The sequence below is a fragment of the Scyliorhinus canicula genome, chromosome 6 (genome assembly GCF_902713615.1).
Source record: "Scyliorhinus canicula chromosome 6, sScyCan1.1, whole genome shotgun sequence".
Classification (NCBI taxonomy): Eukaryota; Metazoa; Chordata; class Chondrichthyes; order Carcharhiniformes; family Scyliorhinidae; genus Scyliorhinus; species Scyliorhinus canicula.
Window position 1 is genome coordinate 132,351,439 of NC_052151.1, and position 288,358 is coordinate 132,639,796.

General features: G+C 48.0%; 2 protein-coding genes across 4 annotated transcripts; both read right to left on the bottom strand.

Moving 5' to 3' along the window:
* Positions 1-10,094: 10,094 nt before the first annotated feature.
* Positions 10,095-41,210, bottom strand: laptm4a (lysosomal protein transmembrane 4 alpha). Its single transcript, XM_038800157.1, has 7 exons — positions 41,000-41,210; positions 27,543-27,663; positions 25,978-26,054; positions 25,746-25,868; positions 17,553-17,648; positions 14,943-15,041; positions 10,095-11,311 (listed from the first exon to the last, which is right to left on the bottom strand). Exons 1-7 carry the CDS (start codon positions 41,096-41,098, stop codon positions 11,237-11,239), a joined length of 690 nt encoding a protein of 229 aa, XP_038656085.1. The 5' UTR covers positions 41,099-41,210; the 3' UTR covers positions 10,095-11,236.
* Positions 41,211-47,598: 6,388 nt separating this feature from the next.
* On the bottom strand, positions 47,599-239,353 carry LOC119967506 (protein LYRIC-like). Of its 3 annotated transcripts, XM_038800158.1 has the most exons (13): positions 238,677-239,350; positions 180,196-180,294; positions 174,549-174,633; positions 166,402-166,575; positions 113,735-113,980; positions 108,357-108,431; positions 97,238-97,336; positions 79,923-80,038; positions 71,976-72,188; positions 70,688-70,804; positions 66,612-66,725; positions 64,055-64,199; positions 47,599-50,865 (listed from the first exon to the last, which is right to left on the bottom strand). In XM_038800158.1, the coding sequence occupies exons 1-13, from the start codon at positions 238,986-238,988 to the stop codon at positions 50,798-50,800; spliced, it is 1,863 nt and encodes a 620-aa protein (XP_038656086.1). In that variant the 5' UTR covers positions 238,989-239,350; the 3' UTR covers positions 47,599-50,797. The 3 variants fall into 3 exon arrangements, with proteins under 3 accessions (XP_038656086.1, XP_038656087.1, XP_038656089.1); XM_038800159.1 differs by lacking the exon at positions 66,612-66,725 and having other exon boundaries at positions 238,677-239,353; XM_038800161.1 differs by lacking the exon at positions 71,976-72,188 and having other exon boundaries at positions 238,677-239,339.
* Positions 239,354-288,358: the final 49,005 nt, after the last annotated feature.

Here is a 288,358-nt window from a genome sequence, read left to right on the forward strand (position 1 = left end):
AAAAATTAAGTTCGCCTTGAGGGGATCTGTACAGGGGTTCGCCCGAAGGTGGCAACCATTTATTGACTTCTTTGCGAGAGAGAGCGAGCGACAGCAGGGGGTGGGGGTAGAGTAGAGTAGAGTAGGAGGGATAAACTGGCGGGTAGTACCGGTGGAAGAGGAGCGGGCTTGTGCAGTATGTTACGATTGAAGTATTGAATGTACGTGGATGTTTGCACATTTTTGTCTTTTTTGCTTTCTTTCTGTTGATGTCTGTAACTGTTTACAAAGCCAAAATCTACCTCAATAAAATTGTTTATTAAAAAAAAAAGACCAAAACTGTTCAGATGTGGCCTCTCCAGCACCCTACAGAACTACAACATAACCTCTCTGTTTTTAAACTCCATCCCTCTAGCAATGAAGGACAAAATTCAATTTTCCTTCTTAATTACCTGCTACACCTGTAAACCAGCATGCACAAGGACACCCAGGTCCCTCTGCACAGCAGCATGCTGCAATTTTTAACTCTTTCAATAATAGTCCATTTTGCTGTTGCTCCTACCAAATTGGATGACGTCACATTTATCAACATTGTACTTCATCTGCCAGACCCTTGCCCACTCAAACTACCTATGCCTCTATGTAGACTGTGTGTCCTCAGGCAGCATGGTAGCACACGTCTAGCACTGTGTCTTCACAGTGCCAGGGTCCCAGGTTTGATTCCCTGCTGAGTCACTGTCTGTGCCGAGTCTGCACGTTCTCCCAGTGTCTGCGTGGGTTTCCTCCGGGTGCTCCGGTTTCCTCCCAGAGTCCAAAGACGTGCAGGATAGGTGGATTGGCCGTTGTTTTTTTTTGATTTAAAATAATTTTTATTCAAATTTTCAATAACAAGATACAAAAAGAAAAGAGGAAACAACCCCCCCCCCCCCCCCCATATATACAAAACAAAAGAAATAAATTAACACCCATCATCAACACTGAACAAATATACACACCCCTTCAGAGACGCATCTTTCCACTGAAGAAGAATCCTCCGCCGGGCTACCAGGGACGCAAAGGCCAGAATACCGGCCTCTTTCGCCTCCTGCACTCCCGGCTCCTCTGCAACCCCAAATATTGCGAGTCCCCAGCCCTGTTTGACCCTGGATCCTACCACCCTCGACACCGTCCTTGCTACCCCCTTCCAAACTTCCTCCAGCGCTGGGCATGTCCAGAACATATGGGCATGGTTTGCTGGGCTCCCTGAGCACCTAACACACCTGTCCTCACTCCCAAAAAACCAGCTCATCCTTGTCCCGGTCATGTGAGCCCTATGCAGCACCTTAAATTGTATGAGGCTGAGCCTCGCGCAAGAAGAGGAGTTCGCCCTCCCCAGGGCGTCCGCCCACGTCCCCTCCTCGATCTCCTCCCCCAGCTCCTCCTCCCATTTACCCATCAACTCATCAACCGTGGCCTCGTCCATCTCCTGCATCACTTGGTACGCCGCCGAGATCCTCCCCTCTCCAATCCACACCCCCGAGAGCACCCTGTCCTGGACCCTGCGCGGCGGCAACAGTGGGAACTCCGCCACTTGCCGCCTGACAAACGCCCTTACCTGCATATATCTGAAGGCGTTCCCTGGGGGGAGCCCGAACTTCTCCTCCAACTCACCCAGGCTCGCGAACTTCCCGTCCACAAACAGGTCCCCCATCTTCCTAATACCTGCCCTGTCCCAACTCAGGAACCTGCCGTCAATTCTCCCCAGGACAAACCGGTGGTTCCCCCGTATCAGGGACCTCACCGAAGCCCCCACCTCCCCACTGTGCCGCCTCCATTGCTCCCAAATCTTGAGGGTAGCCACCACCACCGGGTTCATGGTATACCTAGTCGGAGGGAGCGGCAGCGGCGCCATCACCAGCGCCTCCAGGCTCGTGCCCACACAGGACGCCACTTCCATCCTCTTCCATGCTGCCCCTTCCCCCTCCATCACCCACTTGCGCACCATCGCTGCATTGGCAGCCCAATAATACCCACAGAGGTTGGGCAGCGCCAGCCCCCCCCCTATCCCTGCCCCGCTCCAGGAACACTCTTCTCACCCTCGGGGTCCCCTGCGCCCAGACAAACCCTGTAATGCTCCTATTAACCCACCTGAAGAAGGCCTTCGGGATAAGGATGGGGAGGCGCTGGAACAGGAACAGAAATCTTGGGAGCACCGTCATCTTGATTGACTGCACCCTACCTGCCAAAGACAGCGGCAGCATGTCCCACCTCTTAAACTCCTCCTCCATTTGCTCCACCAGCCTCGTGAGGTTAAGCTTGTGCAAGGCCCCCCAGCTCCTGGCCACCTGGACCCCTAAGTACCTAAAGCTCCTCTCCGCCCTTTTTAATGGGAGCTTACCAATCCCCCCCCCCTCCTGGTTCCCTGGGCGAACAACGAACAGCTCGCTCTTCCCCATGTTGAGCTTGTACCCTGAGAATCCTCATTACCTCTGGCATCCCCCGCACCGGGTCTGCCACATACAGCAACAGGTCATCCGCATAGAGCAACACTCGGTGTTCCTCCCCACCTCGCACCAGGCCCCTCCAGTTCCTCAACTCCCTCAACGCCATGGCCAGGGGTTCAATTGCTAGCGCAAAAAGCAGGGGGGACAGGGGACACCCCTGCCTCGTCCTTCGGTATAGCCGAAAATACTCCGACCTCCTCCTATTTGTGGCCACACTCGCCACCGGGGCCTCATATAGCAGCTTCACCCACCTGACAAACCCCATCCCCGAACCTTTTCAGCACTTCCCACAAGTACTCCCACTCTACCCTATCAAAGGCGTTCTCCGCGTCCATCGCCACCACTATCTCCGCCTCCCCTTCCACCGCCGGCATCATTACAACATTCAATAGCCTCCGTATGTTAGTATTCAACTGCCTCCCTTTCATGAACCCAGTTTGATTCTTGTGAATAACCTGCGGCACACAGTCCTCTAACCTCGTGGCTAAAATCTTCGCCAACAACTTGCCGTCTACATTTAAGAGTGAGATCGGCCTGTATGACCCACACTGCAGGGGATCCTTGTCCCGCTTAAGGATCAAGGAAATCAGCGCCCGAGACATCGTTGGAGGCAAAGCCCCTCCTTCCCTTGCCTCGTTGAATGTCCTAACCAACAGTGGGCCCAGCAGGTCTGTATACGACTTATAGAATTCGGCCGGGAACCCATCCAGCCCCGGCGCCTTCCCCGACTGCATGCTCCCTATCCCTTTGACCAACTCCACCAGCCCAACCGGCACCCCCAGTCCCTCCACCTGTCCCTCCCCCACCCTCGGGAATCTCAGCCGGTCCAGAAAACGCCCCAACCCCCCCTCCTCCAGTGGGGGTTCGGACCAATACAGTTCCTCATAGAAGTCCCTGAAGACCCCATTGATGCCTACCCCACTTCGCACCACATTTCCTCCCCGATCCTTAACTCCACCGATCTTCCTAGCCGCATCTCGCTTCCGAAGCTGGTGCGCCAGCATGCAGCTCGCCTTTTCCCCATATTCATACACCGCCCCCTGTGCCTTCCTCCACTGAACTTCCGCCTTCCTGGTGGTCAATAGGTCGAATTCGGCCTGGAGAATACACCGCTCCCCAAGCAACCCCTCCTCCGGAGCCTCCGCGTACCTCCTGTCCAGCCTCACCATCTCCCCCACCAACCTCTCCCTCTCTCTCTGCTCTCCGCTCTCCCTGTGGGCACAGATGGAGATCAACTCTCCCCTAACCACTGCCTTCAGCGCCTCCCAGACCGTCCCCACTCAGACCTCCCCATTGTCATTGGCCTCCAGGTACCTCTCAATACAATCTGGGACCCGCCCGCCCACATCCTCATCCGCCAGCAGCCCCACCTCTAATCGCCAAAGTCGGTGCTGGTCTCTCTCCTCCCCCAGCTCAAGGTCCACCCAGTGCGGGGCATGATCAGAAATGGCTATCGCCGAGTACTCAGTATCCTCCACTCTCGCAATCAGCGCCCTACTCATAACAAAAAAAAAATCAATCCGGGAATAGGCCTTATGCACATGGGAGAAGAATGAAAATTCCCTGGCCCTCGGTCTCGCAAACCTCCATGGGTCAAACCCCCCCCCCCCCCATCTGGCCCATAAACCCCCTCAGCGCCTTAGCTGTCGCTGGCCTCCTACCTGTCCTGGATCTGGATCGATCCAGTGCCGTGTCCAGCACCGTGTTGAAATCCCCCCCCCCATTATCAGGAATCCGGAATCTGGAATCCGGCCCAACATGCGCCGCATGAAACCCGCATCGTCCCAATTTGGGGCGTATACATTAACCAGCACCACCTGCTCCCCCTGCAGCTTGCCACTTACCATCACATACCTCCCGCCACTGTCTGCCACAAAGTTCGATGCCTCAAACAACACCCTCTTTCCCACCAGGATCGCCACCCCCTGATTTTTTGCATCCAGCCCCGAATGAAACACCTGGCCTACCCATCCTTTCCGCAATCTAACCTGATCCGCCACCTTCAGGTGCGTCTCCTGAAGCATGACCACATCCGCCTTCAGCCCCTTCAGGTGCGCAAACACGTGGGCCGGTTGACCGGCCCATTCAGTCACCTTACATTCCAGGTTATCAGCCGGCTCAGGGGGCTACCTACCCCCCTCCCCCGCCATTACCCTTCCTCAGCCCGCCACGTGCCCGCGCCCCTCGCTCTGCCCGTTCCCCACGGCGGCAGACCCCCATCCCGACCTCCTCTACCTGCTCCAGCTCCCTCTTGGCCATTACAGCAGCAACCCGGTAACCCCCCCCCCCCCCACAGCTAGGACCCCCCCTAGCTGCATTGCTCCCTCCATTGCACTCCCGTAAGTCTGCTGACTCCTGCTGACCCCGGGCACTCCCTCGACCGCTCCCAGCGTGGGGCTTCTCCTCCTCCCCATTGCCCACCACTCCTTCGACCGCTCCCAGCATGGGGCTTCTCCTCCTCCCCATTGCCCACCACTCCTTCGACCGCTCCCAGCGTGGGGCTTCCCCTCCTCCCCATTGCCCACCAGCAGGTTCTCCTCCTCCCCCTACCGCTCTCAGCGCAGGAAAAAGACTGCGCTTCTCAGCTCCGGCCCTGCCCCCTTCAGCCCTCAGCGCAGGAAGAAGCACGCGCTTCCCACCTACCCGGCCCCGCCTCCTCTGACGCCACTCCTTTTACCGGCCCGGTCCAATTGCGGGGACCCATCCCCCCTTCCCGCCATCGAAACCCAAGCAAAAACAGTGCCCCACCCATCCGAAAAGCAACAAAGAATCAACAATAAACAGGGAACCCCCCCTCCCTTCAGAATGTAACACAGCTACACGCAAACCCCCGTACCCAACCCTCAGTTTGAGTCCAATTTTTAGGCCCACGCCTCCTCCGGGGACTCAAAGTAAAAGTGTCGGTCCTTGTAGGTGACCCACAGACGCGCCGGCTGCAGCATGCTGAATCTCACTCCCTTCCTGTGTAGCACCGCCTTCGTCCGGTTGTACCCGGCCCTCTTCTTTGCCACCGCTGCACTCCATTCCTGGTAGATCTGTACCTCCGCGTTCTCCCACCTGCTGCTCCGCTCCTTCTTGGCCCACCTGAGCACACACTCCAGGTCAGCAAACCGGTGGAACCACACCAGCTCATTAGGCTTGGGCCTTCTCGCCAGTACTCTGTGAGGCCCCTCCAGCTCCAGGGGCCCCTGCTCCCACCAGCGAATTTAGCATAGTGACCACATAGGCCCCCACATCCGACCCCTCCAGCCCCTCAGGGAGGCCCAGGATCCACAGATTTTTCCGACTCGAACGGTTCTCCATCTCCTCGAACCGCTCCTGCCATTTTTTAAAATGGAGCTCCTCGTGCACCTCCACCTTCGCCGCGAGGCCCAAGATCTTGTCCTCATTTTCGGCAACCTTATGTCGGACCGCTCGGATCGCCACCCCCTGGGCCGTCTGAGTTTCCAGCAGCTTACCAATTGAAGCCTTCATCGACTCCAGCAGCTCAGTTTTAAACTTCCTGAAGCAGCGCTGAAGAGCCTCCTGCTGCTCCTGCACCCACTGCATCCATGCCGCCTGGTCTCCGCCCGCCGCCAGCTTGTGCTTTGTCCCTCGCTTCTGCTTTGGCTTTGCTACCACTTTTTTTACTCGCCCCACTCCTGGTCCAGGCCATACACCGCTGGGGAAATGTTGCTAACTCCTTCCCACACTAGGAGACGTCGAAAAAGTTCCATTGGGGGCCCTAAAAAAAGTCTAAAAGTCCGTTCCTAGCGGGAGCTGCCGAACGTGCGACTTAGCTCCGCATAGCCGCAACCGGAAGTCTCTGATTGGCCATTGTTATGGGAGCGCCGTTTTCAGAACCCCAAAATGTATCATGGAGTTCAACCAACCTCTCCCTTTAATGTATTGTTGCTTTTGAAGCACACGGCTTGGTCTCCAGGTGTGGTATTACAATTATGGACACGTGGGTTTTTAAACACAACACACTGTTTATTCCATGAATTCAACTTAACCTTTTAAAATAAACATCAGATCCCTCAACGCCCCTTCAAAAGATAACCCCGAAAATAATATAACACTAAATAATCCCTCAAAATGTTTCTTCAAACCTCCAAAAGACTTAACACCTTTAAACAGAAACACATCAGGTTAAAGACATTACTATTATGTGTTTGAATCCCCCAAATGATTCAAAGATAATCTTTTCTGGCAGAGATCACCGCAGATCCAGCTTACTGCAAAAACACAGACACACCTTAGCTCTTTCTCTCCATGCAGCTTTAGGCAAAACCAGCCAGGCACTTTTCAGCTGCTCTCTCAAACTGAAACTGAAAGCAGAAGTGAGCTCAACTCAGCTACCCCCACCCTCTGGCATCACTTCAGTAATATGAGCTGCTCCATTTCTTAAAGGTACATTGCTTAAACATTCATTGCTTAAAAGGTACTCTCATATGGCACCATTCTAAATTGCCCTTAGTGTCCAAAAAAAGGTTAGGAGTTTGAGTTATGGGGACAGGGTGGAAGTGAGGACTTAAGTGGGTCGGTGCAGACACAATGGGCGAAATGGCCTCCTTCTGCACTGTATGTTCTATGTTCTGCACATTTTACCACTCATCTTAGTGGCTTCTGCAAACTTTGACGCATTACACTTGGTCCCTAACTCCAAATCGTCCACCAACCATGCTACCTCTATCGCTATCTTTATCTCACTGATCCCTACAAAAAGACAAAGACCCAACAAGAGTGTTGGTCATACAGACCCATCTCATTCCTAAACACTGATGCCAAAGTCCTGGCAAGGCAACTGGAGAGTTGTGTGCCAGAGGTAGGCGTGGGAGATCAGAAAGGCTTTGTCAAGGGCAGACAACTAACAGCAATCAGGCCCCTGCTGAACATGATCATGACCCCACCTGGGGAACAGACACCAGAGGTGATCATCTGCCTCGATGCAGAGAAGGCCTTCGACAGAGTCGAATAAGGTTTGTAAGAGGTACAGGAATAGTTTGGGTTCGGGCCAGGGTTCACCTCTTGGATGGAACTACTGCAGTACTCCCACCACGAGCAAATGGACAAACACCATCAGCTTTAGATACTTCCGCAGAGGCATGAGGTAGGGGTGCATATGGCGCACCTTACCAGAACAAGAATGAGCGGTTCTTCCCGCAATTGGAGGACAAATGTGAATGCCAGGGAGGCTCAGTCAACTACACCCACATGTTCTGGTCTTGCCCCAGGATCGTCAGGCACTGAATGATCTTTTTTGAAACTATGTCTAATGTGTGGGTGAGGATGGAGCTGTATTAATCGGAGTCTTCAGGGTATTGGAACAGCCAGAGTTCATGAGGAGAGGGGCAGACACCCTAGACCAGGGGTGGGCAAACTACGGCCCGCGGGCCGCATGCGGCCCACCAAGTCATTAAAAATAAAAAATAAAATTTTTTTTTTTTTTAAAAGTTTTTTTTTAATAAATTTTTTTTTTAAGGTTAATAGGGGGGGCTGTTGGGTTACTTACTGATATAGGGTGGATACGTTGACTTGAGTAGGGTGATCATTGCTCAACACAACATCGAGGGCCGAAGGGCCTGTTCTGTGCTGTACTGTTCTATATGAGGCGCCCAGAATCATAACCGGGTGAAGTAATTATTTTACTTAATATACTATGCGGCCCTTTAAAATTGTGAATTTCTGAATGTGGCCCTTGCACGGAAAAGTTTGCCCACCCCTGCCCTAGACTTTCCCTAAATTAAATTCTCCTTAATAAAAATATTTTTAAAAAGATCCAGTGTGCCGAGGACAATGTGGAAATTTCCCATACCTCAGGAGCCTCCTCTCGGCACGAGTAGACATTGACGATGAAATCCAGCATCGACTCCAATGCAATTTTTGGATGCCTGCAGAACAAGTGTTCGAAAACAGAGACACGTGGGAATTGCTTGCTTTAGAGTGCACAAGCTGGAGGTATCCGTAAAGGCGCCAATCACCTCAAACGTCGCAGGGTGGTGGCCAAACATAAGAGCTGGCGAGCGCAGAATCCAGAACTTCCCACCCACTGCTCAAACACTACCCGCCAAACCTGTGGCAGAGTCTGCAGATCTAGGATTGGATTATTCAACCATCGCAGAACCCACCTCCCCGGAGTGGAAACAAATCACCCGTGACCTGGAGACTGCCCAAGCCGATTAGCCCTTTCTTCATTCCACCAATATTTCCTAGACTTCCCCATTCTCTGCCTTTGTATTCATCGAATCCCAACAATGGAGAAGGCGGCCATTCTGCCTATTGAGTCTGCAATGACTCCCTGAAAGAGCATCCCAATCCAGGCTCACTCCCCCACCATATCGGCATAACTCCACTTAACCTTTGGACTCCAAAGGGAAATTTATTTTGACGAATCCACATAACCTGCACATCTTTGTACTGTGGGAGGAACCCCATGCAAACATCAGTCACCCAAGGACAGAACTGAACCCGGATCTCTGGCACTGTTTAAATCATACCTTTCAATTCTAAAAAATAAACTCAAAACACTTTTTGCTCTCTACAGATGTAGCTGGATTTACCATGTGTTTCCAGATTTTTCTGCAGTGTTCTGCCTTTGAGCTCCAGTTATATCTGGATTTTTTTTTTCTTTGAGCTCTCCTCTTGCCCTATCATTTCATAACATCTTCTATAACTGTATGATGGATTATTTCCCAGCTAGCCAAACAAATGTTCATTTCCACTCTTGCTGCCCTCCTGGCTTTGAGCAAACTGCAGCAATTTTGCATTGAAGTTTCATCCAATGATTCAAATCTGGGTTGGAAACAGATCTCATTTAAACCAGATACATCTGCAGTTTTCAGAGCAAGGAGACTTTCATCCAAAGGAGACTTTGCTGGGCAAAGGAGGAAGAAAAAAAGAGCTTTAAGCTTGAATGATGAAATGTGAAACATTAAGACTCACAGATACTGAATCTTTTCTAGGGTGGGTACTAAAACAGCTACAATTTTTGTCAGTAGCAATAAAAAGTAAGGATGCAGTTAGGACAACCGTCCTCCAAAAACTTAGCTCATCCAAAGTTCCGCTGCCTGTGTCCGAATTTACACCAAGTCCTATTCACCAAACATACTTGTGCTCACTTACCTACACTGGCTACCTCTCCATCAGCACCTCAAATATCTTTTCAAATGCTCCCATGGCTTCATACCGACCATGTGTTACATCCTCCAGGCTTACAGGTCTCGCAATCTCTGCTCTTCCAATTCTCAATCTGTATTTCCCACTTCTGTTGCCCCACGATTGGTTACTGTCCCTTCAGCTGTCCATATCCCAAGCTCTGGAATTCCCTTCATAAATCTTTTCGTCTGCACTTCTTTTTCGCCCCTTTAAAACACTGCTTAAAATCTTCCTCTTTGACCAAGTGTTTGGCCATTTGTACCAAGGATCATCAATTTCTGCCATGATCTCATTGAATGGCGGAGCAGGCTCGAGGGGCCAGATGGCCTACTCCTGCTCCTAGTTCTGGATGGTCATGAAGCATCTTGAGACGTTTCACTACCTCAAAGGCACTTTGCAAGTTGCAGATCAACTGCACACCATGAAACAAACAAAAATAAAACAAAGGATATTTCTTCCACAAGGATGGTAAATTATTCCATTTATAGATGGATGTTTTGGGCTGCAAACCATTTAATAAAATATTAGTTTTCAGAAAAGCTAGAGAGATAAACATTTGTAAATATACCTACTTGCGGACACAAAGGTTTTCTACTGGGGAAAGACCAGTTTAAAGCTACAGCTTATTCTAAATACAATTTTTAAAGTATAGTCAAGTTTATTATACAGGGGATTATGGCAAGGCAACGACAGCTCTTTTAATCTAACAGATTATCGCTTTAAAGAGAAATGTAAATGCATTATAAATTGGAACATTTAATTTTTTTTTTAGATTAAAGTGACAAATAAAGGAATCATCCAATCCTTAAAATGATTGTTTACACTTGTATCAGTTATACACTGCAGAAAACAGCAACACTTTTTTAAGCATTACAACTTCCTCTCCTTCACCTAAAAATACTATATTATACCGAAAGGGATCTGAAAACAAATTGACAGCACAAGGAAAAGTGCACAAATACATTTCATCCACACATACAACAGTATATTCCCATATTGTTAATGGACACAATTCACCAGTCGGAATTGAAAACTCCAACAGTTTGAAGTCTGTCTTGCAGTAAAAAAAATAGTGCAAAGTTGGATGGACCAGTGCAAAACTACTGCGTTGTACATTTCAGCCTCAGGAGGTTGCATTAGCATTTAATGTTAGATCACCTGGAACCTCTAGTGGTAGAAACTATGTATTGTTTATTTCAATTTCCAAGTTCTGCACTGCATTCCAACAAGTGCTATTAACTGCTCATCTACTTCAAATGGTCAAATTTTGAATTAACGACCAGCTCCGTCCAGTACTTATTCCAAGAACCACTCGGCTCTCCATTTGATGTTATGAGGAAAATATAAAAATACAAACATACCCAGATAATTTTAAATGAAAGGGAATTGAAATACAAAAAAATCTCAACCTGGTGCAGAAGGATTAAAGATATTCACCCAGTTAAGTAGAGAAAATAGAAAAATGCATATTCAAGGCTTTCAATCTCAATCAAGTTTACATACAAAATATAATTTTCTAGATACTTTAGAAGTTTACACAAATACAGAATATCTCTTACAAAGTCTCAAAGTTTAAATGCAAGGTAGTCGGACTTAAATTTGAGAAAAATGCTCATGTTATTGATTTACATTTGAGTTCAAGCAGGCATGTAAGGTGGTGGTGGTTCCTTCTCTGGCATCTTTACAGCCATTTCATAAGTTGGCAGCACATACTAAAAAAAAAAAAATTCAAGCATAATTAATTAGAGCTGTGAAATCCCAAAAATCTACTACAAATGCAAATTAATAATTTCATCATGGAAGCCAGTACAGGTTGCTCAATGCATGTTCACAATTGCTTACTGTAGTTACTTAGCCTGATGACTGACTTTGGACAAAACAAGTTGTGCACCAAGAAAAAGTATGATATTCTAATTGGCATCGTGAAGATGAAGTACTGCAGTAAACATCCAAAGTGCCATTTTATTTGTTTTTGAGAACAGTTTAATAAAAAAGCTACCATTCTTCATTTTACTGTCTTGGAAAACAGCAATTAACACTAACTGAGACAGGAAGCAGATAGAAAATATAGCCCGTTAAGTTGCAAAGAACTTTACTCGAACAAGTGAGATAACTTCTGGAGTTGCCGATCAATATTGTGATTCAGCCGAGTGTGACATTTCACTTGCAAGACTTGGGATTTTCAATTGGCTGGAAAACAACCTTTTAAATCCGTCTTTGATCATTTTTGGAACTTGTTTTATTCACGTTTGAGTTGGGTACAATGAAGAAAGCAGGCGATTAAAGCAAATTCTGCTTAAACCAGACAATTTAAATTAAGTGAGAAGTCCAAATATGCAGTATGTTTCTTTCCCCAGACATTGATTTAACTCAAATAGTACCTTCTGTTGCAGAATCTTGTGCTTTATTTTTTTTTTTTAAAAAAGTGTTCCCCGAGGCAGTCACATGCGGCTTATTAATATACACACGTGCCAGAGAGCAAATTAAGTGTTGCAAGCGGCACATGCTATAGCAATAGCATTCAAAAGGGCACAATTCACTACCCTTTTGTCTGCCACTAAAGGCATACAGTTATTGGAATCATTGACTGTCGTGGGAGGGGATGTGTGGAAAGAAATGAGAAGGAAGAGGGAGTCAATCCACAGTCTAAACTGGAATGGTTTAACTGTGGAACAGCAGGCTGAAGACTTGCAATAGAACTCATCAGTGCAGTGCACTACAACTGAAGCAGCAGGTAAACAAATATATGACTTAAGACAACCAACTTGAACCAGGTCTAGAATAACCACTAAACTATCAAAGACAAACTTCACTTTTGTTAAAAAAAACCTCCACAGAGAGAGAGAGAGAGAGAGAGGAGAGCGAGAGAGCTACCATTTTACAAAAAATATGACAAGCAATTGGACAAGTTTCCTCTATTTGGGGACAAGGCTAGTTAAGGTTGAAAACAAAACTTAGGTCAAAAGCATGCCTAAAATTGGGCTATAGTGTCCAACACATCACAAAACTCATGTGGTACACAATCGTTTATGCAGATGATGCACTATCACTATTGAGAAGGATTTGCCATTATGCCAGCTAGTTGCTTTCATTTTAAGAATTGCAACACCCCAGTTAAACTTCATTGAATTCATAATCACTTTTGATCAGTGTTGGATCAAATGCCTGAAAACAAAGTCTGCAAGGAGGAATATCATACAAATCATGCTAGACTCATTCAAAAACCATACTCTCCACCCAAGTGAAGACATTTTGCCAACAAGTTTGGAACCAGCTGCCAAACCTATCCCATGCACCTGGAGCCTGGACTAAGGATGTGACTACTTCCTAGGCAGAGCTATCTTTTTAAATAGTTTGCTGTTCCAACTGTCATGATAGGGAGATGTTCAGAACTTGGGTCCAAAAATGAGGTAATTTGGACATTCTGAATTCTCCCTCCGTGTACCCGAACAAGTGCCAGAATGTAGTGACTAGGGGCTTTGCATAGTAATTTCACTGCAGTGTTAATGCAAGCCTACTTGTGACAATAAAGATTATTTTTTAAAAAAACGGAGTTTAAGATGTAGCAGGCAATTTAGGGGTTAAACAGACCGAGGGAAAAGACTGCTAACAGCAGAGTCAGAGGTATACACCCACTGCCCGAGCTACTTTCTCCCATTCAGACTTAACCTTGTTGGTTGGAATACACAGGATGCCCCAGTTCAACCAGGATTATCCACTGTCATTCGGGACAACCTTGTTTGACTAGCCCTTATCCCATCAGAGTCCGAGTACCGATTAGTCCGTCAATGAAAGGTTAGTTAGATATGAATGGCATAGCTCTGTTTTTTGTAGAAACGGGAGTGGAAAATCAGGTAGTCACGATAACGATAATGTAAGTTTGGCAACCTCAGGGGTGAACCTTTGTTTGAGCGGATGGGCAGAGCTTAGAGAGAAAGAAAGAATGTTGTTCTGAACAGTTACAGGGATGCCACCGAGGCAGGCTTCGGAAAATGATTGTGACCAAAATGAAAAATAGTTGAAAAATTGCTTTGTAAATGTGAGTATTGCCTTTGTCTGTCGTGTAAGTGGAATGAGAGCTGCATGTTCATGCACAGTGTTGTTTAATGGGAACTAGAGTGTTAAGTGTTAGAGCTGAAGTAAAAGTTAAACATGGTTTTATTCTCTTTTTTTAATAACAATAAATTTAGAGTACCCATTCTTTTTATCCCCCCCCCCCCAATTAAGGGGCAATTTAGCGTGACCAATCCATCTACGCTGCACATCTTTGGGTTGTGGGGGTGAGACCTACGCAGACACGGGGAGAATGTGCAAACTCCACACGGACAGTGACCAGTGATTGAATTCTCTTTTGTTTTAATAAAGTTTGTTCATAAAATAACCAAACCCTACACAGGACCCGGGTTTAATACTGGCCTTGGGTGACTGTCTATGTGGAGTTTGCACTTTCTCCCAGTGTCTGAGTGGGTTTCCTCCAGGTTCTCCGGTTTTCTCCCATAGTCCCAAAGTTGTGCAGATTAGGTGGATTGGCCGTGATTAATTGCCCCTTTGTGTCCAAGGCTGTACAGGTTAGGTGGGGTTAGAGATAGGGTGTGAGAATGGGCTAAAGTAGAGTGCTCTTTGAGGGTTGGTGCAGACTCAATGGGCTGAATGTTATCCTTCTGCACTGTCAAAATTCTGTGATATTTCTTAAATTACTTCTGGAACAAATCAATCTTTCTGTCCGCATTAAAACTTTAAAAATTTATGGTATTTGGTCCAGTCTCTTAGCCACTGTTGAGAGCTGACCAGACGTCGGTAACACAACCCTGCTGAAGAGTACAACCACAGCATTGTCTCAGTAGTGGCACTGCAATATCAAGTATTACTTCTTGAATACTACACATTTAATAAGGAGCAAGTCAGGCACCATAATACAGTATTAAAAAGGGGAAAAGTGAAGTTACTCTCTCAGCCTCATCATCTATATTGGGTGGCACAGTGGTTAGCACTGCTTCCTCACAGCACCAGGGACCTGGGTTCAATTCCACCCTTGGGTGGCTGTGTGGATTTTGCACTTCCTCCCCGTGACTGTGGGTTTCCTCCGGGTGCTCCTGTTTCCTCCCACAGTCCAAAGATGTGCAGGCTAGGTGGATTGGCCATGCTAAATTGCCCCTTAAGTGTCCAAAATACATGTGTAGGTTAGGTTAAGTGGTTATTGGGATTGGGCAGGGGGCAGAGCTTGAATGTAGTGTTCTTTCAGAGGATCGGTGCAGACTTGATGGGCCGAACGACATCCTTTGGCACTATAGGGATTCTATTCTTCTACGTTGGTTGTCTACAATTTACAGTATTTTTGCATACCTGTATAGGTGTTTCAAATGCCGGGTACACAGCTATCTCAGGTGTGTTCCTATTATTGATGTACTTGTAGCAGTTCCAAACACAGTTGATGAAGTAAGCCTGTGAAATAAAGCAGCAAAATATGTATGTACTTGATTAGCTGTTTTAATTAATACAAAAAGAAAGATTCACTAAAATATTTATGAACTTATCAAAATACTAACAGAGACAATAATGGAGTTTAATGGACTTTTGTTTGCTTTACAAAAATCATATCAGGCTGTTTTAACTTGAGTTTTCTGCTAAAGGCACATTCCGATTATGGGTCAATAACAGATTGCACCACAGTAGATTAGATCTCAACCCAGAGCTTGTTGCAGGTTCCACCCTTAACAAATTATGTTTATGCTACTTAATAGGTCATCGAGTTTAGTGACCGTCAGGTTTCATAGGTAACAGCATCGACACTTCCTGGTCAACCTTTTGTAGGTAGCAACCGCAAGTGCTGGTATTTGGCGTCATTCTTTGTGCAAGGGGTGTTGATGTCTGGCAGACGATCGTGTTCTGATCTGTTAAGACTTTTGAAGTGTACTTTCTCTCTGCTGCTGAGTGTGTAGTCAGTGCCGCAATCTGCACTGTAATAAGTGCAGGTGCTGAGAACAGTGGGCAGATAGCATAATCTCATGATGACCAAGTTTGGTTGATGAAATGTCCAGACCTTGGGTGATACCACAATACCTTGTCGAGATGTCTACCCTAAAAGGTGTTGGTGACCAAGTTCATTTAGGGCACAAGGCTCAAGAAGGCATAGTCCATTATAATCGGTTTTGCTTACTCGCCAGTGACAGAGGTCACAAATCAGTCTGCCTCAATGCATACACTGAAGCCACCCAGCTTAGGTTCTCCACATTTGGAATGTCCCTCAGAGTTGTGAAATGCTCTTTGTCTGAGATGTTGACATAGAGATAGTATTGCACCTCCAGAAGATAGTTGCAAGGACATGAGGTGCTCTGAGGTTGTCACTGGCAACTCAATAGTCAGTAACTTGCTCACTGCAAAACATACAACATGGTGATAGTGATCTTCAGCGTGCTTTCCATGCCAGTAGAAGTATAATTAGTCACAAAACTGCATGTGTCGAGTAATCTGGTTTCTTGCAGAGCAGCAATGTCAATACCAAGCTTCTGTAGCTCACGGTCAATCAGTGCAGTCTTGCATACACCTCCTGTGGAACGTGGGTAATGCTAATGCAAGGCCACATATCCCACACATTCCAACTTCCAAGATGAAAGGTTACCTTTGTTTGCTGCATGAGGCAGTGCAGGTTTGTCCAGAATCTGTATCGTACACCCATCTTGACTTCAAAAGGATGATATCCCCATAGGGAAAGGCTAAAGTCTGCAGATTTGGGGTCTAATCGGTTGCAGGAGTTGCCAGGTGATGTGAACATGAAAGAAATCCCAAACTTCCAATCCCTTTATGGGACTTCACTCCAGATTGTGTGTCCCGTCTAACTCTCTTAGCCATTAACTCAAGTTGAGGGGAGGTGTGTGGAAAATAGTCAGCTAACCAAACATGATTGGGAGAAAGAGAATTGGACAGAAAAGCTATGTAACATGAACAAAAAGTTAAACATTTCAACTGAGAAAAAAAGTGTTAACCACAATGAGGAAGAAAACTGATCATAACTCAGTCATATTTAAATATGTCTGCATTAACTGTTAACAAGATATGCAATTTAAAATGCTTATATTGAAAAAGACATGCCATACTTAAGGGTGTAATATTGTACCATTAGTCACTGTGAGGAGTCAGAGGTTTACAGCATGAAAACAGGCCTTTCAGTCCAACTTGTCAATGCCGACCAGTTTTTAAAACCACTAAGCTAGTCCCAATTGCCCGCATTTGGCCCATATCCCTCCATACGCGTAACTATCTAAATGCTTTTTAAAAGACAAAACGATACAGCTCATTCCAGACAGACTCGTGTGAAAATATTGCCCTCCCTCTTCACCTTAAACCCTCTAGTTTTAGACTCCCCTAACTTTCAGGAAAAGATGTTGACTATCTCCCTCATCTATGCCCCTCGTTATTTTATAGCCCTCTATAAGAGTTATTTTCTTCAGTGAATATTACAGATTAATAATAATAATCTTTTTATTGTCACAAGTAGGCTCACATTAATACTGCAATGAAGTTACAGTGAAAAGTCTCTAGTTGCCACATTCCAGCACCTGTTTGGGTACACAGAGGGAGAATTCAAAATTCTCAGCTGGTACGGGAATTGAACCCGCGCTGCTGGCCTTGTTCTGCATCACAAAGCAGCTGTCTAGCCCACTGAGCTAAACCAGCCCCTCAGAACAGTACATTTATACAATGAGACACTTGACCTATGCAGTCTATAAATTGATTGTTTGGTGATTTACACAGGTCATTCTTTTTAAAATGTGTTTTAATAGAAGTGTTTCTGCAGATATCTTTCTATATTTATGTTTGTGATTCTAGCTTTTTATTTGTTCTACAATTAAATATAGCAATTATGATGAATTTTAAACACAACCATCTTTTACTCAAATTGTCATACATGTTCAAACTGCAAATCTTGCTATGGTTTTGCTTCTACTGCCTTACCTTAACAGTTATAATAATGGTGAAAGAAAGTAGAACTATCAGTAGAAGGCAGCTGGAGTCCAAAGCAAGAAGGTCATCCTTGTAAGGGAAGTCAGGCTGTAAAAAGAATACAACATTTATGTTGTGCATTTGAAATATTAACCAGTTTATATTTGTTGCACATCACAAAAACAAAAAAATGATCTCAAAATATGCATATAATAAATAATATAGCTTGAATATCTATCCGTTTATGTTAATCAGCAAATAATTGGCACATTAAGTTCAACATATAAATATCTGAAGTAGTAGTTTTTGTTGAAGTCACTTATTACTTGGAAGAAGCAGTCTAGATGGGGTACAGGAACAAAAACGGATCTTGACATGCAAATACATCGTTCATTAAAAGTTGCACCGTGGGTTAGAAGGACCATATAAAAAGCCACCCAGGCGCGATATTGATAGAGAGATAAAATTGAAAAGCATGGAAGTTATTGTAAACTCATACTGTACCACCATTAGACTGTCGGCAGCTTTGGTCACCATATTCTGAAATGAGGCACTGGACAGATGCAGAGATGGTTGACAAGGATGATGCCAAAAATATGCGGGTGTGTATCAGGAAATAATTGATGGGGTGAGTCACTCTTGTAAAAAAAAAAAGGCCACGCACCGAACAGAGGTATTTAAAATAATGAAAAGTTTTCAGAGACAATGTTTCCTCTTGTGGGGAAGAGCATAAGGGCAGCACGGTAGCATTGTGGATAGCACAATTGCTTCACAGCTCCAGGGTCCCAAGTTCGATTTCGACTTGGGTCACTGTCTGTGTGGAGTCTGCACATCCTCCCCGTGTGCGCGTGGGTTTCCTCCGGGTACTCCGGTTTCCTCCCACAATCCAAAGATGTGCAGGTTGGGTGGATTGGCCATGAAAAATTGCCCTTAGTGTCCAAAATTCTATGATTAAACTAGGACAAAAGTTCGGCACAACATTGTGGGCCGAAGGGCCTGTTCTGTGCTGTATTTCTCTATCTATAACTATAGACCATCAATAAGATAGTCACCAAAAAATCCAATGGGAACTTAGAAAGAAACTTTACCCAAAGAATGGTAACAATATGGAACTTGCTACCAGGGCAGCACAGTGGTTAGCACTGCTGCCTCACAGCTCCAGGGTCCTGGGTTCAATTGCAGCCTCGGGTGACTGTCTGTGTGGAGTTCTTCTAGTGCCTGCATGGGTCCCGTCCCACCCCCCGTTCTCCAGTTTGCTCCCACCGTCTAAAGACGTGCAGGTTAGGTGGATTGGCCATACTAAATTGTCCCTGGTGTCCAAAATGTATGGTCGGGTTACGGGGATAGGGCGGAGGGCTGGACTTAAGTGAGGTGCTCTTTCCAAGGGCGGTGAAGACTCTATAGGCTGAATGGCCTCCTTCTGCACTGTAAATTCTATGAAATCGCTGCAGGAGCTTTTCAGGATAGCGTCCCAGAACCAACTATAAGACCATAAGAAATAGGAACAGGAGAAGGCCATTCAGCCCCTCAAGCCTGCTCTGCCATTCAATAGGATAATGGCTGCTCTGACATGCCTCACCTCACGCTCGCTTTCCTGTCCTTTCCTCGTAACCCTTCATTCTCTTCCTTACTGATCAAGAATCTATCTCAGCCTTAAATATACACAGCGACTCTGTTCCCACAGCTGTCTGTGGCAAGGAGTTCCAGAGACTCAATCGCAGAAGAAATTCCTCCTCATCTCAGTCTTAAATTGGTACAACCATTCTGAGACAGTGCCCTCTGGTCCTAGACACTCACATGAGGGGAAACATCCTCTCAGCATTTGTCCTGTCAAGTCCCGTAAGAATCCAAAATGTTTCAATGAGATCACCTCTCAATCTTTTAAATTTCAATGAGTAGAGTCCCAAGATGCTTAACCTTTGCTCATAAGCCACCCCTCCAAACCGGGGATCATCCTAGGGAACCTTCTTTTAATCACCTCCAATGAAATAATATCTTTCCTTAAATAAGTGGACCAAAACTGTTCACAGTACTCCAGATGTGGTTTCACCAGTACCTTGGACAATTGCAGCAAGACTTCCCTACTCCAGTCCCCTTGAAATCGGCGCCAACATTCCATTAGCCTTCCTGATTCCCTGCTATACCCATGTGCTGGCTGTGTGTTTCGTACACGAGTAAATCCAAGTCTCTTGTGTTGGCAGCTTAATGCAGTTTTTCTCCATTTAAATGTTCTTTTGTTCTCCATTCCAAAATTAACTTCACATTAAACTCCATTTGCCAACATTTGCCCAATTGCTTAACCTATCAATATCCCTCTCGTAACTTGCCTTTCTACCACTGACTTTCATGTCGTCTACAGATTTGGGGGTGGGGGCTGCTGACAAGGTTGGTGTGGTGCAGTTGGAAGGAGATCGGTGACGGGCCTGGAGGGTCGCGTGACCCTGTCTGGCTCAAAATGGGGTATGACTGATCAACATGGAAAAGGGGCAGTGAACCCCTGATCAGGCTGTTCACTTGGAACGCGAGGGGTTGAACGGGCCAGTCAAACGGCTGCATGTCTTTGCGCACCCGAGGAGTCTGAAGGCACACGTGACCTTTTTTGCATGAATTGCACCTGAAGATAGGGGTCCGACAAGGTTGAGGAATGGATGGGTGGGCTGGATGTGAAGATGAGGTGGGGTGGTGGCGCTGGTTAATAACCAGGTAGTGTTCGAGGTGTGGAGTATTGTAGCCGATCCGGGGGGGGGGGGGGGGGGGGGGGGGGGGGGGGGGGGGGGGGGGGGGGAGGAGGAGGAAGAAGAAAAGAGAGATAGAGATATGTGATGATGAGTGGAAAGTTGGAGGGAATGCCAGTGGTTCCGGTAAATGTCTATGGTGCGAATTGGGGCGATGCAGATTTTATGGAGGATGCCTCAGTGTAGGCACCAATCTGCGACAACCATAGGCAAGGCTGGATGCAAGGTTTCATGGGTGGCAGCAGGCAGGGATTGAGCGATTTAATGTTCGGTTTTTAGGGGGAAAATTTCCGAAGTTGGAGGACCTGGAGGAACAGTACGAGTTGCCCAGGTGCGAGGCTTTGCAAGGAGAGAGATGCCGTCCTTTCCTGGGTTTGCAAGACGAGGTGCTGTCGAGGGACGAAATAGAGAGGGGAATGTGCCCGATATCTACAAAGAGGGTGAATGAGTCCTCGTCCTGTGTGAGGCTAAACCTCATCCAGTTCAAAGTGATACATAGGGCGCTTTATACGGTGGCAAGGATGAGTAGAGGACAGGTGTGGGGGGAGGCCCACAAATCATGTCCACATGTTCTGGGCATGTCCACGTTTAAGGGGATTCGCAAATGTGATGTCCGAGGTGCTGTGTGTGGAAGTGGTCCCGAATCCAGAGATGGCAATATTGTGGGTGTCGGATGACTCGGGAGTCCAGAGGGTGAGAGAGGCCGATGTTTTGGCCTTTGCCTCCTGCTAGCCCGGAGACGGATTTTGCTCAGGTGGCAGGACTCAGTCGCCAAAAGCAGGGGTGTGGGTGAGCGACCTGGCGGAATTCCTGAGGCGGGAGAAGGTTAAGTTTGTCTTGTCGGGGGCGGTGGATGGGTTCACCCAAAGGTGGAAGCCATTTATTGATTTGAGGTTTGAAGGGTCAGCGGGACTGAGAAATGGGTGGGGAAGAAAGAGTGGTGCTGGTTGTTTTTCCGAGATGTTTGGTTGTTCTGCTGCTTCTGTTTGTTTATATGAAAATGCCTTGAATAAAAATGTTTTTTAAATTGCCCCATAATGTCCTAAAGGTTACAGGGATTGGGTGAGGGGCTGGCATCAGGTAGGGTGCTCTTTCAGATGGTCGCTGCACTCAATGTACCAAATGGCCTCCTTATGCCATGAGCTAGTACGAGTAGGAATGTCAGGATAGATAGGATGAATGCGTGGCTCGAGAGATGGGAGGGATTCAAATTCCTGGGGCATTGGGACCGGTTCTGGGGGAGGTGGGACCAGTACAAACCGGACGGTCTGCATTTGGGCAGGACTGGAACCGATGTCCTGGGGGGGGGGGTGTTTTCTAGAGCTGTTGGGGAGGGTTTAAACTAATGTGGCAGGGGGATGGGAACCAATGCTGGAAGTTGGAAGGTAGTAAAACAGGGACAGAAACAAAAGGAAGTAAGGGGAAAAGTGCAAGGCAGAGAAGACATAGTCAGAAATCCATAAGGGCGACAGTACAAGGTACAGTGACTGAGGGGAGCACAGTGAATAGGCCCAGTAATAACAAAAGGAATAAAACTGGAGATGTTAAGATTCAAAACAGAGGTAAAAAAACCAACATAAGTGTACTTTACCTGAATGCTCGTAGTATTCGGAATAAAGTAAATGAGTTGGTGGCACAAATCATCGTAAATGACTATGATTTAGTGGCCATTACTGAAACATGGTTAAAGGATGGTCACGACTGGGAGTTAAATATCCGAGGGTATCAAACTATTCGGAAGGACAGAGTGGATGGTAAGGGAGGTGGTGTTGCTCTGTTATTTAAGGATGACATCCGGGCAATAGTAAGGGATGACATCGGTGCTATGGAGGATAAGGTTGAATCCATTTGGGTGGAAATCAGGAATAGTAAGGCGAAAAAGTCACTGATAGGAGTAGTCTATCGGCCACCAAATAGTAACGAGATGGTGGGGCAGGCAATAAACAAAGAAATAACTGATGCATGTAGAAATGGTACAGCAGTTATCATGGGGGATTTTAATCTACATGTCGATTGGTTTAACCAGGTCGGTCAAGGCAACCGTGAGGAGGAGTTTATAGAATGTATCCGCGATAGTTTCCTAGAACAGTATGTAATGGAACCTACGAGGGAACAAGCGGTCCTAGATCTTGTCCTGTGTAATGAGACAGGATTGATTCATGATCTCATAGTTAGGGATCCTCTCGGAAGGAGCGATCACAATATGGTGGAATTTAAAATACAGATGGAGGGTGAGAAAGTAAAATCAAATAGTAGTGTTTTGTGTTTAAACAAAGGAGATTACAAGGGGATGAGAGAAGAACTAGCTAAGGTAGACTGGGAGCTAAGACTTTATGGTGGAACAGTTGAGGAACAGTGGAGAACCTTCCAAGCGATTTTTCACAGTGCTCAGCAAATGTTTATACCAACAAAAAGGAAGGACGGAAGAAAGAGGGAAAATCGACCGTGGATATCTAAGGAAATAAGGGAGAGTATCAAATTGAAGGAAAAATCATATAAAGTGGCAAAGATTGCTGGGAGATTAGAGGACTGGGAAATCTTTAGGGGGCAACAGAAAGCTACTAAAAAAGCTATAAAGAAGAGTAAGATAGAGTATTAGAGTAAACTTGCTCAGAATATAAAAACAGACAGTAAAAGTTTTTACAAATATATAAGACAAAAAAGAGTGGCTAAGGTAAATATTGGTCCTTTAGAGGATGAGAAGGGAGTTTTAATAATGGGAAATGAGGAAATGGCTGAGGAACTGAACAGGTTTTTTGGGTCGGTCTTCACAGTGGAAGACACAAATAACATGCCAGCGACTGATAGAAATGAGGCTATGACAGGTGAGGACCTTGAGAGGATTGTTATCACTAAGGAGGGAGTGATGGGCAAGCTAATGGAGCTAAAGGTAGACAAGTCTCCTGGCCCTGATGGAATGCATCCCAGAGTGCTAAAAGAGATGGCTAGGGAAATTGCAGATGCACTAGTGATAATTTACCGAAATTCACTAGACTCTGGGGTGGTCCCGGTGGATTGGAAATTACCAAACGTGACGCCACTGTTTAAAAAAGGAGGTAGGCAGAAAGCAGGAAATTATAGGCCATTGAGTTTAACTTCGGTAATAGGGAAGATGCTGGAATCTATCATCAAGGAAGAAATTGCGAGGCATCTGGATAGAAATTGTCCCATTGGGCAGACGCAGCATGGGTTCGTAAAAGGCAGGTCGTGCCTAACTAATTTAGTGGAATTTTTTGAGGACATTACCAGTGCAGTAGATAACGGGGAGCCGATGGATGTGGTATATCTGGATTTCCAGAAAGCCTTTGACAAGGTGCCACACAAAAGGTTGCTGCATAAGATAAAGATGCATGGCATTAAGGGTAAAGTAGTAGCATGGATAGAGGATTGGTTAATTAATAGAAAGCAAAGAGTTGGGATAAATGGGTGTTTCTCTGGTTGGCAATCAGTAGCTAGTGGTGTCCCTCAGGGATCCGTGTTGGGCCCACAATTGTTCACAATTTACATTGATGATTTGGAGTTGGGGACCAAGGGCAATGTGTCCAAGTTTGCAGATGACACTAAGATGAGTGGTAAAGCGAAAAGTGCAGAGGATACTGGAAGTCTGCAGAGGGATTTGGATAGGTTAAGTGAATGGGCTCGGGTCTGGCAGATGGAATACAATGTTGACAAATGTGAGGTTATCCATTTTGGTAGGAATAACAGCAAACGGGATTATTATTTAAACGATAAAATATTAAAGCATGCCGCTGTTCAGAGAGACTTGGGTTGTGCTAGTGCATGAGTCACAGAAGATTGGTTTACAAGTGCAACAGGTGATTAAGAAGGCAAATGGAATTTTGTCCTTCATTGCTAGAGGGATGGAGTTTAAGACTAGGGAGGTTATGTTGCAATTGTATAAGGTGTTAGTGCGGCCACACCTGGAGTATTGTGTTCAGTTTTGGTCTCCTTACTTGAGAAAGGACGTACTGGCGCTGGAGGGTGTGCAGAGGAGATTCACTAGGTTAATCCCAGAGCTGAAGAGGTTGGATTATGAGGAGAGGTTGAGTAGACTGGGACTGTACTCGCTGGAATTTAGAAGAATGAGGGGGGATCTTATAGAAACATTTAAAATTATGAAGGGAATAGATAGGATAGATGCGGGCAGGTTGTTTCCACTGGCGGGTGACAGCAGAACTAGGGGACATAGCCTCAAAATAAGGGGAAGTAGATTTAGAACTGAGTTTAGGAGGAACTTCTTCACCCAAAGGGTTGTGAATCTATGGAATTCCTTGCCCAGTGAAGCAGTTGAGGCTCCTTCATTACATGTTTTTAAGGTAAAGATAGATAGTTTTTTGAAGAATAAAGGGATTAAGGGTTATGGTGTTCGGGCCGGAAAGTGGAGCTGAGTCCACAAAAGATCAGCCATGATCTAATTGAATGGCGGAGCAGGCTCGAGGGGCCAGATGGCCTACTCCTGCTCCTAGTTCTTATGTTCTTATACACGATGAGGAGAAATCAAGTCAGTTGGGGTGGGGGGTGCGAGCGCAATCTCAAAAGGAACTTATAAATTTCTAATAGAACTTGCAGGAGGGTGTTTCCAATGATTGGGGTGTCCAGAACCAGGGGGTCACAGTCTGAGGATACGAGGTAAGCCATTTAGGACTGAGACGAGAAGAAATGGCCTGTGGAATTTGCGACCACAAAAAGCAATTGAGGCCAAAAAACTGTATATATGTTTTCAAGAAGGAGTTGGATATAGCACTTTGGGCGAAGGGGATCAAAGGATATGGGGGGGAAAGGCAGGATCAGGCTATCGAGTTGGATGATCGGCCAATGATCGCAATGAATGGTGGAGCAGGCTCCAAGGGCTGAATGGCCGCCTCCTGCTCCTATTTTCTATGTTTACATTTAGAGATACAGTTCCACCATGATAAACTTATAAACCAAAGATCATACACTTCACTTAACACCTGTTTTTATGCTGTATGTCAAGTTGAATACAAACAATTCAATTGTTGAAATAATTTACATTTGTATTCTGTCTACATCCAGGTGACGTTTTGAAGTGTAAGCAAACATGAAAACGATGTCCATTGCAAGATCCAGCAAAAACTGGGATAATAAACTACTCTATTTTGGGGGTTGCTGACTAGGTCACCAAGGAGAACACTACAGTTCTGTAGATCACATCATTGGACCATTTATTTCAATCTGAAATTGTTTGACATTTTATGCAAAAGACAGCACCACCAACAATGGAGCATTTCCACAGAATGCAATGAAGTACCATCCTAAGATAAGTGCACAAGGCTGAGGAAATGGTACTTGTAATTCAGTTGCTCCACATATTTGTCCTTATAAATTCAAAACTGAAGACAACAGGTAAACACAGGATTATTTGAAAAATGTCAGGGGTTAGGATTATTAGCACTAAGATCTACCCCCAAGATCCAATTGTTACAAAATATGACTTTTAACTAAAACTTACCAGCTGGTCCAGATAGTCCTTGATTCTGGGGACATAGGTGAGAGAGCTGATAGCAACAAGGCAAGAAAGGGCAAAATTAAACAACAGGTAGCAGAAGAATGGAATCAGCCATCCTCCACGATGCTGGATAAAAGGAAAAAAACAAATAATAACAATTAGAAAAAGTTGCATACTTAGCAATTATAAGCAAAGAACAAATAAACCTTTCAGGCAAAGTAATGAAAGTACTTACAGTAACAGCACCATACACCAACATGGCACTGATAGTAAACATCAAAAGTGAGATGGTAAAGCCAACACAAGCATTCTCTATACAGAGGGAAAGGGGAGGGGAAAAAAAGAAATTTATAAAATAATATTAATGACAGGGAGTTTAGTCAATGGGTTAAGTATATCTGGTCAGCAGCAGAGATTTTGAAAAATCTATAGGTTTATCATTCAAACCTCAAATATTGAGTCTTCATTAGAACGCTAGAGTCCTAATCTAAAAACCACAGATACAGCTGCTAAGTGGCTTTAACAATTTAAAACATATTAAGGCTAGGTTGTGGATTTCTTCCAGAAAATGATCAAAAGCACTTCATAATTAAGGAAAATATATAATTCAGGTTTCCTCCTAAGAAAAATAAACTATTTATGCACATTTATCTTAAGCTTTGGATAACATTTCCATATGAACAGCACACGGGTGTATTAGTTACCTACATTTACAAGTTGCTTCTCCAGAACTAAGTATTGTATTGTGCAAAATTTTAGTTTTCTGCTTAATAAGTTACATCTCAACAAAAGAAGGAATAAGCAAAGGAGAACGCAGAGCGCACAAGTACTTCTTTGTATACAGGACAGAAGTTAATTCAAGGCATTCCCAATACTAACAACACAGAGGAATATCTACATCCATTATCAATGCTGTCAAGAGTACCCAATTCTTTTTTTTCCCCCAATTAAGGGCAATTTAGCATGGCCAATCCACCAGCCTGCACATCGTTTGGGTTATGGGACTGGGACCCACGCAAACATAGGGAGAATGTTCACACTCCACATGGACAGTGACCCGGGTCCAAGATCAAACCCGGGTCCTCAGTGCCGTGAGGCTGCAGTGCTAACCATTGCGCCACAGTGCTACCCCTAATGTTGTCAATTGTTCAATATCTCCATAGTGCTCCAATGTGCACCTTCCAAAATTAACAGTTATACAATCGGATTAGGGATTATACCTCCAGCTGGTTTGGATTTTGTTCCAATCCAAGTTACGCAAGAAAGTTGAGCTAGCTTCACTGTATGGCCAAGATCAGGTAAAGTGTGCCACATTATCATTAAATATTTACAGGAATAAACCATAAATATAGAAAATGCTGGACAAACTCAGCAGTTCTGGCAGCATCAGTGGAGAAACAGAGTTAATGTTTCTAGTTCATATGATTCCACACAGGAATGAACCAACTGATTCTGCTGCTGTCCCATCAGGTGGATAAATTTCACAACATTTGTGCACTATTCAGGGAAGTGCTGTCTGGTGATCCAGGGCAATCCTTTTACCATCATCACCAAAAAAGATCATCAGGTCATCATTACATTGCTATTGTGGGACCTTGTGTATCTCATGGTACTGGACTAACATTTGATTCACCATTAATGTTATACATCTTCAGAAGAAACAATCGCAGCTTTTCAGCATATAAATTTATAACACAAGGAACTATTTCTGAAAAAGGTGCCATTGCAATGTGCACTATGAGAGATAAGAAGCTGCTCACGAACGGAATAAAAGCCATGCATATAAAATACTTTGCTTACCTGTTACTCTGTCTGAGGAATAGTAGTTTCCAATAACTTCGTATTGTATGTCCAGTGGAGGTACTGTTTCAGGGTGAGTTATTGCCACAGTCAATAAAATGCCCATCAGTAAATTCACCACCTGCTCAACAAAGATTTATACACAATAACTAAAATACTGGACTTCAGAACATCAATTTGATACCTTTATCATACACACATTATAAAGTAGAAAAGAACTAACACAAAGCAAGTTCTGTCAATATATTTGGCATTGCCTACATCTCTTGTAAAGCCATTCTATGACATTAACAAGATAATAAGCAGTTAAAATTTAAAATTGATGTACTTTTCTTAATTAAAGTTAGTAAGGAATATGGGGCAACAGCTGGTATATGAAGTTGTATTATGGCTGATCCACAATCTAATGAATGGTGGAAACAGCTCAAGGGCTTAGTGAGTCTGCAAAGCAACACTGTATTAATTAGGATGAATCACAAGGTGCAGTCTGCAGAATTCCCAAATTCTAGTATGTCTTTAGGCTTTTTAAAAAGCCTAAATTGATGAGTGTCATCAATATGACACTCGCTTTTGTAAAGCAAGCCAAGTTTGCCTATAGGTCTTGGTACTGAAGAGACCACCTATATTTCACAGAAACAAGAAAGTCTATAGATGCTTCTAGTTGCACGGAAAATGTTTTGTAGATTATGGAGCCCATCATGACTTATTTGTACTCCATAGCAGCATTTTGATTGCCTTCCTCCGACTAATGGGTAGAGATGTTCCCATACATTCCTGGACCACTGCATTAAGAATAGCTTTCTAAATATGGTTTTCAATCTACTGCCAAGGCCCTAGTAGATGCCCATCAAAAGTTATGACGTAATACATTTCCAAATGCATTAGTGATGATGTAGGTATGAGGAAATGCAGCGTGTAGAGCTCCAGCTAGTGGTATAAGTCTAAAGTTACAGGCAATGGTGATGCCCAAATATGGAGTGCATAACATACAAAGCAAAATGGCAGGTATGTATACATTTATGCCAGTGGCCTACTATCCAGATTTAAATCGAATATTTTGTCTACGCCAGCAAAATTGTTAAGTAATAAACTAAGGTTTTGATGGTTAATTCAAATCAAAGTTGATACAAAGGGATGCGCTCAATATTCAAAAGACCTTTTGTGCAACACTTTCAATTTAATGCAAAATAAGGCCGTAATAATTGAGGGATTTGTTTTGGGTCCATTGTTACAAATTTGAGACCGCAGGTATGGAATTAAATCTGAAGCTTCTATAAGGATCAAGAGCTGCAGAAACTATAAATGGTGTCTGTTTTTAAAATCATCAATCCTGATAATGCGAGTGCATGATTGATTCTTTTGCCCAATTATAACACACCTAACTTTCTGCTTTTCTGAATGGATCTGCATAACACTAATAATAGCCCCTCTCTGTGCTGTCTTTTGGAGGTGATGATAGAACATAGGCTATCTACACATCTTTCAGTATTTAGGAGTAATACCAAGAGAAGTCAAGGGTGTAGGTTTTGGTTATACAAGGCCCTCCGTTACTGGAAGCCAGACAAGCATACATAGGGAAACAAAGGTACTAGCAAACAAAGTTCAATTAAAGACTTGGATTTATATAGTGATTTTCACAACCACAATGTCTCAAACTACTTTACAGCCAATGATAGACTTCTAAATTGCATTCACTGTTGTAATGCAGAAAACATAGCCAGCTCCCAAAATGATCAGATGTTGGTGCAAGGTATGTTTCGGTGACATTTCTGAATGTAGGAATTTCAAGTATATTGTATTTCGTGTAGCAATGGTTAAAAAGGTTTATTATGTGCATGACTGCTGCAGTAGAGTTTTTCTAAATCCTAGCTTGAAAGGCAACTATGTTTTTGGGTGTCAGAGGTGCAATTAAAGCATCGTAAACGCTTGGGCTAATGGTTTTTATTTGTATTAAAGGGGGTTCCATGTGGAGCATTTAATTAGAGGCCTTTGTGTTAATTTAGTAAGATGATGTAACTAATGGGAGGTGCTAGAGCATCGGGCATTTTAGAAAAGCAGAGAGAGTTAGTTGGCCGGAAAGTCAAACCTTACAGTTTCTGAAGACTTCAGCTAGAGATCACGCATTGTTCAGGTCTAGCTCTTAAAAGTCTCTAAGAACACCTCTGAAGCAGGTATGCTTGGATCTGCTAACTGTATTTAAAAAGTGTATGCGCCAAGATTGCGTTGTAGTATTTTGAGTGGGAATAAAAGATAGCTGTTAAGTTTATTGTGTCATTTTCTTGCGTGATATTAAAGATATTTTAATACTGCATTAAGAATAAAGTTTGATTTAATATACCATATCCTTATTTTGCACAAAATCACTCCTGGAGTGAAGTATCCTTTTCTCAGTCTTACAAAATTCAAATAAAATATTGGGGTTTCTGACTAGTATCCTAGTCACTGTTGGGGTCTGGTTTGGAATTGTACATTCTTTCGTTGATTATTCAGTTCACTGATTTGTAAACCACCCCACCTCCAATTACCACAACAAAACATATACAATACAAGATGTTCAGGACTACATAACTTGGGTAAACTCTTCATCAAACATCTACTTCAGGGTTAACCATATTAATCATGATTCAAAACGTCCAATTACTTCCAAGACTTTCATGGAGGGCAACAAAGCATAGGCTCTTTTCTTCTTTCTCATCCTGCCCAGTCAAACCATTTTCTGAGGTACACTATCACCCCATGCCCCTCAGGCACCAAAGTATAGAACTAGTCAATTTAGTCCTCAGGTTAACTAACTAATCAGCAGATTTCTCCAAAGCAGTTGTGATGATGCCATAACACATCTACCACCCACTTCTTGTTTTCCTGCTCTGCAGTCCTTGTGCTAATGGGTGTGCAGCAGGGAACTGAAGGATTTCAACACAACTGCAATAAAGGAACAGCAATACATGTCCAAGGTGAGGTCCATCACAATAAGTAGTCGAGACAAATAACATTGCTGTATTTAATTGTAAGTTGGGTGATTATGAGGGCAATGTGCCCTCTGAGCTGCTCAGCAACTCAAAAGTTCCCACACATGCCTTTGAGCAAAAAAAAATGGTATGTTGCACAATGAAAGAGGAATAACAGGCTATGTCAATTGAATTAGGCGAATTAAATGAAATGAAATGAAAATGAAAATTGCTTATTGTCACGAGTAGGCTTCAATGAAGTTACTGTGAAAAGCCCCTAGTCGCCACATTCCGGCGCCTGTCCGGGGAGGCTGGTACGGGAATCGAACCGTGCTGCTGGCCTGCTTGGTCTGCTTTAAAAGCCAGCAATTAGCCCTGTGAGCTAAACCAGCCCCTGAGGGTGGGAGGAGACCCCTGTGAAGTATACACATTAAATATAAACCTGCTAGGACGAATGGCCCAATTCTGTGCTGTAAATACTTTTACTACGTGAATTGTGAGCAGAGCTTAAGTGATGGTGTTGCCTTGATCTTGCTGCTTTTTTGTCCTTGGCGGTAGTGTCCAAAATTACAATCAAAGTAAGCTTGCTGTAGTACGTACTGTAGATAATACATTCTGAATGCACAGCAGAGTGGCAAAGGGGGTGGGATAGTGAGTCCAGTGGCACCACTCAAATAGGATGGACATGCAGAAATGTTGAAAAGTAGTATATTCCAAATAGCCTCTCAACATTATTCTTCATAAAGAAAAATGACTCCAAAAAGGTTACAATTTTATGCATTTAGCGCCAAGCAGGGTTTGGTTATATAATTGTAACATCTAGGAAGCCTGGGGAATGTTAATTTCAGGCCCACAAGTTTCGAGTTTGGTCTAGGAAAATGAAGCCAAATTGAACAGATGTCAGGGGCGCGTTTTTACAACTACGTCTAGAAAGACAATGATTGTTTGGGACAATGATCGTTTTCAGGAGTAGCCAACATAATCCTGAAGTTTAATACTACTTTAGGTCACAAATCAACTCAAAATTGCTTAAAAAAACCCTTGTGTATTGATTTCCAGTTTAACATATTGAAAATAAAAACTTCATAAATTAGAATCAGGAAAGCAAAAGCCACAGGAGTAAGCTAAGTCATTGTAAGTAGGAAAAGAAACGCTAAAAGGGGAGGTCAAGTATCAGGCAAGTCAATCATGTAACTAGTGGCGTGACATATTAAATTAAAAACCTAAACGTGATAATGACTCCCCTCCGGGGAGAGAACACAAGAGGTGATTGTCTCCCTGGACGCAGAAAAGGCCTTTGACAGAGTCGAATGGAAATACCTCAGAGGTACTGGAGTGTTTCGGGCTTGGAACAGGGTTCACCTCCTGGGTAAAGCTCCTATACAACACTCCCATGGCGAGCGTACGGACCAACAATACCAACTCCCAACTGCACAGGGGCACCAGACAAGGATGCCCACTGTCCCCGCTGCTGTTCGCCCTAGCGATCGAACCGCTAGCAATTGCGCTCAGGGCAGCAAAAAGCTGGAGGGGGATCCGAAGGGGAGGCAGAGAGCACAGAGTATCACTCTATGCAGATGACCTGCTCCTCTACATTTCGGACCCAGAGCAGCATGGGCGGAATCATTGCGCTCCTGAGGGGGGGGGGGGGGGGGCAGCACTAAAGGAGCTGCCATTTAAACAAGCCCAACACAAATTCCGCTACCTGGGGATCCAAATAACCCATGACTGGAAAGGGATCCACAAATGGAACCTCACCAGTCTGGCGGAGGAAGTAAAAAAGGACCGGCAAAGATGAAACACTCTCCCACTCTCTCTCACGGGGGGCGGGGGGTCCAGACGATCAAAATGAACGTACTGCCCAGGTTCCTCTTCTTGTTTAGATCCATCCCGATCTACATCCCCAAGGCCTTTTTCAAAGCGCTGGACAAACTAATCATGGCGTTCGTATGGGGGGTAAAAATGCTAGGATCCCAAAGAAGGTCCGACAAAAAACAAAAAAGCTCTCCCAAACCAACAATTCTACCACTGGGCAGCAACAGCCGAGCGAATAAAGGGATGGATCAAGGAGCCAGAGGCCGAACGGGTGCACGCGGAGGAGGCCTCCTGCGTGGGGAACTCCCTCCAGGCACTCGCCACGGCAGCACTCCCATCCCTACCCAAAAAACACTCCAGCAAGGGCAGCACGGTGGCCGAATGGTTAGCACAACCGCCTCACGGCGCTGAGGTCCCAGGTTTGATCCCGGCTCTGGGCACTGTCCGTGTGGAGTTTGCACATTCTCCCCGTGTCTGCGTGGGTTTTGCCCTCACACCCAAAAAAAAAATGTGCAGAGTAGGTGAATTGGCCATGCTAAATTGCCCCTTAATTGGAAAAAATAATTGGGTAATATAAATTTAAAAACAAAAAAACACTCCAGCAGCCCGGTGGTGATAGCCACCCTCCAATCCTGGAACCAACTGCGGCAGCAATTTGGCCTGACCAAAATGTCGGACAAAGCTCCCATCTACAACAACCATAGGTTCACACCAGCACTGACTGACGCCACCTTCAAAAGGTGAGGCAGGACGGAGGGACACTGTCAGTCAGGGACCTATACACGGACGGCAGGGTCGCAACACTGGACGAACTGACAGAGAAATTTCAGCTAGCCAGGGGGAGTGAGCCAAGGTATCTGCAGCTTAAAAACTTCCTAGGAAAGGAGACAAGGACGTACCCACAACCGCCACGGCAGACACTACTGGAAGAACTACTGGACGCAAGCATACTAGACAAGGGAAACTGTAGTGACATGTACGACCTGTGGTGATCACAAGTTAACTAGATGCAATACAACTGAGCAAACACTAGAGGGGGCACGGGAGAGACATATAAATAGACGGGGACAGGAAGTGAGGACACACTTCACAGAGGGCAGAACTTGGAGCAGGACACATACACCCACACCAGCTAGGAGTACTGAAGGTAACCTTAGGAAACAGCTCTGAAGAGAGAACGAACTCACAATAAAGCATCTTCTCCACATTTGAGACTACGAGCTTTATTAAGACACGAGTAACAACACACGACCGACTGACAGAAAGGGCCGACACCGTACTGGACGCAACAAGAAAGAAATGGGAGGAGGACCTGGGGATTGAGATAGGGTGGGGACTCTGGAGCGAAGCACTGCATAGGGTCAACTCCACCGCCACGTGCGCAAGGCTCAGCCTGACACAGCTAAAAGTGGTACATAGAGCCCACTTAACAAGAACCCATATGAGTAGGTTCTTCCCGGAGGTGGAGGATAGATGTGAACGATGCCAAGGAGGCCCGGCCAACCACGCCCAGATGTTCTGGTCTTGCCCCAGACTTGTGGAGTACTGGACAGCCTTCTTTGAGGCAATGTCCAAAGTGGTGGGGGTGAGGGTGGAGCCATGTCCGAAAGTGGCAGTCTTCGGGGTCTCGGACCAGCCAGATCTATTCCTGGGGAGGAGGGCGGACGCCCTTGCCTTTGCCTCCCTGATCGCCCGCCGGAGAATCCTGTTTGGCTGGAGGTCAGCAGCACCACCCAGAGCTGCAGACTGGCTGTCCGACCTCTCGGAATCTCTCCAAACGGAGAAAACCAAATTCGCCATCCGAGGGTCAGACGACAGCTTCCACAGAACGTGGGAGCCATTCACGCGAATGTTCCGTGACCTGTTTGTGGTCAACGAACAAGAGGAAGACTAGCCAGGTAGCCAAGAATCAGGGGAAAGTAGTCAAGAATCAGGTGATGGTAGCCAAGGCATGAAAGGGAGAGAAAGAGAACAGCTAAACCTGAGGAAAGAAAGGTGAACCACGGGGGGGGGGGGGGGGGAAGACAGCTAAACCTGAGGAAAGAAAGGCGAACCGTGGAGGGGGGGGAGAAAACAAGAGAGAGGAGAACCAGCGGGGTGGGGCAGGGAAACAGGAGCCGGAAGGAAGGCACGGGATGCCAAAATGTGCATGACATCTCTCCAGGAGTGGGGAACGAGGAAAATAAAGGTGGAAGACTGGAGGAGCAGCAGAAGCGGAGGCAAGCGCGGGACGGCAGCGAGACCCGTCTGGGAGAAGCAGGCGACAACACAAAACACAGCCAAGTATCGCACACTGTAATTATCTCCCCGGCACCCAAATGTATATTTGCCTCCCCAATCCCCGCCCCCCGCAAACAGTCGCCTACTTACGTGGTGTAAATAATTCTGTGTACACAACGGTAATTATACCTTGTTCAAAAACCCAATTAAAAAACATTTATAAAAAAAAAATAAAAACCTAAAGTTCTTAGTAGTCCATACAGCCTCTCCACAACCCCTGCAATCTTTAGGCTTTTATGACCACTTATACAGTGCGCCATCACAAACCAGCCAGTACAGTTATTGTGCAAGGTGGTGAAAAGGAGGAGAAAAACAAACTGTGGTTAATTTAAGCAATTGCTTTGGGACATACTTCCGTGACTCCGTAAAGGCCAGGCTTTCACGCTCACCTTAATGGATGTTCCTTCCCAAAATGTAGTCAGTGTGGTGACGGAGTTGCATTAATGTCACACAGGACAAGTTACTTACTTGGATGTCACAACCAAACAGCATTCATGGTCACTCTTCAGGTGCCAATCCCACAAATAACAAGGCTGACAATTTAATTTTACAAAACACCACAATAGGGTTTCAACTCAAACTGGATTGTTGCTCACTACCAATCACTGGACATGTATTATCCACTCGAGTCAAAACATAACGCAACAAGAATGAGTACGGGGAGTTGATCAAAGACAGTTAAAAGCAGTTTTTGAGGCGGTTTAAGATGATCTGTAGCAAAGTAACAGGTATAAACACAAAATTCCAGCTAGCAGGGATGCTATTGACATTGCTTAAAGAAAACAGTAGGCCAGTGTCTGAACGGTGTAGGTGGTTGCAGACATAAGATCAAAGAGCAGGGAGGAATCTGCAACTATGAAGCTGTTTGCAATAGGAACAGGAGCTGGCCATTCAATCCTTTGAGACTGCCCAGCCATTCAATAAGATCATAGCCCATTGGGATGTGGTCTGTGTTATGCATTTTATGTCTTGTCTGGATCTCAAAATTCACGTTTTCTTATAGTTCGACTGCTGAAGCAATAAATGTACAGTTGCAATGGGTGCGATTCTCCACAACGGCCGATGCGAAACCCGGAGTGTTTCACGACGGCATCGGAGGCCGCTCCTCGCCACCGGCGTCAAGGCAGTGAGCCGATAATGACATGGCTGGCGGCGCCTACATGACGTCAGCCGCGCATGCGCGGTTGCCGTCTTCCCCTCCGCTGCCCTGCAAGACGTGGCGGCTTGATCTTGCGGGGCGGCGGAGGGGAAAGAGTGGCGTCTCTTGGAGACGCCGGCCCGATGATCGGTGGGCACGCCATTTTGGGGGGGGGGGGGGGGGGGGGGGTGAGAGAATCGCAATGCTAACCACTGTGCCACGTGCTGCCCCACAGTTGCAATGTTAATCTCCTCCAGCATCTACTTGTGTATTGATTGACGTTGAAAGTTGCCATGACGAAAAGCACAACAAACTGGTGATGAGGCGACGGGTCCTTACAGTAAGGCCATCCGAAAATTAAAGTGAAGAAACTTTATTTTTCAACTGCAAACCACACGTTGGCTTTGAACTGCACAGCAGAAAAAAGGCTGACAGGAAGTTGCTGAGTTAGAGCAAAAGAAAGTTATGATTCTTCGTGTTTTTTTTGAAGCAGTCCACTACCTTTTCCTAGCTCAGAAAATATTTTTCAAACTGACATTTCCAATAAGGGGGAGGAATGCGCTATTCATTATATGTCTCGCCTGGCTTGCTGTACTTTGCAACCCAGTGCATTATGAGATTGTAGGACCCATATTTTCTTGTTCGACTTGTTTAAAAATAAAAGATTAATGCAGCTGATTGAAAGATTTAAAAGAAAAAACCAGCAATCAAAAATCTGTAGCTTTAAGCTACAGATCTCCCAACCACTCCCAATAAAATCTACTTCATTACAATTAGAGTGAAATGCTGAAACCTTTGTTTTAAAAGCACTCTAAAGCGAAAGGAAATGTCTTTAAACACTCCTTCTAAATGAGAGCATATTTATGCTTCAAGCTCACTGCAGTACTAAAGCTGGAATACTGTGTAATTGATACCTTTGTTGAAAAATAAAAACTTTATACCCTGCAAGTAAGCACCACCTGCATGGTCACACATTGGAACTGGAGATAGTTATAATTCTTCGTGTTTTTTTTTTGAAGCAGTCCACTACCTTTCCCTAGCTCAGAAAATGTTTTTCAAACTGACATTTCCAATAAGGAGGAGGAATGCGTTATTCATTATATGTCTCGTCTGGCTTGCTGTACTTTGCAAACCAGTGCATTATGGGATTGTAGGCCCCATATTTTCTTGTTCGACTACTGAAGCAATAAAGGACAGTTGAAATGTTAATTACTCCAATGTCTATATGTGTACCGATTGGTCTCGAATGGTAACAGAACAAAATGAACTACACTTTCCTGTCTGCTCCTATTATAACCCTGGACTCCTTTATCTATCAAAAATCTAATCAACTCTGTCTTGAATAAATTCAATGACCTAGTCTCCACTGCTTTATGGGAACAGAATTCCACGCACTAATGACCAGAGAAATAAGTTCTCCCATCTCTGTCTTAAAATAGAGACCTCTTATTCCTTTTTTTAAATTTAGAGTACCCACATTTTTTCCAATTAAGGGGCAATTTAGTCTGACCAATCCACCCACTCAGCACATCTTTGGGTTGTGGGGCAAAACCCACGCAAACATGGGGAGAACGTGCAAACTCCATACAGACAGTGACCCAGGGCCAGGATCGAACCTGGGACCTCAGCGCTATGAGGCAGCAGTGTAAATCACTACTCCATGGTGCTGCCAAGAGACCTCTTATTCTTAAACCTGTGTTCCCTAGTTCAAGTCTCCCCTACAAGTAGAAACATCCTCTCAGTATCTACCCTGACAGGTAACCTCAGGATTTCATATGTTTCGTTAAGATCACCTCTCATTCTTCTAAACTCCAATGGATATCGACCCAATCGATTCAACCTTCCTTTATAAAAGATAAGCCCCTCATGCCAGGAATGACTCGAGTGAACCTTCTCTGAATTGCTTCTAATGCAATTATATATATTTTCAAATAAAGAGACCAGAACTGGACACAGTACTCCAGATTGTGTCTGATCAAGGCGTTGTAAAGATGCAATAAAACTTATCTACTTTTGTATTCCATTCCCCTTTCATGGTAGCAGAGTGGTTAGCACTGTTGCTTCACAGTGCCAGGGTCCCAGGTTCGATTCGCGGCTTGGGTCACTGTCTGTATGGAGTCTGCACATGCTCCCTGTATCTGTGTGGGTTTCCTCCGGGTACTCCGGTTTCCTTCCACAAGTCCCGAAACGTTAGGTGAATTGGTTTTCTGAATTCTCCCTCAGTGTACCCGGACAGGCCCCAGAGTGTGACGACTAGGGAATTTTCACAGTACCTTCATTGCAGTGTTAATGTAAGCCTACTGGTGACACCAAAAGATTATATGCCAACATTCCATTTGCCTTCCTAACTAGTTGCTACACCTGCACATTAATATTTTATAATTAATGTATTGGGACTCCCAGATCCCTCTGAACCACCAAGTTTTGATAATTGGTTAGAGATGAGCAGTATTTAACATGGGATAGCACATGGCAAGAGTTTTTGTACAATTACAAAAAAAAAGTATTTATATCCTCAATTAAGTATTTTTGAAGTGTAGTCATTGTGTTGCAGAGCACTTCTTGGGTACTAACAAGATCAAATAGGTGAAAAACAAAAAGTTGGAAATGTACAGCATATCAGTCAGCATTTGTGGAGAAGGCAATCAGTTAACATCTCAGGTTAGCACCCAATTAGAAAAGTCAAACATGAAGATGACAAGACGTGAGAAAATTGTACTGGCAAAGGATGAACTGAATTGCATTATAACCAGGGGATCTAAGGTAGCAATAAGCAATGTGGATTTTCTGGAATACCACCAAGTATGCACCGAATGGCCTCCTTCTGCATTGTAAGGATTCTACATACACAAGAAATTCTAACTCGACAGCAATCGTGATTAATAATGGGATCAGCGGTTATGGGGAGAAGGCAGGTGAGCAAAATATCATTAAATATTATTAATTTGACAGTCAACCTTTTGAAAAAATATATCTCAAGACATTTCAATCAATGTAAATTTTGTAATCGGACTTTAGATTAGTCAAATCAATATATTCAGACCTATGGGTGTCTAGGTATAGAGATATTTTGATTTGGTAAATGCTTGTTTTTATTTAAAAGTCTCGCCACGAGCTAAAACTATCACTTGGACACTAGGGGCCGGGTAAACCTGTTGACTTTTGAACAGACTTCATTTCCCAGAAATGACATCAAAAAACGTCACATAACCCGGTCATATGGGGGGGGGGGGAGAAGGGTCAGGAACCGGGCCCAGGGTTTTTTTTGGGGGGGGGGGGGGGGGGGGGGTCGGGAGCCCGGAAGGGGGGGGGGGGTCGGGAGCCGGAAGGGGGGGGGGTCGGGAGCCCGGAAGGGGGGGGGGGGTCGGGAGCCGGGAGCCCGGAAAAGGGGGGGGGGGGGGGTCGGGAGCCGGAAAGGGGGGGGGGGGGGGGGGTCGGGAGCCCGGAAAGGGGGGGGGGGGGGGGTCGGAGCCCGGAAAGGGGGGGGGGGGGGGAGGGTCGGGAGCCGGAAAGGGGGGGGGGGGGGTCGGGAGCCCGGAAAGGGGGGGGGGGTCGGGAGCCCGGAAAGGGGGGGGGGGGGGGGTCGGGAGCCCGGAAAGGGGGGGGGGGGGGGTCGGGAGCCCGGAAAGGGGGGGGGGGGGGTCGGGAGCCCGGAAAGGGGGGGGGGGGGGGGTCGGGAGCCCGGAAAGGGGGGGGGGGGGGGGGGGGTCGGGAGCCCGGAAAGGGGGGGGGGGGTCGGGAGCCCGGAAAGGGGGGGGGGGGGTCGGGAGCCCGGAAAGGGGGGGTGGGGTCGGGAGCCCGGAAAGGGGGGGGGGGGGGGGGGTCGGGAGCCCGGAAAGGGGGGGGGGGGGGTCGGGAGCCCGGAAAGGGGGGGGGGGGTCGGGAGCCCGGAAAGGGGGGGGGGGGGTCGGGAGCCCGGAAAGGGGGGGTGGGGTCGGGAGCCCGGAAAGGGGGGGGGGGGGGGGGTCGGGAGCCCGGAAAGGGGGGGGGGGGGGTCGGGAGCCGGAAAGGGGGGGGGGGGGGTCGGGAGCCCGGAAAGGGGGGGGGGGGGGGGTCGGGAGCCCGGAAAGGGGGGGGGGGGGGGTCGGGAGCCCGGAAAGGGGGGGGGGGGGGTCGGGAGCCCGGAAAGGGGGGGGGGGGGGGGTCGGGAGCCCGGAAAGGGGGGGGGGGGGGGGGTCGGGAGCCCGGAAAGGGGGGGGGGGGGTCGGGAGCCCGGAAAGGGGGGGGGGGGGGGTCGGGAGCCGGAAAGGGGGGGGGGGGGGTCGGGAGCCCGGAAAGGGGGGGGGGGGGGTCGGGAGCCCGGAAAGGGGGGGGGGGGGGGTTCGGGAGCCCGGAAAGGGGGGGGGGGGGGTCGGGAGCCCGGAAAGGGGGGGGGGGGGGTTCGGGAGCCCGGAAAGGGGGGGGGGGGTCGGGAGCCCGGAAAGGGGGGGGGGGGTCGGGAGCCCGGAAAGGGGGGGGGGGTCGGGAGCCCGGAAAGGGGGGGGGGGGTCGGGAGCCCGGAAAGGGGGGGGGGTCGGGAGCCGGAAAGGGGGGGGGGGGGGTCGGGAACCCGGAAAGGGGGGGGGGGTCGGGAGCCCGGAAAGGGGGGGGGGGGTCGGGAGCCGGAAAGGGGGGGGGGGGGGGGGTCGGGAGCCCGGAAAGGGGGGGGGGGGGTCGGGAGCCCGGAAAGGGGGGGGGGGGGTCGGGAGCCCGGAAAAGGGGGGGGGGGGGGTCGGGAGCCCGGAAAGGGGGGGGGGGGTCGGGAGCCCGGAAAGGGGGGGGGGGGGGGTCGGGAGCCCGGAAAGGGGGGGGGGGGGGTCGGGAGCCCGGAAAGGGGGGGGGGTCGGGAGCCCGGAAAGGGGGGGGGTCGGGAGCCCGGAAAGGGGGGGGGGGGGGGGTCGGGAGCCCGGAAAGGGGGGGGGGGGGGGGTCGGGAGCCCGGAAAGGGGGGGGGGGGGTCGGGAGCCCGGAAAGGGGGGGGGGGGGTCGGGAGCCCGGAAAGGGGGGGGGGGGGTCGGGAGCCCGGAAAGGGGGGGGGGGGGGGGTCGGGAGCCCGGAAAGGGGGGGGGGGGGGGGTCGGGAACCCGGCTCGGGGTTTGGGGATCAGGAAACGGGTCCGGGGGGCCAGGAGCCCGGAAGGTGGTCAGGGGCCAGGCCGGGGAAAGGGGTCAGAGGCCGGCGGACTCTCACTATCCCTCAGACGCCTCGCTGTCCCCCCTGGGCTCAGCCCCGGGTGGGCGGCCGTTTGTTTATCGCTCCGCCCGCCTCCGGCTGCGCGCATTTCAATTCCGGACTCACCATGTACCAGGTTCCGAGGATAATGGTGCCGGTGCGGACATGGCAGAAAACGCAGCACCAGGTACTGTACAGGCGGCTGCCGACAGATTTGAAAGTCATTGTTTTCTGGGGATGGGGGTCGAGGGACGGCAATAATGTCCGCTCAGCGGCCTGGGCTTTCACCTCGCAGCGCCTCAACCCAATCTGACAAACCACACCCACCAACTGATTGACAGCGGGCCCCATCCAATCACAGCGCCGAGAGAGGCAGCCGCACAAACAGGCCAATGGGAAGGTGGCAGCGGCTGCGTCACAGAGTTCCACTTTCATTTCGTCATCGAGTGGGCAGACTGGCAACGCCTAGTGCCTACAAATCCACATCGTCTCTTTGTGGCACGGGGCTGGTCTACTGAGTTCCCCATATCTGCAGTTTCATACCTGGCAATAGCTGAGAAGGAAGTCATTGTACCCATCGTTTCTCTGCTGCACCAGATGCCACTACCCTGCCTTTTCTCGTCGCTGCAAGTTTCCCCCCCCCCCCCCCTGTTCAGCTAATGACAAAATTCCTATGGAAAGCATTAATTGAACCTGCCATCACCACACACTCAGCCAATACATTCCAGATCCAAACCACTTGCTGTGAGAAAACGATTGCCATTGATTCTTTTGTCAATTACCTTCAATCTGCCAGTGGGTAGTAGGGTACCATAGTGGTTAGCAAAGTTGCTTCAAAGCTTCAGGGTCCCAGGTTCGATTCCCAGCTAGGTCACTGTCTGTGCAGAGTCTGCACGTTCTCCCCGCATCTGCGTGGGTTTCCTCCGGGTGCTCCGGTTTCCTCCCACAGTCCAAAGATGTGTGGGTTGGGTGGATTGGCCATGCTAAATTGCCCTTGGTGTCCAAACAAATGTTAAGTGGGGGTTACTGGGATAGGGTAGATATGTGGGCTTCAGTAGGGTGCTCTTTGTAAGGGCCAGTGCAGACTCAATGGGCCTCCTTCTGCATTGTAAATTCTATGATCTGCACCCTGGGCGCGATTCTCCGCAAATGCGGAGAGTCGTGAAGGCTGCCATGAAAACGGCCGTGTTTCACGGCAGCCTCCGCGCCCCCGCCCGGGACCCGATTCAGCTCCCCGGTCAGGGCTAGCATCGCGGCCCCGTGAACTACGGCATCGCAGGCTTAGCGAATTTCGCTAAGCCCGCGCGCCAATGTTAGTGACGGCTGATGCATATGATGACGTCAGCCACGCATTGGACGACTCCAACCCGTGCATGCGCGGATGACGTCATCCGCGCATATGCGTCAGACCCGCGGTCCGTAATGCCCCTCAGCCGCCCACGGACTGATCCAGCGGGGCGGCGGAGTAACAAAGAGTGCGCGGGGTAAGTACCTGCTGCCCGCGATCGGTGCCCACTGATCGCAGGCCCATGCCATCCTTGGCACGGCCGTGCCAATCGGTGGCATGGTTGTGCAGAACGGCACTTTGGTACCGTTTTCACGAACTTATATAGCAGGTGTATTCAAATTCGTGAAAACGGCCGTAAAGGCCTTGGAAATCGGCCCATCGGCCAGGGGAGAATCGCTGCTCGCTGTAAAAAAACGGCGAGCAGCGATTCGTGTCGGGGGGCGGGCGTGGGGGTGGGGGGGAGAATAGCGGGAGGGCGTCAGACCAGCGTCGCCGTAAAAATTTGCGCCGCCCTCTATTCTCGGCCCCATCGTGAGTGCGGAGAATCGCGCCCCCTGTTTTTCAGCTTCCAATGGGAGCGGTTTTTCCCCTGTTTGCTCTGCCCAGACTCCTCATGACTTTGAATATCTCTACCAAATATCCTCTCACCCACTGCTTTTCCAAGAATGTTTTTAATATAGGAATAAAGGAGCAGGAGTGTGCTGTTCAGCCCCTTTCAGCCTTCTCCGCCATTCAACTGAATCATGGGTGATGTGTCTACTAAAACGCCATTTTCCCATTCTCAAAATTTTTCCATGCATTTGAAGCTCCTCCTCCCTGGAACCATTCTTGGAATATTTTTTGTACTGTTCCTGAACATATGTTCCAAAGTATGCTGCCCCAAAATGGACACAACACACCAGTTGAGGCTAAATCACTATTTTATACAAGTTCAATATAATTTCCTTGTTTTTGTACCCCTATTGATGAAGATACCATAATGCCTTTGATAACTTCTGCCACCTTCAATGATTTATGCATATATGCACCTACATCTCTCTGCTCCTGCACTCTCTTTAGACTATATCCTTTATTTTATATTGCCGGTCTGCACTCTTCCTACCAAAATCAATCACTTCATACTTTTCTCCATTGAATTTCATCTGCTTGTCTACCCATTGTACCAACCGATGTCATTTTAAAACAAAAATTGGTTGAATGACTGATGAAATGAAAACCGCTTATTGTCACAAGTAGGCTTCAAATGAAGTTACTGTGAAAAGCCCCTAGTCGCCACATTCCAGCGCCTGTTCGGGGAGGCTGATACGGGAATCGAACTGTGCTGCTGGCTTGCCTTTCAAACTTTCAAAGCCAGAGATTTAGCCCAGTGAGCTAAATAGCCCCATGACTACTAATTAATAAGCAAAATACCACACATGCTGTAACCCTGAAACAAAAACAGAAAATCATGGAAATACTCAGCCTGTGAGGCAGTTTCTGTGAAGAGAGAAACCCTTAACATTTCAGATTGATGCAATATTAAAACCTGTTGCATTTCTAACTTCTGAATCCAATGGGAGGTCGGTACAAAATGAAACATCATCATTACTGGGCGACACGGCAGGACAGTGGTTAGCACTGTTGCTTCACAGCGTCAGGGATCTGGGTTCAATTCCTGACTTGGGTCGTTGTTTGTCTGGAATCTGCACGTTCTCCCCATTTCTGCGTGGGTTTCCTCCAGGTGCTCCAGTTTCCTCCCACCAGTCACAACAGATGTACTGTTAGGTGAATTGGACATTCTGAATTCTCCCTCAGTGTACCTGAGCACATTCCCTAGTGTGGCAACTAGGGGATTTTCACAGTAACTTCATGCAGTGATAATGTAAGCCTACTTGTGACACTAATAAAGGTTATTATTATTACTGTCAGCAAAATAGGCACAGGCCTGTGTTATTCCCAGCCTATAGTTGCAGGTGAGTTCAATGCAGGTTTAGCTCTACATAAGTGCGTGTATGTACAGTAAAGCCAATTTTTCCACACCCCAAAGCTCTTTCCTGTTGCCAACTTCCATTGGGAGGTGATGAACTCTTGTCACTTTGCACTTAGGTACCTGTCAATGGAACTATGCACAACAAACTGAGTTATAAGGGTCGAATTCCCTGATGAATTCCTGGTGTTGCTGAAGATATACATTATAATGACCCCTGCACCACAGAAAAGTTACAGGGTGGAGGCCATTTGGTCCTTCTTGTCATGTCAGCCTGAGAACACCTAGTGCCCTTTCTAATCCCACCTTCCTGCACCCGACCCATAACCCTGCAGTTTACAGCACTTTTTACCATTTAAAAGCATTTAGCTCTGCCTCTGCTGCCAACTGAGGAAGCGAATTCCAGGCACCCACTACCTTCTGCGTAAAAATGTTCTTCCTCATGTCTCCTCTACACCTTCTGACACGTATCTTGAATCTATGTCCCCGGTTCTAAAATTCTTCGCCAAGGGAAACAATTTTATCCTGTCCACTCCATCTCTTCCCCTCATACCCACCATCCCCTCCTTCGTTCTTTTCCACAACCTCTCCAGTTCTGTGGGACTGCTTTCCTCTTCATTTGGCAACCTTATAAACCTGTTTTCCACCACGGCACTGAAGCCAATTCTGTAAAGATTAATTCCTATAAATCATAGAATTTACAGTGCAGAGAGGCCATTCAGCCCATTGAATCTGCACCGGCCCTTGGAAACAGCACACACCTCCACCCTATGCCCATAACCCAGTAACCCCACCTAACCTTTTTGGACACTAAGGGTAATTTAGCATGGCCAATCCACCCAACCTGCACATCTTTGGACTGTGGGAGGAAACTCCAGAGCACCCGGAGGAAACGCACACAGAGACGGGGAGAAGGTGCAGACTCCGCCAAGCCGGGAAACGAACCTGGGACTCTGGAGCTGCGAAGCGATAGTGCTAACCACTGTGCTACCGTGATGCCAAATTAGGCTAGCATTATTTCAAGATTCCATTAGGGAGGCCTATGAAGTATCTGAACCAATATGGCATGAATCTACTCATGGTGCCTTTTGAGCACAGGAGGTTATGTGCCTTTTGAGCACAGTGAGTTATTTTTGCCAGCGTTTTATGCCCAATTTCGGCAAAATGACATCCAATTCCCCACCCCGCACCAGAGACGGAACTAAAATATGAGTCAGACTTTCGATGATGGTTGCATCCAATTGCTAAATAGATCTTGAAAAAGAAAATCAGTTCATGCCATGCACCAATGTGTGTCTTGTCAACAACAGCTTCTATTTAATACAGCATCTTTTGCATAATAAAACATCCCAAGACACTTTACAAGAGAACTGTAAAGCAAAATTAGACATCAAAACACATAAGACGATGTTTGGACAGCTGGCCAAAAGATTGGTCAGAAATAAATCTTAAGGAGTGTCTGAAAGGAGGAAAGGGCTAGGGAGGAAATTTCAGAGCTCAAGGTCTATGCAGCTGAACAGCTACCAATGATGGTGAAATTAAAATTTGGAGGTGCTCAAGAAGCCAGAATTAAATGAGCACAGATATCTTGGGAGGGTTATAGGGCTGGAGAAAATTAGAGAGATACTAAGGATATGAGGCCATGGACGGACTTGAAAACAATCAAGAATTTCAAAATCGGGACCTTGCTTGACTGGATGCCATTGAGGTCAGATAACACAGGGATGCTTGTGATCAAATATGATGTCACGGTTGTGAATCGTCTGGTTCAGCATCAGATAGTTGCCAGGGAGAGAATTGAAGTCAGTATCTAGGAAACAGAGTTCATAGCAGGCACTAAAGACAATGGCTTCAGTCTTTCCAATGTTTCGCTGGTGTAAATTTCTGATCACCTAGTACAGGATGTCAGATATGCAACCTATCTAACAAAGAACAAAACACTTAATTTTCTTTTTGACAACATGTTTTGCAATTTACTCAAAATAGGGTAGATGCAGATTATTGGCCAGAGGTACTATAATGAATGGCATGATAGCCGCCTATATGTAGAAATGCATATTAATAGGGCACGTCCTCAGTTATAATTAATACGCTGGAGAGTCAAACCAATGCTGCATAATCCAACATGTTTCTACATATTTCCCTTCAGTTAAAAGAAAGCTAAAAATAACAAGATCTCCCAAGTTTGCCTTTTGGCTTCAAAATATTTAAACTGAAGTTTTAAAGAAAATGGGCTGGATTTTCCGATCCTCCGCGCCGAAATCGCGATTGGCGCAGGGGCGGAGAATGGGCATTTACGCCAAAATCCTGTCCGACACCTCTCCCGTGATTCTCCAGTCCCCGGGGAATCACCGCAAATCGCGCCCATGCGGTCTACGCAGCACGGGTAGGAGGCGATTGACAAGAGGCCCCCCCAGCGATTCTCTGAGGAAAACTGGCCGAGTTCCCGACAGTGTGGTTCTAACCACGTTTTGCCTCTCGGGAATGGCCGGTGGCGGCTGCAGACTCAGTCCGCGGCCGCCCTGGTCGGGGAGGGGGTGATCCTTCCATGGGGGGCTCATGGACGGCCAGGCAAGCGAACAGGCGGCACCGATCCGTGGGCGCCCACAATATCGTGGGGACCTACTTCTTGCATCAGGGTCCGCGGTGCGAGTCCGCCATGGCCGAAGTGTAATGCTCGTATTCGCAGCCAGACCGCAAGAAGCACTCCGGGGCCCTGCAGGTTGGAGAATCACTCTGGACTTTCTTAAGGAAAGTCCAGAGTGAAACGCCCGCGTTTTGATGCTGGCGTGGGGACATTGCCCCATTATTGGTGAATCCCACTCCATGTGTACTGTTTGAGGAGGCAAAGGTACTTTTATAATACAGCACGGCTTCTGTTAACCTACATCACATTATTTCCTAAATCTGTACATTCTAATGATGTATGTGGTAGTGATGAAAAAATATTAGGAGCACTGTTAAAACAGTTGACAACATGTTGGGGTAGTTCATTAATAAAAATATGCAAGAGTAAATAAATTCTTGCCTGCCAATTCTCTTTCCCCTTCTCCCAAAGGCACAGGCTCACTTGGAACAACAGTTTCAGGAGCATAAGCAGCCCACCACACTTTACATCAGTGTCTATTTTTCAAAAGTCAGCTTAGACTATGAATGTAGGTTGGGTATTTGAGTACAGGGGCAATCACAGTTGAGCCTGATCCTTTCATCACTGGACTTTCATGAGCTATATCACCCCCCTCCTTGCATTAACAAGATTAACTATAGTGCTTCTACCATAATCTTGGTTGCGATCTGTTAATTAGTACAGTTCAAAGATTGTATCTGGAATGGTCAACGATGATAAATATTTTTAAAGGCACGCATCATAGCTTAGACGGTTATTAAACATAGCCTGAGTAGGCAATTGATGTTTAATGAAACATTTTTCAAATGTAGTTCTGAAAAGCAGTTTATGCAGGTCTCATAAAATGAATACCAAAATAGATGAGACTTTTAATATCAGCTGTCAAGTAAAATATCACTCTCCTTACACATTAAAAAAATGATCAAACATTTACCAGCATATGCTGAGAACACCTTCACCATAGTCACTGTATTGCAAATCACAGTGCTACTGTACAAGTTCCACTTTCACAGCTTTATATTTGTAAAGTTTGAGAAATACCTTCCAAAAGGATTGTAAAAGATTTGTTAAAACAATTATCCTACTTAAATTAACATAACACAATGATTACACCACACACGTGGTTTACTATCAGGAAGATATTTTTTATTATCCTTTTTAAGACCTTCATGAAATGAAATCTTATGAAAAGGATAAACTGCGTGTTCCATCATTTCCCAATGCGTAGCATATTTACCTCATGATAAATACTTGTTTTTTTAAACCAATTGTTGAAACATAGAACATTCATTATATAACAGAAACGAAAAAAAAAATCGCACAAACTCTATAATATAAAGTGCAAACATATTATACAGTAATGCAGACTTATACTGAAAAAATTGTCCACATTATCAAAAGACCCAACTTGTTTCTAGACTACCTTTAACCAAATGACTGTTCAATATTTTACAAGTAGGAAATCAGTAAACTTCAGAAGCCCAGAATTCAAATTTGAAAATCCAAAGTAATTTAAATATTGAAAAAATGTTATTCCCTTGTTAAATACTTTTGTCCAGCGTAAACCGACCATACAATCTGATGAGTTGCAAATTCCTGCACATTTTAAAGTTTCCCGCGCAGTAAGGGAATGACTTATAAAGTGGTTCACTTTGCATCAGTTCTGTTAACTAAATCAGTCACTAGAACAGAGAAATGATGCATAAAATGGACTTTACAGTTATATATAGGTTTGAGTAAAACATTTCTTGACAGTCTTAAACAATTATCATTATTTGCTACAAAAGCATTTCAAATTTAATTTATTAATTGATGCCGTAAATTATCATTGCATCAAGATGTTTATGAAGTAAAAGTCAAATATTCAGCGAGAGCAAAACAGGCATAACCTTCACAGCAGATTTGAAGTCAGGTCATATTTTGAAAGAAATGTGTCGCAGAAGTACATTGTAATTCTATATAAATCGTTGCTGTTGGGGGAGGAAATAATGCACTCCAAGAGTTATAAAAAAAGGACCGAAATACTTTCTTATAAGAACACTCGTGAGAACTGTTAAATCTTCTCCTATAAAACTGTTAAGTCATCATTAAGGCTAATCTGGCCATATGACCAGTTAAAAAGTTGTATAGCTGGAGAAAAAACATCTTTCCTGCAGTTATTCAGAGACTGGCATGTGTTCATCATGTTTATCACTGATTGTGAAAGAAAATGTAATGGGTGAGTGACAGTAGCAAACACCCTCAGAAATCTGGATAGTTTAGCTCTTTGCAAATAGTAAATGCTATATTTAAGGATACTGGTTCAGGAGGTATCGGTTGTTGCTAACTAGTAGGCTATTTACATAAAATACGATGTTGCTTTGATTTTAAATCACTCTTTAACTGAATTCTCTTCCAAAGAAAATTGAAAATTCACTGCTACATTACACAGGATTGTATCTAATATTGAATACTCAAACAAATAATACACAAGGTGTATACCTAGGGAAGTCATAGGTGCTGATTTACTTTCTGTAAGATAATTTAGTGCATGTGTTCTAGCCTTCATTCAGACATTTTTATCCTTTGTTTGCGCCAACTCAGGTTTTGATGCTGTCAAGAATCCAACACAGCAATTAAACACTATCCCTTTAGTTCAAACAATTATCATTACATCTTTAGTTGTCACATTTCACACTGTTTGTCATATTACTGCTCAATGATTCATTTAGTGTAAGCACATTGAATGAAACTATAAAATAAAATAAATTATCAATTTGAAAAGTTAATGGAAAAAGACTTTAGATTTCAGAAGGCAATGGACAGATCATCATATCATAAGTTTGAGTGCCTGTGACTGATGCTTAGTTTGTATAAACTATCTTATTGCATCTTGAAATGGTAACATTGCAGAACAACTAGGTTGAGCAAAAAAAGTGGATCTTTCTAGAAGGCCCCCACTTCTACATTTGTACAGCAACCCTGATTGGGTTTACAGCAAAATGTTTCAAAATGAGCACATTTCTTGGAAATATTGGTCTTCAATGTCGTTTAGATCAATAACTGTAATGCCAATCCATGGATTTCCGTCTGATTGGAATAAGATATTCTCATTAGTAAGCGCTCATTGAATCCTTCTATCAACTGATCAGATAATCTCAGCCTTTAGTATCTATTTTAACATTGGAGATTATGTCCCCTTTTGTTTGATAGAAGGTTTAGAAATAAATCAGCCTGACTGATATAGAGCACTTTTAAACTCGAAACTAAGGATTTGTCAATAAACGAAGTGAAAGCATTGGCACCACTGACAAAAGATACATAACATGTTTTATAGGCTGCACTTCTAAGGCTCCCTTGCAGTTTGCAAAAAAAAAAATCAGCCATGTTCACCCTAAAAGATGCAAAATTATAGTATTCAAATAATAACCTTGCTTGTCCAGATTTTGTAAGTAATACCTGAAGTGCTATAATATTGCTATGAGCTATCAGTGGACAAATGACAGATGACTCCACATGTACACCTCAACATTGTCGAGTATGATCCTACCTGCAAGTAACCAGTATGACTTAAGACACAGACATGCAGACATAGTTTTAAGTACAGCTTCACAATAAGACACAACACATCTGTTCCTGTGTACATGAGATGAACATGGACAGTTTTACATGGATTGCAATTAAAAATGAAACTTTAAAAAAAAAATGTAATCTAGCCTGTTTCTATACTGCCATAAGTCGAGGCTGCTTGGGACTGGCAAAGCGGGTTTGCATCCCATGTTGTGCTAAAATAGAAAAATCTACAAGGAACGTAGGAAATGCATCCCTTTTGTAGCTGAATTTCACCCTTCAGTAGCAATAAGCACTTGGCTTCAACTACTCCGTTTCCTTTGCTCTGTGGTTTCCATGACTAGGCCAGAGCTTCCTACTATTTTGTCCCTTTGTTCATTTTATGGACTTAGTGCAATGCTTCCTGCAGCAGAACGCTTGAAGCTAATTTAGCAGTAACTGGTGACGATATCAGAATGAAAAACTTGAACCATTTACATGAATAAAAAGGCAGCGTCAAGTTTCTCTTCTTGCTTTCATTTTCCTCTTCTCTGTTTTGGCACAATCTAAAGTGAAGCCATTATCTGTAATAAATACAAAAAAAAAGCACTCGGGATTAAATATTGTTCACTGAACAATATGTCATCTGCCTACAGCAAGCTTATTGTTATATATCAGAGAATAAATCCCTGTCGGTGACGTTTCACGTGATTTGCAGTGACGTCAGCAGTGAATGTTCGCATGGGCTTCGGTTCTCCATCTTAGATTGTATGAGCAACATCCTGAATAAAACCTCTCATTGTGTTTGTAAGAATCGAGAGTGTGGGCACCTCAATACCTTTTCTTTTTGCAGCAAACTCAAAGATTACGATTTCCAGATTTTGGGACATCTAATAAGACCTAACAAAATTCCCCTTCTATTGAGTTTTTGAAATTCATCTTTGCTCATCAGTCCTGGAGAAGACAATTGGTGGAAGTGATATTATGGATGAATTCTTACCATAAAAGTTAATTGCGGTTAGAAAGATTTGTAGCATAAGAACTGATTCACTGGAATAAAATTTACACACTCAATCAAGCACAAAACCCAGGACCAGAAATTCCCGCCCAGTCAACACACCTTTGGCTTTGTCTGATATATTTAACATCCTGCCCGCAACAATTCGCAGGGCGGGCGGGACCAGAACATTTAGGTCCCAGTTTCCCGGCTCCATTAAGCCCAGTGACCCTCTCAGACTCCATGACCTTGATATGAACAGGGAGATTGGAGGGGGGAGTGGGAAATAATTGTCAAAGCCAGGAACGTGGATGCCGTGCTAATCTTAATGGTTGTGGCTCATTTAAATAAAATAATGGTGATTCCCACAGACAGCTCGGTCAGTGGAGCAGAATCGGAGGCCAAAATTGGGGACCTGTGGGAAGCTCCGGCCAGTTGTGAGACAGCCAAGGTAGGGCCCCAAGGTTCCAATTCCTTAATGCCTGTGAAAGGGGAAATTATTGGATTTTATAGAGGGGGAATAGATCTAACACCCCTGCATTAGAGTAAAAGCAAATGCTGGTCAAGCACCTGAGATCAGCAGAACTCGCCAACAAGGTAGTTTACTTTTTCGAAAAACAGACAATTCTCTAGCTCGACTACTAACAAGCTTTTGGGTGAAGGTTTAATAATAAACCTACATAGGTACGATCGGAATTTTAAAACAACGTTCTGTGTACTGAATAACTGTATATCAGTCTGTACCTGTGACATGGGAGAGAAAATGGTTTTAGAATGCTCTCCCTGTGATTGCTGTGTTAGAGAAATGTGTTAGAGGAGGGTGCTCCCCCAGAGGTTTCTCCGGGGTAGTTCCTTCCATGTTTGAATCATGAATAAACTATTGTAACCGGTTCCTGGGCCTCCTGTGGTTAGTTGGAGGAAGTCCACCACAACGCTGTCTTACTCAGATGTGAGGTCGATCTGTGAGGGTTTTGGCTTTTACCCAAAAGTTTGGTGATTTTGTTAACAATGCAAAATGAAAGCACTGATTAAGCACATAATTTGCTGCAAACGAAAATGGTCGAAACAGCCACCAAAAGAGAAATAATATATAAACCAGGAAACCCAAACTACACATGTTTAAGGGGTTCTGCTGACAAAATACGAAAGCAGAAATTTAAAGTCTCTCCAGACAGTAGTGTAACCTGTGCATTTGAACAAAAATGCTGCTAAATATTTTCATAACCTCTTCCACAATGTTAAGAAAAACATTTAAAAAATTAATTTCATTTCAATATTTCATAGATTTACTTCATAGCATTAAGATCAAAAGGTTATGGTCCAGGAATTTCATTGCCCAGAGACGGTCCTGACTGACTCTGGTACAACTGTTGTGAAGGCTGCCAAACACAATGCAGCAACAGTAAAATTCTGCACAGCATTAAGAGTGAGTTAAGTTTTCAGAGTCAGAAAAAAAAACTCCCAGACTTTAACCAGCAGCCTAAAATAACAAACCAACTAACCTATCTAATGAGCATTTTAATAACACTAAAGGGCCCTTCATGTCCGAAGTCCCATGAGTTGCTGAGTGAATTTGTCACCGTGATGGCTCAGGTGCTGCAATCGACCATTATTGAGAAAAGGGTCCTATAATGAATGTAGGGGCTTAATTTGAATATTTAATTCCTTATTTTAAATAGGTTGGCATGGATCCTGGATGCCTCCAAGAGCAATCAGATACAATAGAACTGGTGGTGCACTTCCAGCAGCTAATGAGCATACTCAGCCTCTCAATTTGGGTGGCGGTATTTTTCATGACTGTAAAACAGGCATAATACTACTGAGTTTCCAGGCCCCTAGCCCTGAATTTTAGCTCCTGGTGAGACTTAGGCAGGCAGTAGTAGTAGCGGACAGCAAACTCTCTGGGTCCCTGCAGTGCGAAATCTGGGGGATTTTATCATAGAATTTAATCTGGGACTAATTCTAACTAACCCTGACCAGATTCAGTATCAGTATCTAGAAATCAGGATATTGTTGGAAATTGGTCCTTAGCTTTTAACTGAATAGGCTGTGAGCACTGGTTGTGTCTACACAACCAGTTCGTCCAATATGGAAACTACTTTCAATTGTCTTCCTTGCTGACAGCAGCCCTCAAATACGTCTTGATGAGGGTTGGGAGTGGGCTAAGTATTACTCTATTTATAAATGATTGTCTCTGTGATATAACAAGACACAGGGTTAGATTAAAAGATTAAATTTTCTTGGACATTGTACAAAAGGGAGTTCATGTCCCAAGGGTGCTTAAAATTTCTTGAACCAAATGCATTCAAACAACACTGATATTAACAGATGGAATTCTGTTTTTTTCCTTCAAACAAAAGGGATTTGACAATAACTGGCACACAAACTGGTTCAGGCAAAGGCAAGAATAAGTGTCAGAGGATCAAATTCCATTTCTCAGTTTGCTGTGATGTAAGTTAGGTTAATACAATTTCTATTTTTCAAGGTATATTAAATTGAACTGACTAGTGCCCTCCTAACATGTTTGAATCTATGAAAAAGGATGTGATAACTGGACACTTGGAAAATAATAGCAGGATTAGCCACAGTCAACACAGATTTATGAAGAGGAAATCACATTTGACAAACCTGTTGGGAGTTCTGAAAGGATGTAGCAGAATAGATGAGGGTGGCGTGGCGTGGGGGGGGGGGGGGGATCAGTGACTGCGGTGTGTTTGGATTTCCAGAAGGTTTCCAATGAGGTCCCAAAAAAAGGTGAGTAAACAGAATTACAGCACGTGAAAATTGGGGTAATATACTGGCATGGATTGAGCATTGGTTAATGAACAGAAAACAAACAGGAGGAATAAATGGGTCATTGTCAGATTGGCAAGCTGTGACTAGTGGAGTATCGCAAGGTTCAGTGCGTGGGCTCTAGCTATTCACAATCTACATAAATGATTTGGATGTGGGGTCTCAAAAGTAATATTTCTAAGTTTGCTGATGGCACACAAGTAATGGGAGTTGTGAGAAGAATCAGGAGGGGATCAGGGTTATGGGGAGAAAGCAGGAGAATGAAAATGAGAAACATATCAGCCATGTTGAATGGCAGTGCAGACTCGATGGGCCGGATGGCCTAATTCTGTTCCTATGTCTAATGTTCTTATAACTCAGAGAGGCTTCAAAAGGATGAAGATAGACCAAGAGAGCATGCAAGAACATGATAGGTGGAATATAGTATGTAAAAATAAAGTTATCCACTTTGGCAAGAAAAACAGAAATGCGGAGTATTTCTTAAATGGTGAGAGATTGGGAAGTGCTGATGTCCAAAGGGACACTAGAACATAGAATGCAGAAGGAGGCCATTCGGCCCATCGGGTCTGCACTGACCCACTTAAGCCCTCACTTCCACCCTATCCCCGTAACCCAATCTAACCCTTTTGGTCACTAAGGGCAATGTTACCATGGCCAATCCACCTAACCTGCACGACTTTGGGTTGTGGGAGGAAACTGGAGCAGCCGGAGGAAACCCATGCAGACAGGGGGAGAACGTGCAGACTCCGCACAGACAGTGATCCAGCGAGAATCGAACCTGGGACCCTGGCGCTGTGAAGCCACTGTGCTATCCACTTGTGCTAACGTGCTGCCCCGAGGGACAGGATTCTCCGTTTGGGAGACTAAGCTCTTCCACCAGATTTGAATTGCAAGTAATTCGTGCTCCCACTAGGAGGGCCAGTCAGGTGAAATTCAGATGATGCAAATGGGCCAGCACGCTGCCCAAGTGCAGCCCGAGAGATTCCTGGCTTAATTGGAATCTGATTCGCTGATATTGGAATTTACGTGAAAAGACTGACAAGGTGGAGCAGCTCATAAGCGTTCCACTCACCACAGACTGTTATTCCAGTCAAGAGGATGGCTGCACGCAGACCAGCTCCCAGATTCCGGGAGTCAGCGATTGACTGAATGCTGGATGGCACTGAGGAGAGGAGGGCTACCCTCTTTCCCAGGGTGGGACTGGCAGCCTCACCAAGAGGACCAGCACGCAATGCAGAAAGAAGATGAATGACCCACTTAGGGCAGCTCGGGTGAGTCACCACCTCTGTGATCCTGACATCACTCCCATTCCTCACTCCTTACATCATCCCCCAATACGCTAGAGGCCAACAATACTGCCTGCATCTCCTTTACAACCCATCCTCCACCAAACCTCAACACATGTATTGCCTTTTTTGGCAACGTGCCTTGCACTCACATGCCACTGGTTACAGACCCCCCCCCCCCCCCCCCCCCCCCCCCCCCCCCCCCCCCCGTAGAACTAACTTCTGTGTCCCCAAGGATAACGCGGCCCATAATCGCCATTGCACCAGAAGACAGGAGGGGGCATCACAGACATTCGGGTCTACACCCCTCTCAGAGAAGGGGGCCCTGCAACTCACGGGGGAGGCAGAGCAGAGTGCAGTGGCATGCGAAAAATAAGTGAGAACCCAATGCAATGCAGATGTCCCCATAGTAAGCGAGTCACCCCTCTCCCACAGAACAGTCCTTCCCAAGATCTCACTCCATGGGCGCGTTCTTCCCAAAAGGGAACAAAGTTCCAGAGCGAGCGCGTTTAGCCGCATGTTTCCCAGCACTCGCAGTGCCAGGAAACCACCCTGCCCAAAGGGCATGAAGCTGGAGGCCTCCAAACCCCTTGGAGACCACCATGAGTGCCATTCTGTCTGGTCTCCATTTGTGGGGACCAGTACCAAAAGGCACTTGCCTGAGGTCCCCGAGGCGTTGGGATTGAATCCCAAATCCTCAGGTACCTTGGGAATCTGCACATTTGAGTAATGCTTCCTGCCTCACTCTAATGCGCAGATTTGCCAAAAACAGATCCTAGGCGTTGTGGGCGGGATTCCTCTTGTAATGTCTCACGCGATTGTGTTGAATCTTGCAAGGCCTTGGCGAGCTGCTTTTCCGGCGAGCTTCTTTCTGGCACAGCGTGCCGGAAGATGGTGTCCCATGTCTTTTGTCTTGCAGGATCATCCCGATCCTGAGAGGGTCACTCTGAGTCCAGGCACTTGACATAAGGTCATAAATACTTGTACCAATTCACATGACACCTGCCTGAGAGGGCTGGAACGTTGCAGAGGGGTGAAGCATCTGTTTTCCATCCCGTTAACCACATGTAAATCCATGTAAAGTGCAGTTTTGCTTGGTGCCACAGGAGCGGGGCGTGTACCTGGCCGTTAAAGCCAGGACCAGAACATGACAACGAGTAAAGATGTCTTGCTGCATTTGTATAGAGCCTTGTTGCGTACGTACTGGCTCCCTTATCCAAGGAAGAACATATTTGTCATGGAGGGAGTGAAACAAAAGTTCACCAGACTGTTTCCTAGGATGGCAGGATTGTCGCATGAGGTGAAATTGAGGAGACTGGACGAAGTTAGAAGAATCAGAGGTGATCTCATTGATCTAGCCTCCCACCATCAAATTGATAATCTTCAATTGTGCAATAATTGCAAACAATTGCGAAGCAAGCATATATTGCACAACAAAATATATTTATACAAAGCCTGTAATGTAGTTAAACGTCCCCATCCACTTTACTGTTAAACACAATTTGACATTGGATCACATAAGGAGATATTGGAGCAAATAGCCAAAAGCTTAATCAAAGTGGTTGGTTTTAATGAGTGTCTTAAAGGAAGAAAGTGACAGGGAGGTGGACAAGTTTGAAGAGGGAATTCCAGAACTGAGGCCATGGGCAGCAGAGTTTTGAACGATTCAAGTTTATGGATGGTAGAACATGGGAGCCATCCAGGAGTGAATTGGAATAGGCAAATCCGGAGGTAGAAAAGGCGTGGGTCCCCTGGCGATGACTGGAGAGATTCGAATGCATCCAGGGGAGGGGTGATGCAAGGGTGGGAATAGCTGTTTTCCCGTGAGCTCTGGTGCTACTCAGGTTACAATCCTTTCATTTATCATGTTCACACAGTTGGTGTGTAACTGATCCAGGAGTGAGAATTCCATATTATGTAATATTTATGGCCAAACATTGGAGACAAAATGCCTAGAAATATTAAGAAAACCATCGGCATAGAAGCGGAGTCAGAAGTGACTGGGGTGGAGCAGACCCCTCAACATGGCAAATTAGTGAGCGAACAGCTTCTCAATCAGGCACTCTCAAAGACATTACAACCGATGGCTTCTAATACTATTAAGGTGATTGTCGAGAAACTTGGTCTGTTAGCACAAAATACCAGCGTTCATACTATAGAACTGCGAAATGATGGTAAAAGGTTTGATGAAGTGGAGGAAAGAATTAGTACTGGTGAAAGTGCAACTGCCTTGGTAGAGGCCTGCTTACAATCCTTGGAAATTCCTTGATGACCTGGAAAGCTATGGCCGGAAGATGTCTGGATTGTCAGTTTGCCAGAAGGAGTTGATGGTAAGCTCCAAGATAAATTCTTTGAGGGATGGCTACCACATTTTCGTAATTTAGCAACTAACAGTGGGCCAATTGAATTATAAAGGGCATTTTATGTCCTGTCTCTGAGACCTAGGGACAACCAACGGCACTGGCCCGTAATGATCTGTTTTCATAACTTCAAGGGTCGCCAACGAGTATTGGCGGCAGCTAGACGTACTGGGGCGTTGCTCTATGAGGGAAAAGATATTTGATACAACCTAATGGATTGCATCCAATGGAATTTCCAACCTGTATACTCCGATCCAAATCAGATGCATTCCAAAAAGTATGGAAAAAATGCCCCTATCCAAATACTCAGGCTCCATAGCTTCTGACTTACTCCTACAAGGTTTTCCATATGTTATATAGTACTGCCTCTAATGTACTTGATGTGAGAGTGTGCACCACTTTGCCATGTGTAGCCACCTAAAATGGATGCTGAGCTACAAAATTAGACCAAGCGCTAAGACTGCTGGGAAACAGACAGTTTAGCCAGAACAGCAGTCTGCAAAGAGCATTTTGCATTCTGCAGCAGCAGAAACCAGTTTGGGCTCAGGTGAGAAGACCTTAGCTAGGTGCAAATGGCAAAACGCTTTGCATGCTAATGAGGCCATCAGACTTGAACACCCACACAATAGATACATTTGGTTCTGAATGGACACATTCTAATCAAGGCCCAGACATCGAGGCACCAGAAACCTCCAAACAAAAGGGCATAAGAAACGCCCCCTCCATCACGGAGACCCCCTCGCATTGGGGAATTAATCCAGTATCGATAAGAAATTGATCCAATAGGTAGAGCCCGCCCGAGAAGAGGGAAGGACAATGGAACCCCTATAAAAGATAGGGACCTCGTGTTGTCCGGTCTGTTTTTCCGTGCTCCGGCTCTGACCACGACTTAGAAGATCTACTGACTCCAGCCGTTGAGCACCAGCCGCCGAACCGTAAGTGCCAGTACGACGCTCGCTACGCGAACTAAGCCCGCTAGAACCCCCAGTGACCAGAACGCTTGCTGAAGGTTGCAGCCCAAGACCAGGACGAAGGCCTCGCTCCCTGACCTTGCCTGTTCCTGTTAGATAAGTATTCTGATTACTTTAGTTTAGTCATAGCTTAGTCTCTTAGTGTGTGCATGAATATTTATTATTACTGTATAATAAATATTATCGTTTGGACCTTACTAATCGGTGTATCGTCTTTATTACTTTGAACTTGACCTTGGAATACTAGTGACGTTGTCTATACGGCAACTGGCGACTCCTAAAGCTGAACAAATACATAAGACAGAGCCTAGTGGTGTTAAGCACTTGGAAGTTAATACACCCCAATAAACGCGTTTTACGCCCATAGTAAAACGTGCAACACATGTTTCATGGCTTTATCCTTCCCCCCACTCTCCTCCGCCACCCTATTACTTGTCCTCTCTGTTTTTTGTATATGTGCAAGTGCTGGGTTCGCTGTGTTGTTTTCTTCCTGACATTGATCACACAGCAAAAAGGAATGTCCTGACAATAGTTTGAGCCCTGAGAAGTGGTATGCACAGCATGCTTGAAAGGAACAGGTGATATTGAATCTATGGTGCTCAAAGCTTTCTGATGATGGGGTTTTCTCATATCCTTTCTGTGTCTGTTGCACACTAATTGATGAAGGTTGATCGTTTTGATTAGCCAGCAACTCCATTATCATTGCATCATGTGACTATCAGGATGGTAGGAAGTGAACTAGTTGAACCTTGGAATGCTGTGATGGCCTTAAAGAGATATGGTTGCATGGTGACCAAGGCTGGGAACTGAATAGTCAAAGGTATCTGACATTTCAGAAGGATAGGAAGAAAGGAAAAGGAGGTGTGTGTGGGGGGGAAGGGGGGGGGTTCCATCAAGGATGATATTATATAGCAGTGAGAAATGATCTTGACTCAGCAGACCAAGATGTATAATCAATTTGAGTGGAGTTAAGAAATAGTAAAGGAAAGAAGTCAAAAGTGGGAGTAGGTTATCGAACCCCTAACAGTAGCTATACTTTAGGGCAGAATATAAATCAAGATTTAATGGAGTCTTGTAAGAAAGTACCAGTAATAATGTGAACTACTGTAATTTTCATATAGATTTGACAGATTAAACCGACAAAGGCAGCCTTGAGGATGAGTTCGTAGAGCGTATCATACATTGTGGAACCAAACAAGCAAAAGGTCATTTTAAACCCGATAATATATAATGAGACAGGATTAATTAATCATCTCATAGTAAAATATCCTCAAAGAAAAAGTAATCATAACATAAGGGTCTGAAACTAATGTTTTACACTTAAATAAAGACAATTACAAAGGATGAGACTGGGGAATTAATAATGGGAAGCAAAAAAAAGGCAGACCCTTTGAACAAATATTTTGTATCTGTCTACACTGTAGAGGATACTGAAAGCATCTCACTAATAGTAGAAAATAAAGGAGCAAAAGGGAGGGGGGGGGGGGAGAAACTTAAAACAATTATCAATACAGAAAAAGTATTAGAAAAACTATTGGGACTAAAGTTCTCTGGACCTGATGGCCTGCATCCTAGGGTCTCAGAAGTGGCTGCATTGACTGCAATCTTCCAAAGGCACCAGCGAATTGGAAAGCCACAAATATTACACCTCTATTCAAGAAAGAAAGGAGACAGATAGAAAGAAACTATCGGCCAGTTAGCCCAACACCTGTCACTGGAAACATGCTGGAATCCATTAAGGAAGTAATAGCAGGAAAACGGGGCAGGATTTTCCAGCCCCCGCCACCGGCAGGATCTTCTGGTCCTGCCGAACTCGGCCCCTGGCGGCAGTTTCCCTGGCGGCGTGGTGGCAAGACACTCAAAAGTCGGTAGACTTTGGTGAGACAGGAAGAACCTGCCGATGACCAATGGCCAGCTGCATCTGGCGAGGGAAAACCCAGCCTTAGAAAATCATAATACGATCAAGCAGTCACCAGGATTTATGAAAGGGAAATTTATTAGAGTTCTTTGAGTTCTGAGGGATAGGTGGGAGCTCAGGAGAGATTTGACAAGATGTTATGGAACACAAGACAAAGGGCCGTTAAATGGTAGTGTCAGAAACTAAAGAAGGTGGTGATAGCAGCATAAAATTAAATAGCTGAATGTATTTTTAAAAAAAATAATATTCTTTATTATTGTCACAAGTAGGCTTACATTAATACTGCAATGAAGTTACAGTGAAAATCCCCTAGTTGTCACACTGCGGCGCCTGTTCGCGTACACCGAGGAAGAATTCAGAATATCCAAATCACCTAACAGCACGTCTTTTGTGACTTGTGGGAGGAAACGGGTGCACCCAGAGGAAACCCACGCAGACACGGGGAGAACGTGCAGACTATTAATAGCAGAACAAGGGTCAGCGTTCTGTGAAAGCAAAACCTATTCCTGTCTTAAGTTTTGTTTTCACAGAGCAATGACCTTTGTTCTGCTATTAACATATCTGCTATCTTACCTTGAGGCCAAATAATAAAAGCTCATATTCTACAAAGCAATAAAATTCAAATGAGATGAAAGGATGTTAAATATATTTATAAAAATAGTTTAATTCACATCCTGTGGGTATTTATACGTTTTATTGTTTACTTTTTTAAAATGAAAAACTGGAAAAGAAAGGTATTTAGTTCTACAAGAGAATGTAAGAAATAAAAATGAAATGAAATGAAAACCGCTTATTGTCACGAGTAGGCTTCAATGAAGTTACTGTGAAAAGCCCCTAGTCGCCACATTCCGTCGCCTGTCCGGGGAGGCTGGTACGGGAATCGAACCGTGCTGCTGGCCTGCTTGGTCTGCTTTAAAAGCCAGCAATTTAGCTCAGTGAGCTAAATCAGAACATACAGCACCTACAGCCTGCTCCGCCATTCAATACGATGAAGGCTGATCTTGGGCTTCAACTCAATTTTGTTGCCACTCCCCATATCCCCCGACTTTCCATGCGACCAAAGATCTGTCTATCCCAGCTCTAAATATAGTCAACAATGGAGCATCCACAGCCTTCTGGAGCAGACAATTCCAAAGATTCACTGCCCTCTAAAGTGAAGAAATTTGTTCTCCTAGCTACTAATGGAAGGAGGTCAGAGTACTTCAGGCTCTACCGTGGGACCAGGCAGGGGTGCCCCCTGCCCCCCTTGCTTTTTGCACTGGCAATTGAACCTCTGGCTATGGCGTTGAGGGAGTCGGGGAGGTGGAGGGGTCTGGTGCGGGGTGGGGAGGAACATCGGGTATCGCTGTATGCGGACGACCTGCTGTTATATGTGGCGGACCCATAGGGGGGAATGCCGGGTGTGATGGAGCTGTTGGCTGAGTTTGGGGGCTTCTCGGGCTATAAGCTGAATCTGGGTAAGAGCGAGCTATTTGTAGTGCACCCGGGTGATCAGGAGAAGGGAATTGGTAGGCTCCCATTTAAGAGGGCAGTGAAGAGTTTTAGGTACCTGGCGGTGCAGGTGGCCAGGAGTTGGGGGACTCTCCACAAGCTTAATTTTGCCAGGCTTGTGGAGCAGATGGAGGAGGAATTTAAAAGGTGGGACATGGTGCCGCTATCGCTGGCAGGTAGAGTGCAGTCCGTCAAATTGACGGTGCTCCCGAGGTTCTTGTTCCTTTTTCAGTGCCTGCCCATCTTTGTCCCTAGGGCCTTTTTTAGCTGGATGACTAGCAGCATCATGAGCTTTGTTTGGGCGCATGGGACCCCGAGGGTGAAGAGGGTCTTCTTGGAGCGGGGCAGAGATGGTGGGGGGCTGGCGTTACCCAACCTCTCGGGGTATTATTGGGCGGCCAATGTGTCAATGGTGCGCAAGTGGGTGATGGAGGGGGAGGGGGCAGCATGGAAAAGGTTCGAGATGGCGTCCTGTGGAGGCACAAGCCTTGGAGCCCTGGTAACGGTGCCGTTGCCGCTCCCTCCTACGAGGTATACCACAAGTCCGGTGGTGGCGGCTACCCTCAAGATCTGGGGGCAGTGGAGGCGACATAGAGGGGAATTGGGGGGCTCGATGGAAGCCCCGCTAAGGGGGAACCATCGGTTCGTCCCGGGGGACATTGATGGGGGGTTCCAGGGTTGGCACAGAGCGGGCATCAGAAAGTTGAGGAACCTGTTCATTGATGGGAGGTTTGCGAGCCTGGGAGAGTTGGAGGAGAAATTTGAGCTCCCCTCGGGGAACATGTTCAGGTACCTGCAGGTAAAGGCGTTTGCTAGGCTGCAGGTGGAGGGATTCCCTTTGCTGCCCGTGAGGGGGGTGAGGGATAGGGTGCTTTCGGGTGTCTGGGTCGGGGATGGGAAGGTATCTGATATCTACAAGGTAATGCAGGAGGTGGAGGAGGCGTCAGTAGAGGAACTAAAGGCTAGGTGGGAGGGGGAGCTGGGGGAGCAGATCGAGGATGGGACATGGGCGGATGCCCTGGAGAGGGTTAACTCTTCCTCCTCATGTGTGCGGCTTAGCCTCATCCAATTCAAGGTGCTGCACCGGGCCCATATGTCCGGGATTAGGATGAGTAGGTTCTTTGGGGGCGAAGACAGGTGTGTCAGGTGTTCGGGGAGTCCAGCGAACCATGCCCATATGTTCTGGGCATGTCCGGCACTGGAAGAGTTCTGGAAGGGGGTGGCGAGGACGGTGTCGAGGGTGGTAGGATCCAGGGTCAAGGCAGGCTGGGGACTCGTGATTTTTGGGGTTGCGGTGGAGCTGGGAGTGCAGGAGGCGAGAGAGGCCGGTGTTTTGGCCTTTGCGTCCCTAGTAGCCCGGCGGAGGATCTTGCTACAGTGGAAGGATGCGAGACCCCCAAGCGTGGAGACCTGGATCAATGACATGGCGGGTTTTATCAAGCTGGAGAAGGTCAAATTCGCCCTGAGAGGATCGGTACAAGGGTTCTTTAGGCGGTGGAAGCCTTTCCTTGACCTTCTGGCTCAGCGATAGGGAACTAGGTCAGCAGCAGCAGCAACCCGGGGGGAGGTTGACTATGTTTATTTAATTTAAATTTATTTTCAAGTTCTCTTGTTGTTTACCGGGTTTGGGGGGGTGGGGGTTTTCGATATATGCGTTGCTACGGTCTTGGGGGTGTTATGCTTATTATGTTGTTTTATTGTTGCTTGTGACCGTTTGTTGTTATATATTTTGTAAAAAATTTTCAATAAAAATTATTTAAAAAAAAAAGAAATTTGTTCTCCTCTCATTCCCAAATGATTGGCCCCTTGTTACGAGATTGCACCCTGGTGTTCTAGATTCCTCAGTGAGGGGGGACAATCTCTTAGTGTCTACCATGTCATGCCCCTTCAGAATATTGCACGTTTCTCTGAGATCCCAGAAGAAAGTTTGTTCCTACTTTAAAATCACATAACTTACTTTTACTGGATGATGTGCTGGCCTCTGTATTCCATGGTTCAGTAAAAGCAATCTCTGTCAAACACGGTTCCACCCCTGGTCTTTCCAACAGCTTCCCTTTTGGATCCTCACCCATCTTAACTTTCTTTTGAGAATCATCTCTGAGCTTCCATGTAAAAAAGAAAACAGTGTGATACATTGTAAAATAACAACTTGCATAATAAGAGGTGCAAGACACTTCACAGTATTATTATCCAGCAAAGCTTGACACCAAGGCATACATTGAGGCTGGTTGCCAAAATCTTGCTTTAACGAATGTCTTCAAGGTGAGAGATCATATTATAATTTATCTTGAAGTAAATATGGACCAGAACTCCTCAGATTGCATTGACAGTTTCCGTGAAAGTAGTAGGCACCCATTTCACTATGGTTTTTAAAAAATCTTTATTGGTGTCACAAGTAGGCTTACATTAACACTGCAATAAAGTGACTGTGAAAATTCACTCGTCACCACATTCCGGCGCCTGTTCGGGTACAGAGAGGGCGAATTCAGAATGTCTAATTCACCTAACAGCATGTCTTTTGAGATTTGTGGGAGGAACCAGAGCACCAGGAGGAAACCCACGCAGACACGGGGAGAACGTGCAGACTCCGTACACACAGTGGCCCAAGCTGGAAATCAAACCTGGGACTCTGGCGCTGTAAAGCAACAGTGCTATCCACTGAGCTACCATGCCGCCCGTGCTACCTTTGATACCTGTGCTCCACCAAAGGGAGTAAAAAATATATTTCTGACACCATTTAGGAGTGCCCATTCCCGGATTTTGATTTGAAAATTAAGACTTTACTTACACTTAGTGACTCGTAGCATGAGAATGCTATTTACCTGCCTTCCGACATCATGGACCATGTTTGAGGGACATTCAGGTGCTACCCCAAGGTAGCACTGACGGAAACTTGGTGCCTAGGGTTTGTCATATCCAGGATTTACCTTCCGCCTTTTGCCATCTCAGCTAACTTATACCAAGGGTCTCGCTGACTCCATTTTTTATGTTTTGGCCCCATTTGAATGTGATTGGTGAAATAGAGCAGCTCCTCCATGAAGCAGAGTGAAGGAAATCCCAGCGGGAATGCACAGAGGGCCGGCAGCAAGCTAAAATGTATTTGGGAGCCAGGAGAGCAGGAAGAAATTTCTCCCCAATGGATCAACATTTCTTTCAGTGTGAGCAGAGAACTAGCCAGGTGAAAATTACTCCAAAGGTTTCTATCTTGGCGATGAAGGAAGAGATGAGGTCCTCGCACTTGTTACTAGAGATGAGGGTTGAATGCGCGGGGAGTGGAATTAAAGCAGTCGCTTGTTAGGAAATATTAATAGGTTTCCGGGTTGGGATTTCTCTCCCGGACGATCCCAAAGTCATGAGCAGCTTCAGCAGTGGAAAGTAAGGCTCAGTAGAGCTGGGTATAGAGATAACAGAATGGAGCTCTAGAATGGAGCTAATGCCAGTTACTGGCTAAAGTGCCTTTATGTCTGCAAGGGTAAATTTAGTACCCAGGATTATTACTAAGGAAATTTTAAGTAGATACTGTCACTGAGTCTATAGTATCCATCCTCCTTACATCCAGTGCTACACAAAACTAATTTGAGTAACCACTTCTCCCCTGTCCAGCAAAATAAATCGTTTTGAAGTTGTGTCCTAATCCCAGGAGATTTTGAAACCAAAAGTTTCAACATTATATTGCTTCCTATTAACAGGGCAGAAAACTAAAATAATTACTGGCCGCTATATACCGGCCGCGCCGTGCCCAACTCGGGACACGACAAAGCCTCTTGGGAGATTTATCGGTCTCATCTGGATCCCGCTCACAATGGGTGGGGCCTAAATTTGCATATTCAAGTGTGCAATCACTCAAGTTTACCCAAGGCGTGGGTTCTAACTGCCACGCGCTGGAGACCCCAAGCGGGCGCTCTTTAGTACTGGTACAGCCGCTTGTGGGGGGGGGGGGGTTGTCTCCCCGGCGATTGGGGACGCCTGGTAGTTGGGCTCTTGGCAGGGTGGTGCTCTGGCATCCCGATGCCACTGGGCACTGCCAGTCTAGCACCCTGACAGTGTCACCTGGGAACCCTGAGAGTGCCAGGCTGGCAGTGCCAAGGTGATATTTTGCCCATGCCAGGAATTGTGCCCTGCCCTTATGAGAAGGGGTGCAAGGGGTTGAATGACCCCATTATAGGGGTGCTGGGTTGGTCCCGAGGCCACGGTGGGCAGGCTAGAGATCAGGGTGTCATTCCGATCTCCTCGTGCAGTGGTGCGTGGAGCTTGTTAGTGCAGGAAATAGGACTAACTATGACTTCGGCTGAGTGTTCCTCGGCGATGCCCCAAACTAAAGCAGAGCCCTGTTCAATAGTGGGGTCGCTCTCGGCACTGCAAGCGCCGGGAAACACCCGGCTAAACGCGCTCGACACGGGACTTTGTCTCATTTCCGTTAAATCACGCCCACTGTCACTGCAAAGACAATAAAAAGTACCGCACTTCCTCGGCCAACATGTGAGAAATCCCCAGACATAAACATTATATCATACCTTATTTAGTGCTGGACCCATTAAAATGAAATGGACCTCCGAAGAACTGGTTATAACCGAATGTGTTTTTCCAAGTTCTGTTTGTGATTTCGAACTGTGTTTTTCCAGTGTTACCTGGAATTAAAAGGTGGATAGAGGTTCCTTTTTGTTTTATTTAATCTTTATTTGATAACACTTGTCAAACTAAGGAGAGCCTTTAGTACATTTTAATCACATATTCCATTTTGTTTGTTATCATTTTTTTATTACCTATTTCTGTGAAATAATGTCAATAATAACCTCACTAATAATTTAATAATAATAATAAATTGTAGGTAATCATGGTGGTTTCATGCTTTTATGAACTCTTTAAGCATTGAATGGTAAATCAGAGGGCAAATAAGAATTGTTTTATGCAGCAAATAGTCATGACCATAATGCACTGCTTGAAAGGGTGACGGATAGAATGTCAATAGTTACTTTCAAAATTGAATTGGATATATATTTGATGAAGAACAACTTTAAGGGCTATGGGGAAAAGGGACTCGGAGCTAATTAGATAGATCTTTCAAAGAGCCAGCACAAGCACGTGGGCTGAATGGCCTACTTCTCAGCTATATGATTCTATGTGGACCGCTTTACATCTGAGGCTTGCATGGAAGATGCAGAAGCTGGGATGAGATTGGCTTTTAAACGTAAAAAGCAATGACATAATAGGATCGAAGGAGAAAGCTGGACGTTTGGACACTATTCAAGTGTTGGTGGATGTGGGTTTCGCCTACGAGCTGGGAGCCTCTTTTCAGGAAGGCCCGCAAAACAACAAGCCAATGAGGCAGAAGACTTGCCTACCCAGAGCTACAAACCAATTAGAGACCGGCAGCTCTTGTGCTTATTGGCGTCAATTAGCAGGCCTTAGCTGCTGCTGGAATGACAGGCACTGACCGGAGCCCCAGGAGCGCAAAGTGACCCAGGCCACAGATATTGTGGAGGGGCAGCTCACAACAGGTCCCTCCCCCTTCTCATGTCCAGTCCCTCAATCAGGCATCAAGTAGCTTTCATTGAGGGGCACCCCACCCACGATAACAAGCTAGCTGCCATGTATATTGCAGGGCTACAGGCTGACCCGCAGCGGGGCTAATATCAGCGGCGGTGGGATGAGGCCCTTAAGTGGTCATTATTTGGCTACTTAAGGGCCTCAATAAGCGGCAGGGTGGGTAAGCTGACCATGGGCCTTCCAACCCAAAACTTAATTTCAACAGCGGATGGTAACCAGGCTCCGGTACACCATCACCAGCCTAAATACATGCCCTTCCCACATCCAGTAGTTTCCTCCTATGTGACCAACAATCCTGGCCTTCTGTGCATTTCTGCAAAACCAAGCTGACCTTGAGATGATCTCATTTGAATATTTCAGTAGTATTCTTGTAAAATAATGGGAGTTAAAGTCCCCATTGAAGAATAGACTGTTGAAGGCCTAAGAAACACTGGAGACAAGTAAGGCTCGCTCTTAATGAAGGAGGGACATTCTGGGTTAAAGAATTCTCACAATTCTCGCTGTAAAGATGCTCCACCTAAATGCTGTATTTGATTTGTTGGTGTCTACTGAGTGTTTATGACCCAACCAATTAACACTGTCATTGAATGTGGTTGGTATAAGGAACATAGGAAAATAGAACATACAGTGCAGAAGGAGGCCATTTGGTCCATCAGGTCTGCACCGGCCCACTTAAGCCTTCACTTCCACCCTATCCCCATAACCCAATAATCCCTCCTAACCTTTTTGGTCACTAAGGGCAATTTAGCATGGCCAATCCACCTAACCTGCACGTCTTTGGACTGTGGGAGGAAACCGGAGCACCCGGAGGAAACCCATGCACACACGAGGAGAACGTGCAGACTCTGCACAGACAGTGACCCAGTGGGGAATCGAACCTGGGTCCCTGGCGTTGTGAAGCCATAGTGCTATCCACTTGCGCTACCGTGCTACCCTAAAGAGTACATGAACTGTTTGCATGCAGAGCACATGATGAAAAAGAGGCTAAATGAACTTCAAAACACTGGAGCCTGATACAGCAGCTCGAGGGGCATGTGATATTCGACAAAACTGTTATAAGCCTGATTTAGATGAAGAGGAAGCACAGGGGCGACACGGTGGCACAGTGGTTAGCACTGCTGCTCACATCGCCAGGAACCTGAGTTCAATTCTTGGGTGACTGTGTGGAGTTTACACATTCTCTCCCCTGTGTTTCCTCCGGGTGCTCCAGTTTCCTTCCACAGTCCAAAGATGTGCAGGTTAGGTGGATTGGCTAAGATCAATTGCCCCGGAGTGTCCAGAGATATGTAGATTAGATGGGGTCACGAGGTTACAGGAATGAGGTGGGGTGCTTTCCAAGGGTTGGTGCAGACGCAATGGGCCAATTGGCCTCTTTCTGCACTGTAGGGATTCTATTGAATTCTAATTCTACGATTGTAGGGATAGATCAGTTTCTGTGACCAAAGTGACTTTAGAGGAAGAAATAAACCTTGGATGAAGTCATGCATTCTTTGTTACCCAAGGCTAAAAGCCACCTTGGCTCGGAGGAGCTCTTTTTCTCCGATGGGCATTTTACTTATGAGTATTCAGATGCCTTACTTGTATGCAATAATTTTTTTTATGTTCAATACATTTCTAAAGTTAAGCCATGGCCACTCAAGTTGGATTATTATTTTGGGTTATATTTAAAGTCCGAACAGTTCTTAATCCATTTGAAAGCTAGTGGGCGCGATTCTCCGCTCCCCACGCTGCGTGGGAGAATCGCGGGAGGGCCCCCCCGACTAATTTCATGACTTTTTGGGCCCCCCCCCCCCCCACGATTCTCCCACCCCCCGCTCGGAAGAATCGCCGCTCCCCGTTTTCATGCCGACCGGCGATTCTCCCACCCGGATGGGCCGAGCGGCCTGCCGTTCGCGACGGCGGCAACCACACTTGGTCGCTGCCGTTGTGAAAACTCCGTGAGATGCCCGTTTGGGGCTTGTAGGGGGCCTGGTGGGGAATGAGCACCACGACTGTGCTCGGGAGGGGACAGGCCCGCGATCGGTGCCCACCGATTGTCGGGACCGGCGTCTCAATCGGACGCACTAATTCCCCTCCGCCGCCCCGCAAGATCAAGCTGCCACGTCTTGCGGGGCGGCTGAGGGGAAAGACGACCACCGCGCATGCGGGGTTCGAGCTGTCAGCCGTCGTGACGTCAGCCGCGCATGCGCGGGTTGGAGCCAGCCAACCTGCGCATGCGCGGCTGACGTCATATAGGCGCCGCAGTCGCGTCACTCTCGGCGCGCCGCCCGGCGGCCGAGAGTTACGGAGCGCCGCTCCTAGCCCCGCCGGGAGGGGAGAATAGGGGGCGAGGAGCGGCCTCCGAGGCAGTCGTGAAACTCGGCCGTGTTCACGATGCCCCTCCCGATTTTTGCCGGGAGCAGAGAATCGCACCCAGTGCATATGTCGAATGTTTTATAATAACATTTACGTAACACATTACCACATTAAAATATCTTTAGACAATTGCATAAGAAATTATTTATATGGTTAATTTTCCAAATTATTCTCCTGTTTCCCCATTGCCAAACAGAAGATATCAACTCAGAATAAAAAGAAGAAAATTAGTACATTGCTCAGCACTATTCTTTGTCATTTGAATGAGATGAAATTGCATCCAAAAATATTAAAAATATAAAGTCTTGCTTAGTGTCTGCTTCTTCTCAAACCGTACTTGGTGCTTTAAGCATTTTGCTGTGTTAAAGATGCTAAATAAGTGCATTGCGATTATAATCACAAAGAACATGGTGGGCGGGATTTATTGACCAACCCGCCGCATGCTTTTCGGCATCGGTTGCGGCCTGCCAACGGGATTTTCTGTACCTGCCATTGTCAACGGGATTTCCTATTGACCGCACCCCTTGTCGCTAGGAAACCCGTGTGCCGTCGGTGGGACCGGAATATCCAGTCGGTGCGAACAGCCGGTAAATTCCACAGGATGTTTCTCAAAAAATGTGCTTAATTTCTTAAAGGCCTATCAAAGTAAACCTATTGTGCTCTTGAGGGTTTTGCGAAAGGTACGCACCTCTTCGCTTCCAACTGAGTCCTCAGTTTGCTTGCCCTTCTTCTTTTTCTTCTTTCGCTTTGACTTTCCACTGCCTGCAGAGTTTGCCTGAGATTTTTCTTCCTCCTCATCGGATACCTAGACAATGAAAAAAATATCAACCCAGGGAAGTCACTGAATTTTTGTTTTAAACATCGCTGGTCTCTAACTCACGTCAGTATATGGCCCGGATTTGTCTTGTCCCAAAAGGCACCCATATCTCAGATCTGGAAGCCCTACCCCCATTTTGGACAGTTCCTATTTTCACTGTTAGGGATGTAGTTTACATATGGAAGAACCCAAACCCAATTGGCCCAGTTGAACTCAGTTCAAAGAGATCCTATTTTTGCTGGAGCGAGGTCAGTTTCCTGCGGTGTGTGACTTAATATTTTTCCGAGCAGTCGTGAATACTTGTTAAAGACAGATAAGTGGCAGAATTTCCCCAGAATTGCAGAGTGTTGAGAAAAGTTGTGCAAAACTCGCTGGCTTCAAAGATGGCTTTTCTCGCCTGATTTAACAGCACCCTGCAATTTGAAAGTACTGGCAGGGATTAAACAGGGGAGGGTGGGGCCTTAACATGCCAGCAAAGCCAGGATCCAGAGATCGGGGTGCCATTTTTAAAGGGTGCCCTGACCTCGAAGTTACATTAATGGCCCCCACCCAAGGATATCCGGATCCCCTCCCTACCGCCAAGCATATCAGGATCCCCTCCCTTAAGGATATCAAGTTTGCCCCCTCCCCCCTAGTGGACAAGAGGAACACCTCCCAACCACCACATGCAGAAGGGTAACACCACGCCCCCCCCTCCGACCCTCATTCCCACACCACGCAAGTATCGGGCTGACCTGAAACCCCTCCCCTCTCCATCACTGACACCACCCCCGTGCCCCCTCCAGAGTCTCTGGTCCCCTCCCACCCAAATGCATGCACAACACCATAGTCCAAACCCCTCACCCCTCCACCGCCACCACACATAAGGAGAGCCCCTCAATAGACCCCCCTGAGGGCAAGCCCCTGGCACCCTGCACTGCCAGCCTGATTTGAGTGCGAGGTTGGCGTTGTCAAGGGGCAGACCATGTCCCTCACTACATGGGGCCTATGCTCACCTCTGCACCCCTGGTATGGTCATTACGAACGGTTTTTGTTTTCGGAAACCAGTAGTGATTCACGCCGGCATGGTTTCACGCCAATTGGGTGGACGTGGATGGGTGATATGGCGCCAAGCCCGGTAAGTATATTTAATTTTTAAAAAATTATAAAGGGCACGAACCTCATAACACCACCGGTTAGGAGCGGGGGCGATACTAAACTGAGGTCTCGCCAGCGCAAATCCTGTTACAGCCGTCTCGTAAGATTTAGTGGCCATAGCAGATTTGCGCCTGGAACGAACAGGCCCGCTAAATCCCGCCCAAGGTCTCTGGAACGGTCCAGCTGTCAAGTTGTTGCCCGTTAAATTCCATTGGGAAAGAGCCACCCTGTGCATCTGAGTTGAAAAGAAATCAGCACTTTCAGTTTCAATGGTGCGATTTAACTGGAAAAAAATTTATGTCCGGCTTTGGGCGTGGTGTTTCTCGGCAGCTGCAGAAACACCCGGCTATTCGACGGCACTTTGGTTTTTTTTGGCCTTGGGGAGTTTCTCCTTGGCGGGCCCAGAATGAAAGGCTCCTCGCAGATCGGGGAGCCATTATGTCGGCTGCCCCGATATCTCTCCCCCTCCCTCTCCCCTTCCCATTCTCAGGGAGGCCCCCAGGAACACCCCCTCATTCCCCTCCACCTAATAAAACACCCAGGGCCCGATCCCTGGTAATGCCAACCTGGCAATGCAGTGCCCTATCCAACCTGACAGTACTATCTGGGCACCCTGGTAGTGCCAGGCTAGCACTACCAGAGTGATTGGGTGGCATTGCCAGGGTGCCAGGCTGGCAGTGCCAAAGCGCCTGTGTGCCAGATAGAGTGTCAGGATGCCACCCTGTCCTAGAATACCTGGGGTCCCTAATGGCCTGGAAGACCCCTCCCCCCCTCCTCCAGGTGCTATTACGTTTAATCCATGCTTGTGGAAACCAATAATAAATGGCGCCCTGGCGCAACCATTAGGACCCGAGCGCCGGGAGAATCCCGCAAGTACATATTTAGATTAGCCTAATGACTCATTTAAATAAGCTGAACTGCATCACGCCCAGTGAGGGCGAGATCCAGATCATGACGTCTTGCGAGACTCCATTAAATCTGTCGAGGTGTTTTGAGCGTCGTAAATCTTGCGAGATGCCTCTCGTGTGATTCAATGGCCTCATCCCAACACCAAGTTGGGCGCAATGAGGCCGTTAAATCACGCCTAATAGCTGTTTGCTGAAATAACACTGTCCTATCATTATTATAGTGGGCAGCTGTTATTTCACAGTTGATTGACAGCTCTAAGGGATTCTGAAGGCTATGCTATCTTTGATGTGTGGCTGTGACTATGAATGTTTGTTTCTACAAGGAATTGATTTAAAAGTATTGAAAAGGTTTTTATTAATGACTGCTTTTTATAGATAGCGAATAAGATGCTTAGAACTTTATTTGATTTAATCTCAGAATTACTCCTGCAGTCTGCCCTCGGTGGACACTGGGTGAGCTGGCAAAGGGTGATGGGTGGGGGGGGCTTAGGTTGGCATGAGTTAGCAGTAGCTTAGCATACGAGCTAGAATGCGCCATGGAAATGTGTGGGGGAGCTTAAATTGCCATGGGTTATATGGGGCAATGGAAGGTGGGTAGGGGGATTGACTTAGCGTTAGAGGGTATGAAGGGTCATTTGGAATGAGTGGAGGCATGGGTTGGCATGAGTTGAAATGCATTGAGAACAGGGAGTGGCTGGAGAGTATGTTTTAGAGGGTTCAATATTTAACCACACACCAGGACAAAGAACCAGAACACAGATGTGGGCCTTTTAACAGCCCAATTTGACTGTTTCCAGCAAGGCAGGTGTGGCAAGCTGGGAAATGTTCCAACTCTGCGCACCCACCTCAGGAGTGAAAATCAGGGGGCGGCACGGTGATGCAGTGGTTAGCACTGGGATTACGGCGCTGAGGACCCGGGTTCGAATCCCGGTCCTGGGTTACTATCCGTGTGGAGTTTGCACATTCTCTGCATGTCTGCGTGGGTTTCACCCCCACAACCCAAAGATGTGCAGGTTAGGTGGATTGGCCACGCTAAATTGCCCCTTAATTGGGAAAAAAAAATTGGGTACTCTAAATTTATTTTTAAAAAGGGGTGAAAATTAGCCTATTTTAACATTAAAGGTGCTAAAGGTTATAGGCTAGCACAATACTGAGGGAGTGCTGCACTGTCGGAGGTACCACCTTCTGATAAGATGTTAAACATCTCCAGATAAACTGTCCTAGGACGGCACAGTAGCACAGTGGTTAGTACTGCTGCCTCACAGCGTTAGGGACCCAAGCTCAATTCTGGCCTTGGGTGAGTGTGGTGTTTGCGTGGGTTTCCTCCGGGTGCTCCAGTTTCCTCCCACAGCCCAAAGATGTGCACGTTAGATGGACTGGTCGTGCTCAAATTGCCCCTTAAGTGTCCAAAGTTGTGTAGGTTACGTGGGATTTGGCAGGGGAATGAGTCTAGGTAGGGGCTCTTTCAGTGGCCCGATGCCGACTCGATGGACCAAATGGCTTCCTTCTGCACTATAGACATTCTATGCATGTCTGCCATCTTAGTTGGTTTCAAAATATATCATGGCACTATTTTGAAGTAGAGCAAGCAAATTCTGCCTATTTCAATGTATATACCTCAAATAACACTAATAAAATAGAGAGTGTAATCTTGACCGGTGTGGGCTGCAAAGGCAGTTGGGATGGTGGTTTGGGTAGTTTCTGTCAGATAACTTGGGAGTTTGTGCTTCCTGTTGTATTTGTTGTTTTGTTTTGATGTACAGAAAGGTTTCCACTCGAGTACTCTTGAACAGGTCACGAGTGCAAGCAAATCACCTGCAGCGGGAGTGCTGGGGCCAGGGCCGGCTCAAGGCACCGGCAACTCAGGCAGTCGCCCGGGGCGCCATGTGCTAGGGGGCGCCAGAGACTCGGGTCCCGCGCATGCGCAGTTGGGCCGGTGCCAACCAGCGCATGCGCGGTGGCCGCCCTTCCCCAGGGCGGCCCCCCCCTCGGTCCGCCCCGCCCCCGGTCCGCCCCGCCCCCGGTCCGCCCCCCCGGTCGGTCCGCTCCCCCCCGCCCCCCCCTCGGGTCCGTTCCCCCGCCCCCCCTCAGGTCCGCCCCCCCCCTCGGGTCCCCCCCCCGGTCCTCCACCTCTCGGCCCCCCCCCCTCTCTCGGCCCCCCCTCTCTCGACCCCCCCCCCCTCTCTCGGTCCCGCCCCCCCTCTCTCGGTCCCGCCCCCCCTCTCTCGGTCCCGCCCCCCCCCCCCCACTCGGCCCCACCCCCGCCCCCTCTCGGCCCCCCCCCCGCACCCCCCCAAGGGCGCCGAAGTTCAGCTTGCCCGGGGCGCCAGCAACCCTAGGGCCGGCGCTGGCTGGGGCGTGGAGAATGGAAAGGGTGGAGTTATAATCCTTAAACCTATGCATAAATTGGCAGTCATGTTCCTCTTCATTAAAACAGTTATGAAGCATCAAAGATACTTGATTGGTTCCAAAGAGCTTTGGGATTCCTGTGGTCACAAACGCAAGTATGCAATTCCAAACCTGTGGTAATGTGGTCAATGCAAATTCCAGAGCTGTACTCTGAAGAGCAAGCTGGATTTGTGGCACAGTGGTTAGCACTGCTGCCTCACACCACCAGGATCCAGGTTCAATTCCAGCCTTGGATGACTGTGTGCCATTTGCATGTTCTCCTTGTGTCTGTGTGGGTTTCCTCTAGGTGCTCCGGTTTCCTCCCACAGCCCAAAGATGTGCAGTTTAGATGGATTGGCCATGATTAATGAGTGAGGCTATGGGGATAGGGTGGGAGTAGAGTACCCTTTCAGAGGTTCGGTGCAGACTTGATGGGCCGAATTACCTCCTTCTAAACTGTAGGGATCCTATGGATAGTAGCCGATATGAAATATGGTTTTATAAATTTTGTTCATAAATCTTACACTAAGCAACACAAGTGGAATAGAACATAGAACATAGAACGATACAGCGCAGTACAGGCCCTTCGGCCCTCGATGTTGCACCGACATGGAAAAAAACTAAAGGCCATCTAACCTACACTATGCCCTTATCATCCATATGCTTATCCAATAAACTTTTAAATGCCCTCAATGTTGGCGAGTTCACTACTGTTGCAGGTAGGGCATTCCACGGCCTCACCACTCTTTGCGTAAAAAACCCACCTCTGACCTCTGTCCTATATCTATTACCCCTCAATTTAAGGCTATGTCCCCTTGTGCTAGCCACCTCCATCCGCGGGAGAAGGCTCTCGCTGTCCACCCTATCTAACCCTCTGATCATTTTGTATGCCTCTATTAAGTCACCTCTTAACCTTCTTCTCTCTAACGAAAACAACCTCAAGTCCATCAGCCTTTCCTCATAAGATTTTCCCTCCATACCAGGCAACATCCTGGTAAATCTCCTCTACACCCGTTCCAAGGCTTCCACGTCCTTCCTATAATGAGGCGACCAGAACTGTACGCAATACTCCAAATGCGGCCGTACTAGAGTTTTGTACAACTGCAACATGACCTCATGGCTCCGGAACTCAATCCCTCTACCAATAAAGGCCAACACACCATAGGCCTTCTTCACAACCCTATCAACCTGGGTGGCAACTTTCAGGGATCTATGTACATGGACACCGAGATCCCTCTGCTCATCCACACTACCAAGAATTTTACCATTAGCCAAATATTCCGCATTCCTGTTATTCTTTCCAAAGTGAATCACCTCACACTTCTCCACATTAAACTCCATTTGCCACCTCTCAGCCCAGCTCTGCAGCTTATCTATGTCACTCTGTAACCTGCAACATCCTTCCACACTGTCTACAACTCCACCGACTTTAGTGTCGTCTGCAAATTTACTCACCCATCCTTCTGCGCCCTCCTCTAGGTCATTTATAAAAATGACAAACAGCAACGGCCCCAGAACAGATCCTTGTGGTACGCCACTCGTAACTGAACTCCATTCTGAACATTTCCCATCAACTACCACTCTCTGTCTTCTTTCAACTAGCCAATTTCTGATCCACATCTCTAAATCACCCTCAATCCCCAGCCTCCGTATTTTCTGCAATAGCCGACCGTGGGGAACCTTATCAAACGCTTTACTGAAATCCATATACACCACATCAACTGCTCTACCCTCGTCTACCTGTTCAGTCACCTTCTCAAAGAACTCGATAAGGTTTGTGAGGCATGACCTACCCTTCACAAAACCATGCTGACTATCCCTAATCATATTATTCCTATCTAGATGATTATAAATCGTATCTTTTATAATCCTCTCCAAGACCTTACCCACCACAGACGTTAGGCTCACCGGCCTATAGTTACCGGGGTTATCTCTACTCCCCTTCTTGAACAAAGGGACCACATTTGCTATCCTCCAGTCCTCTGGCACTATTCCTGTAGCCAATGATGACCTAAAAATCAAAGCCAAAGGCTCAGCAATCTCTTCCCTGGCTTCCCAGAGAATCCTAGGATAAATCCCATCCGGCCCCGGGGACTTATCTATTTTCACTTTGTCCAGAATTGCCAACACTTCTTCCCTACGCACCTCAATGCCATCTATTCTAATAGCCTGGGTCTCAGCATTCTCCTCCACAATATTATCTTTTTCTTGAGTGAATACTGACGAAAAGTATTGATTTAGTATCTCGCTTATCTCCTCAGCCTCCACACACAACTTCCCACCACTGTCCTTGACTGGCCCTACTCTTACCCTAGTCATTCTTTTATTCCTGACATACCTATAGAAAGCTTTTGGGTTTTCCTTGATCCTACCTGCCAAAGACTTCTCATGTCCCCTCCTTGCTCGTCTCAGCTCTCTCTTTAGATCCTTCCTCGCTTCCTTGTAACTATCAGACGCCCCAACTGAAACTTCATGCCTCATCTTCACATAGGCCTCCTTCTTCCTCTTAACAAGAGATTCCACTTCTTTGGTAAACCACGGTTCCCTCGCTCGACCCCTTCCTCCCTGCCTGACTGGTACGTACTTATCAAGAACATGCAATAGCTGTTCCTTGAACAAGCTCCACATATCCAGTGTGCCCAACCCTTGCAGCCTACTTCTCCAACCAACACATCCTAAGTCATGTCTAATGGCATCATAATTGCCCTTCCCCCAGCTATAACTCTTGCCCTGCGGGGTATACTTATCCCTTTCCATCACTAACGTAAAGGTCACCGAATTGTGGTCACTGTTTCCAAAGTGCTCACCTACCTCCAGATCTAACACCTGGCCTGGTTCATTACCCAAAACCAAATCCAATGTGGCCTCGCCTCTTGTTGGCCTGTCAACATATTGTGTCAGGAAACCCTCCTGCACACATTGTACAAAGAATGACCCATCTAATGTACTCGAACTATATCTTTTCCAGTCAATATTTGGAAAGTTAAAGTCTCCCATAACAACTACCCTGTTACTTTCGCTCTTTTCCAGAATCATCTTCGCCATCCTTTCCTCTACATCCCTAGAACTATTAGGTGGCCTATAGAAAACTCCCAACAGGGTGACCTCTCCTTTCCTGTTTCTAACCTCAGCCCATACTACCTCAGAAGAAGAGTCCCCATCTAGCATCCTTTCCGCCACCGTAATACTGTCCTTGACTAGCAGCGCCACACCTCCCCCTCTTTTGCCCCCTTCTCTGAGCTTACTAAAACACCTAAACCCCGGAACCTGCAACAACCATTCCTGTCCCTGCTCTATCCATGTCTCTGAAATGGCCACAACATCGAAGTCCCAGGTACCAACCCATGCTGCCAGTTCCCCTACCTTATTTCGTATACTCCTGGCATTGAAGTAGACACACTTCAAACCACCTACCTGAACACTGGCACCCTCCTGCGAAGTCAAATCTGTGCTCCTGACCTCTATACTCTCAATCTCCCGTACCCCAAAACTACAATCCAGGTTCCCATGCCCCCGCTGAATTAGTTTAAACCCCCCCAAAGAGCACTAACAAATCTCAATCGATGGCTATGTATAGGTCAGTCATATGCTGCCTGTGACGGATGTGTAGTATTCCACAATGTAGCCACCGAAGTTGGCCATTCCCTCAATACAAAATGGAGGAACGCAAAGCTTGCAGGGTAAAATGGACAAAGTTTGAAGCACAAGCAGGCTGCAACAAGCCACTGTGTATTCTGTCTGCTAAGAGAGCAGACAGCACCAAAACGAACATTCCGCATACTAATGAGGCAATCTCCGGGACAGTTAACATAGTAATGGAACGATCCCAGGGACAAAGGATACAAATAGGGAAGTGATTGCAACATTGTATGGGAAGCCAGACACCCCGGCACCAGCGGGGTTCGAAGACAAAGCACCTGAAGGCCCGCCCAGTAGCCGAGGGACAGCCTCAGTATTGGGGGGATTCAAACAAATCGATTGGGAAGAGACCCAATCCCCAGCAGATAGAAGGTCCGTCCAAAAGGGCGCGAAGCCCTGGGACCTATAAAAGACAGGTCCCAAACTTAGTTTGTTCTTCTTGACCAGCCTTCCTCTCTTGACCAGCCTTTACCGAAGAAGACCTTGACCGAGAGAGAGGAGAGGTTCGGACAGCAGCCGCCAGCAAGTAAGTGTCTCACAACGATCGCTACCAGAGACAGACACTCCTGACCCCTTTTAACCCGTACCAACCTGAAGTCTGCGGACCCAGTGCAGAGCTAGAGGCTATTGTCCCCTGATCCGGCAGTTCCTTATTCAGATAAGTATTGGTCTATTTAATGGTAGGAATAGTTTAGTCATCTTAGTGTGTGCATGAGTAGTTTATAATTGTATTATAATAAACTAATTTGTTTGAACTTACTAATTGGTGTATGGTTTTATTGCTTTGAACTTGACCTTGAAACTTGTGACGGTATCTTAACGGTACCTGGCGACTTCAAAGCTAACGAACGAAACAGAGCCAAATTGAGTGTTAAGCACATTCACCCAGAACGAGCAACAACAACTTACTTCCAGAGTTGAAACGGAGTTGGAACACAAATCAAAAGAGTTATTTATGGGCTTTACTGTAGGGCATAAGGAGTCCAAAATCAGTTCATTGCTGTACTGATTAGGTAGTACCGTCTCATTTTTACCTTCAGTCTCTCTTTTCCTACTTCCTGGGTTGTTAAAGTTTCATCTCCTGTCCAGTTGCCCCATTCCTCTGTTGGCGGGCTCCAGTCTGAGTTAAGGTCAATGGCAAAGGGGTCATCTGTAAAACAAATATCATTTTAAGATGTTCATCATTTTTTTCTATAATCAAACATAAAATGATCTGACAATATTAGACACCCTGCATAAGTTTCAACTTTAGGAAGTTCCCTCAATGTTCCAAAGTTACATCCTAAGTTGCTGAGGATTTTCCACAGTGAGACAGGTGACTTCTTGATGTCCATTTTCTTTCTTAGTTGTGGCTGGCAAGGGTCAAATGTGATCCTGCGCCTATGTTCCATTCCAATTTCTTACCCTATATTGTCAGTAATTCTTCAAGGTTTGTTAGGTCTGTTCAGAATACTAAATGCACCAATGAAGGAGTAGAGCTGAAAATAGGCTTCCAAATCCAGTGGTTTTACCTGCATGAAAATAATATGCCGATGGCAACATGTACATTGCGAAGATGAATCAACAGGGATTTCCAGCCGTGGTTTGCTTTAACCTCTCTCCCCTGGTGTTAGTCATTCTTCTCTAGGTTGCTATGCTTGCATCAAAAGGCTTACAGAATTCATTCTTTCAGACCTCTCTATCAACTTCCATTTTGTGGGAAAAGCTTTGAATCAGTCAGACCCATCCCCTAATATTTTCCAGCAGCCATGGAGCTCCTCAGCTACAAAACCAATGTTCCTGCAAACAAATACATCACAAAACATACCATTCAACAGCAATACCAAACACACAGATAAGGTGAAGATAGAAAACAGCTAATACCAGGCAATCTTAAAAAAATGCAAGCTGACTGAATTTTATGACCTTCTGGGCAGAATGTGTTATGAGGGCTGGGGGGTAGAATTGGGAAGTATCTGGCAGTATGTGGGTTTTTTCCTGTGGCAGGGGATGTTTGCCCATAGGGTCAATTGAGGATCTTAGATGGTGAGTGTCCGAGGGCGGGCTTGAGGAGGTGCGGGACGTGCCTGGATGCTTTCCCAAGAGGGGTTATGGTTGATCAGCAGGTGGGGGGTGGGCAGTGGGGGAGGGAGACATGGCTGGTCACATGGAACGTGAGAGGGTTGAATGGGCCAGTAAAGAGGACCAGTGTATTCGCGCATTTGAAAAGCTTGAAGGCGGACGTGGCGATGATACAGGAGACACACCTGAGGGTAGTAGATCAGACTAGGCTGAGGAAAGGGTGGGAAGGGCAGATATTCCATTCGGGGCTAAATTCCAAAACAAAGGGTGTGGCGTTTTTGATTAACAAGCGGGTGGCTTTTGAAGTGGGAAGTATAGTGGTGGACTCTGGGGGGGAGGTATGTTATGATGAGTGGGAAATTGCAGGGGATACCAGTGGTGCTGGTGCACATGTATGCTCCGAACTGGGATGATGCAGAGTTCATGAGGCGGGTTTTAGGGAAGATCCCTGATCTGGACTCGCCTCGGCTGATTATGGGGGGGGGGGGGGGAATTTTAATACGGTTATAGATCCAAGGCTGAACCGGTTGAGCTCGAGGTCAGGGGGCGTGTCGGCGGCAGCGAAGGAGCTAAGGGGGTTTATGGAAAATGTGGGGGTTGGAAGGGGTGTGGATCCGTGGAAGTTTGGGAGGCCGAAAGCGAAAGAATATTAATTCTTCTCCCATGCGCACAAAGTGTACTCCCAAATTGACTTCTTTATTTTAGATAAGACATTGCTGGCGGAGGTGGTGGACGTTGAGTACTCGCCGATAGTGGTGTCTGGTCACGCCCCGCACTGGGTGTACTTGCGGGTGAGTAAGGGGGGTGGGGGGGAGGCAGAGCCCACAATGGAGGTTCGATGTGGGGCTGTTGGTGGAGGAAGACGTGTGTGAGCGGGTGAGGGAGGCCATGCAGAGGTATGTGAACATAAACGATACGGGGGAGGTTTCGGCAGCCACGGTTATGGGAGGCGTTGAAGGCAGTGGTAAGAGGGGAATTCATCTCGATACGGGCACACAGGGAGAAGGTGGAGCGGGTGGAGATGAATAAGTTAGTGGAAGGATCCTTCAGCTGGACAGGAGGTACTCGGAGGCCCCGGAGGTGGGGCTGCTGAAGGAGCGGCAGAAGCTGCAGTTGGAGTTTGGCTTGTTATCTACGGGGAAGGCAGTGGGGCAACTGAGAAGGGCGAGGGAGGCGGTGTACGAATTTGGGAAAAAGGCAAGCAGGATGCTGGTGCATCAGTTGAGGAAGCAGGAGGCGGCGAGAGAGAATGGGAAAGTGAAGGACAAGGAGGGGGGGAAATACAGTCCTGCATCCGGTGGGGGTGAACGGGGTGTTTAGAGACTTTTACAGTAGGCTATATGAGTCGGAACCCCCAACCGGGGTGGAGGGGATGAGGGGGGTTTCTAGAGGCAGTGGAGTTCCCAAATGTGGAAGAAGAACTGTTGAATGGCCTGGGGCCCCAATTGGGCTGGATGATGAGGTGGGGGGGCTGGGGGTGGTGCAGTCGGGCAAGGCCCCGGGGCCGGACGGGTACCCAGTGGAGTTTTATAAAATGTTCTCGAGACTGCTGGGGCCCCTGTTAGTTAGGGCGTTTCATGAGGCAAGGGAGCGGGGGGGAATTGCGTGCCGGGGTGATAGGGGAGGATCAGACGAGGTTTGTGAAGGGGAGACATTTGGCGGCGAATATCAGAAGGCTGTTAAACGTGATAATGATGCCCTCCGAGGGATGAGAGGTGGAGATGGTGGTTGCCATGGATGCGGAAAAGGCCTTTGATCGGGTGCAGTGGGAATATTTATGGGAGGTCCTGGGGTGATTTGGGTTTGGGTAGGGTTTTGTGGACTGGTTCCGGTTACTGGTGGTGGGTGTACGGATGAACCGGTTTAGGCTGTATCGGGGGACGGGACAGGGATGTCCTCTCTTCCCACTACTTTTTGCCTCGGCTATAGAGCCACTGGTGATGGCGCCTAGAGCGTCGAAGGACTGGCAGGGGATAGTGCGGGGGGGGGGGGGGATGGAGCACAGGGTTTCGCTGTTTCTGTACATTTCGGACCCACTGTGGGGGGGATTAGAGGGATTATGGGGATCCTAGAGTAATTCAGCCGGTTTTTAGGGTATAAATTGAATGTGGGGTAAAGCAAACTTTATAAATTATTATTGGGCAGCGAACATAGAAATGGTCAGGACGTGGGGGAGGGGGATCGGTGTGGGAGCGGGTGGAGGCAGCCTCATGTCGGGACACGAGTTTAGTGGCACTGTTAACGGTCATTCTCGCCGGCTCGGTAGTCCACAAGCCCAGTAATAGTGGCTGCCTTGAGGGTATAGGGACAATGGCGGAAGCATATGAGGGTGGGGGGGCGTCGGAATGGGAACCAATTTGTGGCAAGCACCGGTTTGCGCCAGGTGGGTACTAGATGAGGAATTTCGGGGGTGGCAGCGGGCTGGGACCGAGCGGTTTGGGGATATGTTTATAAATGGGGGCTTTCCGTGTTTGGAGGAGTTGGAGGAGGAGTTTGAGCTGCCGGGTGGGAATCGGTTCCGCTACTTGCAGGTGATGGACTTTGTGCGGAGGCAGGTTTCGACCTTTCCGCACCTGCTGCCCGAGGGAGTACAGGACAAGGTAGTATCGAAATGGGAGTGGGGAAGGGGAAAGTATCGGAAATTTATAAAGAGCTCATGGATTGGGAGAAAACCCCGATAGGGCAAGTGAAGCAAACTGGGAAGGAGGAAGAACTGGGCAGGGAGTTGCAGGTCAGATTATGGGAGGAGGCCGGAAGCGAGTCAACACGTCCTCGTCGTGTGCCAGGCTCAGCCTGATACAATTAAAGGTGGTCCACAGGGGGCACGTGACTGTGGCCAGGGTGAGCAGGTTCTTTGAAAGGGCAGAAGATAGGTGTGGGCGGTGTGTGGGAGGGCCCCATTAATCATGTCCACATGTTTTCGGCATGTCCGAGGCTTAGGGGAGTTTGGCAAGGATTTGCTGACATCATGTCGAAGGTATTGAAGGTAAGGATGATTCCGGGTCCAGAGGTAGCGATTTTTGGTGTGTCAGAAGACCCGGGAGTCTAGGGGGTGAGAGATGTTTTGGCCTTTGCCTCCCTAGTAGCCCGGAGAGGGTCGTTTTGACGTGGAGGGATTCGGGGCCCCCAAAATTGGAGGTATGAGTTAGTGACATAGTCAGGTATCCCAGGCTTGAGAAGATCAAATTCGCCCTGAGAGGATCGATGCTAGGGTTTGCCTGGAGGTATCAGCCGTTTATCGACTTCTTTGGGGAAAATTAAGAATGTCAGGGTTGGATAAGGTGGGAAATGGTTAGTGGGAAATTGAGATTGGGGAATTGTGTATTGAAACTATGTTGGCTAGGTTTGGTTGTTGGTGTGTTGTTTGTTTGTTTGGTTGTGTGTGTATTGTTCACTTTGGGTTTTTTTCTGCTGAAAATTGTTAAAATTATAAATGCCTTAATAAAAACATTAAAAATAAAATTGAGGATCTTAAGTGGCTCAACAATTTCAAGGATTCCTCCTGCTGCCACTGGGACTTTTCCTGAGGTGGGGGAGACCATCGCCAATGCTGGAGGGGGGGGGAGGGGGGGGTGCCTCCTATTTCGGCAGCCGGTATCCATTTGAGGCCACTCCCACGCTGACAGCGTGGCCCAGTGACACCCCAGACTCACTTTATTCTGGTCTCCTGGATCATCTTCTTCAAAGGACTCGCTTTGGTCACTTTAGCAATGATCGCTGCTTCTTCTGGAGCTGCTAGGCCAAGAGAGCTGTCGACCATTTTATTGTCTGGCAGCTCCTGGAGGCGGGGTCCTCAGATGGAGGTGGCAGCCTTGCCTCAAGCCAGTTAAAATCCCAACATCATTAAATAGCCATGGGCGAAGCAGACAAGAGGAGGCAACGGCCAGCCAAGCTCAGGTGGACCTGCCTTGACTTTAATGTGCCAGGAATAAATGCCTCCTTGTAGATCCGTAAAACCGGATTAAGAAACCGTAAACCTTGGGCACTCGGCGCGGTGGCCCGACGCCAGCTCCAAGAGCGGCGCGAACCACTCCGGCGTCGGGCCACCCGTAAGTTGCGGAATCCTCCGCACTTCCAGGGGCTAGGCCGGCGCAGCAGGGGTTGGCGCCGGGCCAACCGGCGCCGAAGGGCTGCCGTCGGCCGATACGAGTTGCCGATACGAGAACCACCGGCGTGTTTCCTGTGCATGCGCAGGGGGTTTCTTTTCCGTGCTGGCCATGGCGGAGCCTTACACAGGTCGGCGCAGAAAGAGTGCCCCCACGGCACCGGCCTGACCGCAGATTGGCGGGCCTCGATCGTGGGCCAGGCCACTGTGGCCCCCCCCCCCCCCCCCCCCAGGACTGGATTCCCCGCAGCCCCCCCACCCCCCTCCGAGGACCCCACTGGACGGCCAAGCCAGGTCTCGCCGGGATGGACCATGTCCATTTCACGCCGGCGGGACAGGCCGAAAACGGGCGGCCGCTCGGCCCATCGGGGCCCGGAGAATTGCCAGGGGGCTACTGCCGACGGCCCCCGACCTGCGCGGCGTGATCCCCGCCCGAAAACCGACACTGGAGAATTCGGAGTGGCGTGGCGGGATTCACGCTGCCCCCCGCCGATTCTCCGATCCGGCAGGAAGTCGGAGAATCCCGACCCTCATTCTCATGTCCCATAGCATCATCCGTAGTCCTTTAATTTTTGTTATTATTGACTGACAATTATTCTCCACATCATGGGTAATTGACATTCCTGCTGTGTTAGTCAAATAATCAAAAATAAAGTCATTCCACCTAACCTCTACCCCTGTTGGAGTGATACTAAACAAAGATATGGATTGAGCTATGACAATGCTGTTGCATGTCAAGGGGAGATAGTTAGATTTTTTCTTATTATAAATGGTAACTGCATTGCACTTGTGCAGTGCAAATGTTACCTGCCAATTATCAGCTCATGCCTGAATGTTCAAATCTAGGTCTTGCTGCATTTGGGAAAGGACTGTTTCAATATTTGAGTGGTTGCAATTGATATGGAATGCTATTTGTCAGCAAATATCCCCACCTCTGCCCGGATGATGGAGGGAAGGCCACTGCTGAAGCAACAGTGGTTAGGAAGCTAACCTAAGGAAGTCCTGTAGTGATGTCCTGGGCCTGAGATGACTGACCTCCAACAACCACAACCATTTTTTGGGGTTAAGTATATGTAATAATCTCGCTAAGGCCAGTCTTCCAACACCATTCCCTTTTATTTATATAATGGAAAAGGCCGTAGCCATGGCTTACAGCGCACAAACTCAATCCCGGGGATTTACAGAATATCGGATGAAGCAGCGGGTTTTAAACTCCCGCTGCACGTTTGCCATTGGGCAAGCTCCCGCCCATTCATATGGAGGTTCATACTTCACAAAGCCCACAGGGAAATCTATTGCTGACCCCCCCATGTGCTTCGTGGCCACCATAAAAGAATGGCCCCAACCTGTGGATTCCCATTTATTTTAATTTTAATGGGACTCTTTGATGCCATTGATAGTCAAGTGTTGCCTTGATGTCAAGGGCAGTCACTCTCACCTCCCCTCTGGAGTTCAGCTCTTTTGGTCCATGTCTGGACCAAGGCTGTAATGAGGTCAGGAGCCAAGTGGCCCTGGCGGTTCATAAACTGAGCGTTCGCGAGAAAGTTATTGCTGTCTAAGACTCACTCGAAAGAACTGTCAGTGACACACCTTCCATTATGTTGCTGATATTCAAGAGTAGACTAATGAGGCAGCCATATTAGATTTTCATGCTTTTGGGGGAGAGTGCACACCTGCACAATTTTCTACATTGTTAGGTAGATGCCAGTGTTGTAGCTGTAATTAAACAGCTTCACGACATCAGACAGGTTTTTCCCTTTGGATGTTTCCCTCACCACCTGCCGTAAGCCCAGTCTGGCAGATGTAACCTTCAGGGCTTGGGTCTGTATTTGTGCTGGCAAGATACTCTTGCTGATGGACACTGAAATTTCCCCCCCCCCCCCCCCCCCCCCCCCCCCCAGAATACATTTTGTACCCATGCTACCCTCAGTAATTCTTTCAAGTGGTGATCACGAGGGAGGAATACTGATTTATCAGTTGAGGGAGGGTGGTACATAAGATTAGAACTAGGAGCAGGAGCAGGCAATTCAGCCCCTCGAACCTGCTCTGGCATCCAATATAATCATGGCTGATTTCATTCCGGCCTCAACTCCACTTTCTTGCCCATTCTCCAAAATCTTCAACCCATTACTAATCAAAAAAGTGTTTTTAATAATAATCTTTATTGTCACAAGTCGGCTTACATTAACACTGCAATGAAGTTACTGAGAAAAGCTCAGAGTCGCTACAACGAGTGCGTGACCGGCGTCAGAGACCTGCCGACAGAGAGACCGGCCCGCCGACGGTGAGTCCCGATCATATACCAGGTCACTCCGGCCCCCCCCGACCCGACCCGACCCCCCCCCCCCGCCCCGACTCCCCGCCCCGACCCCCCCCATCCGACCCGACCCCCCCCCCCGACCCGACCCGACTCCCGACCCGACCCGTCCCCCCCGACCCGACCCCTGACCCGACCCGACCCCCCCCATCCCCCCCCCCGACCGACCCGACCCCCCCAGACCCGACCCCGACCCCCCCGACCCGATCCGACCCCCCCGACCCGATCCGACCCCCCACCTCCCCGACCCGATCCCCCCCGACCCGATCCGACCCCGACCCGACCCCCCCGACCCGATCCGACCCCCCACCTCCCCGACCCGATCCGACCCCCCGACCCGATCCAACCCCGACCCGACCCCGACCCGACCCGACCCCGATCCGACCCCCCCGCCCCGATCCGACCCCCCCCGACCCGACTTCCCCGACCCGACCCCCCCCCCCCGATCCGATCCCCCCCGACCCGATCCGACCCCCCCCAACCCGATCCGACCCCCCTCCCCCCGATCCGATCCCCCCCGACCCGACCCCCCTGACCCGATCCGACCCCCCTCCCCCCGATCCGATCCCCCCCGACCCGATCCGACCCCCCCTAACCCGATCCGACCCCCCCCCCCCCCCCCGAAGGGCGCCGAAGTTCAGCTTGCCCGGGGCGCCAGCAACCCTAGGGCCGGCGCTGGCAGCAAGACTTCCCTACTTTTATACTCTAGGTATCTCAGCTAGGTGGTAATCAACAGGATAATTCCGTGCCCATGTTGTACCTGAAACCATGAGACTTCATGGGGTCCACAATCGATGTTGAGGACTACCAGGTAAAGTCCATCCAACTGCAAATCACTGCGCTGCCATCTCTGGTGGGTCTGTTCTGTTAGTGGGACAGGGCATACCCAGAGATGGTGGAGTCTGGGACATTGTCTTAAAGGTATGATTCCAGGAGTGACGATGCCAGGTTGTGGCTTGACTAGTCTGTGGGTCGGCTCACCCAATTTTAGCACAACTCCCAGATGCTGGTCAGGAGGACATTGCATTGTCAACTGGGCAGGATGTGCTGTTGCAAGTTCCAGTGCCTGGTTTGATGCTGGGTGGTCCATCTGATTTTACTTATTTTTGATTTTCTGTAACAGTTTGGTACAACTCAGTAGCTCGGCCACTTCAGAGGCCAGTTAAGAGCCAACCATGCTGTTGTGGGTATGAAGTCACATGTGTAGGCCAGGCTGGGCAAGGATAACACATTTCCTTCCATCAAGGACATGAGCGAGGTAGGTGGGCTTTTACAATATTCTAATCGTTTTCATGGTCATTTGTAATTGGCATTTCTGAGACGAGCTTTTAATTCTAGATTTATGAATTGGATTTAACTTCCATCAGCTACTGATTTGACCTTGTGTCCTCAAGTACAAGACTAGGACTCTGGATTACTATTCCAGCAAGATTACCACTACACTGTCCCCTAAGGTAGTTGTGGGTTGAAATAAAGAATCAACATTATGCATGTGAATAGAAATGTTTTAGACCTATTCATATTTAAAGCAGATGCTGTATTGTCAGGCTATTAATAGTCAATTTTTAAGTGCAAACAAGATGGTAATGAAGTAAAGATAAATGACCTAAATCAACAATCCAAACTTGGTTGATGGCCAAAACACAATCCTACATTTTCCGTAGTGTAGCCTATTGTATAGATCAGGAAGTGTCAGACAGCATCCTGTGATTATGAGATTACAAATTCATCAGGAAATCTAGTTTATTGTTTGTTCCCCAAAGTGCAGGGTGTCATTTAGTGGAGGGAGGCGATGGATTATCTTTCTACCTTTTATGACTGATGTAAGCATCAAGTGCTGAGTTCAACACAGTACAGTTCCATGAACAATTAAGCTTCTTCTTCACTGCAAACAATGAGCCTTTTCCCGTGCAATGGTAAAGCATTCCTCCAGAACTTCTCCACTGCTCAGTCACGCTCCTGAGCCGGGATTCTCCTCTACCGGGCGGGGCTGGGGGTCCCGGCGTAGCGGAGGGGCGCCAACCACTCCGGCGTCGGGCCTCCCCAAAGGTCCGGAATTCTCCGCACCTTTGGGGTCTAGGCCCGCGCCGGAATGGTTGTCGCCATGCCGACTGGCGCCAAAACCAGCGCCAACGGCCTTTGACGCCCGCTGGCCGGCGTCGGGGCTTGCCGAAAGGCCTTCGCCGGTTCGCGCATGCGCCGGTGCATCAGCTGCCGCTGACATCACCACCGGCGCATGCGCGGTAGGGGGGTCCTCTTCCGCCTCTGCCATGGTGGAGGTCGTGGCGACGGCGGAAGAAAAAGAGAGCCCCCACGGCACTGGCCCACCCGCCGATCGATGGGCCCTGATCGCGGGCCAGGCCACCGTGGGGGCACCCCCCGGGGTCCGATCGCCCCATGCCCCCCCAGGCCCGCGCGCGCCGCCAATCCCGCCGCCACCAGAGGTGGTTGAAACCACGGGCGGGATTGGCCTCTCAGCGGCGGGACTTCGGCCCATCGTGGGCCGGAGAATCGTCGCAGGGGGCTCGCCGATTGGCGCGGAGGGCACGCCGATCGGCGCGGCGCGATTCCCGCCCCCGCCAATTCCCGGGTTGCGGAGAATTCCGGCCACGGCGGGGGCGGGATTTTCGCCGGCCCTGGGCGATTCTCCGACCCTGCGGGGGTTCGGAGAATCGCCCCTGGTTTCTCTGAACAAGGCTGGTTGCTTGTGCTAAATTGTGAGCTATTTGGTGCTGTGAACTTACCTATTTTAGAAACTCAATAACAACTGCAATCACTAATGGCAGAAATGTCAATGCTGGGCTGGAGCCTGGAGTGAAGGATTTGGAGATAATTTTCATTTTGGATGGAGCTGAACAATTGTCTGCAATGGATTGGCCGCCTGTGATACTGATCTTCCTTTCCAGTGACTTCCATGCCTGCTAAATATCTTCTTCATTTTGATTGGTAAGGGTTTACATGTGTAAAGGTGAGTCAAGTGATTCAAAGTTATTGCGCCACACAGTGGCTGTAAATAGAAATACTCTCCGATAATGTGATTTAAGTGGTGAGTGAATGAAGAGTCATTATTTACTGGTTTTGATTCAAAATAAAACGTCAGCTTTTATTTCACCTGTATGACAGCTTATAGCACCCTGCGTGGACAGGTAAATATCATATCTTCGGCAATCACTTGCTAACGAGGATGATTGTCCACCTGGGAAACTCCGTGTTACTGGCCACGAATCTATGGGTCCTTGTGTGGCTGATGAGCCCGATCCTAGAGCTGCATTTTGATTGCACACTTGACAGGTGTTTCTGGGAAGTAGAACTGGTCCTTGGACTCAAGACACGCTGGTAATCCTTTCTCAGGCTCCTTTTCTGTACCTCCTCTTGCCGTCGGGTGTTCTTGAAGAATTGTGTCCCTTCAAACAAGAGGTTTCTCCAAGTAGGTCTTTTCTGAGCAAGTGTCTCCCAGGAATTGGCATCTAAGTTGCATTTCTTGATTTAAGTCTTCAGGGTGTTTTTGAAGTGCCTTCTTTATCCTCCTCTTGTTCGGGAGCTTCATTGAGCTTGGCAAAGAAGGTTTTGTTTGGCGGTCAGGACTCCGACATCCTAAGCACATGGCCGGCCCAGCGGAGTTGGTTTTGGATGATAATGGCCTTGATGCTGGTGCTCTTGTTGGATCTCCGCATTGATGTTGGTCTTAGATGGGAGGTGTTAATGTTACGCCTGGCGTGTCTCTTGAAGTTGCCGAGCAGTAAAAATCATGATTATGTTTCCTCAATTTTGTTGGACGCCACACCAGCTTTCCGGAAGGATTTCTTCAGAGCCTGGGAGAAGCGAGGATTTAGGCGATGATTTTCCCAGTGATGGCGACTAGGGAGATTCCTTGGTAGTTCCCACAGTCCGCTTTGCCTCCTTTCTTGATGATGGTGGCGATGACGGCATTCCTGAGGTCAAAAGGGATTTCTTCTCTATCCCAGATTTCCAGGAACAGCTGACGGAGATGACGGATAATCTCTTATTCTCAAAGTTGGAAAATCTCCACCAGAATCCCAACCACTTTTGCAGCTTTTCCATTCTTCACGTGTTTATTGGCAGCTTTCTTTGTCCATGTCTGGTAGGAGTCCAGGATCATCTTTGATGGAGAGTTGGGGGATTTCCTCAAACACGTCCTCATGTATGATTTTATTATGGTTTAGGAGTTCTTTGGACCGTTATCTCCAGGCAGATGTTTTCTCTATCTCCCAAAACCGTTCTGTCCTTACTCCGCAGTGGTTTAAAGCATAGGATGTTGGGTCCATATATGTCCTTGGCAGCACTGAAGAATCCCCAGGTGTCGAGCTTGTCAAAGAGGAGCTTCTCAGTCCACCATTGGTTCTTGATTTCCTGGGTTATTTGTTGCTCATTTTTCAAAAGCTTACGGCAGCTGATATTTCCATGCAGCCTCCCATCCAAGTACTAAGCAGGCCTGAGTCGACTTAGCTTCCAAAATCAGGCGTTGGCAGAAAAGTATGGCCGTAGGCTTTCCGGGTTTTTAATTTGTACCTCCACCTTTGCTGTTTGATGAGTTTGCCTATTTGTCTTGATGGGTATGTTGTTTGCCAGGCTTTCCTCTTCTTGTCAATTAGGTCTTGGAAGATGTGGTTGTTCTTGTCTAACCAAGTCTTGGAGCTGATGGTTTCTTCATAGCTTGAGATGATGGCTGTCCTCCGCTCTTTCCAGTTTCCCTACACTGGAGATTTTGGTGAAGGTATTCTTGAAATTTCATTAGCATGCTTGGCTCTTGAAGCCACTCAACATTGATCTTTTTGCTTAGCTGTTTCTTCATTTCTGCTGCTTCTGGTGGAGTTTGATGGACATAGAGGAGCAGATGAGCCGGTGGCCTTTCCAGCAGTCACCTGCATTGGTCGTCGCTTTGGTGATGAGGACATCATTTTGCCTCAGGATCGGACGATAATGTAGTTAATCATGCCTCAGTTTTGAGTCTTGAACTTGTCTTTTTGGCGGAAAGGTGTGAGTGATGACAAGCTGATGTTCCCTACATCTGGTGAGCAGGAGAACCCATTTGAGTTGCAGTTCCCAACTCCTTCCTTTACAATGGATTCCTTGCCAGAGTGAGGAGTTCCTTCCAACCCTGGTATTGAAATCTCCAAGGAAGATAGTCTTATCTTCCTTAGGAATGTTGGAGATTACGGTGTGCAGCTGGAGTAGTAGCTCTCTTTGGACTTATCATTGGCATCAAGGGTTGGGGCGCAGGTACTCACAACCGTTGTCTGCTGGTTCTTGGCAAGTTGTAGCAGGAGGGTCATGAAGCGCTCGTTGATGCCAACAGGGAACCCAGAGAGTTGGATGAAGGGTTTGGTCTTGATGATGAAACCAATTCCATGCACCCTGGGCTGATCCTTGGGTTTTCCTCTCCAAAATATTGTGTAACCACTGCCATCCCTCAGCTGCCCTTCGCCTGCTCGTGAGGTCTCTTGCAGGGCAGTAATGTCAATATTGAAGCGCCTGAGTTCATAGACAACAAGGACAGTTCTCCATTCCAGTCCATTATTTGCTCATTATCCATGAGAGTTCGTACAATCCAGGTACCAAGATTGAGTTTAACTTTGAGTTTCTGACCACAGGTAGATGAGCCAGCAAGGTTGAAGTCAGAACAGAACAGGGCATCTTTCCCCATGTGGGGTGAGCAGTGTGGATCCTGAAGAGGGCTGCTCAGTCATGGAGAAAGTTGCCAAAAGGCTCTTCTGTTCCTATTCCAAGAATGATACGACTGAATCAAACTCCACCGCCTATATGCCGGTCCGAAGCTAGGGACTTCCAGATCTCGCGATCCTGTCCCCATCACCTCTTGCTAATCAGCGCAGGGCTTGTATGGGGGGGTGTTGGTTTCCATTAGATCGACGCTAGACACCTGGTGCGGGACATCTATTAACATGGGTGTGCTGTTGACAATCAACTGACAAACGGTCCTTGACAGAAGATAGGTTCAGTTCCAGTGGTAAGGACACCTCGATGACTGGGGATCTTCCTGCAGCTGCAGCCTTCATCTGCCATTTGCCTAAACAAGTCCTCAATGGCAGATTAGGCAGACAATACTTGTAAAATGTCATGTAACTGGTTGGGAATAACCTGAATTGATTTCCTTTCAGCTTATCTCCCTCAATGCGAACCAGATTCTGCATAGCAATGTTCTACAATCAAAACTATTACCTTGCCGGGCCGGTAATCTCATTGTGCTACAAAAAAGATAGTGAAAAACGTTCACTATCTGATGCCATTCTTGAGTTTATTAAAGAAGAATTTCTAATGGTCTACCATAACAGTCAGTGTCGACTAACTCTTAAATGTCAGCTGATGTAAGTTTGTAATAATATTTAATATTGAATGGCATCAAAATCCTGATGAATATCATTGATCAAATTCCCCAAAAATGTCAAATAAAACATATTTATGTTTTTGAATTAAACAGTGAGGGGCCAAATACTCCAGTTCTTCCAGGGCACTCCCAAGCAAGAGGTCGGAAATCAACCAAAAAATTGTCATTTTGGGCAAGTTTGGTGGGGTGTTTCCCGCTGGGTTTTTGGGTGAGATTAACATTGGTATAGACCCACACTTAGGGAGCGATTTAACTAAATGGGAAAAAAGTCCCATAGCGAGCGCCGAGAAACACAATGCGATCAAATGTTACTCGAACTAGAGTCATTCCTTGGCGGGGAATACGCGCCAAGGCGGCACATAGTCCCGTTTTCTGCACTGAGGAATCTCCCGCTCGCCAGAACTCCCCAGTCTAACGAGAGATCGGGACTCCATCTTTAAGTGGCGTCCTGATCTCACGAGCCCCGACTCGACCCCCGACTCCCCCCAATTCCCCAACTCACTATGAGGGGGTCCCCTGGCCCCCCACTCTCTGCCAAAAGTTGTGCAGGGTACCACAACCCGATTGCCACCACATGAAAAGTGCCAGTTTGGCACCTTGGCAATGCCAACCTGGTACCCTGGCAGTGACACTTGAGCACCTTGGTAGTGGCAGGCTGGCACCCAGGTGTCACTACCAGGGTGCCAGGCTGGCAGTGCCAGGGTGCACAAGTGGCACCAGCAGTGCTGGGGTACCGCCCTGCCCAAAGGGCATGCACCTGGGGCCTCCGATTCCCTGGGAGACCCCCATGAACGCTGTTCCCTCTGGTCCCCGTTAGTGGAAGCCAGTACTGAACAGTGCTTGTCCGAGATCTCCGAGGCGAAGGGGATAGATCCCAATGCCTCTGGTGACTCGGGAAGTTTCACATTAGAGTGAGACTGTCTCAATCTAATACAGTATGTAGATTTGCCGAAACATGCTCCCACCCACAATGGGCAGGATTCATATCGCAACATCTCGTGAGATTGCGTTAGATATCGCAAGGCTTTGCGGGCCGGTTAGATCCTGGGAATGGGGTCTCCCGGCTTCTATTCAGGCACAACGTGGCATTTCGATCACGACCTTAGCTATTTTTCTGGGCATTGGGGAGTTTCTCCCTGGTTTAGCCCTGGAAATCTTTTCAGCAGTGGGGAACTGAACCTGTCGGCAAGGCTCGCTCCTCAGAGATCGGGGCGTAATTTTGAAAAAGTGCTCTGATCGCTAAGTGAGCTTGAGGGGTCCCCCACACCACACCACACAAGGGCATGACTCCTCAATCCCCAAGTGAGGCCACCCCGCTATGTGGTCACTGAGCACCCTCCCTTTTTAGGCCTTCCCTACCCACCTTCCGGCGATCCCCCCTTTCAGGACCTCCACCCTTCATCCCACCAACCTTTATGAAGCCCCTTCATACCCGCCCTTAACAACCCACCACCCTTTATACCTCCCTCAGAGAATAACAGAATCCCTACAGTGCAGAAGGAGACCATTTGACCCATTGAGTCTGCACTGACGCTCTGAAAGAGCAGTCTACCGAGGCCCAATCCCCACCCTATCCCCATAACCCCACTTAGGGACAATTTAGCATAGCAAATCCACATAACCTGCACATCTTTCGCCCTGCTCAGGCCCTGACCCATGGCAGTGCCACCCTGGCACCCCGACAGTGGCAAGGCACCCAGGGGAGTGTCAGGGTGCCCCCTGCCCTTCCCTGACCACCCAGATGTCTCCAATGGCATGGGAGACCCCCCACAGATATCACGTTTGTGTGGATCGGTCCTAAATGGCACTGTGGCGAGGTCTCCCAGGCACGGGCCTGGACGCCGAGAGAATCCAATGCATGTATATTAAAATGAGCCTAACGGCGATGTCGCATGAGGTTCGGGCGAACGACGAAGCCAGTAAATCGCGCCGAGAATCTAATGGAGGGACCAAATATTAGATCTGAAACTGGGATAGGTCAGGTCTTGGCATCCCCTGCAGTTTCTCTGGGGATTTGTGGGGGTACATGTTGTCAATCTCCCATGTACTCTGCAGTTACTGAAAGTGCATCGCTTTATTTCTATCTATCTTACAGGGGGAAATATGGGTTTTTTTGGCATGAAGTTTGTGTATCAAGAGCCTGAGGATTGCAGCAGGAAGGGAAGGCTGAAAAGAGGTGATCAGTTTCAGGATCCTCGGGAAAGACTGAGTTGAGAGAGAAATTGCATCTTGATTTCAATAAGTGAGGATGCAGTGAGGAGGGAAGACAAATCTGGTTGAATGGTGGCAGAACTAAGAGACAACTGTTTGGAGGAGCACAAGCCATAATAAAATTAAGACAATATTTTAACAAAGATGCAGATGGTTCATGACTGTAAGACGGGCACCTCCCTCTTCCATTTTTCCTTCACTCTGTTTTAAAAAATATTTTATTCAAGGCATTCTCATACAAACAATAGCAGAAGAACAACCAAACTACATTATAAACAACCAGCACTCACTTCCCCCCTGCTCCCCTAATACTGCCCCCTTCTCCCATCTTGCCCCCCCCCCCCCCCAGTTTAACCCCCTTACCTCCCTTTCCCACTTCCTTTTCTGACCCCTCAAATCTCCTTAAAGAAATCAATAAAAGGCTTCCACCTCCTGGAATCCATCCGCCGACTCCCAAGAGAAACCTGACCTTCTCCAGCCTCAGGAATTCCGGCAGGTCGCTCAACCACTCCTCTGCTTTCGGCAGCTCCGAGTCCCTTCACCCGAGCAAGATCCGTCTCTGCGCTATCAGGGAGACAAAGACCAAAACATCGGCCTCTCTCGCCCCCTGGGTTCCCGTGTCTTCCTACACCTCGAATATCGCCACCTCGACCTGGGACCACCTTCACCCCCAGCACCTCAGACATTACGTCTGCGAACCCCTGCCAGAACTTCAGGACATGACCAAAACATGTGGATGTGATTCACGAGCCTCCCTGCGCACTGCGCACACCTATCCTCAACTCCCTCAAAGAACCTACTCATCCTTGCTATCATCATATGCGCCTGAAGGACTACTTTAAACTGAATGAAGCTTAACCTCACACAGACGAGGACGCATCCACCCTCCACAGGGCTTCAACTCCTTGTAGATCTCGGACACCTTCCCCTTCCCTATTACTTCACTCCTTCTTGCGAATCAATAACCCAATCACAAGATTTGCTGAGGGGAACTGTTCAAAAACCAAAGCAATCAATTGAAATTTGAATGTTGGTAGGTGAACGGTAACAAATAATTTATACGCTTGGATATTTTCAGACCAACTAAAATATTTGCTCTCAATAGTGTCCATAGCAACAGGGAAGCGTTTATTCGATTGGTTTATAATATGCATCATAAAAGTAAGCTATCGTGCTTACCAATAGGTCAATAAAAAAGTAGTTAACTCGTTTACTGACTATATTTCGACTTGAACTATGCAATAAATTTACACTGAGAAAAAAATGTATTTAAATAATGAGACTTCCCTACCTAGCCCAAGCCATGCTTCGTCAATTGTATGAGACGACGGTGAGGCACTCAAGTAACATCTCGATGGACTATCTTGAGATGATATATTGTCCTGGGTAACTGAAGACAAAAAGAACATTTTTCTTAATCAATCCATGATGTCCTTAAAAGTCAAGTGATAAGTTTGTAATCGAACCAGGTAATTATGACATATCCACATGCTAATTTATATATTTCATAGAGACAATGTGACAGTTTGCTCAGAGATGGCAATGTGAGGAAAATGGTTTTGCATTCCAGCATCGCTATATTCTTGTGGATACAACTTTCAGTTTCATTGACATTTGTCATTTTAGTTATTAACCTAACATGATATCATTGGTGTACATCATGTGGAACCATGTACTGTGAGAAATTGCTGGAATATTAAAACTGAAATTACAGCACAATATTAGCTGAGGAGTTGATCCAGGACCTCTGGTTTCCTGCCTCATTAATAAATGCATGAATTGTACTGGCTTCCTTTCTAAGTCTTACCAGCAAGGGCCACTACTTTTACAAAACTGCTGCACGAAGCACATAAAGGTCTTCCAATGTTACACGTCTTGGAAGTCATTGTCAGGGGAATGCATTATAATTTTTTACCTTTCGCTTCGTTTGGATTCCTCCCAGGATGCAGGGGTTATACAAAGTTGTGCCAGATACTTTGCAGCATGTTTGTCCACCAGTTCAGATTCCTGCACACTCCAAAATGCAGTACGTTTGAAGCAGGAGCACTGGATGAATCACAACTTACCAACTGGCCTTTGGGTGGGAGGACATTCCAGCACTACACCACCTTCCTTCACCATTTTAAAGGCTACCTGCCTCCCAGTCTGTCCTTTTGAGGCCAGTAAAATCAACCCTTTGTGTGCATTTGGGTTGGCATGCAGAGTCTTGATGGCCACACGGATCCTGTCTATAATGGCCTGGACTATTTGACAGCCTGCATGTGGTAAAGATTTTGTACCCTCCATTAGTGTATTCTTTCCAGTGGGAAAGTGATACGGATGCCTACTTTGTCAAGCTGGATGCATGCAAGAATGAACTGTAGACTGGCTAATCTGGCAGATGTCCCTTGCAATAGTCTGGAAGAATCCAAGATTAGCAACATAGTGATCATCATAGCTGAACAGAGATCCATCCTAGTCCATAATGCCCACAAGTCAGCCTGCCGCAGCTGGCAGAGTTTGTCATTTGCCCTTTCAGCGACGCTCAAGCACTGAAAACAGGTGCCCTATGGCTTACCTAGGTATGGGTGGCTTGACCTGTAAACCTGTCTACTTGGGTAGTTGTGGAAGGGAACATATCCCAAGATATTAATGTTAGGTCTAAAGATAATGTGTCCTTTGAATTGGTCCTCCTCATCCAATTCATGCAGCACTTGCGCATCAATGAAAGAGATTTCCATTCCCCAACTTCATTAGCTTCATATGCAGCAATAATTAGCAATTCTCCAGGGAAACACGTCCTACCAAACTCAAACCTTCCACAATGAATTAAAAACATAGGAGGAAGTAAAAGTGTGCAAGATGTTCAATGCACATGTAGAAAAATGTGTACTGCAAAAATAAAAAATCCCTGGACATTTTCCAATGAAACTACAGCAACCTTGAATTATGTGATCCTCCAAAGCTGATCAGGCCTAATTTTCTGGCAATTGACATTAGAGTGTAGCCATCTGGGATGGCCACTTACAACCAGTAACAGAGAAGGTCGAAAAGCATAGTGGGAAAAATGGACAATGCGAGATTCAGGCAGGCTAGAGCCTGAATGTATGTTTGCGAGTAAGGAATCCAGATGGTATAGAAACCCCCAACCGATTAGCATTTAATGGCCCATCTCCGCCAGACAAAGGACTGATACTTGAGCAACTGATACAGTCCCAGACATTTTGGCGCCACTCCCTGTACTCGGGAAGTGTAAACAACAGGGTCAATGACCGCTTGGGACACGCCCAGCCAACAAGGCACCCACCCATCTATTGGTTCGAATCAAACATAGCGATCAGGAATCACCCAATTAGTGGGGTCCAAACTGAAGGACTGCCCAAAAGAGTGCGAAAACCCCCAAGGATCAAAGGAGAGTCCACCATGTGCTCGGCCTCTCTTGGACATGGCGGTCCGGCAATGTCTGCTTCCAAGTGCAGCACCACCAGAAGCAAGTTCAAGTTCAACGCCCGCTGCCAGACGGATGAGCCCAGCTGAGCAGAAGTTACTTCTACAGACCCGATAGACCCAGATTCAAAGGCCACTGTTCATCCGACCCAAGCCAGGTGCCTGAAGTTAAGTACAGGTTGTCATAGTTAATAGGTGTAGTTTAACAAGTAGTGCTTATGTTGCATGATTAATTGTGTGTGTAAATAACCTTGAACTAATTAACTGGTGTTTGGCTCTTTGATCGATAGCCGATTGAACCTTGCGGTGGTATCATTCGATACCTGCCGACTCTGAGCAATAGAATATTGATATCCAAAGGAAGGAGGGCAACCTCGCTGACTGCCATATTTACAGTAGGTAAAAAGGCAACAAGAGCCATATAGCTTTACAGTCCTTATAATTTTATTGTCCATGCTGTGATGGATCACCCAAAACTGAACAAAGTACTTCAACAGTGACCAAAAAGAATGTGTGTACTGATGCACAATCAATGGACATGAAACGTAGGTGAAGTCCGAATGAAAGGCTTTAATCAGCAAGAAGTGAGCCCGGCAGCAGACGTACAGAAATGGCCTGGCTGCTGTGGAACACGGGTTCGGGTTCTTATACCCCGCCTCGTAGGCGGAGCTACCTTCCTCTTAGCCAATAGGAATAAGGAGAACACGATACTTGTGCCAATGGGCAGCGAGCCCTCTGCACCAATGGCAGCTAGCACTCCCAGGTACCGTAATACCCCAAGTCATACTACCACATGTACAAATTATTTATTTCTTCTGTAATCATGCCCCGACTTTATAAATAATGCAGGAAGACAGTGCTGAATAAAAAACACCGCCACTTACTCTCGCACTTGCAATCACCAGCATACGTACTTTAGAGGCTAGCTCAAAGGCAGGATCTGCACGTTGTGAAAATTCTGAGCACCAATGGTGTGCAGCCAGGAACAATTGTAACATGCCAGAGGGCAAGGTTGCTCACAGATTCTGCAGCGGAGGATTCGGATGAGCACTTCAATGGGCCAGCGTACAGGAAAAGGCTAATGATAATGAAACAAATGTTTAGTGCATTGGCAGGGCAGCCAGCAAGAATCTGCAATGTCAAGGAGGGGTATGGCACCAATTTGGCACAGGGCTTTTCGTAGATCTTGAAGCCCATCCTTTCCAATGCAGAACCAACAGAATCCACTCAATCTCTGGGTCTGCAGTGAAAGATCGTACTTCTGTAAAGCAAGGCCAGCTTGCTACAATGGGAACTCAGGTCTGTTCTCATTCAAGCTCAGTATTCTACCATGGAAGGTCAGAGTGGTGCCATGATCATGTTCAAAGGGGGTTGCAGGGTATCACAGCAGTTTGGCAACCCGTCCTCTACAAGATTACTTGGATTGCTGACATGCCACCCCGGGAGCAGTGTCTCCGTGAAACACTTATCTGCTGTCGTCTCTCAGGAAGACAGCATTCATTCCCTCAACCACTGCCACTCCGCCACTGTCGTTGATGATGCCCGCCAGCCAGCCCAGATTGCTGCCAAGATGGTGCAGCCTGAATCCTGCCATTCAATATGATCACGGCTGATCTTGTGCCTCAACTTCATTTTCCACCCATGGCCCATATCCCTTGATTTCCTCAATGACCAAACATTGGTCTAACGCAGCCTTCTAGCTTCTTGTTTTCTAGGTCCAGAGCTGGGAGAAACAGAACAACAGAAAGACAAGGGGCGCGATTCTCCCAAAGGGAGACAAAGTGCCGACGCCGAAGTCAGAGGCCGCTCCTCGCCCCCTATTCTCCCACCCCCAGGGGCGCCGCCTGAATGATGTGGCCGACAACGCCTAAATGACGTCACTCGCAAGTCATGGAGAATTGATCTTGCGGGGCGGCAGAGGGAAAAGAGTGCGTCTTTCAGAGACGCCGGCCCCTCCTGAGCACCCCCCGGGTGCTCGATTCTCCCTCCGCCCCCCACAGGCCCCACACGCAGCGGTCACACGCTGTTCACGCCGGCAGCGACCAGGTGTGGTTGGCGCCGGCGTGAACCGGTCGGATTAGGCAGGCCGTTCGGCCCATCCGGGCTGGAGAATTGCTGCTCGAATGGAGTGGCGATTCTCCGAGCGGCCTGTCGCAAAACGCGACATGCCGTTTTGGGGGGGGGGGGGGGGGGGGGAATCGCGTGCAGGTGCCAGGGTGGCGTGGCGTGAATCGCCCGGTACTCACGCGATTCTCCCACCCGGCGTGGGGGTCGGAGAATCGCGCCCAAAATGTCAGAAGTAATGTCCTTTTGGCCAAGTGAGCTATCCTAAATCCCATTTGAGGACTTATTACTGCTATGTCCTAAAATTACATGTTTAATGATTAATAATGATTACTCAGTCCTATAATTCATTTTAATCCTTAATAAAACAATTTATGGGACTTCCGGTTGCGGTGATGCGGAGCTAAGTCGCACGTTCGGTAGCTCCCGCTATTTTTGGTCTTTTGGGCTCTTTTAAGGGCCCGTAGCGGTGCTGGTTGGCCTTTTCCCCGGGTGGGAACACATCCACTGTGCTCATCTGCCGGTGGATGGACTGGACCAGGAGCGGCGCGGTCAAAAAATTGGCTTTGGAGCAGAGAAAGGTGCGAGGCAGGAAGAACAAGATGGCGGCGGGCGGGGGACCGGCAGCGTGGCAGCAGTGGGCGCAGGAGCAGCAGGAGCTGCTTCAGCGCAGCTTCAGAGAGCTGAAGGCTGAGATCCTGGAACCATTTAAGGCCTCGCTGGACAAGCTCATGGCGACTCAGACGGCTCAGGGTGCAGAGATCCGAGAGCTACGGCAAAAGGCCTCAGAGAGCAAGGACGAACTCCTGGGCCTGGCAGTGAAGGTGGAGTCGCACGAGGCGCTCCACAAGAAATGGCTAGCGAGGATGGAGGAGATGGAGAACCGCTCCCGTCAGAAGAACCTGCGGATTCTGGGCCTCCCGGAGGTTCGGATTTGGGGGCCTACGTGGCCGTGATGCTGAACTCGCTAATGTGCGCGTGGTCGTTCCAGGGGCCTTTGGAGCTGGAGGGTGCCCATCGAGTGCTGTTGAGGAAGCCCAGGCTGAACGAGCCGCCTAGGGCGGTGCTGGTCCGTTTTCACCGCTTCGTTGACCGTGAGTGTGTGCCGAGATGGGCGAAGAAGGAGAGGAGCAGCAAGTGGGAGAATGCAGAGATCAGGATTTATCAAGATTGGAACGCTGAGGTGGCGAAGAGAAGGGCTGGTTTCAATCGGACGAAGGCAGTGCTTCACAGGAAGGGGGTGAAGTTTGGCCTGCTACAGCCGGCTCGCCTCTGGGTCACTTACAAGGATCGCCAGCTCTACTTCGATTCCTCGGAGGAGGCCTGGGCCTTTGTCCAGGCAGAGAAGTTGGACTCGAACTGAGGACTGGGGGGCTGGGGAATGATGTACATAGTCCGGAGGCTTTGTCCTCCTTGGTATCCTTTTCGTTTTTTATGGTTGTGTTTGATGAAGCCTTTTTGCTTTTCTGCTTTTTCGCTTTTTGGGGCTGTTATTTATTTATTTGGGTGCTTTCTCGTTTTTTCACTGGTGGAGGGCTGGGGAGCTGTTCGCGGTCCCGCTGGGTCATGTGCCCTTCTTTTTCCCGCGTGTTGGGTCGGGGGGGCCAGAGTTTGGGATGGAAGCGCGGGTTTTCTTCCCGCGCTGGAGGAGCAGTGGGCGGGGCCGGCACTGGGAGGGGGGAAGGGTGGTTGTGTTACATCGGGGGGGGTCGTTGGGGTGGTGGGAGAGCCGGGGTCAGCAGGAGTCGGCTGACTTACGGAAGTACAATGGAAGGGGTTACGCAGCTGGGGGGGGGGGGGGGGGGGTACCACCGGGTTGCTGCTGTAGGGGCCGTAGGAGAACTGCTGGTGATGGGGGAGGTTGGGAGGGGAGTCTGCCACCGTGGGGAACATGAGGGGGCTGAATAGACCGGTGAAACGGTCCCGGGTCTTGCCGCATTTGAAGGGGTTGGGAGCGGACATGGCTATTCTCCAAGAGACGCACCTTAAGGTGGCGGATCAGGTGAGGCTGAGAAGAGGCTGGGTTGGGCAGGTGTTTCACTCGGGGCTAGATGTGAAGAATCGAGGGGTGACGATTTTAGTTGGTAAGAGCTTGTCGTTTGTGGCGTTGAGTGTGGTGGCAGATAGCTGTGGCAGATACGTAATGGTGAGTGGTAGGCTTCAAGGGGAGCGTGTGGTTCTGGTTAATGTGTACGCCCCCAACTGGGACGATGCGGGCTTCATGCGGCGAATGTTGAGCCGGATCCCGGACCTGGAGACAGGGGGCTTGATCTTGGGTGGGGATTTTAATACTGTGTTGGATCCAGCTCTGGATCGTTCGAGGTCAAGGACGGGTAAGAGGCCAGCGGCGGCCTCAGTGCTGAGGGGGTTCATGGATCAGATGGGAGGGGTAGACCCTTGGAGGTTTTTGAGGCGGGAGGTAGGGAGTTTTCCTTTTTCTCCCATGTCCACAAGGCTTATTCCCGGATTGACTTTTTTGTCCTCAGCAGGGCTCTAATCCCGAGAGTGGCGGGGGCGGAGTACTCGGCGATAGTCATATCGGACCACGCTCCGCATTCGGCGGACCTGGAGCTGGGGGAGGGGAAGGATCAGCGCCCGCTCTGGAGGTTAGATGTGGGGCTTCTGGCAGAGGAGGAAGTATGTGGGCGGGTCCGTAGGGGTATAGAGGGGTATTTGGAAGCTAATGACAACGGGGAGTGCAAGTTGGGGTGGTTTGGGAAGCGCTGAAGGCGGTGGTTAGAGGGGAGCTGATATCTATTCGGGCGCACAGGGAGAGGGGGGAGAGGGTCGAGAGGGAGAGGTTGGTGGAAGAAATGGTAAGGGTGGACAGGAGGTATGCGGATGTCCCGGAAGAGGGGCTTTTGAGGAAGCGTCACAGTCTCCAAGTGGAGTTCGATATACTGACCACCCGGAAGGCGGAGGCGCAGTGGAGGAGGGCGCAGGGGGCGGTATATGAGTACGGGGAGAAGGCAAGTCGGATGCTGGCCCACCAGCTCCGGAAGCGGGAGGCAGCGAGAGAGATAGGGGGAGTTAGGGATGTAGGAGGGAGTCTGGTGCGGAGTGGTAGGGACATTAATTGGGTGTTCAGATCCTTTTACGAGGGGCTGTACCGGTCGGTGCCCCCTTGGGAGGTGGGCGGGATGGACCGCTTTCTGGATAAGCTGGAGTTCCCAAGAGTGGAGGATGAGCGGGTGGAGGGTCTGGGGGCCCCAATCGAGTTGGAGGAGCTGATGGAGGCGCTGGGGAGCATGCGGACAGGGAAAGCACTGGGACCTGATGGGTTCCCGGTAGAGTTTTATAAGAAGTTCTCAGATCTGCTGGGCCCGCTGCTTGTGAGGGCCCTGAATGAGGCGAGGGAGGCTTTGGCCCCGACGATGTCTAGAGCAATAATCTCACTAATCCTGAAGCAGGATAAGGACCTCCTCCAGTGTGGGTCATACAGGCCGATCTCGCTCCTCAACATGGACGCAAAGTTGTTGGCTAAGGTACTGTCCAGGAGGGTGGAAGATGTGGTCCCGATGGTTATCCATGAGGACCAAACGGGGTTTGTGAAGGGGAGGCAGCTGAATGTCAATGTGCGGCGGCTTCTTAATGTCATGATGATGTCGGCGGCGGATGGGGAGGCGGAAATAGTAGCATCGATGGATGCGGAGAAAGCTTTTGATAGGGTGGAGTGGAGCTACCTGTGGGAAGTGCTGAGGAGGTTTGGGTTTGGTGAGGGATTCATTAGCTGGGTGAGGCTGCTGTATAATTCCCCGGTAGTGAGTGTGGGACAATCACCGGTTTGCACCAGGGAGAATAGATGGTGGGTTTTTGAGTTGGCATAGGGCAGGCATCAGGCGGATGGGGGACCTTTTCCTCGACGGGAGGTTTGCGACTTTAGAGGAGTTGGAGGGGAAGTGGGGTCTCCCCCCCGGGAATACTTTCAGGTACATGCAGGTTAGAGCGTTTGTTAAGCGGCAGGTGGCGGAGTTTCCGCTACTGCCGCCTAGGGGGGTACTGGATAGGGTGCTCTCGGGGACGTGGGTCGGTGAGGTTAGGATCTCGGCAACTTATCAGATGATGCAGGAGGAGGAGGAGGCCTCAGTGGAAGAGCTGAAAGCGAAGTGGGAGGAGGAGCTAGGGGAGGAGATCGACGAGGGGACGTGGGCGGACGCCCTGGGGAGGGTGAACTCATAGAACATAGAACACTACAGCGCAGTACGGGCCCTTCGGCCCTCGATGTTGCGCCGACCTGTGAAACCATCTGAAGCCTATCTGACCTACACTATTCCATTTTCATCCATATGTCTATCCAGTGACCACTTAAATGCCCTTAAAGTTGGCGAGTCTACTACTGTTGCAGGCAGGGCGTTCCACACCCCTACTACTCTCTGAGTAAAGAAACTGCCTCTGACATCTGTCCTATATCTCTCACCCCTCAATTTAAAGCTATAAACTCGTCCTCTTCTTGCGCACGGCTCAGCTTAATTAAGCTGAAGGTGCTGCATAGGCCGCACATGACTGGGGCCACGATGAGCCGGTTCTTTGGGGGAGAGGACAGGTGTGGGAGGTGTTCGGGAGGCCCGGCGAACTACACCCACATGTTCTGGGCGTGTCCGGCGTTGGAAGGTTTCTGGAAGGGGGTGGCGGGGACCTTGTCCAAGGTGGTCGGTTCCAGGGTGGAACCGGGCTGGGGGCTCGCGATCTTTGGGGTAGCATCGGAGCCGGGAGTGCAGGAGGCGAGAGAGGCCGGTGTCCTGACCGTTGCGTCTCTAGTAGCCCGGCGTAGGATTCCTTTACAGTGGAGGGACGCGAAGTCCCTGAGCCCGGAGGCCGGGATTAACGACATGGCCGGGTTCACCAGGCTGGAGAGTGTCAAGTTTGCCCTGAGGGGGTCGGTACAAGGGCTCTTCCGGCGGTGGCAGCCCTTTCTCGATTTTCTGGCGGAGGGTTAGAGGGTGGTCAATCTCAGCAGCAACCCTGGGAGGGGGGGCAAGCGGGGGTGGGCTATGGGTCTGTTAAGGGGGCTTGCTTTTGCGACTGTATGTTTGCTGCCTTTTTTTTGTGTGTTGTTATTAATTTATTGCTTTGATTTGGGGGGGGGAGGGTGTTCTTCTTTCTGTTTATTTCTATACCTTGTTTATTTTATTATTGGGAGAAAATTTGTTGTTGAAAAATTTGAATAAAAATTATTTTTAAAAAATAAATAAAACAACTTATGTAAAACTACTCATGCTAACGATTCAGTTTTAAGAGATATCATCGCTGAACAACCCCCTCCCCACCTTCACAGGTCAGTCCATAAGAGGGTTGTTCAGGAGTCTGGTAACAGCGGGGAAGAAGCTATTTTTGAATCTGTTCGTACATGTTCTCAGACTTTTGCATCTCCTGTCCGATGGAAGAAGTTGGAAGAGTGAGTAAGCCGGGTGAGAGGGGTCTTTGCAGAATACATTGGTAATGCAGAAGCTTTTTATTTGAATATCTAAGTGTCAGCACTGATTCTTTGCTCTGTTCAAAACAGCATTTGCAAAATTCGGCCCACAAAGTTGGGGTCCAATTTTTCAACCCAAACCTACCACCAGCAAAGTTTTGTGCTACAAATTGTAGCTGTATAACCTAGTAGTAAATTCATAAGTGATAGGATATTAAAAACAACTGATATTCTGTGTGGTGCTACATCAGCAAAGTCCTATGTGGTGTCTGCATCACATGTCACTTATTTAAAACAGAACCAGTCACAACAAAGAGTAAGGCTCTTGTTTATAATACTTATTAAAATATTACTGCATTTCATTATCCTCTGAGACAATGGCATAATTTGAGAAGATGGTAATGTAGTGGTAATGTCACTGGAGTAGTAAACCAAAGGCCCAGGCTAATGCTCTGGGGGGACAGGTTCAAGTGTCATAATTGCAGCTGGTAGAATTTAATTCAATTAAATAAAAATAGAATGGAAAGCCAATTCAGTAATGATGACCATGGGTGGTATTCTCCGCTCCTGATAAAATCGGGATGGCCGTCGTGAAATCGGCCAAGCTTCACGACGCCCTCGGGGCCCGCTCCCCGCACCTAATTCACCCCCATCCGGGGGGCTAGGAGCGGGCCCCCGTCGCGCCGGAAATGACGCGGAAACGGCGCTTTTCTGATGTCATCCGCGCATGCGCGGGTTGCCGGTTTGATCTTGCCGGGCGGCGGAGGGGAAAGAGTGCGTCTGTTTTGGACGCTGGCCTGACGATCGGTGGGCACCGATCACGGGCCTGTCCCCTCCCGAGCATAGTCACGGTGCTCCTGTCCAAATCGGGCTCCTGCCCAAACGGGCATCTGGCGCCGTTTCACGATGGCAGCGACCAGGTGTGGTTGCTGCCGTGGTGAAACGGGCGTGAAGGGCCGGCCGCTCGGCCCATAGGGCGCGGAGAATCGTCGTTCGCCGTGAAAAACGCGAGCGACGATTTTTCCGAGCCCGGGGAGGCGAATCGCTGGGGGCGCCAGGGGGGCGTAAAAAATGTCGGGAGGCCCTCCCACGATTCTCCCACGCCACGTGGGGAGTGGAGAATTCCGCCCCCAGAAACTCATCATCGTTTGTTGTAAAATCCAGCTGGTTCACTAATGTCCTTTGGGGAAGGAAATCTGCCAGCCTTACCCTGTGTGGCCTATATGTGACTCTAGATCCACAGCAATGTGGTTAACTCTTGATTGCCCTCTGAAATAGCCGAGCAAGCCACTCAGTTCAAGGGCAATTAGGGATGGGCAAGAAACGCTGGCCTTGCCAGCAATGCTCGCACCCATGAAAGAATAAAGAAACACTCCTCAACTCTATTATTAGTGTCCTATGATTTACTGGTTACCATTCAGAATCCTCTATTTATAATGCAGCTTAATATAACTCATTGCTGGCAATGAAATGAGTGTTAAAAACAGGAGAATTATTTCGCACTTACTTGATTCAGGCGGATCAGGAAATGCTCCAAAGGTCACAGGAGGGTTTCTAACACCTGCCTTGTTGTCCCATGTTCCTAAACACAAATCAGCAAGATCAATTCATGACAAAGGAGCAAAACAGTTGTTTCTCAAATCTACCGCTTTGAGATTGTTCATTACGCAGGGATTGGAATAGAATTATTATGATCCCAGAGCAAACCGCTGCAGTGGCTAAAATACTGGGCAGAAACACCAATATTTTATTTTAATTTTGTCCAACTGTGAGAAAAGGATACTTTGCTCCAGAAGTGAGTACATAAAAAAATAGGGATAGGATATATTGAAACAAAATCTATTACTAACACAGAATTAAAATCTTTGACACAGAAAATAACTTACAATTACACAATTCTATTCAATCCAGTAATTACTTAATTGCTATCTTTATTCCTACTTAAGCAATCCACTCTTAACTACCAATGGGACTTAGGAATACTTGCTTTACAGAGATACTGTTTGAGAAAGAGAGATTGTTTAACACTGCTTTTAAAGACAAGATCTAACTCCTGTCAGATCAATGCAGAAACTGGCTGTATGTCTTCAAAGACTTTTCACAGCTTGTTTCAGCTCCCGCTTGTTCTCAGACAAGTCTGCACTGCTTTAAAGACTGTTAATCTCTTTTAACTGAACTACAGAGAGAAAAACCTGACTTATAGTCACAGCTTCATCCAGAACAGAACTGACCTGCTTTTCCGACGAAATATCAGGGGCGGAATTCTCCGCACTCACGACGGGGCGGAGAATAGCGAGCGGCGTAAATTTTTACAGCGACGCTGGTCCGACACCCTCCCGCTATTCTCCCCCCCCCCCCGCCCGCCTCCCGACACGAATCGCTGCCCGCCGTTTTTTTGCGGCGAGCAGCGATTCCCCCCGGCCGATGGGCCGATTTCCAAGGCCTTTACGACCGTTTTTATGAACGTAAAACACACCTGGTCTGACCGTTCGTAAAAATGGCCGTAAAGTCCCGATCTGGGGAACCATGGCACCGATTGGCACAGCAGTACCACGGCCGTGCCAAGGGTGCCATGGGCCCGCGATCGGTGCCCACCGATCGCGGGCAGCGGGTACTTACCCCGCGCACTCTTTCTCCCTCCGCCGCCCCGCTGTATCCATTCGCGGGGCGGCTGAGGGGCATACCGGCCCGCGCATGCGCGGGTTTCATGCATATGCGTGATGACGTCATCCGCGCATACGCGGGTTGGAGTCGTCCAATCCGCGCATGCGCGCCTGACATCATCTGACGCGTCAGCCGTCGTTAACTCTGGCTAGTGGGCTTAACGAAATTCGTTAAGCCCGCTATGCCGGAGGTCACGGCCGCGCGATGCTAGCCCCGACCGGGGAGCAGAATCGGTTCCCGGTCGGGGGGTCGGAGGCTGGCGTCAAACCCGCCCGTTTTTGACGCCAGCCTCGCGATTTTTCGCGGGTGCGGAGAATCACGCCCCAGACACTTTGGGCGGAATTCTCCCCTCCCACGCCGGGTGGGAGAATCGCTGGGGCCCCGAGTGAGTCCTGCTACGCCGCCCCGGCACCCACACGCGATTCTCCCCCCCCCAAACCGGCGCGACAAGATTCACGGCTGGCCGCTGGGAGAATCGCCGCTCGCTGTTTGTAACGGGCGAGCGGAGATTCTCCGCCCGGATGGGCTGAACGGCCTGCCCAACACGACAGGTTCGCGCCGGCGCCATACACACCTGGTCGCTGCCGGCGGGAACAGCGCGGGAACGCTGTGGGACGGCCTGTGGGAGGGGGAGGGGGGGTTCCTGCACCCTGGGACACCTCAAAAGGGATCGGCGGGCAGGCCTCTCTGAAGGTGGACCTCCGGTCCTCCGCCGCCCCGCAAGATCCATTCGACATCTTCTTGCGGGGCGGCCGCGGGGAGCACGGCAACCGCGCTTGCGCGGGTGGCGTCATTGACGCAGCGCTGGCCGTGTCATTTATGCGGCGCCCCAAGGCCCGGCACGCGTAAATGACGCGGCGCCGCTCCTCGCCCCCCCAGAGGCGGGAGAATAGGGGGCTGGGAGCTGCCTCCGACGCCGGAGTGAAACACTCCGGTTTTCACTCCGGCGTCGGGACTTAGTCTCCCGATGGGAGAATTGCGCCCCACAGCTCCACCCAGTAATGATATCATCTTCCGATGCTGAAATCTAATTAACTCCACAGGGAGTTTTGACAAAGTGGCATGCAGACTCAAACCGTTAGCTCCCCACTCTTGCCAAAAATGCTGTCAGACCTGCTGTGATTGTGCAGTATTTTCTGTTGTTTCAGATTCCAGCAAATTCAGTAATTTGCTTTAATATTACTGTATAAAACTTGAAAGGGCACTGAAAAGATACAGACAGTATTTATAGAATTTGACTTTGCATATCTGCTTATCGGCAAGTATTAGGAGTCTTACAAGTGGATTTGGGTCAAAACGTTATGTAATTTCATGTGGAAGCTTCTACATTAACATTGTAATGTTTAATACTTTATGAACTCACTGCTCATTCCCCAAATCAGGCAATTCCACCGTGTAACAATGTTGACCGAATTTGCTGATCAGGAAATCCATGTCACAAGCTCCTAATTAAATCAGACCTGCATTTTCCCAACCAGCTCTTTTTGTGAGTGTTGCTTATTGTAGAGAACATCCCATCAGTGAAAACAGGTCTTTAAACCACCAATGTTTGGTGATTATAAATCTCAACCTTGCAATTGAATTCTTCTGCAAACAAGCTTCTTGATAAACTCTTTTAAAGATCACAACAGAGTGCAATACAAATCTCCTACAAATACAATGTTACAATGAGTTCATAAAGTTAGGAAACAGGTTTTGGCCCAGCAACAATGAAGGAACAGCAACAGAGATCTAAGTCAGGGTGATGTTCCTGTCATTCTGCTGCCCTTGTTCTAAGTGGTAACGATTGGATGGTGCTGTTGAAGGAGGCTTGGCAAGTGATCGCAGTGCACATTGTAGATGGTGCGTACTGCTGTTGCTAATGTGCGCTGGCGTGTACATGGGTGTAAATCATGTGGGCTGCTTTGGCCTACACGGTGTCAAGCTGCACTCACCCAGGCAAGTGGAGAGAATTCCATCACATTACTAACATGTGCCTTATGGATGAATGATAGGCTTCAAGGAGTATGAGGTTTGGGAGCCTTGGAATGTGAGAATATGGTTGGAAGGCTGCAATGACTTGCTGAAATCTAATGACATAGGGGCACAAAAATTATATAAGTGAGTTAATGTGATAAATGTAATAATGTAATGAGTTAATAAACAACATTACAGCAGAAAATTCTCAAAGTGAGACGCTCAAATGTTACCACAGGGCCATTCTAGATTTATCTCTTCAGAACCTTATGGATGTTGACAAATTGCATTTTTAAATTTTGTTATGCTCGAAATATAGGGCAGGATTTTCCACCCACCCTTGGCGTGTTTTGTAGCGGTGTAGGCGGCCTGCCATTGGCCGGAAGTGGGATATTCCGATCCTACCACTCCACTGTCGAGGTCCTGCAGTGGGGGTCCCGCCTTTGGCAAGACTGCAAGATCCCGCCGGTGGGAACGGCCGGAAAATTCCGCGCACAGTCTTTGTATTTTAATCCTTTACTTCTTGTACTGTCATTTATTTTATAACTGTAATAAAATACATATGCTCTGTACAAGGTTCTCTGTAACTTTGAGTACCAAAGATCAAATCTTTTTTTATATATAAATTTAGAGTACCCAATTATTTTTTTTCCAATTAAGAGGCAATTTAGCGTGATCAATTCACCTACCCTGCACATCATTGGGATGTGGGGGGGTGAGACCCACGTAAATACAGGGGGGGAATGTGCAAACTCCACACTGACTGTTGTCCCACCAGAGGTGCAAACACCCTGGACCACTGCTACACGAGCATCAAAGGTGCCTACTGCTCCATTCCCCGACCCGACCAAGTACAAGTTGGGACTCCTACTTCCGGCTTACAAACAGGAACTCAAGCGTGCTGAGACAGTCAAGAAAAGTGTGCAGTGCTGGCCTGAGGCATCAGAGGATATCCTCTGCGACTCCTTGGAGTGTGTGGACTGGTCAATGTTCAAGACCGCGGCAGCCAACCTGGACGTGTACGCAACCACCATCACAGACTTAATCAGTAAGTGTGTCGACGACTGTGTGCCAAAGAAGTCAATACGGATGTTCCACTCCCTGCTGAAGTCCCGGAAGGAGATTTCAAATCTGATGACCCTGACCTATATAAGAAATCCAGGTACGACATACGTAAAGCCCAGGTCAATAACACAAACCCCCAAAGTCTATGGCAGGGCTTACACGAGATTATGGGCTACAAAGCAAGGCCAGGCAGAATCTCTGGTGCTGGAGCATCCCTCTCCGATGAACTGAACGAGTTCTATGCCCACTTTGAACAGCTAGCCAAGACATCAGTGCCACCCGCCCCAACAGCCCTGGACACACACACATGCCAATATTACAGCCTCAGAGGAAAGAGCTGCCTTCTTGAAAGTGAATCCGCGGAAAGCAACGGGCCCCGACGGAGTTCTTGGGTGAGCACTCAGATCCTGCACAGACCAGCTGGCGAGTGTATCCGCAGACATCTTCAACACCTCACTATTCACCATGCCTATGCTGCTCTTGCTCATGTCGTATTTACTTTGTTTGCCTTGTTCCGCACTGTAACCAATCACTGTTTGTCGATGTACCATTTGTCAATGTACTTTGTTGATTATCCTTTTGTCTACTGTGTACATACTGTATAAGTTCCCTTGGTCACTGAAAAATACTTTTCATTGTACTTTGGTACATGTGACAATAAATCAAACAATCAATTGACAGTGACCTGGGGCTGGGATCGAACCCAGGTCCTCAGCGCGTGAGTCAGCAATGCTAACCACTGCGCCACTGTGCCGCCCCCACCAAAGATCAAATTTAATATAAATAAGTTTCAGAAGTGTTTGAGAGAAGTCAGGTCACAACTGTGGCATCTTCTGCTCTTCCCAGTTATGAATGCCCAGTTTGGCCAGGTGCAACCTCGTATCACATTTAATGGCCGTTAGGTAAACCCCACCTCAATGCTCCAACAATATGCTTTAACCCAGCTTCAGAGATGTCACTGACGTAGTGTGAGATTTCAATCCTTCCACGGACAGTTAATTCTGGATAATGTTGTGCCTGGTATCGGACTAACTAGGAACAGTATTCAGACTACTCATACTTAATCATGTGAGCTCCTAACTCTCAGTACAAGGAGGCTTTTGTCACATCAGTTTATCCCAACTGTCTGGGCAGTTATTTGAATCCACTGCATCATCCATTCCTTTGTTCTTAGTTGTAAACAATTTGAAGGATACTGACCTATATTGGCGAAGATGTCCTGCTCAGCAGAATCTGCAGTATCCCAGTCGACTCCACTGCTGCTCAAGTCCTTGGCTGTTACTCCCCAACCTGTAGTAGCCATTGGTCTATCCGCGGGTCCCCAGGATACAGGGCTCGCATCTCCTCCCATTGTGAACTGCCAAGTGCTGGCTTTGTCAGTTGCCTCATTCCAGCTGCACACTGTGTCACCTAGAGAATCAGGTGGAGCATTCCATGCCATGGTCTCTGGAAAAACAAAACAATAATAGCATGTTAAATACCATCTGCGAGAGAACCTGCAACAGTTCACAGTCTATCCTGCAGTTATTTATAAAAAAAGAAATACAAGTTCTTCATGTCCCAGTTTAAGGGACAGGTTTATGATTACAAAAAAAAAACCGCTTTTTGCAGCCTATTAAAGTCGGAGTTTGTCAACTTTTAAAAAATTTATTTGAGTACCCAATTCATTTTTTCCAATTAAGGGGCAATTTTGCGTGGCCAATCCACCGACCCTGCACATTTTTGGGTTGTGGGGGAAAAACCCACACAAACACGGGGAGAATGTGCAAACTCCACATGGACAGTGACCCAGAGCTGGGATCGAACCTGGGACCTCGGCGCCGCGAGGCAGCAGTGCTATCCACTACACCATTGTGCTGCCCCGGGAATGTGTCAACTGAACCCAGCATGTAAATATTCCAGATTCACCTGAAATATTGCAGAGCTACAGATTTTTCACCATTAATTCTGCTGTTATCGATAAGATCCTTTTCCTGGAAAGGAATGGTAAAATAAGTATTCTCAGAGCATGTGCTTTTGAAAGGTGCAAATCAGGACCAAACCTTCAGCCTTCATGCCTTACCGCTTACCCAAAGTCTCAGATATTCCCAGTTTTACAGAACTCGTTTACGACTTCATGGCCGTTAAATAAAAACTTCTTGGATTCGTAATTTGAATCACACAAGATGTGAGTGCACAAATTATGGATCTTTACATCTTTACCTTCTTTAGAACAACTAGGGCAGAGTACTGAAGAATATTTGAACCTTCAAGCCAATTTGCAGTTTTCACCAGTTTCTAAAATTGTATGATGTATTGCATAGGAAAAATGGAAACGTTCTGAGCAGTGGGTGTGGGTATCTCTGTGTGTGAAACCTACCTAACCTAGTTTCATTTTTTGAGGATGTCACCATACTTCTGAATATACAAGTTAAGAGAAGGAGTAGGCCACTCAGCTCTTCGAGCCTGCTCCACCATTGAATTTGATCATGGCTGATCTGATTGCAACTTCCCGCCCATCCCCGATAACCTGTCGCCCCATTGCTTTTCAAGAATCTAGCTCTGCCTTGAAAATACTCAAAGACTCTGCTTTCATTGCCTTTTGAGGAAGGGAGTTCCAAAAGCTCATTACCCCAGGGAAAATGTTGGGCGGGACTCTGCCGTAATCGGCAGGAGTGCAACTCCGGCGGGACGGAGTGGCGTGAACCACTCCGGCGTTGGGCCGCACCTTCAGGGGCTAGGCCCGCCCTGGAGTGGTTTGCGCCCCGCCGGCTGGCGGGAAAGGGGCTTGGCGCCGCGCCAACTGGCACCGAAGAGCTTCCGTCAGCCGGCACGAGTTGGCGCATGCGCGGGAGCGCCAGCGTGTGCTGACGTCATCCCTGCGCATGTGTAACTTCAAAACAAGAAAGATTGCAGTCATTCCACACACACTCACTGGCTTTAAGTTCAATAACCTCAAGTCAAACAAGGAATTATACTTAAGATCCCAGACAAGCCCCAAATATAGTACGATTCCAGATCAGACCCTAACAGTGGCTAGGATACTGGACCCGAAACTCCAATATTTTAATTTAGCTTATAAGAATACTGTGCAGAAAGAATACTTCATTCCAGGAGTGATTGCATAAAGAAATATTGATTTGGTATTTTAAAACAAAATTTTATTATTAACGCAGTATTACATTCTTTCACCTCACACCCAAAAATAGGTTGCAATTACCCCTTAAACAATACTACTAAATACAATTAATGCAATATCCTTAATGACTATCTCTATTCCCAATTAAACAATAAGAAAAAAACATACAGCTCTCAACCCATCCCACATCCCAATGACACAGAGTAATACTTGCTTTCCAGAACACATTTGGCTCCTGTTGGAACCCCTGCAGATTCTGGCTGGATGTCTTCAAAAAGCTGTTTCAACTTGTTTGTTTCAAATTCCCCCCAGTCCTCTGGCATGTCTGCATTGAATTAAATACTATTAATAGTTTTCAACTATCCAGCTGTGAGAGCAAAAGACTTTACTTGTGGTCTAAAGAGTAGCCAAATCAGAACTCAACTCAAAAGTTCACTCGCTCCATTAATGACTTGGATGGAGGGATAGAAAATTCTATAGCCAAATTTGCAGATAACACTAAAATAGGTGGGAGAGTAAGTTGCAATGAAAAAATGAGAACCGTACAAATGGATATAGATATGTTAGGTGCGTAGGCCAAAATGTGGCAGATGGAGTTTAATGTGGATAAGCGTGAGGCCATCCATTTTCGTTTCTGACTCATCCAATAAAAAGGCAACTTATTATCTAAATAGAGAGAGATTTTGGGGTTCTCCGATACAGAGGGATCTGGGTGTCCTCGTACCTGAGTCACAGAAAACGAGCATGCAGATACAGCAGGTAATAAAGACAGCGAATGGAATGTTGACATTTACAACTAAAGGAATAGACTATAAAGGTAAGGAAGTGTTGCTGCAACTGTACAAGGCATTGGTGAGGTCACACCAGGAGAATTGTGCACTTTTGGTCCCCTTATTTGAGGAAAGATGTGGTGGCATTGGAGGCAGTTCAGAGGAAGTTCACTAGATTAGGGCTGGTTTAGTACAGTGGGCTAAAGAGCTGGCTTGTAATGCAGAACAATGCCAGCAGTGCGGGTTCAATTCCCGTACCGGCCTCCCCGAGCAGACACCGGAATGTGGCGACTGGGGCTTTTCACAGTAACTTAATTGAAGCCTACTTGTGACAATAAGCGATTATTATTATTTAGATTGATTCCAGAGATGAGGGGTTTGCCTTATGAAGAGAGATTGAGCAGTTTAGGCCTATACTCTCTGGAGTTTAGAAGAATGAGGGAGATCAAATTGAGGTATCCAAGATGCTAAATGGTATGGATAAAGTAGACGAGGTGCGGGTGCTTTCTCTTGTGGGGCATTCCAGAATGCTTTTCACAGTAACTTCATTGCAGTGTTAATGTAAGCCTACTTGTGACAATAGAGATTATTATTATAGTCTCAGGATAAGTAGTAGCAAATTTAAAACAAAGATGAGGAGAAACGACTCCTCCCAAAGGGTCTATGTAATTCGCTACCCCAGAGTGCGGTGGATACTGGGACAGTGGGTAAAATTAAGGAGTTAGACAGATTTTTAATTAGTAATGGGTTGAAGGGTTACGGAGGATGGGCAGGACAGTGGAGTTGAGGTCATGATGCGATCAGCTATAATCGTATTGAACGGTGGAGCAGGCACAAGAGGCTAATTACCTACCCCTGCTCCAAGTTCTTGTGTTCTGAGAAAGAGCTACTCTAATTTCACATTACAACTCTTGGTCTGTAGCTATGTAAGTAACAGCACCTCAAGCACAAATCCGGTGTTCTTGATTAATAAGGGGATTTCTTGATTAGGATGGAGATATGGGGTTATGCAGAGAAGGCAGGAAAATGGGGATGCGGAACATATCCTGGGGCTGGTTTAGCTCACTCAGCTAAATCGCTGGCTTTTAAAGCAGACCAAGCAGGCCAGCAGCACGGTTCGATTCCCGTACCAGCCTCCCCGGACAGGCGCCGGAATGTGGCGACTAGGGGCTTTTCACAGTAACTTCATTGAAGCCTACTCATGACAATAAGCGATTTTCATTTCATTTCATTTCATATCCACCATGATCGAAAAGGTGGAGCATGTTCGATGGGCTGAAAGGCCTAATTTGGCTCCTATGTCTTATGGTCTTATAAAATCTTTCTCAAAATGTCTGAATGCCTTAGCTCCACCCAGCAATGACATCATCTCCCCAAGATGAGAACAAATTAACTCCCCAGATTGAATACATATTAACTCCGCAGGGACTCCCCCTAGTCAAACAACAGTGCATTAGGCCAGGCTTTTATGATGGTCAATTTTATCTCTGGCTCCTGGAAGCTTTCTGATCTTGCAAAACAAGATTATTTTAAAACATGACTGCTCCAGTCAAACACACTAGCCCAGGCTGTGAACCCTTAAATTGTCAATTGTTTATAATCCAATATATCTAAAATTCTGCTTTTGTATGCTTTAACTCTTTAGTCAATGCATGGCTTAGTGCTCTGTCTCCGTAATGTAGTGCTTATCAAGTTTGGTTTATATGCAAAATTCCTCGGTTCAAAACTGTGCAGAAACATCATCGGGACATTAAAATGACTGGAAACCAGCTGACAAGCATTGAACGCCAAGGCTCATATTCATGTCTATAAAACAGCCAGGTGTCACATATTTGACTGTTAATGCGTGGCTCATCATTCACCCCGTTCAATGGAATAACAGGGAGCAGTGTCTTGTTCCCCGCTGAGGTTAGGCCATTGAACGCATTCAACTGCCCCAACTCCTCACCTTTGGAGGGACTGTGCGGCCCATTGAGGTTGTGGCGATTCATTCAGGTGGCTATGTGAGGGACAACTGTGAGGAAGTGGTTATTATTTGACAGGGGAGGGACGGAGTGAGGCTTAGTGGAAAAGCACTCACACGGGAAAATGCACATTAGTAGATGCCTCAGATTCTGAGAGGGTTGAGGGTCAAGGCATTGTCAGGATTCCTCATCACTCACTTGGATGTTCCTTCCTTTCAGCTTTTGATTCTGGAGAATCATAGTGCCAAATCAAACTGGCAATCGACCAGCAGCAGCGACATCAACGTGCTGCGTAAACAGGAACGGTGCCCTGCAGAGGGGGGGAACACATTAATAGTACCACAGATAGCGGAGCCTCAGAGGAGACACTACTAGCCACGCAGCATTCCAACATAAAACTTCCTCCAAATGTCAGAGGTCCAGTGTCGGAGAAAGCTGCGTCTGTCCTGGGAGATAATGGACTACCTGAGCCAGGTGATGCAAGAGTTGGCACCATATGGACTGAGAGGTCACCCATTGCCTGTGGCTCTGAAAGTTACTGCTGCTCTGAACGTATATCCCAGTGGCTCATTTCAGGGCTGTACAGGTGACCTGTGTGGCATTTCCCAGTCAACAGCGCAAAGTGCATAAGGGAGATCACAGATGCACTAGTTGCTAGGGCCCATGCGTATATCAACTTAGACTGGGACCAGCTGAGGAAGGGACATGGGCTTCTCCCATATAGCAGGCATGTCCCAGCTGAAAGGTGCCATCCACTGCACCCATGTGGTTCCACGCTCTCCATGGCGGCATGGGGTGCTATTTTTGAACCACAAGGAATTCTGCTCCCTCAATGTCCAGATCGTCTGTGATCACATGACTCGCATCATGCAGGTGTGTGCCCGTTTCCCGGGTAGCGTCCATGATAGTTGCATCCTAGGGCACTTGCAGATCCAGCTGTTTTTGAGGGAGAGCAGCGGCTGGAGGGATGGCTCATGGGCACAAAGGGTACCCACTCAGGAGAACAAAGAAAAGTACAGCACAGGAACAGGCCCTTCGGCCATCCAAGCACGACCATGCTGCCCGGCTAAACTAAATCTTCTACACTTCCTGCGTCCGTATCCCTCTATTCCCATCCTATTCATGTATTTGTCAAGATGCCCTTTAAATGTCACTATCGTCCCTGCTTCCATCACCTCCTCCAGCAGCGCATTCCAGGCACCCACTACCCTCGATTGGACTGCTCAAGATGCATTTCTGCTGCCTTGATGAGTCAGGGGGCCCGTCCAATACAACCCCTAAAGGGGGCTGCATCATAGTGGTCTGCTGCACTCTGCACAACCTGGCACTGCAGCAGGTGAGCAGCTAGAACAGGAGTACATGCAGGAGTGTACATCTCCTTGGGTGGGGAGGATGTCAAGGAGGGCAGCGAGGGGCAACATGCAGCAGAGGAGGCAGGACCACAGGTGATGGCAAGGCCCACATGGGGTACAGGACTAGGGGCATCTTGATTGACTCTCGATTTGGGGATGTCCAGGACTAGGTTGTGAAGACCTCTCCCACGATGGTGTCTGACATCCACTCACTTTGGTGGTGCCTGCGGGAGGTCATCGTGATGGTGTCTACATTCATGGGCAGGACGCTCAAGAGATTAGCTGGACACTGCAAGGGAATGATGATGACTTGCAATGAGGAAAGAGCGCTGCTCCTCTCATACTGCCTGACAGAGAGCGGAACAGGACCTGCTAATGAACGGCCAAGATGGGGGCCAAGATATGCTGGATGAGGAATCTAAGCTGCTGCTGCCTCCTTTGAGGACAGGGGTCCGGTGTTCTTCTCCAACTATGTACCAGGTAAACAGGCTCCCAACACATTTTCAGCTCTTGGCATCCTCATCAGTAGAGAATACTGTCTGACTTGAGAGGCATGAGCGTTGAGGTTTAGTGGGGGCCTGTGCCAGCAAGGGCGAGGCTTTATGTCATGGGATGTGGAAGACAAAGCGCTGCCATTCCCCCATTCACAGGGAGGAAGTGGCGAGTGTGCGTGGGGGTTTGTGGAGTATGGTGCACGACATGACAGCGTGGAGAATCTGTATGGTTGAACAAATTGATTTTTAATACAAGAGATATCTCTACTAGTGCCTAGGTTCACCCATGCCACTAGGCGCCTATAGTTTCTGACTCTTCCTCACCCTCCCACTATGTTTGTGTGTATCTCTAGGATCCACAGCTGAGGTTGAGGCAGCCTGCTGATTTTCACGCTCTGTTGCCCAAGTTGACGCCTTAACGGGTGTCCCCCGGGGGCCGGGACCTTACGGGTCCAGGACTACTTTCGGACGTCACGGATATTGCAGTGCAGCCCTCCTCAGTGTGCGGCACTAGACAGAAGGCAATGGGACTCCTCCAGTCAGCCCTGCAATCGGAGGAGAGATGCTGTAATTCTTTCCTGATGCTCGCAACTCTGCCTTTGCTTCTGAAATTAACTCACTCCCCCCACAAACCAAAAGGTGTGCAAGGTAAGTGGATTGACCACGCTAAATTGACCCTTAATTGGATTTTTTTTTTAAAACCTGGTTTACACTGCCAGGGTATCAGGGGACAGTGCCAGGACACAGCCCGACCGCGTCGCTCACCACCCAAGGGTACACTTACCTGTCCGACCCTGGCATGGCCATCACTAGTTTTTGTTTTTGAAAACAGTCATGATTCACACCACCTGGGTGGGACCATGCAGAGTGGGTGGAAGCAGTGGTGTTAAGCCCCATAATTATTTTAAAATATGATAATCAGGCCACCGCCTGACTTGGGTGTGAACCGTATCATATCGGAGTGGGGGAGGGGGGGGGAAGAGTGTCAGGGAAAATCCTGAACTGAGATCTCGGAGGCGCTAATCCTGTTTTGGGCCTCTCACGAGATTGAGCAGCCATTAGAGGATTTGCACCCGTGGCGAGATCACAGAATCGGTGTCATCTTAAATTCAGACTATTTTAGCTATTCCTTTGGACTGGTTTAAAACCTAAGTGTATTGTGGCCATTAAGACACGTGCTTCAGCTCAAGGCTCAAAAGGAACACGTGTCATAAAACAATTTTGCTCCTTCACAAACAAATCGTTCCCGTTCTCCAATTATCCTGACAGTTCATTGTCTAACAGAAGTCAAATTGAACTATTTAATTTTAAACTGCAGTTACAGAATAAAATGCATAGATTTTACAGATTCTAAAAGTTAGTAGAATTATCAAAATCGTATAACTATGATTGGCAGGATGGAAAAAATGATGTTTCCAAGAATATGTACTGGGGCCTCCGTTATCAATGACTTGGTCAAAGGAAGAAAGTTGTATTTCTAATTTTGTAGATGACATGAAGCTACAAGTCACAGAAAGATTTGTAGGAAGAACTGGAAGTTACGCATGAACCCAGACCGACTAAATGAGCGTGCAAAACTAAGGTAGGTGGAATTAAATGTGGTGAAGTGAGAGGTCATCCATTTTGGATCCAAGATCTAATACATTTTTAATGACTGGGAATCATGAAGGAGCAACGGTACAAATCACTAAAAACCATTGTGCAGGTACAAAAACTAATCAACATAGGGGCAGCACGGTGACGCAATGGTTAGCACTGCTGCCTCACGACACCAAGGAAGCTCATTCTTTTGTTGACATAATCTAGCAGGCATAATGTTAAAATTAAGAAGAAGTGAAGTCAATGAACACTTTTTCACACAACTCATGAAAATGTGGAATTCTCAGCTGTAAAAGGGCACAGATGTTCTCATTCATAAAAACTTATTTACTACATTTACAATCCCTCAACTACATTATCCTTTACAAAAAAGGTTTCATTCATTGCATAATCCCTTAATTGAAATGTTCCTGATCCGACAGATCTTTATTTTGGAGAAATATTCTGAGCTGTGGAATAAAGGCAGATAAATGGAATTGAGGTCTGGATTAATCATGATTTAACTGAATGGCAGAACAGGCTCAAGAGGGGTTGACTGATCTACTCTTGATCCTGCGTTCGTGTGAAACTCTGAGTATGACTAAATACGATTGCTGTTACTCAATGGAAAACCAGTCAATACTTTGTTACATTTATTTTATCGCTGCAGCATCCAACCACATTTCCTGTCACCAGAGTTCTCCACAAGGTACTTTATTTCACTTCACTCTCTCCTATTTTGAGACATTTAGCGCCTTTAGATTGACTGAGAGAGCCCTATCTTCATTAATTGCTCTCAAATCCAGTGAATCAGAGATACGTGTGAACAGTTAGAGTTAATACGTCACTGGAAAGCCCCTGGCCTCCAGTCAAGACTTGCCAGCGGTGATATGGCCTCAATTCTGAACATTAAAAACAGGGAGCAAAAGATAAACTTCTGTTAAAACTTCAAGTGGCACATTTAGGTTCAAACTAAGGTATGATGCCTCTGACTGCTATTATCAATTTTGTAACCACAGTAACCATAAACTTCCCCCGCAGCTATTCTTTCACGCTAGGTCTTCAAATTAATAACAGCTCATAAAAGGTGCTGTTGAACAAAACCTCATTTCCCCCTTCACATAAACCGAATTACTGGATCTTCATGCACGATAACATCAGGAAATACATTTTCTATTAAAATTGTAGGAACTAATGATGGCTGGCGAGGCCACCCTCCCTGGGGAATTCTAGGTCTTGAGAAAAAGACCTAAAATGTAATATCTCAGCCCATCTAAGTAGTCACTTTGAAATAACAGCAGGATATTGAGATTACTGCAAACAGCAGCATTATACTTACATGTTAACCCTCTAAACACATGACATTACCTTAATGGGTGTGCTATTCCTAATTCTTTTCTACTTGCACTTTAGGGAAGGAGTTAAATACTTCAATGGGTGTATTCTCTACTTCCCTGACAACATTGGGCGGAATTCTCCCATTTTGAGATAAGTGCCGTGGCAGGTGTAGGAATGTGGCTGCAGCAGTCAGCGGGAAAACACACTAAATCCTTCGCCCCCAGCATAATTAATAATGCCCCATGTGTTTCACACCGTATTCAGTGGCAGGGTAGGCCCGGTTGGCACATAGTCCACAATCATGTCCGGTGCCATATTGAAAAGGCGCTCAATATCACTGACCTACTATTGAAGTAAGAAGGTGGACCTCCTTAAAGTGAAGATAGATCTCCGAGAGCACTCTGAGATCGTAAGATGAACACCTGAGAACGAAGATGGATCTCGTGGTACAGTCTGAGGCTGGACGATGGACCCCCACCAGGACACCTAATTTGGAAGGTCCACCTGCAGGTGCTGTGGTGTTCCAGGGTCCAGGGCTGCGGGTGGCCACCATCCTGAACTCCGGAGGCAAGCTCAGGCATTATTCAGGTGAATCCCAATATCTGCATGAAGATATCCTCCCACAGTCGCGTACAGAGTGGGGAGAATGTGCAGCTCCCCAAATCTGACTTCAAGAAAGTGTTTCACCAAACTTTAGATTGTTGTTCCAAGGTGGTAGGGTACACTGGGAGCCAAGCCAGGCTACCCTGGAATAAGTGCGGAGGATGTTGGGTGAGGAGGATGCCGGGTGCAGAGGTTTACCTTTGTGCTCCAGCTCTGTGTTTGAGTTTAACTTTTAAAAACCGAAAACTATTAAACAGCCCTCCAGTCCTCACCCTCCCCACACGCTCCCTATGCCCCATCCATGCCACCTAATGTCCTCTGCCAACCCCGACACGGTTTCTCATACCTTCAATGCTAACCTATGTCCCTCTTCACACTTCCAAAACATTTTATAGCTCCATGCCAAACAATTATCTTCTCCCCATCACCATGGTTTATGTCAACAGAAAGTGAAATAGCAAGCAATTATTTTTAACACTCCAGACATTTTATTTCAAAGAGTTAAAGGGCACGAGCTTTAAATGTTTTGGCAACTCCCTTTGACAGTTCATCTTGACATTGCTGACAGTTGTTTTTCACAATTCCAATGAGATTCATAGCTCCAATAAGTTTGTGCACTTTCTACGCAAATTCATACCAACATTTAGATATCCCCAAATGGCACCCGACCTCCCCCCAAAGGTGTCCCAGGACCACTCTGTTCTTTTCCTTTCAATCAAATATTTTGTTTCCTTTTATTTTGACTTCAGTCAAATATCTGTAAAATATCACTGTACCTCTCCAAAGGTCTACCCTGGCTATCCAAATTAATCCACAAAGTTCAAAGCTACTTCTACCAGGTCTAACATGTACACATTAGATTTCAGGTACCTCTCACATCAAGATCACATGAACGGGAGCAACTGCTGATTTTTATCAGCCCCCCCCCCCCCAGTCACCAACACACACACACACACACACACACACACACACACACAAAAGGTAGGTACTATGTTTGAAGCAGGGACTTCTGGATCAGTCTTTCGGCCAATTTTGCTACGATGAAGCGGCTCTCTGGCATGGTGAAAACCTAGGCCTCCGTCTCTGTTTTTACACATACTGCAAAACATGTTGAGTGTTTCCAGCATTTTCTGATTTTATTTCATTTTTCTTGCATATCCAGGATTTTGCTTTTCTACTTTTCGTCCTACCATTTTACAGATAAAGAAACAAAATACTTGATTGAAAGGGAAAGAACAGAGGCTACAGTACTGGATAGTTTCCTGATAATGGTAGAAATATTATTGCTCTTGGGAGGAAAGGAGGGGATCAAAATATTTAAACATTAAGGAAAGATAAGGAAGTTGGACTTGTTTCCTTTTCAAAAAAGTGAGTACTTGAGGAAATTCATTTGGTATTAAGATTATGAAAAAAAGTTGGATTGTTGCTTGCCTTTTGTCATGATGTTCCCCGTTGGGACCATTCATTATCAGTTGGGTTTCTTTCTTTTGCAGGTATTTTGTAGGTATTTTGGTTGGTAGGTATTTTGGTTGGTCATAATAATGACTTGCATTACATACCACTTTAGCAAATAATAAGCAGATTTCATAGTAAGACTAAAGTATAAAGAGGACATCCCTAGGCTGCAATGGCATAAAATGAATATTTCTACAAATGCATTATTAGCAGCTTCACAAGCACAAATATTTCTTATTCCTTGCTGACAGCCGTGACATATTAGTGTGGACATGAAATTCATTACTTTCATATTTCTGATATCATAGTGAGGAAAGATGTGAAGTTGTTATACTTTACCTATTGCTCCATACGTTGCCCCACTGTAATTGCATCATCCATCTTTGTAGCTGTCACAATGGTGCTTTGTAAGAAGTACTGAAGTCTGGTCTCTAAATCTCTTTCAATTTTTTTATGGCTACTGCAAATGCATGTTAAATTTTATTGCTACTCCATTTCAGAGGGCACTTAACAACCAACCCCATTGCTGTAGATCTTGGGTCATGTAGGGCAGACATTGATGAACCAGATGAGTTTATAACCACAATCAATAATGGTTTCATGGTCATCATTAGACTTTTAATTACAGACTTTAATTGAATAAAAATTTCACTATTTGCCAAGGCATTAACCTGGGTCTCTGGATTACTAGTCCAGCATGTGGTAAGACATCTGGCATGAGTAACCTGTAGCAGGTCATAAGGAGAGAGGAGCTGACAGCTCACTGGAGGAAGAAGGCTGAGAATATGCACAATTATAAGCTTGGTGCATTGAAAGACCTGCAATAAAACCTCTGGTCTTTTTCAATGAGCATGGCAGTGTTCAGCACCAGCCTGACGGAGAGCTTTGGGAATGCTTTGGAGCCCATGTTTTCCAGCATGGAAGCACTGGCCAACTCCTTTTGCACACTTGTGGACGCAAACATAAAGTGTCTAATCCTATGTCACAGCTTCCATTACAGCACAGACAGCAGCAGCCCAACATCAATGTACTGCAATGGAAAATCAGGCTTGGGTCATAAAAGGTCAGCTTTCTGACAGCTGTGATGATTGATGCCATCATAGCTTTGTGTAAAATGACCTGCAGGATGTCACAGCTGACCAGCATTCTGTCCTCCAACAGAATACAAGGATTGCCGAGACAGTTCGCCAGGGAGGTTACATGGAATATGAACCCACTCTCCTCTCAGGAAGACAGCATTCATACTCCTACCCAACCATTCTGCTCGTGCCCTTGCTGTTGCCTGTTTGCCCAAACCGCTGTTACCCATGCTGAGATGGTGCAGTTCTCTGGTCCAGAACAGCTGAAGGTAATTCTATAAGGCCACCTTCAGACTGAAATTTAATGGCCACAGGCTGTATTGAAGCACAAGGTCAGGCAACAGCACTTGGAAGAGAGGCACTTAGGCAACGTACATGACTTATCTTTGTATGCAATATGGCATGATTTTATTTCTAAATATGGTTTGGAATGTTTACTTTGAAGTTTTTTTTATATTTACACTCTGACCAAGCAGATGTTGTGATGGTCAGTGACAGAAGGAATAGTTGGTGAATGTGGAATTGGGGTTGTGGTTACTGGTATCACACTTAGATCATTTCTTCTTAGACAGTATGGCAGTATGGTCAACAACGTATGAAAGAGGAAGGCAGACTACGCTTTGGATTACAAAGGTTCACCCATTCAATCTGAACTGATAAGTATACATCATAGCTGATGTGAGACTAGCTAAGAGGAAAAAGGAAGCATACATAAGGTCTAGGCGACTGAAGACAGACGAAGCTTTGGAAGAATATCGGGAATGTAGGATTAATCTGAAACGAGGAATCAAGAGGGCTAAAAGGGGTCATGAAATATCTTTAGCAAACAGGGTAAGGGAAAATCCCAAAGCCTTTTATTCATATATAAGGAGCAAGAGGGTAACTAGAGAAAGGGTTGGCCCACTCAAGGACAAAGGAGGAAAGTTATGCGTGGAGTCAGAGACAATGGGTGAGGTTCTTAACGAGTACTTTGCATCGGTATTCACCGAGGAGAGGGACATGACGGATATTGAGGTTAGGGATAGATGTTTGATTGCTCTAGGTCAAGTCGGCATAAGGAGGGAGGAAGTGTTGGGTATTCTAAAAGGCATTAAGGTGGACATGTCCCAAGGTCCGGATGGGATCTATCCCAGGTTACTGAGGGAAGTGAGAGAGGAAATAACTGGGGCCTTAACAGATAATTTTGCAGCATCCTTGAACACGGGTGAGATACCGGAGGACTGGAGAATTGCTAATGTTGTCCCTTTGTTTAAGAAGGGTAGCACGGATAATCCAGGTAATTATAGACCGGTGAGCCTGACGTCAGTGGTAGGGATGCTGCTGGAGAAGATACTGAGGGATAGGATCTATTCCCATTTGGAAGGAAATGGACTTATCAGTGATAGGCAACATGGTTTTGTGCAGGGAAGGTCATGTTTTACCAACTTAATAGAATTCTTTGAGGAAGTGACAAAGTTGATTGATGAGGGAAGGGCTGTAGATGTCATATACATGGACTTCAGTAAGGCATTTGATAAGGTTCCCCATGGTAGGCTGATAGAGAAAGTGAAGTCTCATGGGGTCCAGGGTGTACTAGCTAGATGGATAAAGAACTGGCTGGGCAACAGGAGACAGAAAGTAGTAGTGGAAGGGAGTTTCGCAAAATGGAGAACTGTGACCAGTGGTGTTCCACAGGGATCCATGCTGGGACCACTGCTGTTTGTGATATACATAAATGATCTGGATGAAGGTATAGATGGTCTGATTAGCAGGTTTGCAGATGACACTAAGATTGGTGGAGAAGCAGATAGTGAAGGGGACTGTCAGAGAATACAGCAGAATATAGATAGATTGGAGAGTTGGGCGGAGAAAGGGCAGATGGAGTTCAATCCGGGCAAATGCGAGGTGATGCATTTTGGAAGATCTAATTCAAGAGCGGACTATGTGGTCAATGGAAGAGTCCTGGGGAAAATTGATGTACAGAGAGATCTGGGTGTTCAGGTCCATTGTACCCTGAAGGTGGCTCCGCAGATCAATAAGAGTGGTCAAGAAGGCATACGGCATGCTTTCCTTCATCGGAAGGGGTATTGAGTACAAGAGTTGGCAGGTCATGTTACAGTTGTATAAGACTTTGTTTCGACCACATTTGGAATACTGCATACTAGTTCTGGTTGCCACATTACCAAAAGGATGTGGATGCTTTGGAGAAGATGCAGAGGAGGTTCACCAGGATGTTGCCTGGTATGGAGGGCACCAGCTATGAAGAGAGGTTGAGTAAATTAGGATTATTTTCGTTAGAAAGACGGAGGCTGCAGGGGGGACCTCATTGAGGTCTAAAAATCATGAGAGGTATATACAGGGTGGATAGCAAGAAGCTTTTTCCCAGAGTGGGGGACTCAATTACTCGCGGTAACGAGTTCAAGGAGAGAGGGGAAAGGTTTAGGGGATATATGCGTGGAAAGTTCTTTACGCAGAGGGTGGTGGATGCCTGGAATGCATTGCCGGCGGAGGTGGTAGAGGTGGGCACGATAGCGTCATTTAAGATGTATCTAGACAGATCCATGAATGGGCAGGGAGAAGAGGGATACAGATCCTTAGAAAATAGGCAACAGTTTTAGATAGAGGGTCTGGATCGGCGTAGGCTTGGAGGGCCAAAGGGCCTGTTCCTGTACTGTAATATTTCTTTGTTCTTTGTTCTGATGAATAATCTCAGTCAAAAGGTCTTTTTCTTTCAGGTACTGACAGACTTGCTGTACCTCTCTTATATTTCCGTTATTTCAGATTCCTGCTATCCAATTTTAAATAAAAGTATTTACCCTGACAGTAATGTTTGACTTTCTGCTATCTATTGATCGATTCTTTTGTGGCCATTTTATACTAATCCAGCACTCAAAGAAAATATGCTCATGGATGGAACGGTGGCACAGTGGTTAGCACTGCAGCCTCACGCCGCTGAGGACCTGGGTTCCGACACTGGGTCACTGTCCATGTGGAGTTTGCACATTCTTCCCGTGTCTGCATGGGCCTCACCCCCACAATCCAAAGATGTGCAGGGTAGGTGGATTGGCCACACTAAATTGCCCCTTAATTTGAAAAATAAAAAAAAGAGAAAACATGCTCACTCCCAGCTCTGGCACTTTCCTTTGCTTTTGTTTATATCAAACTGTTGACCTCTAGATGTAACTGTTTGTGGAACAGTGCAAACACTGCATGTATTAGAACAGGGGTGGGCAAACTACGGCCCGCGGGCCGCATGCGGCCCGCCAAAAGTATTTCTGCGGCCCACCAAGTCATTAAAAAAAAAAAAAAAAAATTTTTTTTTAAAAATTTTTTTTTTTTTTTTTTTTAAATTTTTTTTTAAAGGTTAATGGGTGGGGGGGGCTGTTGGGTTACTTACTGGTATAGGGTGGATACGTTGACTTGAGTAGGGTGATCATTGCTTGGCACAACGTCGAGGGCCGAAGGGCCTGTTCTGTGCTGTACTGTTCTATGTTCTATATGAGGTGCCCACAATCATAACCGGGTGAAGTAATTATTTTACTTAATATACTATGCGGCCCTTTGTGAATTGTGAATTTCTGAATGCGGCCCTTGCACGGAAAAGTTTGCCCACCCCTGTATTAGAAGATTCTATTTCAATCAGTCGCAATCCAGATCAGAATACAGGACATGACAACCGTAGCTATTTATTACAATATCATCAGCCAACTCAGTCTCAGTTATAGGATTTCATCTCCACATCTAGTCTAACACGACAGACTCCAAAATACCCGACTCAATCTGAAAAATATCCAAAACAATTTATTTCTCAAGCATGGCTTTTGTTTTTAATCCAAAAAACTTTCTAAAGATGTTTGACATTTCTAACGATTTAGTAACTTAATTGAATCTCACACTAAAATGTGTGCCCACTGCATCGAATTCCAACCTATTGCTTTCTAGCTAGGGACTCTCATTCCAAAAGTGTATTCAGGTTATATTTCGGTCACCAAAAAACACATTTTTGATTATGAGGAAGGAATGTTTCATTTTGCTTCCGGTTGCACTGTAGTAATGATAGTAGCTGGTTCCTACAAGGTTATTTCAGGCAAACAGATGTTTATGAAGCTACAGGGTTGAAATCTGGTTCTGCTAGTATGCCTGTCTTGCCATCAGAAACATAGCTTAGAGCAAAATCAGTGTCCTTCATTTACCAGACTCACATTTATATCATACCTTCAATACAGAAGAACATCTCAAAAGTGTTCTCAGAGTCATGACGGATGTAGGATGAGACCAGCACAGATGCACTTAATGGAAAGTCAGGAAGATGAGTTTTAAGAAAGGCCTTAACGATTCATAAGTAGGTGGAGAGGCAGAAAGGGATGGTGGCAAACTCCAAAGCATGCAGGAGGGACAGATGAAAGGCCACACAGTGGGGCGTACACTGGTAAACTGCACGGAAACCGGGGATGCAGAGTTCAGTGGTGGGCAGGGATTAGGGATTGTAGCGCTGGAGGATGTTACAGAGATAGAGAGGAGCATCACCAGAAAGGGATTTTAAAACATGCACGTTCATTTAAAATTTAAGGCACTGGGGGTGTAGCAGCCAATGCAGGTCGGCAAGGACATTAGTGGTGAGCTAGGAGGACTCATGGTAGCACAGAGGTTAACACTATTGCTTCACAGCGGCAGGGTCCTAGGTTCGATTCCCGGCTTGGGTCACTGTCTACGCGGAGTCTGTATGTTCTCCCCTTGCCTGCGTGGGTTTCCTCCAGGGGCTGATTTCCTCCCACATGTCCTGAAAGACGTGCTGTTAGGTGAATTGGACATTCTGAATTCTCCCTATGTGTACCCGAACAGGTGCCAGAGAGTGGCGACTAGGGAACTTTCACAGTAACATCATTGCAGTGTTAATGTAAGCCATGTGACATTAAAGATTATGTTTGAAGCTGAAGTAGATAGCCTTTGTGAAAAAGGAGGTCAAGGGATTGGAAGCTCATCTTGGGGTTAAATAGGTTCAACCTGAGATGGTGACTTTAGGAGGGGAGATAGAATCACTGTCAATTTTGGCAAGGGTACAGAACGTAAGAAATAGGAGTAGGAGAAGACCATCTGGCCCCTCGAGCCTGCTCTATCATTCAATATGATCATGGCTCACCTTTAGCCTCAACTCTACTTTTCCATCCGTTTCCCATAGCCTTCAATTTCCTGAGAGACCAACATTCCATCTATCAAAACCTTGAAAACACTCTACAATGGAACATTCACATGTTCTCCTAGGTACAGAACTTGAGGTAGAAATGAAGACAATTTGGTTTCAGTGTTTCCACTGTTTAGCTGGAAATAAGTTGTAGCTGTGAAAATTTTAAATGAACATGCACCTCGTAAATTTTGTATATTATTAAAAGATATAGGGGAAAAATAAAGATGAGATTGCTGCCTTGAGGCTGAACCAACACATGTCAGGGCGGCACGGTAGCACAATGGTTATCACTGTTGCTTCACAGCGCCAGGGTCCCAGGTTCGATTCCCGGCTGGGTCACTGTCTGTGCAGAGTCTGCACGTCCTCCCCGTGTCTGCGTGGGTTTCCTCCGTTGCTCCGGTTTCCTCCCACAGGTCCCAAAAGACATGGGGCGCGATAAACGGAGAGAAACAGCCGACGGCGGAGTGAAACCCGGAGTGTTTCACTCTGGCGTCGGAGGCCGCTCCTCGCCCCCTATCTCCCCCCCCCCCCCCGAGGGGGGGAGGGCTAGGAGCGGCGGTGCGCGAATCTTGGGCGCCGGTCTTGACGCTTGCGTCAAAGGGGCGCGCCGAGAATGACGCGGCCAGCGGTGCCAATGTGATGTCAGCCGCACATGCGCAGGTTGGCCGGCTCCAACCCGTGCATGCGCGGTTGCCGTCATCCCCTCCGCTGCCCCGCAAGACATGGTGGCTTGATCTTGCTGGGCAGCGGAGGGAAAAGAGTGCGTCTCTTAGAGACGCCGGCCCGACGATCGGTGGGCACCGATCGTGGGCCAGTCACCTCATGAGCACGCCCGTGGTCCTCGATCCTCCCTCCGCCCCCCCCCCCACAGGCCCCACACTTACCGGTCGCACGATGTTCACGCCGGCAGCGACCAGGTGTGGTTGGCGCCGGTGTGAACCGGTCGGGTTCGTCACGCCGCTCGGCGATTCTCTGAGCGGCGTGTCGCGTTTTGGGGGTGGTGGGAGAATCGCGGGGGGTGCCAGGGCAGCGTGTCGTGATTCGCCCGGCCCTCCCACGATTCTCCCACCTGGCGTGGGGAGCGGAGAATCGCGCCCATGCTGTTTGGTAATTTGCACATTCTGAATTCTCCCTCCGTGTACCCGAACAGGCGTCTGAGTGTGGCGACTCGGGGCTTTTCACAGTAATTTCATTGCAGTGTTAATGTAAGCCGACTTGTGACAATAAAGATTATTTAAAAAAAAGATGTGGCTCAGTTTTAATTTCAGAATGTGAAATATTAGTACACTGGCAATTAAGTAAAATCTCCATTATTATTATTATTTGCTTTTGAGGACTTCAGGTGATGGGGATGTGCTGTGAAGTCGCATATCAGGTGGCTCTCCTCCCACGAACCTGAAAAATATGGGCAGGATTCTCCGTCCCGCCGCAGCGGTTTTCTGGTGCGTCGCGCCACTGCCAGCCGCGGGATTCCCCTCCCGTCAGACGGCCAATGGGATTTCCCATTTGGGCGGCCCCACGCCGTTGCTAAATCCCCGGGCATGGCTGCGCAGCCAATGTAACCGAGAATCTCGACAGCAGAGAATCCAGCCCAGGCTCTTTTCACCCGAAAAAGCCCGGACACCAAAAATACATTCCCACATCACCACCACAACGCAACAAAAGGAACAAATGCCAAATAGCAGCTATTCCAGCGGACGTGTGGAAACCAAGAGTGGAAAAAGCCTGGACAAACAAATGACCGAGCCGACCGACTCACGAGGTGGCGAAACTCAGGCCTTGTCAGAGCGAGAAGGACTGGCCCGCCACGCAAGGAGCCCCCCCCCCCCCCCCCCCCCCCAACCAGGGGATGGGTGGAGGATGTTTCCCTCAAGAGAATTGAGAGAACATCGGGAAGAGACAAAGTCGGGCATCCAAGCTGTGGTGAAGGGTGCGGTTGCTGAAGCTCTGGTGACCATGCAGGTGGGCCGAGACAAGGCAGAGAGGCGACTGGAAGCCCAGGAGAAAATGATCAAATAGCTGGAAAAAGCTGCAAGACCAGGACGACCGGATCGTTACCCAGGAGAAGGAGGTGGCAATGCTGGTCGTGACACAGGGGAATTTGAAGGGGGAAATTGAAGACCAGGAGAACCGGTCAAGGCGTCAAAAATTACGAATTGTGGGCCTGCCGGAGCAGATCGAAGGTAGGAACCCCGCTGACTATGAGGCGCAAATGCTGGGAAACCTGATGGGTAATGACAGCTTCCTCAGGCCACCAGAAATTGACAAAGCACACAGGTTGTTTTTCCCAAAGCCAGGGAACAGCTGAGGGCGATAATCGCCAAAATGCACCTGTCCCAGGACCGGGAACGAACCCTGCGCTGGGCGAGACAAACCACAAACTGCAACTGGGAAAGCCGCCGGATTCAGATTTACCAGGACACTGGAGCTGGCCTGGCCAATCACCAGGCAGAATTTAATAGGGCGAAGGCCGCGCTGTACAAAAACGGTGTAAAGTTTGGGATGCTGCACCCAGCCACACTCTAGGTCACATTCCATAGCAGGGTGCATTTCTTCATGGCCCCTGCTGATGCGGACAGGTTTGTCTCGGAGAACGGACTAGAGAAGCGGCAGCAGGGGCAGCGATGAGGAGTCCACAGGAAGAGACTCTTAAATGTTTACTTTCTACTTTCTGAACTGCCAACTGTGAACCACCACCACCACATCAACCACTTTGCGAGAGATTGTACTGCCTCGTTCGAGGAACGAAAGAGGAAAGAGAGGAAGGTAGGAACGAGTGCAGCAAAGCGTAGACGAAAGTAAGGAGAATGGCGGACAAGAAGCTTAGGGAACAGGTGACGGGAGGATGCAAACTAGCCCCAGGAGGGGGCCACCTCACTAGTGGCGTAGCTAGCACCGGGAAGCGTGCAGAAGAGAGAGACCGCAGTGCATCTCCCGCAAGGGGGAAAGGGCCTGGCAGGGAGCAAGACGCCAGGGGAGGGAGAAGAAAACATCACAAGGGAAATACGGATAAAGAAGGATTGAGGACATTAGGCTGGCTACAACAGACCATACATGGCGACTTGGAATAAAATGGCACTGCAAGCAACCACTTTGGAAGCTCCCTGAACAAAGGGAAACCCCAGAGTGCAATGGTTCACCCACATGGCTTCCTCACAGTTGGCGGCGATGTTGGGTGTCCCCTGGACTAAGGGAAACCCCAGAGTGCAGGGGCCCGGTCTCATGAGGAGAACAGTGCCCACGGTCATCTTGGACGGCCCCTAACAAAGGGAAATCCCAGAGTGCAGGGAGTATGGTTGATCCCGCAGGAGCACGGAGACAAAAAACCCCCATCAGATTAGTCACCTGGAACGTCAGGGGACGTAAAGACCCAGTGAGTCATCGCTCATCTGAAAAGTATGAAAGGCGACAGAGTTTTCCTCTAAGAGACACACCTGAGTGAGAAGGATCGACTGCAGGTAAGGAAGGGCTGGGTGGGACAGACCTACCATTCCTATTAAATAAGAGGATGGCATTCATGGCGACGAGAATGGTTATGGTGGACGGTACTTCATGGTCAGCGGTGTCCTGGACGGGGCACCGGTAGTTGAAGTGCACGCTCCTAACTGGGACAACACGGAGTTTATAAAGAAGACCATAGCGGAAATCCCAGACATAGGCACACACTGACTGATCATGAGGGGAGACTTTAACTGTCTACAGGACCCAGGAACGGTCAGGTTGAACCTCAAAATGGGAAAGACCTCCAACATGGCAAACGAACTTGGCACATTCATGGAGCAGATGGGGCCAGTGGACCCATGGCAGTTCGCCCACCCAGGGGAAAAGGAGCTCCTTCTTCTCCCCAGTACACATATCTATTCACTGATCAACTTCTTTGTAGTGGGGAAATAGGTGCTTCCAGGGCTATTAAGAACGGAATATTCCACAATTGTAATCTCTGACTACTGCTCCACATTATATGGATGTGAGACTGGAGATGGGCCATGCGCAACATCCCCCCATGGAGCTTGGATTCAGCCCTCCTGGCCCTCAAGACTTTCTGCGAGAAAATACCACTGGCCATAGACAAGTATAAATTTTTTAAAAAAAGAATACCCAATTATTTTTTTCCCCAATTAAGGGGCAATTTAGTGTGGCCTATGCACCTAACCTGCACACCTTTGGGTTGTGCGGGCAAGACCCGTGCAGGCACGGGGAGAATGTGAAAACTCCACAGAGACAGTGACCCGGGCTGGGATCGAACCTGGGTCCTTTGCGCTGTAGGCAGCAGTGCTAACCACTGTGCCACCTTGCTGCCCTTAGACGACTAAAAACCAGAATGGGGAAGTCTCGCCCTCCACATTCTGGGAGGCACTGAAGGCTGTGATCAGGGGTGAGATTAGTACTTACAAAGCACGAAGAGACAGGGAAGAGAGGGTGCTAGGCAACAGCTAGTCAACCCCATACCGGAGGTAGACCGGCAATACTCCGAGGCCCCTCCCCTGGCAGAGAGGAAAAAGCTACAGATGAACCTTGACATGCTCTCCACAAGGAAGGCAGTGCACCAACTCTGCCAGGCACGGAGGACCCTGTACGAACATGAAGACAAAGGCAGCCACAGAGGAATTAGCCCAGATTAGGGACAGCAAAGGCTACTTAGTAGAGGAGTCGGATAAGGTCAATGAGGAATTCGAGACCTTCTAGCGGAAGCTGTACCTCCGAGCCAACAGCAGGGGACTTGAGGATGAAGCAGTTCCTCGATGAATTGGACATGTCAGTCATGGGGGAGGATAGGAGACGGAGCCTGAAAGCACCGTTAGAACTGGAAGAAACCGTGGAGAGTATCATCACCATGGAGGTGGGGAAGGCGCCGGGACCGGATGGTTTCCCGGTGGACGTCTACAAAACATTTGCGATAGCACTGGCTCCGCCGCACCTATGGGAGACGTTCAGATTCAGTGGCGAGGGACTAGCACAAGCCTCAATCTCGCTGATATCTCAAAAAAAGACAAACACCCAACAGAATGCAGTTCCTACAGACCCATCTCGCTGCTAAACGCAGATACGAAAATACTGGCCAAGATCCTAGCCAAGAGGCTGGAGGACTGCATATCAGAGGTGATAGCAGAAGACCAGACGGACTTTGACAAGGGTAAAAGCAAATTACTGCGGATGCTGGAATCTGAAACGAAAGAGAAAATGCTGGAAAATCTCAGCATGTCTGGCAGCATCTGTAGGGAGAGAAAAGAGCTAACGTTTTGAGTCCAATGACTCTGTCAAAGCAAACAGACAGAGAAAGTGGGGAATTAGGGTTATACTATGGAGTGAGAATGAAAGATGAGTCATAGCCACAGAAACCAGGGCAGCACGGTAGCACAAGTGGATAGCACTGTAGCTTCACAGCGCCAGGGTCCCAGGTACAATTCCCCACTGGGTCACTGTCTGTGCGGAGTCTGCACGTTCTCCCCGTGTCTGCATGGGTTCCCTCCGGGTGCTGCGGTTTCCTCCCACAGTCCAAAGACGTGCAGGTTGGGTGGATTGGCCGTGATAAATTGCCCTTAGTGACCAAAAAGGTTAGGAGGGGTTATTGGGTTACGGGGATAGAGTGGAAGCGAGGGCTTAAGTGGATCGGTGCAGACTCGATGGACCGAATGGCCTCCTTCTGCACTCTATGTACTATGAAACGGGGTGCCAATAGATACAGAAACCAAGGGAAAAAAGTGCCAATTGCAGTCCCCAGAGAGAACAAAAGATGTGAGAGACCAAACAGCAGAGAAACTAACATCAGAGGCTAAACTGTCACAGATGGAGATGTGGGGGAGGGGAAGGGGAAGCAAAGGGGAGAAGGGGTAAGGAAAGGTGGATAAGATTGGGGGTGAGGTTTGTAGTGATCCTTACTTGAGTGTGTACAGAAGGGGCTGATGTGGCATAGAAAAGTTGTAACCTCATTTACAAGTGCAGTTCTTTAAGTAAGAGCTCACGCAGTTATTTAAGTTGTGTTGCTCAATAAACCTACCATCAAACTTCTGGATGACTTCTAGCCTTCTTTCAAGAGCATCTACTGTAACTGAGTTACCATCTCCACAGGTAACAAAACATGGTACAGGAGTGGCTTTATTTGAACAGCACTAGATTGATTAGGTTAGAGACCAGAAAGAACCAAAGCAACCAGCAAAAGCAACGGGCCGGTTGCTCGACTGTGGAAGACTTTGCAGCATTTGATTCCAAACAACCTACTGAAGCAATGGATCACACGCTACTTCCAGAGATGCTGAAAACTACCGGTAATTTAAATAGTAATTGGAAAATGTATAAACAGCAGCTTCAGATATACATGGCAGCTATGGACCTAAATGCAGCCACCGACGAGAGAAAGATTGGACTATTACTCTCAACGGCAGGCCGGCAGGTGGTAGACATTTATAACTCGTTTACGTATATCAAGTGATAATGGCAAAATTTGATGACCACTGTAAATCACAATCAAATTAAATCATGGAACGATTTCACCTGTGTAACAGATTCCAAACAAACGGGGAGACTATCTCCAATTTTGTCACAGATCTCCGCTTGCTAGCACAAGGCTGCAACTATGCTGATGTAACAGACTCAATCATCAGGGATCAATTAATCTATGGTCTTTCCGATGAAAACTTAAGGGAATCATTAATGCAGCAAAATGATTTAACACTAAAAACCACAATAGCAAAATGCTTACTGCAAGAGCAGCAGTACCTGGAGTTTGTTGAAAAAAAGTACATGGAGAAGATCCGCCACGAGGCAGACATAAGAATGGTGGCCTCTCCTCACAGGCCTTCTTTTCCGGTGGCTGGCGCCCATAATGGCACGTCTGCGCATGCGCGCAATCAGGACAGACGCGATCCGGGAAGGACCCAGTACGCGCATGCGCAGTACGCACAATACCAGCCCCAGTCAGAAGAGCGCGCTGCGCATGCGTGAATGCTGCCAGCTCGTGACGTCACGGACATCATGATGTGTTACAGCTGTGGCGCCGCCCATTTAAAAGGGAAATGTCCTGCACAAGGGAAAAGGTGTCTAAAATGCTCTAAGTGAATCATTTTGCCTCCCAGTGTCAGTCCACAGCCAAATACTACTCTCCGATGCAAAGGCATGGAAACTTTAAGGTACGCACAGTAGATGCAATGGACACTCGGACACCCGAAGAAAATTTTTCCGACCACGAAGAGTTCCACTCCTGGGAGAACACATACGGCGTTGGAATCATAAATGCCACAGCGGAAGCACATGAGCTGACCACACAGCCTCGATACGTGTATACCGTTAAATCCACAAGCAGATGGAGTGCCACGGTGCAAGTGAACAACTCCCCAATTACGTTCAAGCTGGACACAGAAGCATCCACAAACTTGATGACAAGCAAAGATCTCGCATCCATCCCAGGGACACACGAAATGTTACCTGCTGCATGCAAGTTAACAGATTACAATGGGAACCAGATCACCTCGAGGGGATCCTGCCACCTACAAGTAGTCAACAAGACAGTCACAAAACAACTACGTTTCGAGATCGTGGACGACAAAAGAACTTCACTATTAGGTGCTCAAGCCTGCAAGGATTTGCGGCTGATACAAAGGATTTTCGTGCACACGGCCGACTCATCACGACTGGCCGATGACATACAGCTGCTTCTCAGTGAGTATCCCGACATCTTCTCTGGCATGGGTACGTTGCCTTACAAAGAAAGAAGCCTGCTCAAAGAGGATGCAATACCGGTCATTCATCCACCAGGAAGGGTACCAGCTCTGTTGCGGGACAAGCTAAAAACAGAACTCTAATGCCTCCAATCTCAAGGCATCATATCACAAGTCACACAGCCGACTGACTGGGTCAGCTCGTTGGTGTGTGTTAAGAAGCCGTCTGGTGAACTCAGAATCTGTTTAGATCCCAAGGATTTGAACAAAAACATTTGCAGGGAACACTACCCTATCCCCAAGCGAGAGGAGATAATGAGCGAAATGGCACAAGCTCGCATATTCACCAAACTTGATGCCTCACAGGGCTTCTGGCAAATGCAGTTCGATGATTCCAGCCAACTGCTGTGCACCTTCAACACACTGTTTGGACGGTACTGTTATAATCGGATGCCCTTCGGGATTATATCTGCATCCGAAATATTTCACCGAATAATGGAGCAGACGACAGAAGGCATTGAAGGAGTCCATGTATATGTTGATGACATCATAATATGGTCAACGACAGAGGAAGACCACATTGCGAGGTTAAAACAAGTCTCCCAAAGAATCCACCATTTTGGGCTAAAGCTCAACCAAGCCAAGTGCACCTTTGCACGTTCCTCTCTGACCTTCCTGGGTGACACAATATCAGAGCATGGGGTGAAGCCGGACGCTGAGAAGATCGCAGCAATTCAGAGCATGCAGCGACCACGTGACAAGAAAGCAGTGCTCAGGTTCCTGGGATTCATCAACTGCCTAGGAAAGTTCATATCAAACCTAGCAGCACGGACGACGGCGTTAAGGCAAGTATTAAGGAAGGACACGGAGTTTGACTGGACACACGTCACCAAGATGAATCACAGCAAGATGAAGAGGCTGCAGCAAAGTCGTCAGGCGACACGAGAAGATGCCACCCTGCTTCAAGTCATGCACAACCTTCAGCATGGCTGGCCAAGAGGGCGGTGTCCACAGTTCCAAAACGTCCAAACTGAACTGTCCATGGTGGATGGCACCATACTGCGGAATGACAGAATCGTCATTCCACTGGCGCTCCGGGCGGACATGCCGAAAAGTGCAAAAGGAGAGCTCGGCAATCCGTGTATTGGCCTGGGATAAATGAGGACATAACAAACATGGTGCTCACATGTGACACGTGTCAAAGACATCGACCGGCACAATGCAAGGAGCCACTGCAGCAGCATGAGATGGCTACGTCACCGTGGGGCAAAGTTAGCATAGACTTGTTTCACTCCATGGGTCGTAACTATGTTCTTCTCATCGATTATTACTCCAACTTTCCGGAAGTACTGAAACTCCCGGACCTAACATCGGCGTCAGTTATCAAAGCCTGCAAGGAAACCTTCTCCAGGCATGGCATCCCACAGACGGTCATGTCCGACAATGGTCCTTGCTTTGCCAGCTGGGAATGGTTGGAATTCGCAAAACAGTACAACTTCAAGCATGTTACGTCGAGTTCACACTTTCCTCCATCGAATGGCAGGGTGGAGAAAGGTGTCACATTCTTAAGCAACTAATCAGCAAGGCTGCTGACTCAAAGTCCGACATACACTTGGCCCTATTGTCATACCGTTCGTCGCCTTTGAGCTCTGGGCTGTCACCGGCTCAAATGCTCTTCAATCGAGATGTGCGGACAACACTATCGGCATTACACTTCACTAATCCCGATCACTCGCCAGTCCTGGACAAGATGCGTCACCAACGTCAGGTACAAAAGCAGCACTATGACCGGCAGGCAAAAGTACTGCATCCGTTAGCAATCAACGACACAGTGAGGTTGCGACACCCGGCTGGGGGTTGGTCTAACATGGCGATGGTTCTCCGCCAAGTATCGCCACGATGTTACGTTGTGAAGTCTGATGATGGAATACTGTTTCGACGCAATCGCCGAGATCCTGCTAAAGGTTATTCCTCGTCAACCTGCATTTCAACATTAGATCTGCAGGACTCTTATCATGCGACATCCTGGGACTCCAGTAGTGGGTGCCCGAATGAACATAAAAGACTCTGGATCTCCATGCCCACTCAGGAGGTTTACCCGGATCAGACGTGCACCCAACCGTCTGAACTTGTGAGCATGGACTGATACAATCATTGCTCTGCTCTGTTTTTGTGCATGAAACTAACTGTGTTTGAATTTTGTTTTTAGTTACAACTCTGCAACTATGAAAACAAAAGTGAAAAAGGGGGATGTAGTGATCCTTACTTGAGTGTGTACAGAAGGGGCTGATGGATAATGGAAAGACGACCAGCATGAGCATGTATAAAAGTGACGCCGACGGCCCTCCCCCTCACTTTGGCTGATGTGACTGTGAGGGGAACAGGAACGGAAATTTAGCTCAGGGCTGCTAGTGTGGTCAGGCCTAGTTGCAGAGCATAGAAAAGTTGTAACCTCATTTACAAGTGCATTTCTTTAAGTAAGAGCTCACGCAGTTATTTGAAAAATGAAAAAAATGAAAATCGCTTATTGTCACGAGTAGGCTTCAATGAAGTTACTGTGAAAAGCCCCTAGTCGCCACATTCCGGCGCCTGTCCGGGGAGGCTGGTAATGAATGAAGTTAAGTTGTGTTGCTCAATAAACCTTCCATCAAACTTCTGGACGACTTCTAGCCTTCTTTCCAGAGTGTCTACTGTAACTGAGTTACCATCTCTACAGGTAACAAAACAGGGTTAATATATATTAAGAAAGACAAGAAAGAAATACATTTTAAGAGACAGTTGAAATGAAATCAAATGGGTCGAGGTGGGGTAGAGCTAATCATCTGAAGTTGTTGAATTTGATGATGAGACCGGAAGGCTGTAGCGGCCTAACCGGAAGATGAGATGTTGTTCCTCCAGTTTGCGTTGAGCTTTGTAAAGGGTAGACAGCTAACTTCGAACATCAAACGCCTGCTGAATGTGATCATGATCCCATTTGGGAAGAAAACACCTGAGGTGATCGTCTCCCTGGATGTAGAAAAGGCCTTTGACAGAGTTGAATGGAAATACCTCCTCAAGTTACTGGAGCGGTTTGGGCTTGGAACAGGGTTCGCCTCCTGGGTGAAACTCCTATAGCACCCACAGCGAGCGTACAAACAAATACCACCAGCTCTAAATATGTCCAGTTGCACAGAGGCATAAGGCAGGGATGCCCATTTTTCCCGCTGTTGTTTGTCCTGGTGATCGAACCACTGGCAATCGCGCTTAAGATGGCAAAAAACTGGAAGGAGACAGAGAGCATAAAGTCTCGCTCTATGTGGTGACCTGCTCCTCAACATCTCGGACCTGCGAAGCAGCATGGAAGGACTCACAGCACCCCTGAGAGAGTTTGGAGCCTGCTCGGGCTACAAATGTTACCTGAGCAAAAGCGTGATCTTCCCGGTGGACCCGCAAGGGGGAGGGGCTGAGTTGGAGGGGTTGCCATTTAAAATGGCCCATCATAAATTCCGCTACCTGGAGATCCAAATCGCTCACGACTGGACAGGGATCCACAAGTGGAACCTGACCAACCTGATGGAGAAAATTAAAAAGGACCTGCAAAGATGGAACTCTCCACTCTCCCTGCGAGAGTGCAGACGATCAAAGTAATGTACTGCCCAGGTTCCTCTTCTTTTTTAGATCAATCCCGATCTACATCCCCAAGGCCTTTTTCAATTCACTAGACAAATTGATTGTGGTTTGTGTGGTGAGGGAAGAACCCTGGACTTAAGAATGTTATTACAGGTAAAAAGATAAGTAAAACGGAAGTCAATGGTCTTCTACAAAGGGAAAGGAAATGCAGTCAACCTAGGAGGCGCCTAGTGAACAAGATAAATCAGCACATCTGGCACTCCATGAGCAGGTCATCTTCCCACTTTGGAAGCTGCAGAAGGAGTAAAAATAATTTATAAAGGAAAGGCGACATGGGCAGCTTGAAAACTAAAATACTATTAAGGGGTTGGGTTTCTGCGTGGGTTCTCCCAATCATGGGCGATAACTTTGGCAGAAGATCCAGCAAAGGTGCAGAGGTGCAGCCTAACCGGGAGATTACCGCTGAAATTTTAGAATAATAATCTTAATTAGTGGCACACGTAGGCTTACATTACACTGCAATGAAGTTACTGTGAAAATCCCCGAGTCGCCAAACTCCAGCGCCTGTTCCGGTTCACTGTGGGAGAATTCGCAATGTCCAATTCACCTAACAAGCACATCTTTTGGGACTTGTAGGAGGAAACCGGAGTACCAGGAGGAAACCCACGCAGACACGGTGACAGTGTGCCGGGAATCAAACCCGAGTCCCTGACACTGTGAAGCAACAATGCTAACCACTATGCTATGATGCACGATCAATCACTACTGAAGTGAGATTGTAGTCCAATTGAAGGCTTTAAGGAACAAGTAGTTACCCCAGCAGCTCCGGTACAGAATGACTGCTGTGGGTGAAACACACACTCTTATGCTCCGCCTGCTGGGCGGAACCAGTAGGCAGGTTCTATCACTCATACCACAGAAGAAGGTACATCCCACCTAGGTACCGCGATATCACTAAAAAGCCTACCACATTCACCCCCTGTTTAAAAAAAAGTCCGGCGGGGGTGGTGGCCTTGCTTTTACAGTGGTAGAGGTGAGAGCGGTACCTTCGGTGCCTTTACATGCAATACACATATTTACAGACAATTATTTACAAGTTAATTTTACAATGAAACTATTAGCCGGTCGGGGGACCTGGTCGTCCTCTGCAATCGTCGCAGTCCCAGCAGTGATGCTGGCATAGGCTCGGGCATCCGTGGCTCTAGGTGCGTGTCATCTTCAGCTTCATCGCATCCGGATGGGGCCAGTGGGAAGGAGGCTGCAGTGGTGTGCGCCGGTGAAAAAATGGTTGGGGTTCGTGGGGGAGGTGAGGGTGGGGATCCAGTGGGGGACAGCATGGAGGAGATGTACCCTCTCAACCAGTGGGTCCGACTTGTGGGCCCGTACGTGTTTGCGGAGTAGGACGGCTCCGGGGGCTGCCAGCCATGTTGGGAGCGAGGTCCCCGAGGAGGACTTCCTAGGAAAGGCAAGGAGACGTTCATGAGGTGTTTCGTTGGTAGTAGTGCACAGTAATGATCGGATGGAGTGAAGTGCATCGGGGAGGACCACCTGTCATCGGGACACTGGGAGATTCTTGGACCCTAGGGCCAGTAGGACGGCCTTCTCGACGGAGGAATGGCAGATTTCTGAGGCGTGGAGGGTGCGTTAAAAGAAGGCCATGGATCTGCCCGCCTGATTGAGGGTGGCAGCCAGAGCTATGTCTGATGCGTAGCTCTCGAACTGGAAGGGGAGGAACTAATCGATTGCATGCATCGTCGCCCTGGCGATGTCTGCTTTGATGCGACTGAAAGCCTGGCGGGCCTCTGCCGATAGGGGAAAAACCATGGACTGGATTAGTGGCCGGGCCTTGTCTGAATAATTGGGGACCCACTGGGCATAATAAGAAAAGAAGCCCAGGCAACGTTTCAGAGCATTGGGGCAGTGGGGGAGGGGAAACTCCATCAGGAGGCGCATGCGTTCAGGATTTGGGCTTATGACTCCATCATGCACTACGTAGCTGAGGATGGCTAGGCGGTCGGTGCTAAACATGCATTGTCCTTGTAATAGGTTAAGTTAAGGATTATTGCGGTATGGAAGAATTTGCTGAGGTTGGTGTCGTGGTCCTGCTGGTCGTGGCCACAGATGGTGACAGTGTCGAGGTACGGGAACGTGGCCTCAGACCGTACCGGTCAACCATTTGGTACATCTCCCGTTGGAAGACTGAGACCCCATTTGTGACACCAAAGGGAACCCTTAGAAAGTGATAGAGCCGCCCATCTGCTTCGAATGCAGTGTACTTGCGGTCGTCCGGGCGAATGGGGAGCTGGTGGTAGGCAGAGTTACGGTCTACTGTGGAGAAAACCTTGTATTGCGCTGTCTGGTTGACCATTTCAGATATGCGGGGGAGAGGGTACGTGCCGAGCTGCGTATACCTGTTGATGGTCTGACTGTAGTCTATGACCATCCTATGCTTCTCCCCGGTCTTTACAGCCACCACGTGAGCTCTCCTGGGGCTGTTCCTGGCCTCGATAATGCCTTCTTTTGGGAACCATTGGACTTCTGACCGAATGAAGGTCCGGTTCTGGGCACTGTACCGTCTGCTCCTGGTGGCGACGGGTTTGTAATGGGGGTAAGGTTTGCAAACAGGGAAGGCGGGTCGACCTTGAGGGTCGCGAGGCCGCAGACAGTGAGGGGGGGTGGGGCCGCCGAATTTGAACATTAAACTTTGCAGGTTACACTGAAAGTCCAGTCCCTGGAGTATGGCAGCGCAGAGATGGGGGAGGACATAGAGTCGGAAGTTATTGAACTCCACGCTCTGGACCGTGAGATTGGCTATGCAGTACCCCCGGATCTCCACAGAGTGGGACCCGGAGGCCAGGGAGATCTTTTGTTTAATCGGGTATACAGCGAGGGAGCAGTGTCTTACCGTATTGGGATGGATGAAGCTCTCCGTGCTCCCAAAGTCGATCAAGCAGGATGTCTTGTGCCCGTTGATGAGTATCGACGTCGTAGCGGTTGAAAGCGTTCGGGGCCGAGACTGGTCCAGTGTCACTGACGCAAGTTGTGGCAGAACCTGAGAGATCAGTCGGGCGATACACGGCCATCCGAGTCGGGGTCCTGAGACGTCATCCAAGATGGCTGCCCCCATGAATCACACATGGCTTGTGAGGAGAGGAATGGGAGCGGACCTGGTTCGCCTGTGGAGACAGCAGCGGCCGACTGGGCCTGACATACTGCCACGAGGTGCCCCTTCTTCCCGCAGCCGTTGCAGAATGCAGATCGGGCTGGGCAGCGTTGCCGGGGGTGTTTGTTTTTCCCGAAAAAATAACATCGGGCCCCCCCCCCCCCCCATCGGGGTTTCCTGGCTGCCGCACTGCACACAAGCTTGTGGGGAATTTAGGGGTGCTGTGGAATCGGCCGCGGGTGGGGTCCACCCTGTCCATGCGGGTACTGCGCGGTCGGGAACGTAGGCCTGGGCGTTGAGGAGGCTACATCTAGGGAGTGCGCAAGTTTCCATGCCTCTTTAAGCCCGAGCGTGTTGTTTTCCAGCAGTCGTTGGTGGATTTTAGAGGACAGCATGCCCACAACAAAAGCATCTCATATTAAGAGTTCGGTGTGGTCATTGGCTGAGACTTGTGGACGGTTACAGTTTCTACCTAACACTAACAATGCGCGGTAAAAATCGTCCAGTGATTCCCCTGGGATCTGCCGTCTGGTAGCTAAAAGATGCCGATCGTATACCTGATTCACAGTGCGGACGTAGTGCTCTTTTAACAAAGTCATTGTGTCCTCGAAATCGTCCGCGTCTTCGCTAAGCGTGTAGATTTCTGGGCTCACCCTTGAGTGGAGGACTTGCATTTTCTGTTCCTCCGTGGGGGTAATCGGTGCCGTCCTGATGTACCCGTTGAAACATGGCAGCCAATGTTTAAAAGTTGCTGCTGCATTTGCCGCGTGGGGTTTGATTTGTAGACACTCTGGCTTAGACCATAAGACCATAAGATATAGGAGTGGAAGTAAGGCCATTCGGCCCATCGAGTCCACTCCGCCATTCAATCATGGCTGATGGGCATTTCATCTCCACCTACCAGCATTCTCCCCGTAGCCCTTAATTCCTCGCGACATCAAGAATTTATCTATCTCTGCCTTGAAGCCATTTAGCGTCCCGGTCTCCACTGCACTCCGCGGCAATGAATTCCACAGGCCCACCACTCTCTGGCTGAAGAAATGTCTCCGCATTTCTGTTCTGAATTTACCCCCTCTAATTCTAAGGCTGTGCCCACGGGTCCTCGTCTCCTCGCTTAACGGAAACAGTTTCTTTGCGTCCACCCTTTCTAAGCCATGTATTATCTTGTAAGTTTCTATTAGATCTCCCCTTAACCTTCTAAACTCCAATGAATACAATCCCAGGATCCTCAGCCGTTCCTCATATGTAAGACCCGCCATTCCAGGGATCATCCGTGTGAATCTCCGCTGGACACGCTCCATTGCCAGTATGTCCTTCCTGAGATGTGGGGCCCAAAACTGGACACAGTACTCCAAATGGGGCCTAACCAGAGCCTTATAAAGGCTCAGTAGCACATCGCTGCTTTTATATTCCAACCCTCTTGAGATAAATGACAACATTGCATTCGCTTTCTTAATCACGGATTCAACCTGCATGTTTACCTTTAGGGAATCCTCGACTAGCACTCCCAGATCCCTTTGTACTTTGGCATTATGAATTTTCTCACCGTTTAGAAAGTAGTCTATGCTTGGATTCTTTTTTCCAAAGTGCAAGACCTCACATTTTCTCACGTTGAATTGCATCAGCCATTTCCTGCACCACTCTCCCAAACTGTCTAGATCCTTCTGCAGCCTCCCCACTTCCTCAGCACTACCTGCCTGACCACCTAACTTCGTATCATCGGCAAACTTCGCTAGAATGCCCCCAGTCCCTTCATCCAGATCATTAATATATATGGTGAACAGCTGCGGCCCCAACACTGACCCTGTGGGACACCGCTGGTCACCGGCTGCCATTCCGAAAAAGAACCTTTTATCCCAACTCTCTGCCTTCTGTCAGACAGCCAATCCTCAACCCATGCCAGTAGCTCACCTCGAACACCATGGGCCCTCACCTTACTCAGCAGCCTCCTGTGTGGCACCTTATCAAAGGCCTTTTGGAAATCCAGATAGACCACATCCACTGGGTTTCCCTGGTCTAACCTACTTGTCACCTCCTCAAAGAATTCTAACAGGTTCTTCAGGCACGACCTCCCCTTACTAAATCCATGTTGACTTGTTCTAATCCGACCCTGCTCTTCCAAGAATTTAGAAATCTCATCCTTAACGATCGATTCTAGAATTTTACCAACAACCGAGGTTAGGCTAATTGGCCTATAATTTTCCATCTTTTGTCTTGATCCTTTCTTGAACAAGGGGGTTACAACAGCGATCTTCCAATCGTCCGGGACTTTCCCTGATTCCAGTGATTTTTGAAAGATCTCAACCAACGCTTCCGCTATTTCTTCAGCCACCTCCCTCAGAACTCTAGGATGTAGCCCATCGGGGCCAGGAGATTTGTCAATTTTAAGACCTTTTAGCTTTTTTAGCACCATCTCTTTTGTAATGGCAACAATACTCAACTCAGCCCCCGACCCTTTATAATTTTTGGGATATTACTCATGTCTTCCACTGTGAAGACAGACGCAAAGTACTTATTAAGTTCTCTAGCCATTTCCTCGTCTCCCATCACTAGCCTTCCAGAATCAGTTTGAATTGGCCCAATGTCTACTTTGGCCTGTCGTTTGTTTCTTATGTATTGAAAGAAACTTTTACTATCATTTCTTATATTACTGGCTAGCCTGCCTTCATATTTTATCCTCTCCTTCCTTATTTGTCTCTTTGTTAACCTCTGTTTGTTTTTGTAGCCTTCCCAATCTTCTGATTTCCCAGTGCTTTTGGCCACTTTATAGGATCTCTCTTTTTCTTTGATGCAGAGAGCAGCCATTCTTCAATTCTTGTTCATTAAATTGATGCACGATCAATCACTAGTGAAGCGAGATGGTAGTCCAATTGAAGGCTTTAACAAACAAGTCGTTACCCCAGCAGCTCCGGTACAGAATGACTGCTGTGAGTGAAACACAGACTCTTATGCTCCGCCTGTTGGACGGAACCATCAGGCAGGTTCTACCACTACAGTATAAGGTACATTCCACCTAGGTACCGCAATACCCCTAATATAGCCTACCACATGCTACTGTGTCTCTCCCACTGTGCTACTGTGTCGCCCCCACTGTGCTGGCCCATTGTAGCCACCGAAGATGGACACTGGGCTACAAAATGGAGAACTGCTAAGGCTGCAGGGAGAAAACAGTCTTAGCAAGGACAAGCAGTTTGCAGAAGGCTAATTAGCATTCTGCACGTACAGAAACCAGTTTATGGCCAGGTGCAGAATCTCAGCTAAAGGTGTAAATGGCAACAACGATTTGCATAGTAATGAGGTGATCCAGATCTAGGCCCACACAATAGAAACATTTAGGTTTGAATGGATACTTTGAGTGGACGCCCAGACGAAACGGCACCATAAGTATCCATCACAAAGCACCATAGAAACCGCCCCACCCATCGAGAAGCGACCCTCAGATTGGGGGTTTGGAAAATATCGATTGCAAGAAGACCCAATCGATATACAGCAGGTAGAGACCGCCCCGAAGAGGCACGGACTTTGGGGGGGACCTATAAAAGTAGACCCCGCACATGGTCCGTTCTGTTGTTTGGCTCCGGCTCTGCTGTTGTCTTGGCTCCGGCTCTCTGCTGTTTTCATCGCTTTGCTGATACATCGCATCCTGACTCCAGTTCCATCACCAGCCGTTGAGCCACCAGCCATCGAACTGTAAGTTTCACCACGACGATCGCTACATGATCCAGACTCGCTAGACCCTGACGACCTTTAATATCTGAGAGTTGCAGACCAAGAACGGGACGAAGGCCTCGCTCCCTGACCTTGCCTGTTCCTGTTTTAGATAAGTATTTTAGTCGTTTAGTTTAGAAGTAACTTAGTCTCTTTAGCGTATGCATGTGTATTTATTATATTGGCTATAATAAATATCAATCGTTTGAACTTACTAATCGGTGTACAGATTTATTACTTTGAACCTGACCTTGATATACTTGTGAGGTGTCTAAATACGGCACCTGGCGACTCCAAGCAGAATTACATACACAGAGCTGTAGTAGTGTTAAGCACACAGCCTTTAAACGGAGGCGTGTTAATACACTCCAATAAAACGCGTAATACACTCAAGTAAAACGTGCAACATTTAGTGGCACTCCGCCGGGACGTGGTTACAAGTGGCACCCCCACTCCGTCGAGGACCCTGAAATTTGAATTAGAAATCTGAGTAAAGAAAAAGAAAAGAAATCACAAGTAATCAAGGTGTTCAAACGAATAAACGTAATTCGGAAGTGTGTTTTGTGCATGCATACTAACAGGGTTGTAAGGAAAACCTGAAAGCATTTTTGCTGCGACAAACTTTCGGGAGTTTTGTGAACGGAACATAGCGTAAGCCTTACCCGTTTCGTGAGACATAACCTCAACACCCCCTGTTCCAAATTAAAGTGAGTCAGAGAAAATGGCCATGCAGGCAATGGAACGCCTCATGAACCCAGAACGGTTTGTGGTCGCAGCGACCAGCAGTAGCCGAGTAGGTCAGTGTCCCGTGTGGGAGCTGGAACTCTGCAAGTATCTGCAAGGAAAGGGATGGCCCCTTTGGAAAGAGTTCTGTATGAATGAGGAGACAGGTCCCGGAAGTATAGGACATACTTGGTGGGAGAACCTCTCTCAAATTCGTAAGAAAAACCTTAGTAAATCACGCAAGCCGATGGCAATCGTGTCCTGTTTGGCACAGTTGCGAGGCACAGAGGAGGTCGTTCAGACGCTCCGGGCAGAATTAGAAGAGAGAAATCGGATGAGCAAAGTGGATGTCAGGGGCATCGAGAAAGAGAATATGGAACTTAGAGGGAAGCTGGCAGAGAAAGGTAGAGAGGTGGATGATGCCAAGAGGGCACATCAGTCTTGTCTAGCCCATCTCAGCAGTTCCCAGATCCAGTACGAAAAGGCCTATCAGGACGTGCAACGTGCCGTCCTGATAAGAGAAGAATCAGAGAAGCAGGTAGAGGCTTTGCAGAGGCAATGCTCTGACCTAAAGGCAGCTTTAAGAGCACTCCATGCTGCCACCACAGAACAAAGACAGAGTACAATCGATCATGCGAAGTGTAGAAAGCAGATTGCAGAACTGCAATCTCTGCTTTCAGTGCAGAATGGGTTTCAAAGTACCTTTGGAACAAAGCTAGATGAGGAGAATGCCCCAGACTGGCAGGAATTAAGTGAGACAGCGCAGCGTTATGTTCAAGGAACATGTGCGCCAGCAGCGCAGCAGAAAAGACAAGCACCCCAACCCCCCACAGATCAGATAGTTACCGCACCAATGAATCCAGTCACCACCCAAAGGAAAGCGACCACAGAAGGCGCACCCGATATCACCTACACCACCCCCTTAACTGTAACCCAACTCAGGGACGCGTGTGAGAAGATCACTCCGTTTCTCCCCACCGCAGACCCCCACCAATTTTTCGCCAAAGTGAAACAGCAGGCAACCATGTACGGCCTGGACGAGAGAGAGCAGGTTAACCTCACGGTTCTGAGCTTAGACCAATCGGTAGTAGCAGCCCTCCCCGACCCACAGAACGTTGGCGGAGGCACCCTAGAGGAAATGCACACCTCCATTTTAGATGCCATAGGGTATAACCGAGGTGACCCAGTCGAAGGACTTAACAAGTGCCGACAAAAGAAAATCGAGCACCCCACAGCATTTGCAGGAAGGCTGTGGATCCATTTTAACGCAGTTTTCGGCGATTTAAATAGAGCCCATTTGAACCGTGAAAACATGGTTAAATGGACGCGCACCATAATTTCCCATGCCACAGATGCAGGACAGAGTGCTTGCAACAGTTATGACCCCTCAGAAGAGGCCCACAATGAGAAATGGGTCCTGAAAAGATTGTCCCGCGCTTGGGAGCAATCAGTTCAGGGCAGAGGCAAAGTGAAGACCCCAGAAGAAGCTCAGGCTGCAGCGGACATTCAGGCAGTGAGAGCGCACCAAAACCCCGCATGGGTAAATGAAGGAAAGAACAGCCCTCCACAGAAGTCGCAGGAATGCTACAACTTTGGCCATTTAGGACATTGGGCTAAGGAATGCAATGCACCCCAGAGATCACAGAGAGGCCAGCAGACAGGCACTCTGAATAAGACCATAAGACCATAAGACATAGGAGTGGAAGTAAGGCCATTCGGCCCATCGAGTCCACTCCGCCATTCAATCATGGCTGATGGGCATTTCAACTCCACCTACCAGCATTCTCCCCGTAGCCCTTAATTCCTCGCGACATCAAGAATTTATCTATCTCTGCCTTGAAGCCATTTAGCGTCCCGGCCTCCACTGCACTCCGCGGCAATGAATTCCACAGGCCCACCACTCTCTGGCTGAAGAAATGTCTCCGCATTTCTGTTCTGAATTTACCCCCTCTAATTCTAAGGCTGTGCCCACGGGTCCTCGTCTCCTCGCCTAACGGAAACAGTTTCTTTGCGTCCACCCTTTCTAAGCCATGTATTATCTTGTAAGTTTCTATTAGATCTCCCCTTAACCTTCTAAACTCCAATGAATACAATCCCAGGATCCTCAGCCGTTCATCATATGTTAGACCCGCCATTCCAGGGATCATCCGTGTGAATCTCCGCTGGACACGCTCCAGTGCCAGTATGTCCTTCCTGAGATGTGGGGCCCAAAACTGGACACAGTACTCCAAATGGGGCCTAACCAGAGCCTTATAAAGGCTCAGTAGCACATCGCTGCTTTTATATTCCAACCCTCTTGAGATAAATGACAACATTGCATTCGCTTTCTTAATCACAGATTCAACCTGCATGTTTACCTTTAGGGAATCCTCGACTAGCACTCCCAGATCCCTTTGTACTTTGGCATTATGAATTTTCTCACCGTTTAGAAAGTAGTCTATGCTTGGATTCTTTTTTCCAAAGTGCAAGACCTCACATTTTCTCACGTTGAATTGCATCAGCCATTTCCTGCACCACTCTACCAAACTGTCTAGATCCTTCTGCAGCCTCCCCACTTCCTCAGCACTACCTGCCTGACCACCTAACTTCGTATCATCGGCAAACTTCGCTAGAATGCCCCGAGTCCCTTCATCCAGATCATTAATATATATGGTGAACAGCTGCGGCCCCAATACTGAACCCTGTGGGACACCGCTGGTCACCGGCTGCCATTCCGAAAAAGAACCTTTTATCCCAACTCTCTGCCTTCTGTCAGACAGCCAATCCTCAACCCATGCCAGTAGCTCACCTCGAACACCATGGGCCCTCACCTTACTCAGCAGCCTCCTGTGTGGCACCTTATCAAAGGCCTTTTGGAAATCCAGATAGACCACATCCACTGGGTTTCCCTGGTCTAACCTACTTGTCACCTCCTCAAAGAATTCTAACAGGTTCTTCAGGCACGACCTCCCCTTACTAAATCCATGTTGACTTGTTCTAATCCGACCCTGCTCTTCCAAGAATTTAGAAATCTCATCCTTAACGATCGATTCTAGAATTTTACCAACGACCGAGGTTAGGCTAATTGGCCTATAATTTTCCATCTTTTGTCTTGATCCTTTCTTGAACAAGGGGGTTACAACAGCGATCTTCCAATCGTCCGGGACTTTCCCTGACTCCAGTGATTTTTGAAAGATCTCAACCAACGCTTCCGCTATTTCTTCAGCCACCTCTCTCAGAACTCTAGGGTGTAGCCCATCGGGGCCACGAGATTTGTCAATTTTAAGACCTTTTAGCTTTTTTAGCACCATCTCTTTTGTAATGGTAACCATACTCATCTCAGCCCCCTGACCCTCTATAATTTTTGGGATATTACTCATGTCTTCCACTGTGAAGACAGATGCAAAGTACTTATTAAGTTCTCCAGCCATTTCCTCATCTCCCATCACTAGCCTTCCGGAATCAGTTTGAATTGGCCCAATGTCTACTTTGGCCTGTCGTTTGTTTCTTATGTATTGAAAGAAACTTTTACTATCATTTCTTATATTACTGGCTAGCCTGCCTTCATATTTGATCCTCTCCTTCCTTATTTGTCTCTTTGTTAACCTCTATTTGTTTTTGTAGCCTTCCCAATCTTCTGATTTCCCAGTGCTTTTGGCCACTTTATAGGATCTCTCTTTTTCTTTGATACATTTCCTGACCTCCTTTGTCAGCCATGGCTGTCTAATCCCTCCCCGGATAATCTTTCTTTTCTTGGGGATGAACCTCTGTACAGTGTCCTCAATTATGCATACAAACTCCTGCCATTTTTGCTCTACTGTCTTCCCCACTAGGGTCTGCTTCCAGTCGATTTTCGCCAGTTCCTCTCTCATGCCCTCGTAATTACCTTTATTTAACTGTAACACCATTACATCCGATTTTGCCTTCTCTCTTTCAAACTGCAGACTGAACTCAACCATATTATGATCGCTGCTTCCTAAGTGTTCCCTTACTTTAAGATCTTTTATAAAGTCTGGTTCATTACATAGCACTAGGTCCAGAATAGCCTGCTCCCTTGTGGGCTCCATGACAAGCTGTTCCAAAAAGCCATCTTGTAAGCATTCCATGAATTCCTTTTCTTTGGATCCACTGGCTACGTTATTTACCCAATCCACCTGCATATTGAAGTCCCCCATGATCACCGTGATCTTGCCTTTCTGACATGCCTTTTCTATTTCCCGGTACATGTTGCGCCCCTGGTCCTGACCACTGTTAGGAGGTCTGTACATAACTCCCATTATGGTTTTTTTGCCTTTGTGGTTCCTCAATTCTACCCACACAGACTCCACATCATCCGACCCTATGTCGTTTAGTGCCATAGATTTAATTTTGTTCTTAACTAACAAGGCAACCCCACCCCCTCGGCCCACCTCTCTGTCTTTTCGATAGGTTGTCTATCCTTGGATGTTTAACTGCCAGTCCTGAACCCCCTGCAGCCATGTCTCTGTGATGCCTACCACATCATAATCATTCACGATGATCTGTGCCATTAGTTCGTCTACTTTGTTACAAATGCTACGAGCATTCAGGTAAAGTGCCTTAATGCTAACTTTCTTATCATTACAGATATTGGAAGTCCTAAGATGTCCAAAGTTATCCTTCCTTTTTGTTGAATTCCTAGTCTGCCTCAAGCTTAAATCCACCTGCCTACATGTTATCCTCCTGCGTATCTTGCCATTTAACTCCATGCTCCCTGTCGCTTTCACATTCCCTTCCCCCCAACTCAGAAGTTTAAAGTCCTACTGACCACCCTATTTATCCTCTTCGCTAGAACACTGGTTCCAGATCGGTTCAGGTGGAGACCGTCCCAACGGTACAGATCCCCCCGGTTCCAAAACTGATGCCAATGTCCCATGAAGTGGAATCCCTCTTTCCCACACCAATCCCTTAGCCACGTGTTTACTTCCCTAATTTTCTTGTCCCTATGCCAATTGGCACGTGGCTCGGGCAGTAATCCGGAGATTATGACCCTTGAGGACCTGTATTTCAATTTTCTTCCTAGTGCTTGATAGTCCCCGAACAGGTCCTCCACCCTAGCTTTACCTATGTTGTTAGTCCCAACGTGGACCACAACAACTGGATCCTCCCCCTCCCGCTCCAATATCCTTTCAAGCCGGTCAGAGATGTCCCGCACCCTGGCACCGGGCAGGCAACACACCATGCGAGACTCCCGATCCGGCTTGCATAGGATACTATCTGTCCCCCTAATTATAGAATCCCCTATAACAACTACTTGTCTTTTTACTCCCCCCTCTTGAATGGCCTTCTGCACCATGGTACCATGGTCAGCTGGCTCATCCTGTCCAGAGCCCTTTTCCTCATCCATACAGGGAGCAAGAGTCTCATACCTGTTGGACAAGGTCAAGGGCTGAGGCTCCTGCACTCCTGAACTCAGGTTCCCCCTGCCTGCCTCACTTACAGTCACACTCTGAAGTCCCTGATCACTTACTGAATGTGAATTACTTAATCTCCCAGGTGTGACTGCCTCCTGAAACAAAGTGTCCAGGTAACTCTCCCCCTCCCGGATGTGCCGCAGTGTTTGAAGCTCAGATTCCAGATCATCAACTCTGAGCCGGAGTTCTTCCAGCAACCAACACTTGCTGCAGATGTGGTCATTGCCATTCACAAGGGGAACAGCCAGCTCCCACATCATACAGCTACAGCACATCACCTGCCCAACCATCTCTGATTAGTTAATTAATTAATTACTTTGTATAAATTTCAGTTTAAAAAAAACCAAACTTCGATACCTCTGCTATAATCTTTTTCAACCTAGTTCTGGTTAACAAATACGAAAAAGAAAAATAACAATGTAATAAGGCACTTACCTGCTCACCCAAATGGGTCTTATTATTAGGTTAGAGGAGGAGGGCGGGTGGGAGACACTACACGTGTAGTGTCTCGGGTGCTTGACTTCCGTCGAACTCCTTGGGTCACTGATGCAGGTGCACCTTCAACTTACGCTGACCGCACTGCACGTATGCAAATCTCCCCAGAACAGCCAATCAGAAGCTCTGCTCTGCTGCCCCCTGCTAGATGCTTGACTTCCGTCGAACTCCTTGGGTCACTGATGCAGGTGCACCTTCAACTTACGCTGACCGCACTGCACGTATGCAAATCTCCCCGGAACAGCCAATCAGAAGCTCTGCTCTGCTGCCCCCTGCTGGATGCTTGACTTCCGTCGAACTCCTTGGGTCACTGATGCAGGTGCACCTTCAACTTACGCTGACTGCACTGCACGTATGCAAATCTCCCCAGAACAGCCAATCAGAAGCTCTGCTCTGTTGTCCCCTGCTAGATGCTTGACTTCCGTCGAACTCCTTGGGTCACTGATGCAGGTGCACCTTCAACTTACGCTGACCGCACTGCACGTATGTAAATCTCCCCGGAACAGCCAATCAGAAGCTCTGCTCTGCTGCCCCCTGCTTGATGCTTGACTTCCGTCGAACTCCTTGGGTCACTGATGCAGGTGCACCTTCAACTTACGCTGACCGCACTGCACGTATGCAAATCTCCCCGGAACAGCCAATCAGAAGCTCTACTCTGCTGCCCCCTGCTAGATGTTTGACTTCCGTCGAACTCCTTGGGTCACTGATGCAGGTGCACCTTCAACTTACGCTGACCGCACTGCACGTATGCAAATCTCCCCGGAACAGCCAATCAGAAGCTCTGCTCTGCTGCCCCCTGCTAGATGCTTGACTTCCGTCGAACTCCTTGGGTCACTGATGCAGGTGCACCTTCAACTTACGCTGACCGCACTGCACGTATGTAAATCTCCCCGGAACAGCCAATCAGAAGCTCTGCTCTGCTGCCCCCTGCTTGATGCTTGACTTCCGTCGAACTCCTTGGGTCACTGATGCAGGTGCACCTTCAACTTACGCTGACCGCACTGCACGTATGCAAATCTGCCCGGAACAGCCAATCAGAAGCTCTACTCTGCTGCCCCCTGCTGGATGTTTGACTTCCGTCGAACTCCTTGGGTCACTGATGCAGGTGCACCTTCAACTTACGCTGACCGCACTGCACGTATGCAAATCTCCCCGGAACAGCCAATCAGAAGCTCTGCTCTGCTGCCCCCTGCTGGATGCTTGACTTCCGTCGAACTCCTTGGGTCACTGATGCAGGTGCACCTTCAACTTACGCTGACCGCACTGCACGTATGCAAATCTCCCCGGAACAGCCAATCAGAAGCTCTGCTCTGCTGCCCCCTGCTAGATGCTTGACTTCCGTCGAACTCCTTGGGTCACTGATGCAGGTGCACCTTCAACTTACGCTGACCGCACTGCACGTATGCAAATCTCCCCAGAACAGCCAATCAGAAGGTCTGCTCTGCTGCCCCCTGCTAGATGCTTGACTTCCGTCGAACTCCTTGGGTCACTGATGCAGGTGCACCTTCAACTTACGCTGACCGCACTGCACGTATGCAAATCTCCCCAGAACAGCCAATCAGAAGCTCTGCTCTGCTGCCCCCTGCTAGATGCTTGACTTCCGTCGAACTCCTTGGGTCACTGATGCAGGTGCACCTTCAACTTACGCTGACCGCACTGCACGTATGCAAATCTCCCCGGAACAGCCAATCAGAAGCTCTGCTCTGCTGCCCCCTGCTAGATGCTTGACTTCCGTCGAACTCCTTGGGTCACTGATGCAGGTGCACCTTCAACTTACGCTGACCGCACTGCACGTATGCAAATCTCCCCAGAACAGCCAATCAGAAGCTCTGCTCTGCTGCCCCCTGCTGGATGCTTGACTTCCGTCGAACTCCTTGGGTCACTGATGCAGGTGCACCTTCAACTTACGCTGACCGCACTGCACGTATGCAAATCTCCCCGGAACAGCCAATCAGAAGCTCTGCTCTGCTGCCCCCTGCTAGATGCTTGACTTCCGTCGAACTCCTTGGGTCACTGATGCAGGTGCACCTTCAACTTACGCTGACCGCACTGCACGTATGCAAATCTCCCCGGAACAGCCAATCAGAAGCTCTGCTCTGCTGCCCCCTGCTAGATGCTTGACTTCCGTCGAACTCCTTGGGTCACTGATGCAGGTGCACCTTCAACTTACGCTGACCGCACTGCACGTATGCAAATCTCCCCAGAACAGCCAATCAGAAGCTCTGCTCTGCTGCCCCCTGCTAGATGCTTGACTTCCGTCGAACTCCTTGGGTCACTGATGCAGGTGCACCTTCAACTTACGCTGACCGCACTGCACGTATGCAAATCTCCCCAGAACAGCCAATCAGAAGCTCTGCTCTGCTGCCCCCTGCTAGATGCTTGACTTCCGTCGAACTCCTTGGGTCACTGATGCAGGTGCACCTTCAACTTACGCTGACCGCACTGCACGTATGCAAATCTCCCCGGAACAGCCAATCAGAAGCTCTGCTCTGCTGCCCCCTGCTAGATGCTTGACTTCCGTCGAACTCCTTGGGTCACTGATGCAGGTGCACCTTCAACTTACGCTGACCGCACTGCACGTATGCAAATCTCCCCGGAACAGCCAATCAGAAGCTCTGCTCTGCTGCCCCCTGCTAGATGCTTGACTTCCGTCGAACTCCTTGGGTCACTGATGCAGGTGCACCTTCAACTTACGCTGACCGCACTGCACGTATGCAAATCTCCCCAGAACAGCCAATCAGAAGCTCTGCTCTGCTGCCCCCTGCTAGATAGAAACAAAGCAAAGCCGATTCATAGTATAGGGATACAGTCAGGACAGACCAATGTGGACGGGACGGACTGACGGTGTTCGGGCTCCCCCACTTGGGTCTGTGACACTCTTTGGGATCAATCCGGAAGACCGGTAGTCACAGCTAAGGTTAGAGGGAAGCCCATAGAGTTACTTTGGGACACAGGAGGGTCCCGCACCACGATTAATTCCACCACCACGGCACAAGCAGACACGTGGCCGACCACCTCCACCATCACACTTAGCGGTTTCACAGGACACTCGCAGCAGGGACACATTACAGCACCAGTAGCAATCCAGCTAGGGAACATTTCCACCAGACACCCAGTTGTTCTAGTAAATCTTCCCCGGACAGCAGAACACATACTGGGGATAGATTTTATGAATGCCCATAGCCTGTCGTTCGACCCAGTTAACTAGTGTGTCTGGCGAATGGCAAGATCAGACAGAGCACCCGCTACTCTCACAGTAGGAGAGTACGCTAATCGGATTAGCGCAGTAGGCGACTATTCATTTGACCTGACTACACTAAACACGGACAGACAAGTTAAGGCAGTATTAAACAAACACAGGACAGCATTTGCCAGTCACCGGCACGACTGCGGCAGAATGACTGGACAAATTCACGTTACCGGACCTGACCCCCGACCACAGAAACAATACAGATTTCCCCTAGAAGCAGAGGGAGAAATAGAGACGGTAATAGGTAGCTTATTGGAGCAAGGGGTGCTTAGAACAGTAGCCTCCACCAATAATGCCCCTATTTGGCCAGTGAGAAAGCCCGACGGATCATGGCGTCTGACCATTGATTATCGGGAGCTCAACAAAGTAACCCCAGCAGTAGCCCCCACGGTAGCAACAAGTCCCGAGACCATGCTCAAACAGGGACTCAACTCCAAATTCTTCACGGTATTGGACATTAGCAATGGCTTCTGGTCAATCCCATTGGCAAAGGCATGCCAGTACAAATTTGCCTTCATGTTCAAAGCACAACAGTATACGTGGACATGCCTCCCACAAGGATTCCACAATTCCCCCTCCATTTTCCACCGACAGCTGGCGAATGGTTTAGAAAAATTTTCCCGCCCCGAATGTCTGGTACAGTATGTGGACGACCTACTACTGCAGACAGACACAAAGGCAGAGCACATTACGCTTCTGGCCGAGCTCCTGGAACTTTTAACCGAGATTGGATGTAAAGTTAACCCACGAAAGGCCCAGATTTTGGAAAATAAAGTGATGTATTTGGGTACAGTCATCACGCACGGCAAACCCGAGATCGAATTCAAAAGAATTGATTCGATTGTCAAATTGCCCCTTCCCCATAATGTTTCAGCCCTCCGGTCGTTCTGAGGACTGGTTGGTTATTGTCGGAACCACATCGACGGATTCGCGACAAAGGCAGCCCCACTCTCAGACCTCCTTAAGAAAGGAGCCCCCTGGGAATGGCTTCCGCAGCATTCAGAGGCTGTGGAGGAGTTAAAGAAAGCCCTTAGCGCAGCACCCGCGCTGCAAGTCCCAGACCAACTTTCCCCCTATGCAATAGAGGTAGCGAGCACAGATCTGACCCTCTCGGCCGTGTTGCTTCAGGAACGGCACGAGCAGCTAAGACCAGTGGCTTATGCCTCCCGACTTTTAGACCCAGTGGAACAAGGATTTTCAGCCTGCGAGAGGCACCTCCTTGCAGTTTTCTGGGCAGTGCAATACTTCTCCTACATCACCGGACTCAACCCCATCACCATTTTGACCGAGCACACCCCCACACAGTTACTCCTAGACGGTCGACTGAAGGACGGTTCAGTTAGCCAGATTAGGGCAGCTAGGTGGACACTACTTGTACAAGGACGCGACATTACGGTTAAACGGACCCGGACACACACATTTTAGCCGACAACCTCCAATATCCAGGACAGCCCCATGAATGTGAAATTGTAGCACCCCTACACAACACAGGACCCTTCATAGCGAAGACACCCCCCAGGAAGATAGGGAACCCAAGACAAAGCCCCCAACACACAGACACGTGTGGCCCACTACGGATATACGTGGACGGTTCATCCACGGTTTTAGATGGTGAGCGTATCACTGGATGCGGCATCTATGTCGAGGACGCGCAGGGCCGCGCACTCGAAGAAATAGCATTAAAATTACCAGGTCACTTAGGCGCGCAGGCAGCAGAGCTCGCGGCCATAGCTTATATAGTGGACCACCCCGATTCTTTCCCCAGCCCGGCGGACATATATTCGGACAGTCTATATGTCTGCAACAGTCTAACAGATTTTCTACCCCTGTGGAGGACACGAGGTTTTGTCTCCGCAAACGGGAAACCCCTTCCATCAGCCCCTTTACTCCGCCACATTCTAGACAAAGCGAAGGATAGGACCTTCGGCATTATAAAAGTTAGAAGCCACCATAGGTCATCCCCCCCTGGGAATGTAAAAGCCGACGCACTGGCTAAGGCAGGTTCCAGGCGAGGACACCTTTGGACACCCCCAGCTAGCGCACCAGCTAGCGCCCCTGTGAGCGCAGTTCAAGTCTCACAGACTGACATTAAGGATTTAGCAGAAGCACAGAAACAGGATGATGATCTCAGGGAGATTTTTAAAGGCAACTTTGTGCCTCAGTATGATAAGTTTAGACACGCTCTGACCACACATGAGGGTGTGATCATCAAGGACCAGCTTTATGTGGTCCCGCAGCAGGACAGAAACCAAATGATTGCCTTGTTCCATGGCGGACACGGACATCAAGGAATCGACACGACCACGAGGCACCTCAGGCAGCTCTGTTGGTGGCCTAACCTAAGGACCGATGTAACCCATTACATTGAGAATTGCCTTATTTGCGCCCAGAATAACCCGGAGAGGTATTCCAAAAAGGCACAGCTTCGGCATACTCGACCAGTTAATGGCCCCTGGACAAACCTCCAGATCGACTTTATAGGACCATTGCCCCCTTGTCGGAATGGCTATAAATACGTGCTGGTGGTAATTGATACCTTTACCAAATGGGTAGAGGCATTCCCCTCAGGAACAAATACAGCTAAGACAGCTGCAAAGATCCTGACCCACCACATCTTCACGAGATGGGGTTTACCTAGAAGTATTGATTCGGACCAGGGATCTCACTTCACAGGACGTGTCATGAAGAACGTCCTGACCATATTCGGCATCAAACAAAATTTTCATATTGCGTATCACCCACAACCCAGCGGGATTGTAGAGCGCATGAATCGGACACAAAAATCGACCCTTAGGAAAATGGTTCAAGAGAACAATTCTACATGGGATTCAGTACTCCCATTGCCACTCATGTTTATCCGAAATACGGTTTCCACATCTACAGGTTTCACCCCACACACACTCATGATCGGACGCCCTATGAAAGGTACTGAATTCCTTTCAGGACTGGACATGACTAGCCCCGAAGTGACGGCCCTCACCCATGAGAAAGCTGTTAAAGACCTAGTTGAGACTGTGAGGTCTGCACAGGTCGCAGCCGCAGTTCAACTAGGGAAACAACGCAGACAACGCACAGCCTGCTTTAATAAGACCGTACACCCCACAGAATTCCAGGTTGGGCAACAGGTAATGCTATCTGTATATAACCCCAGCAGTTTTTTGGCACCAAAATATTCCGGCCCGTATTCAATTTCGGACAAAATTAGCCCCTCAGTTTACAGGATAAAATACCCCAATGGAAAAACCGCGTGGTTCCATATTAACCAGCTAAAGGCATATGGAACACAGTCTAACCATGCACACCATGTCCTGCTAGACGCAGCAGAACACCTCGCCCCGCCCACTAGAGACACGTTTCCACCATCCCCCTCACAGACCAGTTCTTCATCGGACTCGCCCACGACTCCGCCCACTGACCACAACAGACCACGCCCCGAAACGCCCACAAACTGCCGCAGCAGAGACAGCGATACTGACACTGACTCTGAGGACAGCCACAGCACACAACCCTACAGCCCACACTGCAGCGACTACGACCCCGACTCCAGTGACCCCATGGAAGTCACCTATATCAAATATCCAGACCCACCACCCGACCCCGAATACCCCGACAATACCCATTCAAGTTTAGACCCAACACTTTGGCACAGGGACAATTCATACAGACTTGTCCGCAACGATGAAAGTGACCCCCGGTCACATAATTACAAAATTGCATGCCTGATCCACACAAGGGTGTGGGATCCGGGAGAGCAGGACGACACGGTGTCTGAATCCCGATACGGCAACCCCTTTGTGACCCTGTTCACAGAGGCAGAGAAAAAGTGAGGTGTCCAGATGATGTAAAATAGGAACCGCTTGAGGGAAGCGATATCCTTTCTGATGGAACCTGCACGTATGTTTTGTTTGTGAGTTTATGTTTGTTTGTATTTAACGTTATTGGTTCAGTTGGAGGTTGGACACCTTCTTTTCAGCTGAAAAGATTGTGACCACCTCGCACGCACTTTAGCTTGTCCGCAGAAACCTTTGAGAAATTCGGTTCCCAACCCAATGGTTTGATTGGAGATTTTTTCAGCTGTAAGGCTTGTGACCACCTTACACGCACACTAAGTTTCTCTGCTGAAATCTCTGAGAACTTCAGTTCACTGTTTTCAGATGTTGGAGCATCTTGGCTCCTCCCTTGTTTTTTAGGTGCCCCTCTATTCGGTGAATAGAGGCTGCAAACCCACGGTAAACACATTCTTGCCCGTTTATTCCAGGTTACTCAGGCAGTGGACAAACGGCACTGAGGACCCGCCCTGTCTGAGAACCCACTTTGGTCAGCCAAGCTCGGGTACGGCACAGCACGCCTTACCCGGGGATCCCATTCAAATCTTACCCGTAGTGGCCCATACGCAACCCATTCGACCTTTTGTTTCAAATTTGTTTTCATTTTTCGTTAGGTAGCCCTTAGGCCGCCATCCCACATGCTATTTACATCCAGGAACATTCGGATGGTAAATTAGCAAAGCCTGCGAGACGGCTCGCAGGAGGAAAGTTGTTAGGTGTATTCTGTTCGTAAAATTCGCTTTTGAAAAAAAAAAAATGAGGGGAGTCACAGGGTGTGACTTGGCCAGTCATTTTAATGGGTCAATTGGAATTAGAGGACAGATACACTAACAAGTACGGATATTAAACTGTGTATTGACAGATACTGTGCTTGATCCCATAGCTTTCGAAGGACGAAAGAGGGTTCACAGCAAGGATCGACCATACAGGAGGAAGAGAAAGAGAACGAAGAGAAGACCATGATGGAAGGCTACCTATTACTGTTAAATGTTATATTTGTATATGTGGAAGCGAGTCACGTTTCCCCCACAACCCCCGCCGTCAATGTTTCCCTCACACCAACTTCCCCGTGCTCAGCTCTGATCAGCGAAGTTCAGACCTGGTGCACAAAATTTATGACATGGTACTCCATGTCATACGTGATTGAATCACTGCTAGTGATTGCAATCCTCTGCATAATTGTACAGACCCTCAGGTTGAGGAAATGGAGAAGGAGAGCCTCCCGTTCCTGCCCCTCAACCATCTACGGAGTTCAATCCCCTATTTTCGGTTTCCACCAATCCCCCCAGCCCCTCAATGAATAAAGCACTATGTTAATAAAGGATACCCATGTATTATATTGTCCTGAACTCGACTGCCGAGTCAGGAAGTGATCTGTAATGTGGTGTGAATGGATAAGGTTTTTAGACTGTAATAAAATGTTTAAGGATAAGGATAATAGTTGTGATAGGTAGAGGTTCCCGGTTTTGGTAATGCATGTCCCCTTTGACATAGCGCCAAGTAGAAATGTCAGATAAAAAAATTTTCTTCCCATAGTCAAAGACAGAGTAGACGCCCAGGAACTTGCTGAGGTCAGGGAACCCAAAGAGGGCACCCAGAAGCACTCGAAGCAACATGCATAGGTGATCCTTCACAATTTTATTGTGAGGATCACAAGGAGGGAATGTAGCCACCTAAGATGGACACTGGGCTACAAAATGGAGAACTGCTAAGGCTGCAGGGAGAAAACAGTCTTAGCAAGGACAAGCAGTTTGCAGAAGGCTAATTAGCATTCTGCACGTACAGAAACCAGTTTATGGCCAGGTGCAGAATCTCAGCTAAAGGTGTAAATGGCAACAACGATTTGCATAGTAATGAGGTGATCCAGATCTAGGCCCACACAATAGAAACATTTAGGTTTGAATGGATACTTTGAGTGGACGCCCAGACGAAACGGCACCATAAGTATCCATCACAAAGCACCATAGAAACCGCCCCACCCATCGAGAAGCGACCCTCAGATTGGGGGGTTTGGAAAATATCGATTGCGAGAAGACCCAATCGATATACAGCAGGTAGAGACCGCCCCGAAGAGGCACGGACTTTGGGGGGACCTATAAAAGTAGACCCCGCACATGGTCCGTTCTGTTGTTTGGCTCCGGCTCTGCTGTTGTCTTGGCTCCGGCTCTCTGCTGTTTTCATCGCTTTGCTGATACATCGCATCCTGACTCCAGTTCCATCACCAGCCGTTGAGCCACCAGCCATCGAACTGTAAGTTTCACCACGACGATCGCTACGTGATCCAGACTCGCTAGACCCTGACGACCTTTAATATCTGAGAGTTGCAGTCCAAGAACGGGACGAAGGCCTCGCTCCCTGACCTTGCCTGTTCCTGTTTTAGATAAGTATTTTAGTCGTTTAGTTTAGAAGTAACTTAGTCTCTTTAGCGTATGCATATGTGTATTTATTATATTGGTTATAATAAATATCAATCGTTTGAACTTACTAATCGGTGTACAGATTTATTACTTTGAACCTGACCTTGATATACTTGTGAGGTGTCTAAATACGGCACCTGGCGACTCCGAGCAGAATTACATACACAGAGCTGTAGTAGTGTTAAGCACACGGCCTTTAAACGGAGGCGTGTTAATACACTCCAATAAAACGCGTAATACACTCAAGTAAAACGTGCAACAACATATATTCAATAGTTAGATTAACAATTAACAGACTTGCAAAAGGAAGCTTTCTGTGAACAATCTGTTAACAGTTAAATGTCTCGCACACCTGCACAGATCACTGTCCATATGTTAACCAGCTCTGCAGATTTAAACATAAAAATTGAACTGGTTTTAAGAACAATTTGGGGAATTTTCAGAATGTTTTCAGGACATTACGCTCCTTCACAAGCAGTGGCAGCATAATGATTTTGTGGCTGTTTAAATGCAAATTGGATTGAGATGTTAATCAGCAACCAAATGAACACTTTACTGCCATTAACTGGAAAATAACTGGGGGAAAATGTCTCATGGCATCCTACTTGGAGGTGTGCTCCAATAGTTTTTTTGCCCTGTCTTTAAACTTCAACCTACATACCCAGCATAAAAAGGTCAGTGCATTTTGTGATACCTTCTTGATCATCTGAGCCCCTGTTGTCCTTAGCTGTTCTTGAAGTAGTCTTGCTTCCATCAGAATAAAGGGGAAAACTAGGATCAAGGAATCCTGGCATGTCACACTTCTTCTTTTGGCGCTCTTTTCTCAACTGACGTTTTTCCCGATTGCTGATTTTCATAACCCAGTCCCCTGGAAAATAAAAAAAAGTACATTAATATAGCACTTTATAACGTTGAAACAGCTCAATGATTCACCACAGCAAATATTGATGTGCAGTGAATATTGCAATGTTGGATTTAAAAAAAAGATGGTTAAAAAGCCTACAAACATATAAACCAACTTGGATATGCCGAATTTGATGTATATAAATTTGCCATGTCAAGAGATTGAGGGCACGATTTAACAGAAATGAAACAGATTCCCATGTCGTGCATGTTTAGCCGGGTATTTACCCCCTTACCAGCAATTGTAGGGGTCATCTGCCCTGTAGAAAGATCAGTGAGCATCATGAGGGAGCCCCCGCGGTGGCATTGGCCAAACTCACACCACCTGCACTGCCTGCCTTTGGTGATGCCTAATCTCATCACCCCTGCTAGGGACTACCTGACTGGCCCCAGCTCCCCAAACTTCACTTACCTTCTTTGAGGACGCATAGCCATCAATTAGCCCTCAACATGCATGTGCAGACCCAGCAAAGACCACTTTTAATCATGGCTGTGCTGCATTTAGACTTTTTCACCTCAAAATTCAATTGTCAATACTACTGGTGCCTTTTCGCACCCAAAATCGCATCCATGCCACATGCCCACATTTCCAGTGCTGTCTTTAATCGTTGTTTGCATCGGCGCTGGGAGCATTTGCCAAAACAATGCACAGTAAGCAGATTGTGACGTCTGTCAGTGCAGAAGGCTGATATGTTTCTTGTGTGGCATTTTCGATATCAACGCCCCAACGTATGCCTTCGCAGATGGTGGAATTTAAACTCAATAAAATATCTGGAATAAAAAGGCTAATGATGACCATGAAATCATTTTCATTCGTCGTAAAAACCCATGAGGTTTACTAATGTCCTTTAGGCCAGGAAATCTGCCAGCCTTACCTGATCTAGCTACATGTGACTCCAGACCTACAGTAACATGGTTGACTGTTAAATGCCCTCTAAAATGTCCTAGCTACAAAGACAGGAAAAAGGGATGAAGCCGGACGGACCGCTTGGCATTAACCCAGGCACCAGAAGCGGCAACGGTAAACCCAGCCCGGTCGACCCTGCAAGGTTTTCCTTACTAATATCTGGGGGCTTGTGCCAAATTGGAAAGCTGTCTCACAGACTAGTCAAGCACAACGTGACATAGTCATACTCACAGAATCATACCTTACAGACAATATCCCAGACAATCCAACACCATTCCTGGGCATGTCCTGTCTCACTGGCACAGTGGTATACAGTTGGAAAGGAGTTGCCTTGGGAGTCTTCAACATCGAAGTCTCATGGCTTCGGGTTAAACATGGGCACATACCATCCACCATCAGCCAATGAATCATGTTGAACATCACTTGGAGGAAGCACTGCGGGTGGCAAGGGCACAGAATATACTCTAGGTGGGGGACTTAAATGTCCATCACCAAGAGTGGCTCGATAGTACCGCCACAGACCGAGCTAGCCAGGTCCTAAAGGACATAGCTGCTAAACTGGGACTGCAGCAGGTGAACCAACACGCGGGAAAAATATACTTGACCTCATTCTCACCAATCTGCCTGCTGCAGGTGCATCTTTCCAAGACGGTACAGGTAGAGGTGACCACTGCACAGTCCTTGTGGAGACAAAGTCCCATCTTCTCATTGGGGATACTACCACCGTGCTGAATGCGATCGGCATCGAACAGATCTAGCAACTCAAGACTGGGCATCCATGAGACGCTGTGGGCCATGAGCTGCTGCAGCAGAATTGTACTCAACCACAATCTTCAACCTCATGGCCTGGCATATTAACCTTGGTTCAATGAAGAGAGCAGGAGAGCACATCAGGAGCAACACTAAAAATAAGATGTCAATCTGGTGAAGTTACAACACAGGATACTCGTGCGCCAAACAGCATAAGCAGTAATAGACAGAGCTAAGCGATTCCACAACAAACGCATTTGTTCTAAGCTCTGTAGTCTTGCCACATCCAGCCGTGGATGGTGGTGGACAATTAAACAACTCATTGGGGGAGGAAGCTCCACAAATATCCCCATCCTCAAACCCCCCCCCCCCCGCAATATACAGCAGTAAATCATCCGCGTACAACGACAGCCGGTGCCCCCCCAACCCCCCCCCCCCCCCCCCCCCCCCCACGCACAATCCCCCTCCAGGTCTTCGAATCCCTCAGCGCCATGGCAGGGGCTCAATCGCTAACGCGAAGTGCAGGGGAGAGAAGGGGCACCCATGCCGCGTCCCCTGGAACAACCGAAAATCCTCCGACCTCCTCCCGTTTGTCACCACGCTCGCTACCGGAGCACTATACAGCAGCCTCACCCACCTAATGAATCCCTCACCAAACCCAAATCTCCTCAGCACCTCCCACAGGTAGCTCCACTCCTCCCTATCGAAGGCCTTCTCCCCATCCATCGATGCTACTATTTCCGCCACCCCATCCGCCGCCAACATCATCATAACATTAAGTAGCCGCCGCACATTGACATTTAGCTGCCACCCCTTCACAAACCCCGTCTGGTCCTCATGGATAACCAGCGGGACCACATCTTCCACCCTCCTGGACAGTATCTTAGCCAACAACTTTCCGTCCACGTTGAGGAGCGAGATCGGCCTGTAAGACCCACACTGGAGGGGGTCCTTATCCCACTTCAGAATCAGTGAAATTATTGGCCTAGACATCGTCGGGGGCAAAGCCCCCGCTCCCTCGCCTCATTCAGGGTCCTCACTAACAGCGGGCCCAGCAGGTCTGAGAACTTCTTATAAAACTCCACTGGAAACCCATCAGGTCCTGGTGCTTTCCCTGTCTGTATGCTCCCCAGCACCTCAATCAGCTCCTCCAACTCGATTGGGGCCCCCAGCCCCTCAACCGGCTCCTCCTCCACTCTTGGGAACTCCAGCTTGTCCAGAAAGCGGTCCATCCCTCCCCCCTCCCTAGGGGGTACCGACCGGTACAGCTCTTCGTAGAAGGACCTGAACACTCCATTAATGTCCCTAGCACCCCGCACCAGGTTCCTTCCTACATCCTAACTCCCCCTATCTCTCTCGCTGCCTCCCGCTTCCGGAGCTGGTGGGCCAGCATCCGACTTGCCTTCTCCCCGTACTCGTATACCGCTCCCTGTGCCCTCCTCCACTGCGCCTCCGCCTTCCGGGTGGTCAGTATATCGAACTCCGCTTGGAGACTACGACACTTCCTCAAAAGCCCCTCGTCCGGGACCTCCGCATACCTCCTGTCCACCCTTACCATTTCTTCCACCAACCTCTCCCTCTCAGCCCTCTCCCCCCTTTCCCTGTGCACCCGAATAGATATCAGCTCCCCTCTAACCACCGCCTTCAGCGCTTCCCAGACCACCCCAACTTGCACCTCCCCATTATCATTAGCTTCCAAATACCCCTCTATGCACCTATGGATCTGCCCACATACTTCCTCCTCTGATAGAAGTCCCACATCTAGCCTCCACAGCAGGCGTTGATCCTTCCCCTCCCCCAGCTCCAGGTCCACCGAATGCGGAGCGTGGTCCGATATGACTATCGCTGAATACTCCGCCCCCACCACTTTCGGGATAAGCGCCCTGCTGAGTACAAAAAAACCAATCCGGGAATAAGCCTTGTGGACATGGGAGAAAAAGGAGAACTCCCTACCTCCCGGCCTCAAAAACCTCCAAGGATCTACACCTCCCATCTGATCCATAAACCCCCTCAGCACTGTGGCCGCCGCAGGCCTCTTGCCCATCTTAGACCTCGAACGATCCAGAGCTGGGTCCAGCACCATATTAAAATCCCCTCCCAAAATCAAGCCCCCACCGACTCCAGGTCCGGAATCCGGCTCAACATTCGCCGCATGAAGCCCTCATCGTCCCAGTTGGGGGCGTACACATTAACCAGAACCACACGCTCCCCTTGAAGCCTACCACTCACCATTACGTATCTGCCACAGCTATCTGCCACCACACTCAATGCCACAAACGGCAAGCTCTTACCAACTAAAATCGCCACCCCTCGATTCTTCGCATCTAGCCCCGAGTGGAACACCTGCCCAACACAGCCTCTTCTCAGCCTCACCTGGTCCGCCACCTTAAGGTGCATCTCCTGGAGCATGGCTACGTCCGCACCCAGCCCCTTCAAGTGCGCCAAGACCCGAGACCGCTTCACCGGCCCATTAAGCCCCCTCACGTTCCATGTGACCAGCCGAATCGGGGGTTTCCTACCCCGCATTATGCGCCAGTCAGCCATGACCCTCCCTCGGCTCACCACGTGCCCACAAAACCCCCCAGGCCCGCTCCCCACGATGGCAGACCCTCCTCCCATCTCCCCCCATCGCCAGCAGTTTCCCTTCAGCCCCTCCAGCAGCAACCCGGTATCCCCCCCCCCCCCCAGCTAGGGCCCCGCCTAGCTGCGTAATCCCTTCCATCGTACTTCTGTAAGTCTGCCGACTCCTGCTGACCCCGGCTGCTCCCGCCACCCCAATGACACTCCCCAGTGCAACACAGCCACCACTCCCCTCACCCAGTGCCGGTCCCGCCCACTGCTCCTCCAGCGCGGGAAGAAAGCCCGCGCTTCCATCTCAGACCCCGCCCCCCCGACCCGACACGCGGGAAAAAGAAGGGCGCGTGACCCAGCAGGCCCGCGAACAGCTCCCCAGCCCTCCACCAGTGAAAAAACAAGAAAGCACCAAAATTAATAAATAAGAGCCCCAAAAACGCGAAAAGGCAAAAAGACATTAACAACCACAACCAGAAAAACAAAAGGATACCACGGATAACAAAGCCTCCGGACTATGTACATCAGTCACCAGCCTCCCCCAGTTCTCAGTTCGAGTCCAACCTCTCTGCCTGGACGAAGGCCCAGGCATCCTCCGGGGAATCGAAGTCGAGCTGCCGGTCTTTGTAAGTGACCCAGAGGCGTGCCGGCTGTAACAAGCCAAACTTCACCCCCTTCTTGTGAAGCACTGTCTTCGTCCGATTAAAACCAGCCCTTCTCTTTCCCACCTCCGTTTTCCAGTCCTGATAAATCCGAATCTCTGCATTCTCCCACTTGCTGCTCCTCTCCTTCTTCGCCCGTCTCAGCACGTACTCACGGTCAACGAAGCGGTGAAAACGGACCAGCACCGCCCTGGGCGGCTCATTCGGCTTGGGCTTCCTCATCAGCACTCGATGGGCACCCTCCAGTTCCAAGGGCCCCTGGAATGACCCCGCGCCCATGAACGGGTTCAACATCACCGCCACATAGGCCCCCAAGTCCGAACCTTCCAGCCCCTCCGGGAGGCCCAGGATCCGCAAGTTCTTCCGACGGGAGCGATTCCCTATCTCCTCCAGCCTCGCTTGCCATTTCTTCTGGAGCGCCTCATGCGACTCCACCTTCACTGCCAGGCCTAGGATTTTGTCGAGGCCTTTTGCCGTAGCTCCGGATCTCGACACCCTGGGCCGTCTGAGTCGCCATGAGCTTGTCAAGCGAGGCCTTAAGCGGTTCCAAAAGCTCAGCCTTCAGCTCTCTGAAGCAGCGCTGAAGCAGCTCCTGCTGCTCCTGCGCCCACTGCTGCCACGCTGTCGGCTCCCCGCCCGCCGCCATCTTGTTTCTCCTGCCTCGCACCTTTCTCTGCTCCAAAGCCGATTTTTTAACCACTCCGCTCCTGGTCCAGTCCATCCACCGGCAGAAGAGCGCAGTGGACGTGTTCCCACACCGGGAAAAGTCCAACCAGCATCACAACGGGCCCTTAAAAGAGCCCAAAAGACCGCAAATAGCGGGAGCTACCGAACATGCGGCTTAGCTCCGCATCATCGCAACCGGAAGTCCCAACTCCAAAGTGTATTATGGAGTCCACCTGACCTATAATTTTTTTATGTTGAATTTGGCTTGGTGAGCACAAGAGCCGAACCTTCAGGTGTTATTCAACAGTCATAGACATAAAATTTACAGTGCAGAAGGATGCCATTCGCCCCATCGAGTCTGCACTAGCCCTTAGAAAGAGCACCCCACTTAAGCCAACACCTGTAACCCAGCAACCCTACCCAATCCCTTTGAGCACTAAGGGCAATTTAACATGGCCAATCCACCTAACCTGCACATCGTTGGACTGTGGGAGGAAACCGGAGCACCCAGAGGAAAACCACGCAGACACGGGGAGAACGTGTAGACTCCGCAGACAGTTCCCAATCCGGGAATCAATCCAGGGACCCTGGAACTATGAAGCGACAGTGTTACCCACTGTGCTACCATGCTGCCCAGTCGTCCTAGACACTTTAATCAAAATAAGCTATATTCTAAGAACATAGTCAACATTTATTTATAAGCAAACAGCAAGAATTTGCATCAATTACAAACATAAAGATCCCACACAACTACAGTAGACTATGTATAACACTTCATGAATTCCCCCTTAACTGTTCCAATTCAAAAACAAAATCCCATAAACCAAAAACCCCTTTTCAAGCACGTGGCCCAGCACTCTGCATTCTCACTTGAATACGACTGGCTTTTCCTGAGATTCTGACCCCATCTCACCAGCAAGTTTAAACCCTTCCGGAAAGCAAACAAGATCTTATAAGTTACCAAAACAGCAGGTAGCTATAATCAATGTTTTTGTTACTGGAACGGATATTTAAAATGAAAATAGAAAGACAGGAACAAAACACTTCTTTCTCCCTGAGACCACAGAAGTCAAAAGTGAAAGTGAAACAACCAAAACCAGCTCTCAGAGCCACAGCATAGCTCCACCCACAGAATTACATCACTGAAGCCATGAGATAATTGAACTGGACTGGATTAGATTTTGTTTATTGTCACGTGTACAGAGGTACAGTGAAAAATATTTTTCTGCGAGCAGCTCAACAGATCATTAAGTACATGAAAAGGAAATAAAAGAAAATACATAATAGAGCAACACAAGGTACACAATGTAACTACATAAGCACCGGTATCGGGTGAAGCATACAGGGGTGTAGTGTTAATGAGGTCAGTCCATAAGAGGGTCGCTTAGGAGTCTGGTAACAGCGGGGAAGAAGCAGTTTTTGAGTCTGTTCGTGCGTGTTCTCAGACTTTTGTATCTCCTGCCCGATGGAAGACAACAACCTTTCTTAAAGGGCCACTCCAGGAATGAAACATGTCTGGCTTAATGACAGAGGCCTCTTTTCTGGGGGGGGGGCCTATTTAGGAGGTCTCTGGGGGGGTCTCTGGTCGGGGAAGGATGGGCAGGTTGTGCATTGTTGTGGGGGGGTGGTTGCGGTTGGCCCTCAGATGGATTTGTGGGCAACTCCCCTCAGGAGCTTTGCCCACCACGAGGGCAACACCTCAGGTTCATGTTTAGTGATACCTGTAGCAATCCCCACCCACGTGGCTCCCGACCTGGAGGGTCACGTGAACCTGGAGAATCTGATGCCGGGCACACTAAGTGGATTCAAATGGGTCATTAGGACCTATTTGCATCCATTAGCATCCTCCTGCTGGTGTGCGGGCACGAACCCTGATCACACTGCCAGCATGGGGCCAGAGCAAAGCGGTCGGTCCGGCGCCCAGCATGAACATCGATTTTGGCGGATCGCCCAATTCTCCGCCCAACCGCAATCTGAGTTGCTGGCTTCGCAGGGTGGTGAATCCAACCAACCTTTGCAACATAGCTTGCATTGGTCCAAAGATGTGCAGGTGAGGTGGGGTTACTGGAACATAGTGGGGTAGTGGGCCTACGTAGGAAGCTCTTTCAGAGGGTTGGTGCAGACTTGATGGGCCGAATGGCCTCCATCTGCACTGTAGGGATTCTATGGTGATGGCGTCATGCACGATGGAAATCATCACATACTGTCCCTCAAACCTAAACAATGTTTTTTGGTCTCTTTCTTATCGGTATTTTGCTCACAATTTAGCGCAAAATATTTTGTTGTTGAAAAGGAAATTAATCCATGCCACCGAAGGGGTTCCACTATTAAGTGAAAATTTACAATTTCACAATCATTTTTACTTGTGCTTTTCAAACTCACCGGCTTCTTCATCATTTTTCTCTTTGCTTCCTGAAACACTTTGTTCTTTTGATTTCTCATCTGATCGTTGCTTTTTTTTCTTGGCCTATGAAAGAATAAGAACCAGAGCCTCAGATGTCTATAATGCTTTATTTTACCACAGGACGTGGAGAACACAGAGGCCAGATTTTAGCGGCTGTGAGGCGGGAGGGTTAGCAAAGTGGCAGCAAAAAGACATTGGGAGGGAAGTCTGACATTTTCCTGCTGCTACAGAATATTGTCAATGATGGGAACGACAGCAGAACAGCTGCTGGTCTCCCATCGGATTAATGCAGTTAACTGGCCAATTAATGGCCATTTCCTGCCTGCACTTGGTGTTTTACCACCATCAGGACAGGCCCCCATCACATGGGGAGACGGCCAGGCATATTGATGTGGCCTTACAGTGGGCTCGGGGGGGGGGGGGAGAATGGGGGCAGAGGGGCTTCTGTTATGGTCACTCCATGATCAATTGCTTTGAGGAGGGGGTGGGTGATGGCCACACAGATGGCTTTAAGCTTCCGCTTGCCTGCCTGGCTGGCATATATTTTTAAAAGGGTGCCCGAGCATGGAGCTGCCCTCTGTTTCTCCCTGCAGCCTCAGCCACCTCTGATGGCAGCACTGCTAAAGCTGCCGGGTTGACAACCCTCTGATTGGACCAGCAGCTCTGAGAAGAGGGCCACCATCCGTAACTGCATCCATAACCAGCAGTCGCCTTTTAATTGGCCTAGCCGGTAAAATCCTCCACCTGCCCCGAGGATCATGTCTTCCCCCCTTGCTGGCTCAGGAGTACCTTTCGGCCCCAACAACAGAACCACAGCCGAAATTCCAACCAGGCTTTTCAAACATAAACAAACGCACGCAAACATTTTTATAAAAGCTGTTTAATTAAACTTTGTGCTTGTTGCTGCCTGTTATTTGCATATCAAGATCAGATACTAATGAGGGTAGATGGGCTGCAAATTACTATGACATACTTCTAGTAGGTTGTCTCTGGGCTCTTTTATATCTGGAATTTGGCTGAAGTACAGACCCCAAATGACAAAGTAGACAGTAGCTTAATGCTAATTTCCCATTGTCAAGCCATCAAAATGCAGATGCTGTAAATTATCACTGCTGTCTTCCTGGAGCTACTGTGTAAATTTTCACAATGAAATGTCTGAAACCATGCCATTCCACCCTTCAACATACTCCCACTTTTGACTCTGCTGCATATCTAATAATAAGTATTTAAAATAATTAAAATATTGAACATAAATACGGCAATTGAAAGCTCTGCAAGAAAGTAGAATAGGTTCTCAGCTGGACAGTTAATACATTGAAGAACTCGTTTAAACAACAGCTGCAAGAATACCTGCTGCTTCAGGAATTATGAGAATGGATAGAGGTCATTGTTTACTATGTGATAGCTGAGCTGAGCAATTCATGGAAATGGCACGTCAAGCAAGTTATCTGGTCGAAAAATGTGTAAAAATGAACAGACATTCGAGAGTCTTTCTTGGATTGTAGGGGGCTACAATTCTTCAGATTCATGGTCTGAAGGAATAAATCATGCACAGTCCATCGGAAGAATGGGCTTGACATGATGCCACTGGCTCAGACAGTCAGGATTTGAAACTTACCCCTGACCTTGAGGCAAATACTGTAAAATAGCTCAATTCACTGACCGACATTTGAGAGAGATGGTTGCACAATGGCACTGGTCTTGTAACCTAGAGGCCCAGGCTAATGCTCTAGGGAAACAGGCTCAAATCCCACCACGGCAGCTGGCGGGATTTTAATTCAACTAATAAAATCTAGAATTTTACTGAGGCTAGCCTCAGTAATGGTGAACTATCATGTGAATGCCCATCTGGTTCAAGAATGTCCTTTAGAGAGGAAAACTGCCATCCTTACCTGGTCTGGCCATGTGACTCAAGATCTACGACAATGTGGTTGATTCTTAGCTGCCCTCTAAATTAACCTAGTAAGCCACTCAGTTCAAGGGTAATTAGGCATAGTTAACAAATGCTGGCCTAGCCAGCGATGCCCACAATCCATGAGAAAAAATGTACAAATTAACTAATTTATTCAATGCTTTGAATGGGCCAACAGTGAGCTGGTCAGCACCAATGATTCAAAATCAATCGAAAATGTATTGCCTGGTTTTCAACCTGCCATTCTGCACAAGTATGGGTTCACAGATCTATCTTTTAATTCTCCAAGAGGAAACCCAACAGAAAAAATAAAAGACAGAAGAAAGGGCCAAAGAGAAATCACAATGCACTGACCAGAGACTTACCGAAACACAAAAATCAGCAAGGTTTTCGGAGATTTTCTAAATTCTTCTCAAACACACCAAGGACTCAGATACCTGCTCAGAGGTCACTGATCCATCCCTCCGCCCCATCCTGCTCCCTGCTTGGTGTATCATTTAAATACAAAAATTAGTCCTTTCTCTCCTTGTCTACTCTGTGTATTTCTCGAACATCTTTTTCAGAGAATCTCAGAAAGTCTGGGCACGTGAAACAGGCCATTTGGTCCTTTTTTCTCCGCGAACCGCTTATTCTAATCCTACTTACTTGCTTATTCCCTGTACTCATTAATATTCCTCTTATTAAAGCAACACTTTAAGAAATTTGTTTCAACAAAGGTTTGTAGCAGAAAACTGTACAATATAATCACCCTCTATGTACACTTGGTAAAGCAAATGTCATAGAATTTTAATGGAGCATTAAAAACATCAGTCTATTGTCCCAGTTGCACATCTACCCTCGACTGGTATTGAAACCTAATCTCCAAACGTATACATTTACGTCATTAGAACGTGTCATCTGTTGCTGGACTGGATTCGTTAAATGATTTTAATTAAAAGAGACAACTGTAATAATAAGAAAAACAATGTTCTACTGTTGACAGTTCTGTACAGCTTGTGCAGGAGTTGTCTCAACTGAATGAATGGTTTGCAATGAAATTGCAAAGAACATTTCTAGCACAAATCAAACTGTTCCAAGTCAGCAGGGCTCATAACAGACCAATTGCTCCCTACATCTCTTTGGTAGCCATGCACCACGCTCGATTGATCTTCAAGCAAATCTGTGACAGACATATATGCAAGTGTTGCTGTCTCATGGAAATTTACTGAACCACAAGCATTCTCACTGAAGTTTGGTAAAACGTAGAAAATAGGAGCAGAAGGAGGCTATTCGGCCCTTTGAGACTGCTCCACCATTCATTATGATCATGGCTGATCATCCAACTCAATAGCCTGATCCCTCCCTCTCCCCCCCCCCCCCCATATTCTTTGATCCCCCTCACTCCAAGTGTTATATCAAACTGCTTCTTGAAAACATGCAATATTTTGGCCTCAACTACTTTGTGGTAGCGAACTCCACAGACTCACCACTCTCTGGGTGAAGAAATGTTTCCTTCTCCACAACGACTCTGACCAACTTTTACAGATGCAACATAGAAAGCATCCTATCTGGCTGCATCACAGCCTGATACACAACTGCTCGGCCCAAGACCGCAAGAAACTTCAGAGAGTCGTGAACACTGCCCAGTCCATCACACAAAACCACGTCCCATCCATTGACTCCATCTACACGTCTCGCTGCCTTGGGAAAGCGAGCAGCATAATCAAAGACCCCTCCCACCCGGCTCACTCACTCTTCCAACTTCTTCCATTGGGCAGGAGATGCAAAAATCTGAGAACACGCACAAACAGATTCAAAAACAGCTCCTTCCCCGCTGTTACCAGACTCCTAAACAACCCTCTTATGGACTGACCTGATTAATACTACAGTCCTGTATGCTTCACCCGATGCCGGTGTCCATGTATTTACATTGTGTACCTTGTGTTGCCATATTATGTATTTTCTTTTTTCTCCCATGTACTAAATTATCTGTTTCAGTACACGTGACAATAAACAAATCCAAATCCTAAACGATCTACGCCGTATCCTCAGGCTGTGACCCCTGGTTCTGGAAACCCCCACCGTCTTGCATCCTTCTTGCATCCACCCTGCACACTTGCTAGTGTTGCTTACTTTTAACACCAGGCCAGCTGCTACATGATCTTGGATGACATCAATGGTACCGCAACAGTATTTAGTGGGAGACTGGAACACGCAATTCCCAGATATCGAGGGTGACATGCAAACATCCCTAAAAATCTGCAGAGCTTTCCCGACAATCTAGTGAATTTCAAAAATGTTATGCAGCTGTTCTACTCACGTCCTGCAAACCCACATAATGTATGTTCACCCAAGTAGCTGTCGCTCTACTTGGAGGGTATTTTAATGCTGCCAGAAGTAAGCTTCTAAAAGATGAACTGGAGCCTCCTGGGATTTTAATCAAGTCTCTTCAGATGTACAAAACCACAGAAGTCACAGACTCATCCATGCTGTATCGGCTGTTTGGTAGAGCAATGCAAAACTAATATAAACCCGTGGTCTTGCTCCCACTGCACATTTCTCTGCTTCAAATGTTTATCCAGTCTTCCCTTAGAAGATACTTAAGAAACAGGAGCAACACTTGGCCATTTGGCCTCTTAGGTCTGCTCCACCATTCAGTAAGGTCATGGCTGATCTTCTACTTCAATCCACCTAGCTGCTCTACCCCCCTATTCCTGCATTCCATTAGCATCCTAAAATCAATTGACCTACGTCTTGGATAAACACAATAATTGAGCGCCCACAGCTCTCTGGAGGTAGAGAATTCCAAAGATACCATGACTGAAGAAAATTCTCATCTCAGTCCTTATTGGCCAAACCGGGAGACCATGGCCCCCTAGTTCTAGACTCCCCAGCATGGGGAAACATCTTCCTAGCATCTAACCTGTTTTATGTTTCAATGAGGTCATCTGTTATTCTTCAAAATTACAGAAAATGTAGGCTTAGTGGACTTGATCTCTCCTCACTTGACAATCCTGCAATTCTCTGCCTCGATTACACTCTACAGGAAAGGACGGCATTCTTACCTAACAACGCCAGGGACCCCCGTTCAATTCCAGCCTCGGGTGACTGTGTGGAGTTTTTACATTCTCTCCGTGTCTGTGTGGGTTTCCTCCGGGTGCTCCGGTTTCCTCCCACAGTCCGAAGATGTGAGGGTTAGGTGGATTGGCCATGCTAAATTTCCCCTAGTATCCAAAAGGTTAGGTAGGGGTTATTGGGTTATGGACATGGGGTGGGTGCTCTTTCAGAGGATCGGTGCAGACTCAATGGGCCGAATAGCCTCCTTCTGCACTGTAGTGATTCTATGATTCTATTCCATGCAACGGGTACGCACTGCATAAAAAAGGGTCTCCTAACATCTCTACTGATTAATTATTTGTGACTTTTTGTCACTGACTTACAATCAAATACTCTTTCTTCTTCACACTGCCAAAACCTTTCATCATTGTTAGGTGGATTGGACATTCTAAATTCTCCCTCTGTGTAAACGAACAGGCACCAGAATATGGCGACTAAGGGCTTTTCACAGTAACTACATTGCAGTCTTAATGTCAGCCTATTTGTGACAATAAAGATTATTATTATAATCTTGGAACTTGGCACCTCCTGTTCTAACATCGGTATGATGCCTCACATTTACCGACAGAAACAGCTCAACCAAAGGATGGATTGAACGATGGTTGTCTTCAATGTACCTTAAGCGCTTTCTTCTCTGTAGCTAGTGAGCCTTTTGTTTCTTCCCCAGGAATTAGCTGTATGTCATTTGATAAGGGAGGGTGTCCGTTCACTGGCACCTTGAAAGAAAAGCAGAGGTTGATTCATTAATTTCTGAAGATTAAATTAAGTACATAGTAAAAGAAAGCTATGAATACTGCAGGCAATTCTACATCACTTTGAGTATCATTAAAATTGTATGGATACAATACAGTGCCTAGCGGAGAGACCTTTTTCTTCAAAGAACAGTAAATACGCAGATTAATAACAAATTAATGATGGACAACTATTCTGTTCGAAATCGCTATCAGAAGTACCACTCATATCCCACTTCTTGTCCCCAACAGCAGATATTTCCCATTCGGTCCAAAGTATTATAGAACTGCATAGGATATGCTGCATGAAAACAGGCCACTCAGCCCAATGCCGACGTTTATGCTCCACTCATGCCACCTCCCAATCTTCCCCAGCTAATCCTGTCAGTATAACCCCCTACTCCCTTCTCCCTCATATTTTTATTTAGCATCCCCTGACACACATTTCTTCTTTTCACCCCTTTGGTACCGACTTTCACTTTTTAAAAAATGTATTGTATTACAAAAATGTATCAAAACAGGTTACAGCGAATAAACACCACAGGAGACATACTTCCCAACAATCAACTATACAGTCTGTGCAGATTTTTCCCTTTTTCACCCCTCCCTCCCCAGCAATGAACAACCCTTCAAACACAGTCACAATCATCTCCCACCTTTCCTCAAAAACCCCTGAAGAGCCCTTTAACTCATACTTTAACTTCTCCAATCGCAGGAAGTCGTACAGGCCACCCAACCAAGCCGCTACCCCCAGTGGCGATGCCGACCGCCACTCCAGCAAAATTCGCCGCTGTGCAATCAGAGAGGTGAAGGCCATGACATCGGCCTTCCTCCTCTCCATGAGCTCTGGCTTCTCTGGAACCCCAAATATCGCCACCAAGGAGCCCGGGTCCACCTCCTCCTCCACTATCCTGGCTAAGACCGCAAACACTCCCACCCAGAATCTTCCCAATTTTTCGCAACCCCAAAACATGTTCGCTGGCCCCAGCTCACACCTCTTACACTCATCTGCTACCCCCCGAAAGAACCCACTCATTCTCGCCCGAGTCATATGCACCCTGTGCACCACCTTAAACTCTATCAGGCTCATCCTTGCACAATCGGAGGTCCTGTTTATCCTACGCAGTGCCTCAGTCCATACTTCCCAATTGATCTCCCCTCCCAACTCCACTTCCCATTTCTCCTTGATCTTCACCACCCGCTCGCCTGCCTGCTCCCCCAGCCACTTGTACATATCCCCAATTCTTTCCTCCCCTTCCACATCCGGAAGCAGCAGTCGATCCACCAGGGTGTATCCCGGCAACCTAGGGAACCCCTCCAGACCTTTCGCGAAAAGTCCATAACCTGCAGGTACCTGAACTCACTCCCACTCGGCAGCTCTACCCTCTCCCTTAGCTCTTCTAGACTGGCGAACGCTTCCTCCAAATACAGATCCCTCACCTTGACCTTATCAACCCCCCCCGCCCGACTCAAACCCATGATTCCACTATCCTGCACAGCGGCATTAGCAGCTACGTCCCTTCCACCCTAAGAGAAATGCAAATTACTGCGGATGCTGGAATCTGAAACGAAAGGGAAAATGCTGGAAAATCTCAGCAAGTCTGGCAGCACCTGTAAGGAGAGGAAAGAGCTATGACAAAGAGTAATCGGACTCGAAACGTTAGCTCTTTTCTCTCCCTACAGATGCTGCCTGACTTGCTGACATTTTCCAGCATTTTCCCTTTCGTTCCCTTCCACCCTAAAATGCCTCCTCAACAGATTCCATACTTCACTGTGGACAGCACCGCCGGGCTCCCTGAATACCTACTCGGGGCCATTGGCAACGCTGCCATCACCATAACCCTCAAACTAGACCCCTTACAAGATTCTTTCTCCATCCTAACCCACTCTACCGTTCTCCTTCCCACCACCACCGCACCTTGTCCACATTCGCCGTCCAATAATAGTGAAGCAAGTTCGGCAACCCCCCCCCCCCCCCCCCCCCCCCCCCCCCCCCCCCCCGCCTCTGTAACGGGGTCCTCCCCACCCTCGGCACCTTCCCCGCCCATACAAAGTCAGAAATGCGGTACCGACTTTCACATTCTCACTACTCTTTGGGTAAATAAATTTCTACTAAATCCATAATTTGATTTCTTTGCAATGATCTTATATTGACGGCCTCCAGTTCTGCTTTTCCCCCACAATTGGAGACACTCTCCACTCTATAAAGCTTTCATAATTCTAATGTGCCTTTATTACTGTACCCACCTGTTTCCGATTCTTAACTACTTGATTTGAGTATTAACCTTAAGCCATCCAATGAGAAGATCAGGTTTGGATGCACCTATTGCAAAAATACTCCAGTTGCATATCACGGTACCAAGTTAAAGAAACCGACAGAAAATCATACTGGGTTCTCCGGCCTCACACCGTGGATTTTTCGGCAGCGAGAGACGGTGCGCCGTTCGCCGGCGGCAGGGTTCTCTGTTCCCACCACCGTCAATGGGAATTCCCATTTAGGCTGCCCTATGCCACCGGGAAACCCACGGGCAGGGGTGCTCTGCCGGCGGGACCAGAGAATTCCGTCGCCAGAGAATGGCCAGTGAAATCTGGCCATAATCGAATATGGAAACAGGTTTTCTTTTTAGGTGCAGTCCATTGGGATTGACCCATTGGAAATTGGCACTGGTTCTTATCGTAGACTAGTTCCAGAAATTACTTGATAAGCTCAAGTGTCCTTTACAAAAGAATATGGACAAGGAATGGATTAAAACATGAGGTACTGCTGAGTAATTTCATTAGCCCGAAGCTGCTGCTTTAGCGTATGTAACTAAGAGATGCTTTACAAGGTAGACTTATATTAATAGCCGTTCTTTCAGCCAATGAGGTTACAAGAATTTTCTATGCTATTGTACAAAATAGGATTATTGGATTTCAAAGACAAGTCTTTTTTTTAAACAAACATTTTATTAAGGCATTTATGGTTTAATAACAAAAGATACAAATACAATTGTAAACATAATTCAGTATGCAACACCCCCTCAACCAACAACCATACCCTGCCAACATAACTTATACACACAATTCCCAAGTCCCTCCACCTCCTCTCGCTGATCCCGCCTAAGCTAAACTAAACAAAACTAAACTAAACTATCTCCCCTACCCCCCTCATTGCCTAACCCTCCCCCATTATTGTATCTGCTAACAGTTTGGTTTTCCCCGAAGAAGTCGATAAATGGCTGCCACCTCTGGATGAAACCTAACATTGATCCTCTCAGGGCAAATTTAATTTTCTCAAGCCTGAGAAACCCGGCCATGTCGCTAACCCTTACCCCCGATTTTGGGGGCTCCGAGTCCCTCCAGGATAATAGGATTCGTCTCCGGGCTACCAAGGAGGCAAAGGCCAAAATGCCAGCTTCTCTCGCCCCCTGGACTCCCGGGTCTTCCGACACTCCAAAAACGACACCTCTGGACTCGGGCGCCATCCTCGTGTTTAGCACCGTGGACGTGACATCGACAAATCCCTGCCAGAATCCCCTTAGCTTAAGACATGCCCAAAACATGTGGACACGATTTGCGGGCCCTCCTGCACACCTCACACACCTGAACTCCACACTAAAAAACCTGCTCATCCGGGACACCGTCATGTGTGCCCAGTGGACCACCTTGAATTGTATCAGGCTAAGCTTGGCTCATGATGAGGACGTGTTGACTCTACTCAAAGCATCCTCCCACAGACCTGCCTCTAGCTCCTTACCCAGCTCATCTTCCCATTTGCGCCTCAACTCCCCTATCTGGGTTCCCTCCCACTCCATAAGCTCTTTATAAATTTATGAGACCTTCCCCTCCCCCCACCTCTATTTTAGAAACTATCATATCCTGTATCCCCCATGGCGGTAGAAGCGGAAAGGTCGAAACCTGCCTTTGAACAAAGTCCCTCACCTGCAGATAGCGAAACCCATTCCCACCCGGCAATTCAAACTCGTCCTCCAAATCCTCCAAACAAGGAAAGCTCCCATCGACAAACAGTTCCCCCGTCTCTGAATACCTGCTCTCTGCCATCTCTGAAACCCCCCATTCAACCTACCCCGGACAAACCGGTGATTGCACACAACCCTTCGCATCGCTAGCAGTCCTACATCCAATCTCCATTGCGGGCGCTGACCCCCCTCGTTGCTCACCCGTAAATCTACCCAGTGTGGGGCATGGTCCGACACAACAATTGCCGAATACTCGGCACCCACCACCCCCGCCAGCAAAGCCCTGTTCAAAACGAAAAAAATCAATCTGGGAGTACACTTTGTGTACAAGGGAGAAAAAGAAAACTCCTTCACTCTTGGTCATCCAAACCTCCACGGATTTACCCCTCCCATCTGTTCCATAAACCCCTTTCGTTCCTTCGCCGCGGCTGGCACCGTCCCTGTCCTTGAACTCGACCGATCCAACCTCGGATCTATAACTGTATCAAAGCCATGATCAGCCAATGTGAGTCCAAGTCCGGGATCTTCCCCAACACCCGTCTCATAAACTCCGCATTGTTCCAGTTTGGTGCAAATATATTCATGAATCCTACCAGTATCTCCTCCAGCTTCCCACTCACCGTAACGTACCTACCCACCGTGTCCGCTACTATGCTTCCTACCTCAAATGACATCTACTTATTGATCAAGATCGCTACCCCCCTAGTTTTAGAGTCTAGCCCTGAATGAAATACCTGCCGAACCCACCCCTTCCTCAGCTTAGTATGATTCACTACCCTCCGGTGCATCTCCTGTAACATTCCCACGTCCGCCTTCAAATTCTTCAAATGCCCTCTTGACCGGCCCATTCAACACTCTCGCGCTCCATGTGATCAGCTTTGTCAGGGGGCACCCCCCTCCCCCTTGCCAATCAACCATAACCTTTCTTAGGCCAGTCTCCAGCCCGTGTCCCGCGCCTCCTCAGGCCCGCCGTTGGGCACCCACCATCATCGACCCCCAGTCTGTCTCCAAGCGCCAGTCCCACCCCTGTCAGCAGATCAATACCCCCCTCTCTACCCCCATAACAAACTAACAACCCCAACCCCACTGAACAAACTGATCACGTGCTCGGCCCCCCACAGCGCTTCCATGAGCTAGCCCTCCCAGCTTGCCTGGTAGCCCTCGCCCATGGCACCAAGCATCCTAGCCCCCCCCCCCCCCCGCCCCCCACTGATCTCCCTCCCTCCCACTCGAACATACATATGTAAAACATCAAACACAAAGAAGAAAATTCCACCCACCATCCCCCATTAAGAACAAAGTTAATCCACAAACAAAAATGAGCAACGGCCGTAAACTCAGTGCAAAACAGTACATACAAAACCCAAAGAGAACAGAAATTTAGCAGCATATCAAAAACAGAACTACTCGCCTCAAGCTCAATGTCCTCCATCACCTGCCAGTCCCCTGTCCTTAATAATGTTCATCGCCTCATTTGACGATCAGAAATAAAGTTCCTCATAGGTATCCCACAAATGCGCTGGGTACAGCATGCCGAACTTCACCCTCTTCATAAAGAGGGCCGATTTCACCTTATTGTAATTCGCCCTCCTTTTGGCCAGTTCGGCACCCAAGTCCTGGTAAATACGCAGCTCTTGCCTTCCCATATGTAGCTCCTCGTCTGCCTGGCCCACCTCAGGATCTGTTCCTTGTCCAGGGACCGGTGCATTCGTACCACCATCGCCCTCGGTGGCTGATTCCTCAGCAGCTTCCTCATCAGCGCTCTGTGCGCCCTGGTCACCTCCAAGGGAGAAGCAAATGCACCTTCCACCAGCAGCTTCTCGAACATACGCGCCACGTATGTCCCTGCATCCGATCCCTCGCTGCCCTCCGGAAGGCCAATAATCCTCAGGTTCTGCCTGCGTGACCGGTTCTCCAAATCCTCCACTTTCTCTTGCAGCCTCTTCTGGTGGTCCAACATCAGCCCCATCTCCACCACCACAGTAGCCAACTGCTCATCATGCTCAGCAACTGCCTCTTCAACCTTCTGGATCGCCTGGCAATGGACTTCCAATCTCTTCTCCACACGATCAATCCCCGACTTAATTGAATTCAGGTAGTCCTTTCTTTGCTGAGCAAAGATCTCCTGGAGAAAGATCACCAGCTTCTCCGTTGACCACTGGGCCTGCAGTTTCGGTCTCTGATCCTCCATCATATTCTGCTGCGCTACAGACTCCACTCCCGTCTTCGGCCAACAATCTCTCCTTTTCAGATCACTTCTGGTTCATGAATCCGTACACTGGTGGGAAATCCTTCTCCTCTACTTCACCAGTCTCCTGTTTTGTCGGTCAAATCCACCGTAAATGGGGTAAAAAGGTCCCAAAGGTCCACCACGAGCGGGAGCTCCCAAATAAATGACCACTCACTCCATGGTCACCGCCGGAAGTCTTCAAACACAAGCCTGACAATGTTTCTTTCTACTGCACTGAGGTGGTTGGCAACCAGAAATGCCTTAAATAGGTTTGTGGATCTGTTGGGAGTCAATCATTGCTTTCCTTGAAGAAAACAAAAGATCCTATCCACAGCTGGAAGATAACAAATGGATAAAGGATCTGATGTTTCTCACTGGTATTATATAGTAAGAAGTCTTGCAACACTAGGTTAAAGTCCAATAGGTTTGCTTGGAATCACTAGCTTTTGAAGCACTGCTCCTTCAACAGGTGAGCTGCGCTCCGAAAGCTACTGATTCCAAACAAACCTGTTGAACTTTAACCTGGTGTTGTAAGACTTCTTACTCTGCCCACCCCAATCCAACGCCGGCATCTCCACTTCATGGTATTACATAAGCAGCATCTACAAACTCTCAACTTGGTACTCTTTTTTTTAATTACCCAATTCATTTTTTCCAATTAAGGGGCAATTTAGCGTGGCCAATCCACCTACCCTGCACATCTTTGGGTTATGGGGGCGAAACCCACGTAAACACGGGGGGGAATGTGCAAACTCCACATGGACAGTGACCCAGAGCTGGGACCGAACCTGGGACCTCGGTGCTGTGAGGCAGCAGTGCTAACCACTGCACCACCCTGCTGCCCCTGAACTTGGTACTCTAAGGGCAGGGTAAGATTGTTTCTGACTTTACTTTTGTCGTACCCCTTTTGTAGCCACAGTGTCGGACTGTCTTTTAAACCATGATTTTTAAAAACATTACTGCAGCAGATACATACACACACTAATACAGGCTTTTAACCATCACTGCACCAGATATATATAATACAATCATCACAAAGTAAAGGACCACAAACTCTAAGAACACAGAGATAAATTACAAGGATTGCTTGATAATTTGAGCAAGGTTTGATGACTTGCAGAAGTTGAGATCATGCTTTGCATTTCTTGTAAACCCATTCATGGTTGGTGTGGTCACAATAGTCTATTTCGAAAACATCTATAGGGCAGCAAGGTGGCACAGTGTTGAACACTGCTGTCTCACAGTGCCAGGGACCCGGGCTCAATTCCAGTTTTGGGTGACTGAGTGGAGTCTGTATGTTCTCCCTGTATCTGTGTTGGTTTCCTCCGTGTTCTCCAGTTTCCTCCCACAGTCCAAAGATATGCAGGTTAGGTGGATTGGTCATGCTAAATTGCCCCTTGGTGTCCAGGGATGTACGGGTTACTTGGGGTTACGGGTTGCAGGGGATAGGGTGGAGCCCTGGGTAGGCTGCTCTTTCAGAGGGTCGGTGCTTACTCAATGGGCCGAATAGCCTCCTTCTGCACTGCAGAGATTCTATGATTTTAATGATCTGCTGCAGAAATGGAACTATTGGACTTCCAAGAGGACCAGGGTCTAAAGATGGTGCATTAATCGTAATCTACAATCGAGTTCTGGAAGCAAGTGCCAGAAACAAAATATCCTCACCTCAAGGAAACCAGTGTGTGACTCATTTAAATTTTCGGTAAGCATACTGGCTGTACTCCATAATGAAGTTTGCAAAGTCGAACCACCTGATGGAGCTCCTTCATACAGCCCTGACAACGTATCAATTGGATTTCCAATGACTGACAGCGAAGATGAAGTCTCACAAGACCTCTACAAGTAAGCAGCTTTTATAAAGTTTGTTCATGTCTTGCAGCTCTTGAGCATTTGAAGATTATTTATTGTATGCAGGTCTTAAGTTCAGTACTTTTGGCCACCTCTGCAATCTGGGAAAGAAGTGTTATTCACTGATGTTCAGACTTTGTATTTTAGATCATATGAATGCTTTGAATTTCCCTATAATCTGGTTGAAAAGGATATAGGTAACAAATTCTCACTGGAGTCAAAATTATTATTGCTGACTCACCTGCGATAATATGCAGCTTTCTGTATCAATACTATTTGTAAAAAATGAATACCTTTCCTGCTGTTTCAGGTCACGCTGACTTACAATACAACAGCTAAAGCTGGGCAAGCTCCAGCAGAAGATCTGTTGCTCTGGAAGTGTTGTCTAGTTGACTTACCTAAGAATAGAGGCAACTAAGAAGAGAGGTCTGCAATCCCACATAGGTCATATTTATTATACTCAGCACAATGCAATTTGGTCCTTGAATCCCGCTTTACCTCCCCATTCCAATTCTGAGAAAATAGGATTACACTACTTACCTCAATCACTCCCTTAATGTCTATTATCCCTGGCATAAACAGTGTCATGCCAAGAAGCCTTGATGTGTTGAAGCATCCTGCCCATTGGCACAATGCGATCTAAAAGTATTAAACACTCAAAGGCATGGAATCATAGAATTTACAGTGCAGAAGAAGACCATTGGCCCATTGAGTCTGCACCAGATCTTGGAAAGAGCACCCTACCTAAACCCATGCCTCCAACCTATCTCCATAACCCAGTAACCCCACCCAACCTTTTGGACACTAAAGGCAATTTAGCATGGCCAATCCACCTAACCTGCACACCTTTGACTGTGGGAGGAAACCAGAGCATCCGGAGGAAACCCAGGCAGACACGGGGAGAACATGCAGACTCCCCACAGACAGTGAGCTAAGCTGGGAATCGAACCTGAGACCCTGGAGCTGTGACGCCACTGTGCTACCACGCTGCCCACATCTGTGCAAGTACACTCTCTAAAATAAAAAAATAACAGCCCCGAAACCAAAAGCATCATAAGAGTTCTGAAGTTTTTACTGTACTGGGTTTGGAAAACTGCTCAGCATGTCAATGAAAGAAGTAGTGTGTTGCTTTTCAATCCGCTTAACTGGGTGTTTCTTTCTAAGCTTCTTAATAAGCACAAATTTGTATTTTATAGACTGATACACAAGTATCAAGCGGACAAGTTGACACACAAGTCGCTTGGCTAAACTGCACATTAAACACCAGGGGCGGGATTCTCCCCTACCCAGCGGGGAGGGGGTCCCGGCGCCGAGGAGTGTCATGAACCACTCCTGCGCGATCCACCCCAAAGGTTCAGAATCATCCTCACCTTCAGGAGCTAGTCTGGCCCCAGAGTGGTTTGCGTCGCGCCGGCCGGCAGGGAAGGGGCTTGGCGCCACGCCAACCGACGCTGAAGGGCCTCCACCAGCCAGCACAAGTTGGCGCATGCGCGGGAGCGCAGAACGTGCTGGCGTCACCCCAGCGCATGTGCGGGGGTGTTCATCGCCGCATCGGACATCGTGGAGGACCACGGCGGCCAACGCAGAACAATAGAGTACCCCCACGACACAGCCCCGATCGCGGGCCAGGCCACCGTGGAGGCAGCCCCCGGGGCCAGATCCCCCAAACCCCCCCACCCCCGAGGCCGCTCACGCAGCCAGGTCCCGCCGGCAAATACCTGGTGTAACATACACCGGCGGGACTGGCCGAAACGGGCTGCCACTTGGCCCTTCGCGGGCCAGAGAATCGCCGGGGGGGGGGGGGCCGCTGCTAGCGGCCGCCGACCGGTGCGGCGCGTTTCCCGGCCCCGCCAAATCTCCAGCACCGGAGAATTCGGCAGCCGGCGGGGGTGGGATTCACGCTGCCACCCGGCGATTTTCCAAGCCGACGGGGGGGGGGGGGGGGGGGGGTCAGATAATCCCGCCCCAGATTTCTATGGATCAAAAGGGGGTGGCTTCCCCCGGTGATAACCCCCTTTGGATCTGAAATCAATCAGTGTTTGAGAGCTGGCCTTACCTTGGCTGCCACAGGAAGCAATGGAGACTGAAGACTGGTGTGGAATTTCCTCAGGGGTATTCCTTCGATCTTTTGCTATCAGTTTGGCAAAAAGTTCAAAAAAGGTGTATAAGTCGTGTACAATGTTTCAAAGGGATGTCACTAATTTTCTGCCAAAGTTATGGTAGAGGATCAGGAAGCCACTGATGGAGTCTTATGCTTGTTCTTGCGGCACATTGTTCAGTAGGTATTATGAATTAATGAACGCCTCACTAAATGATTTGAATGTCTGCATACACCACTGTCCCGGGTTGCTTACTTGGCCTGGACACATAACTGCAGTAGAGCTTGTGCAAGGGGTGGAAAAGTAACATCAGAATATTGGTGTTAATGAAGTACATTTTAATAGGGCAGAAAGCTTGAAATGGCAATAAGACTGCATGCTGATGCTGCCTATCTTTGCGCCATGGTATTCATCGGCTTTGAATGCCACGTTCCATGGATGTTAGCAGTGGAAAAGATGCGCACGCAAAGACCATACAGGTTTCAACTAACACACAGTACGTGCCCTTACAGAACAAAGCAACATGGTAAATCTATTTGTGGATTTTAAAATAGGCTGTGACAGATTGTTATTCTTGCATGATATTTGGCGGTGCATCTGTCAGAGGTTCTGCAAAAAATGCAAGGCAGAATTATTCTGCACCTTGTTTAACTGCAAAAAGTGTGCTCTGGATGTGGCCACAGAACTTACCTGTTGACCTTTTTTACATATATGCTGTAATATTTGGCTGCAAATAGAATCAGGAATGGACAGAAGCCAAAAGTGAAAGTGCCTATTTGGGACCACCAGCACCTAATTCTCTGCAGGAGAGCAGAGAATTTATGGAAAGAGTAAAGAAATATTAAAAATATATTTTCTACACATTTTATGTGATGTACATTGAGCATTCTTATTTGTATTGTGTATATGTATATATATCTGCAACCCTGAAAATATGTGTGCAAAGTTAGCACAATGCTTGAAATATTAAAATATTCACACTACTTTGTCCACAACATCGTTCTCTTATTATTCAACCATTGCTACAGATTTTAATCTCTTTCTTAAGACAACCGTACAAGAGGGACTGAGGAGCAACCCTGATTGAAACAATGCTCTCAGCAAAAACATCTGTGAGGACACTTAATAACTCGCCTGCATAATAATAGCTGTCAGCCCACAGCATGCACTTTTGTAATTAATGTTCCACCACAGGAAACACTGCATCACACACTGGGCCCTTCACATGACTCTGCTTTTCATCTGCTTATGCAGTATTTCTGACTTGATATCTAAAGTTGCTCCAAAAAAAGGAGGAAACTCTACATCCAATCTTCTAAAAGTTTTTTTTAACTCTCATCCTGTGTTGAATCCGCAGTAAGCAGAACGCATAGACAAATGTATAAATTAATGAACAAGATTTATTACAATGCAATTCCAAAACTCCTCCGCTTCCCGAAGGGTCTCTTCCCTGACCCGCACCCAGCTGGGGCTCTCCTTGTTCGGGGAAGTCCCCACCTTCTTATAAGGAAAGTTCATATTCCGGAAAGGTTATGAGAGACCGTATGGTCCTGATCCCGGGACCTTCATCGGGGTTATAACACTCCTCCTCCTTGGCAGTCCATATGAAATGAAAAAATGAAATGAAAATTGCTTATTGTCACAAGTAGGCGCCTGTTCGGGGAGGCTGGTACGGGAATTGAACCGTGCTGCTGGCCTGCCTTGGTCTGCTTTCAAAGCCAGCGATTTAGCCCTGTGCTAAACCAGACCCTGGTGAGTACACCGGGCCTCTTGACCGTTTTGCCTGTGGGCGGCGTTCAGACACAGACCTTGCGGTGTCGGGATGCGTATATCGGACTGGGAGCGACGTTTGCGTGACGAGTGTCTGGGCGGCGGCAGTATTAACGGTGCAATCACGAGAGCCGGCAGGGCCCCTCCAGTGTTTGCAGAACGTCCATCTCGGTTTTCGAGTCGGAGCTCGGCAGTTCTTTGTCCGGCATTTCGGCGTCCTCAAAAACTACCTCTGGATGCTCGGCAACAGGCAGAGCTGGGGGTGGCAGCGGCAACAGGCAGAGCTGGGGGTGGCAGCGGCAACAGGCAGAGCTGGGGGTGGCAGCGGCAACAGGCAGAGCTGGGGGTGGCAGCGGCAACAGGCAGAGCTGGGGGTGGCAGCGGCAACAGGCAGAGCTGGGGGTGGCAGCGGCAACAGGCAGAGCTGGGGGTGGCAGCGGCAACAGGCAGAGCTGGGGTGGCAGCGGCAACAGGCAGAGCTGGGGGTGGCAGCGGCAACAGGCAGAGCTGGGGTGGCAGCGACAACAGGCAGAGCTGGGGGTGGCAGCGGCAACAGGCAGAGCTGGGGGTGGCAGCGGCAACAGGCAGAGCTGGGGGTGGCAGCGGCAACAGGCAGAGCTGGGGGTGGCAGCGGCAACAGGCAGAGCTGGGGGTGGCAGCGGCAACAGGCAGAGCTGGGGTGGCAGCGGCAACAGGCAGAGCTGGGGGTGGCAGCGGCAACAGGGGCAGCAGGGGTGCGGTGAAGACAGCAGAGCTGAGACGTTCAAATCAATGGTTGGAGTATCCAGCACGCGGCTTCAGAGGTGGTCCACGTGGTGATTAGACTCGCAGCCCTGTGTCTGTATTTGGTAGGAAACCGGACCCGACATAAACACATCCCCCGGGATCCAAGCGGCCGAAATTCAAGACATCTCCTGGGGTGAACTCACACAATGGCCTGCGTCCACCTCGGCTCGGTCCTGGGTGCAGCGGGCTTTCCCACCAATATCCGGAAAGCAGAGACTCAAACGGGTGCAGAAGCGGCGACCCATCAACATCTCGGCTGGCATGATGCCCGTCGTGCATACGAGATCGTCGGTAGCAGGATAAAAACCTGGCTAAGCAGGTCTCCCAGGAACCCAATGTCAGCTTTCTCATTCCGAGCTTAAAGGTTTGCACTGCCCTCTCGGCCAATCCATTCGAAGCCGGATGATATGGGGCGGTCCTCATGTGACGGATCCCATTGGCGGACACGAATACCGTAAATTCCGCACTCGTAAACGCCGTACCATTGTCTGATACCAGCACTTCAGGTATGCTCTGCATGTTGAAAATGTGCTGGAGTTTCTCTACAGTCGTCGCCTGTATCTTGAGAACCTCCATCCACTTGGAGTGGACATTGACGAGGATGAGGAACATTACGCCCTGAAAGGGGCCCGAAAGTCTACATGGAGGCGAGACCACGGACAACCTGCCGAATCCCACAGGGTTGCAGGAGACAACTTCTGATGTGCCTGACACGGGACGCAGCGCTGGACCACTCGCTCAATGTCAGCGTTAATGCTGAGCCACCAAGCATAGCTGCGAGCTGACATTTTCATTTTGGACATGCCTGGGTATCCATTGTGGAGGTCCATCAGGAGCGGGCCACATCCACATTCAGGGGTTACCCTACAAGGCCCCCAAAGGATCAGGCGGTCTTCTGTGCTAAGCTCCTGCATCTTTGTGGTGTAGGGCTTCAGTTCCTGCAGTAAAGCCCTGTGCTGAACCTCATATTGCACCATGTGTCGGACATAGGATAGCTGAGGGTCAGTGTGGGTCCAGCCGCGGATGTGGGATGCCATGACCGGTAACAAGTCCATAAAATGGAGAACAGCAATGATTTCTCCGGCTTCCACTGGTGTAGGTGGCCTGGTCAGCAGGGGCAGCCGGTTTAACGCGTTGGTGTAGGCTATGCTGGCCCCGGAGCGGTGTTCCAAAACATAGTCATATGCTGTGCGCAGTAATGCCCATCGCTGGATGTGGGCGGAAGCAATGGGGGGGGCGGGGGGGGGGAAATCGCTCAATCTTCCTTGAAAATGAAAATGAAATGAAAATCGCTTATTGTCACGAGTAGGCTTCAAATGAAGTTACTGTGAAAAGCCCCTAGTCGCCACATTCCGGCACCTGTTCGGGGAGGCTGGTACGGGAAGAGCCCGAGGAGGAGCTTGTGGTCCGTGAGAATGGTGAAGCAATGCCCGTAGACATATTGATGAAATTTCTTGACCCCGAACATGATGGCCAAACCCTCCTTCTCGATCTGAGCATAGCACCTCCTGAGGCGAAGGCGATGATCCCGACGCCGTACGGAGAAATGTTGTTGGGCAATAGTAGTGGCCGGGGTGGGTTGAAGTGGGTTAGCAGCCTTGATGAGGAGAGCGATTGTTTCACCTTAGCAAAAGCCGTCTGCAGTTCTCGGGGCCACTCCCAGTGTTGCCCCTTCTTTACCAGGCGGAGGAGGGGTCTAAAATGGTGGCCAGGTTTAGGAGGTACTTGCCATAGTTTATCATGGATGATTGGAGTTCCATTGGACCACCTGGTATGGGAGCCTGCTGAATTGCTTGTACCTTTTCTTCCATCAGGTGCAAGCCTTGGTGGTCTAGCCAAGGTATGTCACTTTGGTGGCACTGAGGACACACATTTCCTGCCGGAGGCGGATGCCGTCTTCCTCAAAACTCCTCAGCACCGTTGTAGGTGCTCCTGGTCTAATGAGCTCGTGATCAGGGTGTTGTTTAGAGGTAGGCCTCGCAGGATATTCTCCATTACGCGCTAGAATATTGCACGCACAGAGGAAACCCCAAAGGGCAGGTGGGTGTATTCATACAGCCCCGTGTGTGTTCATGGTTATGAAACGTTGGACTTGGGGGTCAGGACCAACTGAGGTAAGCGTGACACATGTCGAGTTTTGTAAACGTGCCACCTCCACTGAGCTTCGCGTTAAGATCCTCAATCCTAGGGACTAGTCCAGTCGAGACACACTGGGCGCAATTCTCCCAAAACGGGAGAAATCGTAAAGCTGCCGTAAAACCCGGGCGGGTTTTACGGCAGCGCGCCCCTTCCCGACCGGGGACCGATTCTGGTCCCCGGTCGGGGCTAGCAGCCCGACGCCGTAGGCTCCGGCAAGACGGGCTTAACGAAAATCGTTAAGCCTGCTTGCCGGAGTTAGCGCCGGCTGACGCGTCATATGACGTCAGCCGCGCATGCACAGTTTGGAAGACTCCAACCCGCGCATGCGCGGGTGACGTCATTGCGTTTTTGCGCGAAACCCGCGCATGCGCGGGCCGGGTTGCCCCTCAGCCGCCCCGCGAATGGATACTGCGGGGCGGCGGAAGGACAAGTAGTGCGCGGGCATCGGGCCCGCTGCCCGCGATCGGTGCCCACCGATCGCGGGCCCATGGCACCCTTGGCACGGCCGTGGTACTGCCGTGCCAATCGGTGCCATGGTTATAAAAAGCGAGTTTGTGACGCCGTTTTTACGAACGGCAAGACCAGGTGTGTTTGCCGTTCGTAAAAATGGCGGAAAGGGCTGGGACTTCGGCCCATCTAACAGCTGAGAATCGCTGCCGGCCGTAAAAAAAACGGCGGCAGCGATTCGGGTCGGGACTTCGGCGGGGGGGTGGGAGAATAGCGGGAGGGCGGCAAAAATGTCGGGAAGGCCCTCCCGCTATTCTCCCACCCGTCGTGGGGGGCGGAGAATTTCGCCCACTGTTTTTTATAAATGTTTTTTTATTGGGTTTTGAACAAGGTATAATTACCGTTATGTACACAGAATAAGAAACATATATATATACATATTTAGAAGAGAAGGGCACACCGCAACATAAAATACAATAAAATATGAAATGGAATAACTGATATGGTATTGTACACCAGCTCGACAGCGGCAGCTCTCTACACCTGGCAAAATTATTTACACCACGTAAGTAGGCAACTGTTTGCGGGGGGTGGGGGGGAAGGGGGGCGGGGGCAGGGATTGGGGAGGCAAATATACATTTGGGTGCCGGGGAAATAATTACAGTGTGCGATACTTGGCTGTGTTTTGTGTTGTTGTCGCCTGCTTCTCCCGGACGGGTCTCGCTGCCGTCCCGCGCTCGCCTCTGCTTCTGCTGCTCCTCCAGTCTTCCATCTTTATTTTCCTCGTTCCCCGCTCCTGGAGATGTCATGCACGTTTTGGCATCCCGTGCCTTCCTTCCGGCTCCCGTTTCCCCCCCTCCGCTGGTTCTCCTCTCTTGTCCCCCCCCCCCTCCCTCAGCACCCGCCCCCCCCCCCCCCCCCCCCCCCGCACCCCCCCAACCCCCTTCACGGTTAGCCTTTCTTTCCTCAGGTTTAGCTGTCTCACCCCTCCCTCCCTCCCTCCCTCCCAGTCTATCTCTCCCTTTCATGCCTTGGCTTCCTTCCCCTGATTCTTGACTACTTTCCCCTGATTCTTGGCTACCTGGCTATTCTTCCTCTTGTTCGTTGGCCACAAACAGATCCCGGAACATTCGCGTGAATGGCTCCCACGTTCTGTGGAAGCCGTCGTCTGACCCTCGGATGGCGAATTTGGTTTTCTCCATTTGGAGAGATTCTGAAAGGTCGGACAGCCAGTCTGCAGCTCTGGGTGGTGCTGCTGACCGCCAGCCAAACAGGATTCTACGGTGGGCGATCAGGGAGGCAAAGGCAAGGGCATCCGCCCTCCTCCCCAGGAATAGATCTGGCTGGTCCGAGACCCCGATGTCCGCCACTTTCGGGCATGACTCCACCCTCACCTCCACCACTTTGGACATAGCCTCGAAGAAGGCTGTCCCGTACTCCACAGGTCTGGGGCAAGACCAGAACATGTGGGCGTGGTTGGCCGGGCCTCCTTGGCACCGTTCACATCCATCCTCCACCTCCGGGAAGAACCTACTCATACGGGTTCTTGTTAAGTGGGCTCTATGTACCACTTTTAGCTGCGTCAGGCTGAGCCTTGCGCATGTGGCGGTGGAGTTGACCCTATGCAGTGCTTCGCTCCAGAGTCCCCACCCTATCTCAATCCCCAGGTCCTCCTCCCATTTCTTTCTTGTTGCGTCCAGTACGGTGTCGGCCCTTTCTGTCAGTCGGTCGTACATGTCATTACAGTTTCCCTTATCTAGTATGCTTGCGTCCAGTAGTTCTTCCAGTAGTGTCTGTCGTGGCGGTTGTGGGTACGTCCTTGTCTCCTTTCGTAGGAAGTTTTTAAGCTGCAGATACCTTAGCTCATTCCCCCTGGCTAGCTGAAATTTCTCTGTCAGTTCGTCCAGTGTTGCGACCCTGCTGTCCGTGTATAGGTCCTTGACTGTCAGTGTCCCTCCGTCCTGCCTCCACCTTTTGAACGTGGCATCAGTCAGTGCTGGTGTGAACCTATGGTTGTTGCAGATGGGAGCTTTGTCCGACATTTTGGTCAGGCCAAATTGCTGCCGCAGTTGGTTCCAGGATTGGAGGGTGTTTATCACCACTGGGCTGCTGGAGTGTTTTTTGGCTGGGGATGGAAGTGCTGCCGTGGCGAGGGCCCGGAGGAAGGTCCCCACGGAGGAGGCCTCCTCCGCGCGCACCCACTCGGCCTCTGGCTCCTTGATCCATCCCCTTATTCACTCGGCTGTCGCCGCCCAGTGGTAGAATTGTAGGTTTGGGATTTTGTTTTTTGTAGGACCTTGTTTGGGATCCTAGCATTCCCCCCCCCCCCCCCCCCCCCCCCCCCCGCCCCATACGAACGCCATGATTAGTTTGTCCAGCGCTTTGAAAAAGGCCTTGGGGATGTAGATCGGGATGGATCTAAACAGGAAGAGGAACCTGGGCAGTACGTTCATTTTGATCGTCTGGACTCTCCCAGCGAGGGAGAGTGGGAGTGTGTTCCATCTTTGCAGGTCCTTTTTTACTTCCTCCGTCAGGCTGGTGAGGTTCCATTTGTGGATCCCTTTCCAGTCATGGGCTATTTGGATCCCCAGGTAGCGGAATTTGTGTCGGGCTTGTTTAAACGGCAGCCCCTTTAGTGCTGCCCCCCCCCCCAACTTGCAGGTGTACTGGGAAGATCTAGCTTTTGCTCATGTTGAGTTTGTAGCCCGAGAAGGCTCCAAACTCTTTCAGGAGCGCAATGATTCCACCCATGCTGCTCTGTGGGTCCGAAATGTAGAGGAGCAGGTCATCTGCATAGAGTGAGACTCTGTGCTCTCTGCCTCCCCTTCGGATCCCCCTCCAGCTTTTTGCTGCCCTGAGCGCGATTGCTAACGGTTCGATCGCTAGGGCGAACAGCAGCGGGGACAGTGGGCATCCTTGTCTGGTGTCCCTGTGCACGAGACACACTGTTGACTGTTATCTTATAGTCACCACAGAAATGAACTGATCCGTCCGGTTTCATGATCGGGATCACCGGTGCCTCCCATTCGGAGAATTGCGCCGGGCATATAATGCACAGGTTCTCCATCCGGTCCAATTCAGCATCCTCCTATGGTCGCAAGGTATACGAGACAGGTCGGGCAAGGAAGTACCACGGTTGAGCCATCTGGTCCATGCTCATTCGACCGCAGCCTCTTTTATGGCGCCCAAGGCATCCTGGAATGCCAATTAAACCTTGTCAGAACCCCTTCAGGGCCATGTGGGTGCATGTGGCACACGCGCAGCCAACCTAACCGCAGGTTTGGACCACTCCCGTGGACCACCACCAGTGGAAGGTTTGCAGATTGCGGACAATTCTCGACCGAAACAGTCTTCCTGCTCCTCCAAGTTGGGTGTCTTGAGCAATCCTGAATGTATTTGTTTCACCATGGTGGCCATGTTTTCAGCTGTCAAGGCCAGTGGTTCCCTCGTATATCCCCGCATAAGTGGCTAGTCTCGCGTTGCTGTCCAATGGTCAGTGTTTGAAGGCCAATCGAATGCAGTCGAATGTACAGCGACAGACTACCGACACTGTTGCTCCAGTGTCTGGTTCCACACAGATTGGGTGTCCATTAATTTGCAGGGAGATGCAGATGGGCGCCACTCTTGGTGCAGCCACGCAGTGTAACTGCTGGTAGGCGCTGTCACCGTCTTTCACATAGTAAGCCCTGCCACATGGCGGCCGTCGTGCCTGTCGGGTCAGTGGGTGGGTATATCCTTGCGGGGCCTCCTGTTCCCCTGGTCTCCGTAGCTTGTTGCAGCCCCCAACGGCCAGTGGTCGTATTCCTATTCCTCGTGGTCTGTGAGAACGCCCAACGGCGTTCCCAACCTCTATTACAACGGACTGAATTCCTCCGGGAGGTATCCCACTGTCGGGGACTAGCTTCCTCAGTTCTAGCCGAGTATAATTGGTGCTTGCTTTGGCATTCTAGACTGACCATCCTCAGTCCATGGAGTTCCTGGACCTCTTATTCATTGTTTTTCTGGAGATGGCTATCGCCACTGCGCACCGCAGGTCCAGGTGGGCCTCAGCCAGTAATTTCCATTGCATGCAATGTCGTAGAATCCACACACCAAGCGGCCACAGAGTGTCTCATTCAATGTTGCTCTGAATTCGCAAGCCTCAGCCAGATTTTGGAGGCGGGCCAGGAAGTCACTCACCGACTTGGCCTCGGCCTGAGCATCCGTGTAGAACCGGAAATGGCGCACGATGAGCGGTAGCTTCGGGTCGAAATGCTCCCTCACTAGGGCCATCAGGATGGAGAATGACTGGGTATCTGGGGGGTCCGGGTGAGTCAGGCTCTTTATCATACTGTAGGTAAGCCCTCCGCAAGCCATTAGTAATACCACAGTTTCTTTCTCATCGCCTGTGATCACAATTTGTTCGAAAAATATATATCATGCGTTCCACATATTGCCCACAATCGTCTGTCCGTGTGTTAAAAGGTTCCAACGTTCCTACATGCGGCATTTCAGCGGTTAGTAGTTGGGCCTCCCAAAGCCTAAATGGCATGGGCCGGGTGCGCAACAACCAGGTTGACAGCAGCGCCACTGAATCCTCATCGCCAGTGTTGAATCCACGGTAAGCAGAACGCATAGATGATAGTAGAAATTAACTGACAAGGTTTATTACAATACAATTCTAAAACTCCTCAACTCCCCTAGGAGTCTCCTTCCCCGACCTGCACCCAGAATTTTACACAAGGTAGGGCTCTCCTTAAAGGGGAAGTTCATATTCCAGGAAGATCATGGTAAACCATTTGGTCCCGATCCCGGGACCACCATTGAGGGCCATAACATCCTGGTTTGCAAATCTCTCCATGGCCTAACCCCTCTCTATCTCTGTAATCTCCTCCAGCCCTATAACGCTCTGAGATCTTCCTGCTCCTCCAACTTGGGTGTCTTAGGCAGTTGAGCAGATTTTATTTGTTCCACCAATGATGGCCACATTTTCAGCTGTCAAGGCTGTACGCTCTAAAATTCCCTCCCTCGACCTCTGTAAGGTACCTCTCTCCCTCTCTTTTCTCTTACAAGACACTCCTTAAAGCATTCCACTGTGACCAATATTTCCATATGTTGCTTAGTGTCAGAATTTGTTACACAACACTCCTGCAAAGCACTCTTGGGATGCTTTAATACACTATATATGTCATATAAATGCAAAATGTTGTTGTTCTTTTAGGCTTTAGCAGGTTACAGACTTTAAAAGCACTGCTGCTTCACAACGCCAGGGTCCCAGGTTTCATTCCCCGCTGGGTCACTGTCTGTGCGGAATCTACATGTTCTCCCCGTGTCTGCATGGGCTTCCTCCGGGTGCCCCGGTTTCCTCCCACAAGTCCTGAAAGAGGTGCTGTTAGGTAATTTGGACATTCTGAATTCTCCCTCCATGTACCCGAACAGGTGCCGGAATGCGCCGACTGGGGGCTTTTCACAGTAACTTCATTGCAGTGTTATTGTAAGCCTACTTGTGACACTAATAATAAAGATCATTAAATCTAACTCTTAAGATATAGTGTTACAAAGCCATGGAAGAGCAACTAGTTTTTTACAAATAATGACGTATTTTAAATTCCTACATAATTTATTTGTTTGTATTAATCAATCGAACCAACATTTTCTTTGAACCCGATTACTAAAATATATTACACCTCATCCAGTAGATCATCTAAATCCTATCTTTCTAAAGCAGCATATCAACCAATCTCCTATTAAAATGATCACAGATGATTCAATACTAAAGTACTAAAAAGACAGCCATCAGGTGATACAACTTTTGATTTTACCTCTAACTCTGTTATTAAGCAGTGGGAAAGGATGAAAAAAAGGTGATGTTCCAGCACCTCCATAAACCCAGATCGTTAGCGCATCTATAAAACCATCTAGTAAAATACTGATATGCATATTGTCTCATTTCTTAATTCATGAATTGACGCAACAAGGAACAAAAAAATGGAATCCAATATTTCCCAGAAATGGATTTCTGAGCGAAGGGACTGGGAAACTCAACCTGCTAGCTTTAGTGTAGGGAGAGATAAAATTTGAGGCACAGCCTCTTAAAATATTTATGTGACCGGCTTCCTGGGAAGGAGATAGCTGATGTCGTTCTCCAACACCTGCCCCCGATCCTACCTCCATTGAAACTAACCAAGTTCCAGGCATGTGCTGTTTGGGTTTCAAATTTTAAGAAATTTTAACGTCCTACCAGACCCCAATCAACTCATCACTGAGGGTTAAAATCCCCCACTTCATTATCTCTGTTTTCAATAATGAAATGAATGCTTGATAACTTTCTGCCAGTGTTATCTCCTCCTAATGAAGTTGGCTAAACTAATATCTAATCCAGGACCAACAAAATCACTGACATCTTGGGTTAAATAACAGCTATACTTTATCTTTTGTATACCCGGTCTGTTGCTTACCACCGTTGCCAAATCTTGCAGAAACAAAGCGGTAGGTTTTAGCCCCCTACCACCCAAGGTAAGATAATACGGGTGGCCAGCCCACCGTCTTCCCTCCCAATCCCGAGCTGTTCCCTATATTGCGGTGGGTCGATAAGAGGTCAACCAGCCTGTCTGTACTTAGGCCTATTGAGGCCTGCGGCTGGTTTAAGAGCTGGCTTTTAAAGCAGACCAAGGCAGGCCAGCAGCACGGTTCAATTCCCGTACCAGCCTCCGCTAACAGGTGCCGGATGTAGCGACTAGGGGCTTTTCACAGTAACTTCATTTGAAGCCTACTTGTGACAATAAGCACTTTTCATTTCATGAGTTGCTCATTTAAGGGCCTCTTCCCACCTCCATCTCTATACTGCAGGGGAAGGCAGTAAGTGGCCAGCCTGTTACTTTCACAACTTAGAGCAAAAGACACGAAGGAAGATGGAGTATTCCTTTTGGGTGGGAGGGGGGTGGGAGAGGTGGGGGTTGGTCCCCTGTGCCCATCTAGTGCACTTCCCTCCTCTCCCCAGATCAAGATGAACCCCCTTCCCTGTTTTGAATCCACTCCCCCATCCCATACGCACCTCCCCATGCCCCTTGAAACCCAACTCCCTAAATTCCCCAGCTAGGGTCCCCAATCCCTCCATGATCAAAAACCCAAGACTTATCTTAAAGTCCGGTATCTTTTTTTCGGGACTCCTTTGCAGTCCCAGCAGTGGCCACTATTGGCATTCCGGCGCTATTGGGACTAAACAGATGCTGGGCAATCATATTGACTGGCAGCTCTCGAAGGCGGGAATTCTTCTCCCTGAGGGTCAGAAGTCTCGTCCTCCAGCCCTTTTTAAAGTTGATAAACTGCCAAGTAACTTTACTATGGCACAGCAATAGGCTCCCCAAACTCTCACATTTAAAATGCTATCTATGGAAGTTTATACTCATTTTGTCCTCGATATAATTTTCAGTAGCAAAACCAGACTAGTGATAGGAAACTATCTTGTACCTCCTTTTCTCAAATTGTCAATCTCAGCTGGCTTAGTCAGGGATTCATGCAATAAAGGATGAAATAAACCACTCTTACAGGCTGTTATCAGCTCAAACTATACAGCAGCTCTGGACGATGCCTTAAGGCAGATCAGCTGGATTCTCGCCTGCCTTTCATATACCAGGACGGACGTAAATAATAAAAAATTTAGTTTTTATGATTTTTTAAATTACTTTAGCTATATATCACTACATTGACATAGAGACTGTCAACAATATCTGAGAAAAAACTCAGTAGTTCTTTTTTTAAAGTATGAAAACCACATCAAATTGGACTAAACTGGCCCTGAAATATATTGTCCAGCATGTCCAGCAAGAAAGATGAAAACAAAGCACGTCATTAGAAAGAAAAGGCTACTTGCCGCATATATAGATAAATCTATCAAGTTTGAACTTCGTACTTTCAGTAAATGCAAGCTTATTGCAATATCTTTGTATCATAATTAGTACCTCCATTAAATTCATAAAATTTAATATGAAAAAAAATACACTGCCCCTATCTATTGCATTTCAATATCAGAGATTGAAAATACCCACAGTATTTAAATAATTATTAAACTAGCGAGTCATCAATAAAAAAATATACCTTTCTTTTTATTCTTTCACGGGATATGGACGCCGCTGGCTGAGCTGCCACCTCTGGGGACAAGTTCGAGTCAACCCCATTGCTGTGTGGATCTGGAGGCCAGACCGAGTAAGGACGACAGATTTCCTTCCCGAAAGAACATCAGTGAAACCAGCCGGGTTTTTACAACAATCGACAATGGTTTCATGGTCATCATCAGACTTATAATTCCAAACTTTTATTTAATTCAAAATTCACCATCTGCCGTGGTGGGATTCTTCTCTTATTAATTTTTCATCTATGATTTTACTATGCAAGAATATGTCGGCAATGCTGGAAGGGCAATTCCAAATACATTTTTCAGGACTTTGATGTTTCTGGGCTTCTATCGATTTATTGAAGAGAAAATAACTTTTGTATCATAGAACAAATAGAGATGCTTTTAGGAACCTTCAGAAAGAAGCTGTGTGTGTGCCAGCTGAGAGTGAGTAAGACAGTGAAACTAAGAATGTGAACAGATGATGACGTCAAAAGTGTATTTTTGGTAGCTGGTCGTTGGATTTGTGAAAGACATGAAGAGAACCTTTTTCAAAGATTAATAGAAACATTTACACTGCCTCATTCAAGAGCATGGAGAAGATCCAGATGTAGTCATTCAACTACTGCACAGTGGCTCACAAACTAATAAGCTGCTTATACCACATTATATTACATAGTGGTAATGTCAGTAGAGTAGTAATGTAGTATATTAGTGAAGACATAGACATGTCAATTGACTTTTGGTTGCTCTCCAAATTTTCTCGTTGTGCCGCTGACAAGGCCGGATAATCCCACCCCTGGGCAGGGATCCAAGGGTGCTCCGGCCCCCAGATTCAGCAATGCTTCAGTCAATGTGCTGCTCAATGTAGTACAGGCCAGGAGGGGAAATCACCAGGGTGGTCAATGCCCAAGGCCTCCACTAAATGTCTGTCCTGCAGTGCCAGAAACAGATGAATGATCTCAACTTCTCACAATTGCCTCACTGAATGATTTAGAGAGGATGCTGGTCTCAATGATAAGGGCACCATCCATTCGGCCCATGCATAAAATAGCTACTCAACCTGATGCATCATAGCCCCAGTGCAGTCTAGTCCACTGGAGATACCTGACCTTTCCACACGGCGAGCGCAGATGCTATCTGAGGGATGCGATTTAGCGGACTGGAGCTAAAGACCACTGAACGGTGTGTTTAGCGGGCTCTTTCTTGGCACCTGCAGCACTGAGAAACATCCCGCTGTTCAATGATACTTAACCGTTTTTTTTTTGGCCTTGGCAATGAACGTCCATTGAGGCCACTCTTTAAATCATTTAATGCATTGCTGAACGCAGCTCGCCAGTGCAGAAGACTACTCGCAGACCAGGGCGCCATTTTAACGGCAGCCCTGATCTTTCAAACACACCCGGCTGCGGCCTCAACTTCACCAAACTTACCTCTTCTGGGGTCCATAACCTCCCACCTCACCCCATATCTTATTGACAAGGCCCCCTGCACACGATCCCTGGCATGGGCAACCGGGCTCCTCGGCACTGCCAGCCTGGCACCCTAACAGTGCCCTGTCAGCCTGGCAATGCCAAAGTGCCCAGATGCCAGGGAAAGTGCCAGGGTGCCATCCTGCCCAGTGCCGACCACCCGGGGGCCTCAACTCCCGAGCAAGACCCCCCCTCCCTCCCCAGATGGTATCACGACTGGTTCACGCCCGCTTGAGGGCTCACTGGCAAGTTCAGTGAATTCTGGGCCCTGGGTCAATCTGGTGAACACATATATGTAAATGAGCCTAATGGTTCATTTAAATATGAACCTGGATCTCACCAATAGCAACACAACGCCTAACGATTCAACGGAATCTTGTGCGACGCTTCAAAGGTCGCAAATCGCACAAGAGGGTCTTGTGAGATTCAGTGGCCTTGTCCTGACACCAAGCCAGCCACAATGAGGTAAATCACACCGTGGGTTGGGGGGGTTTAGGTGTTGAGGGCACTGCCAATGACATGTCTCTGTGAGCCTTACCCTTCTATCTGCGTGGGCTCACTGATCAGGGGGGAGCTGCCCCAGAACCCTGTAGACAACCTGCTGTACATCAAGCATAAGGCACACAATCCAGCGGGCTATTTGGAAGACTGGAAGCATCAGAAAGATAGTTGAAAACCAATTGTGCTCAACCCCATTTTTTCCTCATTGTGTAGGAGATGTTCCGGCATAATAGGAGAGGGAGAGGGAGTAGGTTGGACGGGGGCCGGACTGAACTGAGGAAAGTCACAGAGTTCGAGGGTAACCGAGCTGACAGGGGAGGAACTGGACAAAGCCTGTGTAAATAGAAAGCACAGTGGGCGGCCACCATTCAGTAAAGATCCATGCATAATATAGTCACATAGAAACCCAAGGTCCATGCGTTTCTCCATGATGGAGGCTGCTCATGCAGTCACTCGCTCTCTCCTCTCTCACTCACAGGTACCAGCAGAGGGGAACTCAAGAAGGAGAGGCCCCGTCCAGAAGATCCTGCACCCCACAGAGGACCGAGGAGATTGGGGAGAAGAAAGCACACCCGTAGAGCTGGACAGCAATCAACTGAATCTTCTAGTCCTTGACTGCATCTGCAGTTGCTGGTGAGGAAGCCAAAAGGAAAAAAAAACTACTCCTCACCAATCTACCTGTCGCAGATGCATCTGTTCATGATAGTCCATTGGTAAGAGCTTCTACCGCACTGCCTTGTGGAGACAAAATCCCACCTTCACATTGAGGATACCCTCCATTGTGTGTGTTTGTGTGTGGGTGTGTGTGGCACTACTGACATGCTAAATGTCACCACCCCCTGGGCTAGGGCACAGTCAATTCCAGACCCCCTTGACTCGGAGTTGCAACACAATTGAATCAACAAATTATTCTTAGAAAAGTACCCAAGTCTTTGCCCTTGGCTGTTACGATAATTACCAGGTTGTAAATTTAAGCACAATTGCCTTTTGTTAATAACAAGAACTATAATGAAATATGCAGCAAATGCAACTGATTAACTATCATCTAATTCCTCACCCCCACTTTAATTTGTTCCCACCCACTACACACACACACACACACACACACACGATAAACAAACATTGAGGAGAAGAAGCTTTCAGATCTAGATCTCTATTTGTAGCCTGTAATGGTTTCACAGTAGATTCATTCATGCAGGTTATAGGTAGGTTCAGGACTCCATCAATGCACAGCCTTTCTGGAGGGGGAGAGAAGGGAAGGGAAGAAAAGAGAGGGGAAGGGAAGGGTCCGAAAGAAAAGAGAGGGAGCAGGTCCTTGTCCATGTGTGTCCAGATCTGCTCTACTTTCTTTCGGTCTCTGGAAATCATTCCACTCAGGCAGGATCCAATCACCACCTGTTACAGGGCAGAACACAGCCTTTTGGCCAATTCATTGGCCACCATCAAACCAATCGAAACGAGTCCCTCCCCATCTCTTGGGTGCCACAAATTTTGCTGTCCAAATCTAGCAGTACCACATACCATGTTGCAACTTCCCGAGTCCCTCATTCTCTCTGCTGCTTGACTTAAAGATATATGTTCATTAAGCAGGATCTTCTGCAGCCAAATTATAAACAGTATTGTCAATGCTGAGTGAAATATTTGGTTCATTTTTATTCAATAAATACTCTTCAACCCCGCCAGCTTTACATCTCTCTTTTCCTTCCCATGGTTACTTTCAGTGAGATGTAAAGTTGAGTGGAAATCATTCCACTCAATCTCCACAGAGTTGGATGGCTTTATACGCATCATTCTTTGTTTTACAGCTTTGACCTCTTCCTCCAAGTCTTCGTAATCACAGCTCTTATCTCCATTTAGTAATATGGACTTAGACAATTTGTGCTTTCCATATTTCAACTTTTCTTCTTTACTTTCAGATAGACCACGGTAAAGCCTGTGCCCAGGTGTGTCCATGGTGGATGTGTTAAATTGAAGACACTGTTCCTTTAAATGGTGCAACTACTTTCCACATCATTATCAGGAACTTTGTTTTTTTTTCTGACAGATGTGGTTGCAGAATCACTGCATGGTTCTTTACCCCCCTTCCCCCTCATTTTCAAAATGAATTGATCACTGATTATTTAATCTCCTTTGCTATTTGCTTCTTTAACCTTGAAAAGGCACTGTGGGCCTTTAAAATTATGTTGGCCAATCATCGATTTGCTCGGTGTCACTTTACAGTCATTGCTGTCCTCGTCCTGAATAGCTGGTGCCATGCTATTATGTATATGTTCCTTCAAAACAGGCAGGCTCTGGGAAATATTTCCACCTGAAGTGAATGGCAATGGGTTTACTGCAAGAGGCGGTAGGTAACAAGTTACTTTTAGAAAAGTCAAATTAATTCTCTTCTTCCGATTTGCTGTCTTCTTGTCTAGCTTTGGAAGAATTACTTACCAGCTGTTCACGATGAGTTAGTGACAGGTCTATTCGGTGGAAGTTGTTTAACATTTCTTCATACATAGAACCCAAATCAAGTCTAGAACTCTCATCTGAATCTCCACCACTGTTATTACTATTACATTTGGAATCCTCTTTCTTAGGATCACCCTCAGTCTTGGAGTTCTCAGAATTTGGTTCTCTACTAGATTTTGTATTTGACAAACATCTGTGAGGAATCATTCTCGTAAAGATAATTTCATCAGTATCAGCAGAATCAGATTCACTACCATTGTCATTTGCTATGTGGTTCATGTCTTTCAGCATTTCTTTCTTTGAATTATTTAATGCCCAGCGAGCTTTTCTAATTCCAACATGCCCCACCATTAGCATCTCATGTGCTATCTGCAGTACTTCCCTCGGACTATCTGTAACCATGGGTGCAGCCACCACCTTCACTCCCTCCAAACGTAAGTCTATTCTATCCACTGGGAATTTTTTAACCAGTCTGACAACTACGAGACCTGACACTAAATTACACTTCACGCACTGGGATATATTTCCACCGATCCAATTTATTAATACCTTGGGCTGGATTCTCCGTTATTGGGACTACGTCCCCACGCCGGCATCAGAACTGCGGACTTTCAGGCCAGAAAAACTGCCACTTATTCCTAGCCCTCAGGGGGCTAGCAGGGACCCGGCATTGATCTAGCAGCTTTTGCTGCAGATACGGGCCCCGCACTTCCGGGTCGGAGGCCGCGCATGCACACGATGGCTCCATGGCAGACTCGGACAGCGGAGCTGGACCCTGAAAATAAACCCACCGACTGGCCGCGCGCCCGATCCTCAACGCCCGCACAAACATCTCCCGGCCGCGTACAAGGCCCCCCCCCCCCCCAATCGACCCGCCCCCGACCAGGGCAACCACGGACTGAGTCCACAGCCGCCACGTGAGTATCCCGACCGGCTGGATCATATTATATCAGGACTTCGGCCATTCAGGGGCGGAGCGAGCCTCCATCCCCCAGGTAGGTGCTGAGCAGCGCAGCGTACCCTCCGAGTACCCCGCTTTTCGGGCCCCACAGAATCGGGGAACTGGCGCCGGTCCCGATTCTGTGCAGGGAAATGGATTCGCCACCCCTTAGCTTTCATTAAGCTCTCTGGAGGGAAAACCAAATCTTCCAGTAAGAGAGTTTGAGTAGCACTTGAGTTCCTTAAGATATGGGTTTGGCGACACCAGTGGAGGAAAATGGGGTGATCTTCCACTTACACAAAAACCCTGCATATCTCCCCTCTACCTCATTCATCACACCTGCTCTCACAGCAGTGTTTACCTCAAGTCTCATAAGTCCCCTTAAAGCTACACATTCTCCATTCTACCTCCTTCTCTTCAAATTTTGGGAGGTCTGTATGAATTTAAACATATCGCTACTGAGTTCCATTCTAAGGTTAAGCTCCTCCCTAGTTCCTGGTAACTCCTCTTTAACTTCCAATGCCTGAAGCTAGCACTCTCTTGATTTTTCCTCTCTCTCTAATTATAGAATCCTTACAGTGCAGAAGGAGGCCATTTGGCCCATCGAATCTGCACCGACCGTCTGAAAGAACTCCCTACCCAAAACCAAGCCCCTGCCCTATCTCCATAACCTCACCTAACCTTTTGGACACGAAGGGGCAATTTAAACTGGTTAATCCACCTAACCTGTACATCATTGGACTGTGGGAGGAAACCGGAGCACCCAGAGGAAACCCAAGCAGACACAGAGAGAAGGTGCAAACTCCACACAGACAGTACCCAAGGCTAGAATTGAACCCGGGTCCCTGGTGCTGTGAGCCAACAGTGCTAACCAATGTGCCATTGTGCCACCCTAAAGCTTTTTCCCCTCTCTCTAATGCTTTTCCCTCTCTCAGATCCCCACATTCACAGATTATAGTCTTCAGTAAATTTGAATTCAACAACAGGCTGCAATTAAAAGTCTAAATGTGACCATGAAACCATTGCCGATTGTCGTAAAAACCCATCTGGTTCACTAATGCCCTATCATCCTTACCCGGTCTGGCCTACATGTTACACAATGTGATTGACTCTTAAATGCCCTCAGGGTTGGGCAATTAATGCTGGCCCAGCCAGCAATGCCCACATCCCATGAACGAACAAAAAAAAAACCACAACAACCGATTAGCCCCTGGGAGTATGGACGGCGGATTCCGAGCATGGCGGCGGGCGGGGGTTGGAAGGATGGGCGGTATGTTCTTGGGGCGGGGGGAGCTTCTCAAGCATGAGGGCCTTGGAGGAGAAATTCGGACTAGTAAGAGGGAATGACTTTCGGTACTTGCAAGTGCGTGGCTTCATACGTAGACAGGTCCCATTCTTTCCACCCTCCCACCAAATGGGATCCAGGACAGAGTATTGTCTAGGAGAGAGGTAGAAAACAGGGGAAAGTCTTGGATATTTACCGTAAACTTATGAAGGGGGAGGAGTCCCAGACAGAGGAACTGAAGCTGAAGTGGGAGGAGGAACTCGGTGAGGAGATGGAGGAGGGGGTATGGGCAGAAGCCTTCAGCAGGGTAAATTCAACTGCAACATGTGCTAGGCTCAGCCTGATTCAGTTCAAGGTCATCCACCGGGCCAACATGACGGTGGCCCTGATGAGTAAATTTTTTGGGGTGGAGGACAAATGCGCTAGGTGTGCGGAAGGGCCAGCGAATCACGTCCACATGTTCTGGGCATGCCCAAAACTTTGGCGATATTGGGAGGGATTTGCAGACATCATGTTCCTGGTGCTGAAAACTAGGTTGGTGATGAGTCCAGTGGTGGCAATCTTTGGGGTCTCAGAAGACCCGGGGTCCAGGAGGAGAGATAGGCCGAGACGTCTTGGCCTTTGCTTCCCTGGTAGCCCGGCGACGTATACTGCTGGCATGGAGGGACTCAAAGCCCCCAAAGACCGAAGCATGGCTCTCAGACATGTCGAGCTTTTTAGTGCTGGAAAAAAATTAAGTTTGCCTTAAGAGGATCTGTATTAGGGTTCGCCCGAAGGTGGCAACTATTCATCGATATTTGCATATTACTGTACACAGTAACTGTTTACAATGCCAAAAATACCTCAATAAAATTGTTTACTAAAAAAAAACATTTGTTTCACTGCATGTGACATGAAGAAATGGCTGAAGGCACTGTACACTGCAAAGGCTATTGGCCATGAAAACATTCCTGGAATATTAGTGAAAACTTGTGCTCTAGGACTAGCAGCACCCTAGTCAAGCTGTTCCAGTGCATACACTACCAGACAATGTGGAAAATTGCCCAGGTCTGTCCTGTCCACAAAGGGCAGGACCAGCCCAACCTGGCCAATTACCACCCCATCAACAATCATCAATGTGATGAAGGGGTCATCAACAATGCTGTCAAGTTTAGCATTGAGAGGGAGACTTAAAAGTGGATTAATCCCCAGGCCTAGATGAGATATATCCTTGGATGCTGTGTGGCAAGGGAGTAGATTGCAGGGATTCTGAGGATAATTTTCAAATCCTCTCTGGCTACAGCAGTGCTGCCAGAGGACTGGCAGACAGCTAATGGAATCCCTACAGTGCAGAAGGAGTCCATTCGGCCCATCAAGTCTGCACCTACCCTCCAAAGGAGCACCCCGCCTACTACGCCTCCACCCTTTCCCTGTAATCCCACCTAACCTTTTGAACACTAGGGGGCAATTGATCATGGTCAATCCACCTAACCTGCACATCTTTGGACTGTGGGAGAAAACCAGAACACCCGGAAGAAACCCAAGCCGAGATGGGGAAAATGTGCAAACTGCACACAGACAATCACCCAAGGTCAGAATTGCACCGGGTCCCTGGTGCTGTGAGGCAGCAGTGCTATGCCACCCATCATTTAAGAAGGGAAGTAGAGAAAAAAAAAGGTTACTACAGGCCAGTGAGTCTAACTCACTGTAGGTAGGAAAATTATGGGAAAAGATTTTGCCCTCAGAGACGACATGCTTGGCCAGTTCCTCCGGCAGCATGAAGTGGATGGCCCTCTGGATCTCCCGGGCCGAGATGATATGCCGCTTGTTGCAGCGAATGAGGTGCTAGGCCTCCGAAGCGATGCGCTCGGAAATGTTGATCACAAAGGAATTCATGGTGCTCAAGGTCTTGGATGAGAACCAGGTGGTAGGGTGAATCTGGGTCAGCGCCTGATACATGCAGGTGGAGTAGCTCTGCTTGCGGGTTTTCCTCTGCTTCTTGGGCAGCTTCTTGGTGATTTTAGTCAGCAACTGCTTGGATGCTTTGCAGTGTACAAGCCCTCAGCCAGCTCAGGCAATCCGATCCACTTTGACCAGCCCTGGGGTCTGTAAAAGTTCATGAGGTTAAGAGAAATTTGGCAAATTGGATCCAAAATTGGCTTAGTGGCAGGAGGCAGATGATAATGTTCGAAGGGTATTTTTGTGACTGGAATGCTATGTCCAGTGGTGTACCGCAGAGATCGGTGCTAAGTCTCTTGCTTTTGTAGTGTACGTTAATGGTCTACATTGGAACGTGGAGGGTACAATCAGTAAGTTTGCAGACAACACGAAAATTGGTGATGTGGTAAATAGCAAGGGCGCAAGCCTGAGTTTAAAGGATGATATAGATCAGGGATGGGCAAACTACGGCCCGCAGGCCGCATGCGGCCCGCCAAAGGTATTTCTGCGGCCCACCAAGTCATTTAAAAAAAAAAAAAAAAAATTTTTAAAAAAAATTTTTTTTTTTTTTTTTAATTTTTTTTTAAGGTTAATGGGGGGGGGCTGTTGGGTTACTTACTGGTATAGGGTGGATACGTTGACTTGAGTAGGGTGATCATTGCTCGGCACAACATCGAGGGCCGAAGGGCCTGTTCTGTGCTGTACTGTTCTATGTTCTATATGAGGCGCCCAGAATCATAACCGGGTGAAGTAATTATTTTACTTAATATACTATGCGGCCCTTTGTGAATTGTGAATTTCTGAATGTGGCCCTTGCACGGAAAAGTTTGCCCACCCCTGATATAGATGCAAAATGGGCGGAACAGTGACAAATGGAATTCAACCTTAAAAATGTAGGGTGATGCAATTTGGGAGGATGAACAAACTAAGGGAATACACAATGAACAGTAGGACACTAGTGTCATGAGAATGTCGCTTTAAGAAATGTTTGGCTGCTCATGTTACTGCAGTGGTGTCAGAGTGTGGGTGGAGCTGAGCTCTGGCTCTGCTTTTTAGTTTCACTTTGAGAAAAGCTTGGGTGTGTCTGTGTTTTTTTGGTTTCGTTTTCAGTGTTGGAGCTGAAGCCAGACAGAGCAGGTGTACTGTTGTTCTCTCTGCCATGAAAAGACTATCTCTTGATCATTTGGTAAATTCAGAATTCTAAATGTTCTGAGTAGTGACTTTAACCCGGTGTGCTTCTGTTAAAGATAATGTTTTTTGTAAGTTTTCTGGATGTTAAAAGGACAGCGTACGCATTACTTAGTGTTGTAGTCTTTGGGGGTTGTATTTGAATGAATGGTTGCTGAGATTTTCACTGTTTCTTTTGAAAAGGTTAACTTGAGTTAATAGAATAAACATTGTTTTGCTTTAAAAAATACTTTTCCATTTCTGCTGTACCACACCTGTAGAGTGGGCCGTGTGCTCCCCATACCAAAATCTATTAAAAGTTGTGGGTCAGGTGAACTCCATGATACACTTTGGGGTTCTCTAAACCCTGGCCCATAACACTAGGATGTACAGAGGACCAGAGGGGCCTTGGGGTGCATGTCCAAAGATCCCTGAATGCAGCAAGACAGGTAGATATGGTGATTAGGAAGGCATATGGGATTCTGGTCTTTATTAGCCAAAGTATAAAATATAAAGCAGGGAGATTATGATGAAGTTGTATAAAACGCTCATTAGGCCACAGCTCGAGTACTGTGTGCAATTCTGATCACACTATAGGAAGGGCCTGATTGCACCAGAAAGGGTGCAGAGAAGGGCAGCACAGTGGCGCAGTGGTTTGCACTGCTGCTTCATGGCACCGAGGACCTGGGTTCGATCCCGGCCCTTGGTCACTGTCTGTGTGGAGTTTGCACATTCTCCCCATGTCTGTGTGGGTCTCACCCCCACAACCCAAAAGATGTGCAGGGTAGGTGGATTGGCCATGCTAAATTGGATTGGCCATGCTAAATTGTCTTCATTGGAAAAAAAGAATTGGGTACTCTAAAAAAAATTTTTTTAAAGGGTGCAGAGGAGATTCACCAGGATGGAGCATTTCAGCTATGATAAGAGGCTGAATTCCGCTAGGGCTACTCCGCTCCTGACCATATGACAGCCTTAGCCAAAACATGGACAAAAGAGCTAACCAAAGAGGTGAGCTGAGAGTGACTGCCCTTGACATCAAGGCAGCATTTCAACAAGTATGGAATCAAAGAGCTCCAGCAAAACTGGAGTCAATGGGATCGGGCTAAACACTCCACTGGTTGGAGTCATACCTGGCACAAAGAAGGTTATGGTTGTTGGAGGTCAGTCATCTCAGTCCAAGGACATCACTGCTGGAGTTCCTCAGGCTAGTGGCAGAGGTCCAACCATCTTTAGTTACTTCATTAATGATGTTCCCACCATCATAAGGTCAGAAGTGGAGATGTTTGCTGATGATTGCTCAATGTTCAGCACCATTTGTGACTCCTCAGATCCTTAAACAGTCTGTGTCCATATACAGCAAGGCCTGGACAACATTTAGGCTTGGGTAGCTAAACAGCATGTAACATTCGCGCCACAGAAGTGGCAGGCAATGACCATATCCAACAAGAGAGAATCTAACCATCTTCCCTTGACATTCAACGGCATTACTGTCACTGAATCTCCCACAGTCAACATCCTGGGGGTTACCATTGACCAGATATTGACTTAAATCCCCTCACATAAATACTGTAATACAAGAGCAGGTCAGGGGCTGGGAATTCTGTGGCGAGTAACTCATTTCCTGACTCCTAAACGCCTGTCCACCATGTACAAGGCACAAGTTGGGGGTCTGATGGAATACTCTCCACTTGCCTGGATATGTGCAGCTACAATAACACTCAAGAAGCTTGGCACCATCCACGACAAAGTAGCCCGCTTGATTGGCACCCCTTCAACAAACATTCCCTCCCTCCACCGCCAACACAAACGCCAGCACCTTGACCACCTAGAAGGACAAGGGCAGATGTATGGGAACACCACCACCTGCAACCTCCGCTCCAAATCATAAATCATCCTGACTTGGAAATATACCACCATTCCTTTGTTGTCACTGGGTCAAAATCCTGGAATTCCCCTTTTAACAGCACTGGGAGTGTACCTATAACACATGGACTGCAGCGGTTCAAGAAGGCAGCTCACCACCAGCTTCTCAAGGTCAATTAAGGATGGGCAATAAATGCTGGCCTAGGTAGTGATGTCCTCAGCAATGCTTCCAATCCGTTACACCACAGCTTCATCAGATGAGAAGCAGATCCCCTATTTAAGTAGCAGATGGGGGGGGGGGGGGGGGGGGGGCGGGCTGCAGTGTGCTCACAACAAAGTTACGGCAGGGCAGCAGGAGCAGCTCCAATTAAATTCCCAGTCTGTGGTCTTAGTTTGCTTCACCAAATAGGTTTTTTCACATGTTTTTGGATTTCTACTTCACTACCATACTTCACAGGGGCTGGTTTAGCTCACAGGGCTAAATCGCTGGCTTTTAAAGCAGACCAAGCAGGCCAGCAGCATGGTTCGATTCCCATACCAGCCTCCCCGGACAGGCGCCGGAATGTGGCGACTAGGGGCTTTTCACAGTAACTTCATTGAAGCCTACTTGTGACAATAAGCGATTTTCATTTTTTCATTTCACAGGAATTTGTATTTTACTATTTTCATTGTATTAATTTTTTTTGCTCTTCCAAACAGAACATTAATAAAAAAAAAATCCAAATATAAGAACAAAGAACAAAGAAAAGTACAGCACAGGAACAGGCCCTTCGGCCCTCCAAGCCCATGCCAACCATGCTGCCCGACTAAACTAAATATTCTACACTTCCTGGGTCCGTATCGCTCTATTCCCATCCTATTCATGTATTTGTCAAGATGCCCCTGAAATGTCACTATCGTCCCTGCTTCCACCACCTCCTCCGGCAGCGGATTCCAAGCACCCACTACCCTCTGTGTAAAAACATTGCCTCTTACATCTCCTCGAAACCTTGCCCCTCCCACCTTAAACCTATGCTCCCTAGTAATTGACCCCTCTACCCTGGGGAAAAGCTCTGACTATCCACTCTGTCTATGCCCCTCATAATTTTGTAGACCTCTATCAGGTCGCCCATCAACCTCCGTCATTCCAGTGAGAACAAATCGTGGTTATTCAACCGCTCCTCATAGCTAATGCCCTCCATACCAGGCAACATCCTGGTAAATCTCTTCTGCACCCTCTCTAAAGCCTCCACATCCTTCTGGTGGTGTGGCGACCAGAATTGAACACTATACTCCAAGTGTGGCCTGACTAAGGTTCTATACAGCTGCAACATGACTTGCCAATTCTTATACTCAATGCCCCGGCCAATGAAGGCAAGCATGCCGTATGCCTTCTTGACTACCTTCTCCACCTGTGTTTCCCCTTTCAGTGACCTGTGGACCTGTACATCTAGATCTCTCTACTTTTGATACTCTTGAGGGTTCTACCATTCACTGTATATTTCCTACCGGCATTAGACCTTCCAAAATGCATTACCTCACATTTGGCCGGATTGAACCCCATCTGCCATCATTCCGCCGATCTAAACTCTCAAACGATCTAAATCCGCCAATCAATCTCTCAAACGATCTAAATCCTGCTGTATCCTCTGACAGTCCTCATCGCTATCCGCAATTCCACCAACCTTTGTGTCGTCTGCAAACTTACCAATCAGACCAGTTACATTTTCCTCCAAATCATTTATATATACTACAAACAGCAAAGGTCCCAGAACTGATCCCTGCAGAACACCACTAGACACAGCCCTCCAATCAGAAAAGCACCCTTCCATTGCTACTCTCTGCCTTCTATGACCTAGTCAGTTCTGTATCCACCTTGCCAGCTCACCCCTGATCCCGTGTGACTTCACCTTTTGTACCAGTCTACCATGAGGGACCTTGTCAAGCTCCATCAAGTTAGTGAGACAAGGGCAGCACGGTGGCGCAGTGGGTTAGCCCTGCAGTCTCATGGCGCCGAGGTCGCAGGTTCGAATCCCGGCTCTGGGTCACTGTCTGTGTGGAGTTTCCACATTCTCCCCGTGTTTGCGTGGGTTTCGCCCCCACAACCCAAAGATGTGCAGGGTAGGTCAATTGGCCACATTAAATTGCCCCTTAATTGGAGAAAATGAATTGTGTATTCTAAAAAATTTTTTAAAAGCTAGTGAGACACGACCTCCCCTTCACAAAACCATGCTGCCTCTCACTAATACGTACATTTGCTTCCAAATGGGAGTAGATCCTGTCTCGAAGAATTCTCTCCAGTAATTTCCCTCCCACTGACGTAAGGCTCACCGGCCTGTAGTTCCCTGGATTATCCTTGCTATCTTTTTTAAACAAAGGAACAACATTGGCTATTCTCCAGTCCTCCGGGACATCACCTGAAGACAGTGAGGATCCAAAGATTTCTGTCAAGGCCTCAGCAATTTCCTCTCTAGCCTCCTTCAGTATTCTAGGGTAGGTCCCATCAGGCCCTGGGGACTTATCTTCCTTAAAATTTTTCAAGACGCCCAACACCTCGTCGTTTTGGACCTCAATGTGACCCAGGCTATCTACACACCCTTCTCCAGACTCAACATCCACCAATTCCTTCTCTTTGGTGAATACTGATGCAAAGTATTCATTTAGTACCTCGCCCATTTCCTCTGGCTCCACACATAGATTCCCTTGCCTATCCTTCAGTGGGCCAACCCTTTCCCTGGCTACCCTCTTGCTTTTTATGTATGTGTAAAAAGCCTTCGGATTTTCCTTAACCCTATTTGCCAATGACTTTTCGTGACCCCTTCTAGCCCTCCTGACTCCTTGCTTAAGTTCCTTCCTACTTTCCTTATATTCCACACAGGCTTCAACTGTTCCCAGCCTTCTAGCCCTGACAAATGCCTCTTTTTTCTTTTTGATGAGGCATACAATATCTCTCGTTATCCAAGGTTCCCAAAATTTGCCGTATTTATCCATCTTCCCCACATGGAACATGGCGGTCCTGAATTCCTTTCAACTGTCATTTGAAAGCCTCCCACGTGTCAGATGTTGATTTACCCTCAAACATCCACCCCCAATCTAGGTTCTTCAGTTCCCGCCTAATCTTGTTATAATTAGCCTTCCCCCAATTTAGCACATTCACCCTTGGACCACTCTTATCCTTGTCCACCAGCACTTTAAAACTTACTGAATTGTGGTCACTGTTCCCGAAATGCTCCCCTGCTGAAACTTCTACCACCTGGCCGGGCTCATTCCCCAATACCAGGTCCAGTACAGCCCCTTCCCTAGTTGGACTGTCTACATATTGTTTTAAGAAGCCCTCCTGGATGCTCCTTACAAACTCTGCCCCGTCTAACTTTTACTTTTTAAAAATACTTCAATGTAAATTTGAAATATAACGTTGCAATGATTTCCTATAGTTCTAAAGAACAGCAGCCTAAACAAAATTGTGGAACTACAAATATGTTTTTATACCGTCAACCTTAAAACGTACAGTATACAAAGCTATGAAATTAAGTCAGTCGACCTTTATGGTAAGACATCTTTAAAGTGTCATTTTCTTCAGCATTTTGAAGATATGATACACTTACAAACAAATATTGTATGCACCGTGTGGCAAAAAAGAATTGTGGCAAAACAAACACTTAAAATAGGAAGCATTCAATGGCTCTAAAATACTCTGCGCTGGAAATTGTCGAAAGTCCTTTTGCTAATCTTATGTGAAAGATGATATCTGCAAATCCTCAAAGCTCAAGAGAGTTCATATGACATGTGAAGAAAAAAAGGATTGTTCAAAGAAAGGAGATACCATTGTTATCCATTTTCCTACTTATTGTATAATCCGCATGATTATTCGGCATTCACACATTCAAACTATAGTGAGAAACAAGAGCAGTGGTGTTAATACAAGACCTGTCATATCAGGACAAAAGTCACTTGAATGAAACAATGCAAAGAGCAGTAAACTGAGAAACCAGCAAAGTTATAAGAGTCAAATGCAGCATTTGTTCTTTTCATTGCTACAGTACACCTACTTCCAGAGTGAATATCTCTACTTGAATGCTAGCTTTCTTACATAAAATGCCATTTGGGTGGTTCCTCGTGGGAGTTACAGGTAGAATTTAATTATGAGTCGCTGGTGGGCTTTTTGTCTCCCAATTCAGTAGTAACCAGTCATAAATCATAGTTTCAAATTAAGTTGGATCTTAAGTTTAATTTGAAAATATGTTGAACTTGATCTTGCTGGAAAAATGATGTGCATTATAGAAATACATTGTTAATGATAAGCAAATTGGCCAGCAAACTCAAGGAATTGAGAGCTTTGCCGCATTTTGTGAACCTCCAGAACTTGTTGGTCAATTTACTTTTACTCCGTGAGGGCTCTCCAGGGGGTCCGTGAAGCTGGTGGTCACCACTTGACCGGCAAATGCTGTTTCGAACACACAAAAGTTTAAAAAGAATTATCAGAGGGAACAAAAAGGCCAATCAGAGCAAGGCCTCTTGCAACACAGGCTGCTTCAAGAAGCATTGCTCTGATTGGCTCATTTGATTTCTTTGATCTCGCTGGTTCAACAGTGAAGGGCAGGTGGAAAAGAGGCAGCATAATGGGGCCTCAGAGTGAGTGAGCAGTCCTCGGAGCGGGCCAGCGGTCCTCGGAGCAAGTGTTTGTGAGGGGTGAGTGTGTGTGTGTGAGAGAGGAAGTGGTGAAAGTGTGTGTGTTTTGGAGGGGCGAATATGTGTGTATGAAAGAGAGTGAGTGTGTGTGTGATTGTGTGAGGGGGGAGAGGTGCGTGTGTGTGTGATTGTGTGAGGGGGGAGAGGTGCGTGTGTGTGTGGGTGTATGTGTGAGAGGGAGAGGTGTGTGTGTATGAGAGGGAGAGGTGTGTGTGTGTGTGAGAGGAAGGTGTGTGTGTGTGTTTGTGTGTGTGTGTGAGGGGAGAGGGGTTAGTTAGTGAGCAGTGAGTATTTAGACCATAAGAGGTATGCGTGTGTGTGAGAGGGAGAGAGGTGTGTGTGTGTGAGAGGGAGAGGTGTGTGTGTGTGTGAGAGAGAGAGAGGGAGAGGTCTGTGTGTGTGAGAGAGAGGGAGAGGTGTGTGTGGGTGTGTGAGAGGGAGAGGCATGTGTGTGTGTGAGAGGGAGGTGTGTGTGTTTGTGTGAGGGGGAGGGGTTAGATAGTGAGCAGTGAATATTTAGACCATAAGACCATAAGACATAGGAGCAAAATTAGGCCACTCGGCCCATCGAGTCTGCTCCGCCAACAATCACGGCTGATATTTATCTCATCCCCATTCTCCTGCCTTCTCCCCATAACCCCTGATCCCCTTATTAATCAAGAACCTATCTATCTCTGTCTTAAAGACACTCAGTGAATTGGCCTCCACAGCCTTCTGCGGCAAAGAATTTCACAGATTCACCACCCTCTAGCTGAAGAAATTCCTCCTCATCTCTGTTTTAAAGGATCGTCACTTTAGTCTGAGATTGTGTCTTCTAGTTTTTCCTGCAAGTGGAAACATCCTCGCCACATCCACTCTATCTAGGCCTCGCAGTATCCCGTAAGTTTTAATAAGATCCCCCCTCATCCTTCTAAACTCCAACGAGTACAGACCCAGAATCTTCAACCGTTCCTCATATGACACGTTCTTCATTCCAGGGATCATTTTCGTGAACCTCCTCTGGACCCTTTCCAAGGCCAGCACATCCTTCCTTGGATACGGGGCCCAAAACTGCTCACAATACTCCAAATGGGGTCCGAACAGAGCCTTATATAGCTTCTGAGCCTTTGAGGGCAGCACGGTAACACAATGGCCAGCACTGTGGCTTCACAGCGCCAGCGTCCCAGGTTCGATTTCCCGCTGGGTCACTATCTGTGCGGAGTCTGCACGTTCTCCCTGTGTCTGCGTAGGTTTCCTCTGGGTGCTCCGGTTTCCTCCCACAGCCCAAAGACATGCAGGTTAGGTGGATTGGCCATTCTAAATTACCCTTAGTGTCCAAAAAGGTTAGGAGGGATCATTGGGTTATGGGGATAGGGTGGAAGTGAGGGCTTAAGTGGGTCGGTGTAGACTCGATGGGCTGAATGGCCTCCTTCTGCACTGTATGTTCCATGGGAGGCAAGTGTGTCCAATATGCGAATCAACTTTCCAGCATCACTCCTCCATTTAAAATTAACAAAAGAGAAGAATTAAGTGCTTTTTAACAAGATAACTTTTTAATTATTACCAGATTACCCATTCCTAAAGTGAGTACTACTTCCAGGTGTTAAGGGGCTATGGGAGGGTGGCTTGGCCAGGGGTCAATGTGGGGAAAGCCATGTAACTAGCAAATGTATTGGTGACCGTGTGCCTCTTCCTAATAGATGCACAGATATGGCCTGGTTTACATTTGATTTTTGTGTTTGCACCTATTTCTTTGCAAAAAAGGGGGCTTTGAAATTATGAGAATGTTTGGGGTTTCCCAAAGTCACTGGGCGTTCTGCAGCTCGAAACGTTTGGGAAATCCTGTTCTAAATGTTTAGAACCTTTCAATTCTTTTTTTTAAACAGGCATTTATAAGATAATTGAGCCGAATTATTTGAAAAGAATGGCAAAATGTCAGGTTTTCAGTCCAAATCTCTGACACTTGGTCAGGAAAAAACTTGGTGGGCATGTATGAGCGCCATCATTCAGGCAGGGCAGGGCTCAGAGCCGACTGCACTGAAATCGAGCATCACCTCTAAAGAATCTGCGCAAAAAATATACTTTCCCCAGGGCCGTGGAGGGCCCTTCCCCCACAAGCTTAGGGTTGACACCCCCCCACGGAAAAATCGGGGGCCCCCTTTCCCCCCCCCCCTTTCCCCACTCATTCTCCAACGTACACCCCTCTCCCCATCCCAACCACCATACAGAAGGGGAAGCCCCTCTCCACTGGCACACCCCCTGGAGGTGGGTACTGCCCAGTCTCAGTCCTCAACTCCAGGGTCTCCAAGGCACCTCCGTGCCCCCAGTCTGCTCATCGTGACTGGTTCCCATCTTCGAGAACCAATAGTGAATCCACCCGTGTGGCATTGCGCTGGTGGTGGTGGGGGGGAGGGGCGGGGGGGAATTCAATGAGGTCAAGAGAATTGGTGATAACCTTGTTAATGATATTGAAATCGATTCAATTTGATATAAATCAGATTCGCGCCCTTCCTGGGCACGAACCTGGTCACATCCTCAGGGAGGGCCTGGGAACACCGCAATGGGAAATCTCACCGGCACAACACCATTTTAGCCTCTCCCGAGAGTTTGCAACCATTATGAGATTTGTGCCTGCTGCTAATGGCACTGCAGAATTGAGCCCATTTTTGCCTTTATCAAACTGGATAGAATGTATTGGAGATTGGACAAGTGATGTGATTGTGCCACTAACTCTGGCTGCAAAACAAATCATAACTGTTTCATCTTGTAATGGGTAAAAGTGGCTGGAGGCTAAGGGAGTATAACATAAGACCTGCGCGAGTGAGAAAACAATTGCTTACACTGTCAACTGATGACTTTGGAATCACTGCATGGAACCTTCTCTGTTGATACACACGCAGTAGTTTCATAAACATATGCTTGGGCCCATGGCTTTACAAAAAAGTCACTGTTGGAGTTAACAATAGCTCCATAATATAAATGAACACAGAGCCAGTGTAGGAAGTGCATGGATGAGGCTTTCAAGATCAAAAAAACTGAAACAGGAAGAGTCAAGCCAAAGGGCAGCACGGTAGCACAGTGGTTAGCACAGTTGCTTCACACCTCCAGGGTCGATTCCCGGCTTGGGTCACTGTCTGTGCGGAGTGTGCATGTTCTCCCCATGTTGGCATGGGTTTCCTCCGGGAGCTCCGGTTTCCTCCCACAGTCCAAAGATGTGCAGGTTAGGTGGATTGGCCATGCTAAATTGCCCTTAGTGTCCAAAAAAGATTACTGAGTTATGGGGATAGGGTGGAGGCATGGCTTGGGTGGGGTGCTCTTTCCAAGGGCCGGTGCAGACTTGATGGGCCGAATGGCCTCCTTCTGCACTGTAAATTCTATGAAAGGTTACAGAGATGGAAATAGGCAGTCTTAGTGATGGTGCGAATGCGTAGTCAGAAGCTCATCTCAGGGTCCAATGTGATACCATGACTGAGAATATTTTGGTTCAGCCTGAGACTGTTGCCAGGGTGAGGGGTAGAGTCAGGGTCCAGGTTGTGATGACCAAAGATAATGGCTTCAGTTTTCCTAATATTTAATGGGAACAACAGCAGGGAAAAACACACTGGACCTGATCCTCACCAACTTGCCTGCTGCAAATGCATCTGTCTATGATAGTATTGATAGGCTTGACCACCGCACAGTCCCAACTTCATATGGAGAATGCCATTCAGCATGTTGTGTGGCCCTATGTAAGTTGCACAGCAGGAACTCACCAAGGCTCCTAAGACAGCACTTTCCAAACCTACAACCCCTCCAAGCCAATCACCATGCTGACTTGGAAATGCCTTCACTGTTGCTGAGTCAAAATCCTGGGACTCCCTCCCCAACAGCACAGTGGGTGTACCTACACCACGGGGACTGCTGCAGTTCAAGAAGGCAGCTCATCACCACCTTCTCTTTTTTTTAAAATAATTTTTATTGGAATATTTTGAAAAATATATATCAACAAAACAATAATAACAATAACAGTAATAGTAATAAACACCCCCCAGCACCCGTAACAGCGCATATAACAAACCCCCCCCACCACCACCACCCCCCCCCACCCCAAACCCAATAAACAACAAAATAAATTAACAATAAGCAAATTAACTTAAACACTATCCCCCTAAACCCCCCCTCCTCCTTCCTTTCCCCCTCCCCCCTTTCCCCCTTCCCCCTTTCACCCTCCCCCCTCCCTTTCCCCCCCTTCCCCCCTCCCCCTCCTCCCCCCTTTCCCCCCTCCCCTCCTTTCCCCCCTCCCCCCCTTTCCCCCCTCCCCTCTTTCCCCCATCCCCCCTCTCCCCCCCCCCTTCCTCCCCTGCCCCCCTCCCATGTCATTAATCCAGGTCTCCACGCTCGGAGGTCTCACATCCTTCCACTGCAGCAAGATCCTCCACCGGGCTACTAGGGACGCAAAGGCCAAAACATAGAACATAGAACGATACAGTGCAGTACAGGCCCTTCGGCCCTCGATGTTGCACCGACATGGAAAAAATCTAAAGGCCATCTAACCTACACTATGCCATTATCATCCATATGCTTATCCAATAAACTTTTAAATGCCCTCAATGTTGGCGAGTTCACTACTGTTGCAGGTAGGGCATTCCACGGCCTCACCACTCTTTGCGTAAAAAACCCACCTCTGACCTCTGTCCTATATCTATTACCCCTCAATTTAAGGCTATGTCCCCTCGTGCTAGCCACCTCCATCCGCGGGAGAAGGCTCTCGCTGTCCACCCTATCTAACCCTCTGATCATTTTGTATGCCTCTATTAAGTCACCTCTTAACCTTCTTCTCTCTAACGAAAACAACCTCAAGTCCATCAGCCTTTCCTCATAAGATTTTCCCTCCATACCAGGCAACATCCTGGTAAATCTCCTCTGCACCCGTTCCAAAGCTTCCACGTCCTTCCTATAATGAGGCGACCAGAACTGTACGCAATACTCCAAATGCGGCCGTACTAGAGTTTTGTACAACTGCAACATGACCTCATGGCTCCGGAACTCAATCCCTCTACCAATAAAGGCCAACACACCATAGGCCTTCTTCACAACCCTATCAACCTGGGTGGCAACTTTCAGGGATCTATGTACATGGACACCGAGATCCCTCTGCTCATCCACACTACCAAGAATTTTACCATTAGCCAAATATTCCGCATTTCTGTTATTCTTTCCAAAGTGAATCACCTCACACTTCTCCACATTAAACTCCATTTGCCACCTCTCAGCCCAGCTCTGCAGCTTATCTATGTCCCTCTGTAACCTGCAACATCCTTCCGCACTGTCTACAACTCCACCGACTTTAGTGTCGTCTGCAAATTTACTCACCCATCCTTCTGCGCCCTCCTCTAGGTCATTTATAAAAATGACAAACAGCAACGGCCCCAGAACAGATCCTTGTGGTACGCCACTCGTAACTGAACTCCATTCTGAACATTTCCCATCAACTACCACTCTCTGTCTTCTTTCAACTAGCCAATTTCTGATCCACATCTCTAAATCACCCTCAATCCCCAGCCTCCGTATTTTCTGCAATAGACGACCGTGGGGAACCTTATCAAACGCTTTACTGAAATCCATATACACCACATCAACTGCTCTACCCTCGTCTACCTGTTCAGTCACCTTCTCAAAGAACTCGATAAGGTTTGTGAGGCATGACCTACCCTTCACAAAACCATGCTGACTGTCCCTAATCATATTATTCCTATCTAGATGATTATAAATCGTATCTTTTATAATCCTCTCCAAGACTTTACCCACCACAGACGTTAGGCTCACCGGCCTATAGTTACCGGGGTTATCTCTACTCCCCTTCTTGAACAAAGGGACCACATTTGCTATCCTCCAGTCCCCCCCCCCCCCCCCCCCCGCCCCGGCTAGGACCCCTCCTAGCCGCGACTCTCCCTCCACTGTACTCCCGTGAGCCAGCTGACCCCGGCAGCTCCCGCTCTAACTCTGACCCCTCCCGATATGAGGTCCCCCCTTCTCCCCTGCATCGGCTCCTTGGCACCGCTTCAGCGCGGGAAACCCAGTTTAATAACCACACCCCTCGTCACCAGCTCCACCAGAGAAAAGCCCGCGCTTTCACACTGCCCCACCCCACCAATGCAGCTCCCAAACAGCAGTCCCAATCCATCCACCAACTCCGTACAAACAAAGACACAGATCAACCACAAACCCCAGTACCCCCCTTAGAACGCAAAACCATAACGCACATCGTCCGAAAGCGAGAGAAAAAACAGAAACAAACAGAATCACCCACTACAGCATAAATAATGATACAGAAATAGAAAAACACCCACCGCCCCTAATCTCTAGTTCGAGTCCAACTTTTCAGCCTGTACAAAGGCCCACGCTTCCTCCGGGGACTCAAAGTAGTGATGCCGGTCCTTGTGGGTGACCCACAGGCGCGCAGGCGGCAACATGCCGAACTTCACCTGCTTTCCGTGGAGCACCGCCTTCGTCCGGTTAAACCCGGCTCTCCGCTTGGCCACCTCCGCACTCCAGTCCTGGTAGATACGCACTTCTGAATTCTCCCACTTACTACTCCTCACCTTCTTGGCCCATCGCAGAACAATCTCCCGGTCACTGAACCGATGGAACCGCACCAGCACCGCCCGCGGGGGTTCATTCGCCTTAGGCCGCCTGGCCAGTACTCTATGGGCCCCCTGCAGCTCCAGGGGCAGATGGAAGGATTCCGCCCCACCAGCGAGTTCAACATCACGGCCACATAGGCCGGCAGGTCCGACCCCTCCAGCCCCTCCTCGAGGCCCAGGATCCGCAGGTTCTTCCTCTGTGACCGGAGCTCCATCTCCTCGAACTGATCTTGCCACTTTTTATGAAGCGCCTTGTGTATCTCCACGAGGGCCGAAACCTCCTCCTCGCACTCAGAGGCCTGCTGCTGCAACTCAAGTATCGCTGCACCCTGGGTTATCTGGGTCTCCAACAGCTTAATAGTCGTCACCTTCAGGGATTCCAACAACTTCCCTTTCAGCTCCGTGAAATAGCGTAGAAGGGCCGCCTGCTGCTCCTCAGCCCACTGCCTCCACTCCTCAGGGCTCCACCGGCCGCCATTTTGTCCACCTTCCCCCGCTTTTCCAGGGGAGCTGCTGCCGTTTTTCTCCTCGCCCCACTTCGAGTCCGCACCATAAATCCCGGGGGTTTTGCTCCAGACCCCTTTATCCACCGGGAATCGTCGAATCAGCGCCGTTTGGGGCCCTTAAAAGAGCCCATAAGTCCTATTAAAGCGGGGACTGCCGAACGTGCAGCTTAGCTCCGCATAGCCGCAACCGGAAGTCATCACCACCTTCTCAAGAACAGTCAAGGATGTGTACTGAATGTTGGCCTAGCCAGCAAAGCTCATATCCCTTGATCAAATAAAACAACGTGCAGGACCAGCTGGAAGACACAGAGAGGAAGGTGACAGTGTGATCAACCATGTCAAAACTGCAGTCAGGTTGATTCAAGACATGAAAAGATATTGTTAAGTTTACCTTCATCATAGCAATATAAGGTGTCACTGTGACTTTGATAAGAGTATTGTGGTCAGGATGGAACTGTGATTAGAGAGATTCAATTATGGTGTTCCAGGAACATTAGGAACTGATTTTGGAGGTGACAACAAATTCAATGACTTTGGAGAGGAGATAGAGGTTGAAGATGGCGTGGTAGCTTACAAGAATGGAGAGGTCAAGAATTGTGGTTTTTTTTGAGGAAGGCAGATTTGAAGGAGATGAGGACAGTACCTCAAAAGATAAAAACATAGAAACTAGAAGGAGTCGGCTATTTGGCCTTCCAAGCCTGCTCAGCCAGACATTATGACCATACACCATACTTCTGCTCTCTCCCCAAACATCTAGATGCCTTTAATATCTAAAAATCTAGGGCGCGATTCTCCCAAAACGGGAGAAATCGTAAAGCTGGCGTCAAACCCGGGCGGGTTTTACGGCAGCGCGCCCCTTCCCGACCGGGAACCGATTCTGGTCCCCGGTCGGGGCTAGCAGCCCGACGCTGAATATCGTTAAGCCCGCTTGCCGGAGTTAGCGCCGGCTGACGCGTCATATGACGTCAGCCGCGCATGCGCGGATTGGAAGACTCCAACCCGCGCATGCGCGGATGACGTCATCGCGTATTTGCGCGAACCCCGCGCATGCGCGGGCCGGGTTGCCCCTCAGCCGCCCCGCGAATGGATACTGCGGGGCGGCGGAAGGAGAAAGAGTGCGCGGGCATCGGGCCCATGGCACCCTTGGCACGGCCGTGGTACTGCCGTGCCAATCGGTGCCATGGTTATGAAAAGCGAGTTGTTCCCGCCGTTTTTACGAACGGCCAGACCAGGTGTGTTTGCCGTTCGTAAAAATAGCGTAAAGGGCTGGGACTTCGGCCCATCGAACAGCTGTGAATCGCTGCCGGCCGTAAAAAAACGGCGGCAGCGATTCGGGTCGGGAGTTGGGCGGGGGGTGGGGGAGAATAGCGGGAGGGCGGGAAAAATGCCGGGAAGGCCCTCCCGCTATTCTCCGACCCGTCATGGGGGTCGGAGAATTTCGCCCCTATTTCCTTGTTAAATATATTCTGGATCTTGGCCTCCAAACAATTTGTGGTAGAGAATTCCACAGGTTCATCGCCCTCCGAGTGAAGAAGTTTCTCCTCATCTCAGTCCTAAATGGCCTACCCCATATCCGGAGGCTGTGAGCCCTTGTTCTAAACAACCCCAGCCAAGGGGAACATCATCTCTGCAACCAGTCTGTGCAGCCCGGTTAACATTTTAAACCTTTCAATGAGATCCTCTCTCATTCTTCTAAACTTCAGTGAATATAGGCCAAGTCAACCCAATCTCTCCTCATAAGCCAATCCTGTCACCTCACAAATCAATCTGGTAAACCTTCGCTGCACTCCCTCTATGGCAATATATTGTTTCTTAAGTAAGGAGACCAAAACTGAACACATTTCGCCAGGTGTGGTCTCACCAAGGCCCGATACAGGTGTAGTAAGACATCCTTGCTCCTATACTCAAATATTCTAACAATGAAGGCCAACAAATTATTTGACTTCCTAACTGCTTGCTGTACCTGCATGCTTGCTTTCAGTGACTGGTGTACAAGGACACCAAGGTCCCTTTAGACATCAAATTTCCCAATCTATCACCATTCAAATAATATTCTGCCATTCTGTTTTTCCTACCAAAGTGGATACCTTTGCACTTATCCACGTTACACTGCATCTGCCATGTATTTGTCCACTCACTAAACTTCCTAAATCACCTTGAAGCCTCTTTACATCCTCCTCACCACTCAGTTTCCCACCTAGTTTTGTGTCGTCAGCCAACTTGGAAATATTATGTTTGTTTCCGTCATCCAAATCATTTATAATCTACTGTGAATAGCTGGGGCCCATGCACTGTGGGACCCCACTAATCACCACCTGTCTCTCCAAAAAAGACCCATTTATTCCTACTCTCTGCTAACTAATTCTCAATCCAATATATTACCCCCAATCACATGTACTTTAATTTTGCGCAAAAACCTCTTATGTGGGACTCCATCATAAGTTTTCTGAAAATCCAATACACCACATCCACTAGTTCTCCCTTATTTATTCTAATTACATCCTCAAAAAACTGCAAAAGGTTTGTCAAATGTGATTTCCCTTTCATAAATGCAAGTTGAAATCTAATCCCATTGATATTTTCGAAGAATCCTGTTATCACATCCTTCATAAAAGTCTAACATTTTCTCCGCTACTGATGTTAGGATAAACAGTTTGTAATTCATCTTCCCTCCTTTTTCAAGTAATGGGATTACATTTGCCACCCTCAAATCTGCCGGGACTGTTCCAGAATCAACAGAATTTTAAGAGTGAGGGCAGAGGAACCTTAGATGATGTGGGCTTGGGGAACGTAGGTAGCAGAGGCAGTTAAAGAACATAGAACATACAGTGCAGAAGGAGGTCATTTGGTCCATCGAGTCTGCACCGACCCACATAAGCCCTCACTTCCACCCTATCCCCGTAACCCAATAACCTCTCCTCACCTTTTTGGACACCAAGGGCAATTTATCATGGCCAATCCACCTAACCTGCACATCTTTGGACTGTGGGTGGAAAACGGAGCACCCGGAGGAAACCCAGGCAGACACGGGGAGAATGTGCAGACTCCGCACAGACAGTGACCCAGCGGGGAATCGAAGCTGGGACCCTGGCGCTATGAAGCCACAGTGCTAGCCACTTCTTTTTTTTAAATATTTTTATTGGAATTTTTTACAGAAAATATGACAACAAACAATGAAATGCAACAAGATAGAACATAGAACAGTACGGCACAGAACAGGCCCTTCAGCCCTCGATGTTGTACCGGGCAATGATCACCCCACTCAAACCCACGTATCCACCCTATACCCGTAACCCAACAACCCCACCCCCCAACCTTACTTTTAAGACACCACGGGCAATTTAGCATGGCCAATCCACCTAACCCGCACATCTTTGGACTGTGGGAGGAAACCGGAGCACCCGGAGGAAACCCACGCACACACGGGGAGGACGTGCAGACTCCGCACAGACAGTGACCCAGCCGGGAACTGAACCTGGGACCCTGGAGCTGTGAAGCATTTATGCTAACCACCATGCTACCGTGCTGCCCGTAAGATAACCACATAATAACTGTAACACCCCCAAGACCGTATCAACGCATGTATCACATCCCCCCCAACCCACCAAACCCAGTGAACAACAAGAGAACTTAAAAATAAATTAAAATTAAATAAATAAACATAGTCATCGTCCCCCCCCCCCCAACCCTTCCACCCCCTCCCCCCCCTTTCCCCCTACCCCCTCTTCCCCCCGCTTTCCCCCCCCCCCCTCTTCCCCCCCCCCCCCCGGACTCCCCGAACACCTGACACACCTGTCTTCACCCCCAAAGAACCTACTCACCCACATCCCATGTGGGCCCGGTGCAGCACCTTGAACTGGATGAGGCTAAGCCACGCACATGAGGAGGAAGAATTAACCCTCTCCAGGGCATCAGCCCACATCCCGTCTTTGATCTGTTCCCCCAGTTCCCCCTCCCACTTAGCTTTCAGCTCCTCTACTGACGCCTCCTCCACCTCCTGCATTACCTTGTAGATATCAGATATCTTCCCCTCTCCGATCCAGACCCCCAAAAGCACCCTGTCGCTCACCTCCCTCGCGGGAAGCGAAGGGAATCCCTCCACCTGCCGCCTAGCAAACGCCTTTACCTGCAGATACCTGAACATGTTCCCCGGGGGGGAGCCCAAATTTCTCCTCCAACTCCCCCAGGCTCGCAAACCTCCCATCAATGAACAGGTCCCTCAGCTGTCTGATGCCCGCTCTGTGCCAACCCTGGAATCCCCCATCAATGTTCCCCGGGATGAACCGATGGTTCCCCCTTAACGGAGCCTCCATCGAGCCTCCCACTTCTCCCCTATGTCGCCTCCACTGCCCCCAAGTCTTGAGGGTAGCCGCCACCACCGGACTCGTGGTATACCTCGTAGGAGGGAGCGGCCACGGCACCGTTACCAGGGCCCCCAGGTTTGTATCTCCACAGGACGCCCTCTCCATCCGTTTCCATGCTGCCCCCTCCCCCTCCATCACCCACTTGCGCACCATCGACACATTGGCCGCCCAATAATACCCCGAGAGATTGGGTGACGCCAGCCCCCCCCCCCCATCTCTACCCCGCTCCAAGAAGACCCTCTTCACCCTCGGGGTCCCATGCGCCCAAACAAAGCTCATGATGCTGCTAGTCATCCTTCTAAAAAAGGCTCTAGGGATAAAGATGGGCAAACACTGAAAGAGGAACAAGAACCTCGGGAGAACCGTCATTTTGATGGACTGCACTCTACCCGCCAACGATAGCGGCACCATGTCCCACCTTTTAAATTCCTCCTCCATCTGCTCCACCAGCCTGGTAAAATTAAGCTTATGGAGAGTCCCCCAACTCCTGGCCACCTGCACCCGCAGGTATCTGAAACTCTTCACTGCTCTCTTAAACGGCAGCCTCCCAATTCCCTCCTCCTGATCACCCGGGTGTACTACAAATACCTCACTCTTGCCTAAATTTAACTTATAGCCCAAGGAGCCCCCAAACTCCGCTAACAGCTCCATCACCCCCGGAATTCCCCCTTCTGGGTCCGCCACATACAACAGCAGGTCGTCCACATACAGCGATACCCGATGTTCCTCCCCACCCCGCACCAGACCCCTCCATCTCCCTGACTCCCTCAACGCCATAGCCAAAGGTTCGATCGCCAATGCAAAGAGCAAGGGGGACAGGGGGCAACCCTGCCTGGTCCCACGGTAGAGCCTAAAGTACTCCGATCTCCTTCCATTGGTAACTACACTCGCCATCGGAGCCGCGTAAAGCAACCTCACCCATTTGATGAACCCCTCCCCGAATCCGAACCACTCCAGCACCTCCCACAGGTACCCCCACTCAACTCTATCAAACGCTTTCTCTGCATCCAGCGCCACCACTATCTCCGCCTCCCCCTCCACCGCCGGCATCATGATAACATTGAGCAGTCTCCGCACATTCATGTTGAGCTGCCGTCCCTTGACAAATCCTGTCTGATCCTCGTGTATCACCCCTGGCACACAGTCCTCTATCCTGGTGGCCAGGATCTTCGCCAGCAACTTAGCGTCAACATTGAGGAGCGAGATAGGCCTGTATGATCCACACTGCAAGGGGTCCTTATCCCGCTTCAGGATCAGAGAGATCAGCGCCCGCGACATCGTCGGGGGCAAAGCCCCCCCTCCCATGCCTCATTGAAGGCTCGCACCAACAGGGGGCCCACCAGATCCGCATACTTTTTATAAAATTTCACCGGTAACCCATCCGGTCCCGGTGCCTTACATGACTGCATTTGACCAATCCCCCTTACTAGCTCCTCCAACTCTATCGGCGCCCCCAGCCCCTCTACCAGCTCCTCTTGAACCTTTGGGAAACATAGCGTGTTCATGAAGCTCTCCATCCCACCCACCCCCCCCCCCCACCCCCCCATCGGAGGCTCCGACCAATACAGTTCCTCGTAGAAGTCCCTAAAGACCTCATTTACTTCTGCCCCCTTCTGCACCACATTCCCACCCTTATCCGTCACTCCACCAATTTCCCTAGCCGCATCTCGCCTACGGAGCTGATGCGCCAACATCCTGCTCGCCTTCTCCCCGCGCCCTGCGCCCTCCTCCACTGTGTCTCCGCCTTTCTGGTGGTCAACAAGTCGGACTTGGCCTGCAAACTACGCCGTTCCCCCAGCAACCCCTCCTCCGGTGCCTCCGTGTATCTCCTATCCACATCCAGGAGCTCCCCCACCAGTCTCTACCTCTCCTCCCTCGCCCTCCTTTCCCTATGGGCCCGGATGGAGATCAGCTCCCCCGGATCACTGCTTTCAGAGCCTCCCAGACCATCCCCACCCGGACCTCCCCCGTGTCGTTGGCATCAAGATACCCCTCAATACTTCCCCGGACCTTCCTACACACATCATCAGCCAGCATCCCCACATCCAGGCGCCATAGCGGGCGCTGGTCCCGCGCCTCCCCCATCTCCAGATCAACCCAGTGCGGAGCATGGTCTGAAATTGCTATGGCCGAATACTCGGCATCCTGCACCTTCGGGATCAATCCCCTGCTCAGGACGAAAAAATCTATTCGGGAATAAACCCTATGGACATGAGAGAAAAAGGAATACTCCCGTGCCCTCGGCCTCCCAAACCTCCAGGGATCCACCCCTCCCATCTGGTCCATAAACCCCCTCAGCACTTTGGCCGCCGCCGGTCTCCTACCCGTCCTTGAACTGGACCGGTCCAGTGGGGGAGCCAGCACTGTGTTAAAGTCTCCCCCCATGATCAGGCCCCCTGCCTCCAGGTCCGGACTGCGGCCCAACAAGCGCCTCATGAAGCCAGCATCATCCCAATTCAGGGTATATACATTAATCAGCACCACCTTCTCTCCCTGCAGCCTACCCTTCACCATAATATATCTGCCCTCCTTGTCCGACACCACCTCAGCCACCTCGAACGCCACCCTCTTCCCCACCAGAATCGCCACCCCCCAGTTCTTCGCGTCCAATCCTGAGTGAAAAACCTGCCCCACCCACCCCTTCCTCAGACGAACCTGGTCCGCCACCTTCAAGTGGGTCTCCTGGAGCATAGCCACGTCCGCCTTCAGCCCCTTCAGATGAGAAAATACCCTAGTTCTCTTAACCGGCCCATTCAGCCCCCTCACGTTCCAGGTGATCAGCCGGATCAGAGGGCAACCCGCCCCCCTCCCCCGCCGGCTAGCCATAGCTTATCGACTGCTCGCCCCAGGCCAGCTCGCCCCGCCTGACCCGTTCCCCATGGTGATAACGCCTCTCCTCTACCCCCCCCCCCCGGCCCACACCAGCTCCTTCCTGGCCATTCCAGCAGCAACCCGGTATCCCCCCCCCCCACCAGGCTAGGACCCCTCCTAGCCGCGACGCACCCTCCATGGTACTTCCGTGAGTCAGCTGACTTCTGTTGACCCCGGCAGCTCCCGCCAAAACCCATCCCCTCCCGGCATGGGGTCATCCCCCTCTTGCCACACCTCCTTGGCACCGCTTCAGCGCGGGAAAGAAAACCAGTAGAGGCCATGCCCCCACCGCCAGCTCCGCCCCCCCCTGCCCCGCAGCGCGAGAAACCAGAGGAAAGCCCGCGCTTTCATACTGCAACACCCCACCCTTCTGACGCAGCTCCCCAAAATCCAGTTTCACCCCAACCCCCAGCCCCGTACAGAAGAGAACATATAAAACACAAACCCCCAACATTCCCCACATACCCCACACCCATACCCAACAGACAGACCCACCCGGAAACAGAGCAAAAAGAAAAGCAGCATAAAAAACACGTGTAAAAATTGCAAAACAGCAACAGCGAAAACAGCAACGGCCATAGTGTGTCCCCAGACCCTAGTTCGAGTCCAGCTTCTCCGCCTATACAAAGGCCCACGCCTCCTCCGGGGACTCGAAGTAGTGGTGCCGGTCCTTGTATGTCACCCACAGACGCGCAGGCTGCAGCATTCCAAATTTGACCTGCCTGGCATGCAGCACCGCCTTCGTCCGGTTGAACCCGGCCCGCCGCTTAGCCACCTCCGCACTCCAGTCCTGGTAGATTCTCACTACCGAATTCTCCCACTTGCTGCTCCTCTCTTTCTTGGCCCAGCACAGCACACACTCCCGGTCGCTGAATCGATGGAACCGCACCAGCACCGCCCGCGGGGGCTCATTTGCCTTAGGCCTCCTGGCCAGCAGTCTGTGAGCTCCCTCAAGCTCCAGGGACAAATGGAAGGACCCCGCCCCCATCAACAAGCTCAACATCGTGGTCACGTACGACGGGAGGTCCGACCCCTCCAGCCCCTCCGCCAGGCCCAGGATCCTCAAATTCTTTCGCCTCGTGCGAATGTCCAGCTCCTCCAAGCGGTCTTGCCACTTTTTGTGAAGTGCCGCGTGCAACTGAACTTTCCCCACAAGGACCACGGCCTCCTCCTCCCGCTCAGCGGCCTACTGCTGCAACTCCCGAATGGACATCCCCTGGGCCGCCTGGGTCTCAAGCAGCCTGTTGGTAGTCGCATTTAGGGAGTCCAGCAACTCAGCCTTCAGCTCCGCAAAACAGCGCAGAAGAGAAGCTTGCTGCTCCTGCGCCCACTTCCACCAGTCCTCGGGTGTTCCGCCGGCCGCCATTTTGTCCTTCTTCCCCCGCTTTTCTTGGGGAGCTGCTGCAGCTTTTTCCTTTGCCCCACTCCGGGTGAGCACCATAAATTGCGGGGAATGCTCCTCCAGACACCTTCCCCCACCGGGATTTGTCGGAACAGCGCCGTTTGGGGCCCTCAAATAGGCCCAAAAGTCCTTAAGTAGCGGGAGCTGCCGAACATGCGGCTTAGCTCCGCATAGCCGCAACCGGAAGTCCCACAGTGCTAGCCATTTGTGCTACCGTGCTGCCCTGTTGAATGGATGTCTTCAAAGTGACAAAGAAGTCCATGAGTTCCCCACACGTTGTTGGAGATAAAGATGGAAGAGTGAGGAGAGACATTTAAGAAGATGGAAGGGGTTTGACAAAACAAATGCAATAAAACGTTTAAGAACCAGAAGATCAAACAGCAGTGGACATGGTTTGTCCATCAAAAGCAATGAGGAAAATGCCTAATTCCATTCTTGCCATATGTTGCACATATTGATGGGAGAAGGGCAGTTTTCAAAAGATAACCAGGCCTTTCAAAGGTGCATGTATTAATTCTAATGATTTCAAAGAATATTGTTCAAAATATGCTAATTGCTGGCCATAAAATTATTCACCATTTTTAAAAAACTTATTTTGTAACCAGTCACCATTTATATATATTGATCAAAGACTCTAAGAATGCCCGAGCTGCCATTTCCAAATTGGAGCTCTTAAATGTTCAGCCGTCTCATTGTACATTTAATGTCTTATTTAAAATATCATTATTAATAAACAAGAAACAACTAGACTACACAATTTGTATCTCTGCAGTCAGGTTTAAACTCAATCCATTTTAAAAGGATGAGTTCTTTCGATCAATTGTGAGAGTCCTGTGTTTGCTACTTTTGAAACAATTGTACCCCAGTTCCCACTGTAAAAGTTCAGCAAATTATCATAGAATTCACAGCCCAGAAACAGGCCAATGTGACACATAAGACTCCTCCCTCTCCATTTGCATCATGCACCCTAATAACATTAAGCTTCTGTTCCTTTCTCCCTCACACAGTTTCTAGTTTCTCCTCAAATGCATTTATGCTGTTCACCTCAACTACGATCCCATGAGGGAGCAAAGGTTCATATTATTACAGTACTGGGGGCACTCATGAGCTGGAGTTCAGCATTTTTTAAGCAGTGGAGGGAAAACTCTCGGTGCAGCAAGCCATCAATGTGCCTGACATGGGAGTGATCGATAACACATTAAATGCCAAAATAGAAAAACATTTAGCCTGAGGATTACAAAAGTTTACTATGTGTCGTTGCAAGCCACCAAAACAGCAGTTCAACTGCTCCTTTAATTAAAAGCTCCAAGTTAGGTCCATCATACAGCTGTGTTATTGGAATTTAGAAGAATGAGAGGTGGTCTCATAGAAACATATAGGATTCTTAAGGGCTTCACAAGGTCAGTGCTGAGAGGATGTTTCCCCGCATGGGGGTGTCTAGGACCAGAGCGCACTGTCTCAGAATAAAGGGGTGCCAATTTAAGATTGAGATGAGGAGGAATTTCTTCTCAGAGGGTTGTGAATCTTTGGAACACTTTGCCAAAGAAAGCTGTGGGGACTGAGTCCTTGTGTATATTTAAGACTGAAATGGATAGATTCTTGATCAGTAAGGTAATCCAGGGTTGTGGGAAAAGGGCAGGGAAGTGGAGGAATGTCAAATCAACGACGATTCTATTGAATGGCAGAAGAGGCTCAGGGGGCTGAACAGCCTACTCCTGTTCCTATTTCTTATGGTCTTATAATACACTTTGGAACAATAAACAAAAATGTTTTGATATCCTAACCACCCAGCAATTTAACTCAAGTCAGAATCAATCCCTGAAACTCCGGCGAGCTTGGATTTCAGGTTCAGTTCAATGAACAAGTAGCATGCATAATACAAAATATGGATTCACAATAGCTTAAACAGTGGCTATTACTGGCTTGCATCTTTGTACTTCTAAAATGGTTTTCTGAAAACTGCCGCTTAGTTCAGTAAGATAAGTGAACACTTGTCTCTCACTTAACAACCACATGACTTGAGGAAGAGCACAACATCATGAAAAGTGTCATAGCCTGCCTGCCCACCTGATCTCTGGCTGTGTGCAGTGAAATAAATAGTTAGCACAATCTCACTCACCAGGGGCTGCATTATTGTATTTATGGTAAATAAGAATTTATGATTATTTACTTGGTAGATATATAGCACCTGGGTAAAATTAGCATTGACATTTAGCCTCAGCAATAACTTGAGCCAGCCTTCCAGGTCAAACTATTCCTACAGACCTTTTGGCACCTTCAAGAACGAATATGTGGCCTTTTAAAAAGAAGTTTAAGTAAAATTCATTACAATAAGTGTCAACAGAGATGCGAAAATAATCACTGACTCCTTGACTGTGATTAATCACTTCTCCCATATGTACAACTGTATTGTTATATAACATGGCTAAAGGCTGTTGAGGTACAGGAGCATGGTAAATACCAGGAATTGGGAAGGACAATTCCATAGGTGCACCTGTATTAGTAGGTAGAAACTTTTCTTTGTGGAATCAACCACGTAGTAATAAGAAATTGATGGTGGACTTAATGTATTATAGCATTAACATCGTTGTATGCAAAACGAAGTGCCTAGGCATACTTCAGCCACGGTATAACCCTGCATATAAATGTATATTAAACCGAGAGGACAGACCACCACGTATTTTTTGAGTACGCGGGACTCCACAATTACCGGAATCCCTATTGTTAACGGTTGGTTTATATTTATGACCAATACTCATTCTACCTGCCATGGGCCCAGACTGTGAAAGTTCCAGTATCATAGATTCACAATGCTGCCTTTGTTTTTGTTATCATCCTGATTTCTGCCCGGTCTGCTGAGAGTAACGGTCCAGTGCAGACGCTGCACTCCACCGGGTATTGTTCTGATGGAAGCTCAACTGCTGGTTTGGAAATAGCCTGTGTTGCACATTGTTCTTTAATCTCCTTCCCCCTTCTCTTTATTGTTACCTTCGCTTTTTCTTTCCTCCTCTTCCTCTTCGGCTCTTCGTGCTGTCTCGGTTTCTGCCAAGTAGTTGCGGATTCCTCCAGCAGCAGATGCTCCTCGATCGGCAGGGCCTTGCTCGCGGCGACAGAGGCAGCATGGCCTCGACCCCGCACGAAAACAACAACAACCGCCAGCAGCACCAGCACGCCGAGCAGCAGGCTGAGAGCGATCGCGGGCAGAAAGGCGAGAGCGGGATCAGAAAGACCGCCACCGAGCAGCAAGTCGCTGCCTCGCAGCAGCAGCACCTGCAGCCAGCGAGCGAGCGGCTCGAGCATGGCGAGAGACAATGGATCGAATGGAACGGCCCGAGGAGGGGTGGCGGACACAGCGTTCCAAATCCCAATGTGAGCCTAGACGGATGGGCGCGCGGGCCAAGCTCCCCTGGCTGCCCCGCGAGCTCATACACAAAGCAAAGCTTCACTTTCCACAGGGCTGCCCAAACTTTTCTTCCTGCAATGCTTCAACTTGTGCGCACTACTGTAGATGTGACGGTGGCCATGAAAGACCAAATCGTACTAAAAACACACTGCAAATTAAAGCTTGATTGTAGGCTCGCCTGGATACTGTGATTAAAGAGGAGGCAGTTTGGTTTTCAATGTTTGTCGCTTGTCTAAATGGTGGAAAATGTAATAATTGTTTGAGGAGGAGGGGAAACTGTTTCCATGACCTTACATGTTGCTAATGTCGATTGGACGATTGCAATCGACTGTCTCGATTTACCCCTCCACACCCACCTCCACGATTGATGACAGTTTATAGGATGCAGCTTGCTTGTCTGACATACAGGATGACCATTTGTGCTCTGGGAATTAAACTCAACATCAAGCAAAGCAGATAAATCATGTGCTAATTGCAGTGCCCAAATTACACTCGTCCAAATTTGCAATAACAAAAGAAAATGCCAATCATCTGAACTCGAGGGTCAAATATGTTTTTTTTACCGCGGGAATGTTTTTGTCTTGTGGACTGTGCTTTCAAAGTCCTGTAAAACATATCCTGACACACACATATTGAAAGATTTTAACTTATTCTCAGCGCGACGTGGGAAGGCTTTGTTTCCCTATGCGTCCGAAGAACCTATTTTTAATTTTGTAAAGTAAAGCATGTAGAAAAATGTACATTGCTTTACGCTTTGACTCTTATATTAACTGGACAGCCAGGTAAAGCAACCGCGGAAAGAAGGTGTGCTGCCGGGAAAAAAAGAACAATTCTACTACTGAAAGTCCAAAGCGCAGACACCTGGGAACAGCATCACAATGGAGTAAGGATGACACCGTTGCTATGTGCAGCGATGTTCCGGATATGAAGATTTCATCTAATTGATATTATTAGTGAAATCAAATTCAACATTTGTTGTTTTCCTGGACAGAGAAAATCCTCACGATGGCACTTTTAATGTAATTGCACATAACCCACAGAGTAATTATTACCCCCTGTGTGTGTTAATCCTAACCACAGAAGAGCACCGATGCTATTCTTCCATCCCTTCGCCGTGCAATTGAAGAGTACAAATCCCATTTTTGTCATTCGACATCACAGATAAGAGCGTGTGTCGCAAAGCTGTGATGCTCCGGTTATTAATTTTAGTGGAAACCAGGACTGACAGTTAACCACTTTGAGATTTTTAAAAAACCCTTATTGGCACGCTATCCTAAAGCATAGGCATTTTTATTGCTGTGCGCCTTGAAGTTCCGCTGGATCCTTAGGGCCTGAACAACTTGTATTTCCATCATCAATTTAGGCTAGCGCTGAAAACGGTGCCCAGAGGAGTAGAAGAGTTGGTCACCATTGTGCCACATACTCCCTATTCCCAGATGGTTCAGGGAATTGATCGTCACTTTGAAGCAGGAAGTAACAGTTTGATCATTGACGCCCATGCACCAGTTATGTATTGCATTTTATTCCCATCTTTCCCTATTCTGCACTGGCTGTGCACTAACTGGGGCTAAGAAATCAAACGGGTTTTTGATGCCTGCCCTTCAGCAAAATACAGTGAATCTAGTATTAGAAGGCGTGCAATGATAATGTAGCATGACTGTCATCCCGGGGTGAAGTTATTGAATTTGTGTTCAATTTCATGACAATTTATTAATGCTTCAACAGTGGCGCACCGCCATTATTTATGATTGTTTTATTTATAGTTACTTTGAGTCAGTTTCTTGCACTTTGTTGACTTAATATTGTTGACCTGGTTGTAAGAAAGCAATGATTTGCGCAATGTGCTAATAGGTTTATGACATAAAACTTCAACATAAAACTATGTACCCGAACAGGCCCCGGAATGTGGCGACTCGGGGATTTTCACAATAACTTCATTGCAGTGTTAATGTAAACCTGCGATAAAGATTACTTTTCTTTACCGTGCTATTGTACCCTGCAAAATCATCAAAATTCTAGTGCTGAGAGGGAGGACACAGGGATCATTAATCATTAATTTAGATTTCCATCTTTATGTTTCTTTACATATAGAAAATAGATTGCATGGCGTAGGGGTCTCATATTTCGTTGTAAGAGAAGCAACCGAATGCCTCGGCATTTCAGCACATTTAGATGAGGAACTACCTTCGTAACCTTTTCAGGATGTCTGGCAGCTCTTTGCGCGTATTTCCAGCCCGGTCTTTGGCCATCTGTTACCATTCTTTGCTTTTTCTCTCTCAATATCTTAAGGCTTAAGATGCCCTGGCTGTAATAGTGAACGCATTCCGTCCAAACTGTAAGTTCAATAATAATGCTACCATTGCATACTCCATTGCCCACTTCCCTGATCTTGCTTGTTCGTTGTTTTCACTAAGCTCTTCCAATTTCAGAGACACGTGGGTACCTCGGCCACCAGGGTGCTGCCGCTCTACTGGAATATACTATAAATCTTGGTTGCTGTTATTCTACTGCGAGGAGCCCGTTTTTGAAAATATTGAAGGGCATTGCATTTTGGACATTCTCCCTCCTGAGTTATTTTTTAATAGACTGTAAGATTAATTACGCCATTCTTCAAGAAACCACAGGTCAACAGGTCCATCAACATGGGTCACGCAGGGGACACCTGGTGAGGGAAGAGATACTTTGTATATCTCAATTAACAAAGAAATGATGTTGCCAGGCTGAAGACTCTCTGTTAATTGGTTAACAAACACCTGGCCTGTGGAAAGTATTCTCTAAAAAATTTGATCAGTTTAAAAAACTGTGAGGGAGTGTGTGTGAGGGAGTGTGTCTTAGAATTAGCCCGCAAGACGACGCCCTCTTTCCACCCCACCCCACCACACACACACCTATGTGTTACATGCGGTCTAGAGTGAGCTAAACTTTCATCAGAAAAGTCTCATCAGAATAACTTTTTTTAAAGCTCCGCAAAGTTGCGATAATTGGTAAGTGTTATCAAGGGCAGTTTTTTTTTAACCAAAGAACTTCCAGATCTATTGGGACCTGAATTCTGTCACATCAACAGCGTCGAGGTTCTCTTGAGTTTATCCTTTTAAAATAAACATTCCCATATTCCAGTCTCTGCAGGTGAGTGTTTTGTACTGTTTTGAGTGGAGAGGGTTTTGAAAATCCCTTTTAGAAGAAAGGGCAAATTATTCCACTTCTAAACTACAAACTTGTACGTTACCCAGTTTCACAACTTGTTTTTAAGAAATAAGTTAGTTTTATAATAAATCATTATGCTGTAATCGATTGGTCAGTTTTGTCGGTGAGTTGGACAGTTAACCTTTTGTTACGGCCTGTGAAGAGGTGGGGCTAGAATTAACTGCAAACTCTCCCATCACAGTAAGAAGTCTTACAACACCAGGATAAAGTTCAACATGTTTGTTTCAAACACTAGCTTTCAGAGCACTGCTCCTTCCTCAGGTGAATGAAGAGGTATGTTCCAGAAACATATATATAGACAAATTCATAGATGCAAGATAATGCTTAGAATGCGAGCAGGTAATTAGCAGGTAATTAAGTCTTCACAGAGATAGGGGTAACCCCAGGTTAAAGAGGTGTGAATTGTCTCAAGCCAGGACAGTTGGTAGGATTTCGCAAGCAAATGCTCGCATTCCAAGCATTGTCTGGCATCTCTGACTTTGTCTATATAAATGTTTCTGGAACATACCTCTCCATTCACCTGAGGAAGGAGCAGTGCTCCGAAAGCTCGTGTTTGAAACAAACCTGTTGGACTTTAACCTGGTGTTGTAAGACTTCTTACTGTATCTGAACCAGTCCTCCTTACTCCTTATATTCTAACTGAAGCATCTTGTTTTGATTCTCATGGCAATGTTAAGCCTCTGCTTGCTGCTCTGGCCTTTCTTATTTCTACTGCTCCTTTAAGTTACTTTGCTTTATTTCCCATTAGTACTTTTTAATTGGCTCGCTTTTCCTACACCCCCATTTGCCTACTATTATCTGCATCTAAAAGACATAATCGTTTATCGGCTAATACGAAGGTGAATAAAAAAATATAAATATTCTTGGAATTAAAGGTTGCAGTATTCAACATGATCCAATTAAGCATTTATCCTAATAAACAGCAAGTGAATTTGCTGGAAGCCTCCCAGATACTCTAACATCCATTCAACCCCCAGACCAAGATTCTCACCAAGATATACTCATTCCTTTTGTCCATCAGCCAGTGCAATTAATGCCTCATCTTCCTGAGTAATTTCAACCTCCATCTCAACCCAATTTAAATCTCATCTTTGAGCCCTCCTGTTCTCCCTTAACCATGTAAACTCTCACTCCCATATTCACGGTCAGCTTTGCAATCTAATGTTGCCTCTCTATTTCAATTGCTTCAAACACAAACAATACCACCCCTGATTACCTCTTTATATCCCTGATTCTTGCTTCCAACCCCACCCTATGACTGGAAAGAAACTCACCCCAAATACACTTACACTGACATTTTCCAACTCCCGGGGCGGGATTCTCCGTTGGCCGACGGCGAAATCCTGAAACGCGATTGGGCGGAGAATCGGTTCTGACACTGAATTGCGGCCGGCGGCAAATTGCGATTCTCAGTAACCTCGACAGTGGCGCCAATGCATTCGGAATGCAGGTACAGTAAACACTGTTTGCATGTCATTAGTGACCCTGACCCGGTATTCTCCGGGGCCTCTGCGATTCTCCACCTCCGATGGGCCGAATTTCCGACAGCGCAGTTCACATGTGCCTTTAAAAATCGTGAACCCGGCGTGGTGGCTGCTGAGAGAGAGAGAGGAGGTACGGAAAGTGTCCAACATTGCCATAGTTTGCTGACAGTTATGCCGCTCACCGGGGGGGGGGGGGGGGGGGGCTACTGCCAGAGCCAGGGGAGTAGTGGGAATGGCCAGGAGGTGGGCTGTGGGTTCAGGGTAGATGGACACAGAACACCATTGTCACAGCTGCCAAGGCAGCCATGCAACTGCGTAGGCCGCTGACAGCCCGCTGTGAACTTAGGGCCACGGTGCAAAAAAGGTGTCTACCCCCCAAGCCACCACCCTTTGGCCCCAGCCGACCCATCAGCTGTATGGACCTGTTCCAGCACAACCAGTGCCATTTTGATGCCTGGGATGAGTGTGTGTGGATAGTAATATGTAAGTGCGGCTGCACCTTGTCAGCTTCCCGAGTATCAATCACAGACCCGGCAAATTCCACACTGTTTTTCATTGGAATTGATTGTGTTCCACGCGGCGTTGGTGCTAGCCCCTCCACAATAATGGAATGCGGTGGCAGTTTCGTGAAAGTCCATGAATTCTGTGTTGGCGTCAACATTTAGTCTCAGAAACGGAGAATCCAGATCCCAGTTTCTCACCTTTTAATCTTCATCGTCCACCTTACTTCTGCAGCTGTTGGTCTGCTCAATCACTCACTCATCTCTTTAATGGCCCTGTTCTCAGTAAAGCCCTTACTCTGCCCACTCGAATAATTACTTTCTTGTTTGACCTCCATCTCCATTCCCTCAAGTCCAAGGGACACAAACTGTATATTGTTGCTCTGTTTACTTGCTATAAATATAGCAGTCAATATGGTCGCCTTCCTTAGTCCTAATTATGTTTATACTTTCAGAGTCGCCAGGTAACTCTCGATACCGCCACAAGGTTCAACCCGAATATCGATAAAAGAGCCAATACACCAGTTAGTTAGTTCAAAGTTATGGTAGGCTATATTAGGGGTGTCGCAGAACCTAGGTGGGATGTACCTTACACTGTGGTATGAGTGGTAGAAACTGCCTGCTGGTTCCGCCCAGCAGGCGGAGCATAAGAGTCTGTGTTTCACCCACAGCAGTCATTCTGTACCAGAGCTGCTGGGGTAACTACTTGTTGATTAAAGACTTCAATTGGACTACAATCTCGCTTCAGTAGTGATTGATCGTGCATCAATTTAATGAACAAGAATTGAAGAATGGCTGCTGTCTGCATCAAGCCAGAGTGTCTACAAATCAACCACCACGTGGCAAATGCAGCAGCAACTTTTATACATTGGCTGGCATGTTTCAACGGGTACATCAGGACGGCCCCGGCTACCCCCACGGAGGAACAGAAAATACAAGTCCTCCACTCAAGGGTGAGCCCAGAAATCTACCCGCTTATCGAAGACATGGAAGGTTTCATGGATGCAATTACTTTGTTAAAAGAGCACTACGTCCGCACTGTGAATCAGGTATACGATCGGCATCTTTTAGCTACCAGACGGCAGATCCCAGGGGAATCACTGGACGATTTTTACCGCGCATTGTTAGTGTTAGGTAGAAACTGTAACCGTCCACAAGTCTCAGCCAATGACCACACCGAACTCTTAATATGGGATGCTTTTGTTGCGGGCATGCTGTCCTCTAAATCCACCAGCAGCTGCTGGAAAACGACATGCTAGGGCTTAAAGAGGCACGGAAACTTGCACACTCCCTAGACGTAGCCTCCCGCAACGCCCAGGCCCACGTTCCCGACCGCGCAGTACCCGCATGGACAGGGTGGACCCCACACGTGGCCGATTCCAAAGCACCCCTAAATTCCCCACAAGCTTGTGCAGTGCAGCAGCCAGGAATCCCCGGGGGGGGGGCGATGCTATTTTTTCGGGCAAAACAAACACCCCCGGCAACGCTGCCCGGCCCGATCCGCAATCTGCAAGGGCTGCGGGAAGAAGGGGCACCTCGTGGCAGTATGCCAGGCCCAGTCGGCCGCCGCTCCCATTCCTCTCCTCACAAGCCATGTGCGATTCATGGGGGCAGCCATCTTGGATGACGTCTCAGGACCCCGACTCAGGTGGCCGTGTATCGCCCGACTGATCTCTTAGCTTCTGCCACAACCTGCCTCAGTGACACTGGACCAGTCTCGGCCCTGAACGCTTTCAACCGATACGACGTTGGTACTCATCAACATGCACAAGACATCCTGCTTGATCGACTTTGGGAGCACGGAGAGCTTCATCCATTCCAATACAGTAAGACGCTGCTCCCTCGCTGTATGCCCGATTAAACAAAAGATCTCCCTGGCCTCCGGGTCCCACTCTGTGGAGATCCGGGGGTACTGCATAGCCAATCTCACGGTCCAGGGCGTGGAGTTCAATAACTTTCAACTCTACGTCCTCCCCCATCTCTGCGCTGCCATACTCCAGGGACTGGACTTTCAGTGTAACCTGCAAAGTTTAACGTTTAAATTCGGCGGCCCCACCCCCCCCTCACTGTCTGCGGCCTCGCGACCCTCAAGGTCGACCCGCCTTCCCTGTTTGCAAACCTTACCCCCAATTACAAACCCGTCGCCACCAGGAGCAGATGGTACAGTGCCCAGGACCGGACCTTCATTAGGTCGGAAGTCCAATGGTTCCCAAAAGAAGGCATTATCGAGGCCAGCAACAGCCCCAGGAGAGCTCACGTGGTGGCTGTAGAGACCGGGGAGAAACATAGGATGGTCATAGACTACAGTCAGACCATCAACAGGTATACGCAGCTCGGCACGTACCCTCTCCCCGGCATATCTGAAATGGTCAACCAGATAGCGCAATACAAGGTTTTCTCCACAGTAGACCTTAACTCTGCCTACCACCAGCTCCCCATTCGCCCGGACGACTGCAAATACACTGCATTCGAAGCAGATGGGCGGCTCTACCACTTTCTAAGGGTTCCCTTTGGTGTCACAAATGGGGTCTCGGTCTCCCAACGGGAGATGGACTGAATAGTTGACCGGTACGGTCTGCAGGCCACATTCCCGTACCTCGACACTGTCACCATCTGCGGCAACGACCAGTAGGACCACGACACCAACCTCAGCAAATTCCTCCATGCCGCAAAAATCCTTAACTTAACCTATAACAAGGACAAATATGTGTTTAGCACCGATCGCCTAGCCATCCTCGGCTATGTAGTGCATGATGGAGTCATAAGCCCAGATCCCGAACGCATGCGCCCCTTCATGGAGTTTCCCCTCCCCCACTGCCCCAAGGCCCTGAAACGTTGCCTGGGCTTCTTTTCTTATTACGCCCAGTGGGTCCCTAATTTTGCGGACAAGGCCCGGCCACTAATCCAGTCCATGGTTTTTCCCCTATCGGCAGAGGCCCGCAAGGCTTTCAGCCGCATCAAAGCAGACATCGCCAGGGCAACGATGCACGCAATCGATGAGTCCCTCCCCTTCTAGGTCGAGAGCGATGCATCAGACGTAGCTCTGGCTGCCACCCTCAATCAGGCGAGCAGACACGTGGCCTTCTTTTCACGCACCCTCCACGCCTCAGAAATCCGCCATTCCACCGTCGAGAAGGAGGCCCAAGCCATCGTCGAAGCTGTGCGGCATTGGAGGCATTACCTGGCCGGCAGGAGATTCACTCTCCTCACTGACCAATGGTCGGTAGCCTTCATGTTTGACAATGCACAGCATGGCAAAATTAAGAATGATAAGATCTTATGGTGGAGGATTGAGCTCTCCACCTATAATTACGAGATCTTGTATCGTCCGGGAAGTTTAACGAGCCTCCTGATGCCCTGTCCCGCAACACCTGTGCCAGTGTACAAGTAGACTGATTCCGGACCCTCCCAGACAACCTCTGCCAGCCTGGCAGTTTTAAAAGGGAAACTGCCAGGGTTCCAGGCTGGCAGTGCCAAGTTGTCCAGGTGTGGAGGTACTGCCAGAGTGCCACCCTGCCCTCTTCCCAACCACCTTGCGGTCTCTAATGGCCTGAGCACCGTTATGACTGGTCCACATTTGTGGAAACCAGTACTACACGAGGCAAGGTCTCCCAGAGACAGCTGTTAGATCCCGGGCAGCAGGGGAATCCCGCAAACGCATATTTAAATGAGTCTAAAGGCTCATTTAAATATACAGATCTGGATCACGCTCAGTGAGGGCGGGATCCAGATTGCGGTGTCTCGTGAGACTCCGTTAAATCTCACAAGGTGTTTTGAGCGTCGCAAATCTCGCGAGAGGTCTCTAGTGAAATTCTTCAGCCTCAACCCAACACCAAGCCTGGCGTGACGAGGCCATTAAACTGTGTCCCACATTTCTGAAAACTTCACAGAATGCTTTCGCATGGTAATTACATTATATAAATGCAAATTATTGGTGGCTTTTAAAAACACATAGCGTTTGTTTCTGAAAATATCAGTGTGTTGCTAGACATCTTCTCACTAAGTGATGTGTCTCACAGGTGTCTTCGTACAGATTGTGAACCTTGTGAAATAAGTGTCAGGTTATTGGCCTGTTATTTACCACAGTGATGGAAATTATGAAAGACGAATGAATTCCATTTGAAATTATTCCTTCAAAAATCTTTCATCAACCTTTTCATAATTAAAACTTATTTCAAATGTTTTGCACAAAATCATGTTGTTAATTGCATGTTGTTGTTGCACAGAGATGATGCGAAATCGTTTTTTTTGAGGTTTGTGAGACTTTGGAACTCCCTGCTGCAGAAGGCAGTGGTGGTGGGGTCGTAAATATTTTTCAAGTGGAGTTGGATAGATTGTTGTTCGACAAGGGAATCAAAGGTTATCAGGAGTAAATGGGAATGTTAAACTTGAAATACAAACTGATCAGCCATGGTCTTATCGAATGGCGGAGCAGACTCAGGGGGCCGAATGGCCTTCTTCTGCTCGTACTTTGTATGTTTGTATCTTCAATGTATTTTTTTGGCAACTAAAAAAAAGATGAAATAGGTTTCAGCAAGTTACGTTATTATCTAAGATTAATATTTTCTTAAGTACAGTTGTAGAATATATCCCTGCATTGTGGGGATGTGCCGCATTTCCAATTTAGAAACATTTGAATAGGCTTGTCTTGGGGCCATTGAGTCTCTTCCACCATTTCTTAGAAAAAAATTTGTTTTTTAAATTTAGAGTGCCCACTTATTTCTTTTTCCAATTAAGGGGCGATTTAGTGTGGCCAATCCACTTATCCTGCAGTTTGAGGGGGTGAAACCCACGCAGACACGGGAGAATATGCAAACTCCACACGGACAGTGACACGGGGCCGGGATCGAACCCAGGTCCTCGGCATTGTAGACAGCAGTGCTAACCACTGAGCCACCGCGCCTCCCATCTTCCACCATTTAATTCGCTATGAAGTTGGAAAGATGTAAACAAAATTAATTTTGGCCTTTTAACATTTTATTTTATACGACAAATTGAATTTTACTTGGACGAATGTCACTTAAGTAGGATCTCAGATTTAGTGAATGCACATGCAGTGATTCAAATAAACCCTCACAGAGTTTAAACCACAGGGAGAGAGTACTGGAATTCAGCCTTTGGATTTTCAGACTTATACAATTACATTTCTGGAATATCTACAAATCTACTGTAATGACATCTTTTAACTTTTAATCATTGAGGAAAGGAAAATGTGTTATAATTGACATATATATCCGATACATGCATGAAGTTAAATTTCTTCGATAGATAATTTTAGTGAGAAAAGCAATGAGAATTTCCCAATTTATGCACTTCCTACAACTATCAACAGGAACAATTTTTATTTCTGCCTATTGCAGCAGAAAATTAAATTAATAATCAATTGAAGAGACTTTGAAGTGAGCTTTTCATGTAGAGTCTTCATGGAAGTAATCTTTAGGATGTGTTTGTTCAGCTCACACGTAGTAAGCTTAATAATGGATCTGAATGTTGTAAATTGAACTCCACATCTCAATGGAGTTTGTACGTTCTCCCTGTGTCTGCGTGGCTTTCTTCCGTGTGCTCTGGATTCCTCCCACAGTCCAAAGATGTACAGGCCAGGTGGCTTGGCCATGCTAAATTGCCCCTTAGTGTCCATGGATGTGCAGGGTAGGTTATGGGGTTACAGGGATAGGGCGGAGTGGACCGGAGAGTGTAAATGGGTAGCTCATTTGAAGGGTCGGTGCAGATTTGATGGGCCGGAAGGCCTCCTTCTGCGCTGAAGGGATTCTATGATTCTAATTTTTGGAAGTATAGGCATCTTGGTCAACATTCTTCCTTCATTAATTATTGTGCAATGTGTTATAATCCTAGTTGATGTAATAATTGAACAGGAAGATCCCAGTATGGAATTCTGACTCAAAAGACCATGGGCATGATTCAGCGACCCCATTGAACCCAGCACGGATCCGGGCACAGCGGGGGAATCGCCTGCAAGTCTCAAATCGGGCATGAAACCTTGCGCAAGTCACCAGACTCACAACCCCCGGTGCGATCTGGATTTTGCCCTCGCTTGGGCTCATTTAGATACCCGGATGCCAGGTTCACCAGTGCACCAGGGAGACCTCGCCAGGACATCGTTTAGTCTCCTCCCACCTCCGAAAACTGCCATTCCACTTCCCTAGCTCAAACCTATGGTTCCCCCGAATTGGCATTTCCCTTGAACCCGCCCACAACTTAAAGTGCTGGCGCAACTGCCCCCAAATCTTCAACGTCGCCACCACCACCGGACACCCCGAATATTTTCCCGGAGCCATCAGGAGCGGCGCTGTTGCCAATGCCCTTAGTCCCGACCCCCTACACAGACTCTCCTCCATTCTAACCCACTGGGAGTTCCCCCCCTCTGACCCAGCTCCTCATCTTTTCAGCATTCGCCGCCCAGTAATATAATGGTAAATTTGTGAGAACCACCCCCCTGACTGCCGTCCTCTCTGCAATAGCACCTTCCTAATCATAGCCACCTTCCACCCCACCTCCTACCCCCAAATAAACAAGGTAATCATCCCCTCCATCTCCTTAAAAAACACCTTTGGCAAAAAGATCGGCAGGCACTGAAGAATAAACAAAAACCGCGGCAAAACATTCATTTTAATTGCCTGTACCCGACCTGCCAACGACAAGGGAAGACTATCCCACCTTTCCGAGTCCACTTTCACCCTCCCACCACACTAGTAATATTAAACTTACGGAGCCCCCCCCCCCCCTCACCAATCCCGCGCTAGCTGCACCCCCAAGTATCTGAAGTGGGTCTCCGCCCTACGGAATGGCAGCACCCCCAATTGAGGTTTCCCAACATTACTCAGCACACAATGACTATCAGCCAGGGGTCTAAGTGGAATGCACTGCAACACAATCCTATATTGACCATATTTCCACCTGCAAGCATCAGCTAAACCATGAGCTCTCGCCAGGTTTGACATCTTCCTTGTCCACTGTCCTGGCTACCTCCATTGCTGTCTCCTCCACTCAGATAATGTGAAAAAATGGAAAGGTAGAAGAAGTCTTGAGTAGAGCGTAACACTGGCATGTACCAGATGGACCCTATGGCTTGGTTCTGTGCCATGTATCCTATGTAATTAAACATTGTGAAGACTGAAGCCACAGATCCACACCACAATGTGAAAACAAATGGCACCCGTCCTCCAATCTGGGCCCTCTCTCAGAGATTGCGAGCCCATTTTTTCTGCAAGGTCAAAAGCCAGTGAGGTAAGGCACTACTGGGCAGAGTTTGTGGTGTGGATCCTATCTCCATGCCCAGCTCTTCCTTCAACTTCTCCCTTGTCTCATCCAGCAGTGACCGTATCTCTTCCTGTCGATCTCCGCACATGTCAACGCAGTCCCCTAGCTTGTCCAGTAGGGAGGGTCCTGGTAGCTGGGAGAACATTGCTGTCTCCTTGTGGAGCAAGTTCCTTATTTGTATATATCAGAGTTTGTTCCCTTTTGGGAGCTGGAGTTTGTCAGTTCCCCCTGGGTTGCTCCTCTGCCGTGTAGGTATAGGTCTCCGACCGTCAGTGCCCCATTGTTCTGTCTCCACCTTTTAAAGGAGGCGCCTATTGTCACAGGCATGAATCTATGGTTCTCACAGTTAGGGGCCATGCTGGGCATTAATACCAGACTGAAGTGATGCCTGTGTTGATTCCACATTTTCAACGTGGCCACCACCACCGGGAATGGGAGTGAGGCCGTGGCCAGTGCTTAGAGGGATATCCCTGTACAGGAGTTCTCCTTCGTTCTTACCCATTCCACTCATGGCTCTTTGACCCATCCGTTTACTCTTTCTGCATAGCTGCCCAGTGGTAGAATAGGAGGTTCCATATTCCTCCTATGTAGGCCGTTCTTGCGGATCTTAGTGTTTTTGCCCTTCCTCACACAAACGGCATGATTAATTTGTACACTTTGGTAAAGAAGTTCCTTGGGGATGAAGACCGGGAGGGATCTGAACAGGAAGAGGAACCTAGGCAGCACGTTCATATTAATTGCCTGCACTCTCCCCGCCAGAGAGAGCAGGAGTGAGTCCCACCTCCGTAGGTCCATCTTTACCTCGTCCATCAGATTTGACAGATTCCATTTGTGGATCTGTGTCCAGTTGTGGGCTATTTCAATCCCTAGGTATCGGAATTTGGCATGGGCCAGCTTGTACAGCATTCAGAGGCTCTGATTCCACAACCCACCCTACCTGCATGTTCATGGGGAAGGATTTGCTCTCACTCAGGTTGAGTTTGTAACCTGAGAAATGCCATTGTTCCTCCCATGCTGACTAGGAGGTTCGAAACACAGAGGAGCAGGTCATCCACATTGAGTGTGAGTCTATGTTCCCTGTCACCCCTCTGGATACCTCTCCACCCCTTCGCTAATCAGAGAACAATGGCCAGCGGCTCAATTGCCAAGGAAAACAGCATCGGGGATAATGGGCAGCCCTGCCTCGTGCCTCTGTGCAGCCGGACATATTCAGAGATGATGGTGTTCGGCCGTACGCTTGCTATGGGTAGCTTTTTCCTCTCCAGTAGCTCCACAGTTGGGGCCGTGAAGATTTGCCAATCCACTTCCAATATGGAGTCGATCAGCTGTTGCCTAGCTGCCCTCTCCTTCCTGTCTGAATGTGCCTTGTATACTATTATTAGTCCCTCTTATCAGACCCCCCTCCCCCCCTACCGCAATCTGTTCCATAAAGGTGTTGAGTTCCTTTGCCATTGCCAATTGTTTCCCTAACTTGGGGCTGAATTTGTCCATTCTTGGTTCCTGTACACAGTTGAAGTCTCCCCCCCCCATGATGAATTGTTGGGGGTCTAGATCGGGGATTTCTGCCATGGTCTTTTTGATGAAGTCTGCGTCATCCTGGTTAGGGGCATATATATTCATAAGCATGATCAATGACCTTTCCAGGACACCGCTGACCATTACATTCCGTCCCCCACCAGGTCCGTCACCATATTCGTCACGGTACAGTTAATTCTTTTACTAAACAGTATGACTACCCCCCTCGGTCTTGTACTGAAGCACACTTGATAGGTCTGTCATATCCAGCTTTTTCTTACCCTCAGTCGGTCCTTCTCCCTCAGGTGCATCTCCGAGAGGAAGACTATGTCAGCCCTCAGGCTTTTCAGAAGGGCGAAGATTTTGGATCTTTTCAATGGGCCGTCGAGTACCCTGACTTTCCAGGTAACTATTCTGATGAGGGTTTCTGTCCCCTGCCCCCTCCTATACCAGCCATACTTATCTCATGGATGAGTTGTTTGTGGACCATCAAGATGGCTTCTTTGTTCTGGCCACCTCCATGTGTGACCTGTTGTAACCAGCATTTTACTCTCTCCCCTTCTCTCCCCCCCCCCCCCCCCACCTCATCCCCAATGCCATCACGAGCCCATCTGTCCTTGCCGTTCCCCCCTTCCCTGGACTCCTATTGCCTGGCCTCCCTTGCCTTACCCTTCTCCCCCCTCCCTCAATTTGATGTTTGTCCCCACCTTCCCCAAAGATAGATAGTTTTTTGAAGAATAAAGGGATTAAGGGTTATGGTGTTCGGGCCGGAAAGTGGAGCTGAGTCCACAAAAGATCAGCCATGATCTAATTGAATGGCGGAGCAGTCTCGAGGGGCCAGATGGCCTACTCCTGCTCCTAGTTCTTATGTTCTTATGTTCTGCCAGACGCTCCCTATGTTTCAGGAGCTCTGCCACAACCTCCCCCCCCCCCCCCCCCCTTGCTTCCATGCACCAGCATGCTCACCAGTGTGGTGGCTTACATACATAGATATATAGAAGATAGGAGCAGGAGGAGGCCTTTTGGCCCTTTGAGCCTGCTCTGCCATTTATCACGATCATGGCTGATCATCCAACTCAATAGCCTAATCCTGCTTTCTCCTTATAACCTTTGATCCCATTCTCCCCAAGTGCCACATTTAGCTGCCTCTTAAATATATTCAATGTTTTAGCATCAACTACTTCCTGTGGTCATGAATTTCACAGACTCACCACTCTTTGGGTGAAGAAATATCTCCTCATCTCTGTCCGAAATGGTTTACCCTGAATCCAGGGTTTACCCTTGGTTCTGGACACACCCACCATCGGGAACATCTTCCCTGCATCTACCCTGTCTAGTTCTGTTAGAATTCATAAGTCTCTATGAGATCCGCCCTCATTCTTCCGAACTCCAGCGCGAACAATCCTAACCTAGTCAAGCTCTCCTCATATGACAGTCCCGCCATCCTGGAATCAGTCTGGTAAACCTTCGCTGCACTCCCTCGAGAGCAAGAACATCCTTCCTTAGAAAAGGAGACCATTGGGTTAGCCCTGCTGCCTCATGGGTTAGCCCTGCTGCTTCTCGGCGCCGAGGTCCCAGGTTCGATCCCGGCTCTGGGTCACTGTCCCTGTGGAGTTTGCACATTCTCCCCGTGTTTGCATGGGTTTTGTCCCCACAACCCAAAGATGTGCAGGTTAGTTGGATTGGCCATGCTAAATTGCCCCTTAATTGGAAAAAATTAATTGGGTACTCTAAATTTATTAAAAAAAAGAAAAGAAGACCAAAACTGAACAAAATATTCCTCACCAAGGCCCTGTATATTTGCAACAACACATCCCTGCTCCTGTACGCGCAACCTCAGGCAAAGAAGGCCAACATACCATTAGCCTCCTTTACCGCCTACTGCACCTTCATGCTTACCTTCAGTGACCGGTGAACAAAGACACCCAGGTCCCGCTGCACACTCCCCTCTCCCAATTTACAAGTAATCTGCCTTCCTGTTTTTGCTTCCAAAGTTCACACTTATCCAAATTTTACTGCATCTGCCATTAATTTGTCCACTCGCCCAACCTGTCTAGATCATGCTGTAGGATCTCTGCATCCTAGTCACAGTTCACCCTCCCACACAACTTGGTATGATCTGCAAACTTTGAGATGTTACATTTTATCCCCTTATCCACATCATTAATATATATTGTTAATAGCTGAGGTCCCAGCATTGATCCCTGTGGCACCCCACTAGTTGCTGCCTGCCAATTCGAAAAGGATCCATTAATTCCTACTCTTTGTTTCCTCTCTGCCAACTAGTTTTCTATCCACCTCAGTACACTTCCCTCAATCCCATGCACTTCAATGTTATACAATAACCTCTTATGTGGCTTCCCTCTGGGAGAAGCTCCTTCTACCTTCCGCCCCCTCCTCGCTTTGATACACCTCTGCCTTCTCCCCACAGGCCGTGCAAGTGTTCAGTCCAGAGAACAAAGAAACATTGTTAATAGTCCTTATCCCCGGTTCAGCACAGGGGGCCGGTTTAGCACAGTGGGCCAAACACCTGGCTTGTAATACAGAATAATGCCAGCAGCGCGGGTTCAATTCCCGTACCGGCCTCCCGGAACAGACGCCGGAATGTGGCGACTATGGGCTTTTCATAGTAACTTCATTGAAGCCTACGTGTGACAATAAGCTATTATTATTATATGTCCGCAGCCCGTTTTTCTGACAAACCCTTCTGCATCCTCCAGCATGTTAAAATAATGTTCCTTATTTCCGTAGGTTACCCAGAGTTTTGCCGGGTACAGCATTCCGAACCGCATCTTGTTTTAAAATAAAACCACCTTGGCCCCATTGAACTCAGCCCGGCGCTTGGCTAGGTCAGCCCCAATTTCCTGATAGGTGCAGATTGTATGTCCCTCCCATCTACAGGACCATATGCTTCTCAGTTCAGAATTCGCTTTGGGCCTTTGCTGGAGCGACCTGTGGGCTCGGTCCACCTCTGGGGGTTTTGCAAAGCCTCCCCCCACCAACCCTCCCGCTCCCCCTTTCCCCCGACCACCTTTCCGAGAATCTGTGCAACGTACTCCATCGGGTTACTGCCCTCTGTGCCCTCAGGTGGCCCAACAATCCTTAGGTTCTGGTGGCGGGACATGTTCTCCTGATCTTCCACCTTCCGCTTGAGCGCTGTCTAGGTTGTTACCACAGTAAGAAGTCTTACAACACCAGGTTAAAGTCCAACAGGTTTGTTTCAAACACGAGCTTTCGGAGCACGGCTCCTTCTTCAGGTGAATTGTTACCAACCTTGTAACGTCTGCCTCGAGCGAGGCGGTATGTTCGCTCTGGTTGGTGATCGCTTCCCCAGTTCCTGTACTGTTGTGTTCTGGGTCTCTAGTCTCCGCTCCGTTCTTTCCAGTACCTCTTTGAAGGAGGTCTACGCGATTTCTACGGGCGGCATGAGGTCCTCTTAATGGAGTCCCTGCAGCATATTTGGAGCTCTCGTAAATAAGCTCCATCCACTGTTCTGTTGGCGGGTGGGCCAGTGTTGGCGATCCCACTTAATCCGCCATGCTCTGTTCTGCTTCGCTCTGCATGCCCGAGGTCTGGATCTTCCTCTCCTGACTTTTGCTCTTACTATTTTCCTGGCTCCGTGGCTGGTTTGAAGTCATATCCTCGGGTGGTTGTTAGTTTAGAGTGAGGGTGTTTTTATTTTGTTATTTTGATATCCGCTTTACGGTTTAAAAGGGCCTCATTTGAGGTTCCTGAGGGAGAGCCACGTTTTGTGCGACTGTTCAGCACATCACCACCACTGGAAGTCACCCTCCTTTTCTTGCCAGATTCTTTGATCTTTGGGCTCCAACAAATCCCCCGATTGATCTAATCAGAAGAACATGAGAGTTCTGAGCAGTAGGGAAAAGGTCATAAGTCACAGGCTAATCCTCCTTTCAAAGATCAGTTGCATTTATCTATCCCTTCTCATCATATTCCCCGATAATTTCTCCTTCTAAAAACACGTTAGTTGTGTCTTGTAACAAGTTTTACCATTTGTTTGTTGAAATTCCCTGGTAACTCATTAACTCTGTTACATTGTGAAAAATCCCACGTGACATCTTATTGCTCACTTTCCCAGTGGGGGTGCAGTGTAGGAATTTTGGCAGAGATCCTTCGCTCATCCAACATTTTCTGGGGCAACACCTTCTTCCTCCAAAATCACACCAGATGAACCTCCACAGATATTCAGCTTTCAATTTGTAGCTGGTGTTCTCTGGTACTTGAAGTATTTATCATAGTAAATAATTTGGATGATTTCTTTCAATTTATTTCATAATATATAAAATCCCAATAAAATTTCCTCTAAAGTCCTACTGATCCAAATAAAACAAAACAACCATTCTTATTAATTTAATTCTTTGATTCCGTCTTATCCTCTGAAGAGCAATAATATTTTTCTTATGATTAGGTGACAGGAACTATATGCTCAGTACCAGTGCCTCCTTTGATTTATAGTCCGCTCCTTTCCTCATTCAATCCAGTATCTTGTTTCCTATCTTCTTATGTCAGTGAAGTATTGTGTTGACAGGTTGATAGATATATTGGTGGCTATGAATCAGCGTTCACATCACGCCATCCATCAGTACCTGGTAAAACCTGGGGAAGCTAATGATCCTCCAAGCAAACTGAATTCAGCAAGCATAGGCTTCAGGAATCCCAGTATCACCGCACCGATACCGCCAGCAATATGAATTCCTGTAGATCCCTCACTGTTGGACCTGCATTCCGCATCCTGCAGCTCAATGTCAAAGGGCTAACTGCCGCCAAACAACAATCAAAAATACACAACAAATGAACAAGAAACACACATCCCATCCGGTGAAGCTGGGAGATATAAGATCAACGGCTTTGAGCTGATATGCCACACTGCCCAAACAAAGCATGGGCGGGCCACCTATGTTCAATCGACCGTGACAGACATAGGCTACGTCTCCTTTACTGAACACGTTAATATCATCACGGTTGGGACCTTCAAGATAGAAAAGTCCCCCAGGGCCAGCTGGGACAAACATGTTCACCCTGCCCTATCACACCCTACAGTCTATATTGGAGACTTCAACAACCATCGTGCAGACTGGGCTACAATGTGCTTGATCCCATGATTGGGCTGCACAGAATCACTTCAATCCTATTCACGACCCCGAACACTTGGGAACTTTCTACTCTGCAAAATGGAGTCGTGTCTACTCCCCTGACCTTTGCTGGGTTAGTTCAACAGATGACACCCCCTCCCGACATCATGTCACATCTTGAATAGCTTCCCACATGCTCAACACAGAACAATTCTGACCCACATTGACCCTCAACTACCTATCATCACCAGCTCAAAGAAGAAGCAGTGGACCCTATGCAAAGCCAGCTGAGAGAAATACCACAAGGCACTGGAACAAAGTATGGCAATGATACCACCCTCCGTATCCCCACAGATTAGGCATAGAACCATATCTGCAGAACCATCTACAAAGCAGCCACCAAATCCATCCTACAGGGATATCGACCAGTGTACACCCCCTACTTCAAAGGGGAATTTGCTTCTATCCTTCAACACTATGAGGAAACTGGTGACCCAGGTGCAACTGATCACTTGTCAGAATCCTTGGACTCTGCCCGCTGGGCTAAATGGGAAGAGACCAACAGAAACTTAACCTGTTGCAACCAGAAATGATGAAGGATCCTACACCACACATGGGTGGCCCACTTTCACTGGGCTGCCAGATTGAAATTGGGCATGCAAACTATGACCCTTGAATAAGGTTAAATGCATTTAATACCACACTGAATATTTAATAACAAGTTATATGAAATGCTTCATCATTCATATATTAATAGCGTTATGGTACCGGGGCAGACCTCAATTTATGTTAAGAAACCGGCTGAGACCTCCAACAATTTTTCAATTTGTAAAACTGAGAAAAGGATACTTTGCCCCAGGAGTGGTTCCACTGACAAATAAGGATCTTTTATATTAATAAAAACTTTATTATTAACACAGAATTAACCACATTAACATCACAGAAAAGTAGCTCAACAATTAACAGTTAAACAGTTCTAAAAAAAAGCGGAGAAACACTTTCACTATTATCTTATACCTTCTCTACTTCCAATTAAGCAAAGTCCATTATATATAATTTTCGGAAAGACTGCTTCGAGAGAGAGAGAGGAACAGCCTGAAAATCCTTTTGGCTTTATCGGATATAATATTCTACAGCCAAAACGGCTTTCTACAGACTTGGCTTCTCCCATTAATTACATCATCTCTATTCCACTCAGATCCCATGATCTGCTTACCTAAACACAATGTTTCAAATTATGTACCCCCCCCCCCCCGAAGGAACCATCTAAAATACACAATATTCCATTAACCCCATATGGGTAAATAAGTACATGTTTGGAATTAATAATTATCTCACTTTTACATCATCTTAATTTCAGTCTTAGAATACAAATCGACTGGATACATTAACCTAGGTTATTTAACAATATTATTGTAACAGACATATATACCTTAATCTAGACTTTGAATAACATTACTGCAACAGATATATAATATAATCTATATTAAAATTTCCTACATTCATCACAATAGAACTGCCATCAACTTCAAGCAGTAAAAACAAAATAAATATTGACACCAAGGTTGGATGCAGAGGGAGTGCCTGGTTCTCAATGTGTGCAATCAGTACGTGCCTCATTTCACAAGTGGTTACTTTACCTGCGTATTACTTCAGTCACACTGGCAGGAACAAAAGTTACGTGGATGGAAACCAAAGGGACGAGGAAACTCTGCACATGGGAAACAATCAACAAAATGTATCTTCGGCCGCACTCAGAACCCTGGTGGGCATATTTGGCCCCCGGGCTGCAGGTTGGTTACCTTATACTGACTGAGTAGATAGAGCCAGAGGGGGAGAAAATGTTGAAAGCTGAACAAGCTGGCTTTCAGCGAGGGCAAAGCACATGCAACCCGGTCCTTGCCCCTACCACCATAATTGAAAATGGCTTTGAAAATAAACTCAAAACAGGCACCGCCTTTCTCGATTTCGGTGTAGCTTACGGCGCACTCTGGCACACTAGTCTCCTTGCCAAAATCTCAAGAGTCCTTTCTCTGTGTTACTGACACAATCAAACTAGTTGATGGAACCATCAATTCACTAGACACGTGCTTTAAGATATGAACAGTGGTTTTAATCTACTTACAACAGAGCCAGCCTGTTCAGTGTTGAACTCTCGATGAACTGAACAACTGGCTCTGAGCATTGGTATTTATACGGCAGTCCAGGGGGAGGAGTCGTGGGCGGAGCCAAGGGTGGAGTCCTGTACAAACTCCTAAGCATTCCCAGCGCTACTCCCCCTAGTGGTCGGGCAACGCAACTGCGCTTACAAATGCATGGTCTCATGTATATATAATACAGTGTGAATTACGGAGTTCCATTCACCACACTAGTACACCTAGATGGATGGTTCAGGGGGTGCACATGGGGGATGCGACAAGCACCTGGAGGAAAAAGATCAACAAGCTTCTCCAGGAATCTGTTCTAGTACCAACCCTTTTCAATCTATATCTATGATCTTCTTCCAACCCTGTCTTGGAGGTTTATCTATGCTGACAATATCTGCTGTGCCTCTCAAGCTCGGACAACGATGCTGGCCAACAACTGCAAGACAAGTAAGACATCAACAAAACAATCTCAGGCCTACTCCACCTCCACAATGCCAGCACCAACTCAACATCTCCTTGAATGGCAAGAGACTGAATCACAAACAATATCTTGTTTAATCTTGGTATTATCCTTGAATACTGATACCGACATTGCAAAAACTCTGAGCAAGAAGTAGCAAAGGTCAAAATATGAAACAATCTCCTCAAACTTGCTGGCTCTTCATGGAGCAAATGTTCAAACCTTAAGGACCTCAGTTCCTGCCATCGTCTGCTCGACTGCAAAGTATTGTGCACCACTATGGTACAATTCATCCAATGCCAGTTTTATAAATACCAAGCTCAACACAACATCTTGGCTACCCTCTGAGCAACTCAACTCCCCTGGCTTCCAGACCTCAGCAGCATCCCACTCCCTGACATAAGGAATGAGATTGCAACAAGAAACCTCCAGGAGAAGCTTCACATCAACCCAAGACAATGACTACACAGTACCTAACCAATCCACCTGCTGCTTACCTCCCATCACGGCATCTTGTACGGATAAGACCACCGTGCCAAAAAATAACAACAGAGCCCCTATGGCAGCAGGATTGGAGCCACCATGTCACTATTAAAAACCACTTCCTCATCTGCCCACCCGGCTTCAACCTGCCAGGCCAACATTGGGCTCTCCTCAACCAGTTCCACACCGGTCAAATCCTTCAGGCAGCCAATTGGCGCAAGTGGAGCCTTGCAGGAAAGCCGGACTGCAGCTGTGGTATCCACCAATCAATGATTCGCATCATTGCAGACTGCAGAGGGTTCAGAGAGCTCCATTTAGCCAGCGCGGCAGCTATTGCCTGGTTTAGTGATTACTACAGACATGAAAAAAATATATGTTAACTAACTTCTTTCCTGGCCGGCACAATGTACCCACTACTGAACATAGAACGTGCAGTGCACAAAGAGGCCATTCGGGCCATCAAGTCTGCATTGACCTACTCAAGCACTCACTTCCACCTTATCCCCATAACCTAATCATAGAATTTACAGTGCAGAAGGAGGCCATTCAGCCCATCGAGTCTGCACCGGCTCTTGGAAAGAGCACCCTACCCAAGGTCAACACCTCCACCCTATCCCATAACCCAATAACCCCACCCAACACTAAGAGCAATTTTGTACACTAAGGGCAATTTATCATGGCCACTCCACCCAACCTGCACATCTTTGGACTGTGGGAGGAAACCGGAGCACCCGGAGGAAACCCACACACACACGGGGAGGATGTGCAGACTCCACACAGACAGTGACCCAAGCCGGAATCGAACCTGGGACCCTGGAGCTGTGAAGCAATTGTGCTATCCACAATGCTACCGTGCTGCCCCTCCTACCCTTTTTGGTGAAGTGCTGTGAAGCCACAGTGCTATCCACTTGTGCTGTCCGATTCCTTGCACTGATACAAATTATACACACTTACTCTTGTCAAACTGCATCTACTATTGGCCCAGTTAAAATTAGATACCAGTTACCTAAACTATTAAAGTATTTCTGAATGTGATTTTACTCAAGCCATTAATACTTATTAAATCTATCAAAGATTTCAATACTAAATGACTGAGATATGGTGGCACTGAAACCCCATTGCCAACGATGATTGAGTGGTGGGGCATTGAGGCCCTGTTACCAGCATGATGGAGGCAGGACAACTGAAGCCCCAATACCCCAATATGCGGGGGGAGGCTTCAGTTTCTCTTTGAGATTGGGGTGATCTTTTACGATTCGTGCAGAGCCTGATTTGCCAGAGTTACAGCGGAAAACACACACCCTCCTTTTTTTTGACCATGGGCGCGATGTAACCAAATTCATTCTAAGTGTGGTAGCGAATGGGAAATTTGGGGAGTTTCCCAACAGCCAACCCAGCGAGGCTGTCACCAGTATCTAATGTTAATTAGGCCACTTAATGAAGCCCCATTGGCTTCACGCCGCAAGTGACTATCCTACCAGCTGATTAGCCAGGACCTGTTGCACGTTTTACTATGGGCGTAAAACGCGTTTATTGGAGTGTATTAACACGCCTCCGAGTTCGACGTGTGCTTAACACTGCTAGGCTCTGTTCTATGTAATTATTTAAGCTCTGGAGTCGCCAGCTGCCGTATAGGCAACGTCACAAGTATTCCAAGGTCAAATTCAAAGTAATAAAGACGATACACCGATTAGTCAAGTTCAAACGATCAATATTTATTATACAGTTAATAATAAATACTCATGCACACACACTAAGAGACCAAGCTACAACTAAACATAAGCAAACAGAATACTTATCTAACAGGAACAGGCAAGGTCAGAGAACGAGGCCTTCGTCCTGGTTTTGTCTGCAGCCTTCAGCAAGCGTTCTGGCACTTGGGAGTCTAGTGGGCTTGGATCGCGTAGCGAGCGTTGAACTTACGGTTTCGGCGGCTGGTGCTCAACGGCTGGAGTCAGGATACCAGGTGTCAGTCGGGGCCGGAGCACAGGTTTAACAGACCGGACAACACGAGGTCCCTATCTTTTATAGGGGTTCCGTTGTCCTTCCCTCTTCCCGGGCGGGCTCTACCTATTGGATCAATTTTTTATCGATACTGGATTAATTCCCCAATGCGAGGGGGTCTCCGTGATGGAGGGGGCGTTTCTTATGTCCTTTTGTTCGGAGGTTTCTGGTGCCTCGATGTCTGGGTCTTGATTGGAATGTGTCCATTCAGAACCAAATGTATCTATTGTGTGGGTGTTCAAGTCTGATGGCCTCATTAGCATGCAAAGCGTTTTGCCATTTGCACCTAGCTAAGGTCTCTTTACCTGAGCCCAAACTGGTTTCTGCTGCTGCAGAATGCAAACTGCTCTTTGCAGACTGCTGTTCTGGCTGAACTGTCTGTTTCCCAGCAGCCTTCCATTTTAGTTTGGCTCAGTGTCCATTTTGCGTGGCCAGCATGGCTACATTCCCTCCTTGTGATCCTCACAATCATACTATTGTGAAGGATCACCTATGTACTTTGCCTCCTTGTGTTCTGACCTCTTGCCAGTTCCTGTTCTACTCTGTTCTAAACTATGGGAAGAAGAGAAAAAAAATTTTAACTAACATTTCTACTTGGCCCTATGTCAAAGGGACATGCATTACTACAATTGGGAACCTCTACCTATCACTATTAACCTTAACTTAAACATTTAATCACTCTAAACCTTAACCATTCACACCACAACATCACACTTCCCAACTCGGCAGTCGAGTATGGAACAATATAATACATGGCTGAATTTTATTTACAGAGTGTTGTAATCAGTGAGGGGTTGAGGGGTTTGGTGGAATCCGAAGATGGGGAATTGCACTCTATAGATGGGTGAGGTGCTGGAACGAGAGGCTCTCCTCTTCCATTTCCTCAACCTGAGGGTCTGCACTAGGATGGTGAGGATCGCAATCACCAACAGTGATTCGATTATGTAGGACATGGAGTACCACGTCATGAATTTAGTACACCAGGTCTGAACCTCGCTGATCAGAGCTGAGCACTGGGGGTTTGCTGTACTAACATTTACGGTGGGGGTTGTGGGGGAAACGTGTCTTGTTTCCACACATATACATATGACATTAAATAGTAATAAGTGGGCTTCCATCATTTTGCTGTTCTTCCTCTTTCTCTTCCTTCTTCCTCCGGTATTGACAATCCTGGCTTCGACCTCTGTCTCGTCCTTTGAAACCTTTGGGATCAAGCACAGTATCTGTCAATACACAGTTTAAGACCTTTACTTGTTAGTGCATCTGTCTTTCAAAACCCAATTGACCCTTTAAAATGACTGGCTAAGTCACACCCTGTGACTCCCCTCATTTTTTTTTTTCAAAAAGCGAATTTAAAGACCAGCATACACCTAACAATCCTTCCTTCTGCGAGCCGTCTCGCAGGCTTTGCTGATTTACCATCCGAATGTTCCCGGATGTAAATAGCATGTGGGATGGTGGCCGAAGGGCTACCTAACGTAAAATGAAAACAAAATTTGGAAAGAAACGTCCGAATGAGTTGCGTATGGGCCGCTACGGGTATGAGTTGGATGGGATCCCCGGGTAGGGCGTGCTGTGCCATACCCGAGCTTGGCTGACCAAGGGTTGGTTCTCAGACAGGGCGGGTCCTCAGTGCCGTTTGTCCACTGCCTGAGTAACCTGGAAAGAAACGGGTACGAATGTGTTGACCATGACTTGCAGCCTCTATTTCGCCGAATAGAGGGGCACCTAAAAAAGAAACCAAGGGAGCCAAGATGCTCCAACTGAGGACATGAGCTGGTCTTCAGATATTTTAGACGATACGGTGAGCTGCTCACCAGGCTGCCACAAGTGTTACAACTTTGGAAAAGATCTCCAATCAAACCGAAGTTCTCAGAAGTATCTGCGGACAAACTAACGTGCATGTGAGGTGGTCACAATCTTTTCAGCTGAAAAGAAGATGTCCATCCTCCAGCTGAACAATGTACAATCCTGAGACAAACAAACATGAAACGAAGACAAACATACGTGCAGGTTCCATCAGAAAGGACATCGTTTCCCTCAAACGATTCCTATCTTACATCATCTGGACACCTCACTTTGAATGTGCCTCTGTGAACAGGGTCACAAAGGGGTTGCCGTGTCGGGAGTCAGACACCGTGTCGTCCTGCTCTCCCGGATCCCACACCCTTGTGTGGATCAGGCATGCTATTTTGGAGTTGTGTGACCGGGGGTCACTTTCATCATTGCGGACAAGTCTGTAGGAATTGTCCCTGTGCCATTGTGTGGCGTCGAGTGTGTTGTCGGGGTAGTCGGGGTCGGGTGGTGGTTCGGGGTTTTTGAGGTAAGTGACTTCCATGGGGTCACTGGAGTCGGGGTCGTAGTTGGTGCAGTGTGGGCTGTATGGCTGTGTGGTGACGCTGTCTTCAGAGTCAGTGTCTGTCCTGCTGTCTCTGCTGTGGCAGCTTGTGGGCGTGTCGGGGCGTGGTCTGTAGTGGTCTGTGGGCGGAGTCGTGGGCGAGTCCGTGGATGAACTGGTCTGTGAGGGGGATGGTGGAAAAGTGTCGCTGGTGGGCGGGGTGAAGTGTTCTGCTGCATCCAGCAGGACATGGTGAGCATGGTTGGCCTGTGTTCCATAAGCCTTTAACTGGTTTATATGGAACCACGCGGTCTTCCCATTAGGATATTTGATCCTGTAAACGGAGGGGCTAATTTTGTCCGAAATTGAGTAGGGACCGGAATATTTTGGAGCCAAAAAACTGCTGGGGTTATAAACAGATAACATTACCTGTTGCCCAACCTGGAATTCTGTGGTGTGTACGGTCTTATTGAAACAGGCAGTCCGTTGCTGTCGGCGTTTCCCTAGCTGGACTGCGGCTGCGAGCTGTGCAGACCTCACAGTCTCAACTAGTTCTTTAACTGCCTTTTCATGTGTGAGGGCCGTCACTTCGGGGCTTGTCATGTCCAGTCCTAAAAGGAATTCTGTACCTTTCATAGGGCGTCCGGTCATGAGTGTGTGTGGTGTGTATCCTGTCGATGTGGAGACAGTGTTCCTTATGAACATAAGTGCAAAGGGGAGCACTGAATCCCATGTGGAATTGTTCTCTTGAACCATTTTCCTAAGGGTAGTTTTTAGGGTCCGATTCATGCGCTCCACAATCCCGCTGGACTGTGGATGATACGCAATGTGGAAGTTCTGTTTGATTCCGAATATTGTCAGGACGTTCCTCATGACCCGTCCTGTAAAGTGAGATCCCTGGTCCGAATCGATACTTCGGGGTAAACCCCATCTCGTGAAGATGTGGTGGGTCAGGATCTTTGCAGCTGTCTTTGCTGTATTTGTTCGTGAGGGAAATGCCTCTACCCATTTGGTAAAGGTATCTATCACCACCAGAACGTATTTATAGCCATTCCGACAAGGGGGCAATGGACCTATAAAGTCGATCTGGAGGTTTGTCCAAGGGCCGTTAACTGGGCGAGTATGCCGAAGTTGTGCTTTCTTAGAATACCTCTCCGGGTTATTCTGAGCACAAATCAGGCAATTCTCTATGTAGTGCGTTACATCATTCCTGAGATTAGGCCACCAACAGAGTTGCCTGAGGTGCCTCGTTGTTGCATCAATTCCCTGATGCCCGTGTCCGTCATGGAACAAGGCAATCATCTGATTCCTGTCCTGCTGTGGGACCACATAAAGTCGGTCCTTAATGATCACACCCTCATGTGTGGTCAGTGCGTGTTTAAAGTGCTCGTAAGCAGGCACAAAGTTTCCCTTGAAAACCTCCCTGAGGTCTCCGTCCTGTTTTTGTGCTGCCACGAGATCTTTAATATCAGTCTGTGAGACTTGGACTGCGCTCACAGGGGTGCTAGCTGGTGCGCTAGCTGGGGGGGGTCCATAAGTGTCCTCTCCTGGAACCTGCCTTAGCCAACGCGTCGGCTTTTACATTCCCAGGGGGTGATGACCTATGGTGACTTCTTACTTTTATTATGCCGAAGGTCCTGTCCTTCGCTTTCGCTAAAATATGCTGGAGTAGAGGGGCTGATGGAAGGGGTTTCCCGTCTGCGGAGACAAAACCTCGTGTCCTCCACAGGGGCAGAAAATCGGTTAAACTGTTACAGACATATAAGCTGTCTGAATATATGTCTGCTGGGCTGGGGAAAGAATCGGGGTGGTCCACTATGTACGCTATGGCTGCTAGCTCTGCTGCCTGCGCGCCTAAGTGACCTGGTAACTTAAGAGCGATTTCTTCGAGAGCGCGCCCCTGCGCGTCCTCTACATAGATGCCGCATCCTGTGATACGCTCACCATTTAAAACTGTGGAGGAACCGTCTACATAAATCCTCAAGGGTCCACACGTGTCTGTGGGCTGGGGGCTTTGTTTTGGGTTCCCTATCTTCCTGGGGGGTGTTTTTGCTAAAAAGGGTCCTGTGTTATGCAGGGGAGCTACAATTTCACAGTCATGGGGCTGTCCGGGGTATTGGAGGTTGTCTGCTAGTATGTGTGGGTGCGTGTCCGTTTTACTGTAATGTCCCGTACCGCACTCTGCAGATCCTCGCTAATGAGAGAGAGAGAGCGGCACCTAAACTGACCTCACAAAGCAAACCCCAGATAACACGCAGCCATGTCACCGTGCAGACCAGCTCCACTATTCAGAGATGTCGACCTGGCCAGGCTCATGGACTTGGTGGAGTCAAGATAGGACACCCTTTTCCCCTGAGGGGGTCGGAGGGTCAGCCACAGGGCAGCCAGTGGCACCTGGGAGGCAGTGGCATGGACCCTCCGCTCAGGGATTGTGACAAGAGGGACCGCCACCAAGAGCTGAAAGAATCTCTATAACTTGTGCTGTATTGTTCTTTGTTCTTTTCTCGACAAATGCACGGATAAGATGGGTATAGAGGATACGGCACTAGGAAGTGCTGAGGGTTTTGGCCAAGGGTGGTATCATGACTGGTACAGGCTTGGAGGGCCGAAGGGCCTGTTCTTGTGCTGTGTTGTTCTTTGTTGGCTTTCACCAGGCTGCATGGGTGAATTGACACTGGCCCCCTGGCACTGGTCCAGCCTGCTACACCCGGCCCCTCTCCCCCCATAATCCCACAGCTGCCCTGCCCAACACAATCCTGATATTAGAACATAAGAACTAGGAGCAGAAGTAGACTGTCCGGCCCTTCGAGCCTGCTCCGCCATTCTATAAGATCATGGCTGATCTTTTCGTGGTCTCAGAACCGCTTACCCCCATTCTCGCCATATCCCGTAATTCCTTTTTTTTTTACAAAAAAACATCTACCCTATCTTTAAATATATTCAATGAAGTAGCGTCTACTACTCCTTTCAGTATGGAATTCCATATTTTAACCACCCTCTGAGTGAAGAAGTTCCTCCTTGATTCAGTCCTAAATCTGCTCCCCCTAATCTTGAGGCTATGCCCTCTTGTCCTACTTTCACCTACCAGTGGAAACATCCTTTCTACTTCTATCTTATCCATTCCCTTCAAAATTTTATATGTTTCTATTAGATCCCCCCTCAACCTTCTGAATTCCAGTGAATATAATCCCAATCTACTCAGCCTCTCCTCATACAATAACCCCCTCAACTCTGGAATCAGCCTAGTGAACCTCCTCTGCACCCCCTCTAGTGCCAGCACATCCTTTCTCAAGTGTGAAGACCAAAACTGCACACAGTACTCCAGGTGTGGCCTCACCAGCACCTTGTACAACTGCAACATTACCTCTCTACTTTTAAACTCAATCCCCTTTGCAATGAAGGACACAATTCCATTTGCCTTCCTAATTACTTGTTGCACCTGCAGACCAACCTTCTGTGACTCATGCACAAGTACACCCAGGTCCCTCTGCATAGCAGCATGCTGCAGCTTTTTACCATTTAAGTAATAATCCGTTCTATTGTTACTCCTACCAAAATGCACGACTTCACACTTATTGACATTATACTCCATCTGCCAGACCTTTGCCCACTCACTCAATGTGTCAATGTTCCTCTGTAAGGTTTTACAGTCCTCAGTACACTTTGCTCTGCCACACACATTTGTGTCATCTGCAAACTTGGATACCTTACACGTAGTTCCCAACTCAAAATCGTCTATATAAATTGTAAATAATTGTGGTCCCAACACCGATCCCTGAGGCACACCACTCGTCACTGATTGCCAGCCAGAATAGCACTCATTTATTCCCACTCTTTGTTTCCTGTTAGACAACCAAACCTCTATCCATGCTAGTACTCTACCCTTAACACCATGCATCCTTATCTTATGCAGCAGCCTCTTGTGCGGTACCTTGTCAAAGGCCTTTTGGAAATCTAGGTACACCACATCCACTGGGTCCCCTTTGTCTACCTTGCTCGAAATGTCTTCATAGAATTCCAAGAGATTCGTCAAGCATGACCTGCCCTTCATGAATCCATGCTGCGTCCGTTCAATGGGACAATTTCTATCGAGGTGCCCTCCTATCTCTTTCTTGATAATAGACTTAAGCATCTTCCCCACGACAGAGGTTAAGCTAACCTATAATTCCCCATCTTTTGTCAACTTCCCCTTTTAAACAGTGGCGTCACATTTGCTGTTTTCCAATCCTCTGGGACTGCCCCAGTGTTCAGCGAATTTTGGAAAATTACCGCCAGTGCATCTGCTATTACTCCAGCCATCTCTTTTAGTATCCTGGGATGCATTCCATCAGGGCCAGGAGACTTATCTATCCTGAGCTCCATTAGCTTGCCCAACACTTGCTCTTTTGTGATAGTAATGGTTTCCAGGTCCTCACCTACCTTCTTCTCTCGGTCAATTGCTGGCATGTTATTAGTGTCCTCCACTGTGAAGACCAATACAAAATATTTGTTCAATGCCTCCGCCATTTCATCATATCCCATAACTAAATGACCACTCTCATCCTCTAAAGGACCAATGTTTACTTTAGCCACTCTTTTTAGTTTTATATAATTATAAAAACTTTTGCTATCTGTCCTTATATTCTGTGCCAGTTTTTTTTCGTATTCTATCTTACTTTTCTTTATGGCTCTTTTCGTGGCTTTCTGCTGACCTTTAAAGTTTCCCCAATCTTCTAGTTTCCCACTGATCTTGGCCACTTTGTAAGCCTTCTCTTTCAATTTGCCCCAACGCACCATGCCACCCCCCCCCCCCCCCCCCCCACCCCGGCTTACAATGCCCTCACTCTGTCCCACAGGCAAAGGTGGCCAACAACATATGGGAGGAGGCCCAGACGGGTGGCGGGGTGTCGGACCCTAGGGTCCTTACCACCTACTTCAAGCAGGCCCTCGAGATCTCGAAGGTGGCCGAGGACAGATAACGTGTCACGCGTGAGTTGTTCATGTCAGCATGATGATCCTACCCTCTCACTGACCACATGGCCATTGTCCCAAAATGTCACACCTTTTTGGGACCCTCGGATCCCCCAGGTTCCCCCACCCTTACATTCTCTCTGGGTGGCATCCAACTTACCCTGCACACGTACCCCTGGCTCCCTGGCCACCGGACCATAAACCCCGAACCCAGGCATCAACGTTACCTGAAATGGGCGCTGGTTCCCTCCCCGGTCCACACACCCAACCTCTGTCGCAGGGATGTCGCCAGAGCTGACGCCCAGCTCCTGGGTGTTAGAATGTCGGCTGCTGCCTCTGTGGTGTTGATGCCCCCAGAGTTCAGGCAAAGTATCCAGGCCTCCCAATCTGATTGGGATGCTAGGCAGTAAAAACCGCCTGCGACATAGCACGTTTACCCACAAGGATGCACTGGCGAGCAGTGAGGTGCTCGCATTACTAGGGTGGCCATTCCCATTAGCCATAGCCTTCAACTTTGCAGCCAGAGGCTGCCACGGTCAGTGGGAGTTAAAGTGACCATCACCATGTTACCACGGATGGGGTTCTGTCACGGGAATGTGCAGTGTGGCAGACAGGCAGTAGCTGGAGCTGCTCCCGGTGTGGGATACACAATAGGGGAGGTGGCACGCCGGACCTGCAGGTGCAGCGCCCACGCTCCCTCAGCCCAAGAGTGACCCCTCTCAATGATGGTGGCCCAACCTCCCACTGAGCCAGTCCACTCCCCGGAGGCTCCGCCTGCGCACTGAGGCAGCGGCTCCAGTGCCCTCGGACTGACAGATTTCAAAGATGGCTACTCACCTCGTTGGATTCCCCACAGCAGCAACTCCGCCAGCTTCACATTTTTAAATAGGTGTACTAAACAGCGCCCATGTGGCAACGAGAGGCCATTAATAGGATGGGAGTTGGTCTTAATTGTTGATTACTGGTTTCTCGCCGTGGTGGGGATGCTGATCTCACCAACGGGAGCGGCTCGGTTGGATCGGAAACCGATCGACCCCCGGTGTGGTTCCCAAATCGGCCACTCCCGCAATATAACCGGCCCACTCGTTCTCTCGCCCGGTGCGATGTGGCCGGTAGATTGTGGCTAAAATGTCAGAAGATCTGGACAGAAACCCTGGGCTGGATTCTCTGCCCCATTGACGGGATGCTCCATTACCCCGGCCGGTCAATGGGGTTTCCCATTGTGGGGCAGCCCCACGCCATTGGGAGACCCCGGGGTTGCCGGCAAAATGGAGCATCCCACATGCAGAGAATCCAGCCCCCTGCCTATTTTTCTGGGGCGAAACAACGATGGCCTTTAATCAGAAACTGACACCACCATTTTTTAGGAAAAGTTTGTCCAATGATTTTAGTATTTGCAACGCTGCATATTTCAATAGATATATCTTCACTTATATCTATTTCAGCTTGTGATAGCTGACCTTAATTGTTTCCCTACTGATTACAGCACTGGTGCACCAGATTCTACAAGCAAACAATAGATGGCGCTATTTATCCACAGCTTAATATTTGATTTAATTAAAGCACAGTTTGCCTTGGGGAATGCTAGGCAGGATGATCTGCCTGGGTTTTAATTAATAGTCCTTTATTAGAAAATAATTATAATGCTCTGTGTAAAATCAGCCTTTTTTGGTCTTGTCTCCGTATCAGAAATCCATACAATGAACTGCATCCATAGAACTCCTACAGTGTAGTAGAAGGCCATTCAGCCCATCGAGTCTGCATCGACCTTCCGCAAGAGCACACTACCTCGGGCCATTCTCCCACATTATCCCTTAGCCCTACGCATTGGTCATGGCAAATCCACCTAACCTACACATCTTTGGACTGTGGGAGGAAACTTGATCACCCGGGGGACACCCATGTAGACTCGGGGAGAACGTGCAAACTCCACCCAAGATCGGAATTGAACCTAGGTCCCTGGTGCTGTGAGGCAGTAGTGTCAACCACTGTGCCACAATATATAGTGCCTTACATATAGTGCCTTTAGTGCAGAAAAACATTCCAAAACACTTTATTGAGGTATTGTCAAAATAAATGAATGTCAAACTGAAGGAAAGGTATTCGTAAGAAGGCTTGAGTAAGAGATAAATTTTAAGAAGGGTCATGAAGGAAAGTGGAGATTTGGGGGCAGCAGAGGGATTTGGGGAGAGAATTCTAGAGTGTGAGGCATGGGGCTGGTTTAGCATAGTGGGCTAAATAGCTGGCTTGTAATGCAGAACAAGGCCAGCAGCGCGGGTTCAATTCCTGTACTGGCTTCCCCGAACAGGCACTGGAATGTGGCGACTAGGGGTTTTCACAGTAACTTCAATGAAGCCTACTTGTGACAATAAGTGATTATTATTGTTATTATTAACTTGGGGCTTGTGAGTATAGCACTGGAAATGGAAAGGAAATGCACAACAGTTCAGAGTTGGAGGAACAGAAGGTTTGGGTTGGGTTGGGTGGGGGTGGATTGTAGAACCAACATTGTTTCCAAAGACGGGGAAAGGTGAGACCTGAAGGGATTTAAACGCAAAGATGTGAATTTAAAATGAGAGGCTTTGTGGACCAAGAACCAATGTCGATCACCGAGGACCAGGGTGGTGGATGAGTAGGTACATATGGGGTTGACCAGGAGGACGTCGCCCAATTTGACCCTAGAGATGGTAAATCAATAAATAAGTGTTTCAGTAGTGGATGGACTGAACTATAAAGTGAAACTGCAATATTACAGAACTAGGGCTCCTGAGAAGGAGCACTCTTTGTGATAGGGAAGATATGGTAACTTAGCTCAGGGTAGAATAGGTTGCAGAGGTTGTAAGCGATCTGGCCCTGTTTGAAACAGTAGCCAGAGAGCAAGCTGTAATTGATGTAGTTTTAGTGGCATGAATCAAAGTAAATGTTTCTATCTCTCATGTTTGTATTTATTAATTCAACTTTTAGTTTTTAAAAGTTCAACTAATATGTGGAAGCATTGACTTTACCTGATGCTTCACTGAAAAACCATTGTGAATAGATGCAGTCTCATTGAGACACAAGCTGTCTGGGCCATTCATGATCAGACACAGTCCTGTTAGATCAACAATATTGTTTTTTGCTTAATATTCACCTGAGTAATCTGAGTAAACCCAAACAAGGTAAATTCCAGTTCAGTTTGATGTTTGTAAATAATAACAATGATCTTTATTAGTGTCACAAGTCAGCTTACATTAACACTGCAATGAAGTTACTGTGAAAATCCTCTAGTCACCACACTATGGTGCCTGGTCGGGTACTGAGGGAGAATTCAGAGTTAGAGCTGGTCTTGGACACACATAACCAACTGAGTTTAGTTTAACTCTAGATGCCATAACAACAGTAGATTAACAAAAATGATTATATATGACAGAAAGTAAGCTGTGGGGAAGGGTTTTACATCTAACAAAATATCTGAATCTGGGTTTTTCATACCGAGGCCCTCAATTTGCTGGGAGATGGATATTACACTAAAATTATATTTTAATTAATAAATCTACCACTTTGTTAATCAATCTGTCAACTGCAATCACAAACCCCCAAGCAATGCCTAAGCCAGTAAACTCAAATTAAATCAAACGATAAACCACCATTTGAGTAACAATGTGCAACCAGTATTTCGCAACACATCCTGTAAAGGGCATGTAATGTCTTACTCATTCTGGTTAAAAAATTGAAACCCGTGGGCTTGGGTGGTGCTTCTGAGTTAGTACATAACTCCCTTGCTTCTGGGATGTGGGTTGAAAGCATTCAAACTGATAGAATGAGTCTGCACCCCATTCCCAGCTGTAAGAATCCAACATGAAATAAGATTAGGCAATCTCAATCAATTCTTTAGTGGATGGACACCAGCGTGTTTAGTACAAATAAAATTGAGCTTGTTATCATTTATTCCACGAGGAAATTAATACAAAAGAAGTTCCACACCATCCGGAACAAAGCAGCCCGCTTGTTTGGCACCCCTTCCAAAAACATTCGCTCTCTTCACCACCGTGGCACAGTAGGATTGGTGTGTACCATCTACAAGATGCACTGCAGAAATTCATCAAGGCTCCTTAGGCAGCACCTGAGAACCATAGAACCTCTACAGTGCTGAAGGAGGCCACTCGGCCCATGGAGTCTGCACCGACCCTCTGAAAGAGCACCCTTCCTAGGCCAACTCCTCTACCCCTACCTAACCTACACATCCCTGGACACTAAATTGGCCAATCCACCTAATCTGCACATTTTTGGACTATGGGAGGAAACTGTAGGATTCGGGGAAAACCCACGGTGAGAACATGCAAACTTCACACAGATAACCACCCAAGGCCGGAACTGACACTGTGAGGCAGCAGTGCTAACCACTGTGCATTTTGGCGCCCACAGCTTCCAAACCCACAACCACTAGCATCTAGAAGGACAAGGGCAGCAGATACATAGGAACACCACCACCAGGAAGTTTCCCTCCAAGTCACTCATCATCCTGATTTAGAAATATATTGCCGTTCCTTCACTGTCGCTGGGTCAAAATCCTGGAACTCCCGCCTGTTGCTCGTTATGCTTTTCCTTAATTTGCTCTGTTTTAATTACCTTTGCTTAAGAGTCGTCTTTCTGATACCACCACAAGATTCAAAACCGAATACTGATTAAAGACTCGATACACCAGTTAGTAAGTTTGAAATAAATGCACATTTATTTACACGCACAGTCAATTATTACTCATGCACAAACTCTACTCACTAAACTACAACTACTACGAAAAGCCTATATTTAGCTTCGGGCGCCCACTCAGTCAGAGGAACAATGGCCGTTGTCCGGTTCTGATACTGCTGACTTCAAACTGGTATAGAATAGTAGCTAGGAGCGCCTATCTCGTAGCGTGCGTTGATCTTAGACTTACTTGGCTGTGCTTAGCGGGCCTCTCGTCGCTGAGAGCCAAATGCCAAGGTGAAGGTGAAGAAGAAGAGCGATCTGTCTTTGGGGACTCCTCTTTATACCCCAAAGGATTTTGCGCCCTTCTGGGCAGTTCCTGAACTTGGCTCCAATTAATTGGACCATGTCCAAATCATTTGTATTGATTCTCTCCAATAAAGGGGTCGTTCCTCGATCACTGGGCGGGCTCTAGGTAACCGTTGGCCTGCCTTTGTTTTAGTCTTCACTGGTGCCGGGGAGTCTGGCCTGGTACCGATTGCTTAAATGTTTCTCTTTTGTCCCCGGAGATAGCTCATTACTATGCTAATGGCTTGTAGTATCGGTCTGTCTGGGACCTGCAAGTTCCAATCCACAGGCAAACCTTGCACCTGCTTGTTTTCCTAGTACTGTCCATTTTTCCCTGTACTCTTTGCAAATGTCCATTTTGGAATTGGGACGTGGCCACCCCAGGTGGCTACAATGTTCACGCACATGGTTTTACCTCTGGTAAATATTTATCCTCTGTTGATTCTGACATTGAAAGTGTGTGACAAAGTGACAGAAATTCCTTCTTGACTACAGATTAAAAATGTGTTGGTAATACAGTATTACATGTTACTGCACGTATACATGAACCCAATTTGAAAAAAGAGGCTTCCCTGAGCAAACGCTACACAACACAATGATAGGAAACTCCAGGCAGCTGGAAGCATCTTTTTCAATTCAAGATTCTAAAACTTTTAAAACTTTTTAAGGGGTGAGTTATTGAAAATCAATTTTCTTTCACATCCTTTGCTAGGCCTTCAGCTGCCTAGACTCCAAGCTCTGGAGTCTCTCGCTAAACTCCGCTGGCTCTTTCCCTCTCATTTCTCCTTTAAATTGCAACCTGAGGCCCATCTCTTTGGCCAAGCTGTTGGTCATCTGTCCTAATATCTCCCGTGTGGCTGGTGTTAAAGTTTAGGAACACTTCGGTGAACCGCCTCAAATGTGACATTTCATTACTTTAAAGGTGCTATCTAAATGCGAACTGTTGATGTTTTTGTTCTTCTCAAACTCTCCGTCAAACTCCAGGCTTTTCAAATGCCTGCATGGCATTTCCTTTCCATGGCTTCTTGGCTCAGGGAGTTGCACTCTTATCTCAGAATCAGGACATCTTAGGTTTCAAGCTTTAATCCATGACTTGGGTGCATAATTCTAGGCTAGTACGTCAGCACGAGAAAAAGATGAGATGATAAAATAAATCCCCGACTGCCTGTTCCAGTGGCTCCAATGGATATTAACAATCCCAAGATACTAATTGGAGAAGACCAGGGACCTCTCCCAGTGTCCTTCCCAATGTACCTTCCTCAAACAATGACACTAAAACAAATCAATTAATCATTTATATTTCATTGTCGTTTCTGGGACCTTGCTGTTTATAAAATGGTTGCTGCCTTTTTCAACACAAGAATCATTGCAATTCCTGAAGTTCTTTGAAATATTGCTGAGAAGTGAGGTAAATGCAACTTGTTTTTTTCTTCTCTCTTGTTTTTTTTCCCAGCTGCTTCAACTTGATAATGTCCTGTAATGTGGGATTTTAGTCTTTCACATATGTTTCTCACATAACAAAATGGCTCGGACATTAAGGTCAGTGATGAAGTGATGGTGGTCACTACTGACCTTGTTGAAAGATGCTTCCAAAGATCTCGCTATCGCTATGGCATGATTTTTTTTACCTTTGCTTACATTAATTTCAGTGTTAGCAGTAAGGAATCTCTTGTGACGGCAACACTGATGTCCTCAAGCAGGTTTAACATTCAATCATACCGAAGAATTCTCGTAGGCGACAAACCAGGAAGTAACATTCGCTCTTTGAAACTTTTATGGAAAGTGAAAAGAAGGTTGCAAAATATGCATAAGATGAACTCCCGCTCCGTTACCTATACTGCAGAGAAAATTTGCTGGAAACTCAATTAGTGGTGTTTCATTTGCATTTCTGTTTAAGTTATACTGGTGGATGGGAGAAGCCCCGAGGGAATTCACTCCCCAAACTCTGTGTGACAAAGTCGAACCTATGTCAGAATTTCACAATATCTTACATCATTACCTACAAGCAGACATCATGTCCTCAACCCTTTTTGCGAGGAGACACTTAGAGCCTATAGCAAATGCTGAATCACCGGGGTCATAATACAACTGCAAACAAGTTTTGTGAAGCAACTTCCTGCATTTGGAAGACATGGAGACATTACTGCACAAGAGAACTTTTGTTATTGCAGAAAATTCGTCAAACTAAAAGTAAATGAAAAAGTAAAGTAAAAGGTAATTCGTCAAGCTACTACAGGTGTGGTTACATGTAAATTGTTTTCCAGATGCAGAAATCTTCAACACACCAAAATTCAAAACAATCAATAAAACTTACAAAATTTGAAATTCAGTTGAAAAAAAAATTAAACCTATGATTTTTTTAATCATACAGATACAAACGAAGCATCAAGAAATGGTTTTAGAAATTTCAGTATTCAGCCATAGCACAGACCAGATGAAGAATAAAGGTATAAGTATTAACTAATTATACAATACCACCACCCCCAAATATAATGTCAAGTTCTATAACAATGTTAAATGGTGTCCCAAACTCTAGAGCCCCTGGAGCGACACCCGACCATGCCTAAATAGGGATAAATCTATGAATGTACACCTATGATACAACCCGTCAGAAAAATAAGCAAGTGCGACCGATGATTTTCCGATGATTATTGCTTTTCCGGCTGCCAAAGATGTGGAGAATGTAAAGTGGTATGATATATTCCAGTCAGTCATAAAGAGTGACAGGAGTTTTATTTTATTGCAACCTCCAGACTTTGCTCCATTTACCCAGATTTTGGACAAGCCAAGGCACACTCTGGTTCCTGTTTATGAACCATTTGTTGCCCACAGATTATCAAACAGGTCAATGCATTCCTGAACAAGATAAATGCTCCCTGTCCTTTTCCACAGGGTACAATAAGAGCATAATATTGCTGCGCAACTTCACCGTACTGTTGATTTCATAAAGTAAAGGAGGTCAATGGTAACATTTCTGCAGTTGCTTACTGGCCTATATTGCCAGTTCTTGTGGGTACCGTGGATTGAAAGATTAATTTATTTGTAATTATATTGTCATGGATTCAGAGGCTAAGGGCGCGATTCTCCGCAAATGCGGCGAGTCGTAAAGGCTGCCGTGAAACTGGCCGTGTTTCACGGCAGCCTCTGCGCCCCCTCCCAGGACCCGATTCTCCCCCCCGGGCGGGGCTAGCAGCAGGGCCCCGTGAAGCACGGCATCGCGGGCTTAGCGACCGTCGCTAAGTCCGCACGCCAAGTGTCACGCCGGCTGACGCGCACAATGACATCATCACGCAGATGCATCAAACCCGCGCATGCGCGGGCCGTCATGCCCCTCAGCCACCCCGCGGACTGATCCTGTGGGGCGGCGGAAGAACAAATAGTGCGCGGGTATCGGACCTGCTGCCCGCGATTGGTGCCCACCGATCGCAGACCCATGCCACCCTTGGCTAGGCTGTGGTGCGGCTGTGCCAATCGGTGCCATGGTTGTCCGGGACGGCACTTTGCGGCCATTTTCACGAACGGTGAGAGCAGGTGTGATCGCGTTCGTGAAAACGGCCGTAAACGCCTGGGAACTCGGCCCATCGGCCTGGGGAGAATCGCTGTTCGCCGTAGAAAACGGCGAGCAGCGATTCGTGTCGTGGGGTGGCCGTGGGGGGGGGGGGGAGAGAATAGCGGGAGGGCGTGAAAATTGTCGGGAAGGCCCTCCCGCTATTCTCCGACCCGTCGTGGGCAGCGGAGAATCGCGCCCTAAGTGCTAAGGCCAGGGCTGAATAGGTGTGTTCTACAACTATGGAGGTGGCGCCGGTCCCAGAGCATTTCAGGATCTGTTAATGGGCTAGCACTGGCACCACATGGATCTAGAGAAATTCCAATGAAAAACAGTGTCCGATTCGCCAGGGCCGTGATTGGCACGCGAGAGGCTGACAAGCTGCAGCCGCATATAAGCACTCCACCCCCACACACACACTCATTCCAGCCAACAAGATGACAACCCGAAGAGCAGCACCCCGTTTCGCAGATGCGGAGTTGGAGACTCTGCTGGACGCTGTGGAGGAGAGGTGTGGCATCCTGTACCCCGGGTGGGAAGGGGGCTGCCACTCACCACTGTACACCAGGCCTGGGTGCAGGTGGCAGAGGCCATGCGCGTCATGAGCCCCACTGCCAGGACTGGCATGCCAGAAAAAGCTTGGTGGTGGTGGTGGGGTGGTGGTGGGGTGGGGAGGGGGGAGGGGGGGTGGGGGCGCGAAAGGTGGTTGGAGGCCGCTCCAGGGGCTCTAGAGATTGGGACACCATTTAACATTGTTATAGAACTTGACATTATGTTTGGGGGTGGTGGTATTGTATAATTAGTTAATAGTTATGGCCTTTTTCTCCTCATTCAATGTCATTGATTACCTCAGGCATTGTACTTAGTATATTCCATGATAATGAGACCCATATTTGGCAAGAGTCAATGAAAATAAACTTTTGTAAATAAGATTGATGCCATTGCCAAATAAAAGCGTAAAGATATTTTAGGAAGTATTTTGCAGGGCGATACCTTTGTATAAAGGTTTTGCTAATTAATTGTGCATCTGATTAAATCTCTGACAATCAGAAGAAAATAATAGTGATGGAAGTAACTGAAAGGAAATGGTACATGATTATTTTCCAGAATTGTATAACTCTATGTGAAAAGAGCACGTCAGCATTTTAGGTCTGGGCTGCAGTATGTGAGAGTTTGTGCATGGCGAGACTATCCCCAACAAACATGTCTGCAGCAGATGTCACCATCTCCAATCTCTCTGACTCAGAGCCATTGAGCTCGGGTGCGAGTTGGGGAGACTTCAACAAATAAGCAATGGGGGCCAGGGTGATGGGGTGGGTTTGCTGGAGGCTGTGGAGGGATGGGGGCATATTTGGCAAGATTTTTTTCAAAATGCAGCCAGAACCCAGGGGAAAACATGGTTTTAGGGAAGGGGGATTGTGATGATTGGGAGTAAGGTAGCAGGGGATTTGAGAGAGGTTGAGGAGGTCCTGCAGACACTGGATGTGCTCACTACCTGTGAGGGCAAGAAGAAAGACTGCAGAGAGGACAGCCACAAAGCAGATCAAGGCACTGTAGCTCAGAAGGCTGTTCAAGGTGTGAAAGAACAGAATAGAAATGTGATAGCAATAAGGGGCTATCTTAGGGATAGTTTGCATTCTTTGCAGCCAAAAAAAAGACAATCCCTAAAGGTGTGTTCCCGCCCCTGCCAAGGTGAGGAACATCCATGGCAGCTGAAGAACGGGAGAGGAAATCCAGTCATTGTGGTACAGGTTGGAACAAATGACATAGGTGGGGATAGGCAGTAACTTCAGCTGAAACAACATCTGGAGTAATGTTTTAATTTAAAAATCAGGCGTTAAGGGTAATGAAAATGAAATGAAATGAAAATAGCTATTATCACAAGTAGGCTTCAAATGAAGTTACTGTGAAAAGCCCCTAGTTGCCACATTCCAACGCCTGTTCGGGGAGGCTGGTACAGGAATTGAACCGTGCTGCTGGCCTGCCTTGGTCTGCTTTCAAAGCCAGCGATTTAGCCCTGTGCTAAACCAGCCCCAAAATCTCTGGATGATAGCCAAGCACATGCAAATTGGAATAGGAGCAGTTGGAGATGGATCAGGAGAATTGATATGTGGCTAAAGGGCTGGTGTGGGACAGGAAGGATCTCTGTCAGTGGGATGGGTTCCACTTGAACTGGGATTGGATTTGTATCTTAGCGGAAAGGGTAAATAGGGACAAGGGAAAAGGGGTCAAACTAGCAAGAAGCAGGAGGGATCTAAAAGCACCCTCAATGCAAATAGGGTAGGAGAGCATAGAAATTAATAAAGTAAAGGGGTAACAATGATGTCAAAGAAAAATATAGTGTTACATAATGTGAGTCTAAAAAGATGATTAAACATAAAATGAGACAAAATGCTGTTAACAATGAGGAAATGTTTCTGTACCTTAATGCGCACAGTGTCCAGAATAAAACAGGGGAGCTGGAGGCAATCATGGATTGGGAGGGATCAAATTTAGTCGGGATTTCTGAGACATAGTGACAGAAAAATGAGGACTCGGCATGAGACAATTCAGGGTATAACAGATTTAGAAATTATGGCAAGGAAATGGGAAGATGAAGTTGCTGTACTTATGAAGATTAACAAAATAGCAGTTGAAAAAGGGAAATGGCAATCAGCAAGACAAAAATAGAATCCATACTGATAGAGATTAAAGATGAGAAGGATCAGTCATACTAACTGGTGTTGTCGACAGACTACCTCGTAATAGAATGGAAGTGGAAAAAGATATAGGACTGGAGTCTCCGTAGCATGATGCTGAAATCATATTCGGCAATCGGGTGGAGAATGGCTTTGCGCTCCAAAATTGGGGGCACCGCTGGTTTGACGTCGGTCCACCATGCTCCGCCCCCTCCAAACTGCCATCATCGTGCCATGCCGCATGTCGTTTCAATGGTGTTGGCGCATCATCGGCTGGCCCACCCGCAGTGCTCTGCCCTCGATGGGCTGCGTTCCCGACAGCGCGGGACACGTGTGGTATCAGCCTTGCAGGAACCCAGCGTGACGGCTGCAGACTGTGTCCAGCGCCGCCACACTCGGCCGGGATCCGTGCCATTGGCCGGGGTGGGGGGACTGGTGGGGGTGATGGGGAGCGGGGGGGGGGGGGGGGGAGCTGTGGGGTCGCAGTTGGCAGGTTGGGATCATGCATGTCCAGTACAGGTCGTCAGCTGTGCGCATGCGTGGCCTGGGACTTGCCCATTCTCCGGTCGTTTTTAGCGCGATCGCTGGTTTTACACTCGGCGCAGGTGCTAGCCCCTCACTTATATCGAAATCGGTGAGGGGTTCACGTCAATTTGCCGGTCGGGAAACACCACAGCGTCGGCACGTAGCAGCTGAAACGGAGAGTCCAGCCCATACTCTCCAGGTGGGGTATAATGTGGGATTATGTGAACTTGCCCACGTTGCATAACTCTGCATGTTGTTAGTCTGTGGAATTCTCTTCCCTGTGCAGTGAATATTTGTAAAGCTGAGTTAGATAGATTGTTGATTGAGAAGGGAGTCAAAGGATATAGGGCGTAACAGGAACGTAGAGCTGTGGCCACATCAATCAAGATCTTATCAAATGGCCAATCAGACTCGAGAGGCTGAATGGCCTATCATTGCTCCTAATTCATATGTTCGTCTGGCCCTCCGGGGAAATGTTGTGCCTCCAGGCTTCTCCCCAGCCCATACCACAATTCCCTGCCAGCCACCTGAAACCCCACGGCACTTAGGTATTAACCAAATAGAAGACTCATCCGAGAGATGGAAATGAGACAGAGTTAAGATGATCTTGGTATTGTGGCCAGTGGAGCTAGCCATTCACCCCACCATTCCCTAATTGAAATTGGCCCTGACTTAAAATTGGAACTCATATAAATTTGACAACAGAATTATCTTTTTAACACAGATGTTTGATGAACTGAGGGAGAACCTTCAAATGCAGATTTGCTTGCTATTCACATGCTATTTGCTTGACTGGTTATCCTGTCTGCTGAAAGAAATGGCCAAAGGTATTTCACCTGAACTTATTCAGCATTTGTACACTATTTCTGCAGACTGTGATTTCCAGACTCAGGTGCACAACAAGACTGGGGGAGGTTTCAAAATAAAGAATGCATTCAGGATAGATTTGGACTTGCTGCTAATGTCATGCAGCTTATTTAAAAATAGGATGAGCAGTGCAGCTTGACTACTAGACTGGGAAATAGCATCATCAGGAAAAGCAGGAAAAAATCTACAGGTCAAGGTTGAATGGTGCTAATAATTTAAAGTCATTAACTTTAAAGTAGGTTAACTAAAAAAAAACAGACCTAATCTGCAAAGCCAGATTGTAAATTGTATTTAAAGCTGAAAGTTATGGTCAAAACTTCCTTCTTCCCATGATGGAAAACTGGAACAACCAAATCTTATTTTCATCAAGATAACATCACAGGCAGACATGTCATGTTGTTCTCAGTGCAATGACACAACTCAGTAAGAATTATACTACTGGCACATTAAATGTTTGCTAAACAAACAACTCTATGTGTAAGACAGCATGGGTGAGGGTTTTACCCACAGGTTCTTATTGGATACAATAAATTATGCTGAGCTGGATAACAACAATTTAAAGAAAAGTTGGAAATGTTAAGGAATTGAGAGGAAAAATAAATTATTCAGACATAACAATGGATGGTAAAGAATCAAAAACTACAGCTGAATCTTCCTAGAAGGTGGATAGTTCTGCTGCCAGGACCAAAAAATAGTGCCAAGCCCATGCTTGCAAATGGTGGAAAGTGTTGTCTCATTAACGATGGCAGCGGCCCTCTCAGAGCTGCCAGCCCAATTAGCGGATTGGCAGCTCAGCAGCTCCACCAGTGGCCACTGTGATGATTGCATGGAGGAGAAGAGGGCACCTTTGGAGGCCAGATAAGGATTATTTTATACTGCGCCAAGCCCTGTTCAGAGGGGCAAACCATCCAGCGATGCCACTGGGGCCACAGAGGCAGCTAGTAATTCGCCAGGTTGGGTTGGGATGGGGTAGGGGACCTATGAACCATGGAGCAGGTGTAAAGAAATGCCGCCACTCCCCTCTGTACCTGGATCATGCTGGAAGGCCTCCTCAATATATCTGGTGGTCTCCTCATACAGTGGGGCCTGTTATATGCCGGTAGTGGGTTGGAAAGTGACTATTAATTTAATTTTTGCCCCGTTTATGCGATGCGCCACACCTTCAAAAAGGGCATACTCTCGTATGCCACACAACGTTCGGGACAGCCTCAGGACATCACCTGAGGCCCTCCCCCAATGCTCTGCCCTCGATGGGCCGAGTTCACGACAGCGCGGACACTTATGCTGTTTATTTTCATTGACCCTGTGTGGCAGTTGCAGACTGAGTCCAGCGCCACCACAGTTGGGGGGAGCCATGCCGCTGACCGGGGGGGGGGGGGCTGGGGGAACAGTTCGGGGGTGGTAGGTGGGTGGTGAGGGTGGGTTACTGGGGTCATTATTTGGCAGGCTGGGTCTGCGCCCGGCCGGCGCCATGGTGCACGGCACAGCCGCCGCAGGCCGACGACGCGCACATGTGCTGCCACGGAACTGCCAATTCTCCAGCCGATTTTTGCGTGGGAGGCCGAGAGTTTTACCCGACACGGCTGCTCCCCCCCCCCTCCTCCCGCCCCGCCCCGTCCCAGAATCGGTGCAGCTGTTGCACCGTTTTTTCTGAGGTAAAACACCATTGTTCCCACGCCGGCGTCAGCACTTAGTCTGCAAATCGGAGAATCCAGCCCATTGAGTTTCCCTCCTGACATCTTCCACCACCATCCTCCAGCCTTTCTACCTCCCATGGCATCTCCAGAGGAAAACTCTGACCTCAGGCGCCAATCTTGACTGCCTCCACTTTTTGTGATAGGGGAAATCCAGGTATGTCACAGCCTTGTAAATGAAAGCCCTATTCTGTTTTGGATGTTTTAAATCTCTGGCCCTTCACCAGGATGACCTCTGCACTGGCCAGCTTTAGGAGGGAATTTTCTTATGATTCGCAAAATGGGGTCCTACACTTTAAAGGAACTGTTTCATGCAACTCAAAACAATGGCTATACAAACTGAACCATTGATTTTAGGGGTACAGGAGGAGCACAAATCTTTCCGTCCACAGTCTAACTGTCCACAATTCCCAACCTTGAAACTTCTGACTCAGAGGTGGGAGTGTTACCACTGAGCCAAGTCTGATGCCGTGGACCTTGGGTGGCAGGTACAGTTGCACTGACCATTGCTTGCTCAATGGCCACACAAAGTCCAAACCCCTCCCACCCACACACACCTTTCGCAGAGTAAAGATACAATCTGCAAATGCTGAAAAACTGAAATGAGAGCGGCAGTGAAGGAAATACATAGCCGGCTCTTCAGCATCTGGGAAGGCATGGAATGGGTTAGAATCTGTGGTAATCCAGGTTCATATGTTGTCCAGTCTGATGGGCCAAGTCTTCTCTGTCTAACGTCTGTAAAATGTCTTCATAGAATGAGTTTGGGTAGTCTCCTCTCAGTGCTCAGGGCATCACAAAACAGCCTCTAAGTTGGCCGAGAAGTACATGATGAAAGACCTGGGATGGGAGACTGCTGAATAGCTTCATTATACACTGCTCTTTTGTGGTCAGGATTAAGTTACATTGGAGATGACTTTATGAAGTTGTGCTCCTGGTGTAGAACTTTTCCAGTCAGCTGTATATATTTGGAATTCAGGCATACACAGTAATGGTTTTCCATCCATTATAGAACATAGAACAGTACAGCACAGAACAGGCCCTTTGGCCCTCAATGTTGTGCCAAGCAATGATAACCCTACTCAAACCCATGTATCCCCCCTATACCCCCTATACCCGTAACCCAACAACCCCCCCTTAACCTTACTTTTTTAGGACACTACGGGCAATTTAGCATGGCCAATCCACCTAACCCGCACATCTTTGGACTGTGGGAGGAAACCGGAGCACCCGGAGGAAACCCACGCACACACGGGGAGGATGTGCAGACTCCACACAGACAGTGACCCAAGTCAAAATCGAACTTGGGACCCTGGAGCTGTGAAGCATTTATGCTATCCACAATGCTACCGTGCTGCCCTTAAGAAGTTAACCTACACTCCATTATTCTACCCTAATCCAAGTACCTATCCAATAGCCGCTTGAAGGTCCCTAACTTTTCTGACTCAACTACACGGGGAGGACGTGCAGACTCCACACAGACAGTGACCCAGCCGGGAATCGAACATGGGACCCTGGAGCTGTGAAGCATTTATGCTAACCACCATGCTACCATGCTGCCCATTGAATGGACATAAGATCCTGCAGCACCTAACTGAATTCCCAGCCTCTGCTTCAGATGGACAAAGGTCCACATTAGGGACCCAGATTTGTAAAAATACTCTTATTGTTAGTGCTGTGAACTGGCTATTTACAACTTCTAACTGCAGTGAACCAGAGTGTTATATTTACAATTGCTGCCTGAAAAGGGGAAAGTGTAGGTTACTTCTAGATGAATCAGCAAAAATGAGCCAAATGGTCTTTCTTACCCTCAGTACCTTGCGATCTGCTGAGAACATTTGCCTGTATTGCTGAAGACTTATGCTTCAGAAATAGCATGCACTGAGCCCCTGTTCCAGTAGAGTTGCAACACTGATATCATCCGGACAATGTGGGAAATTGCCCAGATATGATGAGCTGGATTCCCCGTTTGGGAGACTAAGTGCTGACACCAGCGTGGGAACAGTGGCGTTTACACCTGAAAAGATGGTGCAAAAGCTGCACTGATCCTCCGTCTGTTGGGGGGCTAGGAGACACACAGCGTAGAGTCCCCTGCTCTAGCTACGGATACGGCCGGAGAATTGCCGGGTCCGTGGCTGCGTATGCTCATGGCGGCGGCCTGCAGCGGCTGTGCCGTGCAACATAGTGCCGGCCGCGCGTGGATCCGGCCAGCCAAATAATGCCCCCCTTTGCCCAGGCTTGACAACCCCGGACCACCCCCCACCAGCACCCCAAGATCCTGCCAAAGTGCCGCCTGTCCGAGGAACAGCTCCTACCTGACTGTGGTGGCACTGGGCTCAGTCCGCAGCCACCACGCCGGGTTCCCCCCAAAAAAATGGCACACGTGTCCCACGCCATCGGGACCACATCCCATCGGGAGCGGAGCATTGGGGAAAGGCCTCAGGTGACGTCCAGAGGCCATCCCGACGGTGTGCGTCGTACTCTGCAAGTACACCATTTTGTAGGGGGCGGAGCATCACGAAAGCGGCACCGCCTCTGATTTCACCGCCAACCGGGATTCTCTGCTGATCGCCGAACGCGATTTCGGCGTCGGAGACTGGAGAATCCCACCCGATATGTCCTAACCTCAGAAAGCAGAACAAATTAAAATTGGCAATCATCATTCTATCAACCTACTCTACATCATCAACAAAGCGATGGAAAATGTCTTTGATAATGCTATTAAATAGCATTTAACTACCAATACCTTACTCACTTAGGGCGGAAATCTACCATGACCCCGGCAGTGGGTTCAATGGTGGGGGTGGGGGGCTGGGGGGGGGGGGGGGGGGGGGGTTGTGTGGGTAGGAGGTGGGGAGAAATCAGCGTGAGGCCCAACATGGATACCGATGTGAATCTACTGCTGGTGCCTGCCGTGTCCAATTGGGAAACATAGTAGAAGTCAACTAATTTTCACTTTGTTAATGGGATGCAGATGAAGGTTCGACCATCCATGCCCAATTCTCCGCGATGCCAGCGGGAAAACACAATGGTGCTAAACATATCTGGTGCAACGTGTCACGCAGATGTTGGGGTTCACCTGAACAATGCCTGGTGCTCCCTCGGGAGTTCAGGATGGAAGCCGCCTGTAACTCTAGAACATGACACCAGTGGCTGAGGTGGATCTTTCAGAGTTGGTGTCCTGGAGGAGGTCCAGGGGCTGGTTTCGCACACTGGGCTAAATCGCTGGCTTTGAAAGCAGACCAAGGCAGGCCAGCAGCACGGTTCAATTTCCGTACCAGCCTCCCCGAACAGGCGCCGGAATGTGGCTTTTCACAGTAACTTCATTGAAGCCTACTTGTGACAATAAGCGATTTTCATTTCATTTTCATTTCATTTCATCTTCCAGCCTCAGAATGTTCCTGGAGATCCGTCTTCTTTCTCAGGAAATCTATTTTCTGGCCTCGGAGTGGTCCTGGAAATCCATCTTCATTTTCAGTAGGCCCAT

Coding starts and splice junctions, on each gene's coding strand:
- laptm4a (XM_038800157.1), bottom strand. CDS start 41,098: ATGACTTTCAAATCTGTCGGCAGCCGCCTGTACAGTACCTGGTGCTGC. Junction 25,869..25,977: donor TGGTGTATGGTGCTGTTACT/GTAAGTACTTTC, acceptor CCTTTTATCCAG/CATCGTGGAGGATGGCTGAT. Junction 17,649..25,745: donor AGGACTATCTGGACCAGCTG/GTAAGTTTTAGT, acceptor TTCTTTTTACAG/CCTGACTTCCCTTACAAGGA.
- LOC119967506 (XM_038800158.1), bottom strand. CDS start 238,988: ATGCTCGAGCCGCTCGCTCGCTGGCTGCAGGTGCTGCTGCTGCGAGGC. Junction 166,576..174,548: donor GAAAAATGATGAAGAAGCCG/GTGAGTTTGAAA, acceptor TTTATTTTCCAG/GGGACTGGGTTATGAAAATC. Junction 113,981..166,401: donor GGGCTCAGATGATCAAGAAG/GTATCACAAAAT, acceptor TTGTTTTTCCAG/AGACCATGGCATGGAATGCT.